The sequence below is a fragment of the Acipenser ruthenus genome, chromosome 25 (genome assembly GCF_902713425.1).
Source record: "Acipenser ruthenus chromosome 25, fAciRut3.2 maternal haplotype, whole genome shotgun sequence".
Classification (NCBI taxonomy): Eukaryota; Metazoa; Chordata; class Actinopteri; order Acipenseriformes; family Acipenseridae; genus Acipenser; species Acipenser ruthenus.
In genome coordinates this window covers 1,612,442-1,897,646 of record NC_081213.1, presented here as the reverse complement: position 1 = coordinate 1,897,646, position 285,205 = coordinate 1,612,442, and the positions used below count along the sequence as shown (strand labels likewise).

Here is a 285,205-nt window from a genome sequence, read left to right as displayed (position 1 = left end):
GTAGTGGTTAACAAACTGGGGGCCACAAGACCGTTTCAGAATGAATCAGCCGAAGGGTCTAGCACCATCTAGTGCACCAGCAGTGTATTGCTGGCAAAACAAAAAGTAAAGTTCATTCCAAGAGGCACATCCTTCGCTGGTGCTGATTCTTGCTTCTATAAAGAGACTTTGGCTGGTCTTTTGGGCTTATGCCACATCTAAGGCACGCAACAAGAACTGAAGAGCAGCAGCTGAAAGCAAGCATCTGAAAAAGGGCATAGTGAAAAAAATGGAATTAAACTGATACTGTACTCTTTAACAATGAAGGACTAACTGCACAATTAGTAGCCCTTTTAGGTGAGTAAATGGACCAACTCATTTGCAAAAATTCTATATAAAAGCAAGTTTTACTAGCGAGCATTCCATTGACTTGCCTAGGATGTTCCCAGCCAGTGCCACCACGAACACGATGATGTATCCCACGATGAGGACCCACTCGTACAGCTTGGGGAAGAGATGCTCCCTCCACAGGTAATGGAGGAACTCATCATCGTAGTCTGCGTGGGTCCCCAAGTCCCAGGTAGTGTTCAGGGGAGAGCCGGGCCCGGTCCAGCCTGGACTGGGATCACTGCTGTTGGGCCAGCACGAGTCCATGCAGGGGCTAGGCATCATTCACTGAGCACTCCTCACTTCACAAGAACCCGAGACTGGCAACAAGGAAAGAGAAATACGTTTTTGGTGGGACATTTGTAGGCATTTGCTTCATGTAAAAGTGTATGAAATGTATGTATGTATGAATGTATGTATGTATGTATGTATGTACTTATGCATGTATGGTATGTAAACAAGAAGGCTCCTGCCAGCTTTCTTTGATTATCCTGATGTAAAATACATTTATTTAGCTAGTTTGTTGGAATCCACCACATTTTTCATAATATTTTTCTTCTTGAGAACTCAGCACAAGCTGTGCCACCCTGCTTCTTATCTGCAACTGATGGCAAAGAATAAAATATCTCCCCTCTGAAAGGGGCACTCTGTCAAGCGCAGAGAACACTACGAATACCCACGCATGCACGCACGCACACGGAATGATGAAATTGCTTCTCCATTGGACCCAAAACACACACACACATGCACGCTCACGCACGCGCAGTGACACAAAGCTAACCCGAATAATATAATCTACATCAGGGTTTACTTTAAATAATATAGTATATTATATTTACACCTGTAACACAAATATTTGGAGAACAGTGAATGTAAATTAAAAGTAGTGCCAGTCCATGTTTTGCTTTGGAAGTAATTACTCTCAAGAGAAAGCTGGCAGCTGATGAAGATGGATGTGAAATCAAATACTCTACAGCATCTCTACCTCTCACACGCTCCTTCTGCTTCATTTGTTGTGACAGTTTAAATCAACACATTTGTTTCAAAGGAAAACCTCTGAAATAATATCAAAACATGCCAGATAGAGGCTGGCTGTGCAAGTCAATGCTATCAGTCTGTTCAGATTCAACATCTCAAAATGTGTCAGACATTATTAGAAATACGGGAGAATACAAGGGTTTATCTCAGAGATCGGATTTGAAGCATAAATGTGCGTTCCGTATCATTCTCTGCTGTCGTCTGCTTAGTCTATAATTGACCTGGTTTCTAATATCCTTCTTCAACCACAGGGGCTGGATCTGAAAATTACCTCCGAAAGCTAGTTACATTTCTGCAGTAGTTTTAGAAGTGACCACTTGTCTTCGTAATTGTAATTGTTTCTTGCAAGTTTAACCTCAGAATAATTCTTTATAGAACCCAAACAAACAATGCATGGCAGAGATATGGTTTTGAAGACCTCTTTAATGAGCTGCAATGTGTTTATTGTCCAGCAGGTGGTATAGGGCCAGTGTATCATGCAGAAGTGATGCGTTGAGTGTCCATCAGGTGACAATAGAGATATCAAAGGAGTTGATAGTTCAATATCAACCAATGGGTTTCCATCGTGTATTTCCCCTGTGCTTTGTTCCAACCAGATCCTTTATTATCTTTAAATTACAACTGAGGCTTGAATCCTCTAATGAGATGAAGACTGGCTGCAATGACTGGAAATAATCACAAATTGAAACCCACTGCAATCGTCATGTCAATGGTAATCTCTGGGCAATTTGCTATTCTTATAAAAGATTCTTGGGTGTTGCATACTGTGTAGTTCTGGGCGTTTTTTGGTTGTTTATTTAAGCCTTTTTTTTGGGGGGGGGGTTCTTTCAAATTCTTATAGAATGCAACAGATGGTTAAATATATTCTATCATAACATAATAACATAAACCAATCCAGAAACACACTTTTTGTTCTAAGACAAACATACTTTTTCCAGCTGCCACTGGGTGACAATATGTGTTCCAACAACTCCAATCCACAATCAGTCACGCTTACCTGATAAAACTGCGAATTTTTTTTTTTTTATTTTTTTTATTTTTTTTTTTACAGTATACTGTACCCTTTCTACTCGACTCTGGCCCCAAGACATAGAACATTCGATATAACACAACGCGAACTCAATGACCCATTTTATCGTGATGTCATCCGGGTAATATTAGTTCAACTGGGGTGCTTAACACAAAGCATCGTTGTTGTCTCCAAACGTTTGAAGAAGATACATTTTAAAAATAAAATAATAATAATAATAATAATAATAATAATAATAATAATAATAATAATAATAATAATAATAATAATAATCTCCAGTTGATGTAGTAAACTTTTTTTTTACAAAATCTTCTTAAAATATGTAATATGTAATAATAATAATAATAATAATAATAATAATAATAATAATAATAATAATAATAATAATAGCTTACCTTTTGCAAACATGTGTTTATGCATGTGCTCTGAAAAAAATCACCTTGAAGTTAAGGATACATTATTTTCCAACTATTTAACTTTAGCATTTCAACTATAGAATACAAGCCGGTAGACAAAAAAAAAAAAAAAAAAAAAAAATCCAGTTTATTTAATTATCCACCCACGTTTTTAGAAAGTATTATTTATTTTTGAAGCTGTCTCAGATTTGTAAGTCTCGCATGTTTCCACCAGCAGAGACGGTGAGATGTGGTTTCCTTGCTGTGTTCTCTGCAGTGGGCTTTATGTCCTCTACGTTTATTGTCGAGGAAATATAACACACTGTGCAAGCCCTGAGCATCTCCAAAGAAATGGAAAGGGAAAACAGCTGTACCGCGAGAAAGAAGGAGGGGGCTACTCGAATATGACATACCCTGTTGCAAAGTGTTTGTCTCTAACCTGCAGAAATGCAATCCACCTGCCAAATTATTTTATTCAAAAGATGTGCAAAATCTGAAACACGCTCTTAGGTACAATGCTCCTCAAAAGCTCTAGACTCAGAACACTCATGACATTTAGATTATTTAAAATAACCATTCTCATATAACATAACAAATGAATATGAATGACAGGTAAGGATTTAATAAAGATTAATCTAGCTAATTCCAAATATTACCGCATCATGCAACTCCTTAATGTTTCAGATTGAAATCTTATGCAACAGGTTTTAATTATATTGTGGTGTTCATATATTGCAAAAGGCAATGGCTATTTTGGTAAGTGAAGGGGTATAACATGTTTAATTAAAAAGCGGAGCATTACTTAAATATTTCATTTTGTTTTATTGGATTACTAGCAGTCTAGTCGTGCCTCAGTATACGTTCCTGGAATGACCGAGAGTTGGTTTCACAAAATACGACTTACATACTTTGGCTACATTTATTATTCCAAATGAATTCCACATTTTAACATTCTTCATGTCCGCATCGTAATCCTCCCGTTTGCCGTGTTATAGATAATTGTGGTCATTATAATATAATACCCGACGATGAAGTTTCATCATAGACACGTAACGTACACTAAATGTATATTACTAGAGCAAAGCATGTCCTTAAAATATGTTGGAATATGCAATAAGAATGTTTAAGCACTGAGAGGATAATTTGAGATGCAATGAAGGAGCTGCTGTTATCCCTTCAATATGTTTGAATTGGTTTCATTTACACACGTCTCATCGTACTTAATGGATGGTGCTTTCATAACCTAAATGGGAAAGTGTAATTTGCATTTTCATTAACACCCCACTAAACCACCAACTACCTGTTGCTCCTCTAAAATGGATTAAATAGAGAAGTAAAAATGGTCTTGTCCACAGGATTTACAGCCACGTTAAGTGTAGAACACAATAACCATGGTGCACGTAGGAGCTCGTAAATTGTTTATTTCTTTTAAAATTTATTTTTATAGATTAAAAATCCAATCTGAAACGCGTGTTAGTTTAGCACAACGGTAAATGCAGTCCTATTCCCATAGCGTTCTATTCTCAGGTGGTATTTTTCGTTGCGAAGTGCGCTGTCCATGGTGCTGATTTGAGGCTGTTGCGTAACTAAAGCTTTAGTATGACGATCTGCATGTATTTTTGACATGCACATCAACCTACCGCCATTGACGTAGTAAATGTTCCATTTATAATATGCTTTAATTGGTGGGTTAAAGCATATTTGCTCAAGTTCCTTCTTGGCACAATGTGATCAGTCATGACAGCAGCTTCAATCAGGGCGGAAGTGGCCGCTTACAACTTTCATCCCGAGGGTGTGTGTGTTTTTTTTTTTTTTAAGATTTCCCGTGGGTGTACACTACTGTCAAGTGGCGAAGTCTGAGAATCATTCACCATCCTGAAGGGACATTTAGGATGCAATGTGCTACCAGATTAGATTGGGTGTTACTATTGATTATCTATGTACAGACACTACCCCGGCCGGGAGACGGGTTCTGCTAGACGGACTAAAGTAATACAGAGTTAGATGTTGAGTAGATCAGCTCTCTAACCCCATTGGTTAAAAGAGTCAAATACAAATATATATTACTAACGGAAATGTAACATAACATTATTTTAGTTTAACTGTACACAAAGATAATAATAATAATAATACTACTACTACTACTAATAATAATAATAATAATAATAATAATAATAATAATAATAATAATAATAATAATTTTAAAAAATGTAACCCGACTCGATCAAAGACAACCGAATCCTTGATTTTCAAAGTCATTATTCAATCTGGAATAGGATAAAGGGCCATGGTCGAGGATTAAAAAAAAAAAAAAATGCGGCTCTAATTATAAAATATGGCCTTTCGAGTCTCAATTAAAAGACTCAATAGCCATTAGCGACTCCAAGTTTCCCTCCGAGCTTCCCAAAAACGGAATTTCTGCAGCTGCTAATGCATTTGTCTTTGTACTGCGTTGTACTTTACTATTGATTTTAATAGCTGTGCAGTTTGTATCAACTTCAAATATTCTACTTGACAATGCTTGCTTATGGCAGTGGGTAGAAACAGTACTTCAATGTAAAGTATAGGAGCTGCTGGCTCCAGTCCCAGTCGAGTCAAAATACATGCAGGGTGAACAGAAACAGGAAAAGGAACCCAAACCCCTTCAGATATGAACACACTGTATCATGTATTTCTGCTTATTCTGGCTCCTTTAAGGATGAAACCTAGACAGCAGTAGTTCTTTGTACATTCGTGCATGTTTTTATTGCAAAGAGGATTTTTTAAAAATGCAACCTTTTAATCCAGTTGTGTGTCTTCTCGATTTGCAGAAATCACCATGCTGGTTACAATTCCAACAGAGATACACAACTGCATTCACAAGCATATACAAAACACACTCTTATACAGAGCTCTGCTCTCTGCCACAGTTACATCTCAACTGACTCCAGACTGTGGATCTGCCTGCTTATATACAGCACCTGCCCATGCATCACATGACCCATTTGGGCAGGTCAAAAGTCAAACAAAAAACACTGAAACATAAAAGAACTAGTCAATATGCATATACACATATGGATGTATACAAGTAAAATAGTGCTTTTTTTTTCATAAAAATGCATTTTTATATTAACAAAGTTTAGTGCATTTTAAACCAAAAATATCACAAAAACAATCATTCAAAGAAAACTAAAACAAAATACACCATCCATCCACAATCTTCTTTTAATCCTTCAGCAATGTTATCTAACGACAAGAAACAGCAAGGAAATGGACTTATTTACAGATATTTACCAGAAATATGTTCTAGCAAACATTTCCTTTGTTTGGGGAGTGGTCAGTGTGGAGTAGTGGTTAGGGCTCTGGACTCTTGACCGGAGGGTTGTGGGTTCAATCCCCAGTGGGGGACACTGCTGCTATACCCTTGAGCAAGGTACTTTACCTAGATTGCTCCAGTAAAAAACCCAACTGTATAAATGGGTACCTTGTAAGTCGCCCTGGATAAGGGCGTCTGCTAAGAAATAAATAATAATAATAATAATAATGTGACCTCAAAACACAAACAGAGATTCAAGCAGAAACCCAACAACAGATGGAGATAAATATGTTTCTAAAACCATAATAACAAAGTAATTTACATTTGCATGGTTTACTTACATTCTAACAGAACAAAGAGGAACAATATTGCTGTTTTGTTTGTATTTCACTGGAGTGTGCACACGGAAATGGATTAAGAATGGAAAATGAATGAAATGCACTTATAAAAAATAAAATGATTAACGAAACATATGCATTTACATAATTACCCCAGTATACGTTTTACAGACAGACATGTGTCTATAATGATAACAACAAAATTGCTTTACAATGTGACATTTTAAAAGGACCAGAAAATGATTTGCAGCACTCTCTAGCTCCCAAGGGAATCCCTTTACACCTGTCTGTTTAGATTTTCCCAGATGTTATTTTTCTCCATTTTGATTATCCCCTGACGGTTGCAAATCTAAAGGTGAAAGCTGCAGCTTTCCAGATACTTTGAGTGTCTTTATCTGGCTGCAATAAGATTGTTACTGTAGAAACATCCACTAACTCTGCACGCTAACTCCTTGTATTCCTGTTCATTCCTAGAGATCAGAACATGCAGAAATCTATATGGACTGTATGTAAGGGCAATGTTGAATGGGTAACTGACATTACAAAAAAAGACAATATTTTCAAAGCATTTACTCTAGTCTTAATTTTATCTAGAGTTACTCTGAAGACTGGAGTAAACGCTTTGAAAATACAGCCCCATGCTGCACACTTTCCTCAAATAACTGCATTTTGATCTAAATGGATTAAAAGGCGGCTTTTATGAAACAATTCTCAGTTCACAGGTAGCTGGGGTCTTGAATATATATCACTCTATTGCACTGGTATAGCTTGCCTTTTAATTATGCTCCATTCTGTCAATTATCTTATTGGCCAGCCTCTAGCATCGGTCTTTGTTACTGTAATCAAGTATTCGTTGAAAAAAAAAAAAGATGAGTTATATGTAATGATTATAATACATTTACGATTTACACTCCTGGTTTTGAGACATAGATTTCTATTACGTTACAGAACACAAGTGTAAGACTAAGGGTTACCTGTAACACAAGAAAGGAGATTTAGTCTGGTTTCCACAGGCTTGTTTCCATGCCTCAGTACACACATTTGCACTCTGGTAAGGCATACCTCTTATAAAAGTTTGCCACAGTTTTGTTTGCAGTATTACTATGCTTTTTCCCATGCTTAAACTATGCGTTTCCCATAGTTTACCCTGGTTTGTCATGTTTACCTATATGCTTTACTATACCTCACTGTTGTTTGTTGTGTGCTTTACCCTGCTTTCACTGTGCTTCATTACACATTGCTATGCTTTTACTACGGGAAACTTTTATAGGGTTATCTTTGCAAAAAATTGTATTTGGAAACGTTTTTGGAAATTAGCCGTCAAAATCAATTTGGAACCGAATCAAAATCACCAGATCTTCTGTCTCTGATTATTTTATTTGCATTATTTTAAACTCAGTTGTAAAAACAACTGCCAACTGCTTCAGTAACTAAATCAAACCCTTACCTCCAGCATTTTTCTTTTTCTCGCCAGAGGAGGTCAAAAGAGCCAACGAGGCGAAATGAAATCTCGAGCAAGGATTAAAAAGCTGCCACAGCTTCTTCATGTCAGTCAGCTTCTCTGATTAAATGGGTATTCATTGATGTTAGCGCACCAGTGCATTACAGTGCTGCCTCGTTCAGATATGTATTGAACCAATGAACAGAAACACCTAAAACAACTGCAAGGACCTCTGACTTACACGGCATTGCTCATCACGGACCTCATTAACATATGAGAGCTGCTCCCAGGCTTTTAGGTATGCTATTTGCAAAGGCCTCCCTGTCTTATGACTCTAGAACAGCATTTGGATTGGACTGATGGGAGTTTTATTTTATAATTGCCAGTTGTAAAAAAGATTTCCCCGATTGGTTTTGGAACTATACCTGTATTGGCTGTTTTACAGTGAGATGAGGGTAGAGGGAGAACTAAGCAAGCAACTGCAAAGATTCACATTAGCACCAACAGTGATAAATCATAAATCAGTCATAAATCCTAACTCCACATCACAGCTCAACCCCAACCTCACTATCACATTGCAAACTGCAATTCAGTCGCTCATGGGAGGACTGAAGTATTAGCTTTTGTCCACAACCTGCACACTTTACGTCTGTAATGTGGACATGTCCTCTAGGAGCCCAGGTCTCCCACAGCCACCAGGATGAAGCGACATTCAGTCACCACCCGCCTTGTCTAGAAATCAGAAATGTGCATGGATCCACATACCGCATAAGGCCCTTGAGAGATAGCTAGAATGTATGTGTGAACCCGCTATAGTATATGTGGAAAATATATTACATATATTTACGGCTTTTAGTGGTTACAACACATTTTATGTTAAGGGAGGTTGGTGGTAAACAACTCCTGAACCCGCAGACTCACACACAATATGAATTTCTTCTTCATTTCCCCTTGGCAGTCCATCAAAGGGTAAGTGATATTTAAAGAGCCGATGCAAGAAAATTAATCTTTTACTACATCAAGGACACCAATCCCATTAAACCTAGCAGTGGAGTGGGGACAGGTCTAAATCACTGTTAGTGAACTAAGAAAGTTGAAAGCTGTCGCCTGTCTCATTATCCCTCACCTTTGATATGCACTCGCTGCTACGTGCTTCTGGTTTTATGTTTTATTTAAGGGATTTAACCCGCCATGTAAATCCCACGACTCAGAGTAAATCCTTTTTAATTTTTTAATTTAGAGTGCTCAGTTATTTTACCTCAGATTTTAGAATGTCCAATTATTATTTCCCTTCACCGCACCAATTCCCCACACAGCTGAAGAGAACTGAAGGTACAGCGGGCGTCCTCCGATCCCACGACCAAGCCAGCTTCCTCTTCTCCACCCAGGAACTCGAAAGCAGATGTCAGCGAGCTACCGATGAGGGGAAACAGTCCCAGCAGGTTTTGCCTCCCTAACCCAGTGAAGCCTGGTGACTTAACATTACTAAATAAAAAAGAGGGGTGAGGTGGGCTAGAAGACCATATTCGGATAGATTTTAGGGAGTCTGTGTTAAGACACGTTTTGTCATTTTTCTTCCTAAACTTACAGGACAGGATTTTAAAGAATGCGTGCACACAGCATACAAGCCTTTGCATATCAGTCCTGAAGGCCATGTTAATCATCAGCACTTGAAGGTGTGTTGCTTGGCATTATCACTCCAGAAGTGTGCTCAGCTAAAACAGATTCTTCATTTGCACCCTGAAATAATTGTATTTACATAATTAGAGAATGACTGTTTGTCAGTGAGAAAGCACGATGTCATTTCTGCTTGGAGGGGTTATCTCTGTGTGTCAGTGCAGCCATGCAATGCTTTGCAGTCCTTAAAAAAAATAAAGTAATATTAAGTCTGTCATTGATTAAATTTCATTGTGGTTGTGTGAAATGATGTTGTGTAACTGACGATCAAGGCAGGCAAGTAGCAGGAACACAGGAACCACTGACTCGGGAGAATAAAATGCTGGGGGTGGATTTCTATTTACTGAACATGTTGTAAATGTTGTGATTCAGCAGGGAGCCAGCGCTTCCATTAGGACTGCAATACCTCTTGAACTGTGGGGTTTTAGCAAAGGGGTACGAGGGGCTAAACTCCCCCTGAATTATGGGCAAAGTTATCTCTCCTTCTTTCAGAGTGCACGTTCCTGCTTGTGGGGAAAACAGTGAGGGTCATGTGTTTGCACTGACAATGAATATTAAAACAACTGTCTTTTATCTGCGGTATATTAATAATTCATTGATTTTTCATAACTGTATGCCCCAGTGTTATATTAATAAGAGGGCAGACTAGTACTAAGTCATGTGATTCATTCCATGCAATGCATTAATTACATTCATTGTTTTACATTTATATGGGAATTTCTCCTTTTAATGAATAGGATGTTAATTAAAGGGTGGATCAAACTCTTTGAACTGTTGTTTAATATGAATCATAAAATCATGATTAACTCTTCAATTGTTTATATGAATACATTAAGTATTATGAATCATTAAAGTCCAAATATAGGTTAACTTGTAGAAAGCCGAAATGGTTAGATTTACATAGTAAAGTATCTGCTCCTTTGACTTTATAGACAAGCGCATGTTGATTCAGTTGACCTGGCAAGCCTGCATTGTGTATGAGCAGTCACACAGCAGGGTCTTTTCAACCAGAGTCTAGCAAACTTAATTGCAGTTTGATTTCTTCTTTTGCTGATGTTCTGCAGACGGGCATTATTATCGAAAACTTCAGTAACTGTCAAGCCAAACAATAAAAACAACGAAAATACATCTTTAAGGATTTGCTTTTCGTAATTACATTTCCAGCTGGCTGCTTTTAAAAGACTTGACTGAACTTTGATTCAGAATCACAAAACTTTTTTTTTTTCTATTTTGATACAACAGCTCCTGAGCCATTACCGCCTGTCTTGTTATGTAGAAAAGTAAAACCAATGAAAAAAAATCCAGTAAATTACTATCCTCTGCTTTACCACTTGCTTCAATAGATAAGTCTACTTCTCCAGTAAACAACTGAAGAAACCATTAAAACACCATTCATTCAATTAGAATGAAACCCAGCTCCATTTCATATCCATATGGTGTGCTGGTTGGAAATCACTGCCATTTGCATGACGGACTGGCTGCATACTAATACCTGCTTCCTGTAACCTCTGCTGCCTCGGAGAATGAGACCTGACAAGGCTTCCTTCAGTTCAGCGGTTTTGCTCTCTGTTCCCAGCGGCTGCTGTAGATGGCTGTTTATCAAGATCCCGATCAGCAGATGCAAACCTGCTTTGCTAACTGTTTTTCCCAGTGTGTACAGTATTGGTAAAGCCAATGTGTATAAGGAGAGGCTTTTTGCAATGGGAGGCGTGATAGTTTGTATATTGGTTTCAGCACCAAATCAAATTTTTTTGATAGAACTGCAATATCTCTGTACACTGTTGAAGGCACTATCCAATACATTTGTTGATTTAGTTTCTTATAGTTTTATCTAAGAATTCTGATTGAGCGTTTTGAAGTCATGGCCCAATTAAACCCCTCTATATATTGAGGAACCAAATGACAGAAAACCATCAATGATAATCCTCTACACAGCTCCTGCAGTGCAAATATCTGATAACTCAGAAGCTGGCTATGTGCATCGCAGCAAGTTGTTGACTCATTGCAATCTGTTCCTCTATTGCTGATGTATGCATGGAAAACCGTTTGTAAAAAACGAGAGAAAGAACCATGCACACCGCAAGCAAGCATCTTAACCCCTATGCAAAAGAGCCGGGGTCCTCTGCATTCGTGACTACGTGTCAGAATCCGTAACGAGCATCACACAACAACTTGTTACATAAGGAATTGACTGAAACAAGAACCTGCTCTGTTCCAGAGAAAGATGGATGAATATGGCTTAGAAAGCTGGATTAGACCCTCAGTGACCACCCTTGACAGGGTACACACTATTGCTGATGCATTAAGGCAGGGGATAATTACAAACCCACCACCTGGTGAGATTCATTTCTCATCTGCAAAGAAGAGCTCACAAGTAGCTCCTGAGCCTTTGCAATTCGTTGAGTAGGTAAACAATGCAGGCTTATCCAGCCTTCCCAGGGCTTATTCCTGTGCCCAGATATAAAACAAACATGCTGGTGATGAGAACTTCTTGTTGCACGGAGGATATCTGTAATGCCCAAAATTCCCCATCTGAGAAAGTTTGTGATCCTGAATCAAAATTCTTTTAGCTGTTTCACTGAAAAGGGCTTCTAGTCTAAATGTTTGTCTTTGAACTTATTATGTTTCTTTTAGTATTTCTAAATGGAGCACAAATTTGTTTTTTTTAACTACCAATTGATGTGCTGTCCCTGTAACTTGCATTTTGAAAGAACATATATATACCCTAGTCCGTAATTGAACCTGCTATTCCAATTAGTCAGTGTTGACAGATTCTCAATGCGAGTGCTTTAATGTTGGAGCATATATCTCAGCCTTACAGCAAAGGTCCTGCTGTTGCACCCTTAGTGAGCACAAGATCAAAGCACCTGCAAAAGAAAAATACACCTGATTTTAATATTAAGCAAAGGCTAGATTGGTCTTTTCCACTCGAGAGAGGCTTGTTAAAATACATTTAGACTTGGATCATTTTGATTCGACAATGAAACTTTCCAAATTTAGCTTTCAGCAAAAAAAGTGTCTGAGTACAGTCATTGCCACTGTGCAAATTGGTCACTCAAGCTCTGGAGACTAATTAAATAAGCTATTAAAGAGAGCAGAGACTGAATCCTTGCTCATTTTTTGTCCATTTGTGAAAAACAAGAAAAAAATAATAGAAACATCGAATGTGTTTTTAATAGCAGGGTCGGAAGCAAGTCTAATGTTTTCCAGGTAAAGATATATTATCGTTATTGTATTACATTTTTGTATCATAGAATGCCCTTTATAGAGACTAATTTCCATGCCGATTTCTCAATAGATTAGTTGGAGGTATCAATCAACAGCAGTTTACTTTTTGATCCTATAGTATTTATCACAATTGCTACTTCTGGAGGTCAAACATAAAGAACAGTTTGGCACATTTTGATATATAGAGGGTTTGCAATCATTCTTTATGTTGCTTGCTACAATTATCCAAACACTGTTTTTTTTTAAAAAAAAAAATATAAAAGTAATTTCAATTCGAACCATTCAGAATGAATTCAATCCTAGGGGGATGGTAGACAAGTTCATAAGGAACAAGTGGAAACCATGGTAACAATATGTATAGCCACTTTCAATGGAGGGCAATCTGAATCAAGCTGCTCTTAGTGGAAATAAATTATGCCATTGCTTAGTGTAATCATATAACTAGGCTTGCTCCTTATCAACGTTTATTATTCAGGGTCTTATAAAACATTGTAATAAACCCAATCCCCTTTTACCACTTCTCCGCTCCCAATGTCCACTGGCAGCATTTTCAAGTTATTCTTTGCTTTTGACCAGCAGATGTCCAAATGCAGAGATCCAAGCTAAGGAAAATCACAGCAAACGAAATGGGTTTCAGTCATACCTGATGCTTTCCGATTGCTACGTTCGGATACCAGTGTGTTTGGATACTCCCTGCTCAATCGGGGCGTGTCAGCTCAGCTGTTCAGAAACGACTCATAAACTTTAAGTGGCCGGTTGCAAAATGAACAGGTTTCATGGAGTTCCAACGAAGAAGCCCAGTCAAATGCGTACATATAACCCACCTTTTGAGGCACTGTCATCTGACTGGCTGTGCTTTTGAAGCCTACATCTTGGAAAGCACTTTCTGGCTGTGATGAAACTATGAATGGGGACAGAGTACTGAAATGCTATTCCGTGCACGGTGGATAGAGATCAGGCTGACACTTGTAATGTTTCGTTTATATTCTTGTCAGGGGATGTGTATGCTTAAGTGCACTATTTTGCTTCTTCAATTTTGAATTCTGAAGTTGTTGGTCTTTTGCAGGAACAGGCACTCAGAAACAGAATGCATGCATGTGAACTGAAAGAAATGGATTAGAAAATGGGCTGACATTTTGTACAGTGTTTATCAAAAGGACATCAGCACTGAATGTCACTCTAAACAGATACTGCAATACACGTTGAGATACAAATCGATAACACTTTACAAATAGATGTAATAACACAGTAATTATGCACGTGGCTGTGTAGTTGCAACAGCATGCTTAATTACAGATTGCAAAACATGACTGCTTGTTTGGGTATGGTGAATTGGTGATTATGGACTATTTGGTCGCTGGTCCCACCTATTAAGGGGAGAAGAAGAAGTCACCGCTCTCTGAAAGAGGAACTGATCTGGTGATGCCAGGACAGCAGGGTGGACCATGACAAAACTACTGGCGGTGTTAAAGGCTATAGTGTAGAATGCACTCAGACAATTAATACTTGCATTATTCATGTGATTTGTGTCATGAGCTACTGACAATATTCTGTGAGATATTTTATGAATATAAGCCTTTAATAGCCTTTAAGGTTTAATAGGACCTGTAAGCTTGAAAGAAATTCAGCAATCATGCATTATGTATTTCCAGAGCCAGGAATGCGCATAAGGTTCACACAAAAGCCGTCTCAATTGTATTAGCAGACTGTATAAACTGCAGAGTCTAATGATGGGGATGTCTCTGTTATGTGCTTAAATACAAAAAGAAACATGCTGCACTGGCAATGGCGATTGTGGTTGAATGGGGTAGCTCATCATTGTGAGGTGTCCCAGTGGATCCTGGCCTGTTTGTAAATTGTAATCATCACAGTAAACACATAGACCCTATAGCTTATGGTATAAAGCCATCGTCTTGCTCTTACTTTAGTTCTCTCGCTTAGAGTGTCCAGAGCAACCAGACTTGTCCCAGGGCTTAAAGGGATGAGCGATGAAGACTGACACTAGAACAATTAGAGTTAGGGGGCACACGAGAAATATTACCCTAGCCAGTACTGAGGTAGACATTAAGGGGGAGGGATCTACTGAGAGGTCGTAAATACATTCTAAAAGCTTAGCGAGATATGCATTTTCAACTCCACTCTATCTCACTTGAACAGGCTAGACTTTGGGAAGATAACGTTTAAGCGGAGTGCTAGAGATTCCTTTGTTTGTTTGTTTTTTCATATCAGAAGCAATGGTGTATTCGTCAATATCTCTAAACGTCAATTGAATTCTCAGTATCGTGCATTAAGCTGTGGGTGCGTGTTTGTTTTAGTACTGAAACTTTGACAAGTTTCAGGGAGATATAAAACTAACCTAGCACTTAGAAGTACTTTTTGGGCAATTTCTCTGATTCTTGAAGCTTTTTACCACAAGATGGAGCAAAATTGAAAGGCAAGGTAATGACCGTACTTGAAAACGAGTTTTCCGAGAACTCTTAAGCTTTCAGTCCATAGAAAGTATCTTTATTTATATTTTTTATATATTTGACAGTTTGGCTGTGAAGACAATCATTATCACTCCATTCTTTCTTGTTTGAAAAAAAAGACTACCCCATCTTTTCAATGTCAAACTTGCGGACCAGAAAAAAATAACTTTATTGCTACTTTAACTTTATTTGTGGGATAGTGGGGGAGGTTTAAAGGGGAATAAACTAGTTGATAAAATAATGTAACATTTAAAAAAAAAAAAAAAATTTAGTTTAAGAACTAAACACAATACAATAAACTCATTGAGCACTAAACACAATACAATAAACTCACTGACCATCCATCTAGCACTAAGCATACCAACAGTATTGCACTTACTGTATTTAACTAACAGTATCATATAGACTTATTGGGGTCTATGTTAATAGTCTAAACTGCAGTGAGTCTAAATACGATCTCCAGAAATCTGTACTTAGTTATGGAGTCCAAGTGGTACCATTTGGTTAGCTGGCATAAACAGTTTCAGAAACGTAGCTTTGTAAGTTCAAATGAAACCTGTTAACCTTCTACAAGGCAGTTTTCAGGGTTGAATTTTCCAAAACCCTGTCTGGTAAATAAGCTTGTCTGAAACTACATGAGAATCATCTCAAGGATAGGATATTGAACACTCAATAAAGAAAACAGTATGTTCAGTCAGGAAACTCATGCGATAGATTATTTATTAAGACATAGACTAGACAGCATTTTTATATTGTAGATATTTTACACTACATTGTATGGCCTGTGTCCTCGCCTTTCGAAGTATCCCTGCTGATTAAATAGCTTGCAGATAAGAAGAGAGGTTGATGTATTTAGGCATCATATAACCTCAACTTTCATAGTGGTTATGCATGAATCCGCTGCTCAATACAATACAGCCTAATTACATTTAAAATAACCGGCCTTCGATAATGATGGATCACAGCTCAAAATCCAACAGAATGTTAGAAGTGAACAAAGCAATCTACAGGATGTAGATTTAGAATGTACTTTGACATCTGCAAGTAAGGAAACTTTATGCAACTCAACTTCAACATTTTTTTTTTAATCAACCTCCCTTTTGTTAATCAAGTGCATTAGTACTCCCACCACCTCTACAGTAGGTGGATCAATAATACATTGGATGAAAACAGCAAAAAGAATGCGAGCCAAGAAGAAGAGAATGCTCGATATTTGTTTCTTAATTTTACCCCTCGGCTTTCCACCCAGTTTGAAAATGCCCAGTTCAAGTGTCTCCTCATCAACTCACTTTCTGAAGACAACTGCTGAGGCTCTGAGATATGATCTCCATCTGGAGCCTTCAGGTGCCTATTTCAAAAACATGGCGTGGGTGGAACTCAGGCCAGTGATTCAGCTGCACTGCAAGCAGCAGTGCTTTTAGTTGGAGAGTCACTTTGGACCCCGCTGGGCGTGAGCAATTTTCATCGGGTTGCAGTTTGTATATTGCCACGAGGTGAGATTGAGTTTCATGAACCGGTTTTGTTGTGTGAAAGCCATTCACCTACAAGGAGGTCAATCTGACAGCGGTCCATACCTCCCACTGATGCTATCTGCCAGAAGAGGATGTTACTGAACCTCTTGTTATATATATAAATATATATTTATTTATTTTTTTGCACAGTATTTTTGCAGCTTTACCCTCCTTTCCACATGGTTATACTATGCATTTACCATTGCTTACCCTGGTTTACCATGTTTATTAATATGCCTTATCATACCTCTCTGTGCTTCACAATGCTTACCTATGCTTTAACACGCTTTCACTACGCTTTATTAGCCTTTGTTATGCTTTTACTATGGGAAGCTTGTATAAGGGTCTATTGTTCTTGCAGTCCCTGCACGTGTAAGTCAGTTTTCTTACCTGCATTTCCTTGGGAGGTTACAAGGTTATTCCTGAATCCAGTCACTGCCAGGTCGACTCGGTGCCACACTGGGTGCCCATGTTGACAATATTCTGACAGGTAATTCCATTGCATCTGTACGCAGACAGCCCATGGTGTGCTGATTCTGGCTTCATTTATTAAACGCTTCTCTCTTAGACCTCATTCCAGGGTGTCTGGCATTCAGTTCACAGCAGGTTTCTGTCTTTCTGAAGGGAAAATGAATGTGCAGCGACCTCTGCCTTGGCCTGCTTTTATGAAATTATTTTTTATTGCTGAACATAAGCCCTAAGGAAATTAAACTATGTTTTTTGCTGCGATTACACCTGATTTCCTTTTGCCATAAAACTTTGGGAAGGTCACTAGAGTATAACATTGCTTTCCACATATTTCAACATATCATAACCCTGTGATTGATGTGTTCAGGACAGTCAAACCAATGTGCTTTATAGTATATATATATATATATATATATATATATATATATATATATATATATATATATATATCAGGTTCCTATCACTGCACAGGACTGGGGCATCGACAGGGATTACATTCCAATTTTACTATCCTCGTTAAAGAAGACCAATGAAACAAAACAAACAGTTGTTATTTAAACAGACGTTCATTTTGATAGAATTTTAACAGCATGACATGTTTGCAATCATGGGCAAAATTGTGTTTTGACAGTGGCTGCTGCAGATGATTCAAACCTATGTTTGCAATTATCTTCCCTTGTTTAAGGGTAGCTTTCAACATATTGCATTTGTATTCAGGGTTCTTCAATTTGCTGAGAGGATTAAGGGGACCAAATTGGTATGTGTGGCCAAAGTGTGAATAATGTTAACATGTGTGGCCAGGCATACTTTGGCATACAGCTCACATTTAAGCCCCAGTGGGTGTGTTAATTAACTCCCAATGAGCAGCGAAACCAATTTCAAAGAAAGGCTACTACAGTTCACCTCTCAATCATTTCATCTCATGGTGCATTCCTACCTGAACTTCTCACTTTTTGCCCCATTCTAAAATCCACTGAGTGCTTTCAAGAACACCAGTCTTGGCATAGATACGTCAGAGCATTTCTCACCAGGCCAATCGACAACATGCACGTTCTTACTTGGAATGGCACAGCACTCTTTGAGAGCATGGCCAGGGACATGGAAGCCCATGTCTTGGTGCACTAAGGACAGGGACTTGTAACATCAAGCCACATATATGGAAGCAGGTTGGCTGAAGGATGCTAGAGAAGACCAGGCTTTGTTAGTTCTTCAGCTCCCCTGCCTGTGTAAGGTTACAGCAGCTGCCTCTCAGTGTTTAATATTCAGCTTGTTAACTGGATTTTCAGAATACATTATGTTCCGACTCACTTTTTTTTTAATGGTTGATAATATATTTCTTTAAACACAGAAAAGAGTTGGTGTTCCTATTTTGTAGCCAGGTTTTTGCACACACCTACAGTGCTGCCAACAAAGTCTGGTCAAATCCGTTTAACTCAATCGGGTCTGTTCAGCAGATCTATAACTAATTGATGACATTGAATACACATCCATAGAACAAGATGGGTAAGTAATAAAAAAGAGTGCACTGCCAATCTATACGAATTGAAAACATCTTTAAAAACTAAGGGCCCTCACCCCCTATCTGGAATAATTACAATTTATTGACCTTTGAGTAGCCAGCTTGGGGCATTCATGTTCTGAAAGACATATTCAGTGGGACTGGCCTTCGTACATTCCAGGACCTTAAGGATACTCACTCTCTCCCTGGCACTATCTATGTCTATACTCTATTACAAGGTTGTTTTCATGCTCGTTCTGGTTTAAATATGATTAATCAGGGTAACAGTTTTTCTGTGATATATTACAACAGTCAGCAGTGTCTCCCTTTGCGCTTGTTTAAACGAGATCATTCATCAGTGAGTTTCAGTGATGTTTTAACCGTTTGCAGCCACAGGAATACAAGGTAGATGCCTGCAATTAACATGGCAATTTAACATTGTTCTGTTAAGATATTTATTAAAATATTTTTTCAAGCACACAACATTAAGCTGTTGATATATACTCTAAGAGTAATCACTCCAGCACTAAATATAGATTTCAGATGGGATTTCAGGAATAGGAGCTGCTTGGGACTTTTTTTTTTTTGGCGTTTCTTCTTCAGTTTTAATAACGGCGCTGTCAAATCCCAAGAAACGATGAACATTGTTACTGGAAGAAATATGGTTCCACTTCCCCTTATTAAGTTGGGTTGAACATGCTGTCTTATTCAGTTTAAGGGCTGTGCAGTATGAATGTAAAGTTTTAAGAGCAAAAGGTAAAATGTAAATCGGGTGTAATTAGTTTGAACGTTTAATTCTAGTCTACATTTTCAACCTAAATTAAATTAGTCGCTCCTTATCATGAAAATGTGTTTCGCGTTCTAATTTTTTGTGAAGCAGACCTCTAGAATCCTTGTGCTCCTAGCAAAACAAGAAATCCTGTGACCAGAAAAAGCAGGGCTTTCTTTATTCTCTTTGTAGTCCTTGTAGTTCTGAGCTATTGCCCATCTTGAAGATGCTATTTATTCCCCCTGCTAAGGTGTAGAATGTGGATGTGTCTGCCTGGCTCACAGAGTGATACAGTGGCAAGCAGACTGTAAGCCTACCTGTAGCTAAAAATACCTTTGGATGATATAAACAAACAAGGAAAAAAAAAGGAAATAAAAAATGTTTCAGAGAAAGCTGAAATTCTGAGAAAGCTAAACTATGGAAGACTGATAAACAGACTTCAAAAATGTTTTATTTTAGTGACAGACTTGTTATAAATGTGAACCAAGCTGAATCCTCCTAGCTGAAACCCTGGAACATACCGAAGTAAGTATACATAACAGCAGAAGCTTCTTTTTGTATGATTGTTTGCGTGATGGATCTATAGACTGACGTCTGGAACAGGTTCATGAATATTAAACAGTTCGAATGATTCACATTTCTATATCAGAAAGCTCCTTACGCATATCAACAATACATTTTGGGCAAAGGCTATGCTTCTAATATAACGAAGTGGCCATAAAAAAAAGATATTTTCATAATGAATCTGAACATATTTATTTTTAATACGGATCACCTGGCCCCACTGATGTCTATTATTATTGAATTTAAAAATCGATACACAAATGCTGAAGTTCCTGTGCTTCTGAGGAAATACTTCAGGATCCTCTCATTCACATTCTGGCTGTTAAAGGTCAGATAAAAGCTGACAGCTGCCTCTATATTTACTGTGTGTCTTGGGAGCACAGATTGGGACTATGGCAATAAACAGCGGGTCCAGAAAACACTTGATCAGGAGGCTGTTTGACCTTTTCAGTATTTTATGGTTATCTGTGATGACACAAACTAAACTACTAAACAGAACCTCAAAAATGATCAGTGAGATAAAGAAGATATATCCACTGCCTTGATACCTCTTTGGTTAGAACTCACATAGTGACCTTTCTTGCATAATCCACAAAAAACTGTTGTGGGTAACACTTTACATTGTGCCTCTAATTACTGTGTATTTTCAGTTACTTAGTAAATACACATGTACTTGCACATATAACCCTAACCCAAATTCTTTTCTGATACAATTGTGTACTTACATATGTCATGCTAACAGGTTTCGACATTAAGTGCATTGTAACTATGCATAATAACATTGAAATTATGTGTAAGTACACATGTATTTACTAAGTAACTATTATGTACATACTTAATGTAAAGTGTTACCCTGCGTAAATAACCACTCGCAATTACCCATTTACTTCTCACGATACATTGAATGAAGTAGTTTGATTTAGTCATTCTATTCACACATTGCCAGCTCAAGAGACGCAACTGCCAGCATTCCCATATTATTATAGAAATCACAGATATAGGGCTCCCTAGTGGCATATCCAGTAAAAGCACTCGCTAGAGTGCAGGATGCGCTCTGTAGCCTGGACGTCGCCGGTTCGAGTCCAAGCTATTCCACATTCGACCGTGGACGGGAGCTCCCAGGGGGTGGCGCTCAATTGGCCGAGCGTTGTCCGGGGGGAGGGAGGGAGGGTTAGGTCGGCCAGGGTGTCCTCGGCTCACCGCGCACCAGCGACCCCTGTAGTCTGGCCGGGCACCTGCGGGCTTGCCTGTAAGCTGCGTTGTCCTCCGACTCTGTAGCTCTGAGACGGCTGCACGGTGAGTTCGCAGTGTGTAAAGAAGCGAGCGGCCGACAGCATACGCTTCGGAGGACAGCGTGTGTTCATCTTCGCCCCTCCCGAGTCAGCGCAGGGATGGTAGCGGTGAGCTGAGCCTAAAAATAATTGGGCATTTCAAATTGGGGAGAAAATAATTTTAAAAAAAAACTGATTGGCAATGACTAAATTTTTATAAAAATTTTTAAAAAAAATCACAGATATGTCAGCCAGTCTTTACTTTCACGGTTCAAGGTAAAAAAACTAACTTTGGAGATCCATCACAGAGCACAGAGCTAGCAAGCGGTCCTCCTATGTAAAGCTCATCTTGTGATTTGCACCAGCTCTGCCCAAAATAAATGGAGGCTTTTGGCACTAACAAAAGCCAATTACATCCAGCTAAGCCCCTAATGCACATTGGGATTAGGGTTCCACGGCTAGTCATTATCCCTCCAGTGTCAGCGCTGGTGTTTTAAATGCACTGAGGTGTAGAAGAGAGTAGTGACAGATTAGGATGTTAATACCACCTGGTCCAGGGCGCATTCATTCTCAGAACTCGGAGACGCTTAGTGTTTGTAAAGACTGCATCCCTGAGTGAAGATTTATGCACACAGGTCTGCTCTACATCAGAATATTTGTTTTCATTCTTTGCAAAGTGTCCCTGTTTTACTTGCCAGTTGTGTTCAATACTCGCTTCTCTCTCCGTCAGTCAGAATCAGTGTTTTCCCTTTGTGCTTTTACTGTGCAATCCAAGTCTGGACACCAATGAGAATTAGCAACATATGCATTAAATACTCCATATGGAGTATATATATATATATATATATATATATATATAGTGAAGGAATCGCCCTTACCGCAGTTTGTTGCCCCTTTAAAAACACTGACCCAACACACAGAAATTGATTTTTTAAAAGCGTGGTTGCGCAATTTTTAATGAAAACACAAAAACAAAATAAACAAAACAAACACCTAGCTCTTCCTTGAGCAATAACTAAAACAGGAACCTAAACTAAAAGACAGCTAAGCTGTTTACCTGTACAAAAACAAAAGAAACAAAACAGCACACACACAAAAAGGCTTCACTCTACCTTTTTCTTTTTTTCAAATTACGGCTGTACCCACACACCAGCACAGTCAGGCTTCTACCCTCTTCAGCAGCCGTCCAGAGCAGACTGATTGCTCTCCTTATAAACCCTGCACCTGGCTCTAATTTTCAATAATAGCCAGGTGCAGGTAATGATTAAACAATAAAACAATTAGCAAAAGACAATTAAACAATTAACAAACCAAAAATATGCCTTACGCACATGTTTTTCTGCAAGGAGGTTTTAACCCCCTCCCCGCTGTCTCACAATATATATATATATATATATATATATATATATATATATATATATATATATATATATATATATGAGAGAAGTCTATCTATTTTAACTGTAGCAAGTTGTGTTGCTTCTCGTAACTCAGCTATCCCTGCAGGAGATTTAGTGTTTTTTCCCAAAATGCATGAAAAGGGAAATGAAGAGGCCTCCAAAGTGTTACCAGAACCACAAAACCGGTCACAATAATTTACTGTCACGCTCGTTTGAAGACTCTGACACATCTTGTTCCCCAAACGAATGATGCGCTGCAGGAAGTAAATATTTAACGCACTGTTTTTATTTTCATCAACAGCAGGGAATGGCTGTGCCAATCAATCCACTTAGCATGAAGAATGTATTAGAATGCACCAGTGGATTGGTTACATATCACTTCAAACACTCAGAGATTTAAAGCCAAAGCTATTTTGAAAACCACCAAAACACCGTTTTTATTTTTGTATGCACTCTTGTAAAAACCTGCAAGGATTGAATAGATCTAATAGACTTTTTACACTGTCTCAGCTTACCAGCGGCTTCAGCATTTTATCAACGGTCAGTAATTACTATGTCAGGCTAGCAATGTACATTTCAAAGCATACTTAAAAGCATAATAACAGGCATTAAAGCATTCATTACTTCAGATTCGATATATAAGTATATAAGGCCTTTACTGAAAAAGCTATATTTTATTTGCAATTACTGCCACTTCACAACTTTTAAGAGAGGACTAAAACTGTTAGAAATGTTGCATTACAGAAATGTTTCCTCATATCGCAGTAAGCAGTACCGCAGACACCTGCAATCTGCCTACAGTAATTACTCAATACTGTGTACAAATAATTGGGAAGATGCCTTCATTTATAGATGAAGAAGCTGTTAGGTCAAAGATGGTTCTGTTTTCACCGATGCTCCCTAGGGCTGTTGCACACTAACGAGTTGTTACTGTAATTAAGTTTCCCCGAATCAGTCACTTAGATGGAAAGACTGGCTTCGATATTGAGCTGCTGCTGCTTGCTAAATCATCCCTATCAGTCTTTAACTGCAGAAGACTGCATGTAACACTGTGTGTGTGTGTGTGCGTGTGTATGAAATCCATTGTGATTCTCTGGTAAAGTCTCAGATCAACCCTCTGGCAGTCATATGGATCTTAATTCTGCAGTCATGACATTTAATAAGGCAATTACAGGGGCCTAACTAACAAAGATGATCATCTGCATCATAAACAGTTTGCAGGCACTAACAAAAAAAGTATAATTTTTAAAAACAATCCATACTCCATAGACAGGGCACAATGTATTATTATTATTATTATTATTATTATTATTATTATTATTATTATTATTATTATTATTATTAGTCGTAGTAGTAGTAGTAGTAGTAGTGGTAGTAGTAGTATTAGTATTGTAAATATTGTACACAGTGTTCTGATTGATGCTGTGGAGCCATTCAGATGTTGTCCTCCGGCACTATAGGTCTGATGGCTTCACTGTGGATCTGCAGCGCGAAAAAAGACCGATAGGCAGGGACACGTCAGCAACCATTCCCTGAGTCGCCTGGGGGTTGCATCGGTGAATCAGGATTAATAAAATACAATTGGCGATTCCAAATTGGGGAGAAAACTGGGGTAAAAACAACTACATTTAAAAAAAAAAAAAAAAGATCACATAATCCTTTTCAATTCAAAACAGGAAATACAATTAGCCTGCTCTTCAAGCTCTCTTGTTTCCATGGTTACGTGCCTAAGAAAAGTAGCACAAAGGCTGGTGACCTTAAATTAAGTAATGTTTACTCTGTAATGCAGACAGAGGTGATTGGCAGTAAAATGTCCCTGACAATTATGTTGAGGAAATTAGAGCCCATTGTTGCTATTAGGGCTGTTTGTTTGTATTTCTATTTACGTATTTGGTCTCATGTTTTTGAAAAGCTTGAATACACTTTTATAGTTAAACTGTCACTGTTCTAGACCAGGGGTGGCCAAAGTTGGCTCTTCCACTCCTGGTCTTTCTTCCAACCCTGTTCTAAATTGTTTAATTGAACCCACACTCTGAAGTAGGTAACTATCACATTTTCTCTGTTAAACCTGGAGTGGAATAGCCCTCCAGGACCGTGATTCGACACCCCTGTTCTAGACTGGTTTCCATAACAACAATCAATAAGTGTTTCATGTATACAAAACTGTGTTAAATTCAAACAATACATTAACTACATAGTCAATACAATGTAGCTAGGCACAGTTAACTGTAAAATGTTACTGTGAATTGTGTCTTCCATGCCCACAGACAACTTTATTTCATACATTTGACTTTAATATTTCAGGACATTGCTTTGTTAATCTTAATTACCCTCCATATTGGGTTCTTGTCTTCAAACCCAGAAAGTGATGTTAAGTTCTCTCTTTGGAATACCCAGCGATAATCGGGGTCTTGGCACAGCCAGGGCACAAACCTGACTGTATGCATCCTCTGATGAGTTTCAGACATGCTCAAACTGAAGATGCATTTCCATCCAAATGACTGTGGGACTCTACACAGCGGTGACAAAGGATTACACTTCGTAGGGATCGTCAACAAAGGCTAAACAAATAACAGTGGAGCCCAGCTGCAGTTCTGGGAGTCTGTTTATCTACCAGCCTGGACGACGTGGGAACAAGGAACTGATTAACTGGGGTACATCGTGACCTTGCATATGTTCTGTGTCTGGAACACTATTATAACACACGCCAAGAAACTGATAGCGTTTAGATATTGTTAGGAAAACATAGTGGAAGTAGAGTTCACAGGATTCTACTTCACACACACACAGTTAGGGAGGATATATAAGACAGGCACTCATTAGTGCAAGTGAGACAAGCTTACCTGAATCCTCTCTTTATGACCATCTCCGTACCTGAGCTAGAATTACAGGTAACTGATCATTACCTGGTTTTTGTTTAAAACTAGATGCCACATTGGTTGGGTCTAACGACAAATGTTTATGTCGATGTGCAACGTTTGACTATTGGAATCAATAAGAGGAAACTTGGTAGCCATTGGCATTGTGTGCACTCATTTGCAGACAACAAACTGAATGAGTTTCCTTACAACGTGAGAGCTGATATAATCTTTTTCTGACTGCGTTGTGTTTTGCTTTGAAGAGGAATTTTGCACAATCCTTCCAGGAGAAAAAAAAAGGTGTTGATTTGTCCTGGAGGGTCTGCTGTGTCTATACTGAGACACCTGCTATCCACAGTCTTCACACATCTGAATCTTGCTAGCATGGGATATGCTGTTTGTGATTCACTGCCCCAGTGTGTTAACAGTAACTTATCTAATAGGATCCTTCAGCAAAACCAAGATCTGAACTGGCAATCACATTACGTGTCTCTATCTACACTGTAATTACATTGTACATTGTGGTTACCTAGTAATTGCATTGTCAATACACAACCACATGTAAATATACAGCAGTTACAACAGAGTTTGCAACTAACAACATGGTAATGGTACGCTGCACAGGCATGCTAGTTGTCACCTTTCTCAGTTTCCTCACCGGCTTTAATTCTGTGTGGCTTGAGTGGCAGTTTTTCAAATGGTAAAATCTTCCCTCATGCATAAAATATGACCAAAGGAAGCAGAAATGAAGACTGCCCTTGACACAAACATAATTAAAAAAAAAAATTGGATTGATCTTTGTCACATTTTCTGCATCCCTCTTCATAGAGTACAGAGTAAGCACAAGCAGATAATAATAAACCAGGGAGCAGCAATCTGGTTAATATGGGTTGAGAAGCTTTCGAGTCCCAGCAGTTGTGTCTGTAATACTTTTTCTTAGGGATCTGTTTCTACTGGTTATGTACAGTCTATAAACAAGCAAGCAATTATGCTCTTTGCAGTTCATTATGAAGGCTACAGATATTAGCACTGAATAATGTATCGTTATTAAATTAATGCATGATCTGACATGTTATCATTTTATTATAAACATATTAGGACCTGTCTCCCTGACTGGATTTGGCATTGCCATGGTGTGGGACCTGGTCTCCTGGCAAAGCCTGAGTCCTTGATTGCATTGGAAGGCCGAACCAACTCTCACGGCTAAGGCTTCTTTTAAGACGATAAGCATAATACTTCAGGCATCTTCTCTGGCCACCACAATCCTCATATCTTAGTCTAATTGAACAAGTTTGGCATTAAATTGAGCAACACATTCATCATCATGATCCTCTGCCTACCTCTGCACCAAGTTTGTGAACTATTAACCCCTCAAGACACCTTTATCAAGGACAAACAGTAGCCCAACCCATTATTATTATTATTATTATTATTATTATTATTATTATTATTATTATTATTATTATTATTATTATTATTATTATTATTATATAAAACTACTTATAATGGATCCCTAAATTAAAGAGTGAGCGTTTTTGTCAATGTCAAAATCCAGTTGAGCCCATAAGAATGGAAGTGGGTTCTGGTCTGAGACTTGTATCATTAAAGCAGGATTTCTATTGTCATCGGCTCTCCTTGCTCTGTATCCATGACGTCAAGCAGCGATGACCTCAGGGCGAGTGGCCTTCTTTCATTCATTGGTTATATCCCTCGTCCTTGAGTTGAGAGGTGAATTCATTTCATTTTAATGAATTTATGAAAGCCGCATTTGTGCTTATTTAGGCAACACAAAAGACACAGTAGTTTAAGGTCGGTCCTAATTAAACCCTGTGTTCTAAGAAACCAGCCCCCCCACACACACACACACTTTCATATTGCTGTCTCTTTTATTAATCAATGAATCCAAAGCGCCTTACAGAGACTAGGGGGCGAACTGTGCATTACATCTGCCGCTGCAGAGTCACTTACAATAGGACCTTGGTTTTACATCTCATCCGAAGGACTTGGTGTTGGAACAACACCACACTGTTCCTTCACACTTCACTTCTTTGGAGGGGTTTTTGATAAAGCTCAATTTCTCTTAAAGAGGGAAGAAGAGATGCATTCATCAATCTGATGTAATTAGAATTAGATTGCCAGCCTGTTTACACCTGTTCATAAAGGTATAACACTGCAATAACAGCCGCAGATTCCTATACCTTGCAATAATAGATTTGCAGATTTGTTGTTGTTTATTAGATTAACTTTGATATAAAATCACTAGCTTCAGTCTCAGTTATTGATTTTATATCACAGCTAATCTCATTGACAGTGTCAAATTTTTAAATCTATTATTAGTATTGCCTTGACACTTGACAGCACAGCAAAAATAAATCTCTCGCTGCAGAAATGCAGCAGGTTGTTATCTCAATAATAAATATATAAGGTCACATAGACTGTCACTATTAATCTATCTGATCTCTTATCAACTGTTAAGCAAATACAATGAATGATGGCAATATTCAGGAGGCAGGGGAGTCTTCATAGAGGGTTACAGCTGTGTGGTGTGATAAAACATATTAGAAAAATATGTTTTATTGTTTAGAACTGAACACGACTGTGCAGCTTTAAGATCTTCATAACCCCTGCGAGATCCACCATGAGATCTGGGAATAGATCATTTTGTGAAACAGTGTCCGAATGAAATAAAACTCTCCTCTATTGGGAGTATTACCATCCAAGCAGCATAAACAGGAACTCTAGTCTACATTATACAGTTAACTGTTCAACGTGACAGAGCGCCACAATTATAGAAAACGTATTGCTCATTTGAAACATGCCAAGGCTGTGAGTAAAGATCGGTTAGAGGATGACATGGTTTTAATGAACAGTTTCATTGCAGTAATACGCAGTTTTTCTTTAAAGTGGATCGGAAAGGGAGAGCTGGTAAAAAAAAAGAAGCAGACTCTTCCTGCCTCTCTGAGAACCATAGCCACATTTGAATTGAGATTGAATTACTTTTCAAAAACTGTCTCCCCAGCTCTGCTTTTGAGTGAGTAACGCTGGCAGAATTTATTGCCTTCCAAAGCGCTTTGTCGTCACTTTGCAATGAACAGTTCTTTAAAACAAATTGAGATTTGAGCTGCTGCATGCCATCGCTGAAAATACCTGGGGTTTGGTTTCTTTAGTATTACTCACTGCAAAACTGAATCAGTGCGGGACCTCTTCTGACTGGCACACAACAAGCATTGCATCTGCACCTTATTCAACTTTAAAATGATAACACAAACAGGATTGTGTGTGTGTGTGTGTGTGTGTGTGTGTGTGCGTGCGTGTGCGTGCGTGCGTGCGCGTGTGTGTGTGTGTGTGTGCATGTGTGTGATGTTTTGCAAAAAATCTTGTGTGTTGCCGAAATCAGAATCTTTATTTAAGGGAATGCTGATAGGATAGGTGTGGCCTGGGGTCACACTTTTCACCCTGAAATTGTTTCCAGATTTTCACACACAACAACCAGCATATTTCTTTGATGGAACCGGGAGCTAAAATAATGACAGGCCGACTTTCAACGGCCACCATAAACATTTAGACTTTTCATGTGTGAAAATCCTCCATAGGAGAGTGCTTCAGATTGCTGCATTTACATAGTATTTACTTAGCAAATACATTTGCATAACAACATTGTAATGATGTGTAAGTGCACATGTATTTAACTCCTATGTAAATGCACAGTCATTAGAGCCACTTCATGGAAAGTGTTACCGTAAATTTAAAATGGCTGTAGTATTTTACAATGGTATTATTAACATGCCTGTATTATAGAATTTTTTCTCCTATTTTAATACGTGCACACACATACAGAGGGTCCTGATCATCGATTGATAAGCACAGAACCTGAAAATGTTGTATAAAATGGAGAGAGTTTACTGGAGTATAGCCAAAAGCAATCTGAAACGTTTATCAAAGGCCAGTTTAGGATAGGACAAAATCAAGGCGGTTATCGTGTTCACAAGGACAGACAGAGTTTCTGAATGAGGATGGTAAAAATCAAATACAGAAACTGAGATAAAGGTGCAATTATTTCATGCTAAAACTGCATGCACAATATCCCAAGAAGTCTTCAGTTACTTTTTGTGGTTGTTTGTTTTTGTTATGTGGTATTTTTTAAAAGCAGTTTTAAGGACAGGAGCACCATATTTAAAATGAATTCCTAGGATTAATAACCCTAAGAAGGGACAATAAATGAGTGAAAACAGCAGCAGCAGCAGCAGCAGCAGCCCAGAGTTTCTGAGCCCGGATTTCCAAAGATAAAACTTGTGGAAATCAATTACATTGATTCTTCTGTCTCCCGCAGATATGTATTTCATGTTTTAAAAACTCATTACGACTGTCAGCTTGTCCTTTTACTCTGCTGGCCCCAGTGTGTACTCTTCTTCTTTTGTTTTTTGTTTATTAGAATGAAAATATTTATTGACGTTTTCAAAGATGATGTACAGCAGATAGCACAATATGCATACACTCCATAAAACATTTGTCAGCCCATCTGAATAATACCATACACAAACGCACATCAAAAATGAACCCGAGCGCTTTTTGTTGTCATTAGATTTTAATGGGTGTTTTTGTTCAGTTGACTGCCGTGCATTTTCAATTTCTCAGCCATTTGTCTGGTCTCTCACATCGTGGGAAGATTTGAATTAATTTCACAGACGACCTGTGGGCACATCAACAGCACATCTCGCCTGCCAATCTCACACCTGATTTGGAGAATGTGCTCCCAAACCTACTCATAAAAAGTAATCAAAATGGTAATCTTCAAAGCCATTTCCCACTGTCCAGCTCAACAATCCACCCAAGTTCAAAGAGACGGCTGAATCATGGAAGCCATGCCACAAGAAAAAAAACACCTGGCAATCATATACCAGCATAATGTAAGGATCAACCAAATCAGATGAGACGTAAAACCGAGGTCCTATTAAAAGTGACTCTGCTTTGAATAAAAGCGTCTGCTAAATGACGGATTAATAATAATAATAATAATAATAATAATAATAATAATAATAATAATAATAAGACATGCAAGACCAAACAATGCAAGTTCAGAGTAAGAGCTTTGCAAGGATAAGGAAGGATTAGATGCATGCCTTGCACAACACATGGCTAATCCTTGCAGTCATGTTCTTGTAAATTGCTTCTGTGATCCTTACATCACCCGCATCACATGCATGTAACTCTTCCTTGTCCTTGTGTCATGCTTGCTCCATGTTTACTTTAAACTTGGGTTTATGGTTTTGCTTGGATCCTAGCATGATCCTTGTTTTTCTTTTGCCGGGGGGGGGGCGGGGGTTGTTTTTAAGAACAAGTGCATGTTAGGGTACCCCAATGATCTCTGTGTTGGGTTTGGTCTCCATTGTAGTAGAAATATTTCCATTTAAAAGTGGTCATATTTCGCATGTTTTACCTTCTCTTAAGCCAACCTGCAGTGTGTGTTTTTTCTGTTTGGTTTTTATTTTGCTGTGTGCTAATGATCTAGCAAGATTCAAATTAGCCCCATTGGCCTCCTGAAGAACAGAAGTGCTTTTATTGTGGCAGTTTCTATGTTCTCCCTTTCAGCATGACAGGCTGTCAAGAATGACCTGAAAAACGACCACGGGCCCCGGCAGGTAGATATTACAGATCGTACAAAGCGTTTCTATCTGAGTGCTTAAGCTATTTTGTAGATATACGCCCCCCCCCCCCCCCCCCCCCCATTATTCCTGACGTTTCTTCTCTGGTTCTGTGCATGGCACTTTGATACCAAAGCCAGGTTGCTGAAGATATGGTGTATAGCGCTAAGCTAAGGTTATAGTCCATCACATTAGTTTAATTGCCTCCTGACACTGCTCGTCATCCCCTTTCCATTTTTAATATGTTTTCATAACTTGGAAAATCTATCCTTCGGGGTCAGCCTTTTCTCGAATACTCTAAATCCAAATTAATAGTTGACAATTTACTTTTCATTCAAAATATTTCTGACGCTATTCTGTAGCTTTTTTTTGTTCTAGAGCTGTATCGTAAATGGTACTTCACGCCTGAAAACCGAAGGCAAAAACAGGGATCGGATCCCCTTTGAAAATTCAAAACGACCACAAAACAAGCAAAAATGTGACCCATCATGAATTCGACGTGAGTAACGGGTTACAAATTGAAACAGCAAAGAAAACTACAAACAAGGAATATTTCCACATCACCTCGATTTAAAAACAGTACCGGCACAAAATATGAGAGCTGAACTCTCATTTACCTGACAAAAGCAGGATATCAGTTAGGAAATAACCTAGATATGACCAGAATTATTTAGAATCCCCCAACTGAAAACTTACCCTGTCACATTTTGGAACAAAAGAAGAACGAAAAGGAAATGTAGGATAAAGAGTTTTATACTTTCAACAGTTTTGCATCTTATTTAATATCAAATGCCGAACATCAAAGAAAAAAGTGGGGGCAGGGGGGGCAGAACCCCCAACCTCTTGACCAGGCCCCAAAACACAGCCTAACCAATAAGGACGCTTCACGGGAACAGCAAAGCCATTCTTTGTGTTAAACTGTATAAAACCTGAATCAGAAAACTACAATTTGTCACATACTCATAATCTTAACATTCCCTGACACTGTCCCTGACACAAGAAGGAAACAATGAAAGGCTGCCCTGTTCATAAAGAACCTAGACTGTTCCAGCTAATCTTTAAGTGAAATACTATTTAGGATTTATTTTGTTTCTTTACTGATTAAGCAATTTAAACATTTACGGTCCCTTGACTCTAACAATAGGGCTGTCACCCAAGAGCATCCCTGAAAGTCTCTTTAAAATTCATTTACAGCTCAGCACAGCGACCTGTGCTGTAAACACCTATCACAGAACATAGTCCATGCATTTTCTGACAGTAATACCTAAAACAAAAGTAATTCATCACGACCACGCACATATTTTGAAGGCTGGCAAACATTTGTCATTTCTAAGTCAACAACAGCCTCCTAAACCTACACAGTGCTGAAATGGTTTGGACAAGCACCATACTCACAAACTCATTAGCACCAGTGTGTGGTTAACAGTGCTGTCTTCCTGAATGATCCTTGTATGTGATTGCTTTGTCAATGGGATCTGAAAGGCTAGTCAAGTTGCATTGGGAAATTACAGAAAGCCTGCGTTGAAGAACCTTGGGTGCCTGTGGAGAAAAGGACTAGATAAAACAATCAGAAGATGAATGAGAATGCGGCCTCCTGATGCTCACTCCAGAGGGATTCTAGTGACTTGACTTTTCATGAACAAAGCTTCCTTTCTCTTAGTATGATTACATTTTCAGGGACTGTCACTGAGGTTTGCAGCAATGTTTATTGTATCAGACATCTGGAGATAACCAGAAATTGGAAACACTGTTTCTCAACGCAGACCTCCCACTGGGACCCACCTGTAAAAGAGCTCTTACAACGAGTGGTGGTTCACAGCTCTGCCCCCTTGAGATACATTCTATATATAATATATTTATTCCAACACGATTCTAAATTCTTTGAACTTCTAAGGATTCTTTTGGAACAGTCTTGGACTGGAACCATATTGTGAAAAAAGTACCTTGACTGTGCTGAGGAAATAGTTAAGGTGGAGTTATTTTATTCTGCATTAACTATAATACACTCGCTTTGCTTTTACTGCAGTGCACCTTCCCCTATTTTTTGAACAGCACTTTTGCTTTCCCCATGGTTATAATATGCATCTACAATAATGTATCCTGGTTTGCCATGTTTAGTAATATGCTGTACTATACTTTGTTGGTCTTTCCAATGCTTACATATGCTTTAACACACTTTCAATTACACTTTGCTGTGACATTTTTATTTGGGTTTGTAAGGGTATATTGCAATGTTTCCAGGTCATGTTCCTTCACTTTTAAGTGTCTTTAATGCTAAGATTTCGTATGGCTCCCTTTTGACATCAGTAACAGCTTGACATCTTTCTGGAATTGTGTCTGTGTACTTTCTCAAAATCTTTGGCCTGATTTGATTGCATTTTTCTTGAAGTTGCATCCACTTTCTTTTGTACAATTGGTACATTTGTCAAGCACTGAGTCAAATAAACTCCAGAAGCAATGGGGTGTTCAAATACATTTGCACACGACTGTAACAAAGAAAATAAAACCCATGGTGGAACATCACAAATGACTTACAACATTTTTCATGCTCCTCGCTCTTCCTGACGTGTGTCTCATTGACAATTTTCAGTGCCACGGATATGTTTAATGGAAACCTTTTCTGAAGCCGGGCCAAGTTTTGCATGTAAATTAAAACCTCTTCTCTATCCAATTTGTCTTCCAGCTGATATCAATAAGGTCAGCTGCCTCACAAATAACCTTTTTATCTCAAACGCAGACAGTAAAAAATATGCTAATTCCAGCACCTCCCTAGTTTAATGAAGACTTGTAAAGCATAAAATAGGTCCAGGAATAATAATGACCAGGTGACTTCATTTTGAAGTTATGGATGAAAGCTCCATCTAAAAATTCTGGCAATAATTAAGGAATGTGTTTATTACAATACCATTGTAATGACACATTAGTAATTAAAGCCTTATAACTTTGTTTCATGTTCCTATATCACTACATTGGTATTGCCTGGTATGATAATCAATAACTGTATGATATTGTTTATAACTTATAGATACATTATTGATTATTTATAACATCCTTACACTAAAGAACCCCTTTTCTCTCAATTTCTACAAACCTGGATACTGAATTCCAAAATACTGCATTCCAAACACTTTTGTAACATTTCTGTAACATTTAGTTTGAACACCCTTATAATAGGACCAAACTTTCTATGTAGTCCTTTAGTTCTCCGAGCATTTCGAAGTGCCTTCATTGGCAACTTCTGAAACAAGCACTTTGTTTTGTGGTTTTGTGAATTACCCAAGAACCACGGATGAGGTGTTAATGACATGCTAATGTAAATGCTGTGGACTAGCTGAGCCAGCCAGTAAGCAATTGTACAAAGAATGGGAATGAATGACAAACGAAATGAAATGTTCCACTGGAATTCACAGACGTTCTGCAGCTGTTATTTTATAAGTATAAGCAAGCTCAAAATACGCAGGTCCAGGCTACTGAAGTGCACTGCATGCCTGAATGTGCAAACACACTGAGCAATCCCACGCACACTTTAATTAGGGCACTGATGTGCTTTTGGCACATTAGGTGCCAAAATAAAACAGCACACCTCAGTCTTGATCAAAGAGATGGCAAATATCTAATAGGGTGGCAGAGAGCAAGCAAGGTGCCAGTTTAAAGGATGACAGCTCAAGCAGAGCTCAGACTAATTAAAATCGCAATCATGCCTCTGCTGCTCCTCTCCCATTCACGTTCCTGCCAACGACATTTTCACAAAGGCGACTGCGGATCGCCCAGGACATTTTACAAAGCTATCTGGCTACGGGGCCAATGCTGCTGTGCGAATAAGTGCAAATGAAGCCATTGATTGTTTGATTAGCTACTCCGCATGCTTTGTGTTTCAGAAATGCCATGCTGTTTTGTTTTGCTGTTTTTTCTACATTGGACTTAAAGCGCCACAGGAGATGTACTTGAGTATTTGATTAAGGTGCTGCCCAATCAATTGTTGACCTGAGTGGTTGTGCTTTAGTTTACAGTAGGTAATACTCATCATACAAAAAAAGATAATTGGCCTAAGTTATTATTAATTACTTTGTTACTTAGAAGAGCACATTGTGAACTGGACTGAAAATGAAAAAGAGGATGAAGCAGATAAAAAAAAAGGTTAGAAGCAGGTCTGGTATTGAAGGTCAATAATTGTGATAAGATACTACTAGTAACTTGGTGATGCTTTAGATCCAGGATACATTTTAATAAAGGTTTTGGGTGAAACAGAGAGAGGTACAGTAGATGATACTCAGGATTGTATAATACAAAGTTGGTGATGATTATTAAATGCATCTACAGTTTGATTATGTACAGCCTGGCACAGTAAGGGGCCGCTTAATTCCAGAATCAGCACAGTTCACCTCAATCAATCCAATCAATACTCTTTAATATGGCAGCACAGGGACACTGGCGTTTAAACATGCAGCACTGTGTTGCGACAGCAGTCCCTTTTATCGATTAGAATGTAATGAATAGGTAAGCATAATAACCGACGAACACACAGACAAAGACCACCAGAGGCAAAAGCATCCTTTATTTCCCACTTCTGTTCAATTTCCAGGAACATTATTTAAGAAGCTAAAACTAACACCAGCCAAATCAAAAACAAAACAAACAAAAAAATTAAATCAGAGAATAACTGAACTGCATTGTCATTATAATGCTTCGTATCGCTCCGTTATTCCATTACCCTTTTCAGTGATGTGTGTATCTCAAGGTTAATCTGCCACTGGTTAAATAAAGAATAAAAGTTACTTAGAAAAAAAAAACAGATTCCAGGACTACAGACGCCCAGGAAGGATTCATATATTTCAGCTCAAACGTGTTTAACAACCTACAAACGTTTTCTCCTGGGTCTATTTAAGATCAAGAGATCAGAATGGCTTGCTTTTCAGTGTCCTGGAAATGCTGGGCAACCTTGATTTACAGTTCAAACATGGTTCAGTAAAAGACACTAAAATAAAATAAAAATCGTCATTGCAGCCGAATAGCACATTTAAAAAGGTCAAGAAACTATAAGGTTTTACATAAATTGCAATAATTCCATGTTCCTCTTTAAATTGTAAAGAAGTGAAAAATCATTGATTTCTGAACATTGTGTGATTTTCCTGTGTTTAATGTAGGCTTTTCGAACTAATGCTTAACAAAGCCCCAACTTGTGAACCAGCAACTCTGCACGTACACACTTTACACCCACGCTGTTTTAACAAGACGAGGTGAACTAGTATAACCTTGAGTCCCGTCTTTGTTTGTCACAAGGTGCTATCGCTTCAAAAGCTTGTCTGGATAAACCACACTTGTAGCCTTGTACTTCTACTTATAAAGCTGTGTTTGATCATACGTGAAAACCACAAGATTCTGCTTAACTGACACAATGTAATCCTAGAACTAGGAAGGATAATCGGCTTTGCCACTGGTAAGAATAACTGGGTTACAACTCTTTTGGGTTGGAACCCCACGTCCTGTGGGACGTAACCTTCGCAGTATATCAGTGTCTGTAAGTATTGTTTCGGGGCTCAAAAACCACAGGTCGAGACCTGTAAATTTACCTGTAGCTCTGTTGTGCAGAAACACCATCTCTGTTGGCACGCCAGCTCAGAAAACTACATCAACACCAGCTCAAGATTCCATCTGCTGAGACCTGTCATCTTGCTTACAGTATTGTTTCGCTTTGTTCCTGAATACATCCTCTTTTGATTGAATTTACCTGAAGAAGACTGACTTATTATTTTTAAGAAGAAAACAAAACTTACTTAAGTCAAGTGTATTAATAAAGGAGCTCACTGAAACAATTGTCTACTGCACTTAAGTTATGGATAATAAGGGCTTTTTTAAATTACGTTGTCTCAGCTTAGCGGCGAACCCCGTTCAGCAACGGAACACGATCCTAAAGGTCCTGACCTCGATCCCTTAGTGATGTAAAGATGTAAAAGTCGCTCAAGTTCCTGCAGTACATGTCACTGGATGAGTCAAGAACCTGCTGTGCAATTTTATTTAATGTCTGGCAAATGTGCTCTAACAACATACTTTAGAAGAACTGATTGATACAGCGTAGTATTCCATTGTGATTCACTTTATTCATTTTGGGATTGCTCAAATACTCCTGTGCAATCACGGCAAACAGAATATGGTTGAGTTTCACAGATCTAGTTGAACCCTGTGTTACAATTCACCCTTTACCTTTCTTGTCTCCATTTCACTGGAAGGAATGAATTAGCAAGGCAATTGGATATTTAGCTTGTGTGGGGAGAAACGCAAAATAGAGCCAAGAGGAGGAAATCAATGCAGTCAGGATTTGCAAACGGTTATAGTGCTTTCACTCCTTTACTCTGCTAATTGCGACTTGTCAGAGCTGCGGGTAATGACAGCAGAATTATTAAGATTCTTTTTGAGTTTTTTTTTTAATCTAACCTTTCTATGCATTAAAAACGTCAGCACTTGACAGTGCATTGATCAGTTTCAAATTCAAACTAGGAGCTGTGTGCAACCCAGGACAAGGTGTTTGGAAGACAAGCTGGGTCGATAAGCAGCGTGAATCCAGTAACTATGTAAGCATGTACCATACGTGTGTCCAGTTCCATGCTCGGATCCCAAGAGAACAAACAACAAGCCACCAACAGCTGTGTGGAGTTTCATCTACACTCGCAGCTGGGTCCCAGTCACTGTGGAATCCAATACACCAGGTAATATAAGCTCAAAATGATGCGAACAGACAGCCTAAAAACCTTAAACCTATATAGTGAATATATATAAATAATTTTGTTACCTACAATCACTTTTTATTTTCTTGAACATCATGGCTTTATGCTTGGTGTTTATTGCGTATTTTTATTTATTTTTTGCTCATTCTTTGCCATCAGTCGATGTGCCGTATGAAAATGAAGATATCAGCATTACTTTAAAACCTAGTAACTAATGTTTTACAAACCCTAGCACAGCATTGCATCTGCATTCTAATGGTGGATACACATAAGCATATCAGCTGACAGCTTATTAACATGGAACTGAAATTTAATAAACGAGCCAGATTAATTTCCCATTCTGATTTTTTGGCATACAGCATAAAGCTCCACTCCCTTGGGAAATCTTTTGGAAGGGTAAGAAAATATTATTGTGAGAGGAAACTAGAAAGAGGGAGAGAGCTGGGGAGGGAGAAACAGAGAGAGAGAGAGAGAGAGAGAGAGAGAGAGAGAGAGAGAGAGAGAGAGAGAAGCGGTGGGGAGGATGGAGAGAGGTAGAAAAGGTGGATGGAGAGAGGAGGAGAAGAGGAAGAGCAAGTGTGAGGACAAAAAAGGGGGAAAAAAATCATGCATGGTGTTCTGTGGAGTGGTTGCACCTCTAAGTTCTGTTTCCTTTTGGGATACATTAGTGTATGGTCAACTCCCAGTTATCCCCTCAAATCAGGGTTCCGTTGCTTAAAAAAAAACAGATCTGAATTATATCTTGGTCCTAGCCACCCTGGATAATTCATTGCTACTGCTGCACAGCACAGTCTCCTGCAGGTAACTGAGGAGATAAAAAGGTCCTGGGATCATACCACACAGACAGGCTTGTGAAAGGGACTGGTGAATGCAGAAGACACCTGACACAGGTGCTCTGAGAAGCAGCTGTTAGATTAATAAAATGACAGTCTGCCCTCATCGCGTGTGTGTCCCCACCGCTCTCTAGTCTCTGACAGGATGGTTTTCTCCAAAGGACATTGTGAAAGGCTATTTAATTCACGCCTTGTCAGAGAGGCTCATAATTACTAAGCTCCATTGCTGGCAGTCACTCTCTCTCCTGTGCTTCATATCTAACCCTGTCCACACTGCCTAAGTGGTTATGGTTTGAAGTAGAAAAATAAGGAGACACAATCTCCATCTGTTCTTGGGTTTCTGTTTGAATCCCTGTTTGTGTTTGGAGGTCACATGACCACTCCCCAAACAAAGGGGGAATGTTTGATATCACATATTTCTGGTAAATATCTGTAAGTTAGTCAATGTTCTTGTTGTTTCTTGTCATTAGAGAGCATTGCTGAAGGATTAAAAGAAGATTATGGCTGGATGGCATGTTTTATTTTAGCTTTCTTTGAATGTTTGTTCTGTGATATTTTTGGTTTTCAAACACATTGTTTTTTATTTATTTTTGTTAATAAATAAAAATATACAATTTTATTTGTATGCATCCATATATATACATACATATATTTCTTAGTTATTTTATTTTTTAACATGTACAGTATTCTTTTTTTTTTTTTTTTTTACTTTTGACCTGCCAAAATGGGTCATGTGATGCATTGGCAGGGATATAAGCAGGCAGATCCACAGTCTGCAGTCAGTTGTGACCTAACTGTGGCAGCGAGTAGAGCTCTGTAGAAGAGTCTGTGCTGGACATGCTTGTGAATGCAATTGAATGGTTCTTTGTTGGAACTGCAAATAGCATGGTGATTTCCCAGTCAGAAAAGTTTGCATTTGCGAAAGGTCTTCTTTGCAATAAAAACAACGTTTCATATAGAAAGTTATATTTCATTACAGCAGCTTGAGTCTGCAGCATGCATGGAAAATAACAATGCAGAGGGTGTCTGTCTTTTGTTAGCACCAGCTGTTGTATAAAATGCAGACCGTTGTAAACTAAGACATTTTGGGAAAGCGTGTGCGCTGAAGACTGTTTAAGAAAATCTACCCGAACTTCAGTTCAGTGCTGAATCCATGCAACAGAGCTGCCCATCTCTCTGCCTCTCCCACTCACCCCTCCCAGGCTCTAGATAACCCAGAGCACCTCAGACTCATTTCATGTTCAGTTAATTCATTTTTTCTTTCCTTGTTAATTGTCTTATCTGTAAGCTGAATAGAGATTAAGCTTCTAAGCAATTCCCGCATTTAGCTAACATATTCCTGTTGTGGAGCAATTAAAATGAGCAGTTAAAATGTAAAAGAAGATGATATTGACGGCACAACTGAACAGAGATTTAAAATGTGTGCGTATGTTCTAACCGAACTTTCATTCGGTGTGCATCGTGCAAACATGGTCATGCTGCCTCCTGTATGTGACAGGGTGACCTCTACTGAAAAACACATATTTCCATATCAAATTGGGAGCTGTTTCATATAATTCAAGTAAATAAACATTATGAATTTCATTCATTATGAATATCTTCACGCTTGATGTCTGCTCTTTTGCAGAGTGATTACCTTGCATCTGGGATAATTGGCAGGTGAGAATGTACAGACTTCACCTAATATTGTTCAAGCTCCCAGTACTAATAATGAGTGCAGACTTATATATCATTTGCATGATATCTGCCAAACTGACTCGCAGCTGAACAATTGACTTATTCTTTTTTGTCAATGTTAAACATGTGGCGAGCTGCCATTCAGATGAGAAAAGGACCTGCGGTTTTTCAGAAGACAAACAGGATGCTTCTCGTTCAATGTACATACACTCACTCCCTTTACAGTATACCATGCGATTCCCTGCCCATTTCATTGACCCGAGTTATACTCCCTGCTGTAGCTGCCATAGGAGGATGCCGCATAAAAACCCAACTCAAACCGAAGTGGCAGTACCACATTCTGACACAAGATGGCGCTAACCAGCTGGCTATCAGTTCAGTTTTATCTAGACAACACCAAGGTGCCCCTTCAACTCAATAGCATGAATACGGGTGTCTTTAAGGTGCAGAAAGTATTAAGCAATTGGAATATAAAGCCTATATATTACTTATTGAGACGGCCATTATTTATCTGGTGGGAGTTCTATAAACGTTAACACTGATGTCTAGTTACAAACATGTTTTCTGTTTTTTTTTTTTGTTTTTTTTTTTAAATCTACTACAGCACTCCATGAATGCTATTATGTAGTTTAATATGTTATCCATTGTTTTTAATGAGGAGGATGTTTTCTTATAGTAAAATGTGCTAGGGTGTATTGTGGAGGAATGCTGTTAATGATCAGAGTTTTCTGTCTCGTACAAGTTATCTATAAAAGCATACTCCAGTCTTTTGGATGTAAAAGTATTGCCTAAGTTCCACAACGCCAGTACACAGGTACAGAATTGTTCTACATTTAAATGAGCGCCAACTAAGATATTAAAATATTCACACCTTCCTAAAGCAAGTAATACACTGTAATAAACACATGTTGAATACATGCATAGGGAAGTTGTACCTTTCCCATGTATAAAGAGTATTTTTTTTTTTTAAGTTTGTAAAGAAGCAAAGCTCCTTATTCTGGAAGCTTCTGGTTTGCTGTTGTTAAACAGAAGCTTCCAGAATATTCCTGCTGCTAGTAATTAGAGAAGCAGCTGTATCCGCTGGCTGGCTTTCCAGAACTCTGGTGGTGATAGCAGGTTAATTTTTTCGTTCTGGGATCCCGGCGTCTCTTGCCCTGGCGACGACAGTTCAGACCGGTTTCCTGAGGCGCGGGCCTCCCTCCTCTTAGTACAAATAGCATTGTCCACAGCTGGCATGTTTATGGAATGCAAAGGATGTCCCGAGACCCTCCTGAGGAAACAGACGGAAATTCTAGAACGCTCTTAAAGAACACCGTGCACCCTCGTTTTGTTTTCTTTTTCTTTTTTTTTTATAAAACACAAATCTGGCAGATGACGGCCTATCCCGTGTTCCATTTGTTGAGGTAATGTGCGCACATGTTTCTTTTCAGATAACAGAAGTTCAGTTGCTATTGCTTTCTGTGTGAGTTATCACTGGACAATTATTAATGAGCTGTGCTGAACTGGACTCCATACCACTCTGGATTCTTATCTTGCCAGAGTTCATTGCAACAGACAGTGCCATGTTTGGAAACGCACCACTGTATAGATTAGGGTCTGCTGATCCCTACTAGTGAAAAAAGGTATTAACACATACACTTTATAAACTACTTGTTCCAAAGGATCAGCTTATAATACATATTATTATTATTATTATTATTATTATTATTATTATTATTATTATTATTACTGCTGTACCTCTGACTTTCACTCTGTGCAGCCAAATCAGTGCTGCACAAAAGGACCTCAACAAGGTTAATAATCAAAACGGCCCACTTGTGCTCCCGAGTGGTGCATCCGGTACAGGCACTCCACCAGAGTGCAGGATGCATGCTATAGCTTGACGATCGTCGGTTCGAATCCAAGCTATGCCACAGGACTTCCCAGGGGGCGGCCCGGGCAGAGTCGGGGTTAGGTCAGTTGGGGAGGCCTTGGCTCACCGCATACCAGCGACCCCTGTGGCTGGCCAGGCACCTGCAGGGCGGCCTGTATGCAATTCAGAAGCGCATGGTCCTTCGAAGCTGTAAGTTCTGAATATGGCTGCATGGCGGGTTTGCAGAGTGGAAAAAAGCTGACGGCACTCGTTTCGGAGGACTTGAGTGCTCGTCTCCATCTCTCCCGAGTTTTGGGGTTGCAGTGGTGAGCCAGGTTGAATAATAATTGGACATTCCAAAATTGGGAGAAAAATCTGAAAATTAATACAAATATTATTTTTTTTTAAAAAGGTCCCCTTAAGGGAGCAGGGCTCCCCAATTTGCCTGAAATAATTAGTACCTCCAAAAGAATTTACATTTTTACACTTCACTCTTTACAATTAGTTTCGTTTAGGAAATTTTAACCAAATAAACACATAATAGACCTATTGTGTGCTGTGGGAATCTGATTTTTGAACATTGAGTTCTCCCAGGAGAGCCTGGACTGAACCAGCGGAAGGTGAAGTGTTTGGATCAGCCCTCCTGTTATTGTGTGTGAACCTGGGGAAACTTTCCTGGCCAGCCCTTTCCAGGGGTCTTTCCCAACTCATAATCTTCCAGGGATTTGCACATTGCAATTACTGGACCAGCCACATATATTAGGAGAGGGCTTTCTCATCAACACTGTTAGCCAACTTAAGGCACTTCTGCAATGCAGTGTAGGCTTTTAACTGGTCATGCTGATTCAAGAGCTGGTACCAGAGTATACCATGGGAATAGCATAGCAAGAGTTGTAAAGTGAAGAACGTTGCATAATGCTGGTTTGAGTGTCTTGCACTGTAACATTAAGAGGGTGCCCCCCTGCTCTCTAGGAACCTCTATCTTTTAAAGGTGACCATTGGAGTGTGGCCATTAGGAACTGGGTCCTCAACAGATGCCAGGCTCAAATGATTATCAATCTGATATGGATTTGAACCAGTGATCTACAAACATGATGTGAAATGCTTCATGCTTCGACTGACCTGTAGTCATTTCCATATGGTTTGAGGGGCTGGGAGAACTGCTCCCTGTTACTGCAGACGAAGCCTAATGGGATGGAAAAGATGTGTTCAATTATGTGTCAAGCAAGCTGTGAGTGGCACAGATTGCTTCTCAGTTGCCTCTGAGTGGTTTTAACAGCTATACTGCACTAGAGAAACAGGGGCTGTGACATTTTGTCTGGAGCTTAATGGCTTTGAATTGCGAAATGGGCCATAGTTATGGACATGCAGGTCAAGAGGTCATTAGGCAAAAAGGTTTTGCTGCCAATTTTGCAGTGACCAGCCAATCAGGGTCCAGAGAGACACAGATGTGACAGTTAACGAGGCATTTTAATTCTTATGATTAACATGTATGATATTCAAGCAGCTCACAGCTTGCTATTTATTAGTAGAATTGCAGCCATGTGGATAATGAGCTTATTCCAAATGATGTGGAATATCTAGCATGACTTTCAAGCTATATTTTTCTGCAGTTTTAAAGATACCGTACATTTCTAGTCACACTTTATCTTAAGGAGAATTGTATTTTTAAAATGTTAACTGTTAATAACTATCTTACTAACATGTTAATAAATGTTAATGTTGTGTTATTAATCACCCTATTTATAAACTAATAAAAAAAAGCTCCTTTGGCTTTTGCACATCACAGCACAGGGCGTGTGGCAATCTGGCTCTGCGAGGATCCTTCCTCTTTTTGATGAGCCCATCGCAGACAGACCCAAGCTTGGGACTCTTTGGGGTCCCTTACTGACCCCGGGGATGCTTCTGGCTTCTAGATCATGGAGATTTCAAAACAAAGGAAATAGAGTATTTTTTTTTAATGCAAAGAGTCCTGCTAGTTCTGGAATGTAGCAGCCTTTAAAAAACGTTTTATGAGTTCACCACTGATTCTAAGAAACAAAAAGGTTGCTAAAAAATCTAGCTAAGTTTAATTTAAATGGGGTTGGTCATGCTTTATTTCATTAATATCTGTTATCATCCATAACTAAAATAAACTAAATTCAATGGCAAACATTTTGACTAGAAGTCTTTCTCAGTGTTTTCAATTCTCTGCTTGAGAAAGGCTTCTACTCAAAACCTTTGTCAATTTAATGTATGATGTTTCTGTAAATATTTCTGCATTAACTGTTAACAAGTTTACAAATAATGCACATTTGTTGTTAATGGTTAGTTAATTTTATATTATGCAACAACCGGACACTGTTCTCCCGTTGCTTTTCTATAGAGGTCAGCCATTCTGTGATAACTGAGCGATGGAAAAGATTACACTAATTGACTAAAACCACTGCTTACTGATGCAACGCTTCACAGAGACGCTCGAGCCCTGCTCTCAAAAAGTTTGAGTGGACTGTGACGATTATTCCAGACAGAGGTAAATAAATAAATCACTTAACAGAGTTGTGGTATAATAGTGATAACGGCATTGACGTGGTACGTTCCTCAATAAACATGCAACTGCCTCATTCAAATAATGCCCTTCATTGACTCATGACTTCCGTTTCTACCTTGTAACACACCACAGCGATGCCATTACCCCTTAAGCAATATATTTATATGATCCCTACTTTGGCGATAATGAACTCCAAGCTGGCTGTATCATTGGAATGTGGTTGCTGTGACCATGCAATAAAGTTCAATCCTAGAGACCAGGTTTTGATGATCAGTGATCAATGTTTGTTAACATGTTAGTAGACTAGATGTTAACAGTTAATAAACTAGAAACAGCACCCCTTAAAATAAAGTACTATCATTTAAAACAGTTAATAAACGCATGCAGCGTAAACACGACACACTCACACAGCAGACACACACAGGGTTTTATGTATTTATAACCCCTAACTTCCAGTCCTAGCCTGAGGCACCATCAATGTTTTATTAAACACAATACCACAGAACAAAGGCCGTACAGTGCTGTTATGTCTCCTCTCTAATGCAGATTTCTCGCATTGCAAACAGGATTTGAAAGAAAGGGCTCTATCCCCGCATGCATCGCTGATTGTCATAATTGACATTCCCGCGCATCATCACATTCCACAGCCCCCCCGTTCCTGTCCCCGTCCCGGTCCTCGTCCATGTCTGGCTCTCGAGGGTCAGAGGTTCACTAGGATGCCTTAGCAGAGCACACCAAAACAGTGCGGCCGAAGGGCGCCTACGCTAGCCTGTTCACCTATCGAGCTTCTTCAAATAATTGGGACATAAAAAACATTTTGTGGGGAAAAAAAGTTGTCTATGCCTACCAATATCCAATTTGATATTAGTTCTAGCCTCCTAATGGACAATAGTAATAGTCCTAGCCTCCTGCTGGACAATAAACACATCACACTTTTTTATTTCTCTGACCAACCTGCTGCTTTTTAGGATAATATTGCTGCTTGTGTTCAGGAGGTGCTAGTTCTAGTTCAGTTCTAGTTGTTAGCCACAGATATATGTAGTTATAGATCAAGCTATCTTTTTTTTTTTGCTGGCAATACACTGCTGTACACTAGATGGTGCTGGCGCTTACTAATATAAAGACACTTGCTGATCTAGCCTATGTAACATATCTATGGCAGGCAACTAGAACTGGCGAGCAGCTGCTCAACTCAGAGTCAAAGCACCTTAAAAAACACAAACTATATTTGCGCAATTGAATCATAAAAAGGTAAGAAATTATAAAAATGTCATTTGCTAGCGACTTGCTCTTTCAGAAAGAGAAAGCGCTCAGCAGACTCCATGAGAGGTGGTGTTGTGGTGGCTGCCAGACGCGATGGCTTGGAATAAAGCATGATGACATGTTATGACAGCGCTCGGGAGTGTGTGAATCTCAGCCTCTATCAGGCCAGCATCAGCAGATAGCCCAGGAGTCAGCCGGTTAGCTGAGAGACGGGGAATGCATGAATAATTCAAGAGAAAGCAGGACGATTGGTCAGCTCTAATGAGCCTCTCAGGCACATTGTTTTCTCTGAGCATGCTTGGAACTGGCCCAGAGAGGATGAGATGTGAGAGATGTGCTGAATCAGGTCTGGATTCAGGTCCTTCCATCCTCCGAGCCCTCATTAATTCAGTTGCAGCCTCCCCACACACTGCATAACCGGCACTATAGAACTGTGCAGCAGCGGTCAAAGTCGCTGATATCATTTGTATACCTCCTCTTTTTTGAGAATGACTGATGATCTTATAATAAAGGTGGCGGCTGACCTCTGAGAAAATGTGTAACTCAAAGTCAATCGCAATTGGATGACTAGATCTCTTGACATCTATCAAGACATACAGATGTTCGTATTGTAAGTATGACTCCAGTATATCCCAGTTGTGAGGGTGAATAAGCAGTACTGTCAACACATCTCCCCAGGCAATGCCCCAGCAGGGGAGGTAGTGGGAAACATTGCCTCCATACTGCTTAGGGCTCAGTACCTCTGGGGTCAGCAGAATTGCAATCCCAGGGTATTATCCATGAACTTCAGCTTAACAATTTACTACAGCAAGGGGGCACGAAGTGGGGCGCTGCAAACGCACAGGGTAAATCCAGCTTGCTTTTAAGTAACTGTTAGGAATCAGATATTATACCTTTTGTGCCACAGCGGGACCCCAGTGCTGTTTCACAGGGCAATATGTCAGCAGAAGACATTGTAACTCTTTGGTGTGATTGCCAGCAATATGCGAAGCAGCTGGTAATGAACTGGATTCAGTAGCTGCAGACGTGCTGTGATAATGTGTTCCAATTCAATGCTGACAGGGGCTGCTTACTGGTTGTTCACTATGAATGACTTTTGAAACAGACAATAAAATTACCCCGACTTCAGAAATATAAAATTGCCTTCTCTTAAAGACTTTTATATATGTGCTTTTTTTTAAGCTAAAGCACATAGATCAAACTTTTAAAGAGGCCGAGAAAGACTTCTAGACGACCACGTTTTGTCGTTGAATTTGAGTTTCTTTTGGTATTTCTTCACACAGCAGGTATAGCAACGTTCTTGCTCGCAGTCTGGGATCTAATCTTCACACAGAGAAATCACTTACTTGGAAAAACCCTCCATCACTGCCAGTAGACTTGAATCACCGCTCGGATGTGGTAGCTTATCTCCTGTCACATCTAGAGTCCTGAGCTTCTGCAGATGTGGCTTTGGGCCAAGGTGCAATGAGATTCTGCTCCTTGCTGTTTCTCTAGATATATATCCCCTTTGGTCACAAATGTCAGTTTTGTGGGAACTCTATGGGGTTCAAAAAGTTACCCTGCCATAACTTTGAAAAAAAAAACATATATGCTATATGCATTATACAATAGTTACATAGATATATAACCTAACACGGTCCAATTGTACACACAGCGACTGAAGGGGATCTAAATGAACATATATATATATATAACTATCTTAGTTTTTACCAAAGGATCGACAAAGAATGTATTTATTGGTCACATTTATTTCAGCACCGATTTCAACAGTGTAGGACAGATTAACTGAACACTTTCACAATGGATATTTGAACAGAACAACATGATATGATTCAGGTCCTGTAAGGATATATTCACAGTTCATCTTACATTGCAAAAATATGTTAAAAGGAACAACAAAATATAGCTGTCATTGCAGTGCTTATAAAAAGGGTACAAACCAAACAATTAAAGAACCAAGTATTAAGTGATGTAAATGCTGGAACTTTTAATTTGCTTCACCATCACACCTTAAAGCCTTAGGTGCATGTGCTATACAATTAAACATATGAAATCTTTCCCAACAAGGTATTTTAAATTCTTCTGTGAACGCCTCAGACTCAAAGCTTGCAGTCTTGGCCCTTAGGCTGGGAAGTAACTCCTAAAAGTTAGATTAAAAAAAAACAGCCAGTTTGTATTTCTGACTGTCTCTTCTCAGCAGACACACATCCCAAGGGTTTTTAATGAGCTTCTGATCTACCTGATTAAACACAGACACCCACAAGCACAGACTTGTGTATTTAACCTGCAGTAAAGACCCAGGATTGCTTCAGTGCTATCAGGTAGGTGGGGCCTGTTTTAAGAAAGAGCTTTTGAAAAATGGTCATACACTGTGTGTGCCAGTATAAATAAAATGATTAAAAGGGCAACACCACATAGGAATTATGTTAAAGATAAGGGTGTGCTGTTACTCGTACTTGGAATTGCTTTTTTTAAGAAGTATTTAAAGGCAGGTATTCAGTGAATCCATTAATGAACGTGTTGATTTCAGAACGAGAAAAGCAGTCCTTCCCTCGTGTTTACAATTGAGTAGCATAACGGCCTTGGTACTGGATGAGAGGAAAATAATCTTCCTATAGGCTTTTAAAACACTCAGTGTGGAAGTTAATTGTCATTGACTGGTACTTAATTGTAAACGTGAGCGGAGGACAGCTTTTTTTGTTTTGAAATCAATTAATGGATTTATTGAATACCTGCCAATAAATACTTCTAAAAAGCAATTATGAGTTACAGCACACCCCTAGTTAAACCATATTATCTTTAGTAGTGTTTTACTATCAAACCTTACACCCCCTTCCCTATAAAACACACCTTCAGTGGTTCATGAACAAATGAATGAGTGTACTTTTTAAAATGTATTTATTTAATCAAACCATTGCCAAAGGTTTGCAATTAAGTCTCACATTTATACATTCATATCAAATAAAATAAAAACTTAAATAAAAGAAATGATATCAGCAATAAGGTGTGATCGGAAACTATTAGCGGCCAAACAGAAGTTTTGCTGGCAGTCTGATGTTGATGACTTTGTAACAAATCATGCATTTTCATGCATGAGCCCTTCCTGTATTTTATTCCACTGATAAGAGACACTACGTTGATTCTGGCTGTGCATCGTAAATGTTCCCTTACAAAAACAATAACAACAAAAAACTTTATTGAATTTCATACCAGCACCTGAAAGCACGTTCATCAAGATACATGAGAACAATGTGACAGCGTGTCAACAACGCATGGCATGCAGGGTAAGAGTTCATAGCAGATTTCAAACACAACGATTCATTACAGCCAGCCTGGTTCTTCTTACTGTACAAAGGAATGAAGCAGAGACAGAAAGGACACAGCAACGGGTTAACGAATCCCATTGCCCAGTTCAGTGCCTTTAAATCTCTCGTCACGACGTGTATCTGAGCAGGGTTTTGCAATTGCCAAGAATACTCTGGACACAGTGGGGTTCTGCTGTAAATAAATTGACCAAAAAGCTCCTGGGCTAACACCTGCAGTACTGGGTTTGAATACCCATTGACCTCAATCCATGACCTAAAATGCAGTGTAATTTATTCTGGACAGACATGAGGGTGTCTATTAAGACTGCTACAGAGAAGAACCTTGTTGTTTTTTGCTAGACTTCTTCAGAAGTAGAGCTGAAACAAGCTGAATCGTGTTTTTGTAACCTGTTATTCCAAGCCTGAAACACCGCACATCTTAAAATACGTGAAGAAAGGTTTGAAAACGTACGGTGAATCAGCTTAAATGAACTGCAATGGAGTTCGCCGATTTCAAAGTCATGAGGAATAAGCAGCGATTGCTAGAATATTCAAGTTTGATCATCGTGAATCATTTAATGATCCAATTGTCTGAAAGCTAGACTCGCCTGTACTGTTATCAGTGCTCTGCAAAAGGTCATTCTCACAACTAAAAAAAAAAGAATAGATTACGAAAACAATATAAAAAATACTTTTAAGACTTGTTTGAATATATTAAGAAGGATTTATGTTTCTTTAAGTGGCTACAATACTGTTGAGCTTTAGAATTGTGTATAATATTGCCACACACAGAAGTATGTACGAGCAAAACTGCAGCATCACACAGGCCTAACCTCCAAATGGGTCAACACTATTTATCAATCAATACAATGGGCATGCTTTCGACACCAACTTTCTTTTAATGGGTTTATGATTTCCCTAAAGCAATCAGGAGGAAAGATCTGAGAAAAGCAGCAGTTTGTTTGGTAATTAAAGCTCCCAGTAAATACTTCTTTGTGGCATTGTAGCTCTTCTCTGTCCCATTGCTATACCTTTCTAACCTGAACACCAACAGTCGATTTGAGATTGCAAAGCACCTTCGTCAGCCAATTTGGAGAAACTCTGGTCCCTTGAGAGGTTTTTTCGGAAAAGCTGACTGACTGCTCAATGAAAAAACCTGGGATCGCGGAAGCTTTGGAAAATGATGAGTAGGAGTCCTGAGATTTTTATTGCAAAGTCTGGTATCCAAATGCTAGTCACAGTATATATATATATATTTGGTTTATTCATTGTCCGCTGTCATTGGTGACTCTCTGGCTCACTTCCTGTGGTGCATGTCCTCCATTGTGATGCGGCCCCACACCCCAAGAACAAACGCCTCGATCTCACACTCGTTCTCTCCGCGGGCGATCTTGAAGTAGCCGTTCTCTCCCCAGTTTTTGCCCCAAGAATTGGCTGCGATCTGCATGTGAAAAATGATAATGAAATGAAGGTGATGTGTTGTATTGGACACTTAGGATTACATTTTACTTGTCGCTGTTTTAGTTCTTTTTTTAAAAAGCTGCCGTAAGGATAGCACCATCATAATTTAAAATGGAATCCTAGGGTAGGTCCGTTTTAACAAAATGTCACTATTGTATAGTACACACAAAACAAAAAATTATCCTTATGCTATTTCTACTTCTACCGGGTCAAGTGCTGTAAAAAAAAATACAGATTCTTACCCAGTATTTGCTTCTCTCTCCATTATACCCCCTCTCCTCTCCCCATCTGAAACAATAAAAAAGAGGTTAGTTTACAAGAAAGCAAAGTGCTAATAACAGCACAAACAATACAGTATAGTGCATTTGAATGAAAGGAATCCGCCTGCCATTTCACTGGGCTTTGTTTCCGATTCTAAATTCCTGAAGACCCGCTACACCCTCATTCCTCAGGTATTCTGAAGACCGCTTTTCACCGCAGCGGAATTCAAGCCAGCCAGCCTCTCCAATGGATGCCATTGTTGCCAGGGCAGGTGTTTACATAGTATTAATGAAATGAGCTGGAAAGAGAGGCCGTGGCAGGCAGCCAAAGAGGACTGCTTGTTTGGGCTTTGCTTTGCCACTCTTCTCCTGTTCTGCATTCATTGCTACACGTATTCAATGGGTCAGGATTACAGCACCACGCTTTTACTGTGCTGTACTCCCTTGCTCCTTGTTTGCACTATCGATAAGCAGGACAAAATACACTGGTGTTGCAGAACAAGCTGGAGATCAATTATCTTTCTGGGTCCTGGGTGTCATGAACTTTAATTCAATTTTTATTTTATTTTATGTATGCTATTTGCTCATTATAAAGTTGGAACAAGTTTAATATTTCAGCAATCTGCACCTTGAGTGTGGGTTAATTGGCATAGGTGTTTCAGTAAGCTAAACTGAAGTTAAGAGTTCAGTGCAGTGTAATAGTAGTAATGGTTAAATTAATATTTTATTGCAGTGTGTCAGTGTCAGTGCACCCTATTCAATGCAATGTTGTTAAACTGGTACAGTTGTGTAGTGTCTCTCTCTCTCTCTCTCTCTCTCTCTTGATAGGTAACTAACATATTCTATTGAAATGCTGTTTAAATTCACTGAAACTAAATTAGGATCGACTACACAATGGGCTGTCTTTGACTTAAAAAATTAAAATAAACAGCAGCTCCACGCCGGTTGTCATTCAAATTCCCAAAGTCATTTCCTCGATGAGCCAGAGGAAGGAGAGCCTCCTTTTCCTGTCACCTCCCCTTTCCCCTTCCCTCACAAACCCAGACCGTCTTCCTTCTCCATCCAGGGAACGTTTGACAAAAAAAAAAAAAAAAAACCAGAAGATTCTGGAATGGAACCTCCCCCTCCCGCAGACACAATCTAATCAGCAGCTCAAAACAATTGCACTTTCACAAGAATAAACTTGAAAGCACTTTCCATCTACATTCCCAGGAGCAAGCTACTGAATTACTTAATGGAGCGTGAGGGCAGGGTTTCTCATTAAAACATTGCCTGACTTCAAAAGGAACAGCGGCCGTTATTATGGGAGCCTACAGGAAAGCATTAGCTCAGTGAACGGAGATCAATAAAATGTGGACATCAGTGTAAATGGTCATCCTTATCGGAACGTTTTGCCTTCTGCTTTCTTTTCAGTGTATAAATGACTTTCCTTCTTCATTAAGTATTTCTAGTGAGTTAATGAGTGTCTTGTTGGGTCCTGCATGTTTTGCTGATTTTGAATTCCATACACAACCTACCCCCGTTCATGAACCAGTTCAGACTGAGCTGGAAGACGGTAGGGCGTGTGCTTGACGGGGCTGGGGTGGTTCTTCATCAGGCAGTGATTACACACCGTCTGCATTCCTCTTTATTACTTAGTGGTGACAGGTTCATTATTCATTCATTATTCAGCCAGTAGTATGAATAAGAGTAAAGTCTGAAGCAGTACGGGTATCATTAGCAATTCAGTTGTTTCTTTAGGCTAACACTATGGATTAGCGGTCTAGAGATAACTGATTAGTCATTTCTGTGGTTTGGTCATATTTATACACTGATCCCCATAAAAACTATTGTGCACATACTGTGTTTGTGGGCAATGGATAAAGGGTAACAAGAACACTTAAGGTATCATTTTGGGATGCTATAAATTATTTCTGATTTGCGTATTACAAAAAAATAGTGAGGACTTGCATATACTGTGTGTGTATATATATACAGTATATATAATAACGCGAGTGCAACAGGTCGAGGCTGGGCGTGAACTTCCAACCCCCGCGCACCACAAGCGAGCGTCTTAACCACAATGCAAAGAGCTCCTCTGCATGTGTCATTACAGAGCTTTTAACCTCATCTCATCCCCCGACGAGACCCAATCCAGTGCAGTAGAAGCTGTTCTTACCCGGTGATCTTGACAGAGTGTGTGCCGTGCTTCCTGAATTGGGATGGCTTGTTGCTGTTGACCGGAGAGTGGCGGTAAACCCCGCTCTTGTACACAAAGAAATCTTCATAGACTTCCAGAATGGCTGAAAAGATCAATGAAAATAAATGAAAAGAGAATTACAGACAATCGGGAAGTGAACAGTAAAGCAATGCAACACATTCAAGCAATGCAACACATTCAAGCAATGCAACACATTCAAGCAATGAAACGTGTTACTACATTTTCTACTTGATTTTATTTATACTGCATAGCGCCTTTCACATCACAGTATCTCAAAGCGCTTTACATGTCAAAATGATGCAGTATCAAGAGTAAGCAATTACAATAACATCAATGATAATAATAACAACAATAAAACAACTAACTAAAACCACTGAAGAAACAAGAAATCAATAAGAATGATGGATAAAGGTGCGGGGGGGTGGCTGTCTATTTAAAAAAAGAACACTCTGATTTGCAATGTATTTCACATTCAAACTACGGACTGGAAAGTAGACCATATTGATTTTCCATTTGGAAAACAAGTCCTTATTTGGAAGGTTCTTTCTCTACCTCTTAATTTAGAGTTGCACATTTACAGCCCAAATGAATGGCATTCCTGCAGTTCATTTAAATCGCTGGCATTGTTGGGACAGATATTATGGCAGGTTTGCGAGTGAGAGGTCAGTGCTAAACCCGCCAGCTTGTTGCGTCTTACAGATAACGCTCACGCCCCGGGTGTCTGTTTGAAATCCTACAGGTCGCATAGGTCAAAGGTTGTGTAAGCATTTGCTTTACAGGTTACTGGGTTTAGCAGTTCATTACTCCTTACACAGTGAGAAAATAATTCAGGACATGCACTTAGCAATGCTAAAAAGAAAGTTACATTCTTTGACAAAAGGAGATTCACGCTGAGGCTTGACTAAATATAACAGCCTACATATTTTCAATGTAATCCTAAAATGTTTAGCTGTGCTCTTTTAAAGGCAATGTTCTCCCCCCCCCCCAAGATAATTATCCAATTTTAAAATAATAAAACTGAATTAGTACAGTAAACTAGGAAAGCGCAATATACTTTTTTCAGTACTACATTTAGAGAAATATTTGCTAAAATAAATCTCGCCAATTTCTTCCATACAGAAAATCTGGACATTGGACCAACTTTATTTCCGAATGGCTCCTAATAGATTGGCCACTCCCTGTGGCCTCTGTACTTTGCTCCCTAGGCTGACTGCCACAGAGGTCATGACCCTAATCGATCCTCCTGTAACCCTGGCACTGGTCAGGCAGCTACCGTGGGGCTGGGGTCAGCTGTGTGGCGACAGGGAGGGTTAACTGCGAGCTGGAGGTCAGGGGGCAGCCACTTGCACTGTGAGGAGCGGACAGACATGCTTCGCTTTACACACCAATGTGTGGAATTTGCTTAGGCGCACAGAAAACTGGCAACGCTCTGCTGAAACAGATCTCACAAAAAGGGAGAGAGAGAATAAGAGGAACACTAGTATGGGTCTGCAAGAAAAGGATAAGAAATAAGAGATGAGAAAGGGAGGGAGAGATAGTGCCACTGACCAAGAAATGACATTGAAAGTGTATTTATTTGAAGTGTTTTACCATATAAACCGACAGGTATGTACAGCGGAAGAGAGAAAGAGTGTAAAGAAATGAACAGAAAGAGAGAAAGAGGAAGGAACATTGAGTCACAGATACTATGGGACCACAGTAGGACACAGCCTTGCTGCTCAGGCCTGGCCTGGCTTGGCTGACACAGCTGACACCTGCACTGTGCTGTTCATATCTGTGCCATTGCCAAGCACTCTATTCCAAATGCATGTGCTCATTCATTCTTTCACTGCACTGTCGTGAGCACAGGAACAGAGCGAGCAATTCTCTCACTACTGTCCTAAACAGCACAGCGAGTCTTCATTTCAGTAACAAACACGAGACTAGCTGTGAGTAACCATCAGTTAAAGCAGCAAACACACATTCTGGATCAATATCCTTTGTGGTCAATAGGTTAAAACAGCTGCTGGCTCCAGCAGACAGTGCCACACCGTACATACCAGCGCTGTAATAAGAGTCAATAAAGCGTGCGCTATTAGAGGGGAGCAGATGGAAATGTCCTTGCTGGGAACACTGAAAGCTTCCATAGAATAGGGAAAGAATGGTTTTTCATTGATTCCGAACTCAAGTGAAAGCTATGAGGGGCGTGGCCCTGACCTTCAACAGGCACCTTAAAGGAACTCTTCATATCATCTATATATCCTGAGTATTTCAATTCAAATCTCTTATTACGTGTTTTCTGCATGATCCTCGTATTGTTTCTGCTCAGGTCGTTCTTCATCATTCTTACTGTTTATTCCAGGCTTCACCAATGGGGTTTCAGCACGCAGGGCAACGCTATTAGGCTTGAGAAGTTCCTCTTTAATGAATGCTATTTGAATTAATAGAAAAGTGCTGCATGAATGCCCTTAAAGTTTTCCATGGTTCATGCCCCTGGCGTTTTGAACTTTCACACCCTTATTCTATGCTGAGTGGTGTGTAGTCTAGCCCTCGTTAATGTCCTTACCTATCAGGATCGATGCCAGAAAGAAAGAAAAAATAAATGTACAGCACAGTACGTCTTTCGCTGTACAGTTTTACTGTTAAGAAACGGTATTAAAAAACGTACCTTGTACTGGCCCGTTATCCATAATTTCTTTCATGATTTCCTTTTCCTGTTTATGAAACAAAAATAATAATAATTAACCCTTTGTTTCGGGGCTAGTGAAACTGTTCACCAATTGGGTTACCATTATAATCCCAGTGTATTACCCCAAAGAAACCATTGTCCGACCCACAGTATAAACAGCAATGGAAACATGATGGATTTGAAACACATAATGCACAGTCTGGTATTGATATGGCACTGAAATGGATTTAGTGGTTCATACCAAGTTGTGATACCATTGGTATGTCGGAATATGGTAGCATAACCCCCCCTGCTAGTGCTGCAGGATGGTACCATCCTGTTCTAGACTGACTGCGTGCTGTGAGGTAGTGTGAGGGTTTTGCAGTCTCAGAAAACTGCTTGTTTCATTGCCCAGGTACAATGTTTGAACGTGTTTTTTTTCTCTTTATTGCTTTAATTGCCTGTTTGTTTGTTTATTTGTTTTAACAACATCTTTAAGAATCTACCCTCCAGAGAAATATACTCTCATCACGAGTAGAAGTAGCCACAGAACACATCCCGTCTTGCAAAGAGCTGCTTACATTGGAGGAGATTCTGTAGGCGGGGGTAGACTGGTAGATATCATTTGTGTAGGATGATTGATTGGGGCAGCGGGCGGTGGCTTGCCTCTTCCCCCGGCCCACCGATTGGCTGTGCATCATGCACTGAGGGCGCTGGGAGGCGGAGTCTGTCTTTGAACTAGAGAACGGGTAGCAGTCCTCTGTCACAATGCTGTCCAGAGAAAGAAGACAAGGTTCAGTCACTCAGGGTTCAAAAACAAGTACCACAAGGGTGGCAATAAGTCTCCAATTGCATAGCGGTTTCACCCATTCCAGGTTTTAATACAAGCTTGATTAACCCCAGTGTAAAGGTAACAAGCTCAGGAGTGTCTTATTAAACTCATAGTAAAACCAGGAATTGATCATACGCTATGCAGTAAGAGTCTTTTTTCCCATCCCTGGTACCATAATTATCGGTATATCATGCGCACCCTTTTAATGTTGGGAGAATTTCTGTGTGTTATATACAAATCACGCATTTACAATGTGTGCAGTGTTGGTCACAGTAGTATTTTAAAATTGTATTTTTTAAAGGAAAAACAAATCAATGTTTCACACTTGAACAACGCTTTGATGTGCCTAAAAGACACCACGGAAATCACTATTAAAAAGGCAAGGCATAGATCCAATCTAAAAATATAAATTAATGTACAAAATGATATATAAAAACAACACCACAGGCAAACTGTTTCGCAAAATATAAAAAGGCAATTTTAAAATGCTGCATCTATAAACTTTTGGGGATCAAGATCTTGTCAGCTGAAGTAAAATATTGCGTCCATGTGAGACTACAGTAGGTTTAAACATAGCGTTGACAATGAGAGAAGGAGAGACCGAGGCTGCAGTCTCTTAGGCTAACGTCACTCGTTAAGCTGAGGGAACATTTTTGTCTTGGAACTCGGTTTCAGGAGACTAGGTTTCAGGCCGCTGCATAGCACACCAGGGGAGACTTGGGGGTTTTGATACAGCAAAGGTGCCTAAGGTTTCAAGTCATTGTTCCTGAAGTTCCTTTGTATTCCCTCAGCTTTAAGATACAAGTTGGGAGCATCCCGAATCTATTAAGAGCCCGCCTCTGCGTTGGTGTAACCATAAAATAACTCCTACCCTCTCCTGCGCAGGTACCACCAGGCTCCGTCGATCTGCCCTCCCCTGCAGCCCCCCTGGTTCCGTGTGTCGCAGGAAATGAGGTTCTGAGGCGACAGCATGGGGGTCATGTGACCCATGGACTGAATGGAGATCCTATCAGAGGCCACGGCTAGAGAAAGGGGCGGGGGACAGAGACACAAGACACAAGAAAGCCAAGTAAACAAAGAGTAAATATCAACTCTGATAGTGGAAAAAGAAGTGGTCTAATTGAACTTAAAGACTAATTAGCGTTACAGTGTTCTTAGTTTCTTTTAACTGTCCCTGTACCTTTTTATGATTTTTGTAATTGTTCTAGATGATTGCAATAACTCAAATACTGTGTTGTTGTTTTTCTTATAAGTCTGTGTGAGGGTGCTATGAGTTCAGAGCTTCTCTTCAGTTCTACTTGTCTGCTATTGGCAAATGTAATCTAGCCAAAGCGGTTTTATATTAGCAAGCACCAGCACCATCTAGAACACAGAAGGGTATCTGAGCCAAAGTGTCAGATCACTAGATGGTGCTGGCTTTTACTATGCAGACTCTGGCTGATATAGCCTATGTTACATTTGTCTATAGCAGGCAAGTATAACGGCTTTGTGGTGGTAGAGGGCAGAAATAATCGCATGCAAAGGAGTGGCTGTGCTGGGAAATAAATGTAGCGAGACTGAAGTGATCACAGTGGAATCTGGTAGAAAACTGATTTCCTTGCGTCGTCAATGCAGTACAGCAGATTACATGCAGGTAGTTTGCTAGATGTTATAAGCGCCTGTATGAAGGCTTACCTGCAGTGGAGAAAGCCCAGGATGCAGCACAGTTTCCCTGGTCCAGAGGCTCGTGGATCTTTCCCGGCCACTTATCAGCAGCGTTGAAATAGTAGGGCAGAAACACGTTCTCCAAATTCGTCTGCCACACCAAGAAGAGAGGGATGTGGATCAGATTCTATGTGCATTTCAATTCAGATGCATTGTGGTCATAGATTCCAGCAGAATGGTAATACATGCAATGTGCTCTAATGTAATCCTCACAATCTTTAGCAGCAGTTGCAATTGTAATTACAGTGAACCTAAATTGAGTTTTGCAAATTGTAGCAATCGTTCATTGCAAACATAATGTAATTATAGCACTCTTAAAGTGCAATTGCAATGCAAATTCTGTGCAGTTAGGGTTGAGACTAGTTGCATTAAATGCACTCATTCACCACCATTTAAAACAACTTTGCATCAGTTAGCTATACTACGTGTAAAGTTTGTTATATATTATATCATTTTTATATTCTTCACTGCAGAGTAAAAGAGCTCCTGTACAGTAAAAATAAGAAAAACTGAATTAAATTGTAGGAAATCCTGCCTCTGAGTTCAACCATTGTATCTTTTGAAAAAACGGGTGTGTTAAAAGCAGTCTGTCCATTGATCTATATTCTGAAATGTTTCACAGTGTGGTCTCGCGTTAACCTCAGGCCTGCTGGTTTGTTAAAGACACTCAGACACATTCACCTCGAAACAAGGCAGGCTCTCGCACATCTAATTGCTTTTCAATGGGATTTCCAAACAGGGCAGCTTCTTTTCCGATTTTCCCCCTTTGATTTTATAAGCCGACTGACAGCTCCTCTGGAGCGCACTTGTGTGACTTGGTCTTCTATAGAATGGAATGGACACGTCTGTCAGCAACAGGGTTCCATCCTGCTTCACAATCAGAACTCTCAGAACCTCCCAGGGGCCTCTGTTCAATCCCATGTTGCACTGCTTGCAGCATTACTACAGACCACATTTTGATGACCACATTTACGGAGAGGTCAGAAATTAGGTTACCCCCTTTCCATACTCTGGGTAACAACCCCTGCTATACAAAACTTTTCAGCTTTCAACTTCATGCCTCATACAAGATTTGTTTTTTTCATGCTGTCTTTAATGGTGTTGCAGTAGTTCATTAAACAGCAGGAGTTATGTTATAATAAAACTACCATGGAGTGTAAAAATATATAGCAGAATGTATAACTGCTGAGAGCTGTGTTGCAGGTTTTAAAAAACAGCTCATAAAGGGGGTTTTCATTTAGAGGTATTTCTGTCTGACTGGACAAGTAATGGCACGTTTATTTGAAGCTCTAAACTTGTGGTTTTAGGAGTTGTTCAGTGCCTGCATAAACCTTTTTCAGCTTCTCGAGCAGAAACAAACGGGGACCAAACTCTTGCATTGTCTAACGGTTAATAGGCTCAGGAGAGAGCAGTGTTACGTAAGAGCTAAGAAGGATTAATGAAGCCCGAGCTTAAGTTGCAAAAAGGGCTGGCCAGGTGTGTTTCCTGTTAATCACTGTTTGCTCTTTGTGAGCTCACTGAGGTGTCCTCCTTTAAAAAACACAGGCGAGATGTTTGAACACTGGGGCTAACATGAGTCTCACAGAGATTCATTAACTTGCGTTAACTGACTACAGTTTACTGCATGTCTGCCAAGGTGTCTCACCTCCAGCTATACAAGGAGACAGACAATTCTCTGGCTTTGAGGGGGACGTGGAGGATTATATTATAGTATAGGGTGTAGGGTTCATATGTAGATACAGGACACATGCTTTGTCTCACCTTAATCTCGTTCATGTTCCTCACAGTTCGGGAGGGCTTGTTGGTCCCCAGACGGTAGCGAATTCCCTCATCCAGACTCATCCCCCAGAACTGGCTGTAGTTTCCGGCTCTCCAGCTGTAAACCGAAGGACCCACCAACCACAGTTAGCACGGTATAGTATTCTGCAGTGGGAGACTGGTACGACACTCAGTGTGATAACAGGTTTGATCGTCGCCATTGAAGAAACCCATTTTCGCTTACCCATAGTCGCCTCTGTTAATAGCGTTGATCATGTCTGCTTCAACGAGACACGCATGGTTTTCACAGTCCCATCTGCCGTCTTTGCTGCAGGTGCTAAAAAAAACAGAAAAGAGACAGGGTTAGGGTTAGAGTTGGGGTTAGGGTTAGGGTTAATCATAATCAAAAACGGAGTGGATCTTGAAAAGCACCTTGACAACAGAATCCATGACAACAATGCCGCATTGTAACTGCAGTACAGTGATCTTCAATGGAAGTTACATTGTAGTTATAAGACAGTGTTTCAAACTGCAGTCTAATTACAGAAGTTACTTGCCCCAAATGCACTTTTACTGCAAACTTATGGCACGCCACCTCGAGGGACAAACGTCACCTTTGGTTTTCTTAAAAGTGAAACCACTTCCTGTCCCGCTCATTTAAACATTGTATTTGAGAAGGCCTGGTATTTGGCAAGTTACTCAATCTGAAGTTTAGTCTTCACAGAGGTAGAAGACTCAAGCTGTGCCGATGCCTTTTAAGGAGACGGACACAGAGAAACTCCAATTTTAGTCAGTCGGCAGGCAAAGCCAGCACGGTTTCCAAAAAAAAAAAAACTCTGACTGAATTTCTCACCAGCAATGCTGCCAAGTGTCCGTCCTGGCTTGCTGTGCTGATCTGCTCTGTTCAAATTCACTGAACAGGGGTATCGAGACTATTTCAAACAACAGAGGCTGGGAGTGTGAGAGGACAGGGAACAGAGAACATAGCGTGCATAGCATTCATTCTTGAGTCTTTCAAGAAATGTAAGTGTCTGTTAAAGTCAAAGACTTGTCAAGTAGGACTGATGACTGAAATTCACTTAAAACTACATTGTGTCATTGCTTAATGAACTCTGTCAAGTCCAACTTGCATGCTAATTTTGCAGTTATCATGCTGTCCCTAGTTATGAAGTTATGACATTGTGCTTCTGTAGTTTTTTTTTTGTTGTTGTTTGTTTGTTTCTTTTTGCATTAGCTATCAAAAGTAGATCTTCAAAGCCTTGGTCCCCCATGAGTGGTAGACAAAGCCACTCACACACACACACACACACACACACACACACACACACACACACACACACACACACACACACACAGAGTATTGTAATGAAAATATTTCCAGAAGTCTCTCCAAGCTGAGGATGTTGTGACTTGTTTTGTGTAGGATTTGATAATGACTTGGCTTCTCATCAGTAGCACCTGGGGCCACAGTAAAACAATACCAGGGTCTTCTGCCAAGCCAGAGAGCAGCGTTTCAGTCAGCCAGCTACACATGCCTAGACCCCCCTTCTGGAGTTGCTAAAGAACTCCAAACCAGCTGTCCTCACCTCAGAGGTACACATTAGTAGCTACAAACTCAGATATAGCAGCCAATTTGAACGAGTTGACACAGACCCTGTGTGGTGCTGCTCATAATCTGTAGCAGACTGAAAATGTCCAGTCTAGTGCCTTGAGAAATGTTGATGATACAAAATATTTCAAAATCCCAACAGTGAGAAATACTATTGGAAAGACAGCTTCCAATAGTACTTCTGGAATAAACTACCCACAGAACTCAGACCCAGAGTGTCACTTTTTTCATTTTAAGAGATTGTTGTTTGATCATTGGAACCATTACAATAATACATGGATTGTATGCTTGTATGTAACTTGCTCCTGTCTTCCTCCTGGGGTGCTTTTGTAAATGAGCTGTTTGTAGCTCATATGGCTTTTCCAGTGAATACAATTTTAAATAAATAGTGCCAGTGCCACTTGTTATTGTTCCAGGAATATCCATGCCTGCAGCAAAATAAACCTAAAACACATAAACCTAACCCTAACCTGACATCGCAATATACATCGTATCTAAGCTGAGTGATCTCTGGCGACAGTTGAAAGAAGTTAAGCCCACCTCAAGCAAATATATAAGAGGCAGATGAGTCTGCTACAGTCTCATAAGATTTAGTGACTTTTAGAATTCAAAAGAAATAATAAAACTACATAGAGCTAACCATAAAAACCAACAAGTAAATGTGATCTAATACGAAAGAAATAAGATTTTGTAGATCTTTCATTTTTCCATGTAAAGGTGCTAGGCTTTAAAAACAACTTATCGAAGAGCTGAACTGGGTACAGAGCACCATGGTTTAACAGAGGTGGATAAAAGCAGAAGAGAAGAGGTGTACGGTATTGCACTCACCACAAGTTGCAGTTTTCCTTGTAGGTAGCCCCTGATGGGAATCTGTGCCCGTTTCTTTCACAATCTGTGAACGACAGATGAAAACGGCATTCAGTACCAGAGTGACTGCCTTGCTATAAACATTCCTGCTGTGCATATGTGTGTCGACCACAGGAGCAAATGATTCATTGTGAATAAGCAGAACCGTTGAGTAGTTGAGCAGCTTTCATTCCAAACACACACACACACAGGCATATTGCTGAAGTATACCTTTTCAGTACAGCAGGAAGACTAGGGGGGTGGTGTTAATGCCTGTTTCCTTCTCATGTGTGACCTAAGTGACCAGATTTAGTGGATATTTTCATAGCAGCTACAGTATAACATACATACAGTAGAACTACATACAGTGCATGTATATAGTAGTTTAAAGTTCAAAGCATTTTAACTACAGGACGGTTTCACTTGTTACTTACAAGACTGAAATAAACATAACAAGGTCATCTTTACCCTTCTGATGTGACCCAAATGCCTTGCCTTTCGAAGCCTGGGATCAACATTCAGTCATGGAAAACATGTCTAACTAACCCTTATAAACGTCTACTGCAACAGAAAAGTGCAAGCATGGTGAAAGCATGATAAAGCACAGGTTGTATCATAAAGAACGCTTGGAAAGATTAAGACACTGATCAAGGTTCATACTCTGAACGCAACAGTGATTCTGGTTTCTGGCCAGTGGAAAAAGAAAAGAAAAAAAAGGAGCATTATGTTGGTGTTCGTTATCACATTCCTGGGTTCTCTGGAAAACTGCACTCCTGGCTGCCAGCCAGCCTTCCAGCAAGCAAGCCGGCCCCCTACTGTAAACTGAGCATTTCAAATACCTGCCCTGACCTTTCCAGTACCTGCAGTGAGTTACATTGCAACAGGAGAAAACCTCCTCAGCATTGCACACATTCCTCTCAATGAAAGCAAGCCTTCACTATTTGGGTTGCACCGCATTGCCAGCAATGGTTTTGGGACACATGTTGCACACTGTTCCTGGTACAGCAGCATGCTGTCTGATGTTGCTATGGATTGGTGCATAGCATTGCATGCAAACAGTTAGGACTTCCATTGGATAGCTGTTTGAGCCATTCCAGGTTTCCTATGTTCTGTACAGACGGTGCCAGTTGCTCCATTCACAATGACGTTTTCAACATGAGACGGTTGCACATCATTTAGCAACCCTTAGTAGTATAATGTACTGAATATAATGTTCTCAACTAAAATCCATTTGTTTTGAATGGTAACAAATGTACGATATTATCTATACCCTGGTTTATTATTATTATTATTATTATTATTATTATTATTATTATGATGATGCTGTGCATTCAATATATATATATATATATATATATATATATATACATTAATAATAATAACCAAAGCAATTAGTGTGTGTTTAGTGCTTACATTTTCCATATGGGTGTGGCTCCCCCAGGCAGTGACCCCAGAAATCGGGGCAGCAGTCAGAGATGGTCCTGTTGCAGAACAGGTCACAGTAGCAGATTGTGTCAAGGTACGGTACGGTGCAGGAATCTTCCCGCCCCGGACAGCAGCCCCCTCTGCGCTCACAGTACGAGCCGTACGGGTCCCGGATCCCCCCGACATGAAGGGGAGACAGGAGCTGCCTGCGCGTCCGGATGAGCTTCGCCGCCCACCCCTCCTCTGCCACCAACAGCAAGACGAGCACCAACACCGCAGCCAGGAGCTTCATGTTGTTCGACAAACGCGTGCCAATGGTTTGAAACGTCAGTTGGCAGTCGATTTGAAACCTGCAAATAAAAAAAAAAAATGATGACAATAATGAAACAAACCAATATTAGCCAGGCACCCGGTTTAACATTTGATGCGTCGACCTGTTATTATGGGAGTTTACACCGAGGGAATGTACTGGAAGCAACACCATTATAATACCAGTGTGTTACCCTGAAAGAAATCCACTGGCAGCCCAATGGATTTGGTAACTATGTTACATGGCAGCTTGTGATACAATGGCACACAGTCTGGTAATAGATCATGGAACTGCTATGTGGAAGTGGCATGGGCACCCCATTCTAGCATTGATGCAGAACCATTGCAGCTTCCTTTGTGCTACCACTGCCCCTCAAATACCACTGAAGATCAGATACATTCCTCTGCTTCACTCCGGCACCAGTTTCCTGCAATGCCAATGCTGTGTCTCCACCAAGTTCCTCTGTTTAAAGTGATTTGCAGCAGCCCGGGGGGAATGTGGAGGTCACAGTTTCCTCTGGTCAATGTTATCGACGTCAGAAGGAAAAACACACACACTCAGTAGCCTCTCTCTATCTTTGCAAGGGCATGGGTCTACTCTGTTGATACTGTTGCCCTTGTTCTGTCACTCTCTTGAAAATAAGGAAGAGTTATACAAACAGGCAATTCTGAGTCATGAGAGGGTTTGCGTGACTTCTGCATCCTGGTTCTTTGATGTCACCGTTGCGCTGGTACAGTAAAATGCTGATTACTGACTTTTATGTCTTGTGAATCCTGACCTAAGGCGCACGGCACTGAAACGTTGATTTGACTTGCTCACTTTTTAATCTTGAAGTCACATATATCGTTCATGTATCCAGCACCGGATTTTAGAGCGTGCCGTGAGATAACTTGACTTTACAGTAAAGTGCTCTAAAAGAAAGACCTGCTCTGGCTTTTCCCATTACTGATTGATCAAATCTCCCCCTACGTTTCTTTATAAGTTCCAGTTTAATATTGCTTGAGTGTAATGCTTTTATAATATCGCAGCTGCCCTTGTCGTGAAGGCAGCCATGGAAGCACTAGTCTTCACATCCTTGTGCTACCTAGCCCCCTCTTTGAATGACTTCTAAAGACTGAGACTTTAGCATTCCTACCATCTGACCTTGACATTGCATTTGACCCTGGTTCACACACCGCAAAAGAATGTCTTTGAATTGGGGGCTCACTTCATCAGTCAAAGACGTGCGTTATATACCGGCACTGCTTTAGCGTGGGCACACTCCAAGGACTGAAAGACAGTCCTCTGTGATGCAGACTGCAGTTTAGAGTCATCAAGCATAAACCGGAGACCATGGGGTCAGCTTTAATAATCAATATGTTTATTCCTCAAAGGAATACTTTTAACCCTTCTGAACTTGCATGATATTTCATTTGTTGTAATCTGTTTCTCATCCCATGTGTGTTTTTAATCATCACCTGTTCCTGTTTCCACACTCCTGGGTATTCGGCATGCACAGTATAATTAAGTCACCAGCATGTTTTACCATTGTGGAAGTGTCCGAGCAAGCCTCAGGTGGCATGAGACTAGCCAGTTCAAAATGACCACTAGGAACGTGCTTTCCCACAGTGAGTTTGTCAGAATTTGCAAATGTTGCAAAAACCCTATTGTTTAAGAGGGGGAAGAAATGACCCCCTAAGTGTGCCGCTAGTGGTAATTACTTCTGCTGAACATTTATTACAATATTATTATTATTTCTTAGCAGACACCCTTATCCAGGGCGACTTACAATTGTTACAAGATATCACATTATTTTTACATACAATTACCCATTTATACAGTTGGGTTTTTACTGGAGCAATCTAGGTAAAGTACCTTGCTCAAGGGTACAGTAGCAGTGTCCTCCACCTGGGATTGAACCCACAACCCTCCGGTCAAGAGTCCAGAGCCCTGACCACTACTCCGCACTGCTGCAATATATGAACATGCCAAATGCCCAGGGGTGCAGTAATAAATGAGGATTAAGAGCATTAATAAACAAATAAAAGGTAATATGCACATTCATAGGGTTTAAAGTATCTCTTTAAACCCTGCTATCCACTCTCAATCCTCCTTCCTCTCTCCACCGCACTGGTCAAATTACATAAATCCAGCTTGTGTTCAGATTGTTTCAAATACAAAACATCAAACAGCATTAAAATCGGCCTCTGCTCAGGGCAGTGATATAGGCCCCTTTTTACCATTGCTTGATTTTCAATAATAAAAAAAAAAATGTATGAAACCTTTGGAACTGACTAATCTTGTACTATAAACCGGAGTGTCAGCCAATCAGATTCTGAACAGGCACAGTCATTCTCCCCCACTCTGAGTTCAGTGTACACCCATTGATCACCCTGTCTATGTGAAGCAGTCACCAAGATACACCTGAGACAGTCCTTATCCCACAGGTATAGTAATTATATATTTTTCCAAAATAAGCGTGGCATTAATATCCTCCACAGTGGGTTCATTCACCTCGCACTTGGCTTGGGACACTTCACTGTAGTCAATATCCTGCAGGTGTATTGACCACTGTGCTGGACATTAATACTTGGGCAGTCATTCATTAATCTGTCTTTATTTTTAAGCCTTATCTGTGTTTCATGTTTATCTGGAAAGGAGTGAAGGGTAATTCTGAGACTATAACATACTGTATATAGACCCCAGTCTGTATACAGGGGAGCGGGTTTGTTTTAAGTATCCATTCTCACATCCATTAAACAGGTGTCTCATTTTGATCCATAGTGCTCATATATACCCTGGATGTCCCCATAATCAAATCCCATTGTACAAAACTGGTGTAAGCGCTGGGGTACAAAAGCTGATTCCGCTAATCACTTTTTCACTGTATGAGTTAAATTAAAGTCAAGGACCGACTGTATAGAGACTGCAGACCCTACAGTTCCCAAACAGAGCAAACAAGACCCTGTGATACAAGGAGCTGCTGAACTTCCTGAAACACACACAGATTCATCTTTAACTCAAGGCTATATACTGTACCTGTTACACAGCCTCCAAACTCACGCCATGCAGAGCAAACAGACAGCATCATGTAACTTTCAAAAAGTTTGACTTGAGCTTCCCACAAAACTAATGCATAATACAAGGATATAATAATCATCATCTTAATCCTGAATTTAGTTTCATTCTAATTACTGTCCATTACAATGAACCACTACACATTACACCGTGGTTATCCACAGGTTAACATATGTAAAAGAGCAAACTTTTACCTTAATGGCAAGACTTCTGAAAGCAGTAATCCAATGGCACTGTATTGTTGGTAGAGAATCCCACTTTTTTTTTCTTTTATTCTGTTTCTTCTTCAGTGTTTTGTTTGGAATCCCAGGTATTCAGCTGCTTTGAAACAAACCCCACTGTTTCTTCAATGCACTGGCTCTAATGGCAAACCCAAGCATGGCAAGCCTTTATGGATTTCTACGAGTAGGAGGTCCTATACAATCTGTAGAGGCCACATCCACTGCCCAACCCCTGTCACTCCCTCCCACTCTGTTCTGCACCACTGCTCATTCATTGATCCCTCTGTCTGCAACCTGTTCTTCGGATCATCATTATAAGCGAACTAGGAGGAAGCTGCTCTGCCCCCTAGTGGATATTTTGCCCTACTTTTATATCCTTTTAAATGAGTGGTTGTTGTCTCTTTAAAAGTGTTTAAAAGTGAACTAACAATTTATTTAATATATTTTTCTTCCTTTCTTTCTTTCTTTCTTTCTTTCTTTTTTTCTTTCTTTCTTTCTTTCAAACATCTCTAAAACAGTTGAAATAGGTTTAATGAAATGCAAATGTGATTAATTCATTTAAAAATAAGACACATCCTGAACCAAACATTTCTTAAACAGTCTTTAAAGTGTTATGTTGTTTTGACAGTGCTTACATCCCTGCGATTCTGATTTTGTCACTTTGCTTGTCTTTGTGATTAGCTCCTCTTTTGCACAGCGATGATTTTATATGAGTGCCGTATGCAGAAGCACCCGGAGTGTAAAAAAAAAAAAAAAAGAAATAGTGAAATAAGAGTCTAAAAATAATCCCTGGTGCTGAGAGAAATGGGAGTAATCCTATTAGTGTGATCAATAGCAGCCTGAGTAAACAGATTTGTCTCAATCCAATACAATAGAGCAAAGGGCGTGCAGTGGTACTGTGCACTGATAGACCGCAGCTGTTCATAGACTGCTGTTATTGACCTGGGATGTTGGCACACTTTCAGTCTATTCTTTGATTCTTTTACCTACATATTTAAAAAAAAAAATACTTGTTCATCGTTTTTTGCTAGGTGTGGGATATACAGTTGGTGAATCTAAAGGTGTGCTTGCAGGAATACACATGTGTGCTTGATCTAACACATGGTTTTCTGTGCAATTGCTCTGATAAAAAGCATCTGTTTCTTGAACTTTCCACACATTCACATCACAGCCTTAATAAACTTGCATTCACATGAATTGTAAACGGCCTGGGGAGAATGCAGTAATGTGATTGGATAAGGAGCTTTCCAAGTTGCCCTGGAATGTCAGAACACACAGATGTGTTGGACGTTTTATTTATTATTATTTAATACTATTATTATTATTAGTTGAAGATGAAGAATGTCATGTTTAGAAAATGTTACAATTGTTTTATCCCCTTCAGTTGCAATGTTAGCACTTGCAAACATAACAGAGAATGAGATTTTCAATCTGCGATATTGGTTAGAATGATCACAGTAATCGCCATGATCTTATGTTTGAACTCCCATTAATTGAACTTTCTCAATTGTTAGCAGGTCTACCTCTCTCATACACCCTTTTCTGTCTGCTTTTCGCTTGTTGGTATTTTAACATAAAGCCATACCGCTGTTCTCTGCCATATATCTTTAGGGACAAAACAGGGAGAGAGAGAGAGAGTGCCACTGAAACCTTTTAGCTTAAGAACTGTCAGAAACATGATTCTATCTTCAATGATTATTGATGGTAATTTTTCAGTGTAATAAATAAGGCAGAATAAGCAAATTACCGATAATTCTTCCAACGCTAAGCCCCGTAAGCATGGTAGATTCTGGTGAACTCTACCAAGGACTTGCGCAAAGCCATTTCCCCAGACAGCCTGGCTGTTACGGGAATCGCGTCCCCTATTACAAAGAGGCCTCTATCATTAGACAGTAGTTGGTCTCTGATTCAGTATCATATAGACTTGACGCATGACTACAATACCTCATAGCAGTGAGTCATTTAATATACACAATGCAATATTTATGCTTATCTAGCAAACATCCTATTGTGGGAGCATTAAAATGTGCTTATTGAGTGAAGGGTCCCTAATTCTAAATGAGTAATATGTCAAACGTGATAAAGTTCCCTTTTTTGTGTTATAAAATTGTGCAATTGAAGGACGAGACGTGCATTAGTCAGACACTGGGGGTGGGTCTCAAGTGGGGTCTCAAGATGGTGTTTCTTTTCTGGCAGTGAAGTCACTTTGCAGAAATCAGTTGTTGCTTCGCCCACGTACATTCGGTCACATCTGCTAAACAGCCGCTGTTGGCTTATCAATAGATGCTTGTAGTTCTTAAAGAGCTAATTGTGTCCTTTCCAGCCTACTGATATGGTCAGTGGTCTGTCAAGAATCAGTGGGAGAAAGAATGGCCTGGACTCAGAAACACTTGATGGATCTGTTATGAGTCGGACACTAATTATGCTATTAATAGTTACAGATCCTGATTATAAATATAAGACCTGAGTTCCGATTCACTTTTAAAATAACCATTGTTATAATGTAGATTATTACATGGCTCATAAATACAGTACATCACCACTTAACAGCTAGTTCACTAACATGAGTACTCTTGTTCCTGTCTTGTGAACGTTTAGTTAATATACAGTCACCCAATCAACCACCTTGCACTTCAGATTCATTTTCAGTCTTTGTTTGGAGGGGAAAACTCAAGGCTAACTTGTCAGGGCTGAAATGCATAGACAAGCATTGGCTAGCCCATAATAGCAACTACTATTTTACTGAGATTTCCGCAAAGTGCTAGACACAACATGTACTGCTTTACTGCATGATTTATAACCTTACAGCAATCTTTTTACTGCTGTTTTATAATAAAATATACCAACTGTATTAACAGGCATTGTAAGACAGTCACTTCCCGTACACAGTGACATGCTAAATAATATATGTTTCAGTGATTTCACAATGACTTCCCGGTTGGTCAGGAAGGAGCATTATGGCAAATGCTACACATTTCAAATGAAGCCCACTCACATTCCCTGGAGTCTCTCTCCCTGGAGTTCTGAGCAGGACTGCGAGAGGCGAGGGGGGTCACAGGAGTTCACTCCCCACCCTGTGAATCAGTGATCATCGGAAACCACTTTCCAGTGCGACTTTGCTGTGTGTTTTGTGATGAGAGACTAGCACATGTTGCCTTGAGATGATCAGAAGCACAGCATAGTTGCATGTAGACACCAATGAATGATGGGCATATACAGTAAATGAATGATAATTATGCACAGCGTGTATCATTGTGTCAGTGTATGAAAACATGCTTGCCTTTAACAAAATAATCATTATGATAACACATCTTGCATCCTAACTCCAGGGCCTCTTTTGGTAACGATGCCATTCCGATTCTCCGAGTTCCATTAAGCTTTCCCTTTTCCATGAATATGAATCCTTGGAGGATTGATGCGTGACTCAAACACAACAGCACATTAATTAAAACAATGGAAGCTGCACAGTGTTTACTCTAGCTCAGGAGATTAGGTCCAGGATATTAGACCCTGCTGCTAATTCCAGACTGTACGGAGATGGGGACAGGGGGTGAGGCTGGTCCCAGACAGTATTCGCCCTTGGCAGGAGCAGGACCTCTTGTGGAATGACCCCCTGTCCACTTAATGTTTCTGCTGTTCTGCCACCAACTTCCATAAACAACAGGATGTAGCCTTTTACTTCTACAGGGCAATTCTCACAGTTTTTGGTGTAAATAATTAGGAATCCCCTGAAATGCTCTATAAAGGATAAATATGTGATAAATAATAATAACTTGATATGGTGATACAGTGATATAAAATCATGTAGCTAAGGCATAATTAGATTCAGTATAATTACTTTAAAACTTTAACTTCATCATTAAAATTGCCTGATATTCCTTGCTTAATCATCTGCACTTATGTTTTGTAGATGGCTTTTTTTTTTCTCTTAAACCAAAGCACGACCAGAAGTAGGTAATTTCACCAGAGGTGTAAAAAAACAACTCCCAAGCCCTTACGTAAAACTTCCGACTTGTGTATTGTGAAATCTATCTGAGTCCCAAACACCCTGCATTGACCCTTTTGCCAACAGCCACACACTGTACTGCGCTGTTATGAGAAGCAACAGCAATAACACAATCGTTAGCAGGAAACAGACAGATATGTGAAGACTGAAATAGCCTTGATCCTGATGAGCAGCGGCGAGCACTCCAATCCCACTGCCCTCCTGTCTCTCTTTCCGTCTCTGTGTCTGGGCAGTAATCGCAGTAGCCAGTCTGAAGGTCAAGGTGGAGATATTGCTCCTAGTCCAGCTGTGCAGGAAGCCTCACCCCCCTCACTACCCCCTCATTAGCAGGGCTCTAATGATCAGGTTCCCACCACAGAGATCCTTCTCCAGCTGTTTCAGGGGATAACGGCTGGTTTGTTAGGGTTAGCGGTGTCTGAGTGGAGCTCGAAGCAGCTGAAGAGGTAGGCGTGGATCATTTCAGAGCTGTGATGGAAAGCCTGTCTGGCTGCTTCACATTCCTTCAGGGTTCACTTTCACCTGGCTGCTTAAACCTGGTTAGAATGGACTGACGGGCCATTTTTATATTTTAATAACAGCTACATCAACATGCAAAGGAACGGTGCAGCCCATGATCTCCATGTGCCACTGAACATGAATGGCAAAGAGGTTAACAGCACATGGTAACGGATAGGATGCCTTCATTTTGCACCAAACTTTGATCATACACTCCTAGCCTCCTGCAGACATTGCAGCTTGAATTGGGATATTTGTATATGAATATTTTAAACATCATCACCTTACAGCACATCACCCTAACGAGAGTCGTGCACAGCAATACTGTGCTGTGCGCCTATCACAGGATAATGAGGACCCTCTGGATATGTCTGTACTGGTTGTCCAAATTTACTGTGGGGTTTCTGGGCAAACTCACTCTACTGACTCTTCTTGCTGTATAACAGTGGTGCCTTTTCATATGGTCCCAACAGCGATCAAAATATTGCTGTTATTCCAGTCCATAAGAGCAGGATGCTCCCTGGAGTTCTGCGTAATTTTACAGACTGAAGAGAATCCGAAGCAGGTGTCAGCTGTTTGATTATATAAAAAACAAATAAACCTTTGCCTTGTTTTATATGGTGTAAACAGTGGCATTTAGAACCACCTCCGATTTGGAACAATGGAATAAGACCCCAATTTCTTTTATATGAAAAGCTTTATAGCCGTCAGTATGTGCTGTACCCTGTCATTGTGGAGCTTTGTATCTCCGGCTTTAGTTTCCTGCCAGGGATGTCTAAGAAAAAAGAGTCTTTCTGTCTGAAGACTTTCTATTACTGAACAAACAGAACGCAGTGCTTAGCTGCTCAGGGCAACGTTCTGCACCTGACATTTTAAGCAGATGTTCCCTCTGCTCTGTGACTGCTCCCAATCCCTTGGCAGCTGTGAATGGCACTTTGAAAATAAGCATGCGTTCTCTAATGGACTCAGGGGTCTGTAAAGGTCACCAATAAATCATTTGTGACTTTAAATCGATATTTGTGATTGATGAATGCTTCTGCTGCCACTCCATCACAGGTGATTTATATTGAGATATTTTTTTTGTTTCCTGTGCAAAACAGAAGTGCTTTTGTTTTTGTTTTGTTTTTTTGTTTTTTTAAACCTTTATCCAGTATCAAGTATTGCCATGACTGCTCAAAAAATAAAGTTTTATCTAAGGCATTTTTGTAACACTGCATTAGTCCCATGGTGTTTTGCTACTCGGCTACAGCGAAATGTAGACTTTGTTTATTTCTTCCAGAACAAACTTTCTTTCACACCAAAATTGAAAACAGGCAGGGAGTATCTCTAATGAGCAGCTGTTTTCAGACGTGTTCTCTGCTCGAACGCGTTTGTGATGTTTTTTTTCCTGGATCCAGTCCAATCAACGAGATATTCCTTGAGATATTTCGGTCCATGAGGCTTTTTCTTGTTTCTCAAAGAGGCAGCCTTTAGGATATCTGACTTGCCTTGTGTTGTAAATGCATCCAAGCCACAGATGAGAATCCGGGGGTAACTGGGTTATACTGACGTTAGAAATACACCATGGCAACAGCAGTGGAAATCAGGAGATGTCTTAGTGACGACAATTGCTCTCCACTTACTGAAAGGTGCCCTCAAACTGAACTCTGCTGTTTATCCACAGAGCAGGTAGAAGAAGAAGTTTCCTTCGGTTCGAACACTTTACATGAAGTCATGTCAGACCATGAACCTCCTTTCTTTTTTCTGTCTTTCTTTCTTTTTCTTTCTTTTGAGTCTCATAGGAAAGGGCTAGACTAAACACCACATCATAAAATAAGCATGGAAAACTATACATTTGCAAACATTCATTAAATATATATGTACTTTTTTATCATCTACATTTTCCTAATAGATATTTGTTTTCATATCATTTAAGGTGTGGTCCCCATGCATACAAAGTATTCTAGATAAGAAATAAAATTAAATAAAAAAACTTCTGAAAAGACTCCCCAAGGCTGTGTTTTCTGAAGCATCCATTTAGCCTCGGTCCCATTTCCAGCAACGATGACCAGTCTCCTCTAAATGTGTCTAGCCCAATGTTGCTGCTCAGTTTCTGATCAGATTAGTGCCTGGGTGCAATGCAATCTGCAAGAACACAAAACCAGCAGTGCAAGGACATTCCCATTGAGTTTTCTATTCCAGGTCTGCGTGTCAGATTTTCCAAATTCCTAAGATACAGTATCTTAAAAGAACCAAAACTCAGACATAATAATCTCTTTGTAAACACATCTGGCCTTTTGCAGCATTTCAACAGATTAAAGGAGTGCTAGCCAAGGCTTTGCAATCCATGTGCGCACCTCTCATTATCACAGTTTTGCAATCCCTGTGCACACCTCTCATTACCACCGCTCCTTGTTAGCTGTGACAGCATTTCACGAAATACGATTGTAACAGAGGGTCCCTGCCCTCACTGTGTGTGCCAGATATTCTTACTGAATCCTGATTTATCGAAAGACGATTTCAGACAGTAATCATACAAAACAGCTGGACATACCAATGTATGCACTGTATACTTTTCCATATCGGTTTTGCTTCTACCCAAATAAAAACGTTATTTTTTTTTTTCTAAAGAACTGTGTGGTATACTGGATGCAATGCAACACAGTGTTAACATGGGTTCTTCCTTTTGATTTGAGGATCTTGAGGTTCACAAAGTATCAGATATTTCTAAATATTTCCCAAGAGGAGCGTTGATACATGGTGTAATACAGCATGTTCTATAAACAGGAGGTGCGGGAGGGTGTTTGCAAACTGATGGTACAAACTGAAGCTCATTTTTGCAACAAACAACATGTTCTGTTGGCCGTTGCTAGATAATGCAATTTCTTCACAGATGTATTTTGGATAACTCAACACTTGGCAGTCTTTTGAATCCCTGGTGTCTCTCTATCTGTTTGTACATACAAGACTTGGAATGAATCCCTGAAACTTTTCTTCTCCAGTGTTCTGGGCGACTATGAAAATAATAGCTGGTTTATTTTAGTCTGTAACAATGTGAGATTATATGGGACTGTTTTGAGAAACAGAAAAAAAAAATACATTCAAAAGGCACGGTGGCTGTTTGAACCCTTTCCTAGGATTTAGTTTCTTTCCTTATCTTTTCTCCAATTAAAGTTTGTGTGTGATTCTGCTAAACTAAATGAAGATTGTTATAAATCTGCATGTGAGTTTCTAAATCCTTTGCCCAGAAAGCTAGTCCTCTGTTATTAGTAAACAGAATTGTGCTTTCAAAACAGACTGAATGTGCTGCGCTTGCTATCAATTAAACTCCCATGCTGCGTCATGTGTTCGTCTAAAAACAGCAAACTAATTTAAGTGAGTGAAAGGCCTCTGCACGGTCGATGGCTACCAATACCCTCTTTACACTTTTCATTCCCCGTGCTTGAGCTGTCCGCACGGAGGGGAGCAGGCAATACAGCAATGGAGAGGCAGGAAGGTACCGCTAATAAGACTTTCTACAAATCTGAATCAAGGGCTGTCTGTTTGTACTGATTGTTAGAAGCAGATTGACTATATGAGAGTTTGCTATTGTGCAAGCATTGTCAAACAGTTTGTATGGCTGTTCTGTCATGCAATTAAATTAAACTCGCTAATACCCTATCCTCACTATCTAAACAATATGTTTAAACCTCGTGATTGCCATTCACTGCATTCACAATTTTCACAACAAGCATTATTGAGACAGTGTGAATAGAGTATAAACATATAAATGCTGAGTCAAGCCTGCTGGCTCCGCTAAGGTTTTTAACAGATCCTTCAATCACGATAACCCAGGAGGTATTCTGAAGTTTATTTTCAAGCCGGATTCTCCACATTTGGAGAGACGCTGGTAAAGCTGGACGTCAAGTTTGCTTTCAGCGGTGATGATCTGGTAAGGAGGTGCTGAATGAGTCCCAGCCAGACTGTCACAGTCCAGCGAGGAGGAGTGTGTCTGTTTGTTATAATTATTTAGTCGTTTTCCTAGACCAGGGTGGACTCCATTGAGGTGCCACACACACTCCTTGGCAAGAAGGTTCTAATACGGTGCAGAGCCACCATGGCCTCCTTCAGGGAGATACATCTTTTATATATCGCAGAATACAAGGGTGTCAGGGCTGCACAAAAGTGTGTGAGCCACCTACGGCAAGTGTTCTGTTTTGTTTAGATTTTTTTCCCCCTAAAACTATAACTGAATCTGTTGGGTTTTGATAAGAGTGCGCCATTGTTTTGTCTTCGCCTCTGGGATTACATATTGAGGTTCACTGACGGTAGATGATGTTTACTCATCCGTTGAGTGTGAAATGCCAACTGGCATGAAGACACAGGAGAAACCTGGGACAATTAGACGGCAGTCTGGGGAAAACATCTGCACAAAAGCAGGGAGGGTAAGGCGGGCTTTCCCAATTGTTTTGTTTTTTGTTTTGTTTGTTTTCAACGAAGGAGAAATGCCAGCATCTGGTTAATGCGTCCAACATTGTATTTCAGTGGAAAGTGATTGCAATCTCTTTTAATCCAAGGTAAGTGTTGTAGCATGATCCTCTTATCAGACCCTTACATCAAGCTAGTAATACTGTGACATTGTGTACATGGGAATTAGTCTAAGGCATATGGTTTTGAAAGGGATCTTTATTTTAACCTAGAAATTTGGGATCAATGTGGATTAATCCAAGTGGTGGATAACACAAGGAGTGGCAGCTACTTTAGGAGATATACAGTAGTTTGTATGTTTTGCAGGTTTATTTGACCCCAGTTAGCGGTGATCTTCGACTGTGTAAAAGCAGCCTGTAGGGTTTGAAACACAACTGCACTGATTATTATCATTTACTTCACAGTCTTCATTTAAGTATCTAGCTCCCTGGTCAAATTCTGACCCCCTTGGAAACAGTTTTGACCATGCACTTAATAACATTACATATTACAGATCATTAACTTTGCACCTTAAAATGAGTTTGAGTAGGCGGTTTGGGAACACTGAGGCACTCACCAGTGTTGCAGCAGCATGAGGTAATAACCAAGAATTCTAAAAATTCCAAAGCTTCCACCTCATAAGCCTGAAGGCGTTCCGACCCATTCCATGGAATTGCTCAGAAAGGGGAGTGGAACTGCCACTCCTGTTAAAGAAAAGTTAATGCATAAATCCCATCAGGGTATAATCCCAGTGAATTACCCTTAAGATATTTTAGCACACAACATTACCAGCAATATTGCTTGATTTCTTTCTTCTTGCGAACTCTAATAGGAACACACATTTTTATACCCTACTGTAAATAGTAAAGAACAAGGTTCAAATAGTTCAGCGTTCTAATCTAACTGTTGAACCGGGTATATCTATCAATCTGTCATTCTGAAAGGATCAGGGGAACACGCTGCAGATCAAAGTAAAGGACATGCCCTTTCCTTTCTCCTGGCTTCAGCAAGTGCATACAGAAAAAAAGCAATACTTTTATAGTGACATGTGCTTGACTGTGTGATTGCCAAGTGATCAATGACAATGCAATGGTTCTGTAAGGTGCCCAAGGGCAGCCGCTAAACAATCTACTGTACCGCTCGCTAGATCTTACTCTAAAACGCAATGCAATGCTGCCACCCAGCGGAGAGTTAAGAGAAGTGTACGAATATTTTTCTCTCAGCTCTTTCAGCAGCTGAGGTCTATGTCGTCACACTGCAATTCCCACCCGTGTTTTTCTTTGTTTGTTTTTGCGCCATGCAAATAAGACACACGTGGTAGCAAACAGGTTCTTCATAAAACTTTATTGAAACAAATAAATTAAATCAAGTGAGGTACTGTATTCAGTTAATAAATATTTATTTTTTACTTTGTTAGCTTGAGATCGTTATTTGGTTAAAAGCTTTCCGTTTTGAAAACGCAAAAGACATAAATCATACTGGAAGACTTTTTTTTAGACTATTAGTTTATTAGCTTGTATTGTGTAATATTTCATTTGTGTATCTTTACATAAGATGCACAGACTAATGCGTGGGGGTGTTGGGGAGGGATGGGGTGCGGGCGGATGCAACAAGGGTCTAACGAATGAAAGAAGCATGCATATAAAACATGCACAGCATTCGACTGGTGCATGTAGGTCGTACGGTTTGTGTGCATCATGCAGTCCTGGTCGACAGTGTGTTTCCAACAGTGCAGGATGCTGTGAATGCTCGTGAGATGCATTGTGCGTGATACGTCACAGTGCATGATTAGAGTCCCACAGAGCAGTGGTTCCCAGCCCTGATCCCGGGACCTCCCTGTGTCTGCCGGGTTTCGTTCTAACGGAACTCTCAATTACCGTACTTAACTATACCCTGAAATTAAACGGCTGAAGAGCTAAAAACAGTTAAAGGTCTCATTAAACCAATTATCAGCTCAATTAAAGGTCTCGTTAAGTAATTGAGCGCTCCGTCGGAATGAAAACCAGCAGACACAGGGAGTCCTCAGGACCAGGGGGTTGGGAACCGCTGCAGTATACAGCATGTAATGCATGCAAACTCTGATGCATGACGTAAATGCCTGAAGTGCTTGTATAATTAGACCTTAATCCCTAATGCATGATTTAATGTGCTTGTGCTTTCAATCATTATGTTGATAGCACATTATCAGCATCCCCAACAAAGTCTATCCCCTAAGCCTAAAGCTTACAGTATGACAGAGAATGCTTGATAATAGCCATATAAATGATATGGAACCTGACTCATTATAATAATGCTTCTGATACTCCGACTTTTATACTCTCCTTCAGAATGCGATTGATGTCTGTTGAGCTATTAGTGTCTCTCAATCACAACCGAGAAACGTGTTAATAGTAAAAATGATTTAATTCATGTTTTTTTTTTTTCCTGTGAAGCATGAATTGGCTTTTAAATCGGTCATGCATTCATTTTTTATTTACAAGTAGACCGTCCAAACGAGATTGCAACATGTTAATTAGCGACGAATCTTTATTCAAACTACAATGAAAAAATAAAGTATTTTTATGTTTTTACATGAAAAAGTAAGATTTTAAAAGCCGATAAATTAAACCAGTTTTACTATTAACGCGTTTCTCAGACAAAAAAAACAAATGGCTAACAGGTATCAGTTGCATTTTTAAAGGAGGGTAGAAATGGTCCGAGGAAATACTCAACAGCGTGCGTGATTTCCAGCGTTGGATATCCTTAGAACATCGTGCAACTTTTTTTTTTTTTTTTTACTTTAGTTCCTAGCTCACATTGGCGTCATTAAATCAAAATTATAAAGAGCTATACGCTTTGGCTGCCTTACATTGAGTTGCAACACCATTTCAAATAACGTATCTCAATTGTGGTTAACGAAAAGGTCTTTAACACGTTTTATCTTGCAGGCAAATCACAGCATCGCAACCCACTGGCCAATCAGAGTGTCGAATTACTAGTTTAGAGAGATGACATGCTGAGACGGATATGAGTCTGATAGTGACAGCGCCGGCCGCAGGAATCTACAAGGGATTCTTCTTGAACTAAAACTACTGACGTACTGCATGCAATGATTCGAGGGCCACTGCTGCCATGGTAACCAGTTAATAAAGTTACTACTTCATTGACGCCAACAAACAATTCCTCTAACGGACTGCTAATATCCAATACAACTAACTGCACGTCGCCTTCTCATGACTCATTTTTATTGCTTGATTTATTTTATCGGTATAAATAATCCTTGCACAATATTTGAACTCTCATTATGAGCGAGGTTTACAGGCGTTTGCATCCCTGGCAATTTATTTATTTATTTTTTCTGTTTTGTGTTTAAGCTTATGCTTTTCAGTTAAGCATGTATATGCGTGGGGTTCAAATGACTCAACAGGTTCGGTTCTTTTAAGAACTTGCTTTTCAGCTTAATTTGACCCAAAACGGCAGAACATCCACCACGCTAAAACACGCCTGCTTCCCCTTCAATAGCAAAGTCTCATTCTGCTACACAACGGTCAAGCGCAGCGCAACCGCAACCTAGACCCAGTTTAACCAAGTGCTCTTTGTTAAACCTGGGGGGGGGGGGAGTTCGCTAATGAATTCCTGCTTGCTGTCTCTTTTGTGAGTCATGTGATTAGGCAGCCCGACCATGAAGCTGAGAAGACTGCAATAATTCTGAGACAAACACAGTGCACAGCCTTGCTTTTCATTAAGGCAAGTTTGTTTGTTCAAAAAGTTTGTTCAAAAGGTAATACTAAGTAGCACATACTGACACCTACTGGCTCCTTAGTGCAACTGAAAAGAAATAAATAAATATTTTATTGCTTTAAAGGGAATGAACCCCTTTTTAAGTGGAGACCACTTTTTTTTCCCAACAGAAAATGCTTTACATTTTGCACTGAGCAAAATGTAAAGCATTAAAAAAATCATTTAAAAAAAAAAAACATGCTCCAAATTTGTTAATCTAGTTTTGATGTTAAAATCAGAGCTAATATAAAGCCTGTCAGAAGCAGTGTTTGTTCGTAAGCTCACCTGAGTTGCCTACCTAATACTGCTTATTCTTTTATATATAAAAAACAATTTAAACCAAGATTTGAACGACAAACACATACATCCACACGCAGAGACACACTCTTTACATGCTACATGAGAGCTCGTCGAGACGTTACATAAATATTGTTTCTGTTGAGTGTGACTGGGGGCAGGGGTTGAACCAGTGTGCTAGTGAACTCACCCTCTTTTTCAGGTCCCTAAAATATCAAAGAGTTTTAGGGTTCAAATGATAGTCACATCTTTTGCAACTGTCATAAAAAAAATAAAATTAAAAAAAAACATCTATACAAATAACCCTTCAAGTAACCCTTCTGTAACGCTTCGTTTGTTAATGGTTTTACTGCACCCTCCAGAGTTGGGAATTACATTAGTTAAAAATGCATTAGCAAGAAAAAAAGGGATCACAGTATTGCATAGCTTCTGCAATGATCATCTATTATAAAATTCATTAGTGGAGTTGACCAGAGGTGGGGTTATGAAAAAATCTCTCGATATAATTTGTGTGTAATGTGCCTTGCAGAGGTTTTCTGTGTATGCATGCATGTTTCTGACAGAGCAATTCCAGTTATTACCATCCAACTATTAGAAACGACACCTGTACTAACCTGGGATTTGTGCTCAGTGACAATGAATACACAGACACAATTACAAACACTAAAAAGGAAAAAATAAATCAATAAAAATGAAAGTTTCTGGCTCTCCAGGAAGAGTGAAGTAAAAGTGACGGGTCTGGGCGCACCAGGAACCTCTGAATACCTACTGACACATTAACCAGGACTATGAAAACAAACCAACACTACCTCAACAGGAGAACAGTCAACATGGAGTGATTCTGCACTGCTGGCATGAGTCTTTAGCTTGAAAAAGAAGGGTTTCACTAGCACAGGTTAAGCACTGGCCACTATGCTTGTGGAGTCCATAGCTGTCAGTCCTCCCGCATATATCCTGTTGTTGTCGTTTTTACCATGATCCCACTGGTTGTAAAGTTGTAACTATGGTTACCATGCAAGGGTCGTAGACCACCGGGAACGGCTTGTTCGTTGTGATATCGTGGAGGACGGAGCAAGAGAGGTCCGTTTCTACCTCGGGACGACAAATCAAACGGGGGGTCGGAATTGTTCTGAAAGATTTTTTTTGATGTTGTTGTTGGTTTTGTAATCTTTTTTTTCTAAAAAAAAAAAAAAAAAAAAAAAGAAAAATTTGGTTTGCACATTTTCATAAAATGCCCTCGAAAGGAAGTTGCTTTCTAAAGTAAGGAAGTCAACAATTGACGCGTTTTGGTATCAAAGACCGGAATGCCACAGCGAGCTGAGTGGAAAAACAAATTTCCTGACAACTGTTGTTCTTGTTGTTGTTTCAGTTTAGGTTCTAGTCTGTAGCAGTAAACAAAACAAAAAAATGACCAATAAAAAAAATTAAAAAAGAATAATAAAAAAAAAAAACCACAATCCAACTTTGCATATTATTTGTAGGCATGTTGTGTCTATCCAAGGCGGAGAAAGGGAGAGGCTGTATGTGCAGGGCCCAGGCCCCAGGCCCCGCTCAGCTCTCAAACTCCAGATTGGAGCTCTCGGACTGCTGGAAGTCCAGGGTCTGGTGGGAGGTGAAGAGGTCTCCGTGGTCCCCATGGTTCACAGGGCTGTGGTAGTCCGAGGTCAGGTCTGGCTCCACGAGAGGCAGCTGCATGGCGGACAGCGTGAACGAGGAGCCCTTCTTCAGGCACTGTGTGTAGAAGTTGAGGAGCAGATCCAGCTTGAGCTCAATGGCCTGCACCTGCATGCAGAAAAAAAAATGACAAAAACCGGCTGGCCCACCAGACTGCACTGGCTTCAATGGGCAAATCGACTGCAGTTTTTTTAAAAATGTGTAATCGTGCAAACAGGGAGCTATTTGGAAAAACTGAATTTATCCAAGTATAAGCAAACGAGATCTTTATTCCTCAATTCTGCCTGGGACACTCTTTAGCCTCAATGCTGTACACTGTCTCCAGTGGATGTTAGTTACATCACATAGATATGTGAAGGCATCAGGGTTCACAGGGAGTCACCAGAGCTCTGGAGGTTAAAATCTTTGGGTGCCTTTGAAAAGGAATGCACAAAGTAGAGCTGACCAAGTTCAATAAAAACACACAACTGCTAAAAGTGACTAGTGTTCAATCTGGCCCATATTCGCCACTGCAGCCTCACCTGCTTGTCCACCTTCACCACTCTTCCCATCATGCTCAGCTCGTCCACTGGATCCAGTTCAGAGGGGGTCTTCTCCCCTTTCTCGCTCCTCACCTTCTTGTCGGCCGTGATCACCCCCCGACCCACGATCTGATCCACCCTGTGGAGGAGAGCTGCATTAGTGAGGCTGAAAGATGTCCATCCCTGAGAAAAGGTCAGCTGACCAGCACACCGTTGTTTTACTGTATGTGAAAAAAAGCATAGATATTAACCCTCTGTGGTATATTATATATGAAGTATTTCTAAAAGAAAAATAGGATCGGAAATTAAGCTATTTGTCTGAAGATTTAATGAGATTAAAAGCTCTATAACCAGGAGTGCAGAGCAGCCAGGCTCTTTTGCATAGTGGTTAAGATGCGCACGTGTAGTGCGCGGGGTCGCCGGTTCATGCCCAGCCTCCACCCTGTTACACAGTTAGCATGAACTGTGTTTGATTAAAAAAAACTAAAACACACACACACACACACCACAGCTCCTGTGCTGAATGCCTGTGCTCCTGCGGTGTCTTCACAAGCCCTACCGTGTCTGCAGACTCTTGATCCTCCCCAGCATGTCCAGATGTCCGGCAGAGTACTGCTCGATCACGTCCTTCACATCGTAGGGTCTCAGCGTCTCCTTGAACTTCCGCTTGGCCACCAGAAACTTCAGAATACTGAAGGTCAAGCAAACCAATAAAAACCATTGGAAATTGAGCCCGTCGGTCAGCATTCTCCATATTTCTAACACTTACAAGCACCGCTTTATTTAGAATAGCTGTATATCTCTAGAGTGCTTGGGATCTGCCAGAGGACAGGTGTACACAAGGAAGTGCTGGTATTTGTTATATTGCTCCTGCAAATCCTTGCAGCTTGTTCATCTTCAGCGCCTTGCAATAGTGTACCGTCCCAGTGGTATTGCACACTGGATCCCAGTGGGTTCATGCTGTGTGAGAGAATGACTTTCATCATACAGACAGTGTATTTCTATACAATATGCAGCATGATGGGATTGCCAAATGCTGTACTTTGTTTTTCAGATTCCTGCAATGGTATTGCTGTAATACTGAGATTTAGTAATGGGTTTATTGAAGTAACACTTTAGTTAAAGAATAACCTCAGTGTGTTTCTAAGTTTTCAAGGGTTTTTTTTAAATGTGGGGGATCCCGGGTGGGTTTTTAAAATCTGCTGTCAGAGGCAATGCCTCGCACCAAAGGTACAATAAAAAAAAGTAGCATAAGAGTCATTCAAAGATAAACCCGGGTTGATCAGTGACCACTTTGCATGTGTTTGTGTTTCTAAAAACGCAAACGAAAGCTTTGAAAATGTCAACAGGAAGATATCTGGATTTGAAAATAATACACAAACACACAGACACAGCAGTGTGGAGTAGTGGTTAGGGCTCTGGACTCTTGACCGGAGGGTTGTGGGTTCAATCCCCAGTGGGGGACACTGCTGTTGTACCCTTGAGCAAGGTACTTTACCTAGATTGCTCCAGTAAAAACCCAACTGTATAAATGGGTAATTGTATGTAAAAATAATGTGATATCTTGTAACAATTGTAAGTTGCCCTGGATAAGGGCGTCAGCTAAGAAATAAATAATAATAATAATCATACAGAGGCTTCCACACGGACACACACACACACACACACACAGAGGGCACACTCTGCTAAACGAGAATTAATTCTTCTAATCATTCCCAGATTATTAGAGGCGGCACTGCCCGCTTTGCAGAAAGCAGCAAACACAGACACTTACAAAGTCAGGCTGCAGTGATGGATGACTGTATAATTCTTTGTCAGCAAAGTACCAGAGCGGGTAGTTGTTTTTTTTTTATGATGCAACACTATCTCTCCAAAACAGGCATTAGATGCGTGGGCAAGCGTTTATTTGTTTATTTTTTTCTTCTTCATCATACAGTATATTCAGCTTTACAAAATGAGGGAGAGGTTTTCGGACAGTTTTCAGTCCATATCTTACATAAACGATGTAGAAACAGACAGATAGACTATACTAGGTTACTGTGTGTTTTTCCCTAAAGTCTTTAATTTTACCCTTGCTGTGTGTGTTACTTCATTAACTTTCGTCTTCGGCTTTGTTTTTAAATCAGTAAATGACAGCTCAAGGGGGAGTCAGGTGCTGTCAGGCGTCTCTTCCTTCCCTGGGTCCGTCTGGCTCGTGTTATTTCTTTGACCTGAGACTGCACGGTGCTCAGTCTGCTGTGAGGGCCCAGGGGAGCCCATCCCTGCAGTTTGTGCTTTGACTGGCACTGCCTCTGCTGACCTGCCGAGATGTCTTCACAAGACGCAGGTTCCTTTCGCCTGTCAAAGCTGGAGATGCACGGTGGACCAAAGCTAGCATGAGTTCACCAGAAGCACAATTTGGTTCCTTGACCCTACACACCTATTTATTACAACATTACACTCAGTAATTTGATTTGCAACGCAGCAGAGTGTAGGCAAGTCCTTTCTAAGCACTAATCTAAGATGCTCACGTATGTTTTTTTTTTTTTTTTTTTTTTGCTTTGGTTTTTGATGACTCCTGCTCTTAATTGACTCGTCTGTCTTCTTTCGTTTTATTTTTATTTTCTGCGTTTACCTGCACATTTATTCTGGGCCCACGTCTTAGGTGTGGATTTCAAGCTCAGGTAAAAATAAATGGCTGTGCCATTTGTTTCTGTCAAGACTGTGCATTCCACCAAGTGCTGACGGGCAAAAAAAAGAAAAGAACAAAAACCCCCACACCGCCACAGCAGCAGCAGCAGCAGCAGCAGCAGCCCTCAAACAGCTCAATCCAGAGGGGACACCTCCAGCCCACAGCTTTCTCTGGCAGCAGCAGATTCAGGCTTTATATTAACCAGGCAGCAATTATCGGTAATTATACAGTAGAATAAATATTCCCCAGTAGTTTCTGTTAAACAGTAATAGCTGTTCATAATTATTCGGGTTAGGGTAATAAAAATAAAGAACACTAAATTTTGCGATTGCGAGCCTACGCCAGTACGTCCTTAAACAGCGCACGCTGCATTCCTTAATGTGACTGTGATAAACTAGATGAACCGGTTGGAAACGAAGACTCAGCAGTTTAGCAGTTACTAATTTTACCTTTTCCATTTTTTTTTTTTTTTTTGGACATCCATCTTAATTGAAGTGCCCGTGCAAACGGGAGCTTCCTAGCTCAGGTGTTGTCGCTCTGACAGGCTCGAGTTCTTCCAGCCATCGTTTATATAAATAACGGCTGCGGATTCATAATGAATGCCGGCTGTATGCCACTTGAATATCTTATGCACTTCTTCTGAGTTCTGAAATAATTCCATTTGAATTCAGCCCTGTTAATTCATCGGGATTTTAAAACAGTTAGGTTCCACTTTCCTTGTTAAAGAAATCCAAGGGGATGTAATTGTAACCCCGCCCCCCCTCCAAAAATATATCTAGACTATAAAATGAAATTAATTTCTCACGTAATTTGTTCTATTAAAAATGTGAAAAAAAACTTTATCATCATTGCATCTCTAAGAACTGACTCCTGATCTCTATTTATTATTATTTATTTGTTTTACTCATCACGAGACCCTGGTGTAGCAGATTATTTTTGACACTATTATAATCAACCTGTTCTATGGGACATTTTCAAGCAATGTTCACTTTCTCAAATAAAGGCAAATGGTGAATACTGATGAAAACTACAAGAAGTTGCTTCATCGTTTAAGCAGCATTACAGCACATGGACTTAAAGGCAGGGTTCGAACTCATCTCTCCCAGTCCCAGCACTCACCGCAAGGCTCGGATTAGAGTCTTCACCGCAGGCATGATCTCCTCCATGGTCAGGTCACACTGGTAGGCTTTATCATCATTGCTGTCCTCCCCAGTACCGTCCACTGACAGAGGGAGAAAAAGGTGACTCAGTGAGGCATGCATTACACAGTGGTGAATTTAAATTAAATTAAATTAAAAATTATTTATTTCTTACAGACGCCCTTATCCAGGGTCGACTTACAATTGTTACAAGATATCACATTATACGTTATTTCACATTATACAGATATCACATTTACATACAATTATCCATTTATACAGTTGGGTTTTTACTGAAGCAATCTAGGTAAAGTACCTTGCTCAAGGGTACAACAGCAGTGTCCCCCAATGGGGATTGAACCCACAACCCTCCAGTCAAGAGCCCAGAGCCCTAACCACTACTCCACACTCCTGCCCCGCAATGAATGAATAAAAACGTCACTCATCTATATATACTGTATATATACATCTTAGGAGAAAGCAATACAAAGATTGACATGTTCCAGCAGGAAACTTCTCAGATCCCCGAGGGTGATATAAACATTCCGTGTATAATGTATGGAAAATAATGCTTGTTTCAATTTCAAATCTAAAATGAACCGCTGTTGAAGTCATTTGCCAAGTCATTATGTCAGTGGATAATTTATGACCCTTAAAATGTTTTATAACACCGTGTAACAATTTTTTTTTTTTTTTTTTTGTTCCTGGGTAGTAAGTGTTATTTCCTAATTGCTTATGCCTCAAAAGTATAGAAAATGGCTATTATTCCCCACAAACTTTGCTTTTGTGACCAGGACAGTGATATTTTGAAATTTACCTATTTTCCAGAACATTCCAGATAGATTCAGTGCTGAGTAACTTCTAGAACTTTCTAGAACTTTCCAGTAATATAAATAGTAGTATAAATACAGGGGCCTTAAGCCCACCAGTTCAGTTTAGTTCCAGCTGCCTAAGTGGATACATATCTGCATTTTTCTGAGATGGCATCAAGGTCATAGGAGACTTCAAAATGGTGGCATTCCTGATGGGTCTCCAAGGCAGTTTTACCAAGTTTCCCTGCTATCTTTGCCTTTGGGACAGCAGGGACACCAAGGCGCACTACCACAGGCGGGACTGGCCACAGCGGACCGAGTTCTCTGTGGGGAGGAACAACGTCAAGTGGGAGCCACTGGTGGACCCCCGGAAGGTGCTGATGCCACCACTGCACATCGAATTGGGCCTTATGAAACAATTTGTCAGAGCTCTAGATAAGGAGTCGGCAGCCTTCAAGTACCTTCAAGACTTCTTCCCTAAGCTGTCTGAGGCAAAGGTCAAAGCCAGTGTCTTCGTCGGACCACAGATAAAGAAGATCCTGGAGTGCAATGAATTCCCCAAGAAGTTCACTAGTAAGGAGAAAGCGGCTTGGAACAGCTTTGTCGCAGTGGTTCGGGGCTTCCTGGGTAATCACAAGGCCGAAAACTTTGTGGAGCTGGTTGAGACTCTGGTGAAGAACTACGGCACAATGGGCTGTAGGATGTCCCTCAAAGTCCATATCCTTGATGCTCATCTTGATAAATTCAAGGAGAACATGGGAGCGTACTCGGAGGAGCAAGGCGAGCGCTTCCACCAGGATATACTGGACTTTGAACGCTGCTACCAAGGACAGTATAACGAGAACATGATGGGAGACTACATTTGGGGGCTGATTCGTGAAAGTGATTTACAGTATAATCGTAAATCTCGAAAAACTACTCACTTCTAAATCTTTTGTAGTCATTTTTGTATTACTTTAGTATAAATACATGTTAATTTGGATTCATATGTTGTTTTTTTCTGACTTTATGTGAACGAAAAGACACAAATTCGCCAGTTTTCTCATTGGAAATAGGTAAATTTCAAAATATCACTGTCCTGGTCACAAAAGCAAAGTTTGTGGGGAATAATAGCCATTTTCTATACTTTTGAGGCATAAGCAATTAGGAAATAACACTTACTACCCAGGAACAAAAATTGTGTTACATAGACAAAGGTAAAAGCACAGCAAAGTGCAATAAAGTACTGTATAGTGAAAGCCTTCTAATGCACACTCAAGCATTCTGAAGCTCAGAGAGGCACAGCATGTTAAAACATATTTAAAACAATGGCAAACCATGGTGAAGGCATAGCGGAATGCCATGGAGGAAAGCATGCCAGAGTGCTAAAGTTCTCCAGCTTTCTCCACTCACCCTCCGTGGCGGGCCTGGGTTTGAGCCGCAGAGAGGTGCGTAAGCGGGAGCGGTCATTGAAGCTCCAGCTCTTCTGGACCTTGGTGAGCCCGGGAGCGTTCTCTGTGCTGGGGGAGAGCCGGACCCCCGGGACAGCCTGCGGCGGCTTGCTCCGGAACCCCTGGCTGCGGGAATTGTTCATCCGGATCCGATCTCGGAATCCTATCTTCCCGCTGCAATGATGGCAAGGAGGCAGGGAGGGGTTAATCTCAGAGCGAACAGAGAAACAGCCCCCTTGAGAACCGGGGGCCACTTCTCAGCATTTAGCATCTAGCTGCTATTGTGTTACTGGAATAAAAGTGAGGCATAGAAAAGAAACCGAGAATTATCAACCGGCCGCTGCTTTTTTTTATAGCGTCTATAAAGGAGTGCCAAATAACTCTCTTTATCACTGTCTTCCTTTTAACCCTATACCAGCCAATGTCTTCAGGCCGGTATATATTTGTTACAGTAATCCTGACTACAAATTCACTGATGCAACATATTACAGTAAATGAAAATGAAAAAAATAAAACAGCAAAATAGATTCTTGCCCTGATTTGACACTATAGGAGAGGGACACTGTTTAGAAACTTTCTCTTTCCCTGCTGGGGTGAAGCGAGGCCCAATAACACATCACACGAAACTGGCAGGTCACTATTCACCCCAAGGTATTGAAAAGATACAATCTGCAGAGCAATCCTGACAATCTAATAGAGCAAACGGGTTTGTATTTCCTAGCATGGCCCATGCTGAGTTCTGTGAATCCAGCGCTGCACTGGCATGACCTGGGGGAGTTGGTGTTGATTGCCTGAACCATGACTAATTGGAAAGGGGGTCTGGTGAGCAGGTATAAGGCAGTAGGTCCCAGCATTCGCTATTCCATTCTTATTACCCCTGCAGCAATGGGAATGAGCAAGATTTACTAGACCTGTAGAAAAGCTATGCGGTGCTGTTGACCTGATATGTAACTGATTATCACACACACAGACCAGAGGGAAGGAAAGAGAGCAGGAGGGAGGGAGAGCAAGCCAGCAAGCAAGAGAAACACACGATTTCTTTCAGCAGATAAGCGTTCTGGAGATGAATGTTCCTGCACTGTGGCAAGTAGGTCTGCTTACATAAAACCCGGATGATATTGTAAATTGGTGGGTGTAAAAATGACAAGAGGATGGAGGAGTGAAAATTCCAAAAAAATTCCAAAATGCAAAAGAATTAGAATGGGAACTTATTTTACCAACGTATAGTCTTGAGGTGTCTTTTCAGAAATTTAGTAAGCATGGCAAAAAATGATCTAAACAGAAACAAGAATAGAGAATCAAACCAAACACGCGTAATAGGATGTTAAACAGGAAAAGCTGATATAAAAGGTATCCAATTAATGAGTTTGGAACAGAAAACCCAACACCATCCTCGTGTTACTAATATGAAGATGCCTCTGATCTGTGGCTGTCAAGTCCTTCTCAACATGCAATCATTCTCAGACAGATTCCTGCAAACACAGTGCAAAGTGCTCATGCAATTCTGTGCATCCAAGTCTCTTCTTTCAAGCGTCCGCCTTGATACACAAAAGATCTCCCTTCCTATTTCTCAGGGTCTTGGATAAAAAAAAAGGAAATTACTCCACCTGCAAGCCAAGAACTACATGCATGGCAGGTCTGGAAAGCTAGGGTTAGTTTTGTTAAAGATTATATATAATGAGCCTGATTGCTTTAAAGCTTGGCTGTTGTTTTAACTGCAGTACGTACAGTACATCAGCAACACGCATTGTAGTTACGTTACATTTATTCGTTATCCATGTCTAAAAATAAACGCTCAATGGTAAAATATGTTCCAATACTAAATACAATCTCAAACGTTTTGGTTAGAAGTTTATTTTAGTATTATGCAGTTTTTTTTGCAGTGTGAAAAAGATGTGTATGGGATTGAGGGCTAAGTAGAACGTATATTACTTCGTATTTATAGAATGTATAGAATATCAAAAATATATATATAGTAATCGTGCCTTGCGCATGCAGCATGCGTTCAGAATGTATTCATTTTACTGGCATTCAAAGAAACTCCGGGGTGCATCAGATCGCTCGATACCTCTGCTTGCGGCCAGCGTGAATCCGGAAGAAGCTCCGCTTGCTATTCAAGAGCTGACTGGGGAGAGAGGCAGAATTCAAGAGGGAGAGAGGTAGGGGGGTTAAAATGAGGAACAGCACAGAGAGCGGGAGCGACTGAAGAGGAGAAGGAAAGGGATGGCACTGAAAACAGGAGGTCAAGCCTGGCAGCTTCATGAAGCTTCATATCGTTCTCTTGTAACTTGTTGGGCTGGGTCGCGGTACAAACGGCTGTTAAGCAGATTGCTGGTGATGTTAATGGAATATATGAATGTGAAAACAAACTTTCCACGGTATCTGATGTAGATATGGGGATAATGAAACTGTACAAAAAGGTTTTAGCATCTCCCTGCCATGTTCTGCTTTCGTTGTTTTTATCCCCCTGTTGTAAACGCTCCAGAGCAACTAGAACTCCTAAACAAAATGTAAGAAACATGCAGGCTGCATCGTGGCCTCCTTGGTCGCCATGGCTTCGGGCTTCATGCAGTCCATGTAACAATCTCAAGGTAGTGTGAGTTTCTAAACAGTGCAGGTGCAGTGTAGTGGATGTGACTCGAATTTGAGATCAATAAAAAAAAAAAAGTGTATAAAAGTCAACTGCCATCAGTATGAAATGAACATGTATGCTATGGAGTAATCACAAAGTTAAATCTCAACCTACAATCTAATACCAAAATAAAACTAAAAAAACCCTAAGAGACTAAGACTGAGTGCTGGACTGTGAGTAACTGATGTACTAGAAAGAATAAGAGTAAGAAGAATCACAATATCACAGCATTGTCTCATAATCAACAAACCTGTTTTGGGCTTCCTCCTTTTCTCTGTGCTTACTGTTAGTGAATGGGGGGGATGACAAGGAGAGAGAGAGACAGACAGACAGAAGAGAATGAGCAAGATGAACGCGGTTAATGAATGGTGGCGACAGTTAGCATAAATCACTTGGTGTTCTAAAAATAACACCGTCACACGAATGCCATGTGTAACACCAATAAGAGAGAGAAGAAAGACTGAGCAGCACTTTTCTTTGAGCCCTTTCCATCTTATTTTAAATGTCAGACGATACGGTAACAAAGAAAAAAAAACTGTACTTACAATACAATGAGCAGAACCAACAAAAAGTACATATTATTTATAACTATGTTATACTGTAATGTAATACAACAACAAATGAATTAGTACAATCAAGTTCTCGTGGCGTTACTTTTAAAATGCTGCTTACTGCCCTGCTCTATGGCAGTGTCCATTCTGTCTATGTAACATTAAAAGTGGTGACGCAATTCACTTTCACTCATACACTGCATTCCTGTTATTAAAGTTGTTAAAGAGGTATGTTTATCCTAAAGGGTTAATCACAGTTCACACTTAACCAGATAAAATAATAACTATAAGACTAAGACGTACTGGAATGGCTCAGCGAGACGCACCCATGCAGGACTGAGCAGTGTCAGACAATCCAGAGCAGTAAGTTTCAGTTGTAAGTTGCACCCCATACTTTGGGGGAGGGGTGCCTACCTTTCCCCCATCAGGTACTCTGACGTGTAGGGCTTGTGGCCCCCGAGCAGGCCGTGGTTCTGGGAGGAGTTCTCGTGGAATTTCTTCTTGGAGTTTCGTAAAGCCTCGTGGCGTGTGCGGGGAAGATGACTGAACAGGATAGACAGTTCTCTGGAGTTTACCGGAGGCCCAAGCACACAAGCACAAACAAACGGAAACAAGGCACAACAAAACAAAACAGGTACAGCATGAAATGAAAAACAAAAATAAAGCAAATAAACAAACCGAAATAAGAACGTCTTATGGTTTTTTTTTCATTAATTGGATTAATCTAATCTAAATAATGAAAAAAGTGAATATTAAACATCAATGGGATAATAATAATAATAATAATAATAATAATAATAATAATAATAATAATAATAATATTTGATTGGTTTTAATATACATTAATCTAATTAATAAAAAAAAGGAAATATTAAAATCAATGGGTTAATAATAATAATAATAATAATAATAATAATAATAATAATAATAATGATGATGCTTGAAATGTGCCTCCAACATTAACTTTCCCCCCCAAAAAAACCTTATTAATCAGGAAGTCCAATAGGGGGCGATGTCACGCAGCAGACCAGACAGCACCAAGTAGGTGATTAAGGCATTCTGTCCAGTCCAGCTTTTGTGCTGTACAAGCCTGCCTTTCCAGAGGCCAGCACTGCATGCATCCTTGATGCAATGTGTCTTACAGCGAAGGTGATCTTCATTAATAAAACCGTCTGAGAGCACAGACAGATGAAGTCCAGTCTAGCTAGGATTGCAACACAGTGCAATCTAGAATAGGAATCATTTACACTGGGGGGGGGGGGGGGGGGGGGAGCAGGGGGAGGATTGTTGCCTTTTGGAAGGAACAGATCGTCTTCAAGTTTGAAACAGTATTTTATTACAGAGGGTGTTAGATACACTCCCCCAGCATCCACAAAAAATCTTTTAATTATTATAGCGCATTTGCAATTGTTGTAGATTCGGTTTATAGCGTGCTCTGTGTGGGATTTGGAGTTTGAACAGAAGTAAATGAACAAACAGTCAAAGCTGTGGCTCTTGCCCAGCCAGCTCCCCGGTGCCCCCTGCTGGCAGTGCAATATTCACCTGATAGAGGGCAGCATGGTGTCGTAGAAATACCAGGTGGCAGTCAGGTAGGATCGGTTCACGTCGGTCGAGTACAGACGCCAGGCAGCCTGCAGGAGACAGGCAGCGCACAGCATTTCAGTACAGCCTTGAGGCTCAGCTGACATTTTAATGAATGCGCTGCAGTCCTAACAGTGGCTTTAATGAAGTAACCAGCCAAACAAAAAACATGATCAGGAGAACTGACGTGCAAGGTTTTTAAAGTCAAGTTGGTTTGTTTATAGAGTGTCCCTTCACTGCAGCAATTCCACACAGAGCCCAGGACAACTGAAGGTTCAGTGGGCATTCCTCCCATCCCATGACCAAGAGTGTCAGTGTCCTCTCCCAATATTAATAAAAAGCCCGGAGGATTATTGCGGATGGGCTTTAATCCCTCTGCATGGCAGTACAAATAAATTAAAATCATGAAGGATGCATATCACTGGCAGCATCTAATTACAGAGGCTCTGTTGCAGCAGTTTGCAGAGAGAGCAGGAGAGCCACAGCTGGACCTTCAGAACCCCTACATCTATCTAGAGCAGGGGTGGGCAATCCTGGTCCTGGAGGGCCGGTGTCCCTCCTGGCTTTTGTTCCAACTGTGCTCTAAATTACTTAATTGTACTGATTATTACCAATTATTGGTCTAATTAAGTAATTTAGAGCACAGTTGGAACAAAAGCCAGGAGGGACACCGGCCCTCCAGGACCAGGATTGCCCACCCCTGATCTAGAGTAATCGATAAGAAATACATGCTGTATGAAAACACTTTGTTCTAATAATTTGTTCTACAGAGTAAATAGCATTCCTGACAGGTAATACATACAAGATGCATCTCCCTGTTGCAAGCCACAGTAGGCAGCAGATCTGATTTTGATAGCAGGCTGATAAGTTCAGCTGGCTGGTGCTTCCATATACACCAATATGCTTTTGATGGGTTTTATTTTGAGAGCCTCCACTAAACATTCATTGATCAATTCATTTGGGGCCTCACTTATACATTGTACTGCATTCCTAGCACATGCTTGCTTTCGGTTGTATTGGATTGCACTGCAAAGGTTTTGAATAACAAAGTGTTCTCAACGCATTGAATATTACCCGTCAGGTATTTGAAAGCGCTTGTTGATGGCATCTGATTGTATCCGTGTAGACTTGGCTGTCCTACCTGAATCAGGTTGGCTGCCGGAATCCGTCTCTTTTCAAAATGCTTCTGACGATGCTGCTCCTGAACCTTCAAGGCAAAGCCTGACCCGAGGATCCCCTGTGAGAGACAATTGCACCAGCCAGTCAGGGCTTCCCTTGGCTGCGACAGAGATGAAGAGCTTCCAAAATAATGAGACTGGATTGCTGTGCTCCGAAAAAAAAATGGCTAACCCCACACGTTCTGTGCAATTCACCCACTTCACTTAACAAGACGTTTGCTCTTAGTAACTGTGCTGAGCTAACAGTTTCCTGCAGAATTAAATTCTAATAATTACAAGCTGGCCGATTCTCCAGGCGGTTGGTCTCCAGTAATTTATTAAATCACCACAGTTGTTCATGAAGGTGTAGGGTGGAAACTGTTTATATAAATAAAATGTGCACAGCTGTGGCCAACAGTTTTGCATCACCTAGAATTTTAGGATTGAGACATCATTTTTTTTTTTTTAAACTATATGAACATAATTTAGATATTTTTTTTAACATCATGTAATCAAAGAAACTACCAAATGATATCGCAAAAAAAAAGTCTACAGGAAGCCATAATAGTAGTACAGTATTTCACGTTAGATTTTCAATTTTTGTCAATTTTTCGTTAAGTAAATGAAAAAAAACTGCGAAGCGGTATGTAATTCAATATGTTAACGTAGCATTGTTCTGCAGGTTTCATTTGAATTTATGAAGCGGGTGATGCAAAACTTTTGGCCATAGCTGTATTAGTTGTGAGTGCAGGCAGAGTGTGAGTTTGTAGGCCTGCTTTCAGTCACCCCAGCCCAGCTGCCCAGCTGCCCAGCCCAGGTACTCACAGCTGGCAGTGCGAAGAAGGAGACCCCCAGCAGGGCGAAGCCCGCGGCCAGCATGCGCCCCAGCCAGGTACGCGGGGTCTTGTCTCCGTAGCCAATCGTTGTCAGAGTGATCTGGAGCAGAGAGGAGATTCACAGTCACAGCATCTGGTTCAGTACAGAACAACACAACCCATGACTAATGTTTGGTCTAGAAGTCATTGTCTTTGCACGTTTTACTTTTTGTTATCGTAGTTGCTTAGTAGTATATTACCATCAGAAAACTATTTTCAGAAAAAACTAAATATACAGTAGATGCCGGTTATTAGCAACCTGATAAAGACAACTTTCGGTTATTAACAACATTTTCCCAGGAACCAATCCCGTCCCGTAGACTTTAATGTCAGTGGAATTCTGATATTAGCAACTGCACACCGCTTATTGACAGCTTACTTCATGCAGCTTTTATAAACACACTGACTTCACAACTGCGTAATTCTGGCGGACTGAGGCAGAATCATGGCTTTGAAACTGGCTACGAAGCTGCACGCAAAATTGAGATGGCTTTACAGCAGGAGGTGGTGCATTGTAAAAAGCAGACAACGTTGGACAATTTCTTATTTTAAAAGTGTGTTCTTTAGAATTGATTGTAAGTGCAACACATATTTTTTATGTTTGCTTTACTCATTGTAAGGACAATTGTAGTACATCGTTGTGTAGTACTGTTTAAGCCGACTCCCTGTTTTTTGTTTTTGTTTTACACACATGTGAAGTAACAGTTCTATGTTTGGGTATTTTCGTGTTTCTCATGTTAATTTTTTAACATTGTAACATTTAAAACACTTGTATTTCAGTGCCATATTTGTACAACTCAGTATATACCGTTGTTCCACATAAATACACTTGGAAATGGGGGCTTTTCCATTATTGGCAACTTTTGGTTAATGAGAACTTTTTGCTGGGAACTGAGAGGTTGTTAATAAGCAGCAATAATCTTTTTATTGGTTGCTAATATGAATTTATTTAAAGAATATGATATTGTGGGTACGTTTTTCAAGTCACCCCTCATAATACTAGTACTAACCCATAAAACTCATATCATATTCGAATTTCCAAAGACCGCGACAGGCTGGGTTTTCAATGCTAAGTGATTTCAGCCTGTAGCAATCCCACGGCATGCTCTGATCATTCATTCTCTTCGGTGTGGCTTTCCCTTCCCTTTCCAGTTTGTTCATGGCCCCGGATTTCTAAACAGATCGACGCTGGGTTGAATAATGAACGCGAGTGAAGGAACTCAGCTCTGATTTCACCCCGTGCCACGGTTTCTATTCGGCTCCCATTTGTTTTCGTGCCAGTCATTCGGAGCAGGATGATGACAGTCTGGCTCAGGAACACATCTCTGAGTGAGTGAGTGTCTGAGTGAGTGAGTGAGTGTCTATCTGTGTGTGTGTGTCTGTGTGTGTGAGGGGATAGACAGGCACACAGTCGGGCCATGGGTGTACATTTTAAGATTCAAGCTTTTAAGTTATACCATGGGGCTCAGCAATAACCTTCAGTCTAATGCAATTAACCATGTATAGATTAAAATAATAAAGTGAACCCTGATACAGCATCCAAACCAAAGGGAATGATAGTCAATGGTAAAAGAAACAAGACACCAGTGGACTGGTTGGATCTCCTTGGACTCATCATTAAAAATAACATCAAGAATATACTTTAAAAAAAAGTGTGGCCTATATTTTAAATAATTAAAGAAATAAGCAAACAATATACTATTAGTACTGTATACAATAAAGAAGAAAAGTAAATCGCTAAACCGAAAACTCACTATTTAATAAATGTTTCGGCTTCTGTTTTTTATTTGTTTATTTAGCAGACGCCTTTATCCAAGGTGACTTACAAAGACTCGGGTGTGTGAACTATGCATCAGCAACAGAGTCACTTACAATTACGTCTCACCTGAAAGACGGAGCACAAGGAGGTTAAGTGACTTGCTCAGGGTCACACAATGAGTCAGTGGCTGAAGTTGGATTTGAACCGGGGACCTCCTGGTTACAAGCCCTTTTCTTTAACCACTGGACCACACAGCCTGCTTTCTTCAGATAGTACAGTAGAAATAGCTTGTACTGCAGGTAGTTGTTTTTTAAGAATGAAAATTGCACTTGCAGATTCACGTTCTGAGTATATTATTATTATTATTATTATTATTATTATTATTATTATTATCAGGCTCTCTTTCACACTGTATTGAGTCTGTTCTTTTTCTTCCTGTTTTACTGACTGTCAGTGTTGCTCCTCTGAGAACTCTAATCTGCTCACTCAGCAAGTTTCCCCCCAGCAGCTCCCGTGGACTGGAAGGCATGATCAATCTGTTTGCTTGCGCCAGTCAAGAGCATTTAATAGCAGGCTAAAATTAGCTGGGTAAATGTTTTTCTTTTAGCAGAATGTGGAAAATCTCAGCTGATGTCTAGATGACAGTTCTGTTTAGTCCTGTTTTTTTTTTTTTAAGTCATTAAATGGAGTTGTCAGTCACAGCACCAAAACACAGAACGGGACTTACAGGAATACTTGTCCAGGTGCAGTGACACACAAACCTTACAGCAGGATGCTTTTCATAACGCTTTCACTCACATTGGTTTTTAACATTAACCTTTAATGTTTCCCATAGCAAAGTCTAATACAGCATTGAGAATGCATGGCAAAGCATAGGTAAGCATTGTAAGGCCCAGAGAGGTATGGTAATAATAATAATAATAATAGCAAATCATGGTACATTTTGATAAATCCATTATATGGCCAGTGCAAGATTACCATGGAAAGAGGACAACAATAGCTTCTAAACTTTGGCTTTTTTTTGTGTGGTGTTGAAATGATTATGAAACTTTTTGGATCCAGCTGTGCACCAGTTTACTGTGTGATGCTGAATCCTTGTGGTTTCCTAACCTGCACTCCTTGCCTGTGCCCTGTGAATGAAGCCACTCAGAAACGCGCTACTCACCGTCCCCCACCAGAGGGAGTCTGCGTAGGTGGCGAACTCCGTGTTGACTTCCTTCTCGGCCAGGTAGACCAAAAACGAAGCGAAGATGAGGACCAGGAAGCCGATGTACCAGGCTGTGATCAGCTCCTGGCAACGGGGAACAAAGGCACAGCACAGACAAGACATGAGCGCAAAGGAAGCATGCTACCCTCTGGGGCTTCTCCAGGCAGGGGGAGAGAATGAGGGAATTCAATGATTACTATAATCTGAAAAAAATATAATGATTTCAGCTTTCTTAATTGGTGGCACTTAAAATGATCTTGCAAGTAAGTAGTTTTAAATGGAAGGCATACAAATAAGTTGTAATGTTTCAAAGTAACCATCCAACCCAAGTACATCTGCCGTATTCATGGTCCTTCGTCAGAAGAACATGAGGATTCCCCTCACAAGTGAGGGACTGCCCACCAATTCTGACCTCATAGCCCTCTTACATTCAGTCATTGACCTCCCCAAAGCTAATTCACCTCCCAGAGCATTGATGGATTCAAACCCAGGCCTCCAGGCAGGCATGAACGTCTAGGTTACTAACCCGCTGTGCAGCCTCCACCCTTCTACTGAATATCGCCATGCTGGTTGATAAACTGCTGGTACCAACCAACGTGGCCACTCTTCAGTCTGGTTACCTTGCTGTGGGCGTAGACCACGGAGCCCAGCAGCTTCCACGTGCCGCCGCGTCGGTCCATGCGCACCATGCGGAGGATCTGCAGGAACCTCATGCTGCGCAGCGCCGACGTGGCGAAGATGTTCCCTTGCGTGCCGGCCGCGATCACTGCCACCGAGGCCACGAACACGATGAAATCTGCAAGAAACACACTGGGCATCCATAACTTCAAAAAGACTCCAATTTCAAGGTACAAACTTACTAGCTCAAATAGACAAAGATTTCGAGTAGCTATGGGGTACACTGAAGAAGGCGCTAGCCAAAACATTAGATTATAATTGTTGTTTTATTCATTCACTACACCCAAGGCTCTTGCAAGGAACGACCCCAGGGCGACACAGTGAGACAGACAGGTTAGAGGAGACTGACCTATGACACACGTGGGAGGAGACTGACCTATGACACACGTGGGAGGAGACTGACCTATGACACAGAAGGGTTTCCTGGCGAATCGCAGACGGCCCTGGCATCCCCGGTACCGACAGCAGCATCCTGCAGCCCAGACCCTGATGATGTACTCCAGCCCGAACACAATGATCATCACAAACTCCTACCAGAGAGACGGGGGAGGGCACAGCACTGGAGTCAGAGGGTTCCACTGATCTCAATTATGTTGTTAATTCCTTAATTATGGAGGATCAACTGAGGGGAGAAATCATCAAATGCACTAACCAACAGGTCAGAACAAAAAGCATTAATGATGCAGTATAGATTGGATTATGGTATAAGTCTAGCCCAGGGGTGGCCAATCACGGTCCTAGGGGGGGGGGGGTTATTCCACTCCTGGTCTTTGTTTTAACCTTTTCTAACCAATTAAACCTCTATCCAGACCCTGAAGTAGTTAATTATATAACTGTACCTGTTAAACCTGGAGTGGAATAGCCTGCCAGGACCGGGATTGGACACCTTGGTCTAGCCTGTATAAAGCTTTATAAAACCAAAAATGTATTGTGCTTGTGTAATGTTTGAATGCTCAGGGTTTAATAACATTTGGGTTGGGCTGGATTTCAGCTTCCTTACCAGAATGAACAGGCCTTCGTTTGCTAGTGTTTGGTGTTCTGGAATAGTAGAAAACACAGACAGCACCAGACAGCTAAGCACAAGCAGGAATCTAAAGGAAGGAAACAACAAAGCCAGGTCAATGACGGGGTCTGTATGAGTTCTGACGGAGGCCCAGAGAGCCAGCAACCATGGAAACACCAGACTTCTGAAGGAAACCTCAATACACAAGGTAGGTCAGTAACATGCATACCCAGACAAGGGTACAAACAGCACCTGTTACTACCCTCCCTAACTCCAAGTACCATGACTGTACAACACTGGCTTCTAAACAGGGGCATACAATACATAACCACAGCAGAGTGAAGAGGTGGCGTCTCCCGCCTTTATCAACGTATTTATTAGTCTGCAGCCACCCCCCTTCAGATTTTCCTTGAGCCGGCATCAATCTTTAACGGAGTTGGGACTCTGCCACAAACCGCGACCTCAACACCGCTCACAGTAGCCAAAAAGGAGCAGCAGACTTTCTACCAGGAATCAGGAAAGTTCATCACTAATGGATGTAGGACTGATGGTGGTCGTCTTGCTAAGGGAGGCTTTGTGGCTGGCTTAGGGTTTACTGTAATATAAATATACATTGAACAGGGAAGAAATATGCAATTTGAAGTGTGATGAAAAGCCGGATTTTAGAGCGGTTTTATTTTAACGCTGACATTGTTTGGTCTGCATCAAGCAACCAGCTTCACAATCTAAGCACATCAACAAAAACATACTGCACACTGTTTGCACCACTACTAATCATCTGCAGATGGCAATATTGAGCAGGTATCTTCTGGTTTGCATTTCATTTCTCGAAGCGGGGTTTGTGTTGCTTTCCCACAAGCCTTAATCAAAGTTTGCAACTGCGCATTAAAAAATATAACCCTTCCTCTTCAGGTTAGTTACTGCGAAGGGGCAAAGATTAGGGGTATCATGGTTAGTGCAAGTACATAATAAGTCCTACTTTTTGAAACCTATAAAAATTAGTTTCAGAAGATCAGTGATTGTATTAGGAGTTTTGCTCTGCCAAAGTACTGTTCCATAAATCCTGTACTCTTGTGGGTTTTAATACACAGACACATGACACATCAGCTATATTCCTATCGTTTAAGCCACTTAGTGACAAGGGAAAGTAACTCGACATAACATTGAGATCTAGGGTTTGAGTAATTGATTGTTTATTACAGCCATCCATCACAGATACCTTTGGGCTTCCAGCAGAACAGCAGCCCTTATCTCAAGTCAGATGTATCAAGAATCTCTTGGGACGAAAGCATCTCTTTTGCAGTAGGGTCCCGGGATGCGGGACAGAACCCATCTGTCACCAGCCTCTTCAGTTCTATCTGACTGGCTTTCTGTCCAGAGAGCCAGCAATAATTGCAATCCTCCCATTTGGGGGCACATTTCCAGCAAACTCTCCTGTGGTTCTATCTGTGTGAACCGCTCTAATGAAGACAGGCTTCCAATTGGCTCCAGAGTATCCAAACCAGCTGGAGCCTGGCGCTGTTCAGATTGGTGATTCGTACTGATCGGAATCTGTACTGCACTAAGAAATGCCTTTTCTAGTCTGCTGTTTTCATACTGACACAGCAGGATTCAGCAGTGTTCATGGTCACATCCCACCCACAGAGCTGCAATGAATTTAAAACTCTGCCAGTCCTAAAGGTTGACAGCCACCCAGTGCGTACATGACAATGATACATCAAAATATAAAAGTATTACCACAGAGGTCCCATTCTGCCAACAGTTCATACCACTGCATTGCTATTGCAGCGTTGCTGCTGCATTGCCACTGATGGTTTTTTGGTCAGGGAAGGTACTGTATAAATACAATGTGATTTTTTCTTTTTTTTTCTTTCTCTGTTCTTGAGCGCACCCATTGATCATCTTGTTTTGTAAAACATTTAAGCAGAGAAGCAATCTAAATATTTAATGTAAGAAGATTTGTAGTCGCCCGCAGGGAGATCTCTTGCGAAGCAAAGAAAAGTTTGGCCAGCAGCCTGTAACCTAGACTGCGCCTTCAAAAAACATTACTGGGGGTGCAACGGACTGGATTCAGCTCCTCTGCCAACCACGCTTCTGGTGTTTACAGAGCGTCTGGGCACACGGTAACACTTAATGCAGTTTGGAAACTAAAGTTCAGGAGGAGGGAAAACACATGGTACCAGGTCAGCTGAGTATAAAACCAGTCTATGTGCTCCTTCTTTTGCATTTCATTACACATGCCTCTACCTCCTCATCTGCATCCTTGTAGCTTCCCCTTGGCTAACTCATTCACACAGGGTGGGGTATAGTTTGCTTTGTCCATAAAGCCAGGCAATTTTCCCTCTGGGATCAAAGCAAAAAAGGTCTGAAATATGGTTTTTAAAAAAACTATTTAAATATGGAGGATACTTTCTTTTTTACAGAATTTCCCAGGATAAAGAGGGTGATTTCTTAGAAGCTTCTTAGCAGATTACTATTTAAACAGACATGTGAATACATACACAGAGTAACTGCTGATGTCCTGACATTTGAAACATCCTCGCAGAACCACAAATCAATTTCCAGCTCTCCGATCAGGTACCAGGAGAATTGCAAGAACAGAAAACTGCAACGGGGAGCAATACATACCACAAAGCTCTCTGCTGGTGGTTCAGTAGAAAGCACTCCAGCATCTTTGTCTGTAGGGTGCAATTGTTAATTGAAGATAAATAAACTGTTCAACTGTTTCCCTCGTTGCTTCCTTGCAAATAAAAAAAAGGTCAACTGAATTTGATCTCCAACACAAAAAGGTATTCATTTAAATCCAACATCTCTAACAGTGTGTGTGTGTGTGAGAGAGAGTCTCAAGTGGATTTTTGTCAGACCCGTCAAAGCTTCTACTGTAGCCGTGGATAAAGAATTATTTCAGGACACAGAGGGGTTCTGTTACAACTAGACTAGAGAAAATGAGAAACTGACCGGTGAACCTCATGACCCATGTGTTAGCCTACTGGAAGCATTCACTCCGGAAATCTCTTTTTTTTTTATTTTTCTTCGGGGTATTGGAGTGGTACAGTAACTGCTTCACGTGGAGGCGTACGCTGGCCAGATTTTTGCGCAACTGTATTTTAAGACATTGTTCTTGCTGCTAGATTTCAGTTGCTGTATTTGGGAGCTGTCAAAAGCAGAAACAAACTGCCAGAGTTACGAAACTAGAAACTAACTTTTTTTTTTTTTTTTTTTTTTAAGAAAATGATGTTTTAATGATCAAAACAGTGTCTGACCCAAAAGAGTCAAGATCTTTCAATTTTGTAATAAATAAATTCTGTTTATCGACCACCTTAATTAACGCCGCTAAACGCGAAATATATATATGAGAAAGGAGTTCTGCAAAATATCAGGTTTATAATTTAGTGATATTCCACTGTCGGGATCATTCCAATACGCCATATGCAAACCATGCACAGCGAAATCTATACCAAAAGAGTGTAAGTTAAAAAGAAACGTTTTTTAAAAGGTGATAGTTAATGCTGCATGACATTGTAAGTATATAGATTCCCTTTCTTCATTATAAACCCAAAAGCGCAGCATCAGTTTTCAAGACAGAAAAAAAAAAAAAACACATTTGTTTGCACTTTCTTTCCTTGCTTGTGATCTGGGCTTCCACAAAGGGAAGATGTGTTTGAGCTGAAATAATGTATTTGAAATATGTTTCAACATCTGGACAGCTCTTGTGAGATTCTACACCCTTCAAGGGAGTCCCCAGGAACAGAATGTTTCCAAATGTCAGGCAGTCCATTTAAACTAGTAACCCTCATGAACACAGGCTGCTGATTGTATTTCAATTGTTATTTAGCGACAAATAAATAGTGGCATTAACCCTATACTACCAAATGATGCTTCCAGTCGACGTTCTACTGTGTTGGTTATTTTTATTTTATATAACTGTGACCCTGTCATGGGAAAAACTGTGTAGACGTTATTGTTGTTTGCATGTGCAGTGTTACTTTTTGGCAGAAAAGGGGTTAAAACCCATGCTAACTGTGATTCAGTTCCCTTTCAATCAGGCAGGCCAGCCATGTGAGAATGTGGCTGGCTTAGGCTGTCCTGATTGGAGGGAAAACCATGTGAATACAGCTGGTAAGGCTGAATTCATTGGTCATTTATCCTGGCCCATCTGTATTTAAGCACAGTCCTTTGTGCTGCTGTTAGTTGTTTCTTTGACTACATGATGTTAAATAAAATAATTATGTTCATAGTTTTTTAAATGATGTCTCAATCCTAAAATTCTAGGTGATGCAAAACGTTTGCTGTATATTGATTTCTACAAGCTGCAAAATGACTCTGACATATAATAAGCCCAGTGAAAACTGTCAGCGAATTCCCTGCCGTTTCTTTGATGAGCCCCAGAGGGAATTCATTTTTGCACGACTAAGGGGAAAAAAAGGATCTGAAAGAAAAAAAAAATATTGCAGCTGGAAGTAACTACGCTGTGGGTTCACATTGCAGCTGGTCAGCACTTAACTAGGGTCAAAGCCACTGTGTCAACTGGGCTGAAGACTGGGGAAAGGTCAGGTCTAATAATAATGAAAATAATCCTAGCATTTTATAAGATCATGATAGGAATTGTAGTGCAAGGAATATGATTAGCAAAGGGATTGTGTGCGTGTGTGTGTGTGTGTGTGCGTGCGTGCGTGCGTGCATGCATGCATGCATGTGCGTGTGTATGTATGCATGCATGCATGTATGTATGTATGTATGTATGTATGTTTTTTTTGTTTGTTATTTATTTTACAGAAAACTGTTTAAACATAAAAAATATTAGCAAGCCTGGCATTTTACTTTTAAAGACAAAAATAAGCTTGAGAGACTTGCACACACTGTTACGACATTAGCACACTCAAGCAGTTTCACAAGCCTATTGCTACAGTGATTGCTTTTGCATTTTTGGTCCAATCCTAAAACACGTGCTTTGAAGTTCTACCATTAAGATAGAACTGAGATTGCCATTGCATTACATAAAACACACACACAGAGGATCTGGGACAAAGTATTACCACAAAGAGTCAAGGATTTATGTTTTATATAAAGGATCTATATATAAAAATCCTGTTAGTACTCCTGAAAACAGAGCCATTCGTTTGGATTGAAGAGCTCATTTGAGGCGGTCACGCTTTCTGATGACGGAAGGGGAAAAATGTCCTGAAGGTCATTAAAATAAAAATGGTTTTAAAAAAAAAAAAAAAAAAAAACCTTGAACGATCCTCCTGCTGGGATTGTCAGCAGAACCCGACACCCACCTCTCATGGATTATTTATTTATTTATTTATTTATTTATTTATTTATTTATGTATTTGATTTTAATCCAAAGTCACCTATTCAGGGATGTCTGGCGAAGCGTGTTTACTAGCCTGACTACCCCAGGATCATTCTATCAATGCGGATGAATGTTGTGGTATATATATATATATATATATATATATATATAATTTCTTTTTTCTTTTTTAATTTAGTAGTCGTTAGTAATTTAAGTTAGTAGTGCAGATTTCACACAAGATAGGGTATGTGTAAATACACTACATACCTCCCGTCAGTGTAAAGTTTCACCACAATCACATAAGAGGTTCACAATATGAAGCGTTCTTGATCTTAACCAATCGGTAGTGGTTGAAATACTATTATACAGCACATTTATACTGTAGGGTGAGATTCGTTCCATTTCCAGCTGGGACTGCTTAATGACAAATCACTTTTACAGCTGTGGCAACTGCTAGTCAGCCCTTTTACTGTGCTGAGAATCATTTTGTTCTTCAATATTATTTCAGCTACAAATGGACTTCAAAACTTAAGCTGACACTCCTTTAAGATATGCACTGAGATCTTAAAAGGGCTTTTACTATACTTGAATGATAGGCTTGGATCCAGAATACAATGAAAGTTTCATACCTTACTGATTCTCTGGGATGAAGTAGAAGCTTGGCAGGCTAAATAATCTGCAAATTACGGGCAGATCCTGCAAACCACGCCATGTCATTTACAGATAATGTACCCAGTGCCCTTTTGGCACCAATACCCAACCCTGCATTCCTTATCTAGCATCTGCTAAACTGCAGGTAATCTTCCCTAATGAGCTTAGCGGATGAGTATTTCATGAAATACAGCTCTTGCAATTTTCATTTTTCATAAATCATTACTTGATAAATGCAGAACAAAGACGACAATGAAATAAAAAGGCTGTGGAGCTGCTTGTCATGTGATGCTGTTCTCCGTCTCACGCTTTCAGACAGCCCCCTGCATAAGCAGAAGTGAAATGTCATCATTAACAAACAAAAAAAAAGCAGGGTTGCAAAAACACACAGTTATGAGAATACTCATCAAGTTGAACACACAGTAAAATTCAGGAAGTCATGTGAGACGGCTCCAATCTCTCCCTGGGACATTAGACTCATGTAATCCTTTGTTTTTTTTTTGTCTTTTTACACTTTCTTTCTTCCATCAAGATCAATTACAGAGGACTAGGGGAAGCCAAGGCCAGCAGAGGACGATAATATCTCAGCTCTTTCATTATTGAGAGAGCTCCGTTGGTTTTTACAGAACTCCTTGAGTGTCAGTTGGCTTGCTTTGCTGATAGATTTATTTTACTTTCCCCGCTGAACCCCCACAAAGCAGAGGGAGGCCAGTTAAAGAGTGCAAGAGCCTCCCTTTCTCTTTCCCTGCACGAGTTCCTGAAGCTTTTCTAAACAGAATGCGCTGAACCTTCGTCATTGGCCTGCGTTTAACGAAGGCATCAGAGTAACTCATCTGCTTAACTGTCCTGTCCCAGATGCTCTGGTCATGGCTATTCCGTGCCATGTATATACAGAATACACAGGGGCCATCTGCCACTGCTCACAGCACACCGGCTGACATTCCTGATTAGTTACTTCAGATCATTGTATTAAGGGTTTGCTTGTTAACAGATCGCTCTGGACAGTCAGTCTCGCTGTACATTTGGGGGGGGGGGCATCCCAAAGCTTTTAATCCAGCATATCCATGGATATAGTGTTACTGCACGTGTGGGGGTTGTTTCAGTTCCCTGTTATCAAATATTTTAGGATAAGAAAAAATGCCTCCATTCCCTAGGGATGAATATGGAGGCTGACTTGCATTCCTACTGTGTCTATCTTTTTTTTTTTTTTAATCACACACAAGACACGGACTCATCCAGGACGTAAAGCCACTCTACCCTTCGTAGTGCTACACCAGCGATCAGCTTGAACTGCACCCTGACTTAAATGTGTGAAGCACCTTCAGGGAGGGGAGTGTTTTACTTGACTCCCACAACTGTGTCCGTGGTTAAGGCGAAACGAACAGATCTCTTTCCCTGGGGTTCCAAAGTTAAGACATGTCATATTTCAATAATCCCCGCTGTACGGTAATTACTTAAGACATTTGTGTAACGTGCCACCTTATTCAATGCCGAACACACTCCAGTAGTTTTCTGTAAAGGAAACAGAGACTGTGATTGCTTATAGCAGCTGTCACCTGAGAGGGATTAGCTGCAATCCTCTCTCTCACACACAGACCCAGTCCTTTATTTCACTTTTTAATCTGATTAGCACAGTGTCAAATGGTGCCCTATTTCCCAGAGGTGGAGGGAGAGAAAAAAACAAGAAAAAGAACAATTTCGGCCAAAAAATCCACAAAATGGAACAGTTCCTAAATCACTACGTAACCACTGGTCTCAGTTCACGACCGGGTCAGTCTCATTCAAGGGAGTTACATTTATCACATCGGATAACTATCTTTTTTTCTGTGTGCTTTAAATTGGTGTTACTGGACCCTATTCATGAAACTTAAGACTGTTTTAAGTGATGTCTTGTTACAGACCATTTTTTTAAAAGCTTGTATCGATAAACTATTTTGTTAAAGCCCATTCTGTTCAGTTTAAACCTTCGTAGGTTGAGGCTGGAGTGGGGCGCTGTTAACATGAACATGTCCGAGACCTTTGCTTCTTTGCTTATTCCTGCACCCCCGCTGCACTGCTGCCATCTCACCTGAGCGGATCAATTTGCAAGGAAAGATAATAGCTCTCGTAAGCCACTATTTTATCCTCTAAGTACCTGCTAATGTGCTGCTCAACTATGAGAGTGGCTCTCTCACTGAATTTAGACCCTGGCAAACATGCACAGCAATTAGTGTATCTCCAAATAGATTAGGGATGAAAGGATTTCAGCAGATACTACATTGGATATCCATGCCTGCCAGACAGCCAATCAGAGGGCCTGGAATCAATCAGAATTGATAGTACTGCCATTGTCGTGTCTATGGTAAACCTGGCTTTTTATGACACTGTAAATATAGCTGCGTGGTGCAAGCCTTAAGCTATAAAATGCTTATACTATGCAGCTTTTGTTCAGTCATTGTCCTTTTCTAATTCTGCAAGGCATGCTGAAATGCAACACACCTTCTACCCAGCATAAAATGTCCTGCAGAAATCAAATCAACGCAATGGCTTTGCATGGCAAAGGAGGTTTATTAATACCATCCTGTCCTCCTGCTTGTATCCTATGGTAAGACCTATTGACCTCGTCTTATCCACAACATTCCAAGTGCTTAATCATACATCACTAGCCCCTGGTGTTCATTTCAACACATCTGTGCCAATGCTATTAATGTGCCCTCTATTATCAGTTATGAAAACCCTTCTCTCAAGATAATCTGAGACTGAATTAGAATTAGGTTTATACCTTGTTTCCATGAGCACTGATTGACCACCAATCCGAGTTGATCCGGGTTTCTCTCACATTGCTCCTGAACTCCCATTGATAGTCTACCCAAGTTGAGTGAAACCCCCAAAAACCAAAGAAAATCCATATGCACCAGCAGAAGCACTGACCGCTGCAGGAACACACATTGCACTGAAGAGCTGCTGAAACAATTGGTCCCTGGAGAGATTGCAATGTTTCAATTCCCTTGGTTATTCCAGCTGTCTGGCACCAGGAAAGATAAGACTCCAGCATGGATGTCACACTCCCATGGAATTTGAGACTAGTCAGGGTTCCGACATTCCGGAATAGAACCTGCTTTGGAATCCAGCCAGGACACATCCAGGACACATCCACAGCATTGACAGGGCCTATGGTTTTACTGACTGTGTGGTTACTGAGGTTTGTAACCAACCCTGTTATCTACTCTTCTAAAACGTACTGTAAATCTGAACAGCAATTCTGCACCTTTCATCCAGGCTTTTCTCGTGGTTATGCAATGCATTTACAGTAGTTTATTGTGGTTTGTCATGTTTTTAATGTTTTACCATACCTTTCTGTGCTTTGGTATATTATTGTTGCCCCTTTAAGAGATGGATAGCCTCAAAGGTTTAAGAGCTCTGTATAGTTGTCAGATATTAGGAATGCACCAGGAGAATAGCCATGACCCTGGACATGCTAGGGTGCTTTGTACCTTTGGAGCTTACAACCAACTGTTTAATTGGAGTACGCACTGTGTTTGTGAGTGATTGTTATTGAGCTAGCTGGATAAGCAAGGTTTTACCTCAGAAGACCTGTGAGTCGCCTTAAGTACTCAAAATTCTTTCTCATTTATTTTGTAAGTGAAAAAAAAACCCCAAAAAACAGAAAGTTCCAGAACAGAATTAATAATTTTTTTTCTCACATTGCCTGGCCATCTGCTAGCTGTCTCACAGTAAACTAAGAACAAGGCAATTCTTGTTGGGAATCTGTTGAATTAAGCACAAACGCACCTGTTTCCTCCCCCATCACAGTGAGATCATTGAGATTTCTGAGCTCAGTGCTGACACAGTGCGCTTCTCTACACGAGATGTCTCATTAGCACACCTGGAGTCAGCACTAAATACCGGCAATCTGGCTACTTCGGTCCAGTCAAAACTGCCACGGTGGTGTAATAGTATATTTATATTTCATACCATTTCAGGCTCTGTTTTTAGCTAAGCAGGTGACCACCCCCCTCCTTTACAGGCTCCGCATCCTATAGAACACGCCTGAACTGCTTCAGTATATGCTTCTAAATCCAAAGGCAGCATCCAGTACCAGGGTGGGGATGGGGGCTTGCAGAGCTGGAGAGAAAAGGATGGAACGCAATTGGGGGATGACAACGCAGGACAGGTGAGATGTTTGCATGGGATGGAATTAACTGCCCTTTAAGGTGCTAGTGTCATTTATTTGATTTGTTTTTTAGCTTTTGGTTGGATAGTAGCGCCTAGTGGTAAAATGCTGATTTGAATCCTGAGTGGTGTAGATAAGGTTAACACAAACGTATCGCTGAAGTTTAGAATGGAAGGTGTATGATAGGGTCACTCGTATACGCAGGGAATGGTACATTTAGGGATGAAGCTGGAACACCTAAAAACACAGGAATGATCGACCCTGCCCTGGGACAACCAGGAGGCGTCTTCATGGGCCGAACAGCCTCCACGCTTGTCTTGTATTCTTAAGTGAATGTCAACATTTTTTCCAGAAGATGTATCCGAATGGTTTCTAAACAATATACAACACTAAATCTCCGTAATAACTAATGCCAGGGTCATTGTTAGTTGCTGCGCTCTACCAAAGAGGCCCAATAAGTCCACACATGCTCGCTGTTGTTCTTGCTGTTCGTGTTTGCATGTGCCAGGCTGTGCTCTCGCTGTTCACCTCGCAGATTGACTGAGGTCTAATCCCTTTTCCAAAGCAGCCAGAGCCGGTCTCCTGACAAGCACAAGGCTTGGAGAATTCCCGTCATTCTCCTGTTTGGAAATACCGTCAGCTATCACACTATATTTAGTGCTTTCTGGCTGCTGATAGCTATCTCTGAGAGGCTTTGTTGTGCTAACCTACAGAAGGACACAATACACAGCCTCACACATATCTTTTCACTCTGTGTATCTGTGGGCTTTCAGTGAAGCACAGCACCACAGAACAGGGCTGGTTTTACACAGACTATACTTGAAAGAAGAGCAGGGGAACACTGTATATATGTTGTTACTAAATGTGTGGTTTATTTATTGCTTTTTTAAGGAGTAGTAGTAATTGCTGTTATCTGAGATATTGTCTCAGAAGTGTTGAGCCTTCTGTTTGTGTGATGACCAATTCCCCTTTGAAGTTCAGTTTTAACAGAAAAGGAGGGCGGTTCAGCAGAAACAGTAAAACTTTAACTAAAGACGTGAAACGCATGTTAAACTTGATCCTGCGTTACTTTAACCAGGAAATATTCAACAAAACTTACGGAGTTATGAAGGTTAATTATGATTAGGATTGAGGTCAGGGTTAGAAAAAACAAAAAAATACTAATTTCCTATATGGAAATGATTGATGATTATTGCCTGTTTAACTCATAGAGCAACCTCTAACTGCTCTGTGTTTAGAATATTAGGCACTGAACCTGAAAACAGTGAAGAGCGATTAGCTGAGAAATCACTCCAGAGACCAGAAGGGCCTTGATGGTGCAGCTGGCACATTAGGAGACCAACTATTCTAAACATGCACTGCTGTCCATTAGAAAGTAAGAAGGTACAGTGCATTGGAAGCAGGAGGCCCATCTCACACGTGTGCCCATTTCCTGCAGCAGACCCACCAGGTGTACCCTGGGAGCACCCCTCGGGCCTGCACCACTCCGTCGAGATCTCTGCGGCAGATTACTTTGAACAGCTCCTCTGATGGAGGGGTTAGTCAGACTGGTGTGTGCAGCGCAGCAAGGGGCAGGCAAGACAAAACAGAAACGGAGGCAGAGACAGCTATCTGAACAACCTAAAAACAGAAGCTGAGATCGTGCAGTAACGCTGCGCACAGCACGCCAAAATCCGATAGGGGATTTAAATTCGAAACCTGGCATGCCCTTCTTCAGATCCAAAGCCAAAGACACTGTGCTAACCTGTCCTCCTGTTTATCAAACCCTTCTGAGACGGATTTATGGTACCTGATCTGAGTAAGCACCTCCTATAACAAGAATGCATGCAATGTAAAATAAAGGCAAATTGAGAAAGCCTAATGATCTTTGTAACTCTTCCCGTGAACTTCTTGTGAAAAAGAAAGCGTGCGAGCGGATTTGTGCAGCGTCAGTGGTTTTGCAGCAAGACAGAGCGGGGGAACAGTAGCTATGTCGCTACATCGGGATGAGTACCTGTTTTAAGGGCAGCACGTGCAGGTCTAAACATAACCCACCATTAATCTCCTGTGGCAGCCCCCTAACTCCCTCACAGCTGGGCTATTACCCTGACAAAAATAAAGACGAGCTAAGCAGGCTCGCTGTTATAAATAATGCTCTATATTATGAATCTGTTTTAGTGGGTTACCATGGGGAGGGTTCCCACGTTGTTTATACAGCCAGCTGTTACAAATGAAATCACTTCTAACAACACTTAAGCAAACACTTTCATTGTCAACGTTTTTATAAACGCTTTGCAGAGGCTCAGCCCAACTTTCTTCAACCCCAAAGCTACACGGCCTGGCTATTTCTGTGGATGCAGAACTCATAAAGAAGCACAACAAGGAGAACTGATGCGTTTAAAATACCTACAGTGATAGCACAAGCATTCTTATGTAAAAAAAATGTAAGTGCAGCATACAGACAGTCACCTCCGTATTCTCCTCAGATTCTGATACTCTTTACAACTGAAGAGCACCTGGTTTTATCACAACTGAATAAGCGTTTCAAAAGGTATATGTTGTGCAGTGTGACATACACTCCCATACACTCCCATGCACAAGATATACCTGCACATCTACACAACATATACCTTCTAAAGCACTTATCCAGTAGTATATGCAGTGTGACATACAGTACACATGCACACCTGTCCGTACGCCTCCACTATGTATCAGCTTCAAGGGATGGTAAATAAATACAGCAATGAATTCAGATTTGACTGGCAGTCTGTGGAGCCCTCTCACAGTAGGTGAACCTGTGCATTCGACACACTTGGCTCCATGGCTTAATCTCTCCTTGCGGACAGTCTCCACAGGACAGAGAGCGAGGCTTTGGTTATTAACACATCAAAAGGGTCTGAAAAAAACATGTCATCCACAGCTGCAGCTCAGAGTGTACTCAGATAACAACTAGACCCCCGTCTGTGTACAGCCCATAATGCAACGTATTGTGATGTTTCCTGACAGTTACAATGCGATTGTCAGCTACTGTATGCGTTTCTAGAAGCATTGAGATCAGGTTCTCTCTTTCTCATTCGTTCTCAACATCCCCCAAATTCGCTTGTTGGTCCTGAAGCAGGAACGTCTCTGAGTAATTAGTAATTTCCAACTCAGTACACACCTAGGGCAGTGATCTGTGCTATCTTTGCAAATGGAAAAATGTACAGTGCTTTTAGAATCCATGCAGACTGTCAATACTCTATGCAACATTAATATAGGATGGGCATTATACTGGATTTCTTTTTTTTTTTTTTAACGAGTCAAGCAGTACAAAGCCAACTACATCTTGCATTCCAAGTTTAGAATCTCTTCCATAAGTCAGGCATCACAGACAATGTCGTTCGTTCTGCCCATTACGATGTTCTCTGTTAAATCGGACAGCCACACCCCTTGACTATCTACACCACGCATCAAAGCGATCTGAATTCGTTCCTCTTGGCGTAAAGACATTTCACACCTGAAAGAAATAGAGACCAGCAACATAACCAAGCATGCTTATGATTGCTGACACCGTGTAGTTTCACATTAACAGCGTTAAGAAATAATTCACATTGTTTATTTATTTGATGTGTTCTCCTTTTCTGTCTTTGAGTCAGCCAGTGTGGGTCGAATGTCCGACTTATGTTCCCTATTTCTGGTTCTTTTACTTTTCAATTCAGTTGCCATTTCACTGTGTTTTCTATAAGAATTGCATTGTTCTGCTTGCCATAGCCAGCTCCTCAATCTGAATAAAAAAAAGCTGCATTAAGGGCTTGTGGATAACCACTGATAGGGGAACGTACCTTGTAATGAATTGGCATCTCAGCCCGTTGAGTTGAATGGAAAAGCAAGGGCTGGACATGAACCACAAACCATACGCTTCAATGACGGACGGCTTAAACATTCAACTAAAGAGCAAGCTCTGTAGTCGAGAGGTAAGTACGGGTCTGATACTGATGTCAGTATTAGTGACTCATCAGCTGCTAGGGAGGAGGTTCGGTAGAACCTGATTCACTCCCCAGTGCAATCAAAGGCTCATGCTAGTGCAGGTGTACTCATGTGAACTCTGCATTGCTGCTTGTTCTGCTTCAAGAAGAGACCATTAGCACCGCACTGCCTAACGAGGAGGTGTGGGAATTGATAATTAAAGTGTTAAGCCGCGGGTCATGCTTCTCAATGATCGGGAGCTCCACCTGGCTTCTCAGCACTGAAGCTTCTTGCAAAGACGTTGTAAAGGTGAGAACGATCGACTGTGACGAGGCTAGTCTTAACTTCCCTAATATTACATTTTTAAACCTGTTCCGTATCTTACTATGTGTGCTCTGTATGATTACTCTTGTTTCTGCTTTGATCATTGTGGTATGAACTAGGCTTTAGCATTGCACTGTGCACGGAAGTCTATTGGTGAAGCAGTGTGCGTGTGCATCACTGAAATGCTTCCCCACCTCACTTCCCCCACAATCAGCCTTTAGGTTAATTATCAGAAAAACTAAAATAGCCAACACCTGAGTGTGGGCCCCATTCACGCCTTCTTCAGAACTTTCTTTAAAAAGTGTTTGTAAATGTTCTACGGCCAGTGCCTTCCTCGGTGCAGAAATGTTTCATTCATCACAAACACCATTTCATTAACCACGACAAGCTATCACAAAATAAAGCGCCGTGGTAAATATATGCAGCACGTTTCTGACCATTTTTTTGGTGTAAACGGCAAATGTCACTCTTTACAAATTCCTTTTGAGCAATAAAAAGTAACTACCAGAGAGAGAGAGAGAGAGAGAGAGAGAGAGAGAGAGAGAGAGAGAGAGAGAGAGAGAGAGAGAGAGACCAGTCACTGTTCTACCGGAATGATCTGCAGTCCCTTTTTTAGGAGCCTGTGAGTACTTTTCACGGCAGTGTGTTCAAACCTTCTGTCCATCAGTGTGCAGATCTGCCGACTCTCTGCTGTTTCATTCCTTGCGGTCATGAAAGATTTAACGAAGGGCCATTTCATTTTAATGCGACGTCACATTGTGTCTCCTTTTTACTCCTTCTTATTGATTTTTGCTGCAAGCATGGTTGCAGTGTTTTTAGAAATGTCCACTTGTTGCGAGTTCCTGACTGTGTTTTTATTGCAAATGAGGTTTTCGGCCGGCCAGAAGTAAAATTAGGTGCATAAAATTGTTAGGCAGTATTTCTCAAACCAGGAAGCAATTTGTAAGTTTTTTTCTTTGTTTTTTTTTTTTAAATCACATGAGTTCTCTGAATAACTTTAAACACTCTGTAGAATCAGTCAATAACGGATTATTAATTTAGCATCAATTTTTATTTATTTTTTACCTTTCATGGCTAATCAAGCTTGTAATAAAATGTGGAATGGATGACTCTGCTATGCAAGAAGAATCTAATTTCCATCCCCAGGGTCCATCCCTGTACTATACTGCAGCACACCGTGGGTACAAATCCCAGCCAACGTTTACTAAAAGCAAAGAGTACAATAGAATCCATCAGTGGAGGTATATAGCTGCAAGTAATCACTGTCGGGTCGCAGCATCGCTGTTACTGATTGTTCAAATGAATCCCTTTAAAATCAGCCCCATTGCTTTCTGAATGTCTGATCTGTTCTAATTAAAAAGAAAAAGTAAAACAGAAGAGACCACATTGCAGGTGCTTCATCAAGCCCCCTGTACCCCGCACGCTGCCTCCCTCACTGCTGTGAAAGAAGTAACAACCTGGTAACTGGAAGAAATGTTTCTGAAAGTCGCAGCACTTGAGAGACTCAGACACGTGCTATGGAATCTGATCTCTATACGTGAATAACGTGAAGGGGGGGAGGGAGGGCATGGATCAGAGGCAGGGTGGGGTCAATTCCTGTTTTTCAATTCCAAATCCCAATTCAAATTGCTTTTGAATGACTTGGAATTGGAATTGATATTTTACAGACATAATAATGTGCTTTCACTTGAAGCCAATTTAATTGACTAAAACAGCTACTTCCATTTAAGTCATGTGTTGCCACCGCGAGATGCTCATTTGAACAGAATACTGCCAATTGCGGTTTTGATTAATGAGGTGTTGGAATTGATTAAAAGGGAGTGGGAATTGGAATTGGGAGTGGAATTCTAAAATTTGGAAACAGAATCGGAATTGACGTCAACCCTGATCAGCACCAGCATTGGATTTGTAAGGACTGCTCTCGCTACACCCCTGCCCAAACACAAAGCGTTTTCTTAACTTCTTAGCTTTCATAAACTACCATGCTTTTAATATGGTATATTTTACAGGGGACAATCTATGCATTCAGTAAATCACAGCTATTGCATTGATTAAAAACTGTCTGTATAAGGTTGTCTGTCTAGGAAATTGCATTTACATCATTTTTGAAGAAAAATGCCTTTAAAAAAAAAAAAAAAAAAGTTTTCGAAATGTCGTTGCAAGGTGTAAAATTGTCTGTAGTTTGTAAGTCACTGTTTTAGTTTCTTCCTCTCTCTCTCTCTTCCTTCCTTCCTTCCTTCCTCTTTGTGTATGGGTCCTTAGGTAAACACTCCTAAAAACTCAACTAAAGTGGAGTTTCAGATCTGCCCACATCTCTGTGTAATGGAAGAGATGTTTAAAGGGCTCAGAGCCCTCTGAAATTCCAATGCTGTATTTTAGACTAGCCCTGTGCCAACATTACTGCAGCCTCTCTCAAATTTACTAAGCTGTGTAATCTTGAGCACCCACTTTCACACTGTGATTTTAGGAGCCCTCGGATTGCATTCCGAAAGTATTTTAAAACAACCAGTGTGCAGAGGAGTCACATTCACATTCAAGTTGTCCCAAAGCGTGCTTTCTCAGACCCTGATTACCACTAAATCTGAGCTAGCTTACTTAAAGAGGAACTAGGCACAGGTGTGAAAGATCACAGCCTAAATCTATGTCTGTCAGCCTCTCTCACATTTACTAAATTGTTTAATTTCATGCAATCGCTTTTGGTCCTTCAAAACCTATACAAACCGTTAATGTTTCCAAAACTCAAGCCCAACCTCAAACCCTTGCTAGTGTTATACAGCTAAAAAAAGCTGTAGATCTGCTGGTGTTTAGATATTTAACATGCTTCCCTTTTTGGTTCCCGGTAGGCTTCTCCTCTGCTGTTTGTCACAGACTCCTCAGTGCCAGTGCAGATGTAGGCAGCACAGCAGCACACAAGCCTGAGAAAGGTCCTGAAGGTATAATTCAGTACTTGGCTGATCTTTTCCAGATCAGCATATTTGGCCCAGTGGTTCAATTCAGCGTCTTCCAGGTATCGTTGTTGTGCCTGCAGGTGGAATTGGGTAATGAGAGCAGGGCAGCTTCATGGATCAGCACTGACGCGTTACCGCTGATCTGCCTATGATCAGGCTCTGTGGAGGCAGGCTCTTTAGCTTTGTAATTTTCAGCTTCAATCAACGAAGGGAAAGCTGGGTACTGTTAAAGTGGATTTCTGCACTGCCGTGAGGTTTAATTTGCTGCATTTTACTTACACTACAAATACATGCAGTAACGACATAGATTTTCTAATTTACAAAAAGTGCTTACAAACCAGTTGTATAGGAGGCTTTGCATTAGCGTGTAGAATTCAGTGTTACAATACCACTTTGGATACTTGATCTTAGAAGCTCAGCAAAGGGCTGAACCTTGTTAGCATTTGGATGGATGGCAAACGTCCCAGCATGGTTTTAATATATCAGACAATATACACAAGATGCTGTCCTTCAGTGTTAAAATAATATTAGTTGGAATATTAGACACATGGACGGCTGGCTACTCCTGTGCAATTCTGGAGTTTAGAGAAAAGAAAATCTGCCAATTCTCTGGCTTTGGAAGGCGATCAGACAAGCTAAATTAAAATGCAACCTTCCCCCGAATAGAAATTATTTGGATAACTATCCTGGCAACTTGCTGTTGGGTTGAAATAAAAAGCTGCTGTCTAATGATATTGTTTTTGTATTACCTGACTTTTTTGGCGAAGTGTTTATCAAGCGGTGATAAACTGCCATTGCAATCAGCTAGCAAACATCTCATTATTTTTGTCTTTTTTGTTGTAAGATTTGTAATCCTTGTATGTAACATCTCAGAAAGCAAAAGGAAGGGCAGCAGTGTGGAGTAGTGGTTAGGGCTCTGGACTCTTGACCGGAGGGTCGTGGGTTCAATCCCAAATGGGGGACACTGTTGCTGTACTTTACCTAGATTGCTCCAGTAAAAACCCAACTGTATAAATAGATAATTGTGTGTAAAAAAAGAATGTAATTGTATGTGAAAATAATGTGATATCTTATAACAATTGTAAGTCGAACTGGATAAGGGCGTCTGCTAAGAAATAAATAATAAAGGTAAGTGGAGGAAAAGCACACAGTGCTCCTGCATTATGCAGGAATCACAAGGTTTCTTTTGTTACATTCCTGTGTACTTGGCTAGTGTCGCCCTGCACCTCATTAATGTGTCAGTCTCTGTACTGTCACCCTGCAGCTTACCCCCTCTCAAATATCTCGACTCTCCACAAAGCTCACCTCCTCCTAGCACCCCATTTTTCAAACTTCCATCATATGAATCCTGGAGATCCTTTATCGTTTCAAATGTTATCTTTTGTTCTACATTCTTACGGTTCCAGAACATTCTATACAGAACCATGGGGCTTTTTCTGAAACCGATTGTGTTTGGGATTCTGTTAAAGAGTTCTGTGCAGCATGGCTGATAGAAAACCCAGGGGATTTAAAAAGAATAATGTAAGGTCTTATACACGAGCAACACGAAATGCATGCTCCTGGATCATAACCCAAGTAACTTTGTCATTGTGCAACACAAAGAAAACTAGTTTCATCTCTAGTTTCAAACAGACGCTGCTCGGCTAAGCAAAGGAACATATTGAATTAACATTGCTTTACTGTATTTAGTTGCTGCAGTGTGTAAGCGAAAAAGCTGACGCTGGTAGTTTTGCAGTTTGTTGACTTTACTACACTCTGCTGTACTGGGATTCTGCAGTAAAGTTTTACAAGGCAGATTCTAGTCATATGGCTTCAGCAGACGTGCCAACCTTGGAAGAAATGTCAGTGTTTAGTGTTTGTTTTATTTCTCTAACTGGAAGGAGAAGCTATTGAGATCATCCTTTACTGTATATCTGAAGGGGGTCCTGGAAATTTGCAGTAACAGTGCGCATTCCATACTGGAATGAAGGAACTCCAAACAAGTTAATGTGTGTGAACGTGCTGTGATCGTTTTCGATAACTTTGAGAGGCACTTGAGACCGACAACATCTTCAGTTCAAGAGCGCCACTTCAGGCTTTTAAAAACCAACAACAGAAATGGAACCGAAGGGAAGCTCCTTATGAAAAACCCGGGTAGCACAAGCGTTGTTTTTGTGTTCCTATACAATGTCACAGCACTGTACAATCCCAATCCTGCTTCGTCAAACATAAATATCTTTTGACTAAAGGAAGGTAATGAAGACATAAACCAGAACAGCCTGTTGGATTCTGGATAGCTCTCAGTTAGGCTTTAGCTGTTTCTGCGCTATTAAAAAGGGATGCACTCAAGTGAATGCAAAGAAGCTCATTTGATCAAATGCCTGAACATTCGGAATTAGATCCTGCCACAGTGTGATAATTTGATAAAACAGGCTATTGTGCATTTTATTTAGGGTTGCGGTATTCTCTTTATCAGGCTCCTGCAAGCATCCCTAAACGTACATTCTATACAGAATATCATACAGAACACTGTACGATACAAGCCGACATCTCCCCACGAGAGGTCCGACGGCTGTTTCACATCAGTATCAGGGAAGACTGTATATTATATTTTTGTTATACAGTACTGTTTGAAGCTCTGGGGTCGGACATTAGCATGGCACTGTCAGTCAGCTGTAGGGTTTACAAATCGATCTACTCTTCGCTTCATCAAACTTCATCAATCTGTTCGTTCTGGGAAAGCACCTGTCATCAGCCCTCTGTCACAGCCCGTCTTACCCATCATGACTGAAACTGACACACAGGGAAATGTTTTACCCATCATGACTGAAACCGACACACAGGGAAATGCAGCTTTTGTATATTACTTTATAAAATTGCATCAGATTTCAAAAACAAATTAATCAGTCGCACGAGAGGGGCCAGCCCATTTACACAAGAGTGTGCTACATAATGCAGGGCAGGTTTTTCCAACCCCTGGATATATGGTTTTATGAATATGTATTTATATTCTGTACACTGCATATATTGCAAATAAAAGGGTACAGATTTAACACAAGTGGACTGTGACACCTCTGATGAAGCACCCATACTGATTTATGAATAACCTTTACCAGAGTGAAATACTTCACAAAACCAGAGTCTAATACTGTAACCAGACTAACAGGAGGTGTGTAAGCAGTCTGGTTAGCTGATAACCAGAGACTCTGAACGTAACAAGAAGGTATTGCAACAAGGAAATCTACTGCAAGTGCCTAGCATGGCATTAAAAACACAATGATGACTGTTATGAACCGTTGCAACCTGCAGATTTAACGCCATGTTAAAATTAGACCAGGTAGTGATTCGGTTCATCTGACAATCCCATAAAAACCTGACTTCGTACTGAACTTTTTACTGTGATGCTGAACATCTACAGAAAGTATAAACGTCGCAAACACAAGTAAACTACCCTTTTAAAAGTTCAGCACGGCACAGTATTTTTGCAGTTTTCCTGTGGTTATACTGTGCATTTACCGTAGTTTAGCCTGGTTTGCCATGTTTGTTAATATGCTTTACCATGCCTCGATATTCTTTACCATGCATTCACTATAGGCTTTATTACACTTTGCTTTTGCTATGGCAAACTATATATTCAACTTACTCTCTTATTAATTTCATTAAGGGTGTTGTAAACCGGTGGTTTTTAGGTTATTATATGACAATATGGTGTGTAATTCGATTTGTTAACGTAACATTATTCAGCAGGTTTCATTCGGCTTTATGAAGCAAAGTGAGTTCATTCTATCGGGTGATACAAAACGTTTGGCCAGAGCTGTAATGAGTTTCAGCCCATTCTTGACTGCAGTGAAACCTCAACCGTGTACAGTATTTTATACAAGTATGTATTTTGTTCTGCATTATAGGCCTACCGTTGGGTACAGTCCCTGCGCTTCCAACATCTTTTAACATCCACATAATCTGTTTACAAAGATGTACAATAAGTATCACAGAGCAAGTCACTTAACCTCCTTGAAACGGCCTTCAGATGAGACGTAAAACCGAGGTCCTATTGGAAGCGACAGCCGCAGCAGCTGTTGCTGATGCATAGTTCACCCCCTAGTCTTTGGATAAAAGCCTGCTAAATGACTACATAATAATAATAATAATAATAATTATAATAATAATTATAATAATAATAATAATAATAATAATAATAATAATAATAATAATAATAATAATAATAATAATAATATACACGGAACTTTTAAGCTGTACTCATCTTTACAAGCGGCAGGTATTGAAAAGCGTTTACTGAAGAGAAATGGAATGGCTATTTGGACACAATATACAGTTTATATATATCTATATATATGGTGGTGCCCATAAGTGTACCAACAAACCAAAAAGAATGATCATAACCGCCTATGTCAGAAATCCCATAAATGCATTATCCTATATTTTACAGTGGAAAGAATGGCCTATTTGTGGACGCACTGTTGTATTACTTTTCTGTGCGGAGGGACTCAATAGGTCACCCCCCTCGACACGAACAAATGTCGTTGTCATCACATCACTTGTACAATCCACGCACACTGCCAGCACGGTAATCAATCACGTCTCAAACACCGAGAGTACGCTTTCAGAAGGGACGGTCCTGGATTGCTGACTGATTTGTAACAAGCAGAGGTGCAAAAAACATACGCACGTACGTATGTACTCTTCTCTATCAGTTTAAACCTGATTTGAAATCTCAGGATGTTTTATTAAGATAGGATTGTTCTTACCTGCCCATGCACTCAATAACGCCGCTTGTTTGGCAAGGCTGCAGGGGAACTTACCCGACAGCTGCTTAAATGCAGTGCAAAAAAAGTTAAATGACTCACATGAAAGCATGGTATATGAAAGCCCATCCTCTGGGTCTCTCCAGCACGTTGTAAAGACAGTTTTGTAGTTTTCTGTAGCGCTTGTTGGAGCAAGAACTGTTTGTCCGGGCTCTCGGGACGACTGGTCGCGGCGTTCCGAGGAGCCCAGTGCGGTGTGGAGGATGGCCGCGCTCCGGGGTAGACGGCTCGCTCCTCTCCGTGTGGACTGCGGTCAGGGCTACGAACTCGACCCGCCTCTCGTCACTGATCCCGCCGTTGTTGGCCGGGGTTCCTAACATAATATATATATTTTTTAAATAAAAAAAAGGAAAACCCTGCTCGACTTGATGTCTTTGTTGTGATTTCCAACTTTCAAGTTAAGTCATAGTATCGATATTGCGTGTGTGTGTTGTTAATGTTGCTAGTCTATATAATTACAAAACTATAATTACAAACATCAATCAGAAACAGTTATGTTTTTTTTAAAAAAAAAGCTGTACTTTTAGAGTAACCTTTGATTGCGTTTTTTAAATTATATTACATTATGTGGAGTAAGATGGAATTTAACATGTTGTGCAAAACAATCAAACAAAATTCAGGCGTAAAATAACTGAATTATCTTAATTTTAAACAGAAGTTACCAGTCTACTCAATATGATTATGCGTTCGTATTAAACATACAAATAATGCAGTAACTGCGTGTGGATATTTAGGTGTAAATATTAGTTTTGTCTTTCTATACGGTCTCTTTTAAATGCATTACAGTTGATTCTGTAGAAGCCCTCGATTGATCTGCTTCATAAGAATTTTTTTTTTTTTTAAAGAGAGTGCTTCACTGTGAGAGCGAATCTGCGGTGCGAGTCTTGACTTTATCCCGTCCCGGCTTTGCCCTGCGCAGGGACCACTTTGTCAGTTTGTCTGTCCAGGCATACGCGTAAAAGTTCCTGGGACGTTCTTCAATGCAAGTCTGAACCACAGATGACAAGAAAGACCTCCCACCAGTTCTGCAAATCTGACAGTCCAGCGGGCTGCAGTCGGGAAGTTTCCCACAATCGCAGGAGCATTAAAACAAACAAAAAAAAAACAAAACAAAAACACAACCACCGGGCTGTTGTATCGTAGTCAAAAAAAAAATGAAAACGAAGTTTAGTCCGTCAGTGTGCAGATGACAGAAGCAACGGCATCTTGACACTGTATTTTTAAGTGAGGGTTCCCGTCGCGTCTATAGCGCTTCCCGGTGATCCTTGGCTCTGTGATTGCAATTTTAGTTTACAAGGCAAGCAGCTGGTTAGTGTCACAAAAGTAGAGAGGATGCTTTTTTGGGGAATCTGTGCACGCTCCCACACAAGCGGTCGTTTCGTTTCTTTCTTTCTTTCTTTCTTTCTTTCTTTCTTTCTTGTCAATCAACCGCTGTCCTCGCCCTTCTCTGAATCCGGTGGTGTTCAACAGGGATGTAATGAAACCCAAATAACAGGAATAACCCCGTTAATAACAATATCCCGGCAGCTCTGTTTCCCACCTGCCGTTTGATTTGGTTTCCTAACATCCCTTTAGGCCCTCCCTCCCAGAGTAGCTACGAGTTCAGCTCCCCTCCCTCTAGCGTAGAAGAAACAGGAGAAGGGGAAAGAAGAGAGAAAGAAAAGGTCATTGTGGCCCGGTCACGCGTGTGGTTTTCACTTTCAGAGTTTGTTAGTTCGGTTTTATGCGAACTACAGGAAAAGAAGATTTGGTTCAATCCACGCCGTTAACGTTTTAAATCACGAGCAGATCAGTGCTTAGGGTTCTGCGTTATGTGCACACATCCTTTTAACACTGTGAAACTGAACTGCAGTAAGCACAATGGCTTTAAAAGTGCCCCACGCAGCGTATGGGATGCAAAATACCATTAGACTTGGACAATATGTTCATATACAGTCTTTTTATATTCCACGCTGTTGCTCTGAGCAGCCACTAGAGGGGGTTCTATACTGAGATCACCAAATTCCACATCAGCGATGTGCCTGGTATGTTGTAAATAGATATGAGCCTGGGCGTCATATATAGAAAACCTTGATCCCACCCACCAAAGAGACTGAATGCAATGGTCTTAATATAAAAGGAGAGAAGTGAATTTGTTGTATTCACAATAATGGTCTTGGTACAGTATTTACTATAAAAAGAATATATATTTGCGTGCAAAACTCCGACAAAGGGTGCATATGCCTGTTAATGGAAATATATTGGAAGCGTGCAATTGTGTTGGAACTTGGTATGGGCATTCCTTAGTTCCTGAGGTTCAAAAGCTGATGATATCAGACTCGTGGTTGGTTGGGTGAATGAAGGCTATATGTTGGGAACTAGATGCATGCAGTTTTTGCCTTACTAAACAAAATGCTGCAGCAAGATGGACAGTTGGACACTGATCTGTGCTCCCGGCTCCTGTGTTCTTCTCTGCATATTTCTTGCATAGCTTTTTATTGTGTTTATTTACTGTATTATGCCAGCACTGGCAATATTATAATACATCACAACTGACACTGTATTTTAAACTGTATATGTTTTAAGCAGTCATTTAGTCTGCCTGGGGTAGCAGTAAAGAAGGCAAGCCTTTAAACTCTACAGAATAAAAACCTGTCTTGACTGGTCATTGGTCAAGTGCTGTGTGGTGGCCAGTATAGAGCTAGACTTTTGTTGAATGCGATCAGTCACCGCCAGACAGCTGCACAAGTTCATAAACAACCCTACCCTGCTGCACGAACAGAAAATAAAACACTTCTCAATCGCACGGTCCAGATCAGAGACATTCCAAACTGAAACTGGTTCTCGAATGACAAATGATGATTACCTATAAAGTAAATTTATTTGGCTCTCAGCACTAGCAGCAACACTGGTATCCTTTTAGTTGTGTTGAAGGTGTTTCCTGCATTAAAGTTAAATTCAAGTTTAGTTTCAAATCCAGAACCGCATATTAGAGATAGCTGTTCTAACTAAAACACAATTGCTCATTCTGGCTTATTGAGTTTAAGTCTTGATGTGTGGGGATGGCCTTGATGTCACCCCCTGTGCGTCTACAGACTTGGGTTATTGTTATTGTGAAAGTGAGACCAGACGAGGCCCTGTATGCTAGTTAAACAATCCATATACAGAACAAAACTGCATGGAGTTTTCTTTGAGAAGCACGTTTAAGAAAGATTAAGTTGTACTTTTCCCGATTACGCGTTAGTTTTTTTTTTTTTTTCTCCCCTTCGGTGAAAATAATGTCACTCTGGCTCACCCTAAGTTATTGTGGGAAAACGCTCACCAGCAACTTACAAAAACAGCTTTCAGTCGTGTTCATGAGCGATTTGGAAGAAGGGAGGCATTGGAAGAGTGTCAGTCTCCTTCTCCAGGCGGCCAAGTCAGCCGTTTAACCAGCGCTTCCAGTGCTGAATCGACAGCATTCACGGCGCGCTGGAGAGTGGTCAGGGCCTCAAACACTACACTTTTATGTGTTTGCCTGAACATTACTTACAACAACATTGTAATGTTTTCATGCATTCTGGAAACTGGCAGCATTTTTGTGTGCATATAAATAATCAACCAGATCCGATATAAACACTTAGTCGTGCTAAATTTCGAAATACTAAAACAAACTTAACAAATTAACTGACAAAAGTTTCGACTCAAAGTCTTTTTCAAGACGTTGGATGGTGTCTGCTAGAGAGATACACTATTGCTATAGAAACTTTATGATCATCTAATATTGTTAGATGGTTTGTTGTTATCTAAACATTAACAATAAGACGCATTGATGAGGAGGGGACAGTATAAGTGGTTCAAGTCTGAGACAAAGTCGAGGTCTTTACACTAGCTGGAGAGGCTTTTCTCATAGTAGACTCGATGCATACTCTAATTGGAGCTATTATTATATGTTTTAAGCCTGGTTGTTTTTAATAAGAAGTCAGTTAAGGGCTGCTTCAAAACCAGCTAGGAGTTCAACCAAACCAGTATTTTGGCTCGGTGGCGTGCGGTCAATGAGACTCTTTGTGACTTGTTTTGCAGGATAACAGCATTCTAATTAAAGTGAATGGAACTTTAGAGTTGCAAAATAAAAAAATAAAAAAATCATTTCCAGCACAATGATTCTTCTGTCTTTAACCAGCTAATGCTCTTTTGGAGCCGCAAGAACACAAGAGTACAGTGTTGTGTAAGAAACAGAACACCGCCATTTCACAGGACCGAACTGGTCTTCACACGCAGTGGCAAGGCATTCCTGAACAATGCCAGCAACATTGTCCAACTGAGGAAAATACTCACTGATCGCTAAAGGAGAGCTCGTATTAGCTCGGCACATATTATTATCCTCCCCTGGTTAAAGACTCGATTGTTTTTTGATGAATTAACTGGAGGCCAATATGACATTACAGTGTTTGTCTGGTTCAAATCCACTTACAGATTTTGTGCAGTTCTGTAAGTTCTTTGTGCGTGTTCCTGGAGACTGCATGGTACGCAGAGTTCAATGTGGCTAATGTTCTTATAACTGCTTTCCAGTGTGGGAACCAGAGTTCATTCGCATGAGGAGTCTCTCCCCAGACAGCTGCATTTTAGAAAGGACTTGTTTACTGTTGATTCTAACATCATTAAAAAGTACAGGCACCCTTGCAGTACGATTAAGCCGTATACTGTCAAATAAAAATTAATTTCATTACCTGTAGTTTTCAAGGATGTGGTTAAATGGGTCTGGTTTTGGTCATTCCTATCCACCTTTAAGGCACCGTGCTTTAACCATCAGTGGTTATTTCTGTCTCAGCTTGATGTCAATACTGACCTGGGCTGGTCTTATACTGCTGACTCCAAAGGTGGAAAGGTGAATATCGTAAAACACTAATGAGCCGGACAGGTCTGTTGATATCACAATAACAAGGGTGACTTTGCTGTGCAAAACCAGTACGTTAATATCATTGAGGTTCAGCTATTTCTCAGGATACACAGCTCTCTCTAGCTCTGTGCTTTGCAACCTTCCTTGGTAACTTTATTTCATAGCAAATAAAATCTAAAGCTACACAAGCAGCAGTGTGGAGTAGTGGTTAGGGCACTGGACTCTTGACCGGAGGGTTGTGGGTTCAATCCCCAGTGGGGGACACTGCTGTTGTACCCTTGAGCAAGGTACTTTACCTAGATTGCTCCAGTAAAAACCCAACTGTATAAATGGGCAATTGTATGTAAAAATAATGTGATAACTGTATAATGTGAAATAATGTATAATGTGATATCGTGTAACAATTGTAAGTCGCCCTGGATAAGGGCGTCTGCTAAGAAATTAATAATAATAATAATAATAATACACAATGCATACAGTCTAACCATCCTGAACAGAAAACAGATGGTTGGTACGTTGAGAATTCCTGAGCTTCGCTTCTGAGTTGTTGCACAAGGTTTTAAACGTAAAAGCAGTAACCATAATGCCCACAAATAGCATTGAAAGGGTTAAAGAGTTTTTGCTGCTTCTCAAGGTAACTGTAACTAGGTGTTCTGATCAGGTTGCCTTTAATTGTGTTGCCCTCTTGTGGCCGCAGGGCATTATTACAATTCCACTTTACTAACATCAGTCCCCCCCCCCCCCCACCTCCAAAAAAAAAAGCACCAGTACTCCAAAAAAAGTTTATTGCATTATATGCTGGCAGTTTAAACTACATGCAAAAAAAAGCTGAAATAAAAATACATTTTAATTAGCACAATTATTACAAACAATAATACAAATAAAAAATCAAAAGCTTTCTACAGACTAAGGTGTCAGAAAGCTGACTCGAGCCTGGTCCAGGTGGACGGAGTCTTCTATATACAACACGATATTAAACCCAGTCACGGGAGGGGAGGGGAGGGGGTGCTGTGGAAATACACACCTTCAGAACTCTCACAGACACAAATACACAACACAGGACTCACACAGCAGGGTGTGATTCGAGCCAGGGATCACCGCACAGGCTGATCTGCAGTGCTTGAGATGTGAATACTGTTCAAGAGATACAGAACATTTCTAACATCATAAACTCTAACTTACTTAATTCCTTGTGCTGTCTGCTTTATCTCTGTATTTTTTTCTTTGTTACAATTCAGATATTTGAGCCGCACGGTTCCAACAGCTACGTGCACGTTAATTTTATTTATTTATTTCCAGGCTGCTGGCCTGCAGGAACACACTTTCTGAACAACAGTTGTGGATTACCTTGGAAAGAGTTACCTTTTCTGTTATAAAAATGCATTTATGCTAATGTTTAAAATGTGTGTTCTAAACCCACTCTGCAAAATCTGACAAAAAAGAAACACACACTACACAATGAAGTAAAATAAATTTGCTTGAAAGCAAAACTAGATATGCAAAGAATGCTTAGCTGGGAAGAATGTATAACCAGAAGTTCTACAAGCCAGTCCTGCTGTATATCTTTGTCACTGATAGTATGGACTGTAAAAAAAAAAAGCATGACCCATTTCTATTTCCACGACGAAAGAAAAACAATTCCATTGCATCCAACAGATTCTAAAATTAAAACTGGCTAGGTAGATTCCCTGACTAAATGCAGACATGAATACATGAGTGGGACTTATGACAGGCACTGCACTATATTATGCTTTTAGGAGGTTTAAAAAGGTCAATACTATGATCGTTTGCCAACACAAGCCAGGGAAAGAGGCTGCTCAGAAAAGCGTTGTCTCCGAGTATATACACGTCTTTCCTGGAGCCACAGGAGATCCACAAATGTTGAGCGGCCCGAACAAAACATGATCAGAACAGTTTGCTGCATAAGGGGGAGGGACCCCACCCCGGTAAACATGTGCATATTACCAGCTTTGCTAACATTGCCAGCTGTGCCTTAATACAAGCAAAACCATTCAATGTTATTAAATGCTTCCATTTCCTTGAAAAGAAATGTGACAGGGTTTTGAACAATGTTTTGAAAAAATGGTTTTGATTTGCAATGTGTGTTTGTTTTTCCACTCGTTTTAGATTCTGGTTTCAACCACACGACAGTGTAGCGTGCCAGAGGCTACTTGCAGACATTGTGTACAATAATTACATTGGTACAGAAAACAGCGGGAGAGAGAGCGCCGATTCTGCCTCTGGACCCGTGTGTTCCTGCTTCAGTTTGCGTGACAGCCCCTCCCTGTGGTGGCTCTGCTCAGTCCGTGGTGACCTGTGTGGCCTGCCCGTCAGCTGCCTGGCTTGTCGACTGGATGAACATGGGCTGGCTCAGCTCCTGTCCTGCTGGCATGGTCACTTGCTGGATCTGGTAGAGTTGCTGAAAAGCAAAGGATTTTTTTTTATTATTATTTATTTTTATTTTTTTTTTTAAGGCGAGTGATAATCAACGATAAGCGGCGAATGTGTGAAATCATCCTCCGTACTCAAAAACATTTCTAATGTTCCACCTCTTACTAACCAAACCAGGTTGGTATTAACAATCGAATTGACTTTCGGACAGGAAAAGGAGCCACTGTGGACTTTGGTCACTGGTTTATTTGATGAACTCAAAAAAAAAATATTTATGATAAAGATCAAAGGAAGACAGGGGAGTCAGTGAAGGGTCCTTGCACTGGAAAGCATGGTGCAATAACGTGGTAACTAAATTAAATCACACCCATGAATGATAGGATTATGAAAAATATTAAATTTACTCCCAAGTAAAAAAAAAAAAAAAAAAAAAAAAAAGTAATTTACAATTTGAATACATTTCTGTCAAAAGCAATGATATAGTTTTGCAATCCACTGTAAGCCTTAGTCAATGCTGAATCATTAAAAAAAAAAAACCTTGCTTGTTGCCTTTAAATAAAATGGGAGCAACAACAATGCAATGCTGGAATGGAGTGTGTGGAAAGCAGTTTGCTCTCACCTGTCCGTCGGTGAACTGGCTGAACTGTTGCCCTTGCTGTACTTCTGTCTGCGTTATCTGGGACACAAAATTACAATCAATGTATCAGATTTAATTCAAGTGCTCTGTATAGGATGTTGCGTTTTGTACACACCACTAACCAACTGAACACAGTGGTATTTGTATTTTATAATTAAAGTACTGCTTGCAGAAGTATTGCTTAAAAAACAGACATCCATGTTTCTATAAGAAATGTGTCATGGCCATGGTAGATCATATACCTAGTGAATACCAAGGTGGTTGAATAGCAGATTAAAAATAAGCAGACTAATGTATATATATATATATAAGCTTTTAGTGTAGGTCGATGTACACATACCTGCTGTGCGTTGGTGGCAAGTGTCTGAATCTGTCCTTGAACAACTTGTGTCCCGGATACAGGCTGGGCTAACCGGATATACTGCAGCTGCCCTGTGTTCAGCTGCACCTACACAATGAGACCACAAGAGGGAGATTTACATACCAGTTACAGTGCACTAAACACACCCTACCCAACATCAGTTAAGTACAGAATTCATTCCTTCCCCACTATGCACAGATAAGTAATTTAATTCTTTTTTTTTCTTTATGCAACTTATTTTCTGGCTTTTGGTTGACGGTTGCTCTTTCATACATTTTATTCTTCTATTTTTCTTTATGTAAAGCATTGTGTTGTCTACATGAAGGGTCCTATAAAAAACATATTAAGAGTTTGCATTGTATTGCAAATATGCACAAACATGAACTTGAAGGATGCAAGCTCCTCCACCACAAGGCACTGGCCACTCCCAGTCACATACCGGTATCTGCTGGATCTCTCCAGTGTTGGTGATGATCTGCTGCATGACCTGCATGGTCTGTCCCGTGGCTGCCTGTGCCTGCTGCCCCTGCCCTGCCTGCACGATCTGTAGCTGCTGGCCCTCTCCCACCTGCATGGTTACAGGCTGGCTCTGGAATAAACAAGCACAGGGGTTAGTCCTCCTGCTCCTCATCTGCAAACACAGAGACAGAGAGGGGAGCTCCAAGCAGCACGAGAAACACAGAGAGCCCCGAGAGGGACAGCCGTCTCTGAAACCAAAACACGCACAAAAATGCATAAAAAATGTAGCGCACAAGGAGCATTTAACATGCCATTTTATTAGCAGGCATCGCGTCACCCATTCCAGGTTTTACCATGAGGATAATGCACGCCTCTTCAGGTACTGTGCCTAGTTTATCTCACAGTAAAACTGTGCAATGGAGATCTTCTTTCTAACCTTGGGCTTTGCTCAGATATTAAACAACACGATATGATACAGAATCCAAACCAATATAAATCAAGCAGGGTGGTTCAGGCCAGGCCAGGCTACCAGCCAGGTCTCTGATGGGATTTCATTTGGTGTATTACCGTCATTGAGGATGCCGTAGTCTGGGGCTGTGCGACTTGCACCTGCTGATACTGCTGCACGCCTGCTCCTTGTAACACCTACAAACAACACGCCAACAGGAGATTGCACATCAGCGTCGCTGGAAGCACACAGAAGCGCAAGCAAAGCAATGCTATCTGACCAAAAAGAGTCAGATCCGGGATCTCACACACCGACCTTACATGGTGTTCAAAACAGGATTTAAAGCTTAGGTTCTGGGTACATAAGCGTAAGTACCTGGAACATTAGTACTTTAAAACAACAAAAGGAACAATGTCTTGGCATGGCTAATCAAGTGGTCTTCCCTTGGATACAAGATATATAAATAACAGTTACTTCGTGCCACCATATAAATGCAGCACAATTACAAATACACAAATATATATAAAAACCAAGCGGCATACACTTACAAATACAAGACAAAGACAGCTGTAGAAAGCATGTAGTCTTAAAATGCAAGCAGACAAAAACAAAAGTGGACAAGAAAGACACAGCCAGCAGGACTCACTGTAGAAAGCATGTAGAAAGCATGTAGTCTTAAACAGCAAGCAGACAAACAGCAAGCAGACAAACACAAAAGTGGACAAGAAAGACACAGCCAGCAGGACTCGCAAATAAAACACTGAAGCATGCCCAGATGGTATGGCGCTCACACCAAGAACTCGTGAATCATACATGCTATTTAAGCTAAACCCATGTATTAATCAGAGTGGTTTAGGCGTTTTCACTTGCATTGTTGTAGTTCTTTGGAGGTGCTCTTTAGTGAAAGGAGCTCTAGAAGTTACCATATGTATAAACTCTTGTAAGATTAAAAGTGATTCCTTGTGCACTTCAGGGCAGGGCCTGTGACTCTTACCTGCCCCTGCTGTGGCTGTGTGATGATGATCTGCCCCTGCTGGAGGGTGGCTGTGGCGCCAGTGTTCTGTTGCCCCTGCTGTTGCCCCTGGACCTGCACAGCACCTGGCTGCTGTGCCAAAGTGAAGTAATACTGGACGGGTTCTGCGGGCGCGACTGACTGTCGCACTTCTTCCTACAGACGGAAACCAGACAAGCACTGAGGACAGTCTTACGTTTATTCATTTAACTGTATGAGATATAGATATAGACACACACACACAATGTGTGTATCTGTGTATATAAACAAAACAAACTAAACCATTGTTCCTGTTAAACTGTTCATATGGGTCAATCTTTCTTAGTAGTTCAGAAGTAGCAACATTCTTTTCCTTTTTTTTTTTTAAAATACATCAGAAACAATCAAAACAACCTCTTGTTGAAACTGCTGTCCATCCCGTAGCATGTAGCCAGTTTCCTGTGGCACCTACAAGTAAGATATCTTGGATTCCAGTCGCTGGTGGACTGCCGACCAGTCTGTGGAAGAGAGAGTAAACATCCCTCTCCCAGCTCCCAGGCACACAGCTGAGAGTGTAGGATGTTTACAATCCCTACAGCACAGCATCTTCCACAGGGGTGGGGAAATCAATTCCACAGGATCCGAGGTGCTGCGATACCCATACCTCACTGGACTGGGTAGCGTCTGCAATTCAAAAACTAACCTTCCCAAAGAATCCCAAAGTCATCCAACCACTGTCACAACAGGCTTTGCACTGTAGTTGCTAGTAGGGTGAATTCAAAATTCAATCACTGTCATGATGCGTTTATTGTACTTCTATCCTCGTTCAAAAGGGACTCCCCATTCCAGTTTCATTGAATTTGAATGGATGAGTCTGTACACCTTCCAATAACAGCTAACACTAAGGGACTCTTGTGTATAGATGGCTCAACACAGGAAGCTGGCAGACTTTTGCAGAGATGCAAGACTTTGTCGCTGAAGATCTTGAACAGGGTCATATGACAGCCGACCGCTGCAAACATCCGACTGAAAGCCCCTTCAGTCTCCCTACAGCTTCCAGTCAAGGATGTTTACAGCGCCCCCAAGCTGCCAGATCATGTATTACCACCAGGTTAACAATGGAAAATCAGTAATGATTCCTTAACTTTCTAAGGTGCAGTGAAAATATGGAAAAATACTGCTGGAATAAAACCGAACAAGGATTTCCCCAGTAAACTGAGTAAGTAGAATTCTATGGCTACTGGTGTACTGGCTGTTCAGTCAATTCAATGGTTAGCGACAGAATTTGTAGTCTTGGCAACAGTGTCTTTAAACACTAACTATGCACAGATACTTGAGGTGAAAAAGAAAGGTAGCCTTGTAAAATGCACATTTTATATCTATTGCACGTCTTGACTTTACAAATAACAGTTTTTTTACTGATTGGAAATTGAGGCTATTCACTGTAAGCCTCACACAGTAATAATGTCAAACGCAATTAGTGTTTATCAGAAAAAAATAAATAGCAGGTAATTCACAACCTTTAAATTACACTGGTATCATACACACGATTCCCGTACTGTAAATAGCATTTTATACAAATGTCTTATCTTTTAAAACGACTATCTGGATGACTAGTTATATATAAAAACACCTGTCAGTCAGTAATAAAAGTTAAGGTACAGGTGGGATCAATCTCCTTCACACATGACAAAAATGTACACAGCAGCTGAGCTGAATAAGTAAAAATGCAATATGCAATAATGAAACTTAAGACGTAAAAGCTCATAGTATATATTATTGAGCAAAACTAAAGGAACGTCAGGCAGGAAAACAAAAAACAGTACATTTTTCAATATATTTAGCATGCATTACCATAAAAATGTTAACCTTATTACGAAATCACGCTGAATCTTCAACATTAAATTCCCTGTAAACGGTGGTATTTTAGAGCAGCAGGAGAAAGAGAAACAGAATGGGTGCCTCCGTTTCTCCTACCTGTCTTTTGGGAGGCTTCAGTTCATCTCTGGGAACGATGTCAATCAAGAAATCAAACTGGTCGAACTTTGTGATGGCCATTGCAATATCGTTCCTCTGAAGAGAAAGAAAAAAAACAAAACAAAACTGAAGGACGCTGCTATTAACGGCTAAGAAATGAAAACAAGAGTCACACTATGAAGTGACGTCCCCAGGTGAATGCCAATTGTTTCACTTGTGTGTTCATTACTGTGCCCATTGGAATGTTCCAAAGGAAATTACAACACTGTATGCATTAAAAGATAAACGGCCTGCACTCGTCTATTGGGGGTAATGGGCTGCATTGACATTATTACCCTTAAAATAGAGCCCCGTGTCGCATCAAGTCTCCCATTGTCATCCCACAAAATACATCCATTTATTTTTAGCAGCATGAAAAATAATATTCGGGCCACAGCTGCTCAACTGATGCCGCGGAGTAGCAGAGCCTCCAGCTATACAACACAACACACTCTTGTGATGAAAAATACAACTACTGTACATGGTCATAGTTCAGTGTTTCCTGAGCAGCAGCAGATCAGACATGGGTTTAAATGAGATTTTAAGAAGAAATGGAACTCCTGGACTAAACAGGTTTGGACTAATTGCCATCACCAAGAAGAAAAAGAAAAAGAAGAAGAAGAAGAAGAAGAGGAGAAAGAAGAGGAAGAAGAAGAGGAAGAAGATGATCATCTGTTACCTGGAGAGTCCTGCGTTTGTTGTCCTCTGTGTGAATCCAAGCTCGTAGTGTCAGCTCTGTGATGAATATCTGAGCAGCTTTAGCAAACAGAACTGGTGCTTCAGCGCTGATCATCTACAATCGTGTAGAAATTAATTAAGCTTTCTCCTCTCACACCTCCACCCATTCGAAAAAACAAGACCAACCCCCCCCTCTCCCCCCCCCAAAAAAACAACAAATAAAACCTGTGCCATTTAATTATTTTATAAAAGCACAGAGATGCAGGTGAGTTGGAGAAAGCAAGAAAATATTTAACCAAAATGGATTAAACAAAAAATATATATTTAGGGGTGGGCAATTATATGAAAACTGTATAATATCCAAGTCTTCCAAAACACAAAACAATATAATAACACAATTGCAATATGAAACATCTCAAAATAATGCCAATAGTGCTTAATGTAGCATGCAAATAGGGTTTGGTACCTAAATGCCAATCAATGGAATAAAATGGTTAAATAACACTTTAGTGTGTGGCGTTTCCCTACGAGACTGACCATAATTGGTATGTATAGGGTTTGTTGTATCTTCATACAAAATAAACTTGATTCTATTGTGTATTTTTAGCAGCATTAGCAATAAAACATATATCTCTGCCAGTCTACGTGAAATTATTTGTTTAATCTCATGATATTGCTATATGGAAATTATTATCGATATCGGATCAAAATATCGATATTGGTAATAATAATGCATTCATTAAAAAAACAAACCAATGACCCTGTATTTGGATTTCTCTCTTGACAGACTGAATGGTTTAATAGAAGAAAGCCAGCCTCCACACAAGTACTGTACTACCTTTACGTCTTCATCCAGCTTCATGATTTTCTTGATTCGAGCTAATGGAAGCTCTTGAACTCTAAAATCCTTCTGGAACAGAGGGAAGTGACATTAATGAAACTGCGTTTTACACGGAAATAACAACAAAGCAGAACAATGTAAAAACTGCACGGCTAACAGAACTAGCAAAGGAACTAAAACAGCAAATAACAGGATCTGTTTAAATACATTGAACTCAACATAGCAAGCCGCTTTACACAGAGAGTCACATTTCAGAAAACACTACTGTGGTTTTATCCAGGAGAGTTTAAACCTTATTAGTCTCGTAGAGGTCTCTACAATACATAATGTCTAACAAAGTTAATGTTCGTTTTCCCTCCCTTAATGGAAAACTCTTGCAGTGTGGAAAGCGTTCTCTCTTTAAGGTGAAACTAATGTCAAGTCACATCACAGATGCATTTGGGTCATGATGTGCAACTAAAAATCCAATCCAAAAGCAGGCACTTTTTCTGCAAAGCCAGTCACTTCAATGAATGCCGTTTAACAATTACTTGTATCCTTGTTTTTTCTTTTCTCTCTATTTTTTTTTAATCTGCATAGAAAGTTACAATGCTAATGACTAAAAGCATCAGAGCTTCTCATCACTGAATATTTATGAATTAATTGGAGCAAAAAACCACATACTTGCCCAAATAAGCTCAGGTTTCAAATGAGACGGATCTCAAATACTGCAAGATAAGGATCTTGCTTGAACCACATGCATGTTTTAAAATAGCTGAAACAAGGCCCTAGAAACAATTTGGGAAAGGCTAGCATGTCTTCAGAAGCATGAAGCTTTGCACGTATTAAAAAAGGGAAAAAAGGTGTGTTCTCGGCTACGTACCACAGTGAGGTTTCTGATCTCCTCCATGACTCTGGGCCAGAAAGACTGGAGACTTTGCTGAGCATCACCTCCAGCGTTAAACGAACCATCTCCAGACATCTTGAGATCTGGAGGAAAATAAAGAAACACAAGGATCGCTTTGAAAAGAATCCTGTAGTATTCTGTAAATCACGTCCAAACTTGTTTAATTTTTTTTTTTCTCTCAAACTGGGTGAACCGCAGGGGTGTGGCAGCTCCTAAAAGGTTTAAAAGAGGTATTTCATTGTAAGAGGGGAAAAAAAAAAAAAAACCCTGGACAAAAGTAGGACAGTAGAGATACACCAGTAAAACAGAAACACACACACACACACACACACACACGTATACAGCTGCTTTTTTATATACTGTATCATACTACTTACTACAAGGCGTCATTAAATTCATGTTTAGTTGACAAAGCAAATTTAGCAATTACAGTATATGGAGGTAAAAGTATATGGAGGTAAAACACAGAATGCTGTTATCTTTCTTCTCCCTCAGACCACACCACATCTCCACATCATCTTTAGCCCCCAAGACAGTCACTGACAACCCAGAATAAATGTGTTATCTGCTGATTTTCATTAGTTATAGTTACTTTCCACACATCAGCATTTTGGAGCTTCTTGAGTCAGCAAAAAGACCATGAACTTTGTACTTTAAGTAATTTGTGGACCGAATATTCCCATACAAGGTCTATGAAACTCAAAAAGCTATCGTTACATTACATATATACTAGAATGCCATATCCGCTTGCAGTGAACTGATGATTAGCAGGAATCCCCCCAGAATTTACCTTGAACTTGCTTACATTCCCCTACTACCGTGCACCTCTCTCACACACACAATACAACCAACAAATCAGTGCATGCACATACAGAGGGTCCTTATGATCGTGTGCCAACTGCACAATACCTGAAAGATTAAACATATTTGTATGAAAGCAAGAGTATCAGATTATAGCCAAATGCATTCTGAAATGTCTATAAGAGGCTAGAAGTGTATGATAGAAGTCTGGTGAAGATTGGTACAAAATCAAGGCATTTCTCGTAACCACTGTGTAGAGTGTGACAAACAGACAGCCACACAAGCACAAGGGTCCACATTTTTTGAATGAGGGCCCTAAAAACTGCACATGCTTCAGACAGCTACTTAATGGGAAAAATATTTTTGATTTTTTTTTTTTTTTTTTTTTTATGTATCGCTATTTTATTTAAATACTTAAACTAGACCAGACAAATGCCTACTGTGTAGAGAATTTGGCATTCGAGCTTTGCATGTGCTGTAACCCCAAAAATCCCTGTAGAGCACCAATGGAGGGGTTACTTCACTCTAGCAAAGTCAGGAGGCAGCTGGGTAAGTGTGTGCTCGGATTTGGCGACTGGGAAAGGGAAAATAATTAAAACGAGTCGATTCATATAATTACAAACTATCTGGCTAGTTAATTATCGTACAAAATGAGGCCAACCTGAAAACATTTCAATCCTTGCCACTACAGAAAGATCCCCAGATTGTTTGTTATACCCCTCACCCTTGGGCAATAAGCTGCCACTTCAATTTAGATACAGCAAATTTCTGAGGTTTCGTTCATCTGAACACTAGCGATACCACGTAACCTGCCATCCTTGAACGGCTACACAGTGCCTCAAACCTGGAAAGAGACAGGCAACACTAATAAGGCAGGTGGCACTCTTGTTAAATGTAAATGAGAATGCACACTTCGATAAAGGACAAGGTAAACTTTGACAGATCCAAGACTGTAGACCCTGCAAGACAACCGTATTCATCACGAACGCTGCACTTGTATGACAACTTCAGTACCATCAGATGAATCTGTGATCACTTATTTATTTATTTATTTTACATAATAGTGTACACTGGGCATTTAATACAGTCTGCTTCTGAAATAAACAATTAGCCTGCTGAGCTTCGAGTTCAGAATTAAAAAAAAAAAAAAAAAAATAGAAACGCTGCCTGGCCTTACCAGGCTCGGAGACTTACTTGGAGCAGTAAATGTGCTGTTTATAAGATATGGTTTAATATGGTTTATTTTTAATGCAATGCTGAAGGAATACAATGTTATCTCATATTTCACATCAGTAGCACACTGAAAGCAATAAATCACATTAACAACATTTTATGTTTCATACAGGCTTAGGCTTGGGAAGGCCTGGCTGTATTACAAAAAAAAAAAAATTATATTAAATTATAAAACGCACAATACTTTCAGTTTTCATATTTTTGTATTGTTGGGACAGAGGATCGTTGCTACAGGCAGATCCGCTGTAGAATTTCTTATGTATTTATTAAATGATTAGTTTCAGTTTCGCTCAAACCACTGCCACCACTGACCCAAAGGCCTACACATACTGAACATTTTCTTTTTTCTACAATGCACTGATCAGGAACTATCAAAGAAAGGCAAACCCCCCCCAAGTTTGTTTAAATCGTCAGGACACTGTGTAATAACAACACGACTGCCTGTCTCTCTTGAATGGATCAGGACTACATGGCAGGGGGGGTTCAGGTCAGGATAGTGTTGTGCTCACTTAGACCTGCGAGAGGGAACACTTTGCAGTTCACAAGCATCACAATTCCAAATAAATAAAAGCTTTGGGATAGGTTTGCACTGGTTTTCATATACTTTTATATGAGGTGGGAAATGGCCAATACTTGCGCAGAAAAGCATTGTGCACACACAGCAAGCAGACTGCATTCAGGACTACTCAGCAGCCCTATGAAACCGTGCATGTACAGTACATTCAACTCCATATCCTTCTATTTTCTGCCTGCTTTGCATGCACAATACAAGTCTCCAAGGCCAAGACAACACCCGAAAAGCCAGGGTTCGAACTCCTCTGGTTAAGTGCTCTAACCTGATGACATTTTTGTTTTAATACAGTAATACTTCTCCTCCGAGTCTGTAAGCCGTTAATTGGTTACTTGTTGGGAGTTGTTCAGGCAACGCTACTGCATGCAGGAGGAAGCAGGAACCATTCACTGAACCAGTTCAGAGCAGATTTTAAAGGAACAGCATTGCTCAGGTTCCTGGCACCTGATCACTGAAATTAGGGTTTTATTACACAAGACTTGGTGTTACAGTAGACTCTAGGTTGGCCGGATATGAATAAAATCTCAAATGCTGGGCTAGATGAAGTCACAGTATCTACTGTATCTACTGACATTTCGGCTTTTCATTCCTTTCTGCTGTAAGTCAAGTGCCTGAACCAATAGCAATCCCACTAATTACGAAGGTCTAGACTCTGTCAGTCTGGTATGCTAATGTTTCAATAGATTACAGGTCAGCACTCACATATCCGACACCTATAAAATTTTGATTTCAGTGACGGTTAAACGCGTGTGACGCATATCTGATTATTTAATTTTGGCCCGTTCCAACCCTTGTATCTTTTTTGTGTTCCCTGAAAAATGGAAAATTATCAAAAATACATATCTGAAAGGGCTGTGTTTTAAAATAAGCAGGCTTCCATTAGATGTACTGTATTGGTTTTGTTGGCACAGTACTATATGTTTAACAGAAGTAGTATTTTAATTCAGAACGATATGATTCTGAAAACATCTCTGCCAGAACTAAAGAGACGACACGTTAACTGCAATACAGTAAATACTTTTAAATCTGGTACGTATTGTAGCAGTATGTAAAATTTCCCATTAACGACCTAACAGCAAAATAATCTAAATGTTATCCATGCAAAAAACATAAAAGGCAATGCAATTTAGCAAAACCAAAAGATTAAAAAAAAGGTTTCCAAAATTAACAGTATCCAAAGTCAGTATTCAAAATTGCAGAATATAATGCTCGTTAAGGTCCTAATGTCACAGTTCACTTGCAAATGAAAATGCAGTATCTAAAACTGTTTAATGATTAACTGTTACATCACTCTAGCTTGTCTCGTTCGCTTTGTTTTGGCTGCATTTTCGTTAGGTGAAACGGGAGGAAGCGCTGTGTAACTGCACAATGCAAGACAGACTGATTTGGCATTAGAGAGAATTTTTAAATTTTTATTTTTTATTTTGTTTAAACGCGGGCTGTGATGGATACTCAGATAAACTGTAACACTGAAGAGATGGACTTTGTGTCCGAAAACTGGTGACAGAGTCGGAAATTGCGTGTGACGGTTAAGTGCATTCATTTGTTACATATACATACATACATACATACATACATACATACCTATTATATATATATATAATAGGGATTGATTTTACTCTTAATACAAGGGCAGTAAAACACGACTGACGTGTATATGACTGACTGTAATAAACTCTAGCTGCTGTACACAATACACTTAGACAGCAGTGTAGTGTAGCTCGGTTTCAAATGACATTCAATAAGAACTATTGGTTTTCTGTTTATATATTAAATAAGGGACATTCTATATTTGTTATCGTGCATGAGTTAACAGCAAAAATAATATACATTTAAAAAGCCCCTCCCGCTACTAGCCTGACAGGTGGGTGGGGGGGGGGGGGGGTGACGTATTGCAAGCAGTTTCTATCGATTTAATTTTCCTGGGGATGAATGCATGAGAGAACTGCACACTAGTGCTGACCTGGAATGGCCACTATTGTTGGTCAGGGGCCAGCGCTGCATGTGATCTGGCTTCTTTCATTGCATGTATACAACAACCAAAGCACTCCATGCAATAACATGGTCTGCAAACCGCTGGAATGATGTTTGCAATACAAAAAAAAAAATCCCACTAACTAAATATTTGCTTTTGGATACTGTCCTTTGTTTCGAGGTGTGAAACTAATGTTCAGACAAGCACCAAAACGGAAAACAGAAAATACTGCACAGTACACAGCTGTATAAGGGGGCAAATGCATATGTATGTGTGTGTGTGTGTGTGTGTGTGTGCTATGACAGATTTCAGCTACACAATTCCAGTTGCAGAGTATAAAGTGTTACAGTTTACCTGAAGCACAGGTGATCTGCAAAAGGTCAACCAAAAGTCACCTTCAGCCCTCCGTACTCCCTTCTTCCGTACTCCCTTCTTCCTGAAACACGCGGGGCACTCCCTCACATAAGATTTCCAGGTGACTGCAACACAAAAAAAAAAAAAAATCAGACTTCCAATAAAACAAGGTCATTTGTTACCCATTAAAACCTACATTAAATTGAAAAGGTAATCTGAACTAAGCTAGTTGTGTTTTCTTCAATAGAAGCAAATGGCACAGTAAGACTATAGCGTTTCACATTGTAAATGTTTCAGTTTTCTTCCTTGATGTCAACTGTTACTTTCAGAGGATCAACATTTGTGTTGTGTGTGTTTTTTTTGCAGTACAATTTTATAACAAAATGATGTTCCTATTAGAAAATGAAGGATTATACAGCTTAGAAATGTTGCCAACCTTTAGTGGTGGACTCTGACACAGCCACAGTTAATAATCACATTCTTTAAGAGTTAACTGAAGCAAGGAAAGAGAGACAGGCCCTGGGCTAATTTCACAAAGCTAACAGGGACAAACCTTTGTCCTTCACTTTCACCGTCCCCATCTCAAATGCAAAGAGTTACATTTTAGAAATAGCAGAACAGTCGTAGTTGTTACTGTTTAGATCTGGCTATTCAAAGGTATGGCAAACTATGTTCTCGTAATTTTACCTCATGCAGGATACCCACGGTCCCTGAAGTTTATATTTTTTGCATAGCCAGATTTACCCAAAAGAACATGCTTTCTTATCACTTACATTCACAAATATTTGACATTCCTTTTTATTTGACAAAAGCATTTCCTGTAATTGCATACTTACATTAAAATACCCAAGAGTTGAAACAGTGCCAATTGTGATGTAGGGCATTCAAAGGTGAAAGCCTATTCCTTACAGTTTCTTACTTGTCTAATCAGTTTGGACCGATTGAAACAATCTTAAAACGGTTCTTTTGGAGTGCTGCGACGCGCTCACGTTTCAGAACAGGACAGTACCGTAACATCTGGAGCGGGAGTTCTTTTGAACACACAAGAATGGAAAAGCCATTTCTGTACTGTCCTGCACATTACATGCCAAAAGATTACAACCATGCACTAGCAATCCTTTCAAAATTAAAAACTGCACAGCCCACCTGCAGTAACAAACTTTATCTGCCTGTGGTCCCAACCACAATAGCACTATTTTTTTAATTATTTTCTAGAGCATAGATCATGATGCAATGCCTGGCCTTGTTAAGCAATATTGTCTACTGGGCCCCTAACTTTACCCACCCCATAGCATAAAAACTCAATATAGCTCAGATTTTTTAAATAAACTTCTTTATTACACCCCTGCTCCTTCCCAAACTCTCCCAAGCTTCATCTCAAGGTCACTTTTTACTGGTAGAGAGGCCTGGCTTTTTCCTAACTTTCACTGCGGCACAGACTGACCCCCTCTCAGTAATCCTGAAACATCCCTGAAATCCCCCCCGGTAAAACAGACTTATTTTAAAACAAAATGTTATAAAAATCGAGACTGTCTGAACTCTCTCTGGCAGCTGGCTCGTGCCATCTTCCTCTGTTTAGAGTAAGAGAGGGAAACGGAGGTGGAGATTGTCCCCTTTTCCACTGCGACTGCTCCACCGCACAAGCTCACATTCCAATGACCTTCATTCCTTGTTTGCAAACAAAAAAACTGAAAACACTGCAACGGCAACACCTGTGGCTTTCTTTTCAAACCAACCACGGTGTGAAACTCATGATTAGTTACTGTGTGATGCTGCCTACGCTGTATTATAAACATTTAAAATCATATTTAAAAAAAGGACATGCACAACTTTTTCATCACCTAACTGACATCACAAAAACAGGCAGCCAAGCACAGGCAACATTTTTTTATTTTACTATTTTGAAAGCATGTTTAGGTATTCGCCATGCACTTTCAAATTCTACTGCTTTCATTTTGTCTGTCGAAAGAGAATTGGTTTGCTAGAATGACTAAGAAAACTTTGGAATAGAAGGTGATTTCCAAAAGGGCATGTTCTATATGCAAACAAAGATGAGTACTGTAAACATCGCTCCCGGTCACTACTACAGTACATACAGCAATGGCACATTTGTATTAGAAGAATGGTACAGAGAGAACAAAAAAAAAAAGTGTAAAAGATAAAGTTAAGCATGCTGCACAAGTCAAAATTTAAAAAATACCCCATTTTCCCTAACATACTTCATAAACTGTCACACAACAAATTACTGAGCTGTCCCAGTGCAAAACCCTACGTGTCAAATGAGAACTCAAAAATACACACTTCTTTCACCATCACACCAGATACAGCGCAGCTTGATCTAAATGTGTTTTGTGTGGTTTGTTTTAATTCATCAGTTCTCCTGCACATCTTACACTGCACTATGGTAACAAATGAAGGACATTCCAATCTAAAAGCGGACACTTGGTTTAGCAAAAGCATTAAATGCTGGAAAACAACTTGCTAGACAGCACAGGGTGAAGAGAAGGCATCTTATTTCTCCTAAAAGTAAAAACTCCTGCACAGAAAATGCTTAAGCTCCTCCAGATTTACTTCTTCATTTATTTAAAGGCTGAAGTTAAACTTACCGGGTCTCCTGCAGTGGCAGCTGCATTTTAACGATGCCTCCGTGATCAGAGAAAGTGAGAGAAGGAGGAGAGAGAGAGAGACAGAGAGCAACAGGGAGAGAGGAGCCCTATTCCTTCAAGCTCAGAGCAGCAGGAAACAAAAGGCAACGGAAAGCTTCAAATGCGCTGCCTGCAAGCCTCACAGACCCGCAGGGACTCCTCTCCCTTCTCCTGGCTCCTTTCCCCTGCAAACTGCCGTCCCTCATGTTGCCTTTGTCTTTCACTTGACCCCTGTTTCTCAAAGGGGAATAAACCCACTTCAGACTCCAGAAAAGATCTGCAGCCTCTTTCGCCTTTAACATTCAAAGGCAATCAATCTAGCGTGCTACTTGATACCTCGCCCCGCCCCTCCTGTCAGCTCACAGGTCAGCTTGTGTTATCAGAGCCTGAGTCAACACTCTGATTCGCTGCTTTGCTTGTCAATGACTAGCCCCCCCCCCCCCCCCCGCCAGCCACCCGCCCCCCTGCAACAGCCAACTTCCTGTTCTAAGTTACCTTGAGCTGCAAGATAGGGGTCAGGGAAAAAAAAAAAAAAAAAGACAAAGAAATGAAAGTAATAAAACCCAGCTCTGAGGTATAAATAACTCCCCTCAACGATTATCAACTAAACTGACACCACACCTGCAACCAGTCTGCTTTGAAAGAATGGCTGCAAGTCTGACAACTGTTCCCTTCTTATTTGCAATGTCAAAGTAAATGTCTTTCTGGTCCCGCCCTAGGGAGCTGGCGATTGGCTGCCAGGCTTGTGATGCACATGTCTTTTCCTTAGCCGATTGGCTGACCCAGGCTTCTATTTAGTTTCTCACACTGGCCGCAGGATTTAAAGAGAATGCATCACTGCCAGGGGTGGTCATTAAACCACCCCCCCACCACACATCTTTCAAACAGAAAACCTGTGCTTTTTTTTTTTTTTTTTTTTTTTACAGTTTAAGGAAAGAGAGAGCTACCCTTATTCCTAGGGGTTGGGATACCCCATCCAGATGATTGCAGGTCTTTCTGCTTTGTTTGTTTAGACTTCCAGTGTACATACCCCAAAACAGGTCACTGTAGCCGTTTCTCTTTTACAGGCATCAAACTTCAAAATCAAAGAGTTCATGACTGTCAAATACTACAGGACGAAGTCCAACACAAGACACAGGCTGGTCAATTAAACATTCGCTTTAAATTACATTTCTTACTAAAATCAATCAAACAAATCCGTCCTTTAATTAAACACAAAGTACCAAAAAGCAAAAACACATCAAATGATTTATTTATTTTAAAATCAAAAAAAGTGTAACAGTTGTGAATGAATTTAGTGAAACAGGGCTAGCTATTCTGGTATTTTAGATTTTAAATTAGACTACTAGACTATTTCCATTTCACATTTTCACATGCTTTGACTATTCAATTCAAAGTAAATAGCAACATTAAAACCCCTAACTATTGTCTTTGTTCCAAGCTGCTATTATTGGTACCATGTATGCAAATCTACTGAACAGAGCTTTGCTGAAACAACATGTTTAAAATGACAACATGCCTCTAGCAGGGTTATAAACACTAACATTGCATACAGTACTGTACCAGTTTGAAGCACTTTGACCACGTCCTTTTAAAAAAGGGACATTTGTAGAGGTCATATGCAAAGGTGTATGTGAAATCATAACCAGAAACGACTATGAAAAAGGAATCCTGGTTACACACCTGGCTAGTTACGGTATAGCTATTGATTTAGCTGTTTGAAATGGGGAGTATTTTCAATATTTTGAACTGCTGATGTATAATTTTGTAAAATGTACTTCTTGCCTTCGACTGGAGAGCAGAGACAGCCTCGAGTCTTTAATCCCTGCACGTGACACACAGCTGCTGCAATTCAACCGTGGGATTTACCAACATTTAAAAAAAAAAAATAAATAAAAAAACTAACTCATGAATGCTGCTTATTTAACTCAAACCACTGTTCCCAATCCCTTCTCTAAATCTTTCTATTGAGTGTGCAGCACACACCAGAAAATAAAATGACATCCCTACCAAATGCCAGATTTACAGAACACTAACAGTTAACCAGCGAGTTAAACTAGCAAGCTGCAGAGCTACTGGTAAACCCGGGCCATGTCAGAGTTGTATAATTGTGTTTGCTCAACCTGAACACCTGCTGCCTGCCGCGTGCGTCTCCCCTGGTTAAATATTACTTTCCTGACGAAAAAAAACTTGCTTCCTAAAATACTGCACCTAAACATCAGTGACTGTCAGCAAGATGTTTATGGGTGATTAGCTTCTCAGGATTTTTTTTTTTGTTATGTGGGCAACTGCTTGTGTTGAGAGTGGAGGACCTGCAGTAACGTACGCACACAATTTCGCTGGTAATGAAGTTTCATGCTTATGTTGCAGTTTCACCTTCTGTATGGCCGATTTGAGACCGAGTTTCCCAGATTACAATTAATCCAACACTAGCAATTTGCAGACTTAAAGGTTGTCTCCAGGGCACTTGGTTTCCTGCTTTTCCAAACCGCCCTGGCAGGAACATCCTCTGCTTCCAACTAATGTGCTATTGGGCAACCGATTGACCTCCCTCTAATTTATAACCCTCACACCCCCCCCAGCATTTCACAACTCGTTCTGAGAAGTTATTCTACTGTATAGCAGTACAGAACAGAATCTCTCTGATGTGGTCCATTTTGGCCAGTTGATGTTTTATTTTTATTTTAAATACAAATGCATTTGGGCGTTTTATACTGGCAGGAACTTGGAGCACACAGTCCTGCCGTTGACAAGGTGAAGGTCAGGGCAATACCCTGGTGCAGCTGAAAAACACCCTGTTTCACTGTACCTGCATGAGTGCGGGCTGTACTAGAAACACAAGCATGCTGACGACTAGAAAACTTCAACACCAGCGCTGGGAAGCATGAACTAACTTGCACGCTATCGCGGACTAGTTCTGCAACATTGTCAATTGATTTTTCTCTTCTGCACAAATGGTGTATACTGGAGAAAGGTGTGACGATAACTTTTTTTTTTCTCTTGGTTTTAAAATAAAAGCAAAAGTAACATTTAAGAATCTCAAAACCAAGGCTGTAGCCTGGGTAACACGAGCTGGCAGGTCATCATAAACTGCTAACCTTTCAAGAAAATGTGTCACATGAAACCTAGACACAGTGTCAATGTATATTAATTAATAGATACAAGTATTGAATAGAAATAACCCCCTTTGATAGAACACACATTTTCCATGCTTGTACAAAGGCAATTAGTCTTCCTCGTTCCATAATGCTAAATACAACAGCCTGTAGAATAATTAACCACCTCTGTATCAGGATCAATCAGCTGTGCAATACATTAACCAGGTCTGCTGCCAGCAAGGTCAGCCTGACATCTGTGTCTCTCATTGTGACATTGAAGCTTTCTTACCTGGGCTTGTACAGACAGGGCTGGACTATCGGTTAGGAGGGGGTGAAGGGACAATCTACTATACAAAACTACTGTGGTAGTAACCTTGTGAAAACGAATGCAGTCAGTATTTGTGTCAGCTCTCATAACAGATTATCAGAAGCATGTTAGACTGTCAAGCCTTACATGCCAGAGCGTTAGGCTGTACCATTACAAATTTGTGCAGATGAAATGCAACCTAATGTGGAACATTTTTCAAGTGCTGGTACCCTCATATGAACCTAAAGCAAAGCTCCAGCACATAGGTACTTGGATAGGCTTTTAAAACACAGTACAATTAATACAAGCTAGCACGATAAGGCCCCATGTTTGGTAACTAGCTACTGAAATACTCACACTGCAATAGTAAAATGTTACCTATAATTGTGACCTATGCATTTTTACAAACACCAATTCACCACACTTGGCTGAAAAAAGAAGCAGGTTGTGTAGCACTGGCTTAGATGTCAGTGCCACATGACATGGCTACCTGGGAAAATAAATATTGAGAATGTCTAAAATGTTTAATTAGTGACACAATAACAAAAGCATAAAGCACCGAAATAGTCAGTGCTTTGTAGACATTGACTTAAGGCAAAATATGGGTAGATATTTATTCACCAAAAAAGGCAACAAGCCACAATTAAGTCATTATTATTATTATTATTATTATTATTATTATTATTATTATTATTCTGGAGACAGCTGTAATTGTAGTGGCAGCTGTATGCAGAATACAAGTTCAACTCCATACCTCTGACTGCATCTTTTGTTTTGTTAAAATGCTGCATTTATATTATATATATATATATATAAAACAAACAAAATGTGATAAAAGGGAAACGTGAATCCACAGGATTGTGTAAGAAAACACATGCCAATTCCTGTCTGCACTGCTACATATATCATTTGCTACAGTACCACCACATCGTCATGCACACGGCTGTACTGTACTGTATGTGTTTGCAGACCCATTACACCTTACTGTATATACCTGTATATTCAGACAGATAGAAATAGTGCAACACTGCGACAATGCTGTACAAAAAAAAAAAAAGAATTGCATTTCAAACACATACAAAAGTCTTTGTATTTTTGTACTGTCTACAAAAACAACGAGTCTTATGTTTTTTAATATTATTATTATTATTGGAAAATAATTTGCAGCAGCAGGAGAGACTGAGTGAAAACTAAACCAGACAGAATAGAAACGAAGGGGATAAAATCAAACATAAAAATACAGCGAAACATGCACTGGCTGCGACCCAGACTACAGCAAGCAGTCGCAGAGCACGGCTTCGGCAAACCAATTTACCAAAACCACACATCCACGATTAAAAGGTAAGTTTGGCTTAAAAAGATTTGCAAAAGATGTGGAAATCAGCACGAACCAATAAAGATTTAGTTTGGATTTGTCCCTCAGACCAATCAAACCCTGGACCGTCTTCCACCAATCAAGGTTTTTAGAGCAGAGATGACTGTGAAACTAACGCCATTCCGGCTCCACCGTGCAGTCATCAGCGTGCCCTAGGCAGATCAATAAGAGCCAAAATGGAGAACATGGGGCGCAGTTTCACAACAGCCGCAGCTCTAGAAACCTTGCCACCAATGAGCGTCTCAGAGAGCAGAGGGAAATGGCGCCTTCGTCCAAGCTCACAAACAACTCGCATTAGAGGACAGATAGCGCCGGCAAACGTGGCTCCTCAGAAGTACGGACCCCCAGAAACCGGTTCAGCTTGCACGAAAGCCCCCAGACAGACTCGGAAAATACTCACCAGTTACAGCGTACGCTTTTGCCGCGGAGTCCTACTCGGTCTATTTACTTTATTTTAAACGCAGAGAGGAAACAAGATGGCGGCGGCTGCGCCTGGAACGCTTTCCCTTCAGGGGTTGAAACACATCTCGCGAGAGGTGAGGAGTTGGGGGGGGGAGGAGGATGAGTCTAGGAATTGTACGGCATGTTGAACAGACTGCTGCCATGTTGGGTAACGGCAGGGCAACACTAATATATACATATAAATATAAATATATAAAAATCGACTTTCCTGCCTGTATTTATAGCTTGTATGTAACATAACGACTGTTTTGTTTAATTTTTTTTTTTTTAATGTGTACATAAGTTCTTTTAAATTCACCTGTTTCAGAAAAAAAGAAAACAAGTTTGCTGAGCACGTTAAGCGGCGGTAAACCTTTAACGAATCGAAATAAACTCTTTGCATTTAAAAGGAAAGGGGTCAGTAAGAATAAGACTCTCATAGGGCCAGGATTAGAGTGATTATAATAATAGTTTCCACTAGATGGGGATGGAAGGCTGCATTGGAAGTCCGTGCATGACAAGCTAGCAATATAAGGCTGCTGTGTGTAGACGGCTGTATACTGAAGTATTGCGGGTTAGCACAGAGTATAGGACCAGCAACAGAAAGGGGAAACAGAAGACAGCATACATTGCATGAGCATAACGTCTCAATTCTAGCATTAGCTTAATGCATAACGTCTAGACAGGTGCGCTCGTGTCAGTGAGGGACGGTGTGTGTGTGTGTGTGTGTGTGCGCACCGACTGTGTTAGAGAAGGAACATAATGAGTCACTGTGTAACAACACTGGTGTCTCTTGGGCTATAGCGTGTTTTTTTCATATCATTACCATGACCTCACGGGTCCACTTAAAAGTGTTACAGTCGCCGCTGGCTGTTAACGTTGTTTCTTCAGGCGAGCGGGAGGGGGGCATGCCTATAGTTACAAGCGATCCAATGACAACCAGCAATCAATCACGTTGCGAAACAGCCTGTCTGCTTACAGGGTAATGAAGAGGAAAATAAAACTACGGCGGGCGGAGGCAACCTACATGCTTTCTAATGCGATAGTATTATTCTCCTGTTAAACCGGATAATGTCACAAAGTCAGTACACACCATCCTAAGCCGCAGGCAACCTTCCTTAATCATGGAATTACACACTTAGGTAGGGTATAGCCTGCTTATATGGCTCGCCTAAGGTCATATCGCCTGGTTTGTTTTGTAGGTTGTTGACCTGGCATTCTCGCTTGGAACCTACAATGTCTCAGACTGACATCACGGACAGCTAGACTGTAGTAAACTGTCTCCTGTTTGACATGCCTTTGCAAAGTGTGCTGTTTATTATTTAAACATTAGCTCATCAGTATATAGGCATCTGCTTTGTATAACAGCTGTATGAGTGCAGCGATGGAAATAAGATTCTTATTGCACAGCAGTTTCACCCATTCCAGGTTTTACTAGGAGCTTGATTAGCCATAGTGTATAGTCTTTTTAAAATCATAGTAAAACCAGGAATGTGTCAAACTGCTATGCAATGGGAGTCTTATTTCCATACAGTGGATGTAGTTTATAAGAATAATCATCATCATAATGGCAATGCTACAGTTTGCCCTGTTGTTCTGTATAGCTGGAAGCTGCAGTCCTACAATCATGTTAATACTTTTGTAGTGACACTGCCTCATTCAAAGCCTGATTCTGGGAGCTCTTCAAGCCATAGGGGTGGGTGAAACCTTTTAAAACACCAGGATGTGATGACTGAAACAGAAAACTAAACACGAAGAAGACTTGTTCAGTTAGTGCTTCACAGTTCTCTTTGCTGTTCCGTAGTGTACCGGCAGCGCTTTCATAATTGATCGAAATTGGTGCGTCTGTATTTAATGCCTACTGAGTTATCCTTTCTGTTAAACAACAAGATCTCTTTCCTTTCAGCCACGGAGCAAAAAATGAATCTTGCAAAGACTGGGAGTGCAATTGACCCCACTGCGCTCTGCAGGATTGTGTGACAAATTTGGCAGGACCCTGACAGGCCCCCATTATTGGAATCACATGAGCCTGCAGACTGTAATTACTGTGCTGCCTGGCTGTGTGTGTTATCAAACAGAACATACCAATTAAACCTGAGCCCAGACAGACAGACAGACAGACAGACACTCGCCAGGATGCTTTCATAGAATTAGCACACGCTGCAGTGTGGTAACCTTTCGCTGCTAATCCATTGAGTTTTCATTGTTATGCCTGTCTATCGCAGTATTGTGAGTGTGACCTTTCTTGCTTGCATTGAATTAACTGGGAAATGGCTGAACACCGATTCTGTGAGTTAACAGAAAATTAATGACAAAACATACTACAAAATGTAAACTGGATTATGCAGCAGTCGGCGAACCAGCCGGAGACAGAGAAAAACTTTGCTAACTACATGGTATGAACTTCAAATAAATTTTCTGTTATTTATTTATGTCATTTATTTATTTACTTCTGCTGTATCAGTTATATTTAAACAAAATATATAAAGTCATATTTACTATAAAACCTTGCCTCACTTATTTTCTCGACTGATCCATATATTAAATATTCACTGCAGACTCAGCCGTAGTGGAAAATGAAATGCCTGCTTTCTCCCGCTGTGAGGGCAGAACATATTGCATTGAGATGAGGGCTGAGGAAACTGGATATAAACACAAGGGTAGCGAGGTTACAATCTGTACAAGTTGTACTGCAAGCGCGGAATAAAAAGAGAATTTCCTTCTGTGAATAGAGTCATTTTTATTTTATTTTTAAAATGATACGGTATAGAACCTGTCGTCAATAGCGGCTACTGATTTTAATTCCTCTCTTCAACCTTTATTTTTTTCCTCTATTGTCCTATTAGCAGGGTGCAGAGAGCTCCATACAGAATGTTCCCTCATAGTTTCTTTTCTATTGTAACCCTGCCACTGCCTGCAGCATGGATGCCAGTACCCCCTCCCAAGTGAGTTGGCTCGAGACTCCACGTGCTCTGTGTGTTCTTGGAAATAGGGGTTATTACAAAACGAGCCTTTCCAACGTGAGACAGCTTTGCGGAGATAGTGAAAGCAGTGGATGAGCCGAGTGTTTGTTGTGTCCTGTACTCAGTGCTGAACATCAAGTTCTCTCGCATGGAGTCACGAGCAGTGGAGAATGCAAGGTGGAAGGTCTTGCTGCTTCTCCACGTGGGACCTAGCTTCTCCTGGAATATAACTTGTAATGTGTAGGACTGAGCAACACTAGGTTACACCTCTTGTATAACACAGACCTCTTTTATAATGCAGACCGATGCTACCCTATCAAAATCGCCACAGTATACTGTATAGAATACTATTGTCCAGATCTACTGACATCAAACCTGTATATAACGCAGATACATTTTCCAGATATTAGTAAAAGTGTGTTTTATATTAATGGAATTACAGTACTGTAAATCCTTATTATTTCATAAGGTTTTGCAGTATACTGTAGCTGCCTGGCCGGAACATTAGAGTGCATTGTTTGGATCCAGTGCTGAAGGTTTCTGTGATTCTGTGACAGTACCCTGCTCGCGTCAGCAGCCTCAATCTGTTAGAGCTGTGCTTGTGGTTTAGGAACTCTCGAGAGATGATTAGTGATCTCTTTGACAACAAGGCAAAAAAGCATTGCCCGTAACACATGTGTGCTGTGCATATAACAACACACAGCCTGAATATAACATACAGAACATATCCTTAGATTTGTGAATAGGTGCTGGTTCTGCTTACAAAAATAAATATGTCAGTAACGTACACCTCCCACCACGGCTGTAAATTCAAAGTGTGAGCTTTCACTATGCTGAAAAAGATGATGAGCGTAACCTATATCAACAGCATGTGCAAAATAGTATAGAAAAAGAATGACCACGTCGTATAACAATTCCATTAGCGATTATTCAGAGATATGCAACAATGTAAGACGGCTGGATAAACACAGTCATACACCCCCCTATATGCCCGGAATCTGATACTCTCAGTAACTTCAACTAAATGATATTAATATCCAGCTTCAAGACAACTGGCTAAGCAGTTTTCCATATATATGGAAACCTCTGTAAATTGTGACGTGCGTACAGATGTATTGACGGACGTTCGCACGGCTGCCAGCGCTGTAACCTTTACCACAGGAGGGTGAGTTGTGTACAGCTGACTTGGTGTATCTATGGCTAGTACAGGATGGTATAGAGGTCTGTAATTGTTTCGCTGCAGTTGGATGCGTTTGGTGACAAGGTGGTGCTGGCCCTGGAGTAAGTGATTCACAGTTCTTGTCATTCCCGGTGCAGACAGTTTGATATTAAATTGTGCTGAACGTTATTTGAATTTTAAATGGGTCTGTAATTACAGAGCCATTGCACCTGGTGGTTGCCGTTCTAAACGGCTCAGAACATTTCAAAGAAAGATAATGAGTTTTAATTACATGCAAGAAATATGATATAATACCACTTATACATTATAAAACCGATGTGCTACTGCTGGTGCATATTTACTGATCACAGCTATCTGTTCTTTGAGCTCTCTCTGAAAGCCAGTAATGATTTAACATTTCAGGTACAGTTAATCCCATTTGAAATTGGACCACCTCAAGGAGCTTCAAATATCATAACACATGCAGGTGTTATAAAGGAGGTTATATAAAATACAGGGAATGGCAGATTTGGAGACTCAATTTTGGGGCAACAGAACCCAGAACCACTCAGGAAATGTAAAAAATGCAAATTAAATGATATATGAAACTACGAACTTACTTTAAGGGCTCGGGTAGGTATCGGCTGACAGCAACTTTGCAAGACAAAAATTAAATGCAGCAGAAGGTTAATTTAAGCATTGTTTTGATCAGTGCCGAAGCTGGAGCCATTGTGCTTATCTATGGCAGAACACATTCGGGGCAGAACCTTGCACTTCAAAAGTGGGTCTTTAGGTGGCAGGCTGCAGTGAATATCTTGGCCTATTGAAATCTCTTCAAGTGTTCTCCGGCTCTTTGAAAGATACTGTCAACACCACCCACCTCCTGAGCTCCTTCTTATAATATGAAAAACACTGGTATACACATCCTCTCCCATTAATACCTGAGCCCTGGAAATACCACCCACACAGATTGACTGTGGTTATGCTTGCTTTGAGCTTGCTTGCTTGCTTGGAGGCCATGGTGGTGTTTGCCCATTTGTCACTGCTTCCTGATCCCAGAATGTTTTACCCCTGTTGGCCCTTCCTGCCCCAAGGCACACACATAGTTTGATCTTCTGAGTTTACAGTTAGATTTTTGTTTTTGTTTTACTGCACAGGTTAGCTGGTTCGTTTCATATATCGGGTTGTCTGTGTCGGTTTGAGTTAACTTAAAAAAAAAGAACCTGGCGACAGACTGGAGATGGCTCTCAGCATTTCCATGACCTGATCAGTCAACTGCAGTGTATCCAGCAGAGCAGAGACACTGCAATCTGAACGTCGCTCATGGCAAGAAGTCAGACATCTTCCTCTGCAGAGCAGATGCTGATCTTTGTGCCCCTTATTGATCAATATGCTTTACAGCCAGTCACATGCTTTGACCCAGAAGACACTGCTGGGGTGAAGTGATCAAGGAAGTGAAGCCAAGGCAAGCAAACTGAGAGTTTTCAATAACCAAGTGTAGCACTAAATACCTGTTTTAAAATGAAAATACATGTGTGCTATAACAGGATTTTTTTTTTTTTAAACTGTGCCTTTGTAGATAATGGAAGGGCAAAATAATGTATCGAATTATTGTTAGCTGCAATTATGTTAAGATACTATTTTGGGGAGTGGGTGGTCACTGGTACACGCAACATCCACCTTCTTCACAAACTCTGGTTAGGATCCTATTGAATGTCAGATCAAAGTGCTGACTTCAATGCAAATTCAGGGAAGCATGCCATAACTAATTTGAATGTCTCGTTCATGATTTATCTGTACCCAACTGTGGAAAATACATTATATAAAGAAGCAGGTGTGAATGTGGACTGACACAGGCAGAAACATACAGATTAGGTTCTGAAATAAAAATGAAACAAGCAAGAAAGATGTTTGTAAGAATGTAGCTCTGTGTGTTTATAGTGGGTCTATCAGTGTGAACATTGTAATTACTGTATATCAGGAATGCATTTCAATAAACCTGCTATTTTTAACGTGCTAATTCTATCCAGCTTTAATCTATGCATAACAAAAATTCGGTTCTCGTTAATAAAGTCAAAACCAATTATTTGCCCTTTTTTTTTTTTTTTAAAGGTATTTTTAGCCAGCGTGTTTTAGACTTTATATCAGAACATCTAGGAATATGCTTCTGCCGGGAATATATGAATATATGAAAATGTCACAACGTTTTTAATCAGAGGAGTATTATGTTGAGTCTCATAGAGGAGTGCATGCCTGGTCTACCTTGACATTCTAAGACTCTCAGATTTTGACACCTCAAGGTCAGGGCAATGAGCTCCTTTTCATTCTCCTGTTCTTTCTTTATTTATTATCTTCTCCAGGAATCAGTGTTAACAACTTTAGAGGTGTGCATTTAAACCTTAACTAACTGGAGTGTGCTGTTAATGAGATTATTAATTTGTGTCCAGTTGCTGTGCATGAGGAAGCCAGGGGACCCCAGACAGATTACTTGTTTATCCCATTTAATTAAATGAACTGTTGAAATCGTGTCTCTCTGTGTGTTCCTGTGCCCTTTTCATTTTTATTTTATTACAATGTTTTCAACTCTCTTTTCTTGGAAAGCCAACATCACGAAACATTAACACCAGTTCTGAAAAGAAGACAAAGTTTAAAAAAACAAACAAACCTTGAAATAAATAACTTGGGCGCTTCAGTGACTCTAAGGTCTTGTACACACACCATGGCTGTTTCTTGCTAGCATTAGCAGCAGTTTGTTCTACAAAACATCTTAGCAGATGGTAAATGACTCGTGAATATGACCCTTGGTGGTTATATTTTCAGCTCTGGGAATGCTGCCTACCCACATTTCCTGTGCAGCTACATTAACTGCAATTTCTATATACATTTTACACTGCATTGGTATCTGCACTACATTACTCTGTGATTATTTATTTATTTCTTAGCAGACACCCTTATCCAGGGCGACTTACAATTGTTACAAGATATCACATTATTTTTTTTTTTACATACAATTACCCATTTATACAGTTGGGTTTTTACTGGAGCAATCTAGGTAAAGTACCTTGCTCAAGGGTACAGCAGCAGTGTCCCCTGCCAGGGATTGAACCCACAACCCTCTGGTCAGGAGTCCAGAGCCCTAACCACTACTCCACACTGCTGCCCAGTGAGCTAAATATGCTTGACACTGCTGCTGCCTGAAGGAACAGGAGGTAACAGCACAGTACAGTGGAGTTCCCAAACTAGGGGCTGGACACCTCCGGGGCCAACAATTCTACATTCATTTCACAATTGTTCTGGATTCATTGGGGAGCTCTTCAGGTCTAGTTACCGGTCATAGACATGCTGTATGTAATGCAGGCTCGATCCACCAGTGTCCTTAGTGCCAGCCTCATCTAAAGCATTGCAGTGTGTAAAATCGAAAGTGGCAGATCACATTTGGCTGACCTGTTAAATGCATATATGTCTTATTGTATCACTTGTATTGTAACGCTTGAAATGTTTTTGCCTACGATTGTAAGTCGCCCTGGATAAGGGCGTCTGCTAAGAAATAAATAATAATAATAATAATATATGGCATTTGCCTAACTGCAAAATGTACAACTCAGAAGGACTACAGACACTGTGGAAAGGTAAGAGGACAGTAATACACATTCCAAGCTTCTGAACTCTCGAATGTGTGAAAACGTCACACCTTGCAGTCTTGTTGTCTGCACCAATCAGGAGTGTGGTGACTGCAGCCTCACTCCAGCAAGAGCATGACTCAATTATGAGCGGCAGCAAAGTCAACTACATCGAAAACCAACAGTAAACGTTTTCCCCGACAGACACGAGTCTTCGAAATAGGTTCTAAATCTGGGCTATTATGATATATTGCCTTTAGTGAGTGATTCGATATCTTTAAGGACGGCGATGGAGAGCACAGATGGAACAGTGATCGATAAACAATTAAAATCAGAACAGTTTTGCTGGAGGCGCTGGTATTAGAAAGTGCGACTGCAAATCTGATGGGTATTGATTTTGACCGTGACATATCTTGTAAACCTTAAAAACTGGAGCAAAGGATTATTGCATTGTGACAGCGATTGGGGAGCTAACTTATTGTATAGAACAAAAAGCTGCATGGCTTTATTTGCACAGTCAGGACGTATCCATCATGTTAAGTGAGTTCAATAGAAATGATTGGTTTTACTGCTATTTCTAAACCGTTATGACTGCTTCTGTAGAGCTCAAGTAGGCAATAGTCTCACTGGTGCCTTCCTTGCTTTTGCTGCACCATAGCCATAATTAAGCCCTCCCAAGGGTTTTTTTGTTTGTGAGTTTGTAACATTCACATGATTCTCTCCTTTCAAAATATGCTGCATATGTTCTTGCCAAGGTGTTGAGAGCCTGCACTCCAAACTATCCCCCTCGCCCTACAGTTGTAAAACAATTACAGCGCATGAACATATTAAATGATATTTTCCACCCACACAAAACTGTTTTTCTTTTCTTCTAACAGCTGAGAGACATTAATTCATTGAATTTCTCTGTAACATGGTGACCCCCCGTCCTTTTGCAAGGCGAATGCAAATGTACATAATTTAATTTGCATGGATTCGCACATTGAAATAAAGAGGCAGAAAGAGTAGCTCTGCTTCTGCACAGCTACCCGCTCTCCTGATTTGTACCCACCATACCTAGCACTCTTACTATAAAGGGTGTTTTTTGGGGGTCCTTATTCACCAATGGTATTTGTCTGCCTGACACACTAAATTGTGAACACTATAACTGCCTTAACCCTTCTCCTAACCTCCTGTAGACCATTTTTGGAACAAACTCTTTCTCTCTCTCTCTCTCTCTCTCTCTCTCTCGATCGACAGATAGAAAGATATTTATTTAACCTGATGAAATCCATGACAACGAGGACCTTTAGTGTGTGTGTGTGTGTGTGTGCTAATTATCTTGATCTTGTTTTCCTCCTTGAGGTAATTAACCCATGACTGGATTGTGCGCTTTGATTAATGTCCTAAAACCCATCAGTTTCTCTTTCGTTTATGGCCTCAACAATGTGGCGGGCTAATTACTGGCTTCTAACTGCACAGCACAGGCTGAGTTGAATTTAAACAGAGGTTTCAATACAGCATAATCCTGATTAACACCGTGGTGGTTCTTTCAGCGTTGAGCGTAGCAGAGCTGGGATCCTAGAGGCAGAAAATCCAAAACCAAAAAAAAAAAACCCAAAGAATTAGCGAATCCTCCCAGAGACAGGAACGAACAATGCACACACAGACTGGAGTCACAGAGGCAGCTAGAGAACGCAACACAGAGGATTCAGACTCATGGGAAAGAGATGTGCTCCAGGAGGTGGTGTCAATTAATGCCTGTCGCTTATGATATATTAAAATTATATTTCAAAGACACATACTGTGGCGTCTGTTTTAATGATCTAAACCATGGGGTGTTCTTTCACGTTCCAGGAGGGCCAATCCACTCTGTGTTTAACAGGTTAAAATATATAATTAACTACTTCAGGGTCTTTTGCAGCCTCTCTGATTAAAAAAAATTGTAATGTATTTGAGTATATATATATATACATTCCAATTTTTTAACGTTCACAGATTCAAATCCTCAATTCAATTAGTATAGAGCTGTGCTGTTATCTAATTAAAACACAATAATACAGTGAGGAACCGAATATATAAATTATGCACAATTGATTTAAAAACTGGAATCACAATCCAGGTTTTGCTGTTCTTCCACTTCAGTTGCATTATTGAATGTACTTCCACCACCATGACTGGGGAAAAATACATGCTGTGAATGTATGGAGTTTGAGCCTCAAAATAACAGAATTGTGTGCTCTTGCATGTAATAAATATTAGTAAAGAGTAGCTACAGTGTAATTACATGCACAGGCACTTAATTTACCTGTGTATCCTAAAACTGCAATACACACACACATATGCAGTCTCGCATATAGAAGCACCTTCCAACTGAGCCCCTATACCAGCCCTCTATCACAGCCAGACAGACTTCATGTCTCGCTTAGTTGCTTATTTTCTAGCGACACATTTAATTTCAAATCTGTTTACATAGGTGAAGAAACATGTATACACAGTTAAATTGCTATAAACATATATGGTGTACAACAAGACTTTTTTTATATGGTTATATGTAAACATATGTACACACAAATTGGGTATGTTTTAAAACATGAAATGTTTTATTGTATATCGTTTTTGTTCTTTAAATAAAAACATATCCTGAAATTTAAAAAAAAAACACAACTGTCTTATTTCAAAATGTCCTGTAAACAAATGGTATTATTATTATTATTATTATTATTATTATTATTATTATTATTAAAGTTGCGTCCCCTTTTCGGGTGCGCGGTTTGGTTCTTTTCCGATTTCTTTATAACTTCTTGCGCCTCGTATCGGTCTTCTGTAATGATAAGTGGGTCAGGTGGGTAACCATGGAGATGATTTCGCACGGAGGTAGGCTTTGCCAGATTAACACAGTCGCACTCCCTATCTCTCCCATCCACAAGGAAACTCGCTCTTGGATTTAACCAGGCTCTTTTTCTTTTGCACCCTCTCTGATTAAAAAAAGATGGTATTTTCCGTAAAGATAACAAATATAACATTGTAACCACATTCTCCCCTTTGCGATAACTACATTTGCTACCGGTAAGTCTTAGTTTTAAAAAAAAAAAATTAAATGTTTTTTCATGTGCTAGTAATAAAATAAAATAAGTGCATGTATTATTATATTTATTAGCAAAAACAAAACCATTGCAATGTCTGTTGGATGGTGTTATTTTTTCACCGTTGCACGTTTTTTGTTTTTTTGTGTTGTAGTGCCGTATGCACATTGATATTCTGCAGCAGGAATGGTTCATTGGTATTCCTGCTAGAACGCGGTTGCTGTGTGCGGGGCTAAAATTGCGTTTTTGACATGACTGCAGAACGAATTGGAAATAAGTACACGTTATGATGTTATAATTAAAACCTGTTGTCATGAGCTGTAGCATTTTGCGCAACTGTTGCGTTATGCAGTTTTTAAGCAGATGCTAGCAATAGGTTGGATATACTCTGTGCAGGAGTGAAAAGCACCCGGCTTTTCTAATACTGCACCGCAATAAGCACAAATGCTTTGTAGTCATTTTATTTATTTATTTATTTATTTATTTATTTATTTGCTTGGCTTTGTAAATACAATGACAATGTGCCCAATTTTACAGAATCTCATCGCATATATATATATATATATATATATATATATATATATATATATAGAGAGAGAGAGAGAGAGAGAGAGAGAGAGAGAGAGAGAGAGAGAGAGAATGTTTTGGCACATTTGGAGACGTAGCAAGTGTTGTATTTTCTTTTTCACACACACATATATATATATATATATATATATGTATATATATATATATATATATATATATGTATATATATATGTATATGTGTATATATATATGTATATATATATATATATATATATATATATATATATATATATATATATATATATATATAATATATCAGTACAAATTTATCCTAATTCCATCTGATAAACAAATATAAATGCAAATAATACAGCCTGCCGCCTTTACTGCACATGTCAATATGTCTGTTTAGATTATTTAACACATTTTATTCATATATTTAGATATTTTTGTAAATAGGTGATACATTATTAATACACGTATCCTATGTTGTACATGTTTTTACCACGTTTACAGATATTTGACATTAAAAAGAATATAATTAGTGCTATTATAATAGTATAATAGCAGATAACAGTGTACTCCAGATTATGTCTGGAGTACATATAAAATTAACAAACCACTTTCTGTTTCTTTTTATTTTTCTCCGTGGGTAAATATTTTCAGCAGATTGTGGGCTGTTTTTAATTTAAATTGTATTTTTTTTAAACTGCCCACCATTTTATTTCATGACAAACTGAATTATGCTTGTGCATAATTTAACTATTATAAAAAAAAAACAAAAAAAAACCCCTGCAGATTTCTTTGTTTTGAAATGCACAAGTTTTACTGCCACAAGTAGCTGACACAGACAGCCCTGTAAGCAGAACCCATACTGAGCCGGGAACTCCTTATTTAGCCCTATCTGCAAGTTTTAAAGGGATGCACAACTGCTTAATCATCTAAGTAGATAGCTATTGAAAAATTGCTAACCGCACAACCCCTAACCCTAATCTTACCCCAACCACCGTTGTGCTGCATTACCTTGTTTGGAAATGGCTGTGATACCCGAGAGAGATAAGTTAATACTTACCAGAAGCACATGTTTATTTAATGTGACATGATCTCGATAGAGATGTTTTTCTGCACATTCCCCATGCTCTGTCTTATTCTTAACAGTGTCCCACTGTCGTTTTTATTATGATTATTTATCCTGTGGTAACAGTTTTCTGCATTCTTCCATTTCTTTATGCCTTCTGCACACTGTTAGTTTATTTCCTTCAATGGTAGATTTAGCCGTAGCGACTCAACCCATCTTATCTTAGCTCAACTTCACAGGTTAATATACCTAAGTACAGTTTATAATCTAGTCTTACACTTAATTACCAAGTGCCTAGGAGAAGGTCCTGTGTTGGTTGATCAGCATTTAGATACAGTGCCCCTATGGCATGGTCTAGCCTAGACCAGAGTATAAGGGATATGGATCAGATGAATAACCCAGATGCATCAGCTACATGTAGAAGAAACATGAATTTAAATGAGTAGGTCGAAGCGTAAATGTTTTTGTATAATCATGTTTTTAGTGTTTTTTTTTTTTATGTGTATAATTACTGCTGCCTACCACTGGTCATCTTGCCTGGACACCCTTGTAAACAAGGCCTTGGTCTCAATGGGTTTATTCCTGGTTAAGGAATGAACAAATAAAATATATATATATACTCCCACCCCTTTAAATCCTGCCCATGACTACATCAGTGTGTGGTTCTGATTGCATCAATAGGAAGGTAAATATATATAGTTTAAAAACAGGATTGGAAAAACGTGATTTTTAAGTGGCATTGGTATTTAAATAATAAATAAATAAAGATGTGTCCTTCGTAAGTTATGAACAGCATGCGCATGTTTGTGAAAGGGCAGAAACTTAAACGCAAGGCCTGTGAGCTGAACACAAGAAAGATTCATGAAAGTTTAATATAGAGTGGCTTACAGTACACGAGGCATTCTGTTCAATGAGATTTAACATTTCCTCCTGTCTAAGTGCAACTCAATTAAAAACCGACAGGGCAGGTATTTGATAGAGCCCACTTTTCTAATTCAGGCATTCAGTTGATGCTGTTACATTACAGCTTTGTGGCATTTAAACCCAATAAACCCCATGTATCCTAATTGACATATCACTGCAATAATACTCCCCATGTTGGTAATTGCCAGTTTTATAAACACAGTGTTATTGGAAGTGATCGCGGATTCTGTGTTGGTAATAATGGTTACGTTTCAGTGTAATCAATTGGACGTGGCTGCTGAATGACCGCAAGCAGTGTGAACTTCTCAAGGTGAATGATTGTTTCTTATTTAAGTCTCATTCAACCCCCCCCCCCCCCCCCCCCCCCCCGCAGCTTAATCAGCCTGATCTTTAAATGTGACCCCCTAAAGGGTAAAACCTGAGGTTGGGTCACTGGCGGAAATAATTGACATTGTCTAAGCGCATTAAAGGCAGCTGTTTTTTATTGAACATAATAAAGGTCGATTTTAGAAAATATAATGTAGTTGACTTCTGTATTGTTTTGATTGATTTAGAAATCTCGGAATAGAGACAGTTGTATGCCAGTTTGCAGGGCCCTGGACTGATTGCACACTTCCTTTGAATATGTAAAGATATTGATGCACAACAGAGCTTTGTGTAAATAAATCACAGTACAAACCTGTATGGAGGATAGAAGTTACTCTTGTGAAAGCAAAATCAGTTCAGAAAAATATGGAAGCGAACTAGCAACATTGTGGTCTGCATCAAAAAAATCAAACACTGGACTGTGTTCATTTGGAAAGTAACAGTTTCTGGAAGGATTTCAAAGAACACTTTAGATAATTGCATTGAAAACCAAGATGTTTAACAGACCATATGTGAGTCACTTAGAGTAGTTGTGTCTGTATGTAAAATGCCTGACAGGGATCTAGCTTAATGATGTAGCCTTTAGTCCAGCCTTGTATCTGTTGAGCAATGGTCTGTCTTATACATTTTATATCTGCAGTGCTTTCCAGTGCACACAAATTACAGGTCTCATAGACTTTAGAAAGTGCGATTCTATGCACATCAAACTGAAACACACATTTTAAAATGGAATAGTTTATCTGAGACCCGTGCTGTTAATGGCTCTCCACCACCCGGACTGGATAGCCCTGATTTCTTGGGGTTTTAAACAGTGTCGTTGTTATGCAGACCCTCGCTTGATTAGTTGACTGCTTTGTTTGCTGGCACAGGCAGCAGGCGAGCACTCGTATTTATCAGCGATATGGAACATGGCAGGAGTCAGCACCTCTCCTTGTTCAATCTATCAGGCCTCTGGCAACCCAGTTCCAAACAGCAGTGTGCTGTTGAACTGTACATATTTAGAAAGGGGCTTCATTTAACCTCTTCCACAGTGATTACCCAGAATTGCTGTTTCCCTGCCAGTGTGGGAGGTTTATTTTTAGCAATTTAGCATTTGAACAAGCAGGCCTTTAATCATCAGTGGTGTTAAAAAAAAGCTTTTGCTGGCAAAAGAGGGAAAGAAAGAAAGAAAGAAAGAAAGAAAGAAAGAAAGAAGAGTTCAGAATGAATGTGTAAAATTGCTGGTAGAAATAATTACAAATGTATTTTGTGTGCCTTGACAAGGCTTTCTCGTCATGTGCTTGTTGTATTTATTGATTGATTGTTTTTTTTCAGAATGTTGTCTTACGTGTGTGCTTCATAATTGTGACACAGTTTGGTTCTGCAGATATAGTGCATGTATATAACCATACAGAGTGATTAGTAGGGAGACTGTATATACTGTATATGTCAAGGCAATACACTATATACTGTATTAACCACCAGATTGCTGTGACACTCTTTGCACAGTGGTTAAACCGCTTGCTTGACAACGGTGAAGGTTTTTGAGCGGGGATGTTAAATTCACAAAGGCAGAACTGTCTGCAGCAACCATAGCAAAAGGAAAGCTTCATTTGATCACTGTTTCGTTGGTGTCTAAAGCGATCCCCTTCTTCATTCGCGCTCGTTTTCCGATGCCTCGCGTGATTTCTGTGCTGTGTGCTTCTCAATGACTGGGGTATTAAAGCACTGCTGGAATAGACTGCCGTTCCTGCAAGACTGGAGGACGGACACGACTGGATTGATGGCACAGAGCTTCCTGCCCTCAGCTGGGTTCTGGAAGTCTGGAAGTCATCACTGCCAGAGCTACTATTAGTGAAGATGCATGGATGCCCCCTTCCACAACAGGGCTTGGTTGAGGCTGACATGTTCATGGCTATCTGCACATCCCCCACATTCTCCATCCTTGCACGACATTGTTTTACTGTAGATGACGATTTATTAAGCTGTTAAGGCTGTTCACAAATAATCAATCGCAATGTGTTTACATGTTTAACGTGCTTGTCTCAGACTGTCAGTTTTTTTGTGCATTATTTCAGGAGGGGATATTTATCTCATTTTCATGGTCTTCCCAGGGGGCAGGATGTAGGAAGTAATCATTTAATTAAATACACCATTTCCCACTTTATAAACCACATGCATTTGCAGAGATAATCACTTTTAACTGATTTTCTAAAAAGCAACTCTTTTAATATGTGCTTATTACTGGTAAATGATAACATGTTATGCATAATTGTTTTTAATCCCCGTAGCATCATTTTGGCCATAATTGTCATGTTGTGATGAGCCATTTGCTCAGCATATTTGTGTTTTATTAATGGTGTTCTTCATCTCCGCTTTCAGGTGAATAATGGAAAATATTAGAACTCATTATCTGTCAAAAATGCTAACAGTAGTAATTCAGGGACACGGTAACAGCAATTTAAAATACTAGAAAGTCAAAATATTTGCATTTTCAGCCGTGCTTTTAGTTCTGTACTTTTGCTTGAGTAATTTTACCCGAAAAGCATTTTCTGGGACTGAGTAATTCTATCACTGCTAATATGAATAAGATGCAATGCAAATATCTAATTCTATACCGCCCTGCTCGGAAGCTTGTTTGAAACGGTAACCATTGTTCGGTTTCCTTCTTTAACCCAGAGCATCAAATCCTATTAGAATAATACTGTCACTAATTCAAATATAACTATGTACAGTATGAACTAAAATATTTCCCAATATATTCATGTGAATTAAGCATCATTTTTAATTAATGTTCATTCATCATGACTAATTAATGTTAGTGGTAGGTTTAAATATGAATCATGTTTACTTAATTTATATTCAATACAAAATCATATGTTATACGTAATTACATTTGAATTACAGACTTAAAAAGCGTTACCAAATAATGAAATTATAAAAAGCCTTCTTTTTTGTGTATTTTTTTCGTGGTCTACCAAGATGGAGCCCTAGCTTTCTGCAACTTAAAAGACCAGAGCTTTTAGTTATTTTGCCTGTTCTTCTCCATACCGTCTCAGCTTCAAGGAAATCTTTTTTTTGGAGTGATGGACACACCCTTGCACCCCCCCCCCCCCCCCCCCCCCCCAAAAGAAAAAGAACATCAGCGACCGTTCTAAACGTTAACTGTAACAGCCAAGGCTGCCATTGAGTATTGTAGACAACGTTTCTAATGTTTAACACTTGGTTGACGGTTGAAGTTTTAAACCTTTTAGCCTTTTAGTTCTGTCTCTTTTTAGCAGTCTGTTTGCCTGCCTGTCGGAGCCAATCTTTCTAAATCCCCACGGGTGTGGGGTGTGAAGTGTGAAGGTTAGCTCTTTTGATGTGTCTTCAAAGGCGTGCCATGCTGAGACCCCCCTAAGGACAGACAGTAGAAAGCTGCCACTGACCTTCTCCAGACACACTGAAGTACCAGGAGTGCTGGGACGCAAGCATTTAGAGAACCTGTTCTATTTATTGTGCGCCCCTCCCCTCCACCACCTTTAAAAGAAAAACAACCTGGAGTTGTATACTATACAAGCTCCTAACCTTACTAGAGGCTAGTGGGACTATTGGTACTGCGATGTAGCAACTCTACTAAGGATGGTAGCTCATAAGGCGTACAAGGCTTTAAAATCATTTTCCTTTGCACTTTAGACTACATGGCATGAATAACCAGGTAATAACATTGTAATAACTATGCATCACCAGCAGCCCATGTTATTACATTGCAACTACTGTGTTATTACATGCACACATGTTGCTTGATGTAATTATATAGACATGCAGTGGTACAGGCCATTTTCATGACATTGCATAGCTATTCCATAAGTGAGATGGAAGAGGAGGAACCATTGGTAACCCAGTTATTATCGTGTTATTACATGGTTACGTATCTAATTACCTCATTAGAAGAATGTATTTCATGCAGGTTCTTTGTGATTCATAATAATTTTGTTTGTGACAGTCATTTAAAGCTGAAAAGGATCAGGATCAGAATCTGTGGTCTCTTTCTCTTCCTGTAGATGACTGTCCATTAAGACATGCTGCGAGGGGGTGTCACGTGCTACGTAATTAAATCGTTTAATTAAATGCTGATGCCCTTCATTGAATTACATGCGTAACATGCGAGAAGCACACTGTGTACTTCTGTTAAGGACATGCTGTACAGTCATTCAGAGGAAGTGTAAGATAAGCACAGAGTAAGCCATGCCCTCGGGGGTATTTGATTTAGTGTCGTTCCTCCCGAGGGATATATGGAGCGTGTAATGATCCACAACAACACCAATCTCTCTGCTTCCCCGCACTGGCAATGCTAAGAGATCTTGTATAAGACTTGGATGAGTACACCCGGCTATTTTGTAAGCTGTGTGTTGGGTCAGGTTGTCACGTTTATTGATCAGTGTTTTATTTGCTAATTTTATCAGGCAGGTCAATACTGCTTGTGTTTCTGTTGAATCCCTCTGCGTCTCATTATGACTGTGTCACTTTTCATTGCTTTGTTCCTTTGCTCCTCTGAAACTGTGTGACAGGTGAGTCACGCGGTTTCACGTTGGCTCAGTAACGGACGCGTGTGCACTAGCAAAGTCTTAATACCTGCTTCTATAAAAAGGATCGTAGCTCAGCCCTGCTATTTGTCTGCCACTGACACCTGTCTCATTTTGAACTCCAAGCTGTTTCCATTGTATTGCTTTGGAACTTCTTGATGTTGTGCATACAGGCAAAAGCTCACCTCAGACCTGAGCAATACTGACAGTGTTGTGTAACAACGTAAGGCTCTGTGCAAAATGTATTTCAAACTGTTTTCAAATCTTAGATCATTTCAGCATGAATAAGCTCTTCTGTTGTGTTCATTTTATTTGGGCATTGCGGATTCGCAAATCCAGTTCCCTCCAGGAATGGGAGTGGGAACAGATGATTGGGTTTTGTCTGTGTTAGTTTTTTTTCTCAAGGGTGTTGTAAGAAGGAGAAAGAGGAGACGAAACAACCTTTAAATTGGTTTATTTTCTGTTCTTCATGTAGTAACTTCATTAAAGTGAATCACGCCTGCAAGTGAAAAACAATTAACTCCAGAATTAACCGCCAAGGTCATTGGAACTTTTTTTTAGAAAATTAAAAGTACATTAGAACAAATTCTGATAGACTTTAGTGCTTTGGAAAGATTCTAGATTGAAACAAATATACATGGAATGCTGTATCAGGGGCAGCATGGTTTTCAACCCGGTATTAGTCTCATTTTCTATTCATGTCATCACCAATGTGGCCTCAATACAGCTCAATACAGCTGTGGCCTCCATACAGCATGGATGATAACTCTGATACTTTATACCTGTACCAAGTCTCTCTCTATACATTATACCCCTTAGCAAGTGTAATTCACTTTAAATGCTTCTGATCCATGCTAGGGCTGGACGAGAGCCAGGCTCACTGCTCAGTCCCAGCTCATTTTAATAATATGCTGCCTTGACTGGACTGCTAGTGCTGGATTGAAATCAGACCCCTTTCTAATCGGTTTCCCCCCAGGTCCTGCTCTCTGTTAAAAGAGTTGCTAAGGGAGAGAACAGTAATTAATTTGAGATCAGAAACAGCTTTAATATTAGCGGCATATACTGGAAATTTACTGCAATGCGATCTGGGTAGATTCATTATTAATATATCAATTAGAGCTATTTAGGAACTGCAGTGCTAACGAACGCTTTTCATTTTGGAAGCTGCCTGGTGCATCATGGTGCTGGTGTGGCAGTACGCTGGTACTGACCTTTCCCCATGGTACTGCAATAGGTTAACAATGTGTATGGGTTCATATATGTCACTATTTGCTCTGTGCTTACTGTAAGCTTGCATTGCTGTTAGCTATGTGGCAGCTAGCTGTTCAGTGTACTGAACAATACACAGTTTGACAAGCTGCACAATCTTAACAACTTACAAGAGCCCTCCAATCCTAAGAGATCTTGGAGGGAGTAGATAATCATATGCAGAAAGAAACCTTCTATAAAGCATCAGATCTAAGAGATGCATCGCTTCTAAACATCCAAGGATAATTATGAATTCAGATATTTCAAGATTCTTTTAATCCACATTAGAGAGATTGATATTTTGTAATATCTAAGGAATAATATTACAATAATAATGATTAATACGTGACGCAATCTAAATCTAAATAAATGACCTGTAAAATATTCAGCTAACATTGAATGACCCAGATTTGATGTAAAAAGTTTTGAGATATCTAGGGCTCTCATCATTAAACTTTAAGGACAGTTTTTAAGAATAATCTTCAAAAACTGAGCATTCAGTATAAACTTGAAAAAGCTAAAAAAAAAAAAAAGGTTAAATGAACTGCAAACCTGGTTTATCACAAAAAAAAATATTTAAAAAACAGTCCTTATCAAAACATTACAGAAAACTATAAAGTGAATGGGTCTCGTAGTTCAGTAAGGCTAGATAATAACATTTTTGCAGATGATATGTTAGTGTAACTATACGCTGTACATTTTGATATTAAAACATGTCTGAATAATTTGCCACTGTATACATATATATGCACAATCATGTGTGTGTATGTATGAATGCATCTGTTAAAAGTATGTCTTACAATTAACTGTACAATTGTGTGTGGTTTGCAATGTAGCTCCAAACTCCTTCCGTTCACATCTAACCATGAGCAATGGCGTATGTCATGCACCCTTGAAGGTGCCAGCCGCTGCTTAATCTTAATATTATTAAACTAGAGAAAGAGAAGAAGAATACCCTGGCACTTGGTTTCAGACAGCAATTTAATAAAGTTTGAAATGAGTGCTTTTGATCTCTCTCGGCCCACCGTCTCCATGTCTGTGCCCCGGAGACAGGGAAATAAAACAACATTGTCCTTTCAGCTTCAATCACTGGCATGGCCCGCAATGAAGAGACTTCTCACCTTCTTCAAGCTTGGTGTGTTGGACAGAATGACACAGCTCTGAAATGAGGTTCCTGGGAAGATCGTAAAGCCTGGAAAGCTAATTTAATGATTTCATGAAGCTTGCTTGGGTCCTTCCGTGGCAAAAATCGATTGCCTGAAGAAACGTGCTGCTGTAAAACAAACCAGTGCATTTACATACGGAGGGTCATCTTGTGCTGTACACAACTTTGTAGAATTTGTATACAAGCAGCAGTTTATTGGATTATAATCAACTGCAATCCGAAAGGCCTGTAGGAGTCTATGACAGAAAGCTTGGAGCCTCATAGTGACTTCTAAAAAGTACTGAATAATAAAACTATGATAACCGTGCACAATTATTTAATGCCAAAAAGAATAGAATGAAAGAAAGAATATAAAGAAAGAAAGTTAGTTAGTTAGTGAAATCCTCCGCCTTTAACCCTATGCTGCTTCTCTGTCCTGGCAGGTCCCTCTTCGCAGTCCCAGATGTTTAACGGGGAGATGAGGAGCAGCGCGGTGCTCTCCGCAGCGGAGGCACGCAATGTGATGCGCAGCTCCAGTATCAGCGGGGAGATGTACAACATGGAGAAGAGCAACGGGAGCCCGCCCGACGCGGCCGGTATCTCCACCAATAAGAAGAGGCGCTCCAGCCTGGGCGCCAAGATGGTGGCCATCGTGGGGCTGTCCCAGTGGAGCAAGAGCACGCTGCAGCTCAACCAGGCCGGTAAGGATCGTTGTGTACAGAGCTGCAGCTGGGAATCACATGGTTTACCTGCAGAAGAGGGGGTGAAATAAAAAGGGCTGGTTAGCACAATGATAACAACTTCTTCTTCTTGGTCTTCATCATACTATAATGACAAGATGCTGTATATATTTGCATTATAAATTATTAGCAGTGTTACTGTAAGCGTTTGAATACACTCTGCCTCACTGTATGATGAACCAAATATGATTTAAAAACGAGCAGCAGTAACATGAGTCCATTGAGCATATCAAGCAGTGCATTATAAAAACGATTCATTTTCTAATAAAACACTGCAAGGACTGAGTAACATAGCAAATAGTAACCCAATAGAAACCCTATGAAGAGTTAACTGCTAGCAGACTCAATGGAAATGCATTCAGGACCATGGACAGCGACAGTGCTGTGAAGTCTTAAAGAAACAACGGGTTATAAAACACAGCAAACCAGCTGCCTTACAAGGCAGCATTATCACCCTATGCAACTCTGTCTGTGCTATTTATAGACAGAGGTTCTGCATTTATGACCATAAAACCTTTTGTTTTTCTGAATAAATCATTTTGTTGTTGTTGAATTTTCCTTTCCATACGGAAATTATAACAGTAATGAACTATAATTTAATATGCTTTGATGTGCTTGTACCATGGCACACCACAGTGCAGGTTCATCAACTTTAGTAATTTATACCCTGCAATGTCATAATCCTGTAGTAAGCAATACAGGGCTCTGTTCATCTATTTAAAGAATGTTTTTTCAAGATCTTTTTTTTATGAGACTGTTTTAGACTATTGATGTTTTCATTCACAACAATCAGTAAAGAATAGTTTCGTAAAACAAACTGTCAATGCTGCTTTTTATTATTGGGTATTGGGAAAAGACTCAGTTTGGTTGATCGCTCTTATCTGGAGAAAACATCACCCCCTCAATGTTGTTTAGAACTACAGTGCCAATAAGTGTAAGTTCTGGTAAAGGTTGCAGTCTTTTTAGTTTTTTGTTTACAAGAAGAATATGTCTACAAATATGCTATGGTTATTTGTTTCTATAGTTTTACTTTGTGAGATGTTTGTTCGAAATTGAAGTGCATTCTCAAAATAATATTTTAATTTATCCCTGAAAACCGTTGCTACCCCCTCACCCCCGGACCTTGGCCCCCCACTTTCAGAAAGGCTCTGGCTCGTTCAAGAGTGTGTGTTATGAATGGTGTGTTATATGCATGAGGGTGTTGTTTTGTTAATATTCCATTAATCCCAGAGTGGCATCCTCAGAATTGCAGCTGGAAACTCATCTCTGTTTTGTATGTAATGTATTCTAAGATCACTTTACTACATATAATAGACCTTTTGAAAGCACTGGCAGTTCTTAGAAAAATGAATCACGGATAAAACTGGCTGCTCTCTTTGGGGAAAAAAACAACTATATGAGCAACAAATGAAGAGGGAGACAAGGGCAGGCTGCCTGGCTCCTGATACAATTAGCTTAACCTCACCTGTGCTTAATGTGACAGTGCCTAGTTTCAGAGGTTTCTTGAATGACCACGCAACCCCCTCAATTAGGAAATTCAGGAAAATCTCGATCTGTGCAATACACAGTTGATTTGGAGATCACTCCATGGCTACCTCAGAGAGGAGCCTGCCACCTGGAGGGTGTTATGTCCATGTCCAGCATTTTTTAATTCCTTCAGCCCAGCCAGGATCCCCTCATCTTGCTCTGTGGCCACAGAAGTCATCCAGGTGGCAGATTGCTGTTGTTTTGAGACCTTCCCCAGCAACACTGTAGTGGAAGTATATCGAGCTCCCACAAAGAACCAGCGAGCAATGACTTCCACGTGATCCCAAAGGCAGTAATGTGACATGATTCCCTCGCAGAGGCCTGATAAGTGTGGAGGTCAATCTAATGTCCTGTCCGCGGCTCCCTGCCAGACAGCCTCCTCATCAGCCCCGAAACAGAAGTCTCTCCTGTTGAGTCGCAGGTTATATTTATCCTCTTTAGGGGGGAGTGTCGTCCTTTACCAGGGGCACATTCTATCTCGCACCGCATTGCAATTTTCTCTAACTGCTCTGCAATCATCCTCACGAGTCACAGTTAGCAGTGGCTCCATTGTGTGAGTCCCCTCCATGCATCAGTTTCTGTTCCTATGATTGCTGATATATTGTAAAGCTCTTTTTAACAGTATACCTCACCCAGTACAGCATGTGAGGGGCTTGGACTGAGATATTTGAAAGGAATGACGAATAAAGCACACTTTCCTGTATTCTGAGCAGTTTTCACAGCATGAAGCCATCAGCACAAGTATATCCTGAGTTGCCTTAAAATTGCTTAAATTGGAGATGAAGTTGTGTCAGAATAACTAAACCCTCTGGGCTGCAGTATCACTGACCAGCTAGGATTTTAGAACTCTTGTCATTTAAAAAAAAAAAAAAGTTTACAAAGTTTGACTTTTCAAGTACTTGCACTGCTGGTTATATTCATTAACAAAATGAGTAAAAAAAAAAAAATAGTAAATGTAATGACATTTTATGGAGTTGATATAATAAACATGGAGCCTTTGAGGCCATTTTTGTTATTAAACATGTAAAAACTATTTTAAAACCTGTATCTCAAGTCAAAAACTGAAACAATAAGGAAACGGTAAAATAATTAAAAGACACGTAGAAAATAAAAATGCTCTGTTGGTCCTTTGAAAAAATGTAGCGACAAGATCAGGAGTCTAATAATAACAGCTTATACTAAAGAAACACCTTTCCTTTTTTAGAACACTCTGTCTTTCAAGATCAAAGACCTCTTCTTTTAGACTGGAAATTAGAAAAATAAGGACTGGAAACTGACAGCATTAAATAAAAAAAAATATAGTTTTTATCACTTGTTACATTCCTTCAGCCTCCCCTTTTTCTTAAGGCAGTGAGATTTTTAGTGCATCTCTTTCCAAATTAGACAGGGACAGGTCAGGCTGAGGTAATCTGTATCTCTGCAGGGAGCTCAGATGTCCTTAGTTACAGTTACTATGCTTGATAGAATCTTGCCATCACCGCTCTAGCCAATTAAAAGAAAGCGCCTTTAAAAAAAAAAAATTGTATAAACTTCTCATCATCTCCATTAAAAATGTAAATGCAATAAGGGCTTCTATGTATGTTTTTTTAAAATCTGAAACAGCATTATATCTGATTCCTTTTTACTTGAATAAACTGATCGTGAGCCTATGAAGCAGGGCTAAGGCCCTTCACTTGTAAGTATTGTATGTGACTTTTCTGTTGTAAGTAAAGTCTGTTTATTTTGGATAAGTTTGGCAGGTATGGGGTTAAAATCCCATCCCTGCCAAATCCAAGGGCAGAATGTGGCCAGGTGTTGACAATTGATTGATTGGATGGTTGTCAATCAGCCCTGGCCACATGGTTTGTAAGAGGAGCCTGATTCTGAGTTGGATGCTTTAGGGAAAGGACTGGGAGCAGCAGGGTGTTCTTCGTGGCACTGTGCGAGCTGGGAGTTTTGTCTTTGTTTAAATCATTAATAAAAGTGTGTGTGAAGCACCGAACTGCAATCGTCCTCCTCTCTCTGCTGTTCCTGCTGCTAGCCAGCCTTGAAACCCCTTTGATGTATGAGTGGTTAGCCCTGCTGCCTTAGCTGAGAATGCTTTTATTTTATAAAGGACATTTCGTACAGGGGTGACAAGCAAGGTTTTAAAATCACTAGCCACTGTACATAAATGCATACGATACAGAAAGACCCAGGGTATAAATTAGTGGGTATGTTCAAGCAAGTGTCTGTCCTGGTTGAATTTATTTGGATTGTGGGTCACTCTGAATAAGTGTGGCATGAGTCGTGAAGGCATGTTTACAGGAACTGGTTTGAACTGGGAAAGAATTCAACGGGTGATCATTTATCCGAGCACACTCTGATAAAACCTGTCTGTAATGTCACAGCTAGCAAACACACCAGAAAAAAAGCAATCAGACCAATCCTTTGCTGTTCCATTCCTGCTGTTCTCCGATGTGCAGACATAAATTAATACAGTTTTATTGAAATGATTCTGATAATGGGCATCAGCATATTTCTTTGACCTTTTGTTCAGAGAGAAGGGAGAAGGCAGCAGCATGTTGTTCTGTTTCCCTGGCTGCCAGGGACTGGCGCACGCACTGAAGCAGTTGGGGGGGGGGGGGGGGGGCTCATAGCGGCTGGCAGAGACGTTTCCATAGCAACCCAGGAACAAAATATAAAATAGAAAGAAAGAACAGGAAGGCGGCAACACAGAAGAGACGGAGCAGACATGATGTAGGAGTGATCGGCCCCTTTTAGCAAACCAGCCCCAGACACCAAAATGTAAAAGCACAGCCTGCAAAAACTAAAGAAAAAAACTTTTGGATCACAGTGTTTTGCACCCTGGTGTGCAGTTGAATTTCTGTGAGTGGCACTGATGCCTACAAAACCCTTGTGCTCTCTTTCTCCCGTAGACCACTCTTCCTCCCCTATCATCCAGCCAGGCCATTCCGGTTCATCTTCCTTAACTATTTGCAATAACTCCCTGAATAACTCCTACAAACATAATCAAATCTCAGACACTGGGACCGATAGGCATTTAAACATGCACGTTAAAACAACTGTACTCTGCGTTGGACAAACGTTTACGGCAGTACGCCATTGTAAAAATACAGCAAAGTGCAGTAAAGCATGGTAAAAGGGTAGCAGGAACATGACAGAGCGCAGACGAGCAGCATAGCAAAAATTAAATTGCAACTTTTACATAGCGGAGAGCTGCCCTAGAACCCCAGCCCTTTTCCTGCCAAGCCTCAGGATATCAGACAGAAAGATACAACATCTTGTTATTGATCCTCCAATTAGTCTCCATGACTGTCAGGGTCCTGTCTCTGCTGCCTCTCCTTGCTTTCAGGTGTCTCCTGAGAGTGCTGAAGCATTGAGGGTCAAGCTGCAGACACACCGGTATTATAGATATGTGTCATTTCAATAATGCATACTGTTCTCCAACAGAGGTGTGCAGTTTATTTTTTAAAATGCCATTCTCTGTAAACTAGCCCTTTGTAACATCAATGCCTTGATCATTACAAATATAGTTACTGAAGTACTGTGCATATTTAGCATGACCATACAAACCATCAGCATACCACTCTGATATGTGTGTGATTTACTTTCTATATGCATGGCAGGCTGTGCCACCTGGCAGACCCCCTGAATTGGCTACTAGATGCCGATATTAAAGAGTGACAGGACAGGGTTAATTATTGACCCCCCTGTTTTCCCAGGATTATTGGTATTTTATTAGATCAGTCAGTATCAGTGCAGCTGTCAGTGAAACCTGTGCTTTGCTCCTTTGTGAGCGTGCTGGTTTACCCAGCACACTGCATTGATCAGCTGTCAGTTCTGTTCATCACAGCTCAAGCTGCAGTGTTGGTTCAGTTTGACATGTTGCTGGATAACAAAAGCATAACAGTGTGACTCTATCTTACAGCACTTACAGTGAGTGTCTGGCATCCAGCAGCATGCAGCTTGGTTTCCAGCTCTGACAAGTTTAGAGGAGATAGAAAAAAAAAAATTGGATACCGTCCGTAGGGGTCCTGCTGCATTGCAGAAGAAATTGCCATGGCAACAGATGAAGAAAGATGCTGTTGAAACCTGAGGTTAAACTGGGAAGAAACAGCTGTTTTTGCAGCCTGCTCGACGGTGTGCTGTAGTGATCTAATAGGTGGCAATTAGAGGGCTAACCAATGTTTTCAAACCCAGTTTATTATCAGCACTATCAACAGTATCTCTGGTCCCCCTTTCCTTCTGTTGAAAAGCTTTCGATTCTCTGCTTGTATTGAAGATATTTCAAAGACAGAAGAAGCTGTAGGAGGTGTCACTGCTTCCTGGTACTCAATCCTTTCCTGCTGTCTTGCTGTAATCTGATCATGTGACTGATTGGATACCAGGAAGAACAGGGGGAATTTGTTTTGCTGCACAGAGCTACTGTAAAAAAGAAAAACGAAGAACTAACAGGTCTTCTAATAATAGTAAAAAGGAATACTTTTAGAAGAATTCCATTTTAGAACCTTGGTGAGCACTCCTTTATGTCCTTCTCAGTTCTTTCTTTGTGGCGAGGGGCAGACATAATGTGAACAGGTTCTCAAAGCTATTAGCAAGAGCTACCCAGTAATGGAAAGGCCTGGCCAGATGCAGATTTCAGGAAGGGGCCCCTGGCAGCCCTAGGCAGGGATTTCTACAAGTAGAGTGCATGGCAATGAAGGTGTGGTGGCTAAACCCTTCGCACTGTTAGCGCATTAGAAAACCTTGAATCTGGTGTCATACATTTCAAATGTTATCCCTTATTCTTTAATGTCCCCTTCTTCTGTGTCATTCTCATAGTGGTCTTGGAATCACTCCAACACGGTGTGCTTTGACTACAAGGCTGTGTTTTAAGATGCACTGCCTACAGAGCCATGTAACACAGGCTTGATAAAGAGTCTTTAGAGAAGAGCCGTTTTGACTGGGGAGAACAAAGGTGCTTGTAAAGCACACAATGTTTAGTTTTGTTTATACTCTGAGTATAGTTTTGTATACTTTTACTTCATGAGATGTATGTTCAAAATAAATGGCTACACCCTCACCCCCCTATGCCCCCCCAGGCTACACCTTCACCCTCCCCATGCTCCCCCCCGGGCTACACCCTCACCCACCCCCTACTTTTTGAAAGGTTCCAGCACCGTTGATCTCAACCCAGACTGAGTTTAATTATTGGCAGATATTCTGGGAAGCGCTGCGCTGTGAGTGGAATTTTAATAACGGAGATATTTCTGGAGACGAGAGCTGAAAGGCACAGAGAGAGAGAGAGGGAAAGAGAGAGATAGAAAGAGACTGAGAGAGAGAGATCTGATCTTTTATATGATCTGTGTTTTTATATGTTTGGGAGCATTTATATAACTGTTTACATTTTTTATTGATTGTACAAAAATTTCAGGATGTTTCAGACAAACACCCTTGTTCAGCTGAAACATCCTGAATGAAATAATATGATGGGGCACTTTGTAAGCTCTGTTTCTCTGGTGGTTGGAGACACAGCAGACCAGTAAAACCCAGCCCCCTCTAGTGTGTCATTGCTAATATATATTCCACAATTGTGTCTTTGATTGGGTAGTCTCTGTAAGTCGCCTTGGATAAAGGCATCTGCTAAATAAACAAATAATAATAAACAGTATACAAGAGCTGCCTGTTGTACAAGCAATATTAGTGTAATGAATCCAGATTTTGAAAAGCAATTCAGTCTATCACGACCAATCTGCAGCAGCGAACTACCAGCCATGCTTAACATGTCTAAGAACAACGTTCCCTTTCCCCAGTATAAAAGAACCAGTTTCTCTAGAAGCAGTAATGTGATGGATTTGTAACTGTGCTTATTAGCTTGTTAGCATTCTAAGAGGCTGCGTTCTGTTTCCGTGATCAAAGCTCCTATTAATAACGTGCTCGTAACGCAGTCCAGTGCATTGCCATGACAATGTACTGATAGAGCTGCCAGAAAGACACACGGAAACAAAGGTGGACGGAGGGTGGGTGGATGAAGATCTATTTATAAAATCTGCAGCCGAGAATATCTTGAGTTAGTCACAGAGCTACTCGGGAACGTCTTGACCAGGTTTACATAAACAATGCGAAGTCTAGCGAACGAAAGAGGAGCTGAATAATTCACAGGTGCACAACGAGTCATGTGGTGCAGAGTGTGTTTTTAGTCGTGTATTCTGGGTTTCATTTTCATTCTGCTAGTGTACCCTTGAATTTTTGGTGTAAATTGGGGGGCTGTACAAGTAATGAGGAGGTTATGCATTTACTTAAGCCTATACATCTATGTGGAGAGCTGTGTTCTCAAACATCAATACTTAGAAAACAAATGTGGCTTCGCACGGCTGCAGAATGCAACAGCAGAGTCAGAGTGAACCGGTGACTGCTGACGGACTGACATCTGCTTACTCCTGAATATTTCATCAAAACCGAACAGTTGGAACCGGGCTTCAAAGGTATATTTAACATTTTTAATGGAAGAGACTGATTTCAAAAAGACCCAGCCGTGATCTAAGGGCTCGGAGAGTTGTTTTCCTTCCACTGTCACCCCCGGATGGACGTTCATTTGAAAGAGCAATTAGGAAGAGGTGTTGGGGTTGGGGGAAGGGGCATTGGGAATGTGCGGTCGCTTTTCACCGCTCCAGGTTCTACCTCACTAGGAGACACGAGTTTGGAGGTCTCAAATTACAAACAAATTGTATATATATATATACACATATATTTCTATTCAGGTGTCCTAGTATTGTTTCAAGAAATTTCACGGCTCAGGCCTCAAACAACTCAACGGGCCCCTATTCACAAACGTGTCCCTTGTCCGCTGCTGTGAAAATAAAACCCCCTCTCCATCACTTCTGTTGTTAATATGTACTACCCCAGGGGTCTCCAGCCCTGCTCCTGGAGAGCTGAAGGGTCTTCTGGTTTTCGTTTCAGCCGAGCTCTCAATTACTTAATTGAACCAATTATTGGTTTAATTAGACAAGATTAACATGAGATCCAGATCTTTAGCCATTGATGGTGTAAAGACATCTATACAAGCTGCAGGATTGGGGCTCTCCAGGACCAGGGTTGGAGACCCCTGTACTACACTGACATGCACAAGAAGTTGTGTACCATTTTGAAATCCATTATTTCGACTACGAAAACTAAAGTGCAGAAGTTGACAGCCAAACTCAATGGGGTGGAATCAACGCTTCTGTGCGCTCGTCAATCTGATTGAAGCCCCAGCCCAATTCCAGCTCCAAACTGGATTACTGTGCATGCAGAGTTTAGAGAGGGTTTGGGATTCCTGAAATAGGAAGCGTGGATCCCATTAGATTTGGCATGTGTGAACAGCGGTCGAGAATACCTCTTTCAAAAGGGTTATGGACATTGACGCGACGTGCTGATGAAGGAATGGGTAAGTAGTGCCTGATCATACCCTGTGGTGGTATTGACCCCCTGCTCTCCCCGTACAGACGGAGGCACAAAGAAGCTCCGCAGCAACATCCGCAGGAGCACGGAGACGGGCATCGCCGTGGAGATGAGGAGCCGAGTCACCCGGCAAGGCAGCAGGGAGTCGACTGACGGCAGCACCAACAGCAACAGCTCGGAGGGCACGTGAGTGCTCACTGACCCTCAATGCTCTTCTGGAGCCGGTCTGCAATCTGGTTTGAATAATATAAATGAGTAGATCTTGGCTCCGACTTCTTATCTGTTAGCGTGCATGTCCATGAGAGCAGGGAATTAAGTTTACCGGAGAGCAGGATGTAGTGAAGTCACCCGAACCTCTGCACAGAACGTTAGATTTTTATTAGATTTTTTTATCGGTAAGGATATACCTCAGCATAGCATCTTGAGATTATGAGAAAAGTCCTGGTGACCCACTTTTCATCTGTCCTCTGATGATTAGGCTGTATCTTCAGACCGTTTTCCCTGAATTCGATGAACACTACAATTACATTATTTTAGGTTGTTAGTACACATACTGTAAATTTGCAATAAACAACATCTGTGCACTTTTTAAAAGCTACAGTAAAGTGTTATTAATGCCCCTTTGATTTAGCATTTGCCCGCTAGCGGTGTTGATGTTTTGCTTTGTAAACCTGTGATGCTTGTACATATAGAACTATCCATAGCTGGTAGTCCTGACTCACTGTGTGTCTCTGGATGCCTCCCAGGTTCATATTCCCTACAACACGCCTGGGAGCGGAGAGCCAGTTCAGTGACTTCCTGGACGGTCTCGGCCCCGCCCAGATCGTCGGCCGACAGACGTTAGCCACGTATCCAATGGGTGAGTTGTGACACTTTTAGTGCTGTAGATTTACTCGTTTTGTTGTTTGGTTAATTAAATTGTACGGTATATGCTCTGAGCTGCACTTGGTTGTAAGAATTATGCATTTAGCTTGCTGCTTATTGCTGGTGTCCTTCAGTACACCTCCATATGTTTACTGGAAACAGCATTGCAATGCTAGGGAATGGAAATTTTGATCTAAAACAGATCAAATCAGATTTATGCTTTGCAGTTCAATGTATTTGTTTTACATTTTTGGTACTGTCAGTCTGGTTAGTTTTCTCCCTCTCTTTTAGCATTATTTGAATAAAATGTAGTAGTATCTAGCGCCCTCTGCTGTTTCATATCAAGCTTGCATCGTCCAAATGTGTTTTACAAGCTAGGAAATATATTGCAAAGTAAATGGATGCCATCCTGCCAGTAAGCTAACATTTCAAGAGATTCACGTGCCTTTCAATTACAGAGTTTTAAAAGCAATAACTGTACACAGTAGTTAAAATGCAAGCTGGACTATATTGCAGCATGAGCCAGTAGCTTCAGGAATTGTTCATCACCAGACTGCGATACAAATTTTAAAAAGTGTGATGGTTGTCCTGTCTCTAGGCGATGTCCATGTTGGGATGGTGGACAGGAATGGACAGCTGGAGGTGGAGGTCATTCAGGCCCGCGGTCTCACCCCGAAACCAGGCTCCAAATCAATTCCAGGTGAGCCAACGCTGCTTCCTGTTTGTATAGCCTTTAAAAACGATGTAGAGTAGGCTGTAAATCTGCGTTTAATAGATTAAACACTCTGTGCAGATAGTCGTTTACTGTTTAAACCATCATACATATCTGAAATAAAAAAATAGACTTGATATAGTATACATAATAAAAAAGTAGACTATCTAAGTAATTAATTTGTGAATGCATTTAATTTGGTTTATTTTGTATAAGGACATTATGATTAACTGTAACCTAGCAACTGGCAACTGGTTCTCATTCTTGTGTGGGAGCTGGGGAAGAAAGTTACATGGAAGGAGCCTCAGAAGAAGAAGGAGGCATTCAAATCAAAGTTTTTCTTTCTAGTGTAAACAGGAAAAACGATAGCGTTAAAATAATTATCATGTCGAGCTCGTCAGTGTTTTAATGCTGCGGTCCTCGTTCTCTGTTATTAATAAGCATGAGTCCTGTAGAAGATAAGTGTCTACATTAAAGAAGGCAGATTGTCAGAATGTTTCTCTACTGCACTGAGACTTCGTTGACATACTGACCCATATTGAACTGCTGTCTTGTCTCCCAGCTGCCTATGTCAAGGTGTATGTGCTGGAGAACGGAGCCTGTTTGGTGAAGAAGAAAACCAAGCTGGCCAAGAAAACCCTGGACCCCGTCTACCAGCAGACTCTTCAGTTTGACGAGAGTCCTCAAGGAAAAGTGTTACAGGTGAGCTCCTTTTACCTGTTTTCCATCGGAACAAAAAACTGCAAACGTGCAGGCTTTTTAATTATATATATATATATATATATATATATACAGTATATATATATATATAGGTTTGAAAGGACATATAGCTATAGTGTACACAAAAGGTTTAAATTTATTTCAAGACATTTCGACCAAAAGCCCTTTATATATATGAATCTTCTTTGTTACTGCTAAAACTCTTTATTTTTTTTCAATTCCTCTCCCTCTCCCTCTCCCTCTCCCTCTCCGTCCTGTCCAGGTGATTGTGTGGGGGGATTACGGCCGGATGGACCACAAGTGCTTCATGGGGATGGCTCAGATCCTGCTGGAAGAGCTGGACCTGTCCAGCATGGTGAGTGGCTGGTACAAGCTGTTCCCCACCTCCTCCCTGGCTGACTCCACCATCGGGCCCCTGACCCGCCGCCTGTCCCAGTCCTCCCTGGAGAGCTCTACCAGCCCCTCCTGCACCTAGAGACCCTCGCGGGGGGCCGAATCGGGGGGGCCACTGTGCAGACCACCTCCTCCAGGGGAGAGAGGATCTCTGCTCAACCAACGCCAACCACAACAGAAACAGTGTGTCTGACTGTATGTGGCTCTTTTCTCTATGTTTGTGTCCATGTATATATAAAGCACAATGGGTCTCATCTCAATCTGAAGCGCAGAACCCAAGGCAACAGATGCTTTATATATACTGCATATATATATATATATATATATATATATATATATATATATATATTTACAGTATGCATATACATATACATATCTATTTTTGTATATAGTGTTTATTCAGTATATAAATCTATATATATGTGCTCTCTATATATAGTTTTTTATATACTGTATATGGTAAATATGTATATGAGCTATATGCATGTATATGTAAAAAAAACATTGGAAAAGAATTACATGGATTTACACCAAAGCAGAAGTATAGCTGGTTTTTAAAAAGGGGGCTTGACAATGGTTTTGAAGCTGCCCATGCTAATGTTTAAAAGAGGACCAGGGTTGTGGGGGGGGGGGGGGGGGGGTAATTGAACAGTTTGGGGTGGGGTGAGGTGAGGTGAGGTGAGGTGAGGTGGGGTGGGGTGAGGTGCGGTGGGGTGGGGTGCGGTGGGGTGGGGTGGGGTGGGGTGGGGGTGACTTACGCTTTGGTGTAAATGTAAACTGAATCCATCAAATCCAAATCGCGCTGAACAAAAAGAGCAGATGGAATAATTATCTGTGTCCTGTTAGCTGTACATACAGATTACAAAAAGCCTAAAAACAAGCTGAAGAAAAGACACAGACTATAAATATCGTTTCCATGGTTACGTTCTATATGAACTGATTAAGTGCTGGTGAGTGTTTTCACTCCTTCTGAGAAATGTAGCATTCCTTTTTATTGCCAGCCTCCCTCTGCACAACCCTCTCCGCTAGCAGGAAGTCCTAGATCACTGGCTTCCTGTTGTACATCTATATATTAATTCCCCGAGGGGAAACGCAAGCATCGACAACATAGTTCCTACTTAACTTTCATTTCAAACCCTGGACTCATTACCCTGCATGCCAAACCTTGAACAAACAAACAAAAATGTTATTTTTTTAAAAACCAAAGCAATTATTATTAAAAGAAATATGTAGCAGAGAGTCAAAGGCAGAAGATGTCATTGACTCCAATGGAAATGCAAAAAAACAATGAATTAAAAAGAAAAAACAAAACGAACAAACACCAGGACAGAAATGTCTGGAAATCAAATGGATGTCTACCGACTGCGTATATTGCAAATACGATTTACTTTTAACAGTGTGTTATTTAATATGAGCATGCTGAAGCACCCACGAGATGTTTAGCCTGCCTCCAGTACAGTTCCTATTTTAATATTTTGAGCCGTGTCTTTTTGTAATGAAAAAAGCAGCGGCAGTCTGGTGGTTTTGTACCCCATATAATAGACATAAAAGCTCCCCCAACACCTTTCTTGGTTGTTGTTTTAAGATTCAATTCTGATGCCAGAGCCTTATCTCCGAGACTCTTAAGAGCTACAGCTGGACATGCAGTCTGACTCAAAATCAATGCTGTAAAGGTCTCCAGGTTCACGCCAGGTATCTTTGTGGGTGTCCTACCACCTGGTCCCCCCCGCCCAGCATGGACACAACGCTCCGAGCTCAGCTCAAAGGAGTCCCAACCTCTCTTCATTCGATTCCTTCAAAACAGAGGCACGAAAAGCAAGCAAAAAAAAAAAAGATACCAGGACTGATTCTAAGGATTTGAAATACCCACTGCGTCAACTTTGAAAATATACTCATGAGATGGTGCCTATATACGACAGTATGGTAGCCGCAGAGTTTCATGCAACTCGAACATTCTGAAATCGAGGAGTAACGTTCAGCAGGCATCAACATGGAGGGATTGCTTCTTGAACCTTCTAATACAAGCTAGGAACATCCACGGCACAAATAGAAAACTACAAACTTAGTTCAAACTTGTTTGAGAGACTTACTATGACGCATTTTTGTGCATAGGTTGTGTTCCTAGAAACCCAGTTTTTGGAACCATCATCGAAAAGGTGATACACTTTTAAGCTGTAATAAATCAATGCTTTTTAGCTGAGACTTCCTGCTGTTTCTTGTTCCTGATCAAATATTGTATTGTACTTAGATGCTTTTCCAAGCTGGAACAAAAAAAACTAAAACAAACCTTGCTGAGCTACGCTCCATTTAGTAAAAACAAAACCTGTTAATATATATATAGTTGCACAGATTTCTATTTGGCAACCAGTAAGTAAACGATATCATCAACTCTGATCTGGGGTTGCAAGCACAAGGCAAGCAATGCAACATTCTGCATGCATGCGTGAATCTGAACTCTGAACACTGCCACATGCAGCCTACTCTGGATGCTACAATAAACAATATCTTCTCCTATAGAAGTGAGCTGGAGCTGCAGAAGGTGCGGGCCCGTTGCAACGAGGCCTTCTGCTCAGTTACAGTGGGTGTTGATGATCAGGGGCCCATCACTACAGCTAAACCGCCACATGGTTTGATATCAACATGTGTATTCAGTAACTTGTGAACAGTTGTTATAAAGACATTCATCTGAGTTCAGCAGGGTCCAATATAAGAGTCTGAAGAAGCAACTTTCGTCTTTCAGCGTTGAAATGTCCCAGGACTGCCAATATGTTCACGATTGCATGTTATTCTGGTGTCCTTTGTTTGACATTACATTTAATCAGTGATAAAAAAAATAACACATCCGGATGCAGTATTACACTTGGGGCAGGGGGTGGAGGTGAGAAACAGTCAAGTCTGTTTGCCATTAAAAAAACAAAAATAGATCTAACAGAATGAAACAGCCTGTGACACATGAAGGAGCTACAGGTCACAATAGCATGCACCCCACTGCATGTTCCCTACCTGATCATCAATATCACCCTGAACCTAGACTGCCTGCAAGAGTTTCGCCAGTGTATCGTGGGATACAGGAGGAGCTGTTGTTTCTCCTGAACTTGGGAACCTCCCTACGTGTGTGACGCTGACAGAAGCAGCCTGCCATGCAAGGAACAGCAATCGGAGTTAACACTGGAGCCTTGAGCGATGTACAGTCATGTGGTCCACAGGAAATGATCAGCACACAGTCTTCAGTAAATCATCTGTAGTTGAGTCTCGTTACCATCAGAGTAAAAGGACCGAGGGGAGGGATGAGACAACATTGACTATCTCTGATCCACCACAGGGTTTTAAATGACAAGCCGAGGAGTTTAGAAGATATATATGTGTATATATATATATATATATATATATATATATATATATATATATATATATATATATATATATATATGAGAAAATGTATCCGATCACAGCAGTTCCTCAGTATCTGGAGCTGCACTTGACACGGAAACACAGTAAAAAAAACGTATGTACCAGCAAAGCATGTCAACTGGCTACCATCACTCAACCATTAACCACTATTCAAATAGAAGCTTGATTTGCATCGTAGACTGCGCACAATGATATGTTTTTAATGCATGAGATTACTGCATCAATTGAACATGTTTACTGTTATTATTATGATTTATGATGATTATGATGTTTTTTTGTAATCTTGATGAGAAACTGACTGGCCAGTTTTGTACAACAGGATCTTTTTATTTGTATCATTGCTATTATTAATTTTGTTTGTGGAGTTTGTAATTTTTGTATTGGAAGAATCATTGTTACCTGAAAGGGCAGCTATTGTAAATAACTTGTCTCAGATGCTTTAGGAAAGCTGAGATTGCTAACGTGGGTTTGGCACAGTGGTCCTGATGCACAAGCACATTGGGAAGGCAAAGGGAACCACAGTGCTGCTGTGTGCCAGTGTGAACTGCAGCCTGGTTTCAACAGCATATATGTAATGCACATTTGCAGTAAAGAGGTGTAAACCACTTTATTTCACCTCACCTGCCTGAACTGTAAAGTGGTTATAGTCTGGGACACTAATAGCTGACCGTGTTCTGCAACACCAAAGCACATGTTCGGTTAGCACAGTCACAATCTGTATCGGAAAATCAGTGAATTAACATGGTCTACACCAAGGGTGTCCAATCACTTACGGTCCTGGAGGGTCACTCCACTCCGGGTTTAACAAGTCAAATCAGATGGAGGTTCTGGATGCAGGTTTAATTGGTTCAGTTAAACAATTGAAAACAGGGTTGGAGCAAAGACCAGGCATGGAATAGCCAGCTTTGGACACCCCTGGTCTGCACTTTCTCCAATGGGGCAAGGTTTAAGTTAAATATTAGATGATTGCAGTTTAACAGGAATATGAGTAACTAGATAACATTCAAATAAAAGGCGCATGGGATGGGACCGAGCGCTCCTGCTTCCCTGTTCTGCTGTTCCACAAGCACAATGCTTTTAACCACAGCGTGTGTTCCACAATGTAGTGGAGGTTTGGAGTGCTGTTTGGATACCACAGTGTGCGGCTGCACGCATCCCAAGAAATGTTTTTAAAAGCACGGGCAAACGTTAGCTCCAAGGTAGCAGCTTTTGGCTGGTAAAAGCATTTAAGCTCAGTAACGTGAGATTTCATCATATTTCCTGAAGCGTTCAATGTATGTATGGCAGGAGAGTGGATTTTCATACTGCTGGAAAAACAGGCATCCACGGTAATGCTTGTTTTTCGAATAAGTACATTTAGAGGTTGGTATGTATTAGGCTTACCCTACCAGTTGTATTGGATTCCTATTTGCCTAACAGTTTTCATATACTGTACACATACATTTCTTATATTCTTTTTGTATAGTGCACAGCAGCTGTCTTTCCCTGTAGAATACAGTACGGGCAGTCTTGATAAACATTGGTACAGTATGTTGTAATTAATGGTGACCTGACTTGCACTTGTATGCACAGCAGCAAGGGTTGCATTCCTAGTGAACTTTGTGTCTTATATAAACTGCTGGGGATGAGAATGCTTGTAGCACTGAGAAGTTTAAGGGCGCACCTACCCAGATGAGGTGACTCCTAATGATCAAATTAGCTGTTTATTGGGACTCTCCGGGGCCAAATGCTGTAGTTGTGCATTTATTTTTTAAAGGGAATTCTTGATTTCTCTTGAACGGAAAGTGGAATGTGGATTTCCTGCACAGTTATTCAGGGCATTGACCACTGCGGTTTGGGGGTTGGACCAGGCTGGCTCTGAAAGCCAAAGTTTACACTGAAAGCGAGCCAAAAATAAGTGATCAAATGTGTCTGTGTGTGTGTTTATTTTTTTATTAAGATATGACTTTTGTAGTTCACTTGATCTTCTCATAAGTAATCCCACTGTGTATAGTTCAGGCATGCCATTCTGTATACATTTTGTGTACACAAGCAGTGTGCTGCTATAGAGACTGACACTCCGATCCCTCTTTGGAAAATTCCAGACTGTAAATCAACAGGTGATGAGCTCCAGGGAGGGAGCACGCATTCCCCTGGGCCCATGAGCTCACAGATAAATCAGGACAAAACCTGAGCAATCGTTGCTGTCTTAGAACAGGCCTCTCGTCACCACGAAACGCTGGATCTTTGCTGAGTTTTTCTCTCTGATAGCGTGCAAAGAAGTTGAATTTATGGAAGAATGTTGTTAAATAGACACTGATTGCATTACTGTAGAGTGAAAGTGAACCGGATTGAATTACTATAAAACCCAATAAAGATCGAGCCATGAGCCACAGCGTTGATGAGTCGGGTGGAAGGGTGGTCCGTTGCAATGCCTGTTATCTGTGCCCAGGCTGACTTGGCCCTTGAGTTAGAGCTAATGTATCAGAAAATGAAAGTGGGCTTTTGTCTTTGTCTTACTGCTGCACCAGCTCCATTGACAGCTGTTGTAAAGCAGGCAGTGCATGGATGAGCACTTTCTGTCTGATTGTCATCGATGGATGATCATCTCAAACCCTTTGTATAGTTAGACACACTCTTCCTGCCACACTTCAGCGTAGTCAACATTTTTATCCTCTTTGTAAGAAAAGAGAATTTAACGGCACCTTCGTGGCCATTGATAGAAATGTTTATTTATTAATAGCAGATCTTTAATTTGTAAAATGAATACATAAATAAAATAAGAGATACATTATTTATTAAAGCAAACATTTTAATATAAAGTATATACATATACACATATTTAAGCAAAATCCCTCTACACAGTTGAATGTCATTGCTGTTATTCCTTGGTATATATTATACAATGAATGTTAGTTATGAATATTTTTAAATGTGACTTTAATGTAACGAACTTCAGAGTGTTAACATGTGTTCAATATGCTGTATTGCAATGAGAAAGACTACAACTATATCAGTTATTTGTAAAATTATATATATATATAAATCCCTTTGCAATTGAAGCAGATTTTGAGTGACTGCGTAAAATTGTCTTAATAGAGCACTAGTCCTAATTGATCTTCACATATCTGGTCCTAGTGGATCTGAATTGGGACTGACAAGAGTGGTCTTAATATTGACCCTGGTTGTTACAAGTGGACTGCTAGTAACATTTCAAAGTGTACTATCATTTCAGCAAAGTAAATCTTCTAAGGAACTAAGTCAGCTAGTGCCAGGCTAGTGTCTTCTTCAATGAGGACTCTAGTCGAAATGTTTGTCTACTGGACTATTTGATGGACATTTTGTTTTTCAGTAATGCAAATGCACAAAGAGACAAATGTGATCCCACGCAATCTAATTCAGTGTCGTGAATCACACATTTTAAGAAGGTATGAGGGCTTGTTTCAGTATCAATGTAGATGCCTTATTGCATTTGGAAGAAGAGTTTCTAATTAATTGTTTTATGTAATATCGTAAAATCTTTCAGATATTTTTTTTATAAACACAGTGGCACATTTGTATTTTAAAAAACAAAAACACACGTACACGTTAGATTGAATAAGCTTTTTGTCCAGCACTGGGTTGGAATCAGGTTAATGTTGCAGAGCTCCAGAAAAGCAGCTTCAATGTGTGTAGCAATCCGTAAATGAACATTGGCCTGTTTATTTCTTGCCTGTAAACATGACCTTTAGTTCTTTTCTCTCTTGAAAACAGATATCAAGCTTTGTAAATGTAACCGTAATGTGTTTAAAGAGTTGGTGGAGGGTTTATTAAACTGTGAATCTCGCGAAGCAACAGCGTATTGTATCCGGTTTAAAAACATATATTATGAGCGCATGAAAAGAGCACAACGTGAATTCCATGGCTAAAGTCACTTCCCCTTTAACTGTGTGGTGTGGAATCAAAGGCTGCCATTCATGAAGCTTTTAATTTTGCGTTGACTTTACAACCTGTTAGTAAAAAAAAATAATAATTTATTATAATCAGGCCTCTTCTAGAAAACCAGGGGATTTAGTTTTTTAAGATCTTTATGAACAGTTGTTAGCTTTATTCTATTTTATATACATTTAGAGTTTCACCTTTGCCTCCGATCCACATGATCCAAATGGGATTTGTACCAATTGCAATGCTCCAGTATCACTGCCTGTATTGTGCATGCTGAGGATTTTATTTTTCCACATTCCTTTTTAAATGTCCCTCTACTGTACATGTGCTCCCACAAAGCTTGGAACAAGTGCCAGAAACAATCAGTTCTCAGTCTGCTTGTTACAATTCTTAACATTCTGGTTTATTATTTTTTATTTTCCCCTCATTGCCAAGGCCTGGCCTGTGAGACGAATCTTCTTTGGAGTAGGAGAAGATGAATATTTTTATATCCCCTTCCTTGCCCATATTGTATCCCCCGCTTGAATAAGAGAAACCACGGTTGTAACGACTGTATCATTTTTCAAAGATGGCTATGTTTATTAATGGAGCTGTACTTTTATACCTGTGCTATGTAAATGTTTTCTATGTGCAGTATTTGATAATGTAACCCTCTTGTATTTTTGTGGTTTATATGCAGCAGGGTCGACGACTTTAGGATGCACGCAGTTTTGTAAATACACTTGCCAATTTTCAAGTCTCTGCATGCCCTTGGATAGCCAATCAGGACAATTAAAATCTATTTGAAATTGAAACACTTTCCAGGACTTGTTCGTTTTTGAAGGGTAATTAACATACAGCATTATCTCCCTTGCCAGTGCATTGGGTGGGCAAGAGGTACAGTAATACAGTCTGCACATGCTACTGCAATGTATGCCAAGGTCATTATAAACTTTAAAAAAAACACTATAAAGGATTTCATAGACAGCACAGCATGCATATTTTAAATAATACAATTATACATGCAGTGACTGAAGGGGATATGCAACTGAAACTGTTTAAGTATTTATTTTTATTTTTTTAGCTTCAGATTGATTTTTTCAGAGCATTTTACAGGAAAGGTGAATCCGTTTAAAAAAGAAACAATGGTAACAGAAACACTACTGCACTAGCTTCCATAAAACAATCTTTTATTTGCAGATTTACCACACCTGTAAGCCTTTTCAATAACATCTCATCATACATTATATTGCACATTAAAAGACAATGAGATTGAAAGCAACACTGAAACTTATCCACACATAAATTATACAGCAATGTACAGTAACATTATAGAAGACAGTTAAAAATATATGTACTTTAGTAAACAGAACAAGTTATATTTAAAATCTCATTCAATCAATTCTAGCGCTTGGTTATAGAGTAAGAATGAAAAACAAGAATAACTGCTGTTTAAAATAAACCAGGGTGCCGTGGTTACAAAAACCAGCATCCTTCAAGCCACACGAGTCTCTTTATAGGAATACAGCAGTGTGCAAATGTACTGAAATCAAACCGCTGCAACTGAAAATCCTGGAACATGCAGGAGACTTTTTAGAAGTTGTTTAAGATGCCTAATTAAAGCACAAAGTGGTCTAACATTTTCACACGAGTGCCTATATTTTCTATATCACCGGTTACTGACTGAAAATTGAAATGCTCACTTCCTGAGGTTTTCATGTAGCTAGGTAGATAAAGGATATAAATGACAAATCTTGAGGCGTTCTAATAACTTAGCACACTACTGAACATTCTGAAAAATCATGCCTAATTCCAAGGAGAGACCCAAAATAATGATTTAAAACAAATCCAATTTTTTGGTGATGCGGGTCTGGCAAATTGAATGTATTGTAATGAAATTTGAAGACATATTGGTGCTTGCAGTCAGACCGATATCAATGATCCACTCAGATTTCTTTTTTTTTATGGCAGCGCTGTAACATTGCTTGAATGTGGTCTATATTAAGAGTGTGTCTATTGCCTCTTGCTCTTCAATTATATATTCCTTTGTACATTCCACTGGCTGTTTTTTTTTTTTTTTCAAAATAATAATATTTACACATTTCTCAACATGCAATGCTTGATACAGTTTTCAATTTCCCATTTTAACTTGGTCAAACATTGGCTTTAAAAACTGATGACGTTAACCCTGGATGTAGCACCCACAACTCTTTGCATCGTTTATATACAGGAGGTTTACTGTGGTACATTCTGCAAGAAATTCACAAGCACTAAAAGTTTGAAAAAAAAACAACAAAACAACTTTTTAAACTGCCCCTTTACAGCTAATAAAAATGTGCCGGCTGGATTTGAAAACAGTGATTTGGAAAACATTCTCAGTTTCGTTCCCCTCTCAACTCTCCCGTAATGGGTCAGATTTGTGAAGCATTTTGCTCAGTTTCTAAAAGGAGAACACCACCTGGTTAATGTTACAAAGCTAGAAACGAGCTCTAGAGGGTGTTTTAAGGGATCTTAAGTGCACTTAAGTTCTTTCTTACTACTTTTTGTTAACAGTTTTGTGTTTTCCTAATAGTAAAATCAGAGCAAAATGTATACTGAAAAAAGGAAAAAAAACCTTTATAAAAACAGTCCTGTATTCTTTAGGTCCCAGCAATCCACAGTACATGCACCTATCCAGCAGGTGAAGTCATAGCATGTTATTTATGAAAATGAGCAAGGCGAGAACAAACTCACATCTAAGCTTAGCTTTTAGCTTTAGAAAAAAAATAGTTATATTGTACACATACACATTCATAGCAAAAGCATGGAACTGAACCTGCAAAGTTAAAATCCTTCCCCAGTGGGTAAGTATACAGATTGGAACAGCACCAGCTGTTACACATAACCTGAACGCCATCGTCTGAAGTTTAAATGTGATCCCTCCTAAACAATGGTTGATGAAGAGAAAGGAGAAAAGAGGTCACAGGATGTCTCTCTAGCTCAGTATCACAGGAGGGTAAATGGGGGGTGTGTGTGTGTTAGTGAGAGTGTATCAGTAAGTGAGTGCGTACGTACGTGTGTCAGTGTGAGTGAGTGCGTCAGTGAGTGAGTGAGTGAGCGCGAGTGAGTCGCTGTGCACATTTCGAGGACAAAAAAAAAAAAAAAAAAGTATTTAGTATTCCAAGCTCGCACAGTCTGTATTCTTGGGAGGACGGTATATTCTTGGTATCTAGGCCCTTCCACTCAATTTGCCTTCTTATTCCCTCCGGTACAGCATCTGAACTGCCTGGATAGAGCTGCTCCAGTCTGTGAAAAAGCTTTAAAAGAACACTGTTCTGCAACCGCTCAGCTTCTAATCACATTTATCAACAGCTAGATCAAGCAGTTTGTTAGCTATCCAGACACAGTACCAAGACATACTGCAAGAGTATAGTTACATGGGGTTTATTCACCACTAAACAGTGCTGAGACTTATACCTCACAGACATGAAACCAGCAGGACTAGAGAAGAAAGAATCAGTATTCCATTTGAGCATCCGATTAGCTGTTATTTAATGCCTTGCACAGCACAGTTATATCAATACCCAGAAGTGTTATTTACCAGTCGCTTTTACATTTGTCGTCATGGTAGACTGTCAAGCTAGTGAGAGCCGACTCCTGAATTCAGCCCTTGTTTTAGAGACCAGCAGCAGATAATCTCGAATATATAAGCTAAAATCAAGAAAAAAAACTACAATCAAGCAAATACTAAAATCACACACTGAAGTGCAAAAATGTCATATTCAAACTTTTTTTTTTTGTGACCTGGATTTTCTTTCTTGAAACGATGGGTCTGAGAATGACTTTGGTTGAGATGATAAAAGACCTCATTAAGAAGAACCTATTTTTTTGTGTACATTCAGACTGGAGATGCCTGCAAGGCTAAGCTACAAGTCTATGATATAATTATTTGCTAATACTATAAATATACGACAGGACAGCTATTGTGACTAACTGCTCTTCATATTATATTTTAGATTAGACAGCGCAATATGCAAAATACGGATTTGTGTTGATAACTGCCTAAAAGTCTAGGGCAAGGATAGGCAACATTCTAGTCCAGGTCATTGTTCCAAACCATCGAACCAATTAAACCTGCAGGAATAGAGTTACATAACTTTACTCTAGAATCCCAGTACCACATTGGGCAGTACCAACAGATCAACTAAAAGATTATCAGAGCGAAGCAATTTACGAGAAATTCGAACACAGTGATCCTTCGTAGCAGTGCCTTTTCATCAAAGGAGCCCCATACATTTGTTGTATTTATAAGGCTCCTGAAAGTCTTTGGTTTCCTATTATTATTGTTATTATTATATACATATTTTTATTTAAATTTGACATATGAGAGCTTGTGACTTCTAAAGTACTGAATGATGAAGTTCATGTGAGTCTAAACTCGCAGTTAAGACTGAAACTGCCATGCAAATGCGTCTTATTCCCATTCCTGTGCAGTGCATGCCAGTGAACACTAACTAGACCTAAACCTAAAGCAAGACGTTGTTTTTTATAGAAGTTAACAATATCAAATATTATGTTACAGCTACTGCTGCTAATTATATTTCCTACATTAGTAACCCTTTATTAATTTGTCTCCCAAAACCATACTGTTATACTATATTCAATGTACATTTTTACTTTTAACAACATAGTTGTTCTACTGGCAGATGAAAAAAAGTTTTAAAAAAACCCACTTAAGCAATAAAAATAAAATACAATTAGAACAATCTGTACTTTGGAGCCAACACAATTAAGAAGTGCTGTATTAGCTATACCCTGCCCTTGATATGTAATCGCATCCTACTGAAAGCAAAGCGGATTTCAACTATTCTAAATAAAACAAACCATAATGACTCCGCTCTAATGTCCGTTTGATTTAGTGGTCTGAGCTTGTGATACTTCCACTATAAAAAGCATCATATTTTCCGGCATGTTGGGGTGTGTGGGCTTGGCAGGTTCCAGTTCCTCTTAAAGAGGTTCTTCTTAAAGAGGTTCTCACTGTGGATCGACACGATCTCGAAAGGCAAGAATGGATTCTGTTGTATGAAAAAGTGGCTGAGCTGCACCCGCCACCCCCCTCCCCGGATAATCTGACGAAGCGTAAGTAATAAAGATTTGCACCCCTCCCTCTCTCTCTTCTGTTGCGGGCGGGGTCTTGTGTGTTCATCATTTCCACACGTGCGTGCCGAGAGACTGGCTGCTCCCCTGCGCTGTCCCTCCGCCCATGGGCTGCCCGTATTGCCCGTATCCCATCATCCCGTTGGCGCCGTAAAAGTTAACCCCCGCCATATGCTGTGTCATCTTAAAAAGAAAAAATGGGGGGGGGGGGGGGACGACTTTATTAAACTTGAGGACAGAACAGAATTAAAAAAGAAGCCTTTCATCCTGTTATCTACAACAATTTATACTCCCAGTTAAATCTATATTTGTATTTTAATTCATAAATGAGATTACACTGCAGCAGTGCTTGCTTTACTTTGGGAATGATTTGCCAGTGGCTCTGCTGTGTAGAACTATTCCCTTGGTAACCCAACCCTCCTACTTGATTTCATCACATAAAAAAAAAACTTGTCATGTGAAACCCTTATTAAAAATATAGTACCCCATACAAAGAAGTCTTTAAATCGCAACCCTTTACTGCTGAGGACATGTTCCCATGCCTAATTAATGTCAAATTTATCAACGTCAAATATATTGGATACCGGGCAGCAAAGGGTTAAAATCCCACATAGGAAATATCAGTTCTCTATTTTTAAATAAACTTACATTTTGAAAATAAATCCTGCTTCAAAGAGATCCTTTACATACAACTGCTGCTGGAAGTAGTTGTGATCGCTACATATACAGAGGCAGGCAAGCTTATTGTCCTCCTACTTCTAAAACATCCCTTCGGTGAACGCAAACAAGCTTGACTATAAAGGTCTGCTTTCTTTCTGATGAAGCAGCTCATTTCGGTGGACTATGACCTCCCTGTTTGTTGTGCCCACCTGCGTGATGTTCCACTGGAGCTGCTGTGCCTGCTGCACCCCGTAGACAGGCTGTGGAACGGCCGCCAGTCCTCCCACCATGGCGTGCTGCTGTCCCATCATGCCGCTGGGGACGCCCATGACGGCAGCCTGCATGCCGCCCATGAACCCGCCTCCTGGCATCCCCATCTGTGCCACCATGCCCGGAGCGGCCGGCTGCCCCATCATGCCCACCGGTGGTGCCATCATCCCCCCAATCATGGTGGCCGCCGCGGGCAGGGCGGGGTACTGAGGGTATCCCGCATGGTAGCCCAACTGAGCCGGGGCCATGTACATGCCACCTGTGGAGACACAAGGCAGAGCAGACCGCTAACCACTGCGAAGCAGGACGAGGAGTCGGGGAGCGTTTGTAACAGATCAGAAAAGTCACGGTATGAAATCCTTCGTCACGTTTTGTAAGTTACTGTACTGCAACAAATTCCAGGGAAGGAATATTGGAAATGAAATAAATCAGCTTACACTGCACGCTTACTGCTGTGTAAACACCTACCATGACGTAAAGGCAGATTTCCAGGAGCAGTAGTTATTTTTAAGTGCCTAAAGGGTTGATCTTAATAGCTCCCAATAACTTACACATTATTACATTCCAGATAATGACTGTAATAAAATACCTCGTTTCCACACTCTTATGCACAAAGACTGTACCAATTACTAATAACTGCAAGATATTGATATATGGGGGGCAGTTTGGAGCTGTGGTTAGAGGCAGGAGATCCCGGATGTGCATCCAGTCTTTGACTGTGTCTCTTTAGGGCCAGTCATTTAACCATCCTTGAGCTGGTAAAACCTGTTAGAAACAGGGCCACACACTCAGACACAGTCACGGTCAAGGTCACACTCAGCTACAGACATGCAAATCAGTAACACACTGCAATCCAAATGCTCGGTCTGTGGGCCTCGCAGTGAATGGCTGACCTTGAGCTGGGATCTGTTGTATCTGCTGCATCTGCGCAGTCTGGGAGCCATACAGCGACAGGATGGAGTCCTTTGACAGCTGTTTCTTCCCAGAATCCTCTGGTTTAGCCCCCTGCTCAGAGAACAGGTGGAGGTTTTCAGCCACGGAGCTGGCGTTGCTCCTGGAAGGCATGGAACTTGCGGGCGATGACTAAGACAGGGTTAGAAAGTAGGGTCACTGATGCATCAATTCACACTAAACAAGGTCGGGATAATTATTCACTGTGAGAATTGAGTTAGCACAGTGGCGAAATGTAAAAATCTATAATATTGCTTTTGAAAGTGTATTTCTGTTAAAATTACATAAAAAAACGGCTGCATTTAAAAGATATCCGAGCATAAATCTATCGACATACATATCAATTGAATAGACTCCTCCCCCCTGTCAGGGCGTCTAAGCACCCCATAAAACGCCCCAGTGACGCCACTGCATGTGTTCCCAGCTAAGTTTTACAGTGTGGGAGTTCTCTCTGTTCCAGGGTTTTATTTCTCACCCTGCTGCTGTCCAAGCAGGGAGCTGCCATGGATCCAAAGAAGTCCAAGTTATTGCTCAGTTCAGTGCTCGACTTTCCCTTGGGAATGTGACTGTCAGCAGCTGGGGCATCTGAAGGGAGGAAGAGAAGAGTCAATCCGGATAGGAAAAACAAAAACAAGCGACTGAAGGAAAACACTCTCTCCATATCACTATAAAACACAGATAGATGAAGAACTTAACCAACACAGAAAAAAATATATATCTTAATCAGCACACAGTACAGCATGGACGGCAGTCTCTGTGTGACAGAGAGGTGCAGCGGGGGGTGGGGGGGTTCAGGTCAGGATAGAGCTATGTGGGGGGGCGGGGGCTCTCAGAATGCCTGACTAGTTGTCCTTTACCTTTCATTAGCATTAAATTCATTAATAAGATCAAAAAGCAAAGGAAAGGTATCAATAGTTACCCATGCCCAAGAGATCAATGACGGGTTCTGCTGCTTTGGTCGGGCTGGTCTTAAACTGCTGGGATTCGTCTCTCTTCTGGAGATGAAAAAGATACATGAAGTCACAGGCACTTGCTGAAGGGCTTAATCTAATGTTGAAGGTGTATAAGAAGTAACGTCCATTTCCCACAGCAGTGATATAAAAGCACATTAGAGTTGTCTGTAACGGTTCTGAAGCCTTCAAAGCAAAGCGTGTTCCTGTACAGCTGTTTCTGAGACGCCACACTGATGGGGTTGGGAGGTGGGAGCAGTGAAAACAACACGAAAGGTAACGAGAGCAGGAGGAAAATTAAAACAGGATTGTTTGATGGAAAATAAGCAGTTTTAAGATTAAACAAAGTAAACATGTTCAGAGGCAAAAATGACCAGTTATATACGTTACATTTCCCCAAGAGATATACAGTTCCATTTTCAGCAAATTCTAAAAAAATATGGGAATATCAATCTGAATTGTTTAAGCTTGGAGAACGTACAGCAAACTCCACGCTCAGCACTAATATCTTGGACACAGAGTGTGTTGATACAAAGGACTCTTTACAAACACGTCCATTAGCTTCCATAGCAACACACCCAGACTCAGACGCCAGCGTTGAAAGAAAACCCACCAGTTTCACTTTCTCGAAAATAATTGGCTCCATCTTCTTCTCTTTGACAGGCTCGCTACCTTTCTTCCAAGCCTCGTCCTTTTCTCTCTGCAATAACATAACAGCCTCAAAATAGGCACAGCCAGCTACCATTCAGCTGCTTTCTCTTGAGAGGGGCCTACTGAATAAATGAATAAATGAATAAACTGCTTGCGTGTACCGTCAAACTCATCCGCACTGCAAGCGCCTTCCCAAGAAACAAGAATACATTAACATGACAATGTTTTATACCCATACCATCAAACTACAGCTAGGAAGGAAACGTTGTTGTTTGATACATACTGTACAGCTATCTACAGTTGCTACTTACTGTACAGTAGCATACGCTTGCAGTCAGTACATGTCCTGTTTCAGACTTCATTGTGTACAAGTACAACCAAGGGGAGCTCACCCTGAAGGCAGCGATGTCGATACTCTTATCCATGTATTTCTTTTTTTCGTACTTGTCCCGTATGAAAACCTCCACAGATCTGCACGGCTTTAATTAAGGCTGATTAATTGGTATTGGATACAATACAAACCACTGCGTTACAATCAGTATGCAATAAGAGGTTCCATTGCTAGAACGCAGAGTTTCTCAGGTTCCATTGCTAGAACACTGTGTTTCTCAGGTTCCATTGCTAGAACACCGTGTTTCTCAGGTTCCACTGCTAGAACACCGTGTTTCTCAGGTTCCATTGCTAGAACACCGTGTTTCTCAGGTTCCATTGCTAGAACACTGTGTTTCTCAGGTTCCATTGCTAGAACACCGTGTTTCTCAGGTTCCATTGCTAGAACACTGAGCCCGGAATACTTAAACCTACAAGAATGTGAGCTGGAAAGAGGCACCCACACCCCCAGTGGTACCAGTTTGTGAAGGATACTGGTCTGCCTGCGGCCATCGGAAGTTCTGTGGGATGTAACCCTCGTAAAGCCGCTTCGCTTTGGCGTTGCCCATTTCCTGGATGCACTGCAAAGCAACAAGATCACACACAAAAAAAAGGTATATAAACATTATTTACATATCATTTTCCTAACCAGTGGGAAAGCCACAGAAATTGCAACACTCTCAGTGAAACTCCCCATAGCGAACCACTCAGGGGACCCAACATAGTTAATATTAAGATATTACCTCCATCAGCTAGTTCAGGCTTTCTATAATTAAATGAAATAAGCTGCCACAAATGTTTTGGCCCTTCTTAGTCCCCTTGAGGACTCTTTATTTCTGTTGAACTGTTGCTGCTTCAGCAGACCAGGCAGTGTTGCAGCAGTTTCACCCTGCACACCACACAGCGAGCCACTCAAGGAACCCAACATAACAGTATTAAGCCACCACACCTGTATCTGTTCTTGCGTCCATTGGTCCAGATTGACAGACTTGACTCTGGAGATGTGAACTCCCAGGTTCCGATGGATCCCAGCACAGCGAATGCAGATGAAGACACCAAGGTTCCACGACGCCCATCTTGGACCTACAGATAAAAACAAGCAAACACACCGATGCTTAATCCACACTGGGTGCTTGTGCTTATATATTATTAGTTGCTTTCAGCTGTTGAATTCTTTGTGCTCAAATGCGAAACATGACCATCAACGCATTGCCTCACCTCTTGAAAAACCTCAGCCTCCAGGAAATGCTCTGTGACTCACAGTGACTACAGCACACCGGTCATGACACACAACCGCCATTAGATGGTGCATATCTTGTATTGTCACGGCATTATCGTATCACTTAATGTGCTGTAGCTGATTGTTCACAGTGGCAAACTGGAAAGGGTGAAACGGACTTCTGCTAAAGAAGTATTAAAGCACTGGTATGAATCTGCACAGTGTAGTCTGTTGTAGCTATTCTTTCTCTCTGTATGCCATGACTGCCAGTTTTCCCAAAGCTATTTCACTTAGTGTTCTTCTCCATACAGAGCAGTCAATTAACTACTGTGACTCCACACTACTGCACATTACAATGAGGGAGCAATGCGTACTGTACTGGGAGATCAAACGGTACCATACAGGACTGATGCTTAAACAGAACAGAATCATCTGTTCGCTTTGTCACCCTGTTCGCTCGGAGGCTTTTGAATTATTATCTCCCACTGATGTTAAATTATCACTGGTCTCTGATGATTAAAAAAGAATAAATAAATCATGACTGGATAACCGCAGGAGAGAAGAAACTACATCAGCAAGCAAAACACAAAGCATTGCAGCTAATGAAGGCACATCCTTTACATACCAACAGGAATGCCCTGCAGATCACAGCTGGAAAGATCAGGATATAATCAAGATATAATCACAATATGATACCGTATAATTATGCATAGACTAACCTTCAAATTAATGTTCTTCCAGTACTGATGGGAAATAAGGGCTGTATGCTATATGAGCTACTATCCTTAATACTAGAAGATAATACGTTGCGTATAGGGTGTCTCAGACTGTTTAGGCGTTAATTTCTGTTATAAGAGACACACGACTAATTATTAATAACAAAAATGAAGACAGTAGACAGAAGAAAGCAGCCCAAGCTCTGCTAAGCTCCACTAAGGTTACTTGTATAGCCCTTAGAATTTCGGATGATGTGGGCTACCCCATTGTGGAGACTCCAAATATCAAGCATACTGGAGAAGGTTGCGACGACTCCCTGCTGAATCAAATAGAGCAATCGTGCAGTGAAAGAAATATCTGTTTTTGGACAAAGAGATGGGCTGGTTTTGATGAATTATCCCTTCAGAAAGGAAACAATCGCAAGTACAAACAATGACTGCCCTCGCTGGGTGGCGCCTGGACCAAACTCAGCTGGCAGGAGCCCTGCGGCTGGAGTGAAGCTTTGTAAAAGTGAACTGGCTCTTAATAATCCCATCATGGTGTTAGAGCTTTAAACTAAGCAGAGCTGCAGGGCGCAGAGGTTGAGGGCACAGGTGGAGAACGTGGCACTTAAAGAGATGCAGTGCTGTATATATACAGAATATTGCTTCATCTTTGGCTGAATGGGTGGGTGCTTGTTTCCCGTACAGTTAAAGCTACGGTACCTGTCGGGAATGTAAACTTACCAGTCTGCTTAGAGAATACACACCTTAGTATGAGACATTCATTGAATAATACAGAAAATCTGGCATATGGGCAGAGGGTTCAGTATGTGACATATAGTGTTGTGGTCTTAACCCGTCTAGCACCTCTCAGTTTTGGGGTTGATAGGTCAATGGTTGGGCTCAGGGTTCACACAGTACAGTATGTGGTGCAGTACGACTAGACCCATTCATTCGCTTCTTCACACCGTACAGGACAGAGGTCTGTTTGGATTTCTGTGACTATGAAGAAATGATCTGGCTTTTTGCTGCTCAAGTCTCTTGATTGCAAAACTGACAACTAATCTACAAAGAATACAAACTTCCCTTTCTGGAACACAGTATAGACAAGGCAACACACCCAAACCAATCTGTCCCCTAACTATCTTAAAACAGGACTCCCCTACAGGCCAATCTGAATGGAATGAAAACGAAATTAAAAAACAGACCGACATCATTCTTCGGCTACAGTCAGTTGCCGTGGTTAAATAGATATAATTCCGCTTCACCGTACTGTGCTTGCTCCACATAAAGCTGTACTGTAAGGACTGTGTTCATTTCTTTTTAATGTGCTTGTAAACGCTGTTTCGTCTGTTACTGGGTTAAGACTTTTACAAGCTCGAGAGCAATACTAATTTAATTTCGCACACAGGCCTGCCACCAAAGCCCACCCCTGGAGTGCAGGCTCACACAAGATAGGAGAGCAAGCTTATCAGACCGCAACATGAAGATACTGTACCAACAAGCTCAAACCCATCTGTGTGGAAGAGCGACACATGGTCATCAACCATTCAAACGTCAGGCTTTGTTTAAGCAAAGATAACAGTGCTGGCAGACATCACAACGTTGCTTACCATACTCTACAGTAGACTACTGTTTAGAAGAATCAGTTTCAGAGATGGGAATAGGACTCCCATTGCATAGCCATTTGATCCATTCCTGTTTTAACTAGGAGTTTAATAAGACACGCCAGAGCTTGTTATAGATACACTGTGGCTAATCAAGTACATATTAAAACCTGGAATGGGTGAAACTGCTATGCAGTAAGAGTCTTATTTCCAGTCCTGATTTTTTTTGCACAGCCAGAGCTGCTGCTATGGAAAGTCATTTTATAATTTATATTTTAGTCCACATGTTGAGGACAACTTTAACATTATTTACTGTCCCCTTCAGAGTGCTTCATATTGGAAAAAATATTGTTTTAGAAAACTTGGGTTCTAAGTTCTAAAGGTCACAGTTACCTAAACACCCTGAATAGCTTGTGCTATTGGAACCAGGTTCCATTACAACTGGATCGATGACTCTCTATAAATAACTAGAACTGCAATGTGACGCACACACACAGGCCAGAGTAACAAAGGTCTGCCAATAGATTTCAGAGCCTGTGGAATGACGAACATTCACAATGCAGGTGTGTCCAAACAGGTTCCATCGCAATGAGGAAACAGACAGAGAAGGTCGTCTGAAAACGCTGGCGACAAAAAGGACATTTTACACTGAAAAATCCAGTACCCAGGCATCTTACTACAGTACATTTCCATGTGTGGTCTCTAAAAGTGAACCAACCCTACCTAACCGTGCTCTTTATCTAGCCCCTTTCTTTACCGAAAACAATTTTAATAATGTTACTTATTATGAGTGTAGTAGCTTTCTGCTGCGTGCACTTTATCACAAAGCAGACATGGTTGGCAATCTGGTTTGTTTACACCCCCCAAATCTGCCCCCCCCCCCCAGGTTAAAAATATTACATAACATGATGTGACAGGCTCTGTTACAGCTTAACAAATTGAACAGGATTGACTTTTTCCCTAAATGGCATTTCACAAAAAAGAAAAAAATAACTTTCCAAAGCTTTTACTGCCTAATTAGCAACACACTCTGACAATAAGTGTGTTTTAATTAATATTAATGAACAGATTATGCAAGTGACTCTTTGCAGCCTCTATCAGCTGTGAAGCCCGGAGTGTTAATGGTAACACTATACTGTAGTCTGGCTTTAATTAATAAAACCTTTCAAAAGTAAGATGACATAAGAATATTGCTCTGAAGAGTACAAAGTCAAAAAGAGCAGCTCTGCACCCTGATGCAATGTTCAGTGAGGTCCCACTCCCATTGCACTGCAGTTTCATCCATTCCTGGTTTTACTGTGAGTTTAATAAGACTCACCTGAGCTTGTTACAGTACCTACGCACTGTGGAAAATCAAGTTGGTAGTAAAATCTGTAATGGGTGAAACAACTGCTATACAATAGGAGCCTTATTTCCATCCCTGATTACAGGAGTCACTTAGCTATTAGGAGTCGTTCGCCTGTACTGTACTTCACAATGCAATTTGCAAAGAGTTTCATTTAGTTTTGTAGAGTACAGATGTAAACTACTGCCTCGGGACACTTCCCTCCAGACACCTGTCATGCAAAGTCCCCTCATTGTTGACTTTATCACTGAATGCAGAAAGCAGATCCAAAGATGGGAAAAATAATACATTTAGACCATGAATACATGCAACCTCTACAGGTCCAGCACAGCAGTACTGCAGCAAAATCGGCATGCTAACGAAGCTAAGAAAACCTAGATGATTCCAGTGTGAACACGGACACAATCTATATTTACTGCAAAGTGATAAACATAAACGATAAACATAAACACGAAGTTGGTCGGGTTTAGTTTGAATTACAAGAACCACGCACTGCAGTCTAGTAGCGCATTACATTGTAGTGGATCCCCTGGCCTCGAGTTAAACAGAGACTGGCTTTATCATTTTCTCTGCTTTACACTCAGTGGTGTGTCTGAGACGATGCCTGAACTTGACATTGTTGTCTTTGGTTGAAAAGAAAAAAAACACCTTCTGACACTATATAAAAAACGTGGGTTTAGAAGGGCAACATCGGTGTCCTAAAACTGGCACATCCGTAACAGACTACGATGATTAGCTTATGCAACCTTCATTTCAAGGCTCGTCTTTGATGGAAAAAAGCAAAAACTACGAACTAGTCACAGTATAATGTATACTATTTGCTCATTTGCAGCAATAGTCCTACCTTTCGCCCGGCAGTCGGCGCAGAATTTATTTGCCTCCTCCTGTAGCAGAGTCATGAGCATCGCCTGGTACCTGTCAACATCCTTCACAGTTTTACCTCTCATTGCCTTTATCAGTAAATTAGCTGGCTCCCAGGCTTTTACCCTTCAAACGTGTTTATTTGGAATTAAACTTCGCCCCCACACAGCATGAAATGTCTTCCTTCCTCTTTTTTTAACAAATCGCTCCACTCAGACTAAGAAGATTACCGGTTAAAAGTATGATCTCAATTTCCATATACAGGTCGTGATTACTGGCTTTTAAAGAACATTTTATTTCCAACACGTTTTTGTTTTAATTTATGGTTATTATTTGCACTATTCTGTATCCGCCCGGTTAAGTAACCTACTCTCTGCTATCATACTGGCTGCCGAGTGCACGTCTAATCTGAATACAGTACCTCAACCGCTTCTTCCTGTTTCCGTTTAATTTTTTTCTTCTTCTCAATCGTGCAGCTTCGCCTTCCTTCTCTTTTCGTTGCTTCCTGATAAACATGTGTTCCTCTAAGGCTTCCGTACTACCCTGTCACTGCGGCGGCCAATCTGTGAAAGTGGGTTAAATTGAACATGACTGAAAAGCGTGAATTTGCAGGGTTGTGAGTTTACAGGTATATTTCTGTGTACGAACAAAACGGTATTAGCAAAACAATTCTTTTTTGAGGTTAGTGTTGGTATATAAAAAAATACATCAACTGGGAAAAAATAAATGTAGGCTTAATTTAGTACATTATTATTATTTTATTACGACGAGAACTTATGTACTGTCTATATCTGTGTGTTGAATTATAACGAGCTCCACCGTGTCTCTGTGAAACAGGTTTAATATGTTAACTTGTGGAAGAAAGAAGGCAAGCGAGGAGGCATTTAGAATATTGTTTTCCAAGGATTACGACGAACAGAGCTCGTTAAACGAATGGACCCGGTGTACTTGTTTGTTTATTACTCAGTTTGAATTCCGTATTTATAATGAAAAATGACCGGCCGGTGTTACCTAGAATTCAGTGCCTCATGGAAATCCGTTTCCCCTGTTATATATTGTACTGCGTGCAATCAGGTGGTCTGGCGATTCGTCTAACGCACTTTTGACAAGGTTTGTTTTGGCCAAATACCAAAGTGAACACTTTTTTCTAAGGTTAGGTTAAGGGTGAAGGTTAGTCCTATATTCACCCGATTACGCGACAATTTTTTTTCCAGACGAAACACGTAAATTACTGGCAGGGGAAGCTGATTTCAGTGGGGTAACAGAGTTCCGGAGCCTCTTGTGGTGTTTGTTTACTTGTGGTGTCGTGGGTTCCCTTTTCAGAGATTGCGCACTTCTGGAGTTGAGAATCGCGGATTGATTTTATATATATATATATATATATATATATATATATATATATATATATATATATATATATATATATATATATAAACTGCTGGCTTCCATAGGACAATCTGTTTTATATTTAACAGTATTAAAACAGTTTAGCACCAATTTTCAAAACGATTTGTACCCCTCTTCAAGCCGTTTCAAGTATTTAAGCCATGCCGTTAATTTTTCTGCACTGACACATTTACGACATGAATGTGGCGGTATTCTTAACAAGCCAGCTACTTAAAAGCACGACAAGTTAGAATATTGAAAAACATGTTTGTTTGTTTATTTATTTATTTATTTATTTATTTATTTATTTATTTCTAATACCTTTCAATACTAAACTCATAGGACCAATATGTCATGTTAAAAAACAGTAGGCCTAATATTATCATGAAAACTTTTTAAAACAAACAAAAAAAGATCTACTTATTTAACATAACATTGGCTTCTAAGTAAAGGGTTAAAATCGATCAATTGCATCAGTCACTTACTGTGGTTATCCTAGGATTCTCCCTGAAGTAATGATAGGTAGCTGGTGCAATCCAGGGTTATTCCCCAGTGCTGTAAAATGCTCTAAAATACCAGCTGTGTCCTATTCTGACTGGCTATAGGGATGAGAGATTAGGAGTACTAGACATCTGGCTGTGGAACATTTTAGAAAAAAATACCACTGAATTTTCTGAATATTAAACAGATTGTGATTGGATTATTTTGTTTGTATTATAAGGGACTATAGGAAACAAATGTAACTTAGTTTTTTGCCTTCAGACTGGGTTTCATGACCCAATATTCAAAATATCAAGCCGAGGTAGTACTGTACTTCCTGGAGTAATGTTTTAAAAAGCATTGTTTGATCACATGCTGGTGTCATCTCCTTTGAAATGTCTGCACAATGTTTGTGGGCAGTGGCGATTGACACACAGTTCAGCTGTGCATGAGAAATTCCTCTAAAGGAGGGACAACTCCTTACTAAGCGGTGTGTTATTTTATTTTTATTTATTTTTTGTTCTTAGGAAACATTTGAAATGTATTTGTTTACGACTGTAAGTCGCCCTGGATAAGGGCGTCTGCTAAGAAATAAATAATAATAATAATAACAACATTTGATATCAGATGTTAATCTACTCAGGCCGCCACAGTCATGCGAGAGGAAGTGGTGCAACTGTTTTCTGTCTTGCTTAATCATTGACGTCACTTCATAATTTGACACTTGGCAAACCGCTATTTTACAAGCTACATGACAACATGTTATCCACCTTTCAGTTGCTTATCCTCAGAGGAAGCCTGGGTGGCAAAAGTATTTTTTGTTTGTTTGTATCCCAGTAAACATTTATAAGGTTTATGAATTAAGGTCAACATAGAATTAACTACTTTGTTACGCTGTAAGGATGAGACCAGACCATGTTTCAAATTGTAACAATGTTTACCATTTATTAGTTCCAAATACCCACATTACATTCTTCATTGAAGGCTATTTTTTCAGATACAATATGAGCCATTTCTATTCTATACATTAACACGTGTTTAGCTAAATACCAAATGAACTGGCTGCTATTGCAGTGAATTTGAGAGACATTGGGTGGGAAGAAGATTGCATCCCTACAGCTATCAACTAACAACTGGAGAATGTAAAGAACCTGTACGATTTACCTTCTGATACAGTCTGGCTGAAATAAACTGAAAGAATGCAATAAAGTGTAGAATTCACCAATTTGTTTTAATCAGTTGGTCCTTTGGTATTCATGTACTGTAAGTGTTTTAAGAACGGTGCAATAAAAAAATAAAGTATTCATTTTAATTTGACACAAAAGGTGGCAAAGCTGTAGTAAAGTAAAACCATACTTATGCATGATACAGCATGCTGCAAGTACAGCATAAGAAACAATACAACACAGTACAGCACTGTAGTTCACCTGGCCATGCTGTACACTAATGAGACCTTCGAGGAAAGAATGCAGCTTCGACCAATGGGAGCCCACACAACCCCTAGCCTCCTGCATATTCATGAGCTACCCTACCTTATCCCAGCCTCCAGTGAGAATCAGTGCTCCAGAGGTCTGTGTGAGTGTCGGATTTGGGGGTCTCGTAGCTCTGTGTGTACTCGGGCTGGCTGCTGTTTTCACTGGAATTGCATACTGCTCTCCAGCCAGGCATAGAGGAGTCACTGGGTGCCTTGCTAGTCAGAAGCCCTTACCATGGCTAGCTCCTTTGGAATCCTCAAGCTCGCGGTGCTCCTGCAAGTGGTCTGTCTATCGCTGGGACAAGTTGTAAGTTCTTCTATATGTTTATGTATTTGTAATGATGTCTGTATAGCTAAAGAGGCAGGTGAAAACAACTGGGGGAAAAAAAAACACCTCAAAAACTTCTGACTGTTTTGGTGCATTGCTAATCTCCAGACACATGGACTGCAAACGTGTTCTTTTACTGAATGGTGGTGGTATTGGAATTGGTAGTGCTACTGTTCTTAATGATTTTTTTGTGTGATCAATATACAAATAACAATTAATATTTGTGCACATATCAGATTAACTCAACAGTAGAATGCGTATATATGTATTTATTTGGAATACATTGAGAAAAAATTATTTCATTGGTACTGAAAAAGATTTGATGGGAATTTTTTTTTTAAGTGTCTTCTATGCAATAACATTGTGCTTTCTTTAAAAAAAAAATGACAAGAAAGCAGTTACTGAGGACTATTTAGGGATCAGGTTTAACCTGGGCAGCCTGAAAGAAGAGATATTTGGGAGCAGGCTGTGAAATACAAGGCACTCTATTCACTATTTACTAGAACACCACCTCTACTTTTCACTGCTCATCTGTGTTAGGAATTCCTTTAGACTAGTTAGCACCACACAGCAGCACAGCATTTTAGAGGACTTTTTCGTGCAGCTTGTTAATTAAGACTGGGTCTACTTAAGGAATTAACAAGTGCTGTTTATGTTCTGCTACCAATTTCCCATACCAGGTGTGTAAATAGATGCTGATGTTTGCACACTCCCAAATGCTAATTTTCCCTTTTCCAAAGCAATACAAAAAGGCATATATGTTATGGCCTGGTTGAATAATCGTGTGCCTAGCTCTGTCAATTCTTTATTACCCCCCCCCCCCCCCCCCCCCAATTAAAAAGTGCACATCCAGAGCAACAAGATACTGCGCCCCTGTGGATCTATTCTGTATTAATAACTTTTTTCAAAATAGATCATGAGCTGTTTATTTCAATGCAATTTAATTCTTGTGCGTTTTCGTATTAACAAGAATGCCCTCAATATGAATGCATTAAGCAGGCTCGACCATAGGGCAACCAGAAATATTTCAATTGGTCTCCTTTTGAGGATGCAGTACACAAATGGAATACCGTTCTGATACATGTGTACAATCCTGTGCATTGAAGGGAATGTTTCCATGCGGATTTGTAATCTGTTCCCTAGCTTACACTACTAATGATTTTGTTAATTGCTCAGTGGCCCGGCTTGTTCGTTGAAATAATTAATCAGCGGCGTGCGCAAAGGGAATTTATTTTTAATAAGCGTTACAGTTTCTAATTTTAACACTAATCCTGCTTATCAAGTATGCAGCTCATTTATTAGGCAGAGAAAATTACTCTTCTTAAGTGAATTACTACAGCTTCTAGATTTAGACATTCAGAGGTCACCCATATAATTTAACCATCTGAATAATTTTGTACTATTTGAGATTTTTTTTTAAATTCATTAAAAAAGGAGGACACATTTTGCACTGAAGCAAAAGGTTGCCAACATTAAAATACTACATGTGTAGTTTTTACTAGTAGTTTTTATTATAAATATGTAATTGGACGTATATTATATAATATAATATTTTGCATCAGTTTTCATTCCTTTTTTGTTTAATAAATATTTATTTAATACACCTTTAGGAATGGATCTAAACAAAATAAAGTATAAAATACATGGGATCTCACTATTTTCTCTTGGTTCTTTCAGAGGGGTCCGCCGGGTGAACAAGGTCCACAGGGCCCCCCAGGTCCGTCAGGGACCCCAGGATCCGATGGCATTGACGTGAGTATCAGCAGCAGTCAGTTTACTCAGGAATCTGGGAAGTGCTTCTCATTGCTGGACAAAGAGGGGCATTGTCCAAGCAGACTCCTTTCCAGCTCACAGCTGCAGCTTCATCCTGCTACCAGCAGGGGGAGCAGCATGAGAAAACACACCCAAACAAAAAGAGCTCTGTTTGAAGTCCACCGGAGCTGATTTTAACTGTGTGGTTGCTGGAGAGTATTTATTTTTGTGTTATTATTCTTGTAAAATCGATCACATTTGTTCGTGAAGCATTCAGAATTCCAAGGCCCACAGCATCACAATGTGAATATTTCTCTTCTTCCTGAAACTTAATACTAGATTTAAAGGAGCTATTAACCAAATTCCAATTTTAAGATGACTTTAACTTGGAGAGTGCTTGTCTAGCTTTGATTCAACTATCAGGTTTGTTATGAGATACTGTTCTCCATCTTGCCTTGTGGATGTTGGTGGCATACTGTTTTTTATGCATCTATAAAATGAACAGGTGCTATAGTACAGCATACTGTGGCATGAGGTCTGTTCAGTTGATCCAAACAGATCAATGGCAGATCTAAATGTCTTTAAATGATTTACACTGCGTATAGTTCATTTTTAATTTTGGTCATGGGTTTGGGTTGGTGGATTTCCAAACAGGAAATGGATTGTTGTCACGCCTACGTTTCCTGAGAAAATCCATCATGCTCCAGAAAGAGGAAAATTAAAACAATGACCCCGAACTCTCTTCCCCTTTGCTAGTTCCAGTACCGTTTTCACTACTGCCCTAATCATTGCTTAGCTCAACTTTTTATTCCAATGCTGCAGAGCAACCCTCTCCTCCCGCTAACTCCCAGAAGGCATTGCAGCTCCTTCTCAGGAACCAATCACTGCTTTTCTTTTCTTATGACACTCCTGCTTTCAATGTAACTACGTTCCATTATGTGAGCTAATGTGAAAGTAAGATTTACCCCAATTTTTCTGTTAGCTGTAAGTCCGTTAATGGGTGAGGTTTAGAATCAGAAGGTGTGGCGTCACCCAAGGTGTGACATCACAATAACGGAACTGTTAGTATGAAACATGACGGGCATGGGCAACTGCACCATAAAACATCTAGAATGTCTTAAACATGACAGTACCATTAAAAAAAATTAATTAAAAAAAAATCATTTTTGCTCTTTGACTTCCCTTTCTAATCATAAGCCCGGCTGTTAGTTTTTGAAGTAGCTGATTAACATTTTTATCTGAAGGCTGCCCTGCACAGGAGTGTAAATCCCAGCCGGCTGGGGCAGGATCATGTTTAAAGAACCCAATTAAGAAGCAGCGGAGGCTTAAACACACACACACACACACACACACACACAAAAAAAAGTAGATTAAAAGATTTTTCTATAATCCACCAGTAGAGTGTACGAGCCACCATGGCTAACTGTGAGTCTAAAGCAAACATCAAAAATAATTTCTATAATTGCCATGAGGCATTTGGATAGGATCACTAATTAAAAAGTAATAAAAGCAAATGCAATTAGACATGATTGTTAGAGGGTTGAACTTTGTGGTAGTTTTTGTCTTTTAATTCTAAGAAAGGGAGATGAATTTCCATGATGTGTAGAATGTCTTGCAAGTGTGTTTGAGTATCGTAGGTATTGAACTACATTACGCAACGTCACAGTGCTTACTGTATATATCACCTACAGTGGTACACAAAACCCACCTGCAAATATGCTACATATTACATTAAGAACAGAGAAACTTGTTTTCAGCTAAACATTTCACTTCTGTAAAAAAAGTCCTTGTGACTCCTGAATAATAATCCATATTTTGGTGCCTTGTCATGGTGAATAGGGGGGAAACGCTGACAGTGTTACTTCCCATTGGTGTTTGGGATTCTTCTAGTAATGTAGTGCAGTTCATAGTTCAATAGGTCACCGACCGTGGGATTAACATGACTGCCAGATGGAAAGGTGATACTTTGTGATGTCATGATTGGCTGGTGGAAGTGATGTCATGAAAAGAAGCACTTTGGGGGTTCTTAAACCTGATTTTGCATTCTAGTTTAAAATAATATCTTCTATTTCTATACAAAAAAAAACTTTGAACACTACTACAACTACTACTACGACTAATACTACTACTACTACTCATAATAATAATAATAATAATAATAATAATAATAAAATAAGGCAGGTAAAAAAACATAATAAACAGCTGGGATTTGCTTACTTTTTTTTGCTCAATTTGATATGTATGGAAGTTCATTCCTAAGGAAGACTGACAGCTGACAATTGTAAAATTATAAAAGTCTTAATTATAACTGCAAGCAACTTTTTCAGTTGAAAATCAAGCTTAGTAAGTGTCTTGCTAACGCACATCGAACTACTGAAAGATGTAATGATTGCTAAAGAAGTAATCCTAATTATAAATATGAAATGGCCAATCACACATTGCATTACAATATTATCCAAAATCGCTTCTGGCAAACCTGTGGGCGCACTTAGCATGTTGTTGGAAGAAGAGTACCAACGCCAATAACAACAGCAGGGATGGAAATAAGACTTCCATTGCATAGCACTTCGATCCAGTCCTGGTTTTACTACGAGTTTAATAAGACACACCCGAGCTTGTTACCTATACACTGTGGTTAAGCAAGCCTATAATAAAACCTGGAATGGGTGAAACTGCTGTGCAATGGGAGTCTTATTTCCTTCCCTCTACAGGACTGGTTTTACAACTAAAGTATGCAAATGATTGCATTAACCAGCAATAATCTGATTTGACTAAAACAAGATAGTAAGTTTAATATTGCTTTCTGTCTTCACAGGGTGACAAAGGGCCCCCTGGACCGCCAGGCCCAGCTGTAAGTATAAATGCATTTGAAACATTAATATTATACAGGGACAAAAAAATAGAAACACCTGCCATAACACTGTCAATAGCCCTGTATCAGAATCTGTTAGAACTGCTGTCTTGGCCGTCATGACTGAAACGAACAACTAAGATGCTGTTTATCTAACAAATTAGGCATCCATGCGAAGGAGAGCCCTTTGAAACATAGGTTTGTGCTGCATGTTGCTGGTGTTTTCAATATATATTTTTTCTGTCCAACTGCCGTATATTGCTTTGTTACATTAATATTATTATTGTTATTTCAGGGTGCAAAAGGTGAGCCAGGCGAGCCCGGTACAGATGGCACCCCTGGTGAACCAGGAATTGACGTAAGTTCAGGATCTAGCTGTTATAATATATTCGTTATAATATCTAATATCACAGGGCTTGCAAAACGAAAGCCCCGGCAATCCATGATCGACGAATCGACTGTTGCAGCTCTACTCAATAGGGCTTCTGTTTGCAGAATTAAACTAGATGTCTGTTCTTTTCATTACCATCGAGACCAATTTCAGTGCAGTGTCAGAATTTTTTTTTTTATTTATTTTTTTTTATAAATTTAGTCGTCGCCAATTATTTTTACCCCGGTTTTCACCCCAATTTAGCATGCCCAATTATTATCTGTATTCCCGGCTCACCGCTCGCAACCCCCCCCCGCCGACTCAGGAAACGGAGGCTGAAACACGCGTCCTCCGAAACGTGCTCCTTCCAAGCCGTCATTTTTCGCACTGCAGATCCACAGCAATGCCACCAGACCTATAGTGCCGGAGGACAACACAGATCTGGCGGCTCCGCTGCAGAGCCACAGGCGACCTATCGGCCACAGGGGTCGCTGATGCGCGGTGAGCCATGGATTCCCCTGCCGACCTAAGCCCTCCCTACCCGGGCAGCGCTCAGCCAATTGTGCGCCGCCCCCTAGGAACTCTCGGTCACGGTCAGCTGTGACATAGCCTGGACTCGAACCTGCGATCTCCAGGCTATAGGGTACATCCTGCGAGGAGCGCCTTTACTGGATGCGCCACTTGGGAGCCCACAGTGTCAGAATTTAGATACATATCTACTTTGACCAGGTCCCTGTCTGTAATGCCGTCGACCCACACTGGCTGCTCGTAGTATCTTGTAATACTGCCTTCTGTGTACTCTAGAGCGATCGCTAGTGGACACCCTTTGCATTTTTCTTCTGTAGCAAAAACAAAAAAAAGAAGCACTCTCTTTTTGAAATTTGCAGTGCAATTTGGGAGCCATAACCTTTTCGCTTTTGACAAGGCACCACAAGGAGTTGAGGATCGCTAATGAGCTTTCAACAGAGCCCGTCAAGCGACACACACCACCTACAAGTCCTGCAGGGTCTTAAGGGAGAGAAGAACGCTTCCAGATAAAAAAAAAAAACAGCACAAGATTGTGCTAAAGAGTGAAACCGTTGCTAGCTTCACTTAGAAGAAAGATATTTTGAATGTTGGTCTTCTCCGGTTCCGCTCCCCACCCACCCCACACTGTAGCCCCACCTGCTGAACAAATTCACATGGACCAAAATCTGATATATATTATCTGTTTATGGGAAATTACTATTGGAACATCATAGGGAATAACTGCTAATTATTCTAGAACAGAATTAAAGCAAAAGGTGTGCAGCAGTATGCCTCAGTTTTCTCTTAACCTTAAATTAAAGGGTTGAAATGCAGTACACCCTGCCGAAGACTCCACCCAGATTGCATCAATCACTTATTTCTATCCTGGGATATCCAAAAAGAGGTAGTTGATGGGATACAGGGGGATTCCACAGTGCAGTAAAGTTCTCTAATTAAAATCCCAGATGGGGTTCTGGCTGATCAATTCAATCCCTAAATAACTAAGCAACAAGACCACTCTACTAAAAACAATTGCACTGTTTCAGTGTCTGGAACTATCTACATACACCCAAGACACTAACAGCCTGCCATTTTGGTTTCAGTTTTGTTTTCTTCTGTAGTGCTGAAAGAGTCAACAGCGGATCGTCTCGTTCTTATTTAACTTTGGGAAATGGAAACAAAACTGGAGAATACGTTGAATTAAAAAAAAAAAAATGGAAATGTGTCTTCATTCATGAAGTGGAGATTTCCAGTAACACGCAACTGACCGTTGATCCCTGAAGCAAAGTGTTTTCTTCTGTACTAACCGATTCTCTGCTTGTCTCTTCCAGGGTCTGATCGGAGCTAAAGGAGACAGGGGTCCTATAGGGAATCCAGGACCAAAGGTAAACCCACCAGTCTCTGCAACAGGGGGTTGGTATACATTGTGTAGCTCACAGCTGGTCTACAGTTTGGGCTAAAAGAGCCACACACACTGATCACAAAACAATTCGCACCGTTTCTTTAAATAGGGTTAGTCTAAAACCAAACAGTTCACTGGTAGCAAACACATTAAAAAAGATAAGGTATTTCCTGGCTAAACAAATAGACTGCTTCTGTATTTTTATAGCTGAACATATTTGGTGCATTTTGACTGTACCTTTTATCAAAGACTGCCAGACGTAAATGAGATCCTTCACTTCTAAATCAAAATAGTCATAATCTGGAGTTCAAGAGACTCAAATACAGTTCAAGAGCCATGGCTTGGATGACCTTGATATAGGCGACAAAGAGGTGTATTAAAATAAAGGTTACAAGCCAAAGTTTTCATACAGAAAGCACACACTATTCGTCTGTCTGACTGACACACAGTAAAACATGGGTAGCGAGTTAGTGAAGACCTGTATATTACATAAACATTTGCTGCCAGCATGACCTGACCATTGATGAATTGGAGAACTGTGAAATAATTCTCTGTTTCTTATCTTCGCCTTTAGGGACAACCTGGCCCTATTGGTAAATCCGGACCCACTGTAAGTATTTATTTTACCTTCAGTTACAGTACGTGATTAAACCTGGTATAAACATTCCCTGACCCAAGTTACTTAAGAGATTCAACGGGTCACAGCGACCTTCCTTTTCATGGTGCTGATGTAACGGTCAGGGTTGTGTGATACACTGCCATTAGGGATTCTGCCCCTGTCGAGGAGATGAGAGGAGGTTAAAAGCTCTAAAAGCAGGATTGCATAGCGGTTAAGACGCTCCCTTAGAACGCATGAGGTCACTGGTTCGCATCCCGCCTGCTCCCTGATACACCGACCCTTGATTGGCTGAGTGATTCGCCTATATTTTAGGCAAATTGCACCCTCCATAGTAATTGTATTATAGTACATGGGCAATTTGTCCGCAGTGCAAAATCAGGCCCTGGAAACAGGCTCTTGGGGAGGTCTGGCTTTGATGAAACTACCCGTGGGCATTAGTTATGAGCTACTGCAGTACATGCTGTGAAGATTGCAGGGTTGATGACCTGTTTTAGCATGGTGTGTTATTAATATCAATGCTGGGAGGCAGATGCTATTGATAGCATGGGCTTTTATTATTATAATTGCTGGGAGGCAGATGCTATTGATAAACCTTGTTTATATGCTGTTTCTGTTTCTTCTTTAGGGACCTGGCCTGCCTGGACTTGCTGTAAGTATTGCAGCGGCTCTGCAGGTTTCTCTATTCGCTAGAAGACCGATGGGTATACCGGACACATCCTTTAGTCGTGTATCTTAGCAAATACATTAACAAATATCTGACTGCATGCACATGGGAGGGAGGCTTCATTCAGCGTCCCAAGTTTGTTACAGACTTCCACATGGTTATTTTTCATCTACCCTCTCAAAAACAACTCCTGTTCCAGGTCCCCTACTTGTAGTCCTTTTTCACAAAACCTTTAAAGACTGCGGGTTATGCCTTGTTAAATCGGGCTTAATATAACACTTTTCTCTTTGGGCAAAGAGTTTGTAGTCTGTTACAGGGATGCAAGTAAGACTCCTGTTGCATAGCAGTTTAATCCATTCCTGGTTTTAATACGAGCTTGATCGTGTAACAAGCTCATGTGTGTATTATTAAACTCATAGTAAAACCTGGAATTGATCAGACTGCTATTCAATGGGAGTCTTGTTTCTATCCATGCTCTTCTCAAACATTAGAGAAAGTTTAAAAAGACACAAACATTTTTAAATAAACGCACAATGCACAGTTTGAATAGGATCTTTCTTTTAGATTTATATAATGCATCTATATATTCCCCCATATAAGCCCCAGCCTGTTTCACATGCCCTGAGTGTGTTAAACTTGTTATTGGGGATTACCCAGAGAAATCACTGATCTGTAAAATCTGGAAGAGGATTAAGGCAAATGTTAGCTGTGGCATGAAGGTGGCTCATTTTCTGACCCCCTTTGTTGAGATTCCTTTTTCCAAACTTCACAGAGTAGGAATTACATTTAAAACAGTACTATTCACGGATAATACATTTAAACAAAGCTGTGATCATTTTTGTCATAACCCGGCACCATCTGTAATTGTGAAGTTGGAACGAAATCGCAAGCCATTGTTTTCACTTGATTTAGCAAATGTGCTAGGCTTACGAATGTTTCATTTTATAATTTGTGACAGGGGTGATAATTCATTTGTTCTTTTTTGCTTTTAAAGGGCCCACCTGGTCCAATAGGATTACCAGGTGAAATTGGTCCCCAAGGAATAAAGGTGAGAATTTGTTTTACTTTGATTTATTTATGTATTTATTTAATACATTGTTTACAAGTATCCAAATACATGCACACATTCTCTGCATGGAAGTTAGCAAACTTCCAAACTGGGGATTATTGATCTGATATAAATGCAATATACAGAACTGCAAATAACATTCGCGGTACTCCTTCAGTACATACTGAGTGTATGTTAACTGTAAAAGCTAATCAACACTGCCTCTAGTGTCCACCAAGTGAACAACAGGCATTTCGAGCAGCTATTGGTAACATCTTTGGCACAGCGTGCTCATCCTGTATTCGTCCCTGCAAAAACACACCATGTATATAATAATGCATATCATGTATATAAGATAGAATACTAAATAATACTGCACACCTTGTGTATGAAATTCTGCCCCTATACAATGCACAGAAATCCTTAAGTTTCCATATGAATACATGCCGTACTCAATTATGGTATTGTCTGCAGTGCACCGATGTTTCTTATTCGTCTTCCAGGGTATGATCGGACCATCGGGGCCACCGGGATTGCCAGGACCACCAGGGAAGCCTGTGAGTTAGTAATCTTTTTATTATCTCCCCACAAGGGATGATAACCTTTGGTGGCACCCGTGCGTCTGGACGTATGTCGCCCTTCAATTTTTAGATAGATCTTGACAACTGCTTATTCAATTGAGGAAACATGGTATGGGTATAACGGAGAGTGCTGTATGATGCACTGAGGATTCTAACTCCTGTCAGTTAGATGGGGTTACAAGCTCCTCACATGCCAGAGGAGCCTGACTCTTTTGCATAGCGATTAAGACGCTTGCTTGCAGTGTGCGTGGTTGTCGGCTTTCTGCAGTGTGCCAGGGTGATTAAAGTATTAAAGTCTTCATGGTTCTGTATTCCTGTGTTCTAGAATGTTCGTGTTGATTACTCATTGGGTTTCCTTTGATCCATAGGGACCTCCTGGCAAATTCACAGGAGAGGAAGGCAGCGCTGATTTCCAGGTAAGAGGACACATTCCCTATTTTAACTTTAAAAACGTACATCGGACTAGATTAGAAAAGCAGAAACAGCTGACAGCATTTACAAAGAAGCATTTCGATTATCTTTAGAACTGTTCTGGTAGCAGCGCACTTACAATATACGGTCATCGGGTGGCACTGCATGCTTTTATATTTAAAATAGAGAATACAGAGAGCAAGTGGAGTCGACAAAGCTTAAAAGATCTTCACAGCATGGGGCTTTCTGGAATTACTTTACTGGAAACCGGCCATTAAAGCTGATAGCAACTATTTGACTTTTGCTTGACCATCCAGTGAATGAACGTTACCCTTTGTCCTTTCTTTTTCTCTATAGTGTCCCTCCAATTGTGCAGGTGGTCCAAAGGGCCCACAGGGACTGCAGGGGTTAAAGGTGAGCTAGTTTTGCTTTACCGCAGATTATAAAAAAAAAATAAGAGTTGATTTGTTAAGTGAGGGTTAATGTACTGTAACAAGACTGCTGCTGTAAAATTTCATTTTTCACTTCCTCATAAAGAACAAATCATGCACCAGAAGGAACGTGGGCAGTTGCATTTAAAAAAAAAAAAAAATCCCTTCAGTGTCCCTTGAGTTTAAGAGTGTTGCCAAAAGCAGACACACAGATTTAAGCCAATACCTTAGACAAGGGAGCATGTGTCTTTAAGTGTTAAGTTTAACACTTACGGTGCTTTTTGCAATGGACCACTGGTCTGTACGGTGTTAACCTTGCATGTTCAGAATAGCACAGCCTCTGTTAAAAGCCTTTATCTTCTTCTTTTCTTCCCCACAGGGACACAAGGGGCGCCCAGGAGTCCTCGGTGACGCGGGCAGTATAGGAAAGCTGGTAAGTAGAGTCATCGAGTCACCTGAGCTGCATTCCACGATGCCAGCCCATCAGAGCGCCAGCTTCATGTTCTGTGTGCCAAAAAACAATCTCGGCACATGACATCAACCTGTGACGTATGTTAGTTTCTGTCGTCATCCGTTCTCGATATTGATACGGCCACCTGCTTTAAAAATCATTATTGAGGCTTCTATCGGAATGGCAAAAAGTGATATTTATATTTATTTGTTACACTCCTAGACCTAAATGGATTTCTCTTAAGCATACCTGTGTGTAGTAATCGTATATTAGAACGTGGCTGATACAGTCTAGTCCCAGTATGTTTCCAGTCCCTTTGGTAATTGTTTCTAATGACATGTTGGTATAAAAGGACTGTGAAATGAATGAATCCTCCTAGTGGAGTGAGTGGCAGTAATCTGTATGTGATCTGTCAGTCTCAGCTGGAAGCCAGCGCAATCGCAGGAAGGGACTGAGTTCAGGAAGCCAGCAGGACTCTGACTCATGCTTCTGCACTAAACCTCTTCAGAGGGTAATCAGGTCAAATCAGAACGAAGGGAACCAGGGCATGTGGACGTGTTCAAACCGAAACATCGTTTTAATGGATGCTGCCACTGTTTTATAGAACTTAAGCCAGTCTCTTTAGTTTATTTCTGTCTGTAACGATATGAAGGTTCATGTATTATTATTTTGATAGATATTTAGACCCGCTGTTGAATAATTGAATATACCCCCAAGGGCTAAAATTAATAAGTAGTGGAACGGGTCAAGTAAATAATAATAATAATAATAATAATAATCATGCAATTAATAAATGAAGTGAAATAGCTTCACATTAAAGAAATTACGTTTCTACACATTTAAATAGAGTAAATAACTGTTTAATGTGTAAACAGTTCACAATGTAAATCTAATGCTCATCCAGGCTTCATTCGTCTCAACCAGATCTCACCAACCTTTCTGACTGAAAGAGGAGCCACATTGATAACCAGACCAGCTCTTAAAAGAACCAGTCAGAAAAAACAACACAAACAAACCAAGTTAAATGTTAAACTGGACTCTGTTAAGAAGCTTGTTAAACTGTTTAAACTCTTCATTTGTTTTTGACTTTCTTCTACCAAGCGAGTCCAGCCTTCACCTCTAAATCAGGGCCACAGTACTTGGGAGTTCCCCCAGCTGTCCCACGCAGGGCAGCCCTGTTCTTAACTGGGGTCTCTTGTCTGTTTGCAGGGGATCAAGGGAGACGTTGGCATTTCCGGAGAGCAAGGAATCCCAGGCCCTCCAGTAACGTATTTATTTATTTATTTATTTATTTATTTATTTATTTATAATCAGCTTGTGTCCTTTAGCTTAAAACGCATTTGAGTTGGTTAAGATGTGTTTAAAGTTGACCCACAAGCTTTGGAAGTGTTCAAGACTGTGTTTAAAATGTCTATTGAATAGTGTATTAAATTCTGATTAGTTCATATAGGTGTTGTTTTACTTTAGGTAACTCATTTCTTACCAACTATATATATATATATATATAGTGCTATTATAACTGAAGCATGTAAGCACAGTTTATAACAAATTATATCATGAAACAAATACTTTTAAATGTGTCGTTTAGTAGTTTTACTTTGTTGTCAGTGATTTTTTTATGTATTTGTTTATTAACTTATTTTTCCATTCATTCTCTCATTCTGTAGGGTCCACAAGGTCTGAGAGGCTATCCTGGAATGACGGGACCAAAAGGAGAAGCTGTGAGTCACGCTAAATAAAATAACATATTTATAGAAAGTGCACAGCTTTTTACACAGCTGCCACAGGACAAACACTAAAGGGGTTCTCCTATCAGATATGTCTAATGAAAAGTTGAAATGGTTTGAATCAATGCATGCTCTCTCAGTGTCATTGCTAGTTAGTGTTTATGGTGGCGCAGTGTGTGGGTGGGCACAGTGTTTTATTGTTAACTCTATTCATGTTTCCCAGGGTCCTCGTGGATACAAAGGGATGCCAGGGCCCGCTGGCATTGCAGGCCTGCCAGTAAGTACCAGCCTTCACCTGTACATGCTCTCTTCTGTGTGTGCTGTTTATCCCATCCTAATGCACAGCGGGAGGTCTTGTACTGCTTGAGCGGTTCCACATTCAAAGACAGTAAGGCGCAATAAACAGTGACAGACAATCCATGGAGTTTTGTTGAGATGCAAGGGGTCTATTTTAATGATCTAAATAGTGGAGGATTTAAATATCGCTGCTCTTTATCTGGTGTTTTCCCCACCAGGAGTGATTATTTATTGACCTACTTGTTAACATTCCTCTGTACAATACAAATACAGTGAAAATACAGAACATAGATCGTGTTTATAAACTTGAGGGTGGCAGTATTAAGATCTGCCACTGTTTAGAAAAGCTGGTAGCTCGCTGACATCTGCTCTCGAGTTCCGAATTGGGCATTCTAAATAAAAAGAAAGAAAGAAATTACAATAGACCTCAAGAATATTTCATCAAGAGTGAAAGGCTGGAGGGGTTGTGAGCAAGAGGCAGGGTTTTTTGTGGCCACCATTTTGTATCAACTGCCAGCTTGTGATAAGAACCATTTATACAGAAGATGGCAGTCCAAAAAAAAAAAAAAAAAATTTTCAGGGTGAAGTTTCCTGACCTCTCTTTTAAGCAAAAGGAGATTTTTAGGAAGTGGTTTCTTCGACAAATGAATAACTTGAAATACTAGTTCATTATTTTTTAAATAAAAGAAATACTTACAAAAAACATATTGAAACTGATTTCTTTAAAGTTTTCAGTTAGGTAGATGCTAGAATTAAATCTGCGTGTTTAAGAAAAGTGTCCTTAAAATGACTATAGCCTGATTCGCACAGGGCTAAAAAACCTCCACATAAACAGGTGACCTTGAAATGTTTACAGACATCTGGGAAATGTATTCCCATGGAAATTGTCCATTGTTTTTATTTTCTCACAGATAATTGTCTCAGAGGTCCTCCAGTTTTTGTATAGGCCATCTGTAGCTTGTGTAAAATTTCAAACTCAGATGTCCTGTGTCTCTTTAGTCCAGTGCGAATCATGCTTACTACATCGTTAGATCTTTAATTGATGAACTGTGGGTTCCTGATACAGAACGTTCGTTCTCGTCCATTGGTGACAGTGCTGTATTTCTAGTTGTTCATGTATTCATTTTTGTGCTTGCTGTTCCTGTAGGGCGCAGAAGGACCTCAGGGCCCTCCTGGTGAAGCTGGTGAAAAAGGAGACTTCGTAAGTCAATAATCTGATTTGGTATTCATATCTGAAGATTCTTTCGAAAAGACAGTTTGGAGTTTTCTTATCTTTTAAAAACACAGGCCTGTCTTCTGTGAGTCAAAAGCAGAGACTCTCCTCCACTTTCTTACTCCCTTAAATCAGAATTTGCAAGAACACATTTGTGGGCGGGGCAAGCCTATGACGTACAGGTCATTTGTTAACCAGTACTATGGGACAGCGCTACTGAAAATGGACATCAACTGTTATTGCCACAACATTGTGCCCCGTCTCGAAAATACATCTTCACACAGTCTAAGATTTTAGCACCAAACCGCTATGAATTTTTTGTTTTGTAATTTTTATATGGGTACTTTTATCCCAGTACCCTTATAAAGACGAATAAATAAATGATTTAAACCAGGGGTGGAGGGCCATTCCACTTCAGGTTTAACAGGTAACATGATAAAATGAACTACTTCAGGGTCTGGATGGAGACTTAATTGGTTCCATTTATTGAACCATTTAGAATAGGGCTGGAACAAACCAGGAGGAACAAACCAACTTTGGCCACCCCTGATCTAATAAATAAAATGCATATTTTAATATGCTTTGTGGCACGTCGGAGTCACCTTTGTCTTGTTCATGTTCATTGACGCAGAGCGGTATCCAGTATTGATGATAGTAAGTCTGTTCTCCTCTCTTAGGGTTCTCGTGGTATCAAAGGACCACAGGGTGGAACTGGACCTAAAGGACAAAATGTAAGTTTTCTTTTTTTAAATATACTGTATTTGAGTGCCATACACAGAGTTCTTGCTTCACGTGCAACAACTAACATAATGAAGGCTTGTTATAAATCTTTGATGATCTCAATCCCATCCATCGCTCCTGGCTTGCATGTGTTATTGTTGCTTCATTGCCCAGAGCAATATGGGGTGCTTGCGCTATAAATAATTTGTATTACGATAAATAAATGCATGTAAAAATGTGTGTGCAGTTGTAGATTTCATATCTTAAAAAAATGTATTTAGGTTACCAAGAAAAAAAAACAAAACACCACTAAGAAACTGTAAGATGAGTTGCTGCCGATTATTAAAAAGGAACACCAGTTTTAACGTCTTTACAGTGTAAAGTCATGTTATTAAATAATACATATATTACATTGTGTTCATTTTAAAGATGCAACATTGCCACAGTGGAGCCTGGAAGCTGTATCTCTATGATGTTATTTATTTCTGCCTCCTGTTTTAGGGTCTGCCTGGAATTGATGGGAAAGATGGCAATCCTGGTATTCCGGGCATGAAGGTTAGTGCTGGAAATGATCCTGGTTTTCCATTAAACTTTTCTGCATTGATCAGATTTTAGCCTAAAGGACCACACAGATTTTGAACAAGGGGGTCACCATAAAGATGGAGATTTTATTCAAACCCACCTCAATCCTCGCCTCCCTTTTGTACACATGCTTTACTCAGCAACTGGCCCCCAGCTGTACTGTACGCTCATTATGACAAGCGACTGATCATTAAAATCACAAAAAGGTGTGGCGCTCATCACCAGTTAACAAGGTAGCGTAGTGGGGGAAAAAAAGAAAATGGATATAGTCACAAAATAAAGGTCGATTGCACTCTCTCAGACAAAGATTTCTTGTTTGATAATTTTAGCTTTAGAAAACAATGACGTTTTGACTGCTAGGTCTACATCAACATAATTGTCTTTGTCAATATAATGATCCTATAGGCACTGTTTGTTTCCCTCACTTAAGAGAAATGTCATTGTATGAAGCCACATAGAGCAGCACTGAAACAGAGAAGGTATAGGGAGGTAGTGGCTTTGGTTCAAGGTGCTGACTAGAATGAGAACTCTGGTGTGAACTCCAGCCAGACACATCTGTCTCAAGAAGCGGGTTTAAGTTATTTAATTACGTACCAGTAAACAGCGAAACTTGACGTCATCTGTAGAAGGTTGTCTGATTGAGGTTTAGTGATTCACAGGTAGATTGCCTTAGTAGGTCTGGATAACTGAATTGAATTTGTGACAGGGTAGCATCACGGTCAAGCTGTTACCAGCAGGAAGAGAGACTCCGAGGCAAGATAGCTGCAGTGAAACGCTATCGAGCATGTTTAATAATAAATACCATCACCAAACAAAACACATTAACAAATAAAAAGGCACAAGGGCCAAAACAAACAGTTAGACAGAAACAATCCTACACCGTGGTTTTAGACTGAGCCACCGCTTCCATGGAAACACGGCTTCACAACACCAGTGATAATTCTCCAGATATCACCGCAAAACACACCAACCCAAACACTAACCTTCACCAACAATAATTCTAACATCACCATTCTTATACACCTGTGACTGGAGCCTAATCGATCATCATTTATTCAACGTACGGCTCCAGCCACATTCCTACGTGATTTCTGGCAGGGAGGAATTTACCCCCCCCCCCCCCCCCCTCCCCCTCCCCCCCCCCCCCCCACACACACACACACACACACACACATTCCCGGCAGGGCTTTCACCCGGCCACTTATTGAACTGTATTAACTGCAATTCTGTGTCTGTCCACAGGGGGCTCCAGGCCAGTCTGGGATGCCAGGACCTCCAGGACACCAGGGTACAGCAGTGAGTATTTAACCCGCATCTCAAGCTGACTCCAGGAAATGACTAGATCAGCATCACATGTTTTTAATCCTCAAAGCATGCACGTGTAAGGTCCAGTAAAGGATATGCAAGCCCATGGGCATTACTATTTAGTCTTTGATTCAATGAGACCTCTACAGTATATATCATACCTCTAGGAACAGAACCTGTGTGTGTGTGTGTGACAAAAAATACATCTTTTTTTTTCCCCCTTTTTTTCAGGGTTTGCCGGGAAGTCCAGGTGTCAAGGGTGGACCCGGAGGCAAGGTAATCATTTGTTTTTGCTGTTTAGTTGGCAGCATTTTTTCTTGGTTGTAAAAAAAAACAAAAAACAAAAAAACCCAAAAGCAATAGAATGAAAAGCATTGCTGTTTGAAGTGCAGGAGTGATTGAGCTTGGTTTTGGGTCCCACTCACACCAAGTTGGGACCCCCAGGGAGTGCTGCATTGGCCTTTGCACTCCAGCAGGGTTCAGGAGGAAAATCAGCTGCAGACAGTTTGCTTCATCGCACATCAGCGGCTCCTGCTGGTCAACATTTCCAAGCTGGTCAAAAGAGGCAATTGGCTTGACATCGAGAACCAAGGTCGTCTGTAGATATTTAAGTATATTTAAGTAAGTGGGTTGAAGTGATATTCAAAACTGGCCTTTTTAATTTAAACTGATAAATCTATCAAAACAAAACATTTAAAACAAAGCGTTAGCAAGTCCTTGTCTAGCGGCTAGCCTGTTCCCCTACCCCACCATGTCTGTTTAAACGCTGTGTGTCTTTCTCCTCGCAGGGTGAGCCCGGTCCTCGTGGCTTCCAGGGCTCTATGGGGGCTCCCGGACCGCAGGTTCGTGTACCAGCAGCACAAGTGAAATCCACTTCACTATGTCAAGCAGATTCCCCACAAACACCTCCAAACTCACACATCACTTGGGTCAACACAAGCCAATGTGGTGGACATTAGGCAGGGTTCCTCCGAGACTCATACATGCAACCAGTTTGAAAGTACTAAGAGTGACTTAATAATGCTAACAGAAGTCATTTGATAAAAGGTAACACTAGAAGTCTATCTCAACATCATAAATTACCTCTTTTTTTTTTTTTCCAACGTCTAAAAGTCTATCTAAATGTTTTCAGTTGAAGACATTGACAAAAGACTTCTAGTTTAAGTGTTTGTCAAAAAAAAAAAAAGTTTCAGCATTATTAGCGTTACCGTAACTTGGTCTGTACCACAGCATTATTTCCTCAGAGCTGTGGGTTGTTGTTTGACGTTTTTAAAAGAAAAGCTTGCTGAAGGCTGTATATGTCCCCTGCAGCGCTGTTCAGAAGCTGTGAGGGGAGGGCAGGGGAGGGGGGTAGTGCTGTGTGTGCATGCTCATTGTGAACTGTTTGATATCTGCAGGGTGAACCAGGACCTCCCGGAGAGGCAGGGATGGAGGGCGTTCCTGGACCCAAGGTAAGAAACACACAAAGCTTCCCAAGTGCTGGTCCTGATTCTTCTGCTATTTCAGGTCAATTCAGTGCAAACTAGATATTAAGGTGCTGCACTGGGAACTCAACGCGTTACACCTGCCTTGTATATCTGTCCTAACCACATGATGACCACAACACACGACACCTCAATTCTACAGCATGGCAGCTGATTTACCACTGGAGTTACATACTCTTACTTTGAGTTTACTGTAAGTTCTATGTGGACTTTCTATATACATTTCTGTGCTTTCTGATTGGCTAGCAGAAAAACACCAGGAACCCTTCTATACAGATCTATATACAAAGTTTTAAAATAGCTAAGTATTTAAATAAATCTCCCTTTTAGAGATGTTATTTAATTGCTCCGTTGCTACAACTAAATTAACTATCGAGCGAGAGGCAATTGTGGTTGGAAGACTTTCAAACTTCACCCTGTAATTTGAGAATACAAGATTCTCCACCGGGTCTGTTGCTGAATCACTGCCCTGTTTCCTCAGCGTTCCCCCTTCCCAGTTTTATCAGAGCAGTAACATCGAGATCAGCTATTTTACACGACCAGTTTAACCGCCTGAGTTTGATTCTTTATTTCACAAGAGCTTTTTGGTCCCTGCACAGTAGTTGCTGTGTCTGTTTATTTAAACAGGCAGGTGTAATGGGCAACTGCAAAATCCCGAATAGCTTTTTCTATAATACTAAAACTCATCACTGATGACGACAGCAGACAGCGGAGCCAAACTAATTCCAAAGCCACGCCAGAATATAATTCGATATTGGCCTGTTTTTGAAAAGGTCAGGCTATCAAAATGAAGTGCAGATTACAGTGATTGTTTTTACCCCAAGTGAACCTCCCCCCCTGTCTGAAACATTAATAGCACTGGGATGAGTGTTGTGAGTGTAATGAGAAGGAGTAGGGGGGGTCCTGGAGGGCTTGGGCAGTGCATTATTAATGCACACGGAATCAGCGAGAACAGAATCTTAAACTTTAATGACTTGCTGAGAGGAGAGGAGAGGAGAGGAGCTGCACTTGAGCGCATTTAAAAAAAAAAAAAAATCACACAAACAGAGGGGCTTTATAATCTCTTAATAATAACATGAAAAGTTGAAAGAGCTGTTTATCTGGTTATAGCCGAACACAAGCCGAAACCCCGATAGGAGGCCAGTGTTTTAGTGTAGTGTTGAAGTTTGAGACAATTGTTGACCATGTAGATGTGAACGACTGGATGGATGGACGGACAGACTGACATGACCGAAGCATAAAAAACACATACAGCGTTAATACCTGTACATGATCAAAGTTTCTAAAGAAACACATAGCATTATGAAATATAAAAAGTAATGTCTACTTTACTACACAACACACCGCTAGTAGCGTGCACTCAAGGAACGGTTATGCTAAAACGTTTGGGAGCAATGTGTGTGTTTATAAATACATGTCTTTGTATAAAGAGAACGAATTCAGAACAAATAGTATCATTTAAAAAAAACACACCTTTAAATTTTGTCCTAGGCTATTTACATTTCTATAAATATGCAGTGTATTCTGGTAGAGCAGCGGTATTTGGAAAAGATGAAAAAAAATTTGCTGCATGCTGACTGACCCCACATTATCCTACACACCAGCTGCACTGCCTAGCACAGACAACGATCTGCAATCTGCTGTGTAAGAAATTGGACGATGTAATCAAGATTAACCAGGCACCAATTAAAGCAATTACTGTACACAATGTTCTGATTATGTTTAGAACTGATAAAAAAAAAAAAAAAAACTGGATCAGCTTCATTGATAATCGCTCTCTGAGAATGAAAAACACTATCTATAGGTTGGTTAAATTGGAGTCTGAGGGGTCCCTGAGTGGCTCACCTGGTAGAGGTACAGCCGCATGGTGCGCAGGGTGAGTCATACACCGCAAAGGGAGCGTCGCATTGGCTCTGCACGCCTGTGGGTTAGGGAGTCAAAACCGGCAGGGACTGCTTCTCCTCATCGCGCTACAGCGAACCCTGCTGGCCAGACGCCCTGTGAGCTCCAAAGCAGAACCCTGCCGGGCTGACCTTTGTCCTCCAGAGGCTGGTAGCTTGGTGACATCCACTCTCAAGTTCCTGGGTGTAAAAGAGGAAGCTGGCTTGGTTGTGGGATCGGAGGACGCCCGCTGAACCTGTGAGGGAATTGCTGTGGTGAGGAGAAAAAATAATTGGACATTCCAAATTCCAAAGCAGTTACTGCCCTGATACAGTATTATTATTTAAAAACTTACAAAAAAAGACTGACGGGAGCAGAGTAGACCCCTATAAACCTGGAAGTTCAGTTCACACCGCTCGGGTCTAGCATGTCAATCTGGGCTACTGAACAACCCCTACAACTAATACGGACCTAAATCTCATCTGCAGGAGAACATCTTGCATTCATTCCAATCCAATGACACCACAATGACTGGGGCTGAACCGCACTGCTCCAGATTACACCATTGCATTGCTTAAAGCAGACGTGGAGCTGTTTAATTTAGGTTAAACATGCTTTCTTTTCCATACATTGTACTTGTGTGTGATGAACAGGATACTCCATGAATGTACTGCACTCGTGAGGATAGCTGTGAACAACCTGTCACCAGGGACTGGCCTGTGTATTATTCTGAGTTTCTTCTGCAGGGGACAGGTTTTTAGGTTAATTTACTTGTCATTGTCAAACGAGTAAGTCTGCTTTCTTCTTTGCATTTCATCTTCAATGCACAGTAAGTTCTGTTTTTATATGTAGAGGATGCTTAAAATACAACTGGCCCTTTTTAGCGCTAGGTGAAGTGAGCTCGAGTTTTGACAATCCCCCCCCCCCCCTTTCCCCGTACAGACCCGCGCGAGTGAGATGTCAGCAGTGTCCCGACTCCTGTGTTTCTGTGTTTTCAGGGTGACAGAGGGCAGCGCGGTCCAGAGGGTCCTCCCGGTCTCCCAGGGGTAGCTGTAAGTATACATTCATTGAAATACACAAGATCTATTCGGATTACTAATGGATCCGCCCCAAAGAGATCTGCATTGTCGCGTAAAGAGTGTTTCATGTTCTTAGCATTTTATGGTGTTTGTAAATCATTCTGAGAGGTTCTAATGGCAATTTTTCAAATGATGTAAAGTTCAGGAGTTCATGCTCTTCAGTTCTAGCTGTCTGCCACATGCATGTGCAACACAGGCTAGATCCAAAGTGTCTCCATAGAGGTAAGAGCCAGCGCCAACTAGTGATATTCCTATGACTTTGCTGGCAATACACTGCTGTGCACTAGATGGCGCTGGTGCTTCTGAATATAAAGACCCTTTGGCTGATCTACATTTTGTATGTCTATGGCAGGCAACTGGAACTGAAGAGAAGCTCCTAAATTCCTAGTGGAAAGCACTTCAACACAGATAAAAAAAAAATACACTTATAGAAGTAATTGCAGTAAGAATCACAAAGACTGCAATCATCTGATTGCAAGCATCATAAATATAAAGGGGCTGTTAACAAATAAGAATACTAATAATAAAGCTACATACTCTTTCAGTGTAGGTTTGCTGTTCTGTGTCGGGGAGTTCTGAGAGAAAGGCATCAGTGTGTTTCGCAGAGCTCTCAGTGTTTATACAGAACCTTTACTTTCCTCCATCCTGGCCCTTTAGTGTAGACAGGAATTCCAAACATTCCCCAGCTCAGTACAAGGGTGAACCACCTCCAACAGAGAGAATCACCACAGGCTTCTCAATGCAACCACCGATTAAAAGGGACAGATTTCCCACTGGAACGATAAGACAACCTTTATTCGATTTGCCACTGAAACCGAAGGTTGGGATAATAATGTCGTAGAAAATGTTTCATACAGAAATAATCATGTTATTACCCAAAAGACTGACACACATTTTGTTTTCTCGGATCTCCTCATACACTGAGCTCTGTAGTTATCACCTAATTTAATCGAGATTTACTGGTGGAAAGAAAGACGAAAAGGTCAATGAGTGGCAATGAATAAGGGACTTGGTTCCCCAGCTCCAGTCCCCTGCAGAGTTACGAGCCCGTTTTTTCTTTTCCTCTTGTAGGGATCAAAAGGTGAGCGCGGCCCCACTGGAATCCCAGGCCCTCAGGGAATATCAGGAGTAAAAGGTGATAAGGTGAGTTTTATTGGATGTATCTAGATCTATGTAACGTCCTGTGTATGGTTGGGGTACTGTTCTTTTAATCATTGGCATGGTGCGATGATGTGTGTCTGGCGCCCTCTGGTGGCCCTGGGTGATTTTTTAAAAGATTTTTAGTAACCCATTAACCACAAACTAGTTTGTTCTGGTACCTGACAACAACAACAATAAGGTTAAAAGTCATACAAAGTGGAATGTAAATGCCGTCAGCAGGGTCTGATTTCCTATTTTCTATTGGTTTACAGGGATTCCAAGGAAAAGTTGGCAGCAAGGGTGACTTTGTAAGTATTAGTTTCCTAGAAAGTTTACAGGATTTTATTTTAAAACATTATACTTGATTATGTATGGCAGGTCCAGTTTGAAGCTTTATTCTGAAGCCTTTATAAGTATTGAAGTGACCTACCCATCTGTAAATCTGTACTTCTTATTATTGCAGAGCAACATGTGTGTTTTGTTTTAAATCACTGCAGAGGCATTACTAACGGTTGCTCCATTATAAAAATGAATTTTAGTGTTTTAAATGTTTCAGGTTGGATCGTTTTTTGAAGTTCCGGGGTGTACTGGATCACTTAAGATTCTGCAGCTTTAACTGATCGTCTTGTGCAAACTTCCTGTGGAATCTTTTTTGTTTTTTTCCCCACTACAGTGCTTAATGGGTAATTAGATTAGCTGCTTGCACAAGTTTAACACTAGGTGGAGTTTATACAAAAAATGCTTAGCCCACAAATAGCTGAATAAGACCATGCAATTGTCTGATTTTGTAAAGGGAGTGTAATTAACAGCGAGCGACTCCTTTGCAGGGTGACCCCGGTGTAGAAGGTCTGGCTGGAGAGAAAGGTGAAAAGGTAACACTGTGGTTTGAACACTTTAAGGGTGTTATTATTTACCTTATATTTTAATTGGTTTTAAGAGTGCTAAAAAAAAAAAAAAAGTGAAGGATACTTTAAATTGCTACTTTCATCATTGTTTGAAGAAGTAACAATTAAATAAACAATGATATAAAAGAGGTCAATGAAGTATAATAATCATACTAATATGTAAAAAGCATTTTATTAAAATAATATTTACATTGGTTCGTAGATATTAACTAATCTGGGAAAGACCTAATCAGGGGAAGCTGCACTGCAGTATATTCTTTTTATAATCACACAAACACCCAGAGGCCAATATGTTTCTTTTCTTTTCTAGGGCTTGTCTGGTGAACCAGGACCTAAAGGCCAGGTAAGATCTCATCTGAACACTTTTAAAGGCATTGCATCTATATGTGTGTTTATTTTCTGAACCAGATGGTGTACCATGCAAACAGTGCTGTTTAACCTCTACCCAACTTAGATGAGTTTCACCCGTTTCAACGGGCAGATCACAGCTAAGCACTACAGTGCACCACAGAGCGGGTTCTTGCAGTGCGTGTCCTGAGCAGCTCTGCAGAATTCGTGCAGCCCATTTGCTTGTGCTCAGGAACCAGTGAATCGGATGCTTGAACTGTGCAGAGCTGAATTAGAACATGCTCTGCAACTTTTGAGAAATACAGAGCATGATCTTTCCGAACTGGGATGACTGTGCGTGAGGTTGAATGCTTTTTTTCTTGGTGTTTGACTTGGTTGCTTTCTTCTTGCCTTGCAGCAAGGTGTTCGTGGAGACCCAGGGTACAATGGCCCCACAGGGGATCCTGGCAAGCCAGGGGAACAGGGCCCGTCGGGTCTGCCAGGCCCTAGAGGACTGTACGGGGAGAGGGGCGTGCCAGGGATGCCAGGGCGACCGGGCATGGCTGTAAGTACACAACCATGAGATACCATAGACAAGGGTAGGAAACTTGGGCTCTTCCAGTCCGTTCCATTGCAATACTTCCATTGCAAGTTCCACAATTCCAATAAAGTCCTGCAATGGAATGGATTGGAAGACCCGAGGTTGCCTATGCTACACCAACAATCACTTTATAAACAGCCAGACCATCCAGTCAAACAGATACAAAACAAATCGACTTCTCCAGACCCCTTTTCAATAGGCAGTTTACACCTTGTAGAATTCTACATGTCCTATGATCTGCCTTTGCTCATCTGTTTCTTCTCTTTGTTTTAGGGCAGGGACACCAGTGACCAGCACATCATCGAAGTGGTGCTAAAGATGCTGCAGGGTGAGAGAAAGGAGGACTTTCATATTGATTATTGCACGTTGATGATTTCTACCACTGGACCACTGCGGCCGCATGTTTTTGTGCTTTCCCAGTATTGTTTTATAAATACAGATGAATGACCCTCCTATTTCCGACAGTTCACTTACCTGTGCCCTAATCACCAACATTCATTCCTCTATGAGGACGAACATCTGAGAACATCCTGTACATGATACGCAGCCCTGAGAGCCAGCTATTCTGAAGTCATGTTCTGTTCCCTTGTCATGAACGCTGTTAACTGTGCTGGTTGTCTGTCCCGTTGCAGAGCGGCTGGCAGCAGTGGCAGTGAGCGCTAAGCGGGCCGTCTTGGGGGGTGCAGGTGTTATGGGGCCCCCAGGACCCCCGGGCCCCCCAGGGTCACCTGGCGCACAGGGACCTCACGGGCACGTAGGACCCAGGGGGATACCCGGGATAACGGGCTCTTCAGGCCAGATCGGCAACACCGGGCACAAAGGTAGGAGCACACGTTTGAAAAACTTTGCATGCATGGGCTGTTTTCAGGGAGTTTTGAACACTCTTTTAAACCCCCAGGAAAACAGAAGAAGTTGTTGTTTTTCATCATCTTGTTGGTAGAGATGACCTGCCTTCTTTTTCTTTGTGCGGTTTCTGACCACTCTTATCCCGTCTCGCTCTCGCGCTCTTTCCAGGCAAGAGAGGACCAAAGGGCAACATCGGTGACCCTGGTCGTGCACACCCGGGTAAGCCTGGACCCCCAGGAATCCCAGGTGAGAGCTAACCCCAGCAACCTCCAAAACTGTGAATATAATAAAGTGTAGTGCATGGAGAATGTACCGTCAGCATGGGCTCACTGTGAATTAACACAATTTATGAATTATCGAATTGTGAAATAAGCTTGCCTCAGAACGTTAATTTAACTGACATACACTGCTCTTTGGTTAGGGGGGGCTCCAATCTCTTCCGTGTTTTAATGAGTGGTCTGTTCTCTTCACAGGGCCGCCTGGCATTGACGGGTACGGTCGGGATGGGAAGCACGGAGAGACCGGGCCGCAGGGCACGGCCGGGGAAGGAGGACGTCCGGGGGCCGTTGGACCTGCAGGCCTCCCTGGATTCTGTGAAGCCGCGGCCTGTCTGGCAGCCTCAGCGTACGCACCAGCACGCATGACCGAGGCCGGAGCCATCAAGGGACCCTCCAAATAAACCGGACAAACCAGGGGGTCACCACCAGCGACAGAGCACGCGTGAGAGAGGGAGGAAACACGCTGGCAACTCAAAACACCATCGCAAAGACGGGGCAAGAACTGGAGACGAACGCGAATACAAGTAAAAACAATTAAAGAGAGTGACAAACAATTAAGAGAGAGACTGTAGCAACTATTGGTGCTTTCTTTTATACCGTGGTCAATGATGCTCGTTTTTTTTTCTCCTTCTAAAACAAAATGGATTTTTAAAATTTTTACCAAAGAAACACGCTCGGGATCCTTTCACAAGCCGCCCCTCCTCCACCCGCTAGTTAAAAGCATGTGTATAAAAAATAAATAAAGTGCAAGCAGATATCATGTCGGTGTTCTGTAAGATGTGTTAATAATTACCTCATGTGAAATGCTGCCTTTCTTCTTGTTCTTTGGCTCCCCTGCGCTGTCTGTATATTACCAGCCCTGTGTCCTTGTTTTCTTCATTAATATTCCTGCTAAGTCAGGCCACTTGAAACTAAAATGTCCCACTCGCCAATCACCATCCAAGGATTCTGTGCTGTAAATCTTTGTAAATGTATGCTTATTTTAATATTATTAAAAAAAAAAAGTTTTCAATAAAAAGGAGACAAGGACCTAATGTTAATGAACTTAATCAGCATTGTGTTTTATTAATAACAGATTAACCAACAACAGTATGATGTGACTGCTGTCCACTACAGAATTGAAAGCCACTGTAATATTAATAAAGAAAATGAGTTTTGGTTTTGCAAGGATCATCGATACTGATTAGCTTCATTAACAGAAGTTATTTATTGTGTAAAAGTTTTTTTTTTTTTTTTTGTTCAAAATCAATAAAGAGGACACTTTTGTAAACGGTAACGTTCTTCTCTATGAACCAGGTACTGATTGAAGCTGCTGTACATGTAACTGTTGCGGTTGGTGAGTGTTACTTAATCATCTTAGGGATGTACTAAAACACAGCATGATGGGTTCCCCGAGAGGCTCACCTGATAAAGGCACGGCCGCGTGGTGGGCAGGGCGAGTCATACAATCAGGGGAGTGCTACAGCCGACACTAGCGGCCAGGGGGTCAAGTGTGCTCGGGTAGACAACTTCTGGGCTGGCCTTTGACCTCCAGAGGCCGGTAGCTCGCTGACTTCCGCTCTCGAGTTCCTGGGTGTAGAAGAAGCTGGCTCGCTTGTGGGATCGGAGGACGCCTGCTGAACCTTCGGCAGTCCTGAGCTGTGTGGGGAATTGCTGCATTGAGAGGAAAATTATTGGGCAGTAAATTATATAGACAAAAACACAGATCCCGGTTCCAGTATTTCCACACAGTGCCACTGATAACCAATGGTGTCTATATATTTATGGTGTTGGGCTTTATATATATGTGTTAAGTGAATAAAAAGCAGCTTCATCAATACATTTGAATCTAAAACTTATATGGCTGGTTTCACAGACCCAGAGTAGCACGAATCTTGAGCTACTTTACCTAATGTAATTCGTCGCTAATCGTAGTTTGTGAAACCAGCCTTCAAGGAACTCATCTAGGCAAAAGTTTCGACTCGTGCCATCATCAGTGAAAAAAAAACTTGACAAATAGAAATGAAGGATTTATTTAAATAAACCTCGGTGCATTTTATAAAAAGAGGACACTGGATCCCAGATTCATATATACAGAGATGCAAGAACAACACTGACTACCCGAACAGGTGGGTGCATTAAAACAACAAAACAAAAAAGAAAACTGATAAAAAAAAAAAAAAGGTAACGAAGCTTACGTAAAGAGACAGCCTAACGCCTATACACAGAGCAGGTGCACACCATAGTAAGCAGTGGTTTTAAAAACAGGCGTCATCACTTAGTGTCATCTCTCAGCTGTGCAGTTCCATTATTGAATAACAGAATGGCTTACCTTCAGCTGGGTGAGCAAGGTTCGTTGTAAATTAGAAGATAACACGTTTCTGTACAGTTACACACTTGTGCCACAGTGACCTTCCCAATGCCCATCACCCAAAGTGTGCCAGGACAACGAAAACAACTTACCAACACCCAGCAGTCTTATCCATCTCTGCTATCTGCACAACGACTTGGGGGGCAAGGGCAGATTTCAAATGGGTCTCAAACTGGGCTTTAAAGACAGGGCACATGACAGGACAGAATCAGACATGCGATCGGCATTGGGTAGAGTTTACAGGCGTCTCCATTATTTTACTGTGAAACAGGACTGAAGAGATCCAAGGTACTGGTAGTGGCGGTGGGTAGATTTGGAGCCAGGGAGTTAAAACGAATGAAACAGCAACAATTTTCAAGTACAACGCAAGCATTTTTGAAGAGTGGTTTATTAGAAAACGAAATGTAAAATATTCTAAAATGATAGATTTATATTCTAGCAGAGTCCAGACCTACTGTTCCAGAATTATAAACAGATATATAACGGCTATCTTCGTTTTACATTTTAGTTGACATAAAAAAATACGTTCAGGCTGAAGCATTCAAGAAATAACACTGCAGCAGGACATGCTCAAGGAATACCGGCTACACTCCTTAAAAACGTTTGTAAATGGGTCACGATATAAAAATATGTACAGCGGATACTCTCACATAAAACACTGCTTGACTGAGGCACTCATTTAAAAGGTCGGGGGCTTCAAATAAAAAAATAAAGCGCATTCATTTCCCTGTTAAATGACATCATTCAATGTCATTTTCAAATGGTATATGTACTGCATGTTAGTACACGTTTTTGATCATGCGGTTGCATTATTAGTATTTCAGTTTTGATCATTCTGAAAGCTATTTCCTTCTCCAACTCGAATGAATGAATGAATGAATGAATGAATGGGGATTAAGATGCTGCAATAACATTCAGGTACAGGCTGGCCCCCTCCTCCCTCAATGCAAACCACCAACACCACACACCTGAGCCCATTGGAAATGGTGTGAAATACCAATTGCATATAACCAAAAAAAATGCACCAGGCTTCAGATGAGGTTCATTTCAGCTTGTTAACAGAAGTGCATGTGCGGGGTTAGACAGAATAGTAGAAACAGCAGACACAGTCCTGTCAATAGGGTGTAGGGTCACAATGGACAGCGCTGATTTGAAGGGAGACAGACGTGACCATTTTCAAATGCAAATCTAACAGAGAAATTAAACTACATAACGCCCAGGATTTATTATGCATTGCACAGACCATTTTACACCAAAGCATGCGCTGAGCATCGCAGACGTCTCCAATTTGTTGTCCTAACCCCGTACACAAGATCGCTGTACAAAAAGTGAATGAAGACTGAATGATGGCTTTAAAAGGATCTTAGGAATATTTCCAAAAAAAAAACAAAAATAAAAAACAGGTCCATTGTTTTGCGTTCCTGTTCCGCGTCTCTCTCTGTCTCTCTCTGTCTCTCTCTGTCTCTCTCTTTCTCTCTCTAGTACATTGGTCCCTTCATGCTCTTGGAATCGTATTGATCCACACTCATCATACTGAAGCAGTCTGAAGGGTTGCAGCGGCCCTCTTTCCCTGCCGATCCTGGCTGACCCGCTGGACCCGGTACTCCAGGGTTACCCTGTTGACCCACTGGACCTGGCGGACCTGTCTTGCCATAGCCTGGGGGCCCATGGGGACCTGGGGAGCAGAACAAAGAGGTGAGATCGAGTGAATGATTGAATGATTCCTCATTCCAGAGATGGAAATAAGACTCCTCTTGCATAGGTTTTATTACAGGCTTGATTAGCTTGAACAGTGTATAGGTAACAAGCTCAAGTGTGCCTTATTAGAACTCGCAGTAAAACAAGGAATGGATCACACTGCTATGTAATGGGAGTCTTATTTCCATCCCTTTTATTCAATTTTTACTGATGGAGAGGGACAAAGGTCACCAGCTTCAGAGATATTTCAAGACTAGACTCCATAACAGACTGACTGCAAACTCTTAATTAGAAATAAAATGAAAAGACTCTTGCCTTGAATGCCGGGCGGCCCACACTCTCCAGTCAATCCAATTCCTTTGTCGCCCTTCTCTCCCTTTTTGCCCAATTCACCTGTAGGGAAAGCAATGCAGTTGTTCAGCCATCTCCCACTGCCCTGAGAGCAGGGCTGTTCAAATCAAAAGGATCTTTGTTTGGGGCTCACCCTGGGGCCCGGGGAGACCCTGACGCCCCTCTCTCCCAATCTGTCCCGGGATTCCTGGCATTCCGGGTGGTCCTAATCTTCCAGGTGTCCCATCCTTTCCTGGAGGTCCTGGCCGGCCAGGGGAGGACACCTGCTCCATGGGGAATTGGACCCTGGACATGTAGTATGCAATCCGCTCTGTAACATAGCATCATCCCCCTCATCATCATCCTCCTCCTCCTCCTCCTCCTCCTCCTCCTCCTCCTCCTCACGTATTTCATCATAGCCTGAAGCATCCTGATATAATTTTCTTTTATTTATTTATTTTGATCAATTATTCACATTTTTGTGTACCTACATTACCTTTTTCTTTTGGTACACAGCAGTTTTCCTTTCCCAAATTTTAAATACTATATATTATATAAGAACGAGAAGTAACCATGTATTTAAAAGACAGTTCGATGGCGATTCCTTATGATTCTATAAAACGTAAACGTTTTGTTAAAGAACGGCTGAAATAACAGGAAGTGACTTAATGTTCTGCTCATCACTCGGTTCAGAAAACAGAAGAGAGACAAGTTGCAGTTACCATCGAAGATTCTTAAGACCTCCTGTCGGACGAACCTCTTGATTTCATCAAAGTTAATGGACTCGCCCTGTGGAAATGAGCATTAGAGAGTGAGGATATTGCAGAGCTTCTAAAAATGATAAATCCTCTATGGGGATTTGAACAGCATAAAAAAATATATACGGGACACCGAAAGCTTCAGAAACGCAAAAACGAAATTACTATATTTAAAAAAAAAGACAAACCATAAAAGAAAAATATACAGAATTTAATAAACAAAAGGCAATGCTTTACATCATTATTTCAGCCTCACATTTAGCATTTCACTTTTTTTGTTTAGTTTCCTGCGGTTCATTAATTCACACTTGTATTGCAGTAGAATGACTGGCCTTTCCAGGAATTCCTATTCATTTCCTTACCCCTGTTCCCGGTATTCCAGGCTGTCCGGGTGCTCCGGCAGGCCCTGGAGTTCCTGGGGAGCCTCTCTCTCCTGGGGGACCCATGGGCCCGATGGGGCTCATCATGCTGCTGCTCTTCGGTAATCCTCCAGGAGGCCCGGGCCGCCCCCTCTCCCCTGCGGACCCCTTCTCACCTGGAGAGCCGGAGTCTCCCTGAGGAAACAAAGAGAGACGCTCACAACAACCCGCCTGCCCGGTGTGTGCTCTCTGCTGTTCGGCTTTCAGACTTCACCCCATTAAAAACGCTGCAGTGTGAATCCCGAATACGTGCCGAACGCAGTTGAAATTTGCCATCCTTGTGTTCAGAAAGCAAACACAGCGATATAATCCAAACTAGTTAGAAACGCCGCAAATTAGGAGCATGTTAATAGTTCTGAGGGTTGTTGTCACGTTGTTGCATTTTATTCCATTCAAGTCAGAATAAGGCCCATAGCCTCACTCATGGGTACTTGGCTAGCAGACATAGTAACGGCTTCCAGAAGGTGTCTTGATTGTCAAGAGCCACATTGCTGGCTATCCAAAGTGGTGTCTTTACATCAAAAAATAAATACCATTTTTTTTTTAATAGCTTAACCTTTATGTGGAAGGCACTGGCTGGTGATGCACTGTGGTGCTTTGATTTGATTCGCCTGCTGAAACTTTGCTCCTCTGGCTCGTGTTTGTTTCTCTTTGCAGGACAGTGACTGACAGTAAATAGTTTTGCTTTGGAAAAACCACATAATATGTATGTATACAATGTACAAGAGAAATGTCAGGAGTTTCTTACCTTCTGACCTGGCTGTCCCGGTTCTCCAGGTACCCCAGGTGATCCCTACAGTGGGGAAAAAAGCAGAGCTTCGGACAAACTCCCAATGAATCCAGTGCTATAAAATCTTGGGATTACAGAAATGTGAGCTTTACTCTTGTGTTTTTTTTTCTTAACTTCTCCAATCAGGTACCCTCGATGAGTTTGCAGTGTTATAATACAAAACCAGTCCTATTATTCCCAGTACATTCCCAGTGTTATATACGTACATCTTTTCCGTCTTTTCCGTCACTGCCTGGTTCCCCCTGGAAAAAAAATAATTAGGGAAAAAAAGTTTAACATTTTGTCTTTGATGTTTCAACATTCCGATGATGCATGATCGATGATACTGGTATTGTTTTAAAAATTAGATATATTTTGAAAATTGAAAACAGAAACAAAATATATATATATATATATATATCTTTTATCTTACCCCATCGGCGTGCAAACACCGAGCTATTCAACTCGGCACAAACAGGATTTGAACCACGCTTGCATGACTCACCCTGCCTTCCACACAGAAGTACTTTTAATAGGCAAGCCATTGGCTACCCTTTCACTGAGGTTCTTACAGTTTCCCCTTATAGTGTTTGAAGCTCTGGGTGAACAGTAATAAACAAGCCATACTTACAGACGGCCCGGGGTGGCCAGAAGGCCCTGGAGGTGCGCCCATGCCTGGGGGCCCCCTCTCTCCCACCTGCCCGCGCTCCCCTTTCACTCCCTGTCGATGGAGAGAGCACAAGAACAGGGCAGGGGATGAAAATCAATCATTAAAATGAGCACGACCTTCAGGCTTCGTAACATGAAAAGAATAATTAATTGCAGTTCCAGAGAGAGAGGGAGAGAGAAAGAGAGAGAGAGGAGAGAAGTGGTATTCAATTAAACTTACAATTCCAGAGGGTCCGGCTGGCCCCGGAGGCCCCACCATTCCTGGCAACCCCTAATTGCGTGAAACAAACAAACACAAAAGTTAAAAAACATATATTAACTGGAGTGCGATAACACAACCACAGAACAGGAGGCTGTCCCCCTTGACAACGTGATAATAAGCAGAGGGTGACTTTAACACGAGAGATATGCCGTGGGTTTGACTGTAGGAACAACAACAAAAATAACAACTCACTATGTGTCCGGGAGGTCCAGGAGGTCCTGGGTGTCCAGGCTGCCCCTGATCACCCTGGGAATACAAGAGCAGAGTCAGCAGGAACCGGAGAAGAGGAAACTGACTCCACTGTGATCCAGCATGCAGTCTGCCTCCACAAAGCAGGTGGCGCCGCAGTGGAGACCCCTGGGATACAGTTACTGCCACGGACGCATTGCCATCGCTTTTCATTTTCGATTATAACTCTCGTCCCCATTGGAATCTACAGCAGCAGGTGCGCTTACAATCCTGCTGAGAATGTTTCCAAGTGTCCGGTGGCTCCTCTAATCAAGTTGAGAGCGCAGTTTCTCTTGAGCTTTCGCTTCGCTCGCGGGCCGGACCCAGCAAAGGTGGTGTGAGAATGAAGTGTACTTAATTGATTAGAGGCAGCCACCAACCACTTAGAAACATGCATGTTTCTTCCTTTCCAGACACATGTAGTGTATTTAGATTTTCTTCCATTTTGTCCTGTGCATGAAAGGCGCTATATAAATAAAGTATTGATTGATTGATTGTCAGGCTTACCTCGACTCCGGGTCTTCCTGCACTCCCATGCTGACCAGGAGGTCCAATGTCTCCCTGAAACAGAGACAGGCAGTCAGCCCGAAGGAGACACAGCGGCTGCAGTCCTGACCTTCATACAGTAACTGATAGGAAGAGCCCGCAGCTTATAGAGTAGCATGTCTAAAAGGATTACCTTGCAGAAACTTCCGGTGCACAGAACACAACAGTGTGTGCTATACAGTACAAACCAGTTACCATATAGAGACAAAATGCTAATCACACACAGAGTGGACTGTATACATTATTACAGGTATGCAAAGATATATTGTTACATAAGAATTGTGGTAGTCTTTAAATTACAGAAATCTTTACTTTAGATACATACATTAGATATAATGAAAGCAAGCAGAGGAAATAATAATAATAATAATAATAATAATAATAATAATAATAATAATAATAAATAAAATTACTTTCTGTCCTGGAAAACCTGTATGTCCAGTTTTCCCTTTCAAACCCTGAAAGACAAAAATAAAAACATTTTTAGTCTAAAGCTTACCGAAACCAATGCTATGCCTTTAAATATATATATATATATATATATATATATATATATATATATATATATATATATATATATATATAAATACTGGAAAATATCAAAAGTTCTGCATCTTGTATCCCCATCTTGGTTCTGTTTAAAAAATATTCAGAACGGAGGTTGTTACAGCCTCTAATGTAAACTGTACATCTCCTTAACTGTATCCAGCCACGTGTAGTTATAGTGCAATAAAGATGGAGTGGCAGTATACACACACCCTAGTTTGGTTTTCCAGCATGACTGGAGATTAATCAGAGTGGTTTTAATAGACAACACACATGCCTCTATTGCATTTGATCATCTCTAGTAAAACATGAGAATGAATGCAGCAACTTACTGGAATCCCCTTGTGTCCTGGTGGGCCAATAGGACCTGGCTCACCCTGAAAGAGAATCAAACCAAGTTCACAGTTATCCGTATAGTTATTATTTTTTTTATTATTTATTTCTTAGCAGACGCCCTTATCCAGGGCGACTTACAATTGTTACAAGATATCACATTATACATTATTTCACATTATACAGATATCACATTATTTTTACATACAATTACCCATTTATACAGTTGGGTTTTTACTGGAGCAATCTAGGTAAAGTACCTTGCTCAAGGGTACAACAGCAGTGTCCCCCACTGGGGATTGAACCCACATCCCTCCGGTCAAGAGTCCAGAGCCCTAACCACTACTCCACACTGCTGCCCTACTACTGCATTGTGCTGCATTATTTTACAAAGACAAAGCTGCTGTGCAACGCCATGAGATCAGGGCACACAGGGCAACAACACAGACCAGGAGATCAAAGAGACAACACGTTTTTGAATGCAGAACTTAAATCTCATCTGCGTAAAACATGGTAACACAAATAAAGAAAGACTGCTCGCGGGAACCTGGAAATGCTAGGTTAAGTCACGTGGCATTCAGTGCTGAAGTAATACGTGTCCTCTTACCCTTAGACCGGGCTTCCCATCCTTGCCGTCCAAACCCTCCATGCCAGGGACACCCTAGAGGAGAATGGGAGGCATTAGCATCATCTAGGCAGTGTAGCTCCAGCAAGTACCCCTCCATGCCATGCAAACCAAGCAGGACCTGGTCAACCCTCAAAGAAGATTCTCACGCCAACCTCAGAGGAGCACTGAGAATGCTGACCAGAACCTGACTCTGGGAGAGTGGAAACTTGGTATAAGGTGGCGACACTGCCACACCAGGAACATGTTCTCATGCACTGACGGGCAGGACGTCACACACACACACACACACACACACACACACACACACACACACACACACACACACACACACACACAAACAGGCACATGTATTGTTGCTCAGATCTTCGGTTCTCTTTGGGGATATAAACACAGACCTGGTCCTCCATCATGCAGCTGTGTCACACTGCGTCCGATTGCTTATATCACAGTGAGGTCTGGTTAAGACACTTTGGAGGGTCACTGGAAAGTGTGTTAACGGTCATCGACTCTTACCTGTCTGCCAGAGGGTCCAGGTGACCCTGGGGGTCCGCTGGGTCCCTGGGGGCCTTGTGGTCCTTCTCTACCCTGTGGGTACAAGTCCCAAATCAATAATCATAGGCTAACCAATTCAATATTCCAATTCAGAAATTCAGTTAACTTGTACAGGTCAATTCCATGTAATTCCACCCTTATTCCACCCATAGTTACCATGTAAAAGCAGATCCAGTTCTTCCCATGTTATTACACAGTGGTGCATTCCCTGTAATCTAAACACCCTTTTACAAGCATTATTTTTTTCAGTAAAGTTAGCAGAGCAAGGGTCAAGGACTAGCTGCTCAAGTAAAGTTCTACAGTACATTGTGAACTCAGATTCAGGGTCTGGATAAGGGGTCCAGTCACAATTTTACATACAGGAGAATGTTGAGGGAGGTGTGCTGTTGTCATGGCGCTACTTAAGAGAATTGAAATTGTTACAAGTGCGAGGAAACAAAGGCAGGCAGAAACGTAGAGATGAACGTACCTTCTCTCCAGAAGGTCCTGGGGGTCCCGAAGATCCAGCCTTCCCAAGGAAGCCGGGGGGGCCCTATGGAGACAAACATTCACATTAAAAAGAGCTCTTCATTCTCTGCGCTCTCCAGAAACAGTGGCCGCTGTATCTCTTGCCTATTCGCTTGTTTTTTATCATTTCAATCACTGCTGTAGCTGTTTAGTCAAGGTACAGTGTATGCGTTTAGCACACCTCAAAATTAATATTCAGCATTTCATTAAATGGAACTGAAGGGCAAGGCTCTGTAGATTCACTTTTTAAATTGTCACCCGAATGTCTTTTACAATTTTACAAATCAACAGAACCACGTATGAGAAGTAACTAACATGCATGCCCTTGGAGTAAAGTGTATGGCTTGCTGGCTTGCTGTTTATGAGACATTACTGTAAAGGCTTGTTCCAGTCCGGTTACTTACTGGTTGTCCTGGAAAGCCTGACTGTCCTTGGAAACCCTACAGTAGAACAGAAAGCAGAGGTTTACAATAAAGAACTCAAACACGGGCGCACTTCTGCATCTACGGTAATAACAAATGCATGTTTACGTGCTGAATGTCGTACTATAAACTAGAGGAGCCATCACCATTATAAGTACAAATGCAGTCGTCTCTTATTATACAGACAGGAGCATGTCCGTGACAGTTCATAACACCATCTCCACTCTCACCTGATCTCCTTTTAGTCCTGGGCTCCCAGATTCACCTTTATCCCCTTTGAGCCCCTGTAAGGAAAGTTAGGGAGCGCATTCAGCCGAGCACAACGCAGTACATTTACAATAGCCATCAAGAATCCACAACTGGATCAGAATTCCATCTCAAGACTGGGGATGCTTTTACACAGGCTTTCCCTCTTCCAGCAGGTGAACTATTTTACTTACCGCTGGTCCGGCAGGTCCTTGATAGCCAGGTGATCCAGGAGGACCCTGAGAAGACAGCAACATTCACACTGTCTGCCTGGTTCGAATTACAGAGTGGATGCTTGCTTGTAATGGGAGAACTTGAATTGGATTCTTACCGATTCACCCTTCTCTCCGTTGGATCCAGACTGACCCCGCTCCCCTTTCAGTCCCTGCAGGGGAGGAACAGACCAGTTAGAGATGATTGTGACCAACAGGCAACAGACAGGGGGGGGCATTTATCAACTGAACAGAGCACAGAGTGAACCCCACTGTTCCAAATGACACCACAACAAAGCAGATGCGCGACACGAGGAAAGCAAGTCTCCAAATTCAGCTGTTCAGTTGGCTTGAAGGTTTAATCATGATTTCCATGCACTGTACAATTTGATTTAATAACAGAATACTCCGTGAACATACATAAAATGCTGAGATTATTTCCCTCTCCTTATAAAAGATTACCACTGTATTTGCAGTTTTCCCTCATGCTTTTCCCACGGTTATACAGTACTATGCATTTACCCTGGCTTTGCCATGTTTATTAACATGCTTTACCATGCCTCGCTATTCTTTACAGTGCTTGTCTATGCTTTACCATGCTTTGTGCTTAATTACATCCTGCTATGCTTTTACTGTGGGAAACTTTTACAAGGGTCACAAGGATTGCTGTAGACCACCCGCTTGCCGATTGGGCAATCCCGATTGTTGGAATAACCACAGCACTCCAGGAACGTTCCTGGAGTATCCTCGGTGTGTCTGGGAATAATCAGCGGACACTGTGATGCTTTCAGTACTTACTGGCATGCCAGGGGGTCCCATTGATCCCGGGTAGCCAGGAGTGCCTGGCGGACCCTGAAAAAACAAGCGATAAAGTCATTAAAAGGATTTATATAATGCATTATGACACATATATTACATTTGTGTTGTAGGGATCTTGTTACTAGCTGAAGCTTTCACGCAGTTTGGGGAAACAAAATGTTAAACCAAGTGAAGAACTAAAACTTCTGTGCACAGCTTTGCCAATGCTAATAAGAGATATGGAAACAGTGTTTGACTCACCTGCTCCCCTTTCATTCCTCCAGGGCCAGGCATGCCCCTCTCTCCATGCAGTCCCTTTGAAACAGAACACAGTTCAACACACATTTCTCAGCATGAAGCCACACACACACACACACACACAATCACAGCCGAAAACCACTAGCCACTGGATCACCCCTGTGCTAATCCAAGAATACAATGCAATACACATTATCCATCTTCTCTTGTGCAACAGTCACAATGATGTTTAATGAGCGTCATGTCATGTGTTAACAATTACAAGTGCAAATATGGAATAATGAGCAAGACAGGGTGACACACAAAGCCCCACAGCCGACACGTGAGATCACAAACCATTGGGATTAATGAACGCTGCTCCAGTCATTACCACTGCTGTAGGGACTGCTGGGGCCCGGCCAAACACATACATCCGGATTTTACTGGACAAAAGCGCATGCTTTTTACAATCCCGTACAATGGAATTGAATTGCATTAAATAGTTCATGCTCTAAAAATACCAAGAAAAACACTTTCACATGTACAACAAATAACGTCTTTTCAACAGATTTAAGGTGCTAAGGTGTATTGAAATGTAACAAATCTGAATAAATCAAATAACAAAAATGGTATCATTTTTTTCGAGAGTGCAGATCTTGACAAGGCATTCTAAATGTTTAAACCACACCAGGGTCTATAGAAACAGATTACGTGCGTTAATCTCAGATTTCCATCTCTTTTTTTATTTAGCTGTAATGACTTCTAATATGTTTCTGAGTGATACGATAGATAACATTTGGTTTTAAGTGAAGACATTAATTTTTTTTTACTGTGATGATAAAATATAATAATTTCTCCAAAAATCAGGACATATCCTTTTGGCCTGGCCTTACACATTTCCTTGAAATAACACGGCAGCTAAACTCTATCAGAATCGAATGACTGCAATGACACTGAACGCGGATCGCACTGATCAGCCAGTTTCACCCGGAAAATCCAAATTAGGGCTGGTGAAATGCGATCAAAAACAAAGGAAACACGAAAACAGAAAAACTAGAACCCAACAACTAAGTAACAGAACTGAAGATATCTTAAATTAGTTACAAAAAGAGACTTGGAGGAGGTACGGCTGTGAAAATATGGTCCATATCCCAATCTGTGGACCGAGCACCAGCTAGCCCACTGACCTAACCCTCTAAAAACCAACCCTTCCTCACTGTAAGGCGTGTTTTAACCAGAGTGCATGCTTGGCTAATGAGTACGCCCAGGCCCTGGGTTACACTGTAACACGGTCAGAAACCACCAGAGAGAAAGCAAAAGAAGCAAAGCACACAGATGAGCCCGGCGCAGGCTGAGCACAGGAGAGAGCTTACAGGTAATCCAGCCGGACCGGGAGAACCAGGGAAACCTGGAGGGCCCTGGAAGGAGAAACAGGCAGTGAGAGGGCAACACTTTGCAACACTCCGGGGTCCTTCAGCTACAGGGGCACCAACGTCAGCTACTGGAATGTTTAGGGGTTACCATATGACTTCCGGTACACTGAGACAGTTTGGGACAGTTCAGGCTTTTCAACTCGCATCGCAATGCATTCTGGTATGTTTTGCCTGTCTCAGGAGCCTTTCACTGCAGGACTACACTTACCAGAATGCATTGCATTTGTACCAACAGCAGAAGCTCCTCAACATGCTTGCAATGAAGAGAAAGCCAATAAACATACAGGAATTTTTAAACCCCTAATATTATTTTTAGTTTGGGGTCGTGTTCTCAATGTGGTTAACCTGGCTACTCTACATATACAGCTAGGAGAAAAGATGCAGTTATTAGTTAGTGATTCATGTTTTTCCCTGACTAGTAGATTATCACTGTATGCTTTACAACGGTAATCTAGTGTACTCTATTCAGTTATTAGTGCTTTACTTGTTACACATTGGAGTAGTGGGCTACACTCAATTGTTTGTTAGATGCCCTAGTTAGTATAGTAGAGCAGCAGAAGTGTGTTTCATTGAGTCACAAGCTATATCCAGTATCCAGTACCAGGTATATCAAGCCAGACGAGTTAACATCAGATCTGAGAGTGTCACTCTGCTATTTGTAAAAAATAAAATAAAATAAAACAAACATAGAACTGCATTATCCAAAAAAAAAAATTGATGCAGTTCTTGGTCTTTCCACTTGAGGGTGCTATAACCCAAGCCATTGAGACATTGCTGTTAGCTACCAATATTAGTAGACAAAGCAATTGGAACCAAATGCTAACTTTTGCTGTTGAAATTGTGTGCCTTCAACACCAGTTGCCACTATAATAATTCTGCAAATCTTGTGTCCTTTAACATCTAGGAGAGAAACTGGTCATGTGTCAGTAGTGTTACAACACTGCCCTCTTCTGGGCAACCTGAGCATTGCCCTGGAGTCTGAAAGCTTGGGGGAATGGCAGTCAGTCGTAATGCTCCAATACCACAGAACTGTTACATGTGTCTCTTGTTCTTATGCTTACCATACTGCCTGGTGAACCTGGGAATCCTCTTTGTCCCTGAGGCCCCTGCAAGGAGAATAAACACAGTCTTTAATGTTCAGTGCTCTTAAAGGATATGACAGACAGATGGACCACATTGCTGCACATTACATGGACTTTACAAATCTAGGGCTGTGCAAAAAAAAAATCCTGGAATCTTATACAGCACATCCCGACTCACTTGCTCGCCTTTGTCTCCCTGCATTCCCGGCATTCCAGGGGTCCCTGACACTCCCGGGCAGCCCGCCCCGCCCTCTCTGTTGTCACTTTCACCCTAGAATGGGAAGAAAACATTCAGGGTGTTCATGGGGGCTGGATGCTGCTGTGGCAACCGCCTGGCTATCAACAGCAGGCCCGATTTAACTGCGCTCTCACAACTCAAATTATAAACTGTCCTTGAAAACACTACGGTACACCTACCCTTGCCTCTTCTCTCTGGAGTTCAAAGCACTGCAAAACAAAGGAAACAATTCATATTAAATCACACGCCTGAAAGCGTACTTCACACAGAAGTGGCAGCTGCGAGCTCTGGAAGGCTTCAGGAGCTCTGCTGTTGCCAGGCAGCAGCTCGGAGGTTCCGTCTTACCTTCTCACAGCTGTCCAGGTCTTCTGACCCCGGTAGACCCTGCACCCCCTGCTCCCCTTTCTCCCCTTTGATCCCGATCACCCCAGGAACACCCGGGCGGCCCTGAGAGCAGCCTCCACAGATCTTCTGAAAAACGAGGGACGGCAGTTAGACTTCACCTGTTCCAGGTTTTATTACATGCTGGATAAGCCCCAATGTATAGGTAACAAGCTCAGGTGTGTCTTATTTAACTCAAAGTAAAACCAGGAACGGATCATTAGCTAAATCTAAAACTAGCACCATTAACATCATCGGTCTTGTCTGCACCAGTGGCGAAACGTCAACCGATATTTCAGTGTTCAAAACAAGCAGATCAAAATGCTTATGTGAACTGTTTTTATTCTCTAATAGAATGTTGGCAAGAGCTGTCCTGACTGAATGCGGAATCCTGCACCCTCCCCTCGTCTTCTGTGCTTACCTTCAGTTCCTCCATGCTGCTATCAGCTACCATTGACAGGGGGGGCTGTGGACAGGAAAATAAAGAGTGTTAGAGGGGGGGCAGTGTAGCTTAAGAGGTTAGAGCTGAGGACAGGGAGACTGGACTCTTCAGTGCCTCACTGTCCCCCCCCAGTCAAGTGCAAACTGGGATCTAGATACTGGAAAATCACAGTTGGGCTACACTGGGAGAATACAAACAATTCTGAAGTTTATAACAGATGGTCGCCATGGGCAACAGGGATACTGAAACCACAGTTACACTGTAACTTCAACTCAAAGAAAGAATTCAGGACATCCCAGCTTCTTCAATGTGGCTTACATGCCTAAGAAGTACACGGTAATTTTTATATTTCTTAAGCCGTTTATTATTATTTTTTTATTATTGTTGATATAGTTTTCTATATCCAAGTGTAAATTTTTCCTTGTAATGCAGAGCAGGTAAATGTCATAGGGAAATGAGTTCCATGTTTCTTACGAGGGCTCGGTAGAGAAATCCAGGAGGAGGAGGGGGAGGAAGAGAGGAAGGAGAGGAAAAGATCAACCAGTTGTTGATTGGAGGAGTTGACATTCTTGTTAGAATAGACAAAAATAAGGGAAAAAAGAGTGGATTAAGTACTTGAGGAAGTGCTTCATTCAGTGGTTAAAATGACAACATCCATGAACTGCATTTGTTTTATGTATATGTTAATACACTAAGCATCTGCTCTTCCAGTTTTGATTGCTATTTTATGTATTTATTAATTCAAGACAATGCATATTCTCCTATAATAAATAACCTGGCATGGGGCAGTTGCTTCACTTCAATTAAAAGCAATAAGACCCAACACAGAGAAAAGGGTCAAAGGCTAAATGTGCCGGGCTTTATTGCCATTATATGTCAATGTGGTTTTAGATTATTATTTTTTTTTTATTTGGATTATTTATTACTTTTATACATTTTTATTTATGTAACTTAATTTTTTTAAAACATTGTTTAAATTTTCATCTACTTTGTTTTGTGTACTACTTGCGAGGAGAGCTCACGTTAATTAAGAACAATTACAGATTTTTCTGTAAATCAAGACCAGACTTGGATTTAGAGTTGTTCGGGCATTGACATATAACTGCTGGTTTCCCTGTCTCACTATGGTGTTCAGGCTCACTTCAGTGTGCCACGTTAATGGAGGTTCAAACTGAGAAAGTGATACCCCTGCATCGATTACAAGAAACACACTGCTTTAACTTCGCTGCATCGCAGCCGCACGTTCTTCAGCATAATCCAGATCGCTTTGATAGTTTATATTTACACAGAAAATCAACTGGAGAATCTATTTCTCAGGTGATTTGTGAGCGTTCGTGAGGAGAAAGAGAATGGCTCTTGTGAGGATCGTACTGTACATGTCCTATCCAGATCCCATCGCTGCTGCTCTGACAAACAAGCACCGTGTCGTTGTGGGAACAGACAGCAAGCACAACGTATCACTTATCAGAGAAATCCCCTTTCTCGAACGTGCCTGAGTATTCCCCAGCCGACTCCTGCCCCATGAATATACATCCAGATTATGTTTAAAAACCGTATTGCAGCGCAGGATACAGCAAAGATAAAGCAGCACGTTCCCTGTAAACACTGCAGGCTGTCTGTCACACGTCAGCCTCTCTGCCTAACACTGCCCTCCTATTGCATCAGAGAGCAGACCCTCCGTCCTCCTCGCCCACTCGTTACTTACTAAATCTCCCGGCGGGCCGGGCAGCCCGGGTAAGCCATCATTTCCAGGAATACCCTGAAAGAAGGAACTGCAGTTCAATACGATTAACTCGATTCCTCAGATTCTGCTTCAGCCCAATGCCTTCTACTGTACTTCGCTACTTTCCTCTACAGCTATTGTGAGCTCCCTGGTATTAGTGTCCTTATTTCAGCACAATACCAGGTTAGGGAAAAGTAGTGTGTGCGTTTTAGTATTAAAAGGGCCAGTCAGGTATATTTTGAAGAGTCCTTCCTTTCGGTTCTGCAGACAGATTTTGCTGCAGTAATAATGAAACAATGTCAATTGAAATTCACAGGGTTGGCTCCAAACAGCTTGAAAAAATACTGGTCGAGCTTCATATTAAGAGACCCTAGCTTACTAACATAAGTAACAAAGACCTGGTTAGTAAATATACAGTAATATATTTATTTAAATTATATATACATTTGTAATAATAATGGTACTTAAGTTAATTGATAATAGATAAATGTCCTTAATATAAAGCGAGATTAGATGACCAAAAATTACAACAGACACTACTTTTTTTAAAAAAAGAGCTTTGTGTATTTAAATGAAGTATCCCTTTGCAAAGAAATGAGGAAATGTAGGGAATTTAAGAATATTAAGTGTCAAAAAGACTGTGACTTCCAGTTGTCAAACTGAAGAACTCTTTATGGTGCAACAGTGACACCCAGTGGCCACATTGGCTCACTACAAGTCATGCCTGATGTCACAATTGATGCAGCAGGAAATGATCCTGAAATGATGGATATCCCCACACAACCTCACTCCTCAGTAATCTAAGAGCAGGTGCGCTTCAGAGAGTTAGTGTCATTTTAAGCAAAGCTAATTAGAATTTAAATGCTCCTTTTAATATTTTAAACCAGCATGGCATTCTAAATCTTTTTTTCACCATCTCAATTAAAACACACGTCATTTTATCACTTTTAATTAAGTTTTAAACATAGTTATGTTGTTATTTTTAATATTATTTTAACACACATCTATATATAGAGAGAGAGATTATTGTTTTAAAAATACATTTTTAGTAAGGTTTTTTTTTTTTTTAAATACATTTTTGGTTTAGTTAGCCAGTTTTAGTCAGTTTCCATGAAAGCCCAAGCAGTCCCAACAAGAAGCGAAAGAGAAGAGGAAGGTGGTGCCCCAAGTAGAACAAGCGTGTCTCTCACCAGGGTGTGAAGGGTTAAGTTCTTACCTGCCGTCCGGGTTGACCAGTGGACCCCCCAGGGCCAGGGGGGCCGGGGGGTCCAGGGGGTCCAGCAGGCCCCTGAAATACAAATATACCATGTGACTTCAACCAGCTACCAACCGGAGATCCACAAGAGTGGTCAGGAACATAACCTACCGTAATTAGCAGCACGTAACTCACACTCTTATACCACTGTTAGAAGCACTACACAGTCAAGCCTTTATTTATGACTCAGAAACGATACACATCTTTATAAACAAGCGTGCAGTCTATACTTAGACACTATAGCATATACAGACGCAGTTCAAAACCATCCGACTATTCTTTGATTTACTCTCCTGCGAGTTATCCAAAGGGTGTATATAAATGCCTTTTATATAAAACAAACAATAATTCAAACCTGGGGGCCTGGCTGCCACACGTGGCCAGTGACCAGGGTTCCAGGGGCCCCCTGAGGGAAGAGAGAGAGACAGGGTTAGTTTTGCCCCAGTTACTCTTCCTTTAGGAGGGTCTGTTTGCTTTCCTGCCCATGCACAGCCTCAGTTCGGTGTACTCACAGGCTTGCCGATGGAGTTGGGGTCCACTTGAGGTGGGGGCTGGCAGCTGCACACTCCTGGCTCCCCCTGGGAGAAGCACAACACACTGGGGTTACATTGCGGAACTAAAACAGCAGCGCTTAATTCACTAACCTGGAAACCAGATCAGGGGCAGGGTACCAGCTTACCTTGTCTCCTCTGGTTCCCTTTTCACCCTAAAAAAAGGGAAAAATAAAAAGAAGAAATGTTCAGCTTTTGATTAATACAATGCAAATCCGTCTTAAAATTCACCTGGCTTTCAAACACTAAAAACCCGCCCTCTATTTTAACTCGGATATTCCAACCTTTACAAAAATAAATAATATTCGTCAAAAGAGTGGTATGTGAACCAACAACCTTTGGGACCAGAGTTCAGTTTGCTAAACACCAAGCAACAAGGAGAAGGAGGAGGGTGGGACGATGGGAGGTTAACCAATGAACTGCCTTGGGTAATGCAGGCAGTCAAGTACATAGGAAGCTGGATTAGGTGTGTGGATAGCCAATAGAAAGAGAGAACACTTACAGGTGTGCCGTCCGCTCCTGGAACACCATGCTCTCCAGGAATCCCTGCTTTGCCCTGGAATCAAACACAGACACACACACACACACACACACACACACACACACACACACACACACACAGCTCAGTCAGTCAGCTGGCAGGGCTCTGGCAATGACAGAAGACATCTAACAAGAACCAGCGGTCGAACTTACCGGGGGACCGGCGACTCCGACTCCTGTAGGCCCCTGAGGGCCAGGTGGTCCTTGTGGCCCGTCATGCCCCTGCAATAAAAAAAATAATTCAGCCACTCTTATACACTCAGTGTTACAATACTACCACTCAATTCTAATCATAATAAATAATGAAGTCACTCTCATCCAATCAAACCGGCAACATTGCAGTTATTCAGATCTTTCCCTCTTGAACAGTTTACTATTCACCAAGGAAAGCGAACAGAGATCAAAATGCTTTGTGTTGCCCACCCAAAACTGTCTAAAATAGACAACATTTACTATACAATACTAACAACACCACTACTGACCTTCTCTCCCTTTGATCCCCGAGGCCCTGGCACGCCAGCTACACCCTGGAGCCCCTGCAAGAACCCAGACTCTCGTTTAGCTGTCATTGCAAAGGACCTTGGGATGCATGAAGAACACGATGAAAAAATGAAATTGAAATGGTCTACTAATATTGTTTGGGAGTGACAGACGCCCGAGTTCCCTGTATGAGAGCAATGAAAAAAGTAATGAACAATACCTGCGCAACCGTTACTCTTCATTATACATTCTGTTGTTTTAAAAGCCAATGAAGAACCCGTTTTAGCTTTTGCCCCTGCAGATATTACTACCTTTGATTGAAAAGGGGACATCGAGCTATTAAACAAACAGAATAAAAGACAGAAAAACAACACGCAAGGTTGCTTTGTTTGTAAAACTCATAGATGGAGCTCTTACCGGTATTCCAGGAAACCCTCTTTCTCCAGCGTCTCCCTAGAGAATGGAGAGAAGCTCTCTGTTAGTGGAACAGGATTCAGTAAAAGCACGTTGGTATCTGACTGGAGTGATGGACCGGCACGTACCGATGGTCCAAGCAATCCGATTCCGGGAGACCCTGGCTTGCCCTGAAACAACAACAACACAGAGTGTTCAATTCATCCATTCATTCATCCAGTGTCGGGATCATGACTGCTTGTTATCACTACGGGGGATGTCAGTGGTTATTGATTATTTGGCCGCTGGTCCCCCACCTCTCAAGGGGAGAAGGAAGCCACCGTCCTGTGGACTGCATCGGCAACAGCCAGGCGAGTTTACCTGAGGTTTAACATGATCGAAGGAGGGAGCATGCATCATAATCCCTCCCCTGAATCTCAGCCTGGGCTTCTAAAAGCGTATGACAATTCAAACAGGCACACTCCCTTGTGGATACGATTCTGCTACAGACACACAATTCTGAATTGCAATCTCCTCATGTGCTACAGACACACAATTCTGAAGAGCATTCCTCTCATCTGCTACAGACAGTTCTTTTCCATTTTAGCGTATTCTGAACAGAACTTACCTGACTGCCCTTTGGTCCGACCGGGCCTTGAACGCCAGGAAGTCCTGGATTGCCCTAAGGGAAAAAACAACAAACTGTTACAGAGCAGAGATGAAACTACAGTACAGCAAGACTCCTATTGCAGAGCACTTTCACCCATTCCAGGTTTTAATATGAGCTTGATTAGCCACAGTGTATTGGTAATAAGCACAGGGGTGTCTTACAGTTAACCCAGGATTGGATCAAACTGCTATAGCGAGAGTCTTATTTCCATCCGTGTTGAGTCGTTTTCTTTTTAAAAAGCTGATATAAAAAGGATAGCAGCACTTTCAGATTTAATCGTGGGGACGTCTCTTTGGAAACGGATGTGTGAACGCGGGTTTTAAAAAGACCAGTTCAAGTGTGACCCCCGAATAGAAGAAGGGGACTCACGTGTTTGCCAGGAATGCCCACTCCTGGGGGTCCCGGCCCCCCCCTCTCTCCCTTCTTTCCCGGGATCCCGATCGTGTCCGTCAGCCCTTCGGGAAGGGAGGGGCACATCTCACAGGCATCTCCCTGACAACAAGAACAATGAGCAATGCTAACATCCCCTGGTCAAAGTGTCACTCACAGCATCCACCTGTCAAAACCTCTGTCTACTCTCCTGCAGTATTGTTGTGCTCATGAAAGTATTGTTGGTTCCCATGATAAACAATCACACAACGCTTTGATTTGCTTCTACTATAAAATACAGACTGCCCAGCTCTCACCTCAAATCAAGAACCACATTGTGAAGCTCTTCATGAGCTGGATAGCCCTGCTGTCTTAGACACACTAATAGTAGAGCAGCAGCTAGTTGTTCAAAGCCCTCAAACTCACCTTCTCCCCCTTCGGCCCGGGGAAGCCCTGTGTCCCTGCCTCGCCAGACAGGCCTGGCATGCCTGTCTGTCCCGGAGTCCCTGGGTCTCCCTGGAAACCCTGCTCACCCTGAGGGGGGCACACAGACAGAACACTGAAATAATATCCCTTCTGATAATGAGACAATATTAGGGTTGGGAGTCTTTGGGACAAACAGGGAAAAGTTCATTCAAAAGAGAGAATACTTACTTAGTGTTGACTTAAGTTGCAAGGCTTTTTTTTTTTTTTTTAAATGTATTCAATTGGACTTACCTTGTCTCCCTTGAACCCAGGAGTACCAGGCTTACCCTGCAGAACAGAAAACAGAGAACTGTCTTTGGTTTGTCTGGAGATCTACAAGTAAGCATGACAAACACAGCACTGGAAAACAGCCAGACTCCAAAACTGGTAAAAAAAAATTACAACTCGTACCGTTTGCTGGCTCAGTGCACTCACCGGTTTGCCCGGCTCACCCACGCCTGGCACCCCCTGGTCCCCCCTCTCTCCTGGCAGTCCTGGCAGTTTGATCACTGTCTGAGCGCCGCCCACCTCCGCGGGAAGAATGGGGCACAGACCACACGCCTCTCCCTGCCACGGACACAAAGAGGCGGTGAGATAACTAACACTGAAGATTGCATGAGCCGAAATGCCTGCTTGGCATATCCTCTTATAGTTTTTACCTCGACAGTTTTGAAGTTGTTGATGACAAACCTATTAACCCTTTCATGCATGGCAATCTCATATGTCTTTATATGTGGGCATACAGATACAAATACATGAATCAATATAAAATCACTGAATATTTACCTTTTCACCTTTTAATCCCGACCAGCCTTGAAGTCCTTGGTCCCCAGTGTTGCCCTGAAACAAAACGTACCACGTCTCTGAATGTAACCCACATTACATCAACCCCAGGGATAGTGCTGGAGAAAATAACAATAGTTAAAAGCATATTGAGTAACGCAATCGTTTTACTCGCCTTTTCTCCTTTAAGACCCTCAAGGCCAGGTAACCCTCGCTGTCCCGACTTGCCCTGGAAATGAACCAGCAGAAGAAAAATCTTAGTCTTTTCACACAAAGGTAATCAAATTACATGTTTTAAAAACATTTAGTTCTACGATGGCACTCGCTAACTATGAATCATTGTACGTTTTTCTTTCTTTATTGTAATTTCATATTTTTCGTAAAGCATTGAAAAAACAAAACCAGAAGAATCCACAGGGATCGTTGCTCACAGCGGAATATTAAAGTTCCACTCACCGCTTTCCCGTCATTTCCCTTCTCCCCTGCGTTTCCCTAAAAGAAAAAAAAACAGGAATTGCTTTAGTCATCACGGGCTGAATCCAAATCGTCACTCTGCCCCTAAATAAATATAAAGTTGATTTGTCTGTTATCATCACCTTCTCCCCTCTCTGTCCTGACAGACCTATAGCTCCTGGTTCACCCTGGAGAAAAAAAAGAATCAAGCAATTAAAAACCTATCCGAAACACCAATTCAATACAAACTAAATGTGTTTGTCGCTCCAATTCCACCATATCAGTTGCAGTAATTACTTCTAGCCACTAGAGGGAACCCTGGATACTCACCGGCAGTCCTCTCTCTCCCTGCCCCGCCTCTCCCTTCTCTCCTTTGGGTCCTGGTTTCCCTGACGACAGCAGATTGGCAGGTAACACGTCGATGGTAGGACATCCCTCACAGGCCTCTCCCTACAGAAGCCAAAAACAAATAACAAACAAGATCTGACATTTAAAAACGAATCAGGAAAGGTACATCACCAGCTAAAGAATCTGCTTGAAAATACAACACAGGGATCCATCTAAGAAGTGTCACAGAGGTCATGAAAGAGAGCAAGCCCTACGCAGGTCTTCAGGACTGGTATGCATTTTGAGTTCATATTTGAACAATATAGGGGTATGCTATTTTTTCATGGTGCTACGACATCCACCCCTTATAAATATACCCAAAAAATAATAAAAAAAAAAACATTGTTTTTACCTTTTCGCCTTTAAGACCTGCTGTTCCCGAATCCCCCTAAAAGATAAGAAACATTCAGCTTTAGTGCTGGAACTGAAGACCCCCTCCACCCCAAATTTCGCTTCTATGGTCTATCCAGCTGGTTGACAGAGCTGCCATGTCCAGCTGAAGGACAGCTTGTATGCAGTCTTGGCACCTGAAGAAGTCAACCAAAAATCTCCTAAATCATGGTAAACCCATTTCGGTATGGTTCGGGTTTCATTTTCCGGCTTCGTGCACACATACACCTACATTGGGAATTAAATATATGCAGAAGTACCTTATCACCCTTTTTTCCATTAAGGCCAGCCGGTCCCTAAAAGACAAAAGAAACATATAATTGCTAAACAATGTTTATTATTTTTTTATTTCATTTTGATAAATTAAAAATTGGCCATTTACCAAAAACACTGGTCAGAAGTTTTTCAAACCCCTGTCTGACCTAAGAGAATGTTTCTAAACAGTTCTTAAAAAAAAAAAGAGGTTATTTCAATTTTAATGAACTGGAACCCTGGTCTACAGGTTTAAAGACCAACACGATATCAGTGTGCCAGAGCCAGGCTCCACTAGCGAAGCAGACAGACGCCCGCTGCTCTTACTCAGCTCAGTCAGTGCAGAGAGTTTACTACCAGGGCATCCCTGTGAAAGCTCACCGGTAAACCAGGCTCTCCTCTCCCTGGAGCTCCAGGCTCTCCTTTGGGCCCGCTCTTCCCCTGCAGAGCGATCATGTCCTGGAACCCTTTGGGAATGCTGGGGCACACCTCACACGGCTCCCCCTGGTGGGATGGAGGAGTAAGATCCGTCAGGAGAGGGAGAGAAGAACCATGGCCACGGTCAATCGTATCATACGAATACTTGTTTCTATACTAGTTTAAACTTGAATAAATAAAACAATTAGATGAATATGACATTTATTTATGTGACTATAGTAATATAAAATAAATAAAGCTACCATTGCACAGCAGTTTGGGTCATTCCTGGTTTATTGTTTAAAAACACACTTGAGCTTGTTATCTACACACTAAGGCTAAATAGCAGAACGGGTCAGAAAGCTATGTAGGAACTTATTTCCATCCATTTGAGCTCTTTAATGTTTTTACATTACATTGGAAGTTACTAACAAAAATACCAAATCATAGAATCACTGCGTGCTGTTAAAATCCTCTAAATCACACTTTCAACAGCTCACCTTGGCTCCTTTCGAACCCCCTGGGCCACGAGGTCCCTGTATTAAAAAGAATAATACAATAACAGATAGATATAGTGATGAGATCGGACACAGCCCATTGGAAATACAAAGTCTAATATAAAACAACCCCATCCAAATACTGAGATCCTGAATCCACCTGCAAGATAGCTGACACCAGTTTTCAGTTTAGCTCTTTTGACTGGACTCGATAATGTACGGTATAATGTGATGGGTTAAGCACATATACACACAAACCAGGCATGTACAGAAACTAGGACCAGAGGACACAGTTGGAAATTAAGTGGACTCAGGACAGAGGGAAGGAGACACTTCTTCACAGAGAGTGGTGAGGGGATGGAATGGGCTACCCAGCTTGGCAAAAGTTCTGAGATCAATCGGCTACTAGGAACCGGATGAGCTTCGATGGGCCGAATGGCCTCCTCTCTGATGCTCTAAGTGATATGATGAGAGATAGTAATGTCTGTTTGTCTGTGCCCTACTCACAGGATCGCCATGGTTACCATCCTGGCCTGGAACTCCAGAATCACCCTGCAATGAGACTCCAGGTCAGCTTCCAGGCAGGATAGCAGAGAGGCATCATCTTACAAAATAACAAACAATCTTGAAATATAACTCACCTTGTTTCCTTTCAGCCCTGGCAGACCCCCTGGACTCCCCTAAATAAATAGGTGAATAAATAAAAAGAAATTCACTGCTTAACTGTTAGATTGTTTTTTTTCCAGGACTGTAAGTAATTGTGATTTATAACGTACAATAAAAGTTAGCCTAGTGTGGTGTTTAACAAGAATTCATTTTAAACAGTGCTTTGAATGACTTGAAATGTCTTTATAGCTACTTGAATTAATTAACATTTGTTGTTTAAGTAACTGACATTAATTTAAATATACAAAAAAAAACAACAACTTGCTTTCATATTAAAAAAGGAACATTTATACGGTAAATAAGATACTGCCGTCTTCTTTCTTCCTAGTAATTTAAATCATTCTTTCAACGTATCCTGTAACAGCATACAACTGGAAGGTTAGCTTGTAAGGAACGCAGAATTCTATACACAGCAAGCACTACTCACCGGAGGTCCAGGCTCTCCCATTCCAGGGGGTCCTGGGGGCCCGGGGGGTCCCGACTCTCCTGCTAACCCCTCTGGTCCGACCAGCCCTGGCTGACCCTGAAGAATCAAGAGCAGCGTTCAGTGGGGCCCACTAGGGCGGTGCTATGTGCTTCAGCACATGTGAGGTCAGCTTGCTTGGGGTATATCGCCACCTAGTGGGATTTTCCCTCAATTGCAAAAATGTGTTTGTGGTACATTTGAGAGCGATTTGAGTATCACAAGGAAGAAACTGACAATTTGGATGATGTAAACATTATACCCTGTTTCGTGCACCTCACTGAATAAAAATAAGAAAGTTAGAATCATTTTTATATGTGTGGGACACCTTGTATCTTAAAGGATTAGATTTTACATTGCATTTTAAGGATCTGCAGCCTTCTACAGCAGACACAGTGGTCTTACCTTCTGACCTTTGGGGCCGACAACACAGATCTCTCCCGGGCGACCCTGCTCACAGAAAAGACAGCATTGTTAAATCTAGCCGATAAAAATTGGCAAGATATTTGCAGAGATAAAATAAAGTATCTTCAGTGTTTTTGTTTGACATGTTTATTTATTGAAAATGAAGGTCCATTCCTATATTCCCACACACATTACAGATATCAGATTTATGGCAATCCCAATATTGATCCGTCCTAATATACAGTTTGATCATCAATAAAAAGCCTCTGGCTTGTCAGTGGTCTGACATTGATGACTTTATCATTTGAACAGACTGTTTAATGGAATGAGCCTGTGTTCACAGTGTCTCTTTAACTACATACAGCACAACAAACCCTGCAAACCCCTGGGATTCATTGATACAGTGTAAACAGCAACAGATCCGAACCTGCCCCTAAAGCCTGTACAATAAGGGAACAAACACATCACCTCTAGGGGATGCACGGGAATATCAACACATTGTAAAGTGATACCTACCTGTAGTGCCATCTTAATACATTCACAATACGTGTGCTTTGTATGGCTGGACAGTTCTCAGTTGTTTTTGTTTCAATTTGATTTTGCCAGGCTTTCTAACCAGCTTACTTCTGAAAAGACTCAGAGGCACTTACGTCGTTCCCCGATTGTCCTGCTGGTCCCTGTTTACCAGAGTCCCCCTTGTCCCCTTTATCACCCTGAATATGAGAGAGAGAGAGAGAGAGAGAGAGAGAGAGAGAGAGAGAGAGAGAGAGAGAGAGAGAGAGAGAGAGAGAGAGAGAGAGAGAGAGAGAGAGAGAAAGCAGGTTAAACATCGTGCTGCTACATTGTTACATGATGCATTGAGAACTACGCCTTTCATTTTTGTAATTACCGTGGATCCCTTTGATCCAGTAGACCCCAATCCCATTGGGCCCTGCAATTACCAAAACAGAGTCACTGCACTGTACTTGAAAGGAGGGAAGTGTCTGCAGGTTTTACAATCCGCATCGATTTAACAATGGGTCAGTAACGGTGTAGTTAAATACAACTCTATTTTCAAGTGTATCCATTATTATTAGTAGTAGTATTCTTTTTTCTTTTAAACAGAAACTTATTTTATATTCGAGAAGGGCTGACCCTTCTGAAAGTGCCCCCTGCCGAAAACTAAAACCCAATGATGAGTGTTGAACATACCATGTCCCCCTTGGCTCCCTTTTCACCCTTCGGTCCCTCAGAACACTGAAACAGAGGCACAGTTACTGTTCAGAACACTGAAACAGAGGCACAGTTACTGTTCAGAACACTGAAACAGAGGCACAGTTACTGTTCAGAACGCTGAAACAGAGGCACAGTTACTGTTCAGAACGCTGAAACAGAGGCACAGTTACTGTTCAGAACGCTGAAACAGAGGCACAGTTACTGTTCAGAACACTGAAACAGAGGCACAGTTACTGTTCAGAACGCTGAAACAGAGGCACAGTTACTGTTCAGAACACTGAAACAGAGGCACAGTTACTGTTCAGAGCACTGAAACAGAGGCACAGTTACTGTTCAGAACGCTGAAACAGAGGCACAGTTACTGTTCAGAGCGCTGAAACAGAGGCAGTTACTGTTCAGAACGCTGAAACAGAGGCACAGTTACTGTTCAGAACGCTGAAACAGAGGCACAGTTACTGTTCAGAACGCTGAAACAGAGGCACAGTTACTGTTCAGAACACTGAAACAGAGGCACAGTTACTGTTCAGAACGCTGAAACAGAGGCACAGTTACTGTTCAGAACATTGAAACAGAGGCACAGTTACTGTTCAGAACACTGAAACAGAGGCACAGTTACTGTTCAGAACACTGAAACAGAGGCACAGTTACTGTTCAGAACGCTGAAACAGAGGCACAGTTGCTGTTCAGAACGCTGAAACAGAGGCACAGTTACTGTAAAACACTTCACTAGCTTCCACTGGATCTGTATTATTTACTGCTTCTGAGCAAAGGAAACCAGGCAGCTTAGCATGCAAAGACTCCCGTTGTAATTAAACCTCCAGCAAACAGATGGCCGAGGTACCTCAACATAGGAAACGTTGATTTATTTGCAACAATAAAACATTCTGGTACAGGGGAGGTATCGGTGTGTGCGATCAGTCTCGCCCTTTTAAATCATCATCATCATGATCAACCTCTCTCAAGCTTTTCCGCTGCCACTAAAATGTAATGTGATTTTATTGCAGTCAAGGGGCAGGATCATACTGCTCCACCCACATACACTACTAAAAGAGAACTGATCACAGCACGAACCGCTTTCTTCATGGTAACTGTATTACTTACAGAGCCCGTGGTACCTTCAGAGGTGCCTACACAGTCCGAGCCCTAATGAAACAAACACAAGAAAATACGAGGAGACATTCAGAGAGCAGCAAGCTCTATTAATCTCAATGCTCATGAGATATGTTTTCGTTTACTGGTGTAGCTTCCATGCTTTTATAGATACGTATGCAAAGGGACAATATTAGAATCATACGTAATTCAGTGGCCCTACCTAGCTAAATGCAAACCCTGTATAGAAGATGCACCTTGGTACTTTAGCTGAATGTGCCAGCACTAAATAACGAACTGAAAGAAACTAGAAGGATGTCAAAAGCCATCAATATAAACAGACTGATGGATTTTTAAGGACCTGTATTCTACTGCAAGGGGGATTCAATCCATATTCATAAACAGCAACAGTGCAGGAATGTGCTTGAAGACTTTTTATTTCCATTGTTCTTACCTGGTCTCCTTTCTCCCCTTTCATTCCATGCATCCCAGGTACCCCGCGATCCCCCTTCTCAGCCTGAAACAAGACACACACCGGTGTTGCTATAGCCTGCCCGGGTCTCAATCACTGAAACATTTGACAGTGCCTGTAGAAACTGTGCCTGTGGATAATGGACTCACCTTCACAATGCGCTGGGCATTTTCATCCTGAAATACAGCAAAACAACATCTTCCATTCAGTACAGCCAAGCAGATACACATGTGCACATAGTGCAAGTGAAATCATTTCAAACCGGGACCAAATTCAATTGAATAAATGAACGCTGACCATTCAATAATGTTAAAGCAAATATAAAGAAAGGACTATTGAACGATGATAGATGGAGTTCATGCAAAATGCTAAAAGGGGTTCTGCGTGGGATACGTGAATCACACAAGGAATTTGCAAGATCTGAATTTGCAAGGAGCTTTTGTGCTATGTGATATTTTGTAGGTGCCATTTTGTAACAACTATAAGTCACCCTGGATAAGGGCGTCTGCTAATAAATAAATAAATAAATAAATAAATAAATAAATAAATAAAATAAATAAAATAAATAAATAAATAAATAATAATAATAATAATAATTACTCTTCAGTATTACAAGAGGACTAGTTAGAACATTGCTCATGCTAAAGGGATTTTGGAAAACAGGGTTAAAAAGCCTTGGTTTGCATCTCTCTTTTAATTAGCACTATAAACTGTGAAAGGTTATGCAAAACATTAAGCAGGAAATTGAAAGTCTGTTTTGGCAAAGCATATCGTGTTGCTCTTTCGGCTATTTGCTTACTTCGTTTGGTAGAGGAGCAGATAATTAACTCCACTGGGATGCCCAGAACTTTTAAAAGCAGTTTTCCCTCCTCTGATTTATAGATATTTAGTTAAAAGCTTCTCTCCTCTCTCCTCCTCTCGTTACATTTCTATAAATTTGCTCAGCCCTGATATTTATTGTGACACTATAATTGCTAGTTGGTCTGCTTTAATGATCCAGCCAAATGATATCTGACTATGCCCCCAGACATCTACTATTGGAAAGGACTCCACTGCTGCAGAATGAACACAATCCAGCTATCCGGATTCTTTTTCTGAGCTTGAAAGCACTACATCTTCAGCATTACATGCTTGCTCTTTAATTAGGAAAGCAATGCTCATGAGTCTAACTTTTAGCCACGAAAGTTTAGGTGCGTTTGACTGTATCAATAGTTTTTTCTTTTTTATAACAACACTATTTAGGCGTTCTGGTAACAGCCAGTCCTGGGGTTTAAAAATGACCTTTTTATTACATTTGCAATCGTTCTCAGTGGAGTCGATACACAGACCCTGAGTTTTACAGTTTTTACTCGTATAACCTTGGAAAGTGCTTTCAACTTGACTTCTAAATGATTCTGCATGTCTTCAATCTGCTAACTATTTCCATGGCAACCCGGAGCCTTTACTTTGATCTCTCCGATCAAAAACAAAGCCCCCTGTGTTTATGCAATCTAATTTACCATCCAGTCCGCCTTGAGCTTGCAGGGTCAGATATGGGAATAACTAACAGAATCTAAAAATCAAAACCTTCAGATATGCCTTTCATTGATCTGGAGAAATCACCTGCTATGTGAACAATGCCATTCTGTTACAAGCTTAAACATTTATATTTCATCACTGTGATAGAAACGATGTATGATAATGTGTAGGGTTACTATATGAGTCCGTATACACTAGGACAGTTTGGGGCAGTTCAGGCTTTTCATCTCGCATCGCAATGCATTGTGGTACGTTTTTTACCTGTCTCAGGTACCTTTCACAGCAGGACTACACTTACCAGAATGCATTGGGGTGCAAGTTGAAAAGCCTGAACTGTCCCGTACTGTACACATAGTACAGTCCTATAGTAACCCTAACAACGTGCAATTATTCCATTACTTGGCAAGAACAGCACCCCTCTGTGGTAAAGCAGAAAACTGGACCACTGGTCACCTCTTCAGCCCAGAGTATCCAGTTCTGAGCACCATGAGTGCTGTTTCTCAATCATGTTCAATTGTTCATCAACAACCCAATTAGTAGCATCTCAAATATTGCTGCCCAACAGAGCAAGAAAAACCACCACAATGTACAGCCAGATCCACAAAAAAACAAATGCATTAGTAATGTCAAATATCAAATGACTTGAAAGGTCTAGTAATTTGGTTTGAAATTACTATTTCCTATCCTTCATTAGCTTCCACGGCCTCACTTGATTTTTTTCTATCTAATCTACAATTCTCTGGCATGTCTGTGAAGGTAGTGCAGTACAAAGATGTTCTAATGCATGACAAGAGCCTTTTATTTCAGGGAAGCTGAATAGCAATTCATGTGTTGTGCGGAAGTCTGACTGGGCAGGAACTCTCTCTGTGCAGCATTGAAAATGTTGGGGAATCTAATTGTTGCGGACCAACATTGGCCTTTGAGAGAGTGGGGGGAATTATTGAGGTGGCACCAGTGCATAGCTCTGACTAAACACACATTTGAGCAATAAATTGGATACGGAAATGGAAACACAGGACATTTATTAGGAGTGCATCATTTGACAGCGCTGTATTCACGTCTCAGTCTCAGACCAGCAGCAGCAGACGTCACCGCTAACCGTTAGGAGCCCGCAGGTCAGGCATTCCTCCAGCATCAGCTCGCAGGCTGATTAGTGAGAGTGCAGCGAGGTGGGCAGGTTCCCTACCCTGGGGGTCGGTCACTACGGGGCCAAAGAGACAGCCCCCCCTGTAAATCACACAGGTGGGAGGACAAGCACTGAACACCAAGGCAGAAAGAGAGAGTCGGAAAAAAACAAGGGGGAGGGGGGACCACATCATGAGTCGACAATAACAAATGATACCAAAACCAGAGCAAATTAAACTTCGAGTAACAGAGACAGACAGGCAGACAGGCAGACAGACAGACAGGCAGGCAGGCAGACAGACAGGCAGGCAGGCAGTTTTCATACTCACATTTTGTTCTTTTATTCCTTGAGCACAGCCGGCACACTGCAAACCAACAATAACATTCCATTTCACTCAATGTAGTACACAATACCTTTACACAATTTATCAAGTACTTCTCCAAAAGTTCTCATCTGGTGCAGATTCAGATGTTCCGTTTCCAGAACACCTGGAACAGCTATTTAAAATGATCAGTTAAGGCCATTTAAACTCTCTTCTTGTCTTTATATGGGGACATAAGGAAGACGAAAACGCATGACAGCCTCATATGAGATGAATACCCACCAGCCCCTCACACCATATATAGCAATGGAAAAAAAAACATTCAAGGAAAAATATTTATTTTTTGTCCCAAACTACTTCATTTTATTCGTTATCAATATTTAATGCACGAAAAAGTTAAAAAAAAAAACAAAAAAAAAACATTTAGCTCTCAATCCAAATTGCACTCCCACATCCTAATTAAACGTTTATACAGCTTCTCTCCAAAACTGGGGAGCTCAGCCCTGCGCAGACAGCTTCAAACTTACTGCAGAACACCCAACATCTCACCCTCACTTCCCTGAACGAGGTTTCAGATACTAACGCTGGACAGCTTTGCCGTGGGCACCAGTGGTCAACTGGATATAATTTTTACATGGCAGGCAGTTGCAGCTAAAATATAATAATAATTGAACCACATCCCGATTGGAGAGGCTCAACTTGTAATGACACGTCTCCCCCAATAACAAGCAAACACTAAGGAATACCAGAGAGACGGCAGATGCAGACATGCCAGAAAACACATGCGCCAGAAAAGACTCTGCATAGAAACACACCAACCTATTTTAAAAGAATCGAGTTTTCACATGCTGCCGTCAGCCAACTTTAGCCAAACAACAGTTAACAGAAGACTTCATGGAAAACTCATTGTGTATTGTAGACCGTTTCCACTGTTGTTTACTCAAAGAACTGGCAGGCTCGCTGCTTGGGACCAGTTTCTAACAGAATTTCCTAAAGAAGCCTGTAATTAGAAATATCTGAGTAATACCATTCCCCGCTCACAAGAATGTCAGCTGTGTTTTATTTCATGCAATTTCTTTCAATTGAAAGCTTGCAAAAGACAGTTATGAAATTGATGTGTGCTTTAGATACATGCAAGCTCTGTATTTCACTTCCATTCTCTCTGATTGCCCAGCAGTTCAGGGATATATTTTAATTTACTTATTCTTAGATTTTTAAATGCATTCAAAAATACCTTTCAATAATTATTAGATATTTTGCCCAGCTCCAGCTAAACCATTCATACTTGGCTGAGGGAGAGAGCTGTTCAGTCTTCATGCATCAACCCTGCCCTGGACTGGAGAGCACACATCAGAACCCACTGAGCCACTAAGCACCTTTATTCAACTTATTCTATGATCTGGATTTTGCCATTCCAGTTCCTCACAAGGATTCTGTTTCAGTGCTGAACGTGTGTGTCTCTGTCTCTGTCTCTCTCTCTCTCTCTCTCTCTCTCTCTCTCTCTCTCGCTCTCTCGCTCTCTCGCTCTCTCGCTCTCTCTCTCGCTCTCTCTCTCTCTTAGTGCTCCCCTGGCCCTCTGCCAACCAGATGAAAGTACTGTCTCCATAGCAAAGTGCTCCATTAAAACACTAGAATCTGCTGTTCATTTCAGCTAAGCTCTTCAATAATCTCCACTGATAAGTCAGAAATACATCCATGTAATTTCACATGGGAAATAAGTATTGCAGCTTCAGGGAGGTGGAGCTTTTCAAGCTTTAGGGGGTGCTGTGCACTTAACTTTCACAGTAGGTCAAATCTCGGTTATTTCGATTGATTTAAAACTATTTGTTAAAATGACCAGTAGTGGGCAACAGAGGCATCAAAATCTGAGAAGCTATCAGCTGTGGGATTTACTAAATGTATTACTGTATTATAGAATGAATATATTGTGACAATGTGACGGGTGATGATACAGAATCTACAAGCATGACTCTGATGTGTTTGAAAGGCCCACAGCTCTGCTCAGACTGTAGCCGAGATCAGCCTCTCAGAACAGCCAGGTGTGCTGACATCACAAAGACAGGCGGGATCAGTCTCTCAGAACAGCCAGGTGTGCTGACATCACAAAGACAGGCGGGATCAGCCTCTCAGAACAGCCAGGTGTGCTGACATCACAAAGACAGGCGGGGCCGGGGGATAAGCAGGCAGGAAGGCTCCACCTTTTCTCCATCCTCTCCTTGCACACCAGCCTCCCATGATCACTGAACCTCCTCCAGGGAACTGCCACAGCGACACGCATGAACACAGGGTGTGCTTTCAGCACTGCCAGCGAGAAACACTTAACTGTATGAAAACACTACCCTGATCAGGTTTCATTAAACAATATGAAGCACAGTTCCAAAATGAGGTCATTCTTCATTCCAAAAGCATACATCAATAAATCAATTAAATACAATGAAATCACCAGCATTGCAATACTTACATAAATGTAAAGTGAATAAATAACGCTAGGATAAATACATATGCGTTACAACACAGTACGTCAGTTTGATTGGCTTTTTATGTGTTTAATTCTGTACTTGCCAGCAGCTGTTTGGGAGTATTATCTTGTCAGATCTCAGAAGCTCAGCAGGTTCAGGTCAGTATTTACATTGGAGACCTTGAATGAGCACTAGCTGAGCTGCAGTGTATGAACCGTCTCATTAGGGGGCGCTGTTTCTCTCTTAGGCTGGAATTCAACCACTAGGGTGTTAGGGGGCGCTGTTGTGTTTAAACATCAGGAGGCAACTGTACCCAAGGAACTTGCCATTGATGTTAAACCTATAAATGAACTAATTATTATGGAATAAAACATTTTATTTGACAAAATCTGTTCTTTTAACTACAGAATTCAAATAAATGGTGTTCCATGCTTACTAACTAGCCCAGCAATGCTAATATGCTTTCAGGAGATTTTGTAATGTATTTATTTTTTAAAGAAAGTATACCAGTATCTTTAACTAACAAAGGAAGGATGAACTACAATAAAACACACACACACACACACACACACACACACACACACACACACACGGTAAACAGATTAGCTGAGTCATTTGAAACAAAGCTATTTTAAACATTTAAAATTAAAAACAGAACAAAAAAAACGCACTTTGTTTGAAAGCATAGAGTAGAAAGGCTAAATGTTATTTCTCCTGCTCTTCTGCTCATACTGCTGACGTGTACTAATGCCTCCTTGGGTTTATCTTAAGTATCTGCGGTCAGATTTTGGCAGGGATCCCAAACTTACCCTGCATCGTCTATGTGAACATGAAGACCGAATCTGGCATTCGCTCTGAATTTTAAAGAGGTTCAACACATGAAAAAACTTGCTCTTCAAAATGCCATGGAAACTACACCACTGTATATTCAGAGCTGGATGACAAATTACATACAGGGTAGTTTAAATAAGGACAACACTCGTCACAGCAGCTTATTTTATATAAATCCCTCTTAAAAGGCAAAGGACGTCTTTCTAAACTAAATACAGGATGAGCAATTACTGTTGGCAGCTGTATCCAGCACAAACATGGAAGAAATCTGTTTGTAGGTTATGTATCTTGAACCTGTGTATTGTCCATTAAAAAAAAAGTAATTATCCCTTTTTAGTTCCTTCTCTGCAGATTTGAGAGGCTTAACAAAAAACATACTGTGGGGCATATCTTCATGTACTCCAGTGTTTTAGTAATATCATTGAAGGTCTCTCAAGTCGTTTGTTTCTCATATGTCATCAACATTAAGGCAGAATTTTATCCTTTCAACAACTAGGAGTTAAAAGTCAAAATAATAATTATAATTTGTATACGAATGCTTCTACTACGACTATTAATAGCCCAGATGAGCATGAAATGAAACAGCAGGAGTATCTGACTCCCCCCCCCCCCCCCCCTCTCTCTCTCTCTCTCAGTAGTTTCATCAGCATGGTCCCTGGCAGTCAGCCAGTCACCCAGGTCACAGTGGCAGTGCTAATGAAGCTGTAGTTCCCTTGCTGGCTAAAGCTGATACTGTGTGACACTCCTCATCTGCTGTATCACTCACACACTCCACAGCACACACTGCAGCCTCTTGACTGGAGTGTTAGATTCTCAATCTGCAAGTCTCACTCACGCATTCACGCATGAAATAAAAAAATACAAAAATCGCTCACATGGTTGTCTGAATGAGTTGCTGCTCCCTCAAGCAGTTTTTTTTCCCCCTTATCCAGCAAGGAGAGAATCTAGACTCGAGTTTGATCATGTAATCTGTACAACCCAGTCTGTCTGTCTTTCACATGCTCACTAACTCGTGTCCCCTGAATATTAGAATATTAGCCAGGTTAAAGGTCAAGCCTGCCTTTGCGTATAGTTGGTATAGTATTGAATTGACCTCCTGATCATCTCAAAAATAACCCCTTCTCCCTTACCTGGCTCCTGATCTCGCTCTCCTCTAGACAGAAGCAGCGGGTGTACACTTTGCCCTCTTGTTGGGGGGCGATCTCGATCAGGTTAGATTTGGGGCTCACCTCAGCTTCCCGACGGCTTTTGGAGACATCAGGGGGACACTGCCGGAGAAGAGAATATGTCAGCTGATCATCAAACTAGGTACATGAACTGAACTGTACTGCGATTGCTACACCCACTGCAAAAAGATCAATCCAGCATGGCATGCCGTACAGTAAGGCTGGAATTGTATTTTTCAACATTAACAAGCAGTCGGCCACACCTTAGCTGTACTAGACATACTCCCGGAGGCCTCAGGCTCCAAGCTGTGGGATGGGAGTCTGATCTGTCTCTGATCTGTTTTGTTCTCTGCAATGAGAGCAGTGTGCTTACCCTCGCCCCTGGGATCTCACAGCACGCTTCCTGGATGGCCAGGGCAGGGTCACAGTAGATGGTGATCTGCTGAATATCAAACTGAGCAGGGGTAGAAGACATGAGAGAGCAATTAACAAACAACGCTTAACAATCACTGCAGCGCTACAGTGAGCAACAAGACAAAGATGAGTTACAAACGAAACATATCCATGATATATAAGTGATTATTCACGGACTCCAATAAAGCACTCCAATAACCTTGGACAACTTTATCTAACATAGTCCATTCAGGCTCTGTGGAATCTAACATACACTGCCTGAGTAAATAGATTTAGCATGTAGGGCGATATTAATATTAATTAATGAAGTTTAAAATGCTATAATTAGCAAATAAAACTCGCTTAGGGGTTGAATTCAGCAACCGACTGGCCAGCTGTGATCAAATCAACCCTTAACAAGATACTAAGAAAATGTTAAAATAAATCTAGTATAAAGCCGTGACTAAAAAAACGTTGCGCTGCACCTACTTCCACGGGTGTGCCATCCTCCGCTCGTAGCCCAATCAGGGTGTGTCCCTCAGGCTCCACCCCCTGTCTCTCGCCCAATGGCTTGGTCTCGATGGAGCTGCAGTCCACGTGCACCGCCGCCACACCCTTCTGCACGCTCAGCGCGATCTTGTGCCACTTGAGGTCGAAGAGGGAGGCCACGCCATCGCCACTGAACACACAACCCACATATTCCTCGTGCGCGCCGCGGGCTCGCAGCTCCAGACTGCGCTCAGGACCATTGATGCCAAGCGAGATCTGGAGAGAGAGAGAGAGAGAGACTGGACTATCTAACTTTAACTTGGGTACAGCAGTCAAAGAGTAGCGCTAATCAGGGTCTATGAAAGCAAACGCATGTGTAAAAAGGGAAGAAGACTTTTAATGAGATGGCAACGGCAGTGTCCAGTTATCTGTCCTCACCTGCGGGTATCCCTGCGCGTCGGAGATCTGGAAGACGTACAGGTTCTCCTTCACCGTCTTCTTCTTCAGCAGCAGCGTGGTGACCAGAGTGAACTCAGCAGGCAGGCCGTGGGGGAATACCTGGCTGAGAGGGGCACAGAGAGAGAAACCGGTGAAGGGTCTCACTGAGATACAGGCTGGGCATGCCACCCTTGTGAATGACTCCCATAGTAAAAGCATAGCAAAATGTAATAACGAATAGAGTAACCATGGCAAAGCAGAGATAAACTATAGTAAGTGCATAGCATAACCATGGGACAACTGCAAAAAATACCATGCAAAAATACCATGCAAAAATACAGTGGTGAGTTTTTCTACAAGCATTTACACAAGGTAAACGGTTAGTAAAATCCAAAAACGTCAATGCAAGATCTTCACGAAACAGTATACTTTTTTAAACTATTAGTAAATTTACTGCGGCCTCAAGGAATTTTATTTTTGTTTGTCTTTTAAAAGGCAGAACCTCTTCCGGCACTAATTATCAGCAATAGGAACTAATAAATTCAATGACAGACGAAGATGTCTCGTCGATATGCTTGTCATTGAATTTGTGTCGTTTATTTTAGCAAATGTTATGCATTCGGCATTATCGAGTGTTTAACAGTTATGGATGAGAGTAATAAACAGAACTAACGGCCTTAGGCTGAGAGCACTCTAGAAATTAAATCGAAAAGATTTAACAACAGCCTCCAGTGTTTGGATAAAGAGTTAATCATAATGAGGACTTATAGGATCCTGTCAATACACGCCTTTTAAGAAAAGTGAGTATTCAGCTTCAACAATAAAATGACTAGAATTGAACGATGCTCAGTAGGAAGCTCTTTGCCGTGGTGCCCTTCAGTTTAAATTGGTCTTGTTTTACAGAACACCTTTTTGAAATTCTTTCCATCGCAAGCTCCGACAAGCTCCCGTTTAATTTGAGGAAGAAAACTGACTTTAAAATTTGAATGTGATTACCCAGTTCTCCTAGGCTGTCACATTTCATTCTCTGCCTCTGATTCACTGCAATAAATCTCCAAGACATGTTACAACACAACGAAGGACGGTGCCCAAAGCAGCCGCGTTCTACAGGAGCAGGAACGTGGGTTAGGAGAGTTGTCTCAGCTGAGATTGTTGCAGATTTACTAACCCAGGTTCTTCATAAACAGATACAACCTTCATTCACGATTAAGTGAATGCTTGTTCTGTCCCTACTGCAGCCAACCTAATTTGTTCACCTCTCCCAATCAGAACCACCCCCTTCCCCACTCTCAGCCCCTCAGGTGAGATTGCCCCCGATGCAAAGGTTCAGCGAGAAGCCGTCTGGGCGCCTGGGTTCACTTCCTGGCATTTGTCTGACTGGCTCAGACACATATCTCACAGCTGAGGTCAATAGGGCAGCCCTTTATTATCCAGAGATCTACTGGAAGAACAGAAGCATAGTGTTCTAGAACTCTCCGGATGAGAGACAAAGGGTTACAATCCAGGTGGCTAAGAGAGGCAGGGTTCATGCTCCGTCCAAGGAAAATAACTTGTGTAGAAAAGTTACATTCTGGAGAGAGGAATCTCTTAAAATAAAAAAAATAAAATAGCAAATACAGTATACTAGCGCTAAACTGAAGTGAGCTGTAACCCACACCATGCTATCACAATGAAATGCATGCGGATAGCAGCTTCAGAAACGTCCATATCGTTATTCTGTGAAAAGTATATATATATATATATATATATATATATATATATATATATATATATATATATATATATATATATATATATATATATAAAAGTATCACAACCATAAAACGCTGGAAACGCTGCCATTTTGTCTCAGTTGTTTATTCTCTTTGCGTTCTCAATTCCCAGCTCTTCCGTAACCCTATCTAAACCCTGTCCTCAAGACTTGACCCAGGAAGCAGTTTAGTCCCTGTTGTTGTGGCTGTTTCTCAGTGAGAAGACCAGCCTTCCAGGGCCTAAATGAATGCAGTCTGTCATGTCACGGTTTTGCCACAGGAAATGGCTTTCCTACTTCACTTGGCAGGTAAAGGTGGCCAGTGGAAACCAATGTTCCGTTTGCTTGGTTGATTTTGGAACAGCCTTTCCTACTCACTTACAGAAGAACAAAAAAAAAAAAACACTCCTAAAAATGGACTGCTAGAGAAAAAAGGGATTTGCACACGTGAAATATAAGGTCCAGAGCCACCAAACAGTCTCCTGCAATGCCACGGCTCCGCAGCTCAAACATCCCAGCGGTTTGGGTATCACTGTATCATGCTCTGCTCAGTGATTAATCAGCTTTTCATTTTCCACACCAGCGCTACACCCTTGGGGCTCTTTATACAGTCAGCGGTATTAATAATTGAACACTTGCATTCTACAGCAGTGTTATAGTGTTAAGCTGGACACATGCTTAACTCGAACTGGAAATGCAAGAACATAACTGGAGCAAAGCCGAGCCATTTTAATGGGATCCAGTGCTTTCACCCCTCTCCCCCAAACCCTTGACGCCCCTTCCACGCAGACTCACGCAGTGGGCTTGATGAGCGGCAGTCTCCCAAGCCGTAAGATCAGCGGCCCCCCGGGGTTGCGGATCTTCTTTATCTCTGGGGTCTTCAACAGAGAGAACCTTCTGACGATGTTAAATCCTGCAGGGGGGAGCAAAAAACAAAAACACAAACAAAATAATGAAATCCCTTCATTCACAATGAAATCCCTTCATTCTTCAACAGAGAGAATCTTCTGACGATGTTAAATCCTGCAGGAGGGAGCAAAAAACTAACAAAATAATGAAATCCCTTCATTCACAAAATACTACTGAATACTAAAAGAACATTGAGTATGAGGAAAGGGCACTAGTAAGTTAGCTGGAAAGACAAAATCAGAACATCAGTAACCCTAACCACCAGGATTCACCTTGAATGCACAGACTCCTGGACAGATTCCTCCACAGACCACAAGAGTATGCAATACGTTGTGCTAATGATTGGTTTGAAATTGGTTCTCTAGATATATGTAATACTCTACAGTATGATGTATGGAGATACAGCTGCTTCCTCTCTTTCCCTGTCACTGGTGACATGTTTTCCAAACAAAACTTTCCAAACAAAAGCAAAAGTTAAAGTCTTTTACCTGTGGTGTTTACATGTGGTTCATTGGTTCGTGAGAACTTCCATCCTTCTACCTGCAAGCTGGGACACTGAACACCTGCAAAGGAACAGAAGAGATTGTCTATACAGCTGGACCAAGAAAGACTTCAAAACGCTGGTCTCCAACCCGCCACCGCACTGTAGATTAACTTGCTGTATTTATTTTTAAGTGATATTTACACTATTCTTTCAGTTAACAGGGAACTACATATTACACGGCAATGGGTACATTTCCATGGAAAAAAATACAGCCATAACCGAAAAACATCTCACTGCAATAGAAAGTGTTTGCAAATACCAATTTGACAAAAACATTTTAACCTAGGTTCTTTTTGGCTCTACTGTAAAGCTGAGTGTGTGTGTATATATATATATATATATACATATATAGAATCATCTCGGTTGTGCTGCATCATTACTATGGGTATCTACTGGAAAGTATTAGCGCTGCTGTGCAGTCCTGCTGTATTTTGAACTTCAGTTGCTTTTGGCAACAGTAGTGGTAAACAGAGCTCTTGGGAAACTTATCCACTTGAGACAGAAAACAAATTGTCTATAAAAAAAAAAGAAAGAAAAATCACAGTGCTCAGACATGCAACAGATTGCTGCCTTGCTGTTTTTCTCTCTCACAGCTGGCGAGGGAGGCAGCCTCTATCAAAATAACCACAATTGTTCCGAATCATCCCAGTTTCCAGACACACTTTGACAACATCAGAGATATACCAATGTCATGATGACTTGATAAGCTAGTGAAAACGATTTCATGAATAAATAAGATGATGTGACTTGGTTAATAAGAGGCACTCTAGCTCAGTTCACGACACTCAGGAGAGCGTGTCTATGGCTGTGTGCTTCGTTACAGGAGGTGGAACAGAAACGCTTTAGCATCTGTGAGTCACAAAGAAGTTGCAATCTATTCCCTCAAGGGTATTTCTGAAAAGCAGTACTGAAAATAAGACACTTTAAAAGAAAGCACAGAAAACCTTTAATTTCAGACCGTGTTGATTTGTTGATTCGCAGAATACAACAGCATTTGACATGGCAAGGCCTTTGCAGCCACAGTCCCTCAGTGCACAGTACTGTCGGAGCAGTTTGGGGATTGGGCTGAGCAGTCTTGACAGCCATGTTTTTCTAAAGACAGTGAGTTTCTGCATATGCTAGTGAGAGCTGCACTTTTCTACTTTTTATAGTTCCTATAAACAGATCAGAAAATGCCGAACTTTTAGTTCACAGGAGCCAGAACATTTGTATTGTATTGTATTTGGTATGCCATCAAAATGGTTTTATTCTGTTAAAAAAATGTGCTTTCGCCCGTAACTTGAGTTTCTTTCTTGTCTCTCACCACTTCCTAAAGGTTCTACAGTACTTGTTGTTGTAATAGCTTTATTAATTATTAATTTCCTTTCTGAAATGGACGACACGCTTGCAGCTAGAGTTTATATACCACTTCCTATCTGGCAGAGTTCTGGTGCACAGAGGCAGTAATATTCTGGTTACTACTGCTGGCAAACGGAGTGTCATCTTTATGATAGCTTCCTGGAGCAAAGGGCACCGGAGCCAAACCTCTTAATTTGATTACATGACTCGAGATTTCAGAGTACTGTTTGAATTCTGCAGCAGAGGCCCTGGCTAAATGCTTGACCCTGAAACACAGCTGAAGTAGCCGATCGCTGCTAACGGCATTTGTGATACAAAACAGGGCAGTATGCCACGATTTCTGAACCCATCACACTGATAAAAACACTAGTCTTTGTTAGGAGGCTTTGAAAAAAGGCAAGAATAATCTCACTAACTTAATTAGAATAAGTTATTCAGAACAAGTCAGAAACCTGTAGCATTTTTGGTCAAAACACCATGATTTCACAAATTGAAAGTATGCAAGGACCTGGAATTTGGTGGGCTTTGTTTCAGACGGTAAATGAAAAAAAAAAATCCTTGATAACTGTGATGATAACCCTGACACTACAGGGAAAGCTGTTTTTACTGGGGGCATCATTTACAAACTGGGAGAAGAATCAGGGTTTGTCTATTGGAATGGCAGTATCACAACAGGATTACTTTGAAGCTGCAATATTTTAATTCAGTTTGTGATGTTCCTTGTATTACGCAATCCCTTGAAAAGTACCCTGAAAGTGGAGATAAACAAAGCCACAAATCTGAGAAGCAGCCTGTGCTACAAATCACTGTTGTTATTCTGCAAGGCTTAAAAAGAAGCCAGAATTAGGCCAAGATGTTTTATATCCTCAAGCTTCACCTTACAGATGTGATCAGGCTTTCCACAAACGGGTGACGAGGCTGTTATCGGACATCAATCCCCTTTGCTTGTCAAATCGTTTGCAGAATTGGCACTCCGGATCTCAGTTGACACGCATCATCCCAACCAAACAAGTTGAAATAAATGATGTTAAATGGCCAGCGTCCCAATGTTCTGTGGATGTTTGCCTCGTCAACCTTGGCAATAGGATTTTTTAAAGTTTTTTTTGTTATATTTTTAGCAAGACTTTTCCGATTCTTTCTCCCCTTCAAATAACTACCACAACTGCACAGTACTGACCACGAGCAAGCATGAGGTTCTAGGATGCGGCACACACACAGAGGGGGAGGATTTTTCTATTTCTTCGTTTTCATCCATGATCCTGATTGACTGTGTCTCGTGTGTTTGTTTAAATAAAGCAAGTGCAGTTTCTTTTTTTTGTATTTCTGTATTTATTTTAGTTAGTCTAGATACATATATGTCAGTCTAGTCCTATGCAAGTTTCCACAACCTCCTATCTTTTCAGTACAAAATGATAATTCATGCCATTATTATACCTGTAGTTTTCGGTTCTGCTAAGGCTCTCCAACTCAGTTCTATTTGATCTGCTCCCCCCCTTTCTGTAGCTCTGTTTACCTAACCTCAGGGTGAACCTTGTAATCTATATATAGCTACTGGGAAGCAATGCCAAGCACAGAATCTAATCAAAATCTGCATCTAGTTAAAATATGCACATGCAGGGATGAACAGGAGAGAACACCCACCTGCCACAACACTAGGAATCGGAACAAAACCAAATCACGGGTGAACAAAACCACTCGCCCTGAACCCAGTCCTTCTGTTCAGGACCATCTTGTTGAGGCCTGCTAAAATGTTCAGGTGCCTGCTACAAGCTTGCCAAAACCATCAAACACCACAACCTACCAAGACGCAGCAGCAAGGTCAGCCACCTGCACGCTTGGGACCCTGTCTTACGATCATGTAAAGAGTCTATGATCAACCAGCTATGGAATACTTGCAAACCCAATGTGAAGAACATCCAAATTGCAATGCTAAGATGATCAATCTGTTGGCCATAAAAAAGGACCTCTGTGAAACCTATTTTAATCAACATTGTTCATAGGTTTGTTTTATTACAGTCTGGGATATTCTGCTACTGCTCTCCAGACCTTTTCCAACTGTGGTCTGCAGTAGCCAAGGGTGAAATCCAATCCTAGACCTACCCTGCCAGGAATCCTTTTACTCTAAAGTCTCTGCACTTCAAGCATCCAGACTCTGATGAGACACTGCTGCTATTGTTGCATCACTCTGCCATCTCGTTTTTCCTGCTTGTTCCCCCAGTTTGGTCCCATGAGACAGCGAGTTTTTATCACCTGGGCATTTCAAAGCTTTTCTAATTGGGCAATGACATTTACTGTCCAGAAAGAGGACCCAATGCTTTCTGCTCAGTAGACAATTTCACCAGTTACCGTATAGGTCTCTGCATGCATTTGGAATCAAAGGACTTCATATCTGTATACGGTTTCCTGGCACAGGGGTTAATGGGTACGTACAATCGTTTCATTTGTGTCAGGGTACAGTAACATTTATTACAGGTCACCTGGGTGTCCGTTAATCATGTTGCTATTGTATTTGCTGGAAATAAAGAAATACCTCCTAGTAAGCATTTAATTCAGTAGGCAACGCTTTGCTCAGTCTGGCCGCAGACCAAACACTGGGTTAGAAATTCTACCAATGTGCCAGATTGTATTACCTCACTTCCTGTCATGGAAACCTCAAAGCACAGCCTCACACCTTCCCTGCAGATGGAGCAGACCTCAAACACTCACTGCTGTCAAAAGAACAAACCACTGCCTATTGCTTAACCTCGATACCTGGCACAATTCATTAAAAGCCCAAACTACTAATTATAAGGAAATACATTTTACAATTCTATTAACTTTCTGGCTGGGGGTAAATGGACGATGACAATGATGTATTAATATATATATATATATATATATATATATATATATATATATATATATATATATATATATATACAGACGTGCTCAAATTTGTTGGTACCCCTCCACAAAAAACGAAGAATGCACAATTTTCTCTGAAATAACTTGAAACTGACAAAAGTAATTGGCAACCACCATTGTTTATTCCATATTTAATAGAAATCAGACTTTGCTTTTGGTTTTTTATTCAACATAATATTGTAAATAAGAAAACAAATGAAAATGGCATTTGAATAGGCTGAATGACTGATTACAAGATTGGAGACATGTGTGATACTAATTAAAGAAACTAATTAGTTTGAAATATCACTATAATCCAATTATTTATTATCTTTTCTAAGGGGTACCAACAAATGTGTCCAGGCCATTTTAGAATATCTTTGTAGAATAAGCAATAATTCATCTCTTTTCACAGCTTCTTTGTTTTATCCTATGACATACCAAAGGCATGCAAGTATACATGATAAAATAGCTTTTAATTTCATCACTTTTCAGGAGGAATGAAGCATTATTTCAATGAGCTGTAAGGGTACCAACAAATTTGAGCACGTCTGTATATATGTTTATGTTTCTTTCTGTTTTTCCTTGCTTTAAATTGTACAGAATTCTCAGATTCTAAAATTACTAAAACACACAGGGCATGCAAGCTATACCACAGTAATAATTACCCTTACTGTGAAGTCAAAATTCTTTATATTAAAATCCATTCAAGATGCATGCCAGTAAAATACGCAAACGAACTTGGATAGACACATTAATCCAAAAGCATGTATCAGCATTGGCTTGCAGAAAAGAATTCAGAAGGAATCTACTTTGACTCCAAACTTATTTAGCTAAATAAAGGCTCCCTGCAAAGTAATCCATTTTGGATTCTAAAGCAATACAGAAATGACAAAGAACTCAAAGATGCTGCAGAGCTGAAATGAATGCAACATAAATGCAGGACTCATAATGAATGCAAGCTGGTGGAAAGTCTGCAAAAGGATGCATTAATATACCTGTTCTGGTTGCCAGTAAACCTCCCCTGCATGTGTGTATAGTCCCGACTATCCACAGTGCTGACAGCCAGGTAATCCACATGGTCTAGTGCGCCTGTCCACACAGAGACAAATCTCCACCTGGAATAGCAACAGGAAATGAAATATTTAGACTAAAACACAATGAATCATGTCACAGAAAAGGAGCTGCCAAGAAGACGGGCCTTTTCAGCAGAGATTTTGTTATGGTTCCAGGTAAACCTGGAAAACAAAACAGAAACAGAACTGTTGATCGTTTACTTCATAGGACTGTAATCAAGTGTCTGAAGTTGTTAAAGGGGGTTTATATTGCTTATTGGCTGCAGTATGTAAATGTAGGAGTTCAAACTGGCTGTCTGGGTATTGATCTGCTGTGAATGATAGATAGATAGATAGATAGTGTAACACAGCAGGGAGGGGGTTAATCCTCCCTGCATGAAAACATGTGAGAATGCACATTTGTTTGATTGTTTAATTGGTTAAGTGTTTTATTGTTAATGATCCCCTGCACCTGGTAGTGATTGTAAATTAGGACCAGGTGCAGGGTATATAAGAGGTGCAGTCAGTCTGCTCAGGGCTGCTGTATAGAAGGAGGCAGGAAAGTGTGCTTTGTTTCCAAGCAGTCGGCAAGTGAAGAGTTACTGTGTGTTTTGTGTTGTGGGGAAACGGCTTAGCCGTCCCACTTTATAGTATAGGTGTTCCTGAGTTTTAGTTAGAGCTCCGAAGGAGCTAGGTATTTGTTTTTGTTTTGTATTTTGTTTATTATTTGTATTATTAAAAGTGCGCGGAAGCGCTGAACCCCCAATTTCTGTGTCTGGGTCAATCTTTAAAGGGGCAACGAACCTGAGTGGGGGCAATTTATCACGATAGATAGATAGATAGATAGATAGATATTTAAACATTTGCAGATTTAAATAGACACACATGGGTGCTCCATAACATGATTACAAATCAGAAGAACTGTGCTCTGAAACCTGTGCAACACATATTTGCTTCCCCTGAAACCTTCCTTTCAGAAGCAATATTTTACTGCAATATTAAGCATGGGAAATAATGCTCAAAGCATTATAAAGAATCAGACAGGATTGGACATTCAACAGGTAAGCAGGTAAACAATGAAAGGAAAACCAAAAAAACTGTAGCATCCATACGGCAGCAGGCAGTGAAAGGAGAACTAAAGCCAATTCAAAAAGCAGGTAGGGCATTTCATCTCAAAAACACCTGCCTCTTATGAACTGACAAAATATTAAAAACAGAAAGAGCGAAACCATTCTTAATAATAAGGGCTGTCTGTTTATATCAAAGTGCTATGGTAATGTTCCTATTTCAAATAAAACTGCTGTCAAAACTACATAACACACGGGACCTATTATAAAGCAGAACAGAGGTTTAGAGACAAATAAAGAATAAAAAGTCTATTAGTGAGAGAGAGAGAGAGAGAGAGTTTTTAGGTAGCAGTTCAGTTTTCCATCGCCTCTGAATTTGGATAAACCACAGCAAGCCGACACCAGGAAGCCATGACCATGCCAGACACGTGCTGCGTACCAGCCCACACCCTGAATGCTGTCTCTGCACAACCATGCTGTGTGCTTGAGATCCCGGGGTCTGATACTAAATCCATTCAAACTGCCTCTCCTGCACTTTGCCAATGAATAATCTCTGCTTGGTGTACTGCTTTCCCCTTTTGCAGATCTTTAGATGCTCAGAGTTGCCTGGTGAGGAAGCTGATCGAAGGGGTGGTGGAGATGGTGTCAGTAGGTCTACAGAAAAAGTACAGGCTATAATTATAGAATTCTGCAAAGCCACCAAAACCCACATAGCAATCCAATACAGAATCCCATGTAATTCAATACCACCCACATTATAAGTGGCATGGCAGTCAGCTGAAGAGTACCATGGCACTGTATAAGAGAACAGGGATGGAAATACGACTCCGATTGCATAGCAGTTTCACCCATTCCAGGTTTTTCCATGTACCTGATTAGCCCCAGTGTATAGGTAAGAAGCTCGGGTGTGTCTTATTAAAAACTCTATATAAAACCAGGAGTGGATTAAACTGCTATGTAATGGGAGTCTTATTTCCACCCCCAGAGAACAACAATAAAATAATCAAAGTCACATTCAGCCATTTTAATCACTTCGGAGTAGTGTACCACAATCATGCTCCATTTTACACTATAATATCCAATACGATCCCTGGTGTGAAATTTTACTGCACACTTCTAGTTTAGCCTTCTGTGAGCACATTAGAAATCAGACCTTGTTGGCTTGCCAGTTTGTTTCTCTTATCTCACCCTGTTAACTAAAAGGGGGCACTACACCTTTAAGGGGGACCAGTCTCTTAATACCTGGGCGTATACAGTGCGAATTGTTCTTTCCAAACCCACCCCCCACCCACACCGCCAACAGCTGTGCAAACGTCACCGCGTTCCAGGAGCTCTGAACACTGAACGCATTATGCGACGTACAGGTGTTTACTGCAGCTCCGGACGTGTTCTTTTTAACTTCAAATGAGTCTTATTATTCAGTGGATCGCAGTACTGTATACATGACCCCTATATACATGCCATACCTTAACCAACCACAAGAGGGCTAAGAAGTAAACTAAAAGAAACGTCTAAGTGTAGGCTTCAGAAGACGCACACATTTCTAACTACAATGCATTCCTCTAAAATCCATATAAACACTATTGCCAGTTAAGCGTAATAATTAAATACCCATTTAGACTTCCTAATATGTGCATGCAATGTAAGCTAATACGTGTTACCAAAAGCAGATTTGTTTTGGTTGTCCTGTGTATTAGTTTGTAGCAGGTTAATAAGCATTACAGAGTGTATAATTCTAATATGTTAAAAAAAAACCGTATTGTATCATTGACATCTATTTATGCACTGTAAGGTTTTAGTATCAATGTTTTTGTATGTATTATTCAACAGTGTAAACAATTAAACACAACAAGTAAATATGCATAATTCAACTAATTTGCTGCATGTATTCAAATAGCCTCATATATCAATTCAGCAAAATGCCAAATGCACACACGGCTACTGCTCGCTGTCCTGACTGCAGCTTTTCAAACAGTTAAACGCATCCATGTATTAAAAAGAAAAGAAACACATCTATATAACCGTTCAGCCTGGCAGCCCTTTATGATTTAATTATTTTAGAGTTAGGAGATGCATCGATTTCCACCTTCTTAATTGGTTACGCTTTGTTAAAACCGAGGAATGTGTTTATCGCTACTAGACGTTAATAAGCTAACAACTGTTCAGCTAATACAGTTTACAACACGGGCTTTTTTTCATTAGTATTATCTTTTTAAATCAGACTTTAATTGCTTAGAGGTACAGTGTTAGTTTGAGGACCGTTATCATTCAACTGAAAAAACCTACACATTTTTTAGAGACAAAATACATACCTATAGGCAATTAAGTGATCAATCCAAATGCAAGTACGTCCACATTGATGCCAAGTTAGTAAACAAACTGCTCTGAGTCAGATTCTCTGGTTGTAAAAGTTCCCCGAGTGAAAGTTTGCCGTGAAAAAGAGATCAGAGCTGAGCCGCGCTGCCTTGCCCAACTTTTGTTCCTGCCCTGTTGTTTTAAACTTTTTTTCCCCGTCTCCTTGCAGCGGGGAGATCTCCTTAAAGGCGTAGTGACATCACCTGCCTCGGGGTTGGAAAATGTATTGTGGCGTTTTCTTTGTTAACTTTAAGCATAACTTCAAAGAGCTGTATCTTTTAGGACGGGTACGTTAGTGCTTCAAGGTGCCATTCATAGATATGCGCTTCTTTTACAGAATCTTAAGCCTCTTTTATTGTTTGGGCACGCTTTTTTGTTGTTGGTTGAAGTCCATTAAAAAGATGGTTAATCTATACAGTTGCCTATGTATAGTAAGCGGTATATATTAGGACATAATGCAAATTAATATTCTAAAATCGTATTATGGTGC

General features: G+C 40.7%; 7 protein-coding genes across 18 annotated transcripts; 2 read left to right on the top strand and 5 right to left on the bottom strand.

Moving 5' to 3' along the window:
* Positions 1-47,862: 47,862 nt before the first annotated feature.
* LOC117414167 (tubulointerstitial nephritis antigen-like) lies at positions 47,863-67,960 on the bottom strand. The gene is made up of 12 exons (XM_058999426.1): positions 67,743-67,960; positions 64,170-64,531; positions 62,739-62,802; positions 60,546-60,638; positions 60,305-60,419; positions 58,514-58,634; positions 57,711-57,861; positions 56,589-56,778; positions 56,008-56,053; positions 53,319-53,442; positions 51,143-51,188; positions 47,863-50,880 (listed from the first exon to the last, which is right to left on the bottom strand). The coding sequence occupies exons 2-12, from the start codon at positions 64,471-64,473 to the stop codon at positions 50,737-50,739; spliced, it is 1,398 nt and encodes a 465-aa protein (XP_058855409.1). The 5' UTR covers positions 64,474-64,531; positions 67,743-67,960; the 3' UTR covers positions 47,863-50,736.
* Positions 67,961-78,024: 10,064 nt separating this feature from the next.
* On the bottom strand, positions 78,025-124,180 carry LOC131701475 (potassium voltage-gated channel subfamily KQT member 4-like). The gene is made up of 14 exons (XM_058999350.1): positions 122,582-124,180; positions 100,439-100,529; positions 99,842-99,968; positions 99,381-99,556; positions 98,719-98,844; positions 95,745-95,855; positions 94,904-94,999; positions 93,724-93,812; positions 92,596-92,745; positions 88,961-89,172; positions 86,737-86,839; positions 83,506-83,637; positions 82,947-83,085; positions 78,025-82,533 (listed from the first exon to the last, which is right to left on the bottom strand). The coding sequence occupies exons 1-14, from the start codon at positions 122,857-122,859 to the stop codon at positions 82,303-82,305; spliced, it is 2,061 nt and encodes a 686-aa protein (XP_058855333.1). The 5' UTR covers positions 122,860-124,180; the 3' UTR covers positions 78,025-82,302.
* Positions 124,181-128,165: 3,985 nt separating this feature from the next.
* LOC117414051 (nuclear transcription factor Y subunit gamma) lies at positions 128,166-149,984 on the bottom strand. Of its 6 annotated transcripts, none has more exons than XM_034906433.2 (12): positions 149,865-149,984; positions 142,040-142,164; positions 137,082-137,188; positions 136,217-136,288; positions 135,380-135,493; positions 134,662-134,757; positions 132,688-132,861; positions 131,813-131,890; positions 131,226-131,375; positions 130,766-130,873; positions 130,408-130,464; positions 128,166-129,816 (listed from the first exon to the last, which is right to left on the bottom strand). In XM_034906433.2, the coding sequence occupies exons 3-12, from the start codon at positions 137,178-137,180 to the stop codon at positions 129,697-129,699; spliced, it is 1,068 nt and encodes a 355-aa protein (XP_034762324.1). In that variant the 5' UTR covers positions 137,181-137,188; positions 142,040-142,164; positions 149,865-149,984; the 3' UTR covers positions 128,166-129,696. The 6 variants fall into 6 exon arrangements, with proteins under 6 accessions (XP_034762324.1, XP_034762327.1, XP_058855334.1 ...); XM_034906436.2 differs by having other exon boundaries at positions 136,217-136,285; XM_058999351.1 differs by lacking the exon at positions 149,865-149,984 and adding an exon at positions 149,481-149,571.
* LOC131701476 (regulating synaptic membrane exocytosis protein 3-like) lies at positions 149,869-183,513 on the top strand. Of its 2 annotated transcripts, none has more exons than XM_058999354.1 (7): positions 149,869-150,000; positions 170,988-171,245; positions 180,257-180,398; positions 180,959-181,071; positions 181,675-181,776; positions 182,351-182,490; positions 182,771-183,513. In XM_058999354.1, exons 2-7 carry the CDS (start codon positions 171,008-171,010, stop codon positions 182,981-182,983), a joined length of 948 nt encoding a protein of 315 aa, XP_058855337.1. In that variant the 5' UTR covers positions 149,869-150,000; positions 170,988-171,007; the 3' UTR covers positions 182,984-183,513. The 2 variants fall into 2 exon arrangements, with proteins under 2 accessions (XP_058855337.1, XP_058855336.1); XM_058999353.1 differs by lacking the exon at positions 149,869-150,000 and adding an exon at positions 160,519-160,695 and having other exon boundaries at positions 182,771-183,230.
* Positions 183,514-191,367: 7,854 nt separating this feature from the next.
* LOC117413615 (stromal membrane-associated protein 2-like) lies at positions 191,368-205,548 on the bottom strand. 3 transcript variants are annotated; one of them, XM_034906633.2, is made up of 10 exons: positions 205,333-205,548; positions 200,131-200,264; positions 199,677-199,762; positions 199,205-199,283; positions 198,775-198,861; positions 198,131-198,206; positions 197,687-197,796; positions 197,154-197,343; positions 196,200-196,519; positions 191,368-195,513 (listed from the first exon to the last, which is right to left on the bottom strand). In XM_034906633.2, exons 3-10 carry the CDS (start codon positions 199,748-199,750, stop codon positions 195,379-195,381), a joined length of 1,071 nt encoding a protein of 356 aa, XP_034762524.1. In that variant the 5' UTR covers positions 199,751-199,762; positions 200,131-200,264; positions 205,333-205,548; the 3' UTR covers positions 191,368-195,378. The 3 variants fall into 3 exon arrangements, with proteins under 3 accessions (XP_034762524.1, XP_034762523.1, XP_058855332.1); XM_034906632.2 differs by lacking the exon at positions 205,333-205,548 and adding an exon at positions 204,895-205,326; XM_058999349.1 differs by lacking the exons at positions 198,775-198,861; positions 205,333-205,548 and adding an exon at positions 204,895-205,326.
* Positions 205,549-208,332: 2,784 nt separating this feature from the next.
* LOC117413477 (collagen alpha-2(IX) chain-like) lies at positions 208,333-235,327 on the top strand. The gene is made up of 32 exons (XM_034022700.3): positions 208,333-208,558; positions 210,257-210,331; positions 213,147-213,182; positions 213,478-213,540; positions 215,391-215,444; positions 216,036-216,071; positions 216,706-216,729; positions 217,739-217,792; positions 218,296-218,349; positions 218,742-218,789; positions 219,142-219,198; positions 219,595-219,648; positions 220,876-220,929; positions 221,334-221,387; positions 221,617-221,670; positions 222,838-222,891; positions 223,581-223,634; positions 224,125-224,178; positions 225,448-225,501; positions 225,742-225,786; positions 226,299-226,352; positions 226,908-226,961; positions 229,874-229,927; positions 231,026-231,097; positions 231,367-231,402; positions 231,922-231,966; positions 232,310-232,342; positions 232,745-232,891; positions 233,201-233,255; positions 233,560-233,748; positions 233,942-234,019; positions 234,247-235,327. The coding sequence occupies exons 1-32, from the start codon at positions 208,487-208,489 to the stop codon at positions 234,450-234,452; spliced, it is 2,073 nt and encodes a 690-aa protein (XP_033878591.3). The 5' UTR covers positions 208,333-208,486; the 3' UTR covers positions 234,453-235,327.
* Positions 235,328-236,047: 720 nt separating this feature from the next.
* On the bottom strand, positions 236,048-284,998 carry LOC117413827 (collagen alpha-1(XVI) chain-like). 4 transcript variants are annotated; one of them, XM_058999344.1, is made up of 71 exons: positions 284,673-284,997; positions 281,237-281,356; positions 275,962-276,036; positions 275,360-275,477; positions 272,815-272,938; positions 272,377-272,652; positions 271,868-271,948; positions 271,459-271,596; positions 267,045-267,080; positions 264,222-264,248; positions 264,055-264,117; positions 263,613-263,654; positions 262,488-262,532; positions 262,186-262,227; positions 261,947-262,009; positions 261,297-261,341; positions 260,856-260,951; positions 260,404-260,442; positions 260,270-260,314; positions 259,766-259,801; positions 259,230-259,352; positions 258,857-258,892; positions 258,559-258,594; positions 258,150-258,269; positions 257,963-258,007; positions 257,823-257,858; positions 257,542-257,595; positions 257,370-257,423; positions 256,995-257,150; positions 256,836-256,871; positions 256,545-256,652; positions 256,119-256,241; positions 255,708-255,761; positions 255,229-255,270; positions 255,104-255,139; positions 254,689-254,742; positions 254,360-254,428; positions 254,169-254,222; positions 253,795-253,821; positions 253,628-253,693; positions 253,471-253,521; positions 253,077-253,148; positions 251,843-251,896; positions 250,117-250,161; positions 249,660-249,785; positions 249,494-249,523; positions 249,255-249,347; positions 249,056-249,100; positions 247,935-247,979; positions 246,586-246,639; positions 246,325-246,378; positions 245,646-245,699; positions 245,509-245,553; positions 245,299-245,352; positions 245,051-245,086; positions 244,609-244,671; positions 244,101-244,172; positions 243,567-243,620; positions 242,959-243,003; positions 242,494-242,538; positions 242,042-242,095; positions 241,499-241,552; positions 241,265-241,315; positions 241,007-241,096; positions 240,603-240,638; positions 240,355-240,399; positions 239,550-239,741; positions 239,152-239,218; positions 238,584-238,760; positions 238,415-238,492; positions 236,048-238,076 (listed from the first exon to the last, which is right to left on the bottom strand). In XM_058999344.1, exons 2-71 carry the CDS (start codon positions 281,316-281,318, stop codon positions 237,880-237,882), a joined length of 4,980 nt encoding a protein of 1,659 aa, XP_058855327.1. In that variant the 5' UTR covers positions 281,319-281,356; positions 284,673-284,997; the 3' UTR covers positions 236,048-237,879. The 4 variants fall into 4 exon arrangements, with proteins under 4 accessions (XP_058855327.1, XP_058855328.1, XP_058855329.1 ...); XM_058999345.1 differs by having other exon boundaries at positions 257,019-257,150; positions 284,673-284,995; XM_058999346.1 differs by lacking the exon at positions 247,935-247,979 and having other exon boundaries at positions 284,673-284,998.
* Between the last annotated feature and the right edge of the window lie 207 nt (positions 284,999-285,205).

Coding starts and splice junctions, on each gene's coding strand:
- LOC117414167 (XM_058999426.1), bottom strand. CDS start 64,473: ATGAAGCTCCTGGCTGCGGTGTTGGTGCTCGTCTTGCTGTTGGTGGCA. Junction 60,420..60,545: donor ATTAACAGAGGCGACTATGG/GTAAGCGAAAAT, acceptor TTCGGTTTACAG/CTGGAGAGCCGGAAACTACA. Junction 56,779..57,710: donor TGGTACCTGCGCAGGAGAGG/GTAGGAGTTATT, acceptor TTCTCTGGACAG/CATTGTGACAGAGGACTGCT.
- LOC131701475 (XM_058999350.1), bottom strand. CDS start 122,859: ATGTTAGGAACCCCGGCCAACAACGGCGGGATCAGTGACGAGAGGCGG. Junction 89,173..92,595: donor GAGTACCTGATGGGGGAAAG/GTAGGCACCCCT, acceptor CCATCATTGCAG/CGGGAAGATAGGATTCCGAG. Junction 83,086..83,505: donor ATCAAGAGTCTGCAGACACG/GTAGGGCTTGTG, acceptor TCTCCTCCACAG/GGTGGATCAGATCGTGGGTC.
- LOC117414051 (XM_034906433.2), bottom strand. CDS start 137,180: ATGTCTGGAGATGGTTCGTTTAACGCTGGAGGTGATGCTCAGCAAAGT. Junction 134,758..135,379: donor ACAAACGCAGGACTCTCCAG/GTAACAGATGAT, acceptor CTTTCTCTTCAG/AGGAACGATATTGCAATGGC. Junction 131,891..132,687: donor CACAGCCACAGCAGGGGCAG/GTAAGAGTCACA, acceptor TGTTGTTTGTAG/GTGTTACAAGGAGCAGGCGT.
- LOC131701476 (XM_058999354.1), top strand. CDS start 171,008: ATGTTTAACGGGGAGATGAGGAGCAGCGCGGTGCTCTCCGCAGCGGAG. Junction 180,399..180,958: donor AGCAACAGCTCGGAGGGCAC/GTGAGTGCTCAC, acceptor GATGCCTCCCAG/GTTCATATTCCCTACAACAC. Junction 182,491..182,770: donor CTCAAGGAAAAGTGTTACAG/GTGAGCTCCTTT, acceptor CGTCCTGTCCAG/GTGATTGTGTGGGGGGATTA.
- LOC117413615 (XM_034906632.2), bottom strand. CDS start 204,997: ATGAGAGGTAAAACTGTGAAGGATGTTGACAGGTACCAGGCGATGCTC. Junction 199,763..200,130: donor GGACGCAAGAACAGATACAG/GTGTGGTGGCTT, acceptor GTTGCTTTGCAG/TGCATCCAGGAAATGGGCAA. Junction 196,520..197,153: donor ACAACAGATCCCAGCTCAAG/GTCAGCCATTCA, acceptor GTGTCTCCACAG/GTGGCATGTACATGGCCCCG.
- LOC117413477 (XM_034022700.3), top strand. CDS start 208,487: ATGGCTAGCTCCTTTGGAATCCTCAAGCTCGCGGTGCTCCTGCAAGTG. Junction 216,730..217,738: donor CTGGCCTGCCTGGACTTGCT/GTAAGTATTGCA, acceptor TTGCTTTTAAAG/GGCCCACCTGGTCCAATAGG. Junction 218,790..219,141: donor AAGGCAGCGCTGATTTCCAG/GTAAGAGGACAC, acceptor TTTTCTCTATAG/TGTCCCTCCAATTGTGCAGG.
- LOC117413827 (XM_058999344.1), bottom strand. CDS start 281,318: ATGTGGATTACCTGGCTGTCAGCACTGTGGATAGTCGGGACTATACAC. Junction 246,379..246,585: donor GAGGAATGAAAGGGGAGCAG/GTGAGTCAAACA, acceptor TTGTTTTTTCAG/GGTCCGCCAGGCACTCCTGG. Junction 243,621..244,100: donor CTGGACCCTCTGGCAGACAG/GTAAGAGTCGAT, acceptor ATTCTCCTCTAG/GGTGTCCCTGGCATGGAGGG.